General features: G+C 44.6%; 2 protein-coding genes across 5 annotated transcripts in view; both read left to right on the top strand.

Moving 5' to 3' along the window:
* The window catches only part of LOC140915286 (uncharacterized), a 1,787-nt gene extending 1,029 nt beyond the window's left edge, over positions 1–758 (top strand). The window contains exon 2 of the mRNA XM_073354869.2: positions 314–758. Within this exon, the coding sequence (XP_073210970.1) occupies positions 314–657 (344 nt within the window). The 3' untranslated portion in view covers positions 658–758. The remainder of the gene's footprint in view (positions 1–313) is intronic.
* A 76,829-nt stretch (positions 759–77,587) lies between these two features.
* POC1A (POC1 centriolar protein A) lies at positions 77,588–187,041 on the top strand. 4 transcript variants are annotated; one of them, XR_012159880.2, is made up of 12 exons: positions 77,588–77,766; positions 78,619–78,703; positions 81,445–81,616; positions 86,171–86,350; positions 93,991–94,098; positions 95,580–95,695; positions 107,847–107,980; positions 129,506–129,574; positions 132,422–132,520; positions 164,101–164,241; positions 171,186–171,662; positions 184,668–184,728. XR_012159880.2 is itself a non-coding variant. In XM_073352460.2 (11 exons), the coding sequence occupies exons 1-11, from the start codon at positions 77,749–77,751 to the stop codon at positions 184,764–184,766; spliced, it is 1,221 nt and encodes a 406-aa protein (XP_073208561.1). In that variant the 5' UTR covers positions 77,591–77,748; the 3' UTR covers positions 184,767–187,041. The 4 variants fall into 4 exon arrangements, 3 of the variants coding, with proteins under 3 accessions (XP_073208562.1, XP_073208561.1, XP_073208563.1); XM_073352460.2 differs by lacking the exon at positions 171,186–171,662 and having other exon boundaries at positions 77,591–77,766; positions 184,668–187,041; XM_073352462.2 differs by lacking the exons at positions 77,588–77,766; positions 171,186–171,662 and adding an exon at positions 78,003–78,146 and having other exon boundaries at positions 184,668–187,041.
* Positions 187,042–288,358: the final 101,317 nt, after the last annotated feature.

Raw genomic sequence — 288,358 nt, 5'->3', positions numbered from 1 at the left:
GGAGAGTGAGATATAATTCATGGTCACCTGGTTGAAATAGGGTGCTTTTCTTCAGGGACACTCAGTATAGCCCATTCCTGCTGGGCTGTTTGCCTGTGGCTGAACAGAAATGTTCCCCGCTGTTAGCCACAGGGAGGGGGGAAGGTTGAGGGGGTAGTCACGCGGTGGGAGGAGGCAAAATGCGACCTTGTAACGAAAGCACATGTGCTATGTATGTAATGTTAACAGCAAGGTTTACCCTGAAAGAGTGTAGCGACTGTTTTATAAAATGTGTCTTTTTAAATACCGCTGTCCCTTTTTTTTTCTCCACCAGCTGCATGTGTTTCAATGATCACAGGATCTTCTCCTTCCCAGAGGCTAGTGAAGCTTAGAAAGAAAAAAAAACACACTCGCGATGAAATGTTCTCCGAGCTCATGCTGTCCTCCCACACTGACAGAGCACAGACGAATGCGTGGAGGCAAATAATGTCAGAGTGCAGGAAAGCACAAAATGACCGGGAGGAGAGGTGGCGGGCTGAAGAGAGTAAGTGGCGGGCTGAAGAGAGTAAGTGGCGGGCTGAAGACAGGGCTGAAGCTCAAATGTGGCGGCAGCGTGATGAGAGGAGGCAGGATTCAATGCTGAGGCTGCTGCAGGACCAAACCAGAATGCTCCAGTGAATGGTTGAGCTGCAGCAAAGGCAGCTGGAGCACAGACTGCCACTGCTGCCCCTCTGTAACCAACCGCCCTCCTCCCCAAGTTCCATAGCCTCCACACCCAGACGCCCAAGAATGCGGTGGGGGGGCCTCCGGCCAACCAGCCACTCCACAACAGAGGATTGCCCAAAAAAAAGAAGGCTGTCATTCAATAAATTTTAAAGTTGTAAACTTTTGAAGTGCTGTGCTTAAAGTGCTGTGTGGCATTTTCCTTCCCTCCTCCACCACCCCTCCTGGGATACCTTGGTAGTCATCTCCCTATTTGTGTGATGAATGAATAACGAATGCATGACTGTGAAGCAGCAATGACTTTATTGCCTCTGCAAGCGGTGATTAAAGGGAGGAGGGGAGGGTGGTTAGCTTACAGGGAAGTAGAGTGAACCAAGGGGCGGGGGGTTTCATCAAGGAGAAACAAACAGAACTTTCACACTGTAGCCTGGCCAGTCATGAAACTGGTTTTCAAAGCTTCTCTGATGCGTACCGAGCCCTCCTGAGCTCTTCTAACCGCCCTGGTGTCTGGCTGCGCGTAACCAGCAGCTAGGCGATTTGCCTCAACCTCCCACCCCGCCATAAACGTCTCCCCCTTACTCTCACAGATATTGTGGAGCACACAGCAAGCAGTAATAACAGTGGGAATATTGGTTTCGCTGAGGTCTAAGCGAGTCAGTAAACTGCGCCAGCGCGCCTTTAAACATCCAAATGCACATTCTACCACCATTCTGCACTTGCTCAGCCTGTAGTTGAACAGCTCCTGACCACTGTCCAGGCTGCCTGTGTACGGCTTCATGAGCCATGGCATTAAGGGGTAGGCTGGGTCCCCAAGGATACATATAGGCATTTCAACATCCCCAACAGTTATTTTCTGGTCTGGGAAGAAAGTCCCTTCCTGCAGCTTTTGAAACAGACCAGAGTTCCTGAAGATGCGAGCGTCATGCACCTTTCCTGGCCATCCCACGTTGATGTTGGTGAAACGTCCCTTGTGATCCACCAGAGCTTGCAGCACTATCGAAAAGTACCCCTTGCGGTTTATGTACTCGCCGGCTTGGTGCTCCGGTGCCAAGATAGGGATATGGGTTCCGTCTATAGCCCCACCACAGTTAGGGAATCCCATTGCAGCAAAGCCATCCACTATGACCTGCACATTTCCCAGGGTCACTACCCTTGATATCAGCAGATCTTTGATTGCGTGAGCTACTTGCATCACAGCAGCCCCCACAGTAGATTTGCCCACTCCAAATTGATTCCCAACTGACCGGTAGCTGTCTGGCGTTGCAAGCTTCCACAGGGCTATCGCCACTCGCTTCTCAACTGTGAGGGCTGCTCTCATCCTGGTATTCATGCGCTTCAGGGCAGGGGAAAGCAAGTCACAAAGTTCCATGAAAGTGCCCTTACGCATGCGAAAGTTTCGCAGCCACTGGGAATCGTCCCAGACCTGCAACACTATGCGGTCCCACCAGTCTGTGCTTGTTTCCCGAGCCCAGAATCGGCGTTCCACAGCATGAACCTGCCCCATTAGCACCATGATGCATGCATTGGCAGGGCCCATGCTTTCAGAGAAATCTGTGTCCATGTCCCGATCACTCACGGGACCGCGCTGACGTCGCCTCCTCGCCCGGTATCGCGTTGCCATGTTCTGGTGCTGCATATACTGCTGGATAATGCGTGTGGTGGTTGATGTGCTTCTAATTGCCAAAATGAGCTCAGCAGCCTCCATGCTTGCCTTGGTATGGCGTCCGCACAGAAAAAAGGCGCGGAACGATTGTCTGCCGTTGCTCTGACGGAGGGAGGGGCGACTGACGACACGGCTTACAGGGTTGGCTTCAGGGAGCTAAAATCAACAAAGGGTGTGCCTGTACATCAAGGAATATTTCAGGCAGGACTGCACAGAGGGTTCCAATAAGAAATGGTGCACCAAAGTTATCGTTGTTATTGGAACAAGGAGGTTAGCCTGGCCTCTGATTGATACATGGCTAGATTAACCTCGCTGCGCCTTCTCTGTGACTGACTGCAGTGTGATCTAGACAGGGGAGGAGGAAAATGAGTACAAAACAAATCTGGTCTATTTCTTGTTCTGACCCACTCCATCTATCCTTTACATCTTTGGCTGGCAGCAGACAAAAAAGGCGCGAAATGATTGTCTGCCCTTGCTTTCACGGGGGGAGGGAGGGTGGGAACGGGGTCCTGACGATATGTACCCAGAACCACCCGCGACAATGTTTTAGCCCCATCAGGCATTGGGATATCAACCCAGAATTCCAATGGGCAGCGGAGACTGCGGGAACTGTGGGATAGCTACCCACAGTGCAACGCTCCGGAAGTCGACGCTTGCCTCGGTACTGTGGAAGCGCTCCGCCGAGTTAATGCACTTAATGCACTTAGAGCATTTTCTGTGGGGACACACACACTCGAATATATAAAACCGATTTCAAAAAAACCGACTTCTATAAATTCGACCTAATTTCGTAGTGTAGACATACCCCTAGAGCCCAGGCTCCAGCCTGAGCCTGGACATCTACACAGCAATGAAACAGCCCCACAGCCCAATCCTTGGGTGTCCAAGTCAGCTGGCATGGGTCAGCCACGGGCATCTAGTTGCTGTGTAGACATACTCATAAAGCTGTAAATGGCCTGGGGCTGATCTAAGAGATCCTTACTGCCACAGTTAGGGCAACTGGGGGTATCTCAGGTGTGTCCCTAGCAGCCTAAGAGATAGAGGGGTTTCTGCCAGGGGGGTTTCTGGCAGGCTGTTCTCTCCTGTTTCATGCCCTTGCTCTGTAATAACCTAATAATCTTCAGGGCCCACTGCAAGGTTCATCTTTTCACCCAGGCCCAGAAGGAGATGGATATGGTTAGAGAGCATGCTGGGGACAGAATAGTGATGGAGGAGAAGCAAACTGGTGCTGAGGACCTGAGAGAAAGAAAGGACTTGATCACACCTCCCTGTTGGAGCTTGTATGCCACTGGCTCAAACAGAAACTCTGTATTTGCATAGGCACAATATTCAGATCAATTTGGGTCATATAGATTCTGTCTCCCTTGTGAGCGTGACAAAACTCTAGTCATAATACTGAAAGTCATACCATTGATATAGAAGAATGGAGGTGTGAGGGCAACAAATTTGCACCTCTTTCAGCACTAATGAGTTAGCCTTGCAGGCTGAAAGAGACAATAATGCGTCCAACACATTGGAGAAGGTCTTTACAACCAAACAGGCCAAAAAACTTAACTAGGATTCTGCAGAATATAGTCAAAGCCACACAGATGTAAATGCTGCAATGCCATATAGATTTCTGTGAAGATGGGACTCCCTTTCCCTGATCAATAGCCTTTGAGTGACATTGCATAATAATCTTTGTGTTTTATACTTTTAAGTAGGTGGGGGGCGGGGGGAAGGAAGAGGTAGTCAAGCTTGGATTTCTGGGTACAATAAGAAACAGACGGCCATGCAGTTACCATGATAAGGTACCTAACCCAGAGCAGATAGAAGGACACAGCTGAGAGGCAACCTGACAGAAATTATTTTGTTCTCACCTTCTTCTATTTGTCAGTTGAACTCTCTTATTTTTCCTGGTTCTCTAGTTTCCATCCCTCTGCACTTTGCTTCTCTCACTCCCTGGGTCTCTTAAAGAGAGAAGTATGGTCTTAAAACAGATTACCCTCAAAATGAAATGTGTTTCCTGTAGCAAATGGGAAGTACAATGTCTTGCCTCAGTTCTGGGCTCTGTGTGGGGATATCCTATATTGAGAAAGGCCTACAAAGCACTCATCTGCCATCCAGCACACAACTCTGATCAGCAGTTAGTACAACAGCCCCCTTTCAAATGTTGCTTTTTAAGGGCCAGGCCCATGCAGGGGGTAGGCCTTTTGAAGAGATAGAGCAACACAGGTGTGGCTGGAGGCAGTGCTAATGAACATTACCTGTAAGACTTCCCAGAGGCAGGGGAAGGGTGGTTACTGGGTAGCGGTAACTCTGTAAGCAGTTTGGTGAGAATGATGGTGATCTATTCAAGTATTGCCTTTTTATCTAGGCAGCTGCCAAAATGTTTTAAAGGTCTTTGGAGGCTCTATGTAGAGGATTGGATAGCTCAAGGGATTAGGATATAAATCCTTTCACTTTGGAGCTGCTTATCCAAATCTGTCCCTCTCCGCAAGTAGCTTAAGGGTATTAGTATTATGAAGTATCTGCAACACTTCTATGTTGCTGTCTATTGATGTGACACTTTATAGAATGTGCTCCCTGTCCTGAAGATCTTACAATCTGTCAGTCACTAATGCGAAGGAGAAGGGAGGATGGTTTTGCTGGAGATAGCTGTTCCCATCTGGGATGGAAGCAAGGTGATCCTGCTATGGAAGGATTTAGAGGAGTACGTGAGTGCTTATTGTTATCTGATGACTGTTTGGTGAACTAATTTTTGGCGGGGTGTGTGTGTGTCTCGATTCAGGGCCTACTGGACAGGAGTTCCCTCTACAAAAAACACTATTATAACAGCTCTGATTAGCAGTCTCAGAGGCCAAGAGTTGACTGCATATGAGGACTGAACTACTGTTCACCTCTAGAAGTGGACCAGCCGTGGTGGATTTGAGGCATTTTAGTGTGGCAGCACAGAGGAAACATATGCAATCTCTGGTGTGACCTGCATTGTACCTAATCTGTGGGTGAAGAAACCCAGGGTGTCCAGGGCTGGTGGCATTTGAAAGTCTGTTTGTATGTAGTTAACCAAGAAGGTCTGTGGAGAAGTGGCATGTAAATATTATACCGTGGCTAAGTACCTGTAAGAGGCAAGGTGCTAAATCAGGATCAAGGGGTGAAAGTGCTAGTGATTCTTTCAACTATTAATGTGTGTTCTGGCAGATTGTGTATTCCAAAATTTGTTTATATCTCATTGAGGTGTGGGGTGGATTATGCCCAGGTCAAGCTGTGACTATGCATAACTGGAGCCCAGCGTACTGGTTAAAACATCCATTATTGGATCCATAGCTCCAGAACATCTAGTCTGTCTGCTAGGTCTGCCTCCTATGTGCCAGCCGCTCAGCTGGACTCAGCACTTCCTTTTCATCCCAGAAAGGGGCACTGCATTGAGTTCAGAGGCTGGGCTACTTCTCAAAAGGGGTTGTGGGCTCAGAGGAATGAGTGTTGTGTTTCTTTGAGCAACTCCCAAGTTGCATCACACTTGCAATATATTTTTCCCAGTGTGGGAACCTCTGATTTCTTTTTCTCCAGATTTGGAATTCAGAATCTTTGACAAATTCAGCAGCTTCTCTTTCCCCAGTGGAGGCTCCTAAGGGACAGAGTTACCTTCTCTGTTTTCAAGTCAGATATAATATGATCTTGACTCCCTACTTGAAATGAAATTGGAGGCCTTAGGGTACTTTTAGCTGTCCATTTCCATAGGTCAGCTCACTAGTTTTCACTGCCCTATCTGAATTGGGCAGACCAGTTCTAGCACAAATCTACATTCAGCTTCTATAGTAGGATGGTGGGCTTTCCTCTGAAGGCCTCAAAAAGAAACCTTTCAGTACTGGAGCTTGGTTAAATCTGTGCTGTTCCAATTACTGTTGAAGTCATAGAATCATAGAATATCAGGGTTGGAAGGGACCCCAGAAGGTCATCTAGTCCAACCCCCTGCTTGAAGCAGGACCAATTCCCAGTTAAATCATCCCAGCCAGGGCTTTGTCAAGCCTGACCTTAAAAACCTCTAAGGAAGGAGATTCTACCACCTCCCTAGGTAACGCATTCCAGTGTTTCACCACCCTCTTAGTGAAAAAGTTTTTCCTAATATCCAATCTAAACCTCCCCCACTGCAACTTGAGACCATTACTTCTCGTTCTGTCATCTGCTACCATTGAGAACAGTCTAGAGCCATCCTCTTTGGAACCCCCTTTCAGGTAGTTGAAAGCAGCTATCAAATCCCCCCTCATTCTTCTCTTCTGCAGGCTAAACAATCCCAGCTCCCTCAGCCTCTCCTCATAAGTCACGTGTTCTAGACCCCTAATCATTTTTGTTGCCCTTCGCTGGACTCTCTCCAATTTATCCACATCCTTCTTGTAGTGTGGGGCCCAAAACTGGACACAGTACTCCAGATGAGGCCTCACCAATGTCGAATAGAGGGGAACGATCACGTCCCTCGATCTGCTCGCTATGCCCCTACTTATACATCCCAAAATGCCATTGGCCTTCTTGGCAACAAGGGCACACTGCTGACTCATATCCAGCTTCTCGTCCACTGTCACCCCTAGGTCCTTTTCCGCAGAACTGCTGCCTAGTCAATGGAATGCCTCCCAATAAAGTTGCTGGATCTAGCCCACAGAAAGTATGCCCACTCTAGTTCTGGTAACCTAATTCCAGAAGAGAAGGAGACTGAGATGCTGTGGTTTTCTTATCACATAAGTTTAATTAGGGACTTATTCCAGCTGTGCCACATACACAATGTGCGAGGTTTATAAGATTGGTCACGGAAATCAGCCTAAAAGGAAAAGACTTGCTCTTAAAGTGCATGCCCACACCCATTCACTCATCCAAGATCACTAGGGGAAGCCAGCCAATGCTCCAAAAGTTAATTAAAGGGTTGTGAAAGTTTTAATGTCATGCTCTTGTCTCAAATCATGAAGGAAGAGGAAACACCTCGTAGAAAAACCCAACTCCTCTATCTAATTCAAAGACTTTGTGTATCTAAAAGAGGATACATGAACACACATGTTCCCTTGGAATGCTGCACCTCCCCTGCACTACAGGAAATGTGTGAAAATTGTTCCAGCAGATCTGTCTGAGGGGGGCAAGCTATTCCACTTTGTATAAAATAATGGAGTAGTCTGTGGGCCAGAGAGAATGAGAATAACTCCATAGACTGGTGGTTGGGACAGTCACCTGGCAGAGGGGAGAGCGAAATTCAAGTCCCTAGGGCATCCATGTTAGGCAGAGGAAGGAATTGAACCTGGGCCTCCCACATGCTGGGCAAGTGCCTACTATGATGTTATTGATATAAGCTGGGACCGTATAGATCATTGTTGCAACCAAAGTCCTGTAGTGGCACCAAATCTTGTACAAAGGGGGTCAAATGAGGTGTCTAAGACAAGGTTATGGTTTGCTGGTTATGATTATGCTGTCTATATATGTGTATCATTTTTATAGTTAAAGTTATGAATATTGGCTCTATACTGTCTGTATTTCAAACTTGTGCTATGCTTCTGGGGAACACTCCAGACAAGTTGATATCAGCTCTGCCTAGCCTGCTTGATGGCCCATTAAGGACCATCAGCTATACAACTGACCCACTGAGAGAAGGCACACACACCTTGTGACTCAGCAAGGTATGCAGGGACATGCCTATGGACAGAACTGAGGTTTTTCCATGTCATGTGATGGACAGCTTGTCTTTGGAACAAAGAAAGACAGACCAGATGGCAAGCGAATATAAAAAGCTGCTGCAGCTCCTCCATCTTGTCTTCAGTCCTGCTTCATACCTCTGGAGGGACTTTGCTACAAATGGAAGCTCTAAACAAAGGAATGATGACCCATCCCAGCTGTGGATGTACTCCAGAGACTTGATTTGAACCTGCAGTTTATTCTATCACTGCTGCAAGCCTGAACCAAGAACTTTGCCATTACTATATGTAATTGATTCCATGTAACCAATTCTAGCTCTCATCTATGTCTTTTTCCTTTTATGAATAAACCTTTAGATTTTAGATTTTAAAGGATGGGCAACAGTGTGATTTGTATTATTGTATTGATTTGTATATTGACCTGGGTCTGGGGCTTGGTCCTTTGGGATCAAGAGAACCTTTTTCTTTTACTGGGGTATTGGTTTTTATAACCATCTGTCCCCATAACGAGTGGCACTGGTGGTGATACTGGGAAACTGGAGTGTCTAAGGGAATTGCTTGTGTGACTTGTGGTTAGCCAGTGGGGTAAAACAACAGTCCTCTCTGTCTGGCTGATATGGTTTGCCTTAGAGGTGGAAAAACCTCAGCCTTGGGCTGTGACTGCCCTGTTTTAAGCATCTGATGAAGTGAGCTGCAGCTCACGAAAGCTTATGCTCAAATAAATTGGTTAGTCTCTAAGGTGTCACAAGTACTCCTTTTCTGTTTTAAGCAGTTTGTCCTGAATTGGCACTCTCAGTTGGGTCCTGCCAGAACCAGCATTGTTACATCTACCCACAGGGTTAAAAGCTAGACCCATGAGAAGTTTTTTTCAGGGTGTAATTACTCTCACTGTTAAAAAACTTGCACCTTATTTCCAGTCTGAAATTTGTGTGACTTCAACTTCCAACCATTGGAGTGTGGTAGGATAGGATTGCTGCCAATTTATTGCTGGAATGAATTCACCATCTGAGGGGGTCTCCATAGCAAATGCTTGGGCAGCTGTTGACTTAAGGCGTGAGCTGCCCCCTTTCATGCCAGCCATGAATTTAGCCTTAGTGAAGGCGAAACTACTTCCTCCAAGAGATCATTGTATTGTGAAATGCAGCCTTGAGAAAGCATCGTGAAAGACATGCCAGCCCAAACCAAATTAACTCTCCTACCTTCACTTAATGGTAATGACCTACTAGTGAGACTGTACTCATTCATTAATAACTACTTGCCCTAGGTGATTGGGCGAGCAGAAATGTGCAAGGCTGGCCTAACTTCTCCCACTCTTCCCTTGCTTCACTCCAAAACCTGTACAAACTTGAAATAATTCACATTAGTTTTGCTATCTTTGGAGACTGAAAGGTGCACAGACCATCATTGTCAGCCCATCTCTCCACCGTCTCTGGAAGATGAGAAATGAGCATGAGCCAATATCCTGGATCCAAACACTACCTGGTGTTGAAATCCAGACTTCACTTCAGGAATTGAGCCCTGCTCTTTAAAAATATTTTTAAACGCTCTTTTTAGTGTATTTGGCATATGCTATGCTCTCCTGAGGACTGTGGTTGTATTTTAGTTGCTTGAGCAAAGGAAACAGTCGCTTGATAAATAAAACATAATCATCATTATCGCAGCCCATGTGCCTGACACAAGGAGAATCAACAGGGTCTTAAGCAGCTCCAAAACACGGAGCAGTCACATGAAGAAAGATGCAAAGCGTGACCCAGTTTCCAGGCAGGGCAGATTACAGATTCAACTTTCAAACTGTGTATCCTGGCCCCACCCACTCCCTTAAGCCCACAGACAGATACTTGCACCCAGACTCCTAGGACAGAATCATGTTTTCTTCTTACTCCAGAGTCCATCTTTCTCCAAAGTGAGGCAACTCGGCCCACCCCAACAGGCAGCTGGTGGATGCACTGCTGCCTACCTCGGCTCATCCAGGTCCCCTCAGATTCTGTGGCCTACATCCCAAGAATCCTGCCTTATTCAAGGTCTGTTTATGGACTCAGTGTTACTTTAGCTATCTGATAACACATGGCAGATTTGACTCTTCAGCCCATGCCTTTATTAAGGATCACAGGCATGACCTAATTAAAATGCTTCCTAAGCCTTCATTATTTTTTCTGCTCCTCTTCTTTGCTGTGGGGATATCTCCATGTGGCCTTTCCAAGCCCCTCTGCTCTGGTTACTCACTGTACATATCCTTCTGGGATTGTGTCTTTTTTTTGTTGTTGAGCCCAGAGCGCTCGTGTTACATCCATTTCTTTAATAGATTCCTGCTTTACCGTGTGAGAATTTAGCCAGCTGCTTCCTGCTCACAGCACACCTGTGTGGATTAATACACTGACCTAAATCTTGCCCTATGTTACACAAGACTGCAGCCCCAACTGAAGTCGCTGGGGCATAGCCCCGCTGCAGGGGCAGACTGGCCTCTATTTTGGAGGTTTTTTGGTATTGATTGTACCTCCATCCTCTCACTCCCAAACTACCTGGTCCAGCATTATCCTCTTTAATGCAGCAAGCCTCAGGCTCAGATCCCTAAAGCTGGCACCGAGCTTGAAACCAAAGGGAGTGAGGTGCCTAAATACCTTTTGAGGCTCTGCGCCTTAATCTCTCCTATAGTTACTTCTTCTCTCTTACATCTTCACAGGTCTTAATCAGTGACTGTAAAAGATGGAAGTTCATGGCCTTCACTTGTCTTTCTTCCCCAGCCTTGGATCGTGTGTGTTGAAGATGCTTTAGAACAGTGGTGGGCACTCTGCAGGCTGCACACAGCTCATCAGGGTAGTCTGCTGGCAGGCCGCGAGACAGTTTGTTTACATTTGACGGCTGCTCACAGCTCCTAGTGGCTACGGTTTACCTGGCCAATGGGAGCTGTGGGAAGCGGCGGCCAGCGTGTCCCTGCGGCCTGCTCCTCTTCCTGCAGCTCCCATTGACTGGGAATGGTGAACCACAGCCACTGGGAGCTGCGGGCGGCCGTGTTATCAGATTACCCTGATGGGTTGCTCACCACTGCTTTAGAACTAAACTTTCTTCTTCTGGTGATCTTGCCTCAGTGGTTCTGGCAGAGCTTTCCCCCGACCCCCCAAATCCAGGTGGATTGGCATGTAGTGCCTAAGAAGCCCAGTAATAGGGCAGGACCCTATTGTGTTAGGTGCTTTACAAACAGCCCCAAAGAGTTTATGGTCTAAGCAGGTGTCATCACCACCCATATCCCACTGTCTCCTCAGACAGTTGCCTCCATTCCCCCTCTTTTCTCTTCCTGTCTTTCTTTTAATGGTTTCTAATGTATTTTTTAATTGATTTCTCGTTTTGTGTCTCTTCTCGTCCACCCCAGCTGCTTCCCCTCCCCAGCAGTTCATATGCTGCTCAGGGTGGCAGCTCCCACTGATGGCTCAGGCAGGTCAGACAACATGTGCTGTCCTGGCACATGCTGGAAGAGGAGCTTGAGGAAGTGGGTTTGTGCCTGAGCCTGCAGCCCTGTCCTCATGAGCTGCTCCTGCACTAGGGTGACCAGATGTCCCGATTTTATAGCGACAGTCTCAATATTCGGGGCTTTTTCTTATATAGATGCCAATTACCCGCTACCTCCTGTCCCAAATTTTCACACTTTCTGTCTGGTCACCCTATCCTGCACCCAGCATTATTGTCCAGGGGTAAGTGAGGTGGATCTAGGCTCTTGAAGAAATCCCTGCTCCTTTCCTACACTACTCTTTGTCCTTGCTGCTCCCTCTAAACAAGTCGGGTGCCCTGGTAAGGGCCCCCTTGTTCTCCAGCAGGCACAAGTTACCCCTATTGATCTCAGAGTTACTCAGAGGTTGCTGAGGAGGAACAGGACCCCTGGGAACAGTGTTTTGTTTGTTCTCAGAAGCACGTGTTGTGAAGGGATTGCAGTGGCTTTTCCCCTCAGTCTCGGAAAAATGTCCCCTATGCCCCAGTGACCCATTTATTATTTAGGTCAGAGACAGCGCAAGAAAAACAGCTTCTGGAACAGAAACATGTAACAGGCTGTTCTTCTGGGAGCCACCAACTCCCTCTGGAAAAGCCAAGACATTCATCTTGGGAGTGGGATGTGGCGGTTCAATGACAAGACAGCACAGAGCTTTTAGCAAGCAAGCGGCTGGTCTGCTAACAGGCTTCTGCCTGTCAGCTTTCCACCTTCCCCTTTATTCTTTCTCTCCCCCCACGCATTACATTCTCCAACAGATAAAAGGAATACACTGGCTTTGTTTAACATTCTTATTTACCAGTTTCTATCTACCGCATTCCTTGCTCTCGGGTCTTGAGCCCAGTCCTGGGAGGCTTCCCATGATTCACGACATCTGGGCGAGATTCCAAGGTTGATGCCCTTGAAAGGAGCTGTGTGTGCACAGGTCCAGCACAACGCTCCGGGTGTGCCCTGAATGTTGCCAAGAGCATAAACCTTGTATGAATCCTACATCCCCTCCTTTTTTGTTTATTTGTGCTCGGCCATCTCATGGTAGCCATCAATTTGCTTTTGCAAACCAATTAACTCCCAGACAGACAAGGTCATAACTCATGGAGCCTGCCAGGGCGGGTCTTGACAAAGCCTTAACAAAAAGGAAATACATTGCACACAGCAACAGCAAAAAATGAGCTTAAGAAGGTAAAGTATAATTGGCCGGGCCCCAATTAGCCATGCTAGAGTACTGGGAAGAGAGGTTCGAGTAAGCAGCGAGCATCATCTCATTCCCAATTTCCTCAGGGTGATGACATACTGGAATAAGGCACATACCTAACAATTCTTCAGCTGCTACAAAATCAGATAAACAAAAGTGGGTAACATTTGCTATTGAAGCCAATCTTTCCCATAGGTTATATGTCATTCGGGCTCGTAACGGAGAAAGCGCTCCCGAGCCAACCCCTACAGGAAATAGCAGGCACAAAAGGCATACAGTCAATACAGAATTAGCAGTAATTTGGGCGAGAATTGCCCCAAACAAAGTCTCAGAAGTCTCTGGCTGTTGGTTTGCTGCCAGTCTTCGTTGGGCTGCGGCGACCAATGCTTTTACTGCTCCCCATGTCACGGGCTGGCTTGGGACGCTACGCCTCCTCCGTTTCCATCCCGCCATTGTTGACCCGGGAGGCACCGCGATCTCCTCCAAGGTCAGCTGAAACTCCGGTATGGGGTTCGACAGCCCCTGGTGCCACGCCATGCTGTTTCAGTGCCGGTCGCACACACTGGGCCGGAACCCACAACGGTCCTGCGGGGAGAGACACAGCAGCATATCCCCGACCCCAAGTAATTAGAGGCACTGGGCCCAGCCATTGCGGATCGGGCAGCTGATGGTAATAGACACGCGGTCTTTCCAGTACCTTGGATTTGTGAAAATGCCGATCCGTGGGGGTCTGCTGATCTGCGTTCAGCGTTAAATTATTTAAAGTGAACAAAAGGATATGCAATTGTTGCTGAATGTCTCCTAAGGTTTGGAGACGCAGCTCCCCTTGTTTTAATTGTTTGTCGTGCAAGGTTTTTAGCATGCGATTTGCACGTTCAACAATGGCTTGGCCAGTGGAATTATAAGGGATCCCGTGTGTGAGACGGACGTCCCATTGGACACAAAAGGTGGAGAGGGCTGTGGAGCAGTAGGCTGGGGCATTATCTGTTTTTATCTGGCTCGGGCGACCCATAACAGCAAAACAGGCTAGCAAATGGTGAATAACTTTAGGAGTGGCTTCCCCACGCTGTGGGGTTGCCCAAAGGAATCCCGAATAGGTATCAATGGAAACATGTAAAAACGAAGAGGGGCGGAATTGTGGCACATGAGTGACATCCATTTGCCACAGCTGATTCGCCGCGGTACCTCTGGGGTTAACAGCATAAAAAAAGGTAGGGGCAGCAGCGCATGGTGGGGGCAGGAACGAACAATAGAATGTGCATGATCAGCAGGAATATGAAACTGTCGGGCCAAAACAGAGGCAGACTGATGAAAAAAGGAATGGCTTTCAATGGGATCAGAAAAAAGGGAATTTACCTAACCACGTAACGCGTGATCAGCGCGCGCATTGCCTTCAGTAAGTAGCCCAGGCAGAGGGGTATGACTGCGAATATGAGCAACAAAGTAATGGAAATTACGAGTGGTGATGAGATACTGTAAGGACAAAAACAGGCGAAGAAGGTCCACATCGACCTGAGGGGTAATAAGGGCAAGGGGTAAATGATCAATTACCTGATAAACATAATGCATGTCCACGATCAAATTAAAGGGACAATCACCAAAAAGTTAAAAGGCCAAAATAACAGCAGCTAATTCCAAGGACTAGTAAAGCTCACCAAGCGCTGTGCATGCAAATATTATTGTACAAGTAAATGAAGCGCTTTCAGCTTTTCTAGGGGGAGGGGCCACTGGTCAATCCATACGGGCTCTAAGGATTGCCATACTAATGGTAATGCGGATGGCAAGGTGGGTGAGGGAGGATTTCGGGCCATTATATATTAATATCGAGGGTGGTGTCCAGCTTTGTAAGTAAGTCACGGCCCCAAATATTGAGGTGGACAGGGAGTACAAAAAGGGCGGATTGTAGCAAGGGCACGGCCTCCTGGTTTAGAGACCGTGACCCAAGACAAACTTTGGCGCCCCGGTTTGCTACCCCCGATCCCCCACAACTCTTTAGAAGGAACTGTTGGCCAACCGACCGGCCACTCCGGATCACGAATCACCGTAACGTCCGCTCCAGTATCCACCAGCCCTGTAAAAGGAACATTATTTAAGAGAAGTGTTAACTGAGGTTTCGAGGGGCGGACCGACATTGTTAGAGCAACAAGTGGAGAGGACGTGTTGTGAGATGGCGACTGAGCCAGAGTTGATCCAAAGCCGCTTCTGCCCCGGGCTCGATCCTCTTCAGCTGGCACCTGATAGGGGACTAAAATCAATTGCGCAATTGACCGTCCACGCGGAAGCGACTGCGGAAGATGGGTCCACACCTGAACCTTAATAACGCCATTGTAATCGGCGTCAATGACCCCTGGGATGACAAAAAAGCCCTGTTTCCCAGCGTGTGAGCAAGGGAGAACCAGACCCACAAATCCGGCAGGGAGAGGTCCCGTCACCTGGGTAGGTATGGCGCAAACCTCCCCCGGCAACTGAAAATCAGCGTCCTCCTGCATAATCAAATCAAGCCCTGCACTTCTGGCAGTCGCCGCCTTCATGGAGTCTATGGGTTTTAAAGTAGAGGAACAGTTGTCTGAGTGGGAAACACCCCCGTTTGGCCCTGGGTTTGGGGGGAACCCGTCGCGCGGTTTCCCGACCCGCTACGACACTGATTAGCCCAGTGATAGCCCTTCCGACACTTGGGGCACTTCTTTGAGGGGCAGGCGGGCGCCGCCGAGGAGCGGCACTCCCGCTGAAAGTGACCCTCCTTACCACAGCGGTAACAATGCTTCCCCTCCTTCCCGCTTTTCCGCAGGGCTGCGGCCATAACCCCAGCTTTATGTGCTTGTGTGCCTATGTTTTGGCACGCCCGCAGCATGTCTGACAGCTCTAGAATTCCAGAGGCTTGTGCAGCCTGGAGAGCACGGCGGCAATCCTCGTTCGCATTTTCAACCGCCATTTTTAACAGGATCTCCTGAGCTGCCGCAGGGTTATCCACCTGTCGGAGGATAGCCTCCTGCAATCTGTTGGTAACATCCATAAAGGACTCTGATGCACCCTGACGGATACTGGCAAAGCTTTTGGTAGGCTTGCCTGAATCCGGGACCTTCCGGAAAGCATGCTGGGCGCAGGTGGAAATAATGGGGAAGACAGCCTGCTGCAGTTGAGACTGCATCTGAACAGTAGCAAACTGGCCCTCCCCTGCCAACTGCTCATAAATGACACCTTGCTCTCTATGTACCTGGGCTTGGCGCTCCGCCATCTGCCGAAATTCACTAAGCCAAATAACATACTGACTAGGTGTCAGCATCATGCGCAACAGCGCCTTCCAATCTTCAGGGATCAGGGTGTACCCAGTACCTAGCCCTTCAATGAGACCACTTACATACGTGCTAGTGAGGCCGAACTCGCGAATCGCTTTCTTTACGTCTCTGATCACCGAGTAGGGCAAACTGACCCAGTTTGCAACCTGGTTGCCCTGGCCATCATCCTGCCAGGTCACCGGACAAACTGAGACCAGATCAGCCAGCTCCTCCGCTGTAATATCTGAGCGAGTCTTCGCTGCGTGAACCATTTGTTGCACCAGCGAAAACCGCTGAGCAGACGCGGACGACCTTCCGGGGGGCCCCGGAACATGGGGCACCATGGTGGGATGGTGATCACACACCGGCTCTGGTGGGGAAGGCCAGGGAGGCGGTGGTAATAGAGGCACTGGGGACGAAGCAGGGAGAGGGATGGTTGCAGGAGCGGACGGGGGTGGCGGGATCGGCAGCCCCTCTGTTGGCACGGGAGAGAGCCTTTCCGAGGCGACACGCTGTGTCACATCGCCAGAAGGGGGGATGGCTGCAGGAGCGGACGGGAGTGGCGAGATCACCAGCCTCTCTATTGGCACGAGGGAGGGCCTTTCCGAGGCGACACGCTGTATCGCGTCGTGGCAGAGGTGCCAGGCATGTAAAGCCTGCACGGGCGCCCGAGGCTCCTTGTTCAATGTCTGGCCCAACCGCTCCCAGTCCGCTAGCTTAAGGGTTCCAGCTTCAGGGTACCATGGGCATTGGGCACTCACCTCCTGTAGCAGGAGAGTGAGTTCTCGAGTGGGGCAGTCATGCTGAGCCTTACACAGCAAATACTGTAGCTCACTATGGTGTTGCACTTGCAAAGCAGAGAGGGAGCTTCCCATACTTACCACAATGAAAAATACTCACTGGGATCCGCGAAGCGGATGAGTGACGCGTCTGAAACCCTTGCCGGGTGAGGTGAGTGCTGAGGGCCCCACGTTTGGGTGCCAGTTGTGGTGGTTCAATGACAAGACAGCACAGAGCTTTTAGCAAGCAAGCGGCTGGTCTGCTAACAGGCTTCTGCCTGTCAGCTTTCCACCTTCCCCTTTATTCTTTCTCTCCCCCCGCGCATTACATTCTCCAACAGATAAAAGGAATACACTGGCTTTGTTTAACATTCTTATTTACCAGTTTCTATCTACTGCATTCCTTGCTCTCGGGCCTTGAGCCCAGTCCTGGGAGGCTTCCCACGATTCACGACATCTGGGCGAGATTCCAAGGTTGATGCCCTCGAAAGGAGCTGTGTGTGCACAGGTCCAGCACAACACTCCAGGTGTGCCCTGAATGTTGCCAAGCGCATAAACCTTGTATGAATCCTACAGTGGGAGGCTGACCCACATCTCTTCCTTTCCCTCCCCTCCACCAAAGCAAACCATTCAGTTAGGATGGCAAATATTAGCAAGCAGGGATGCTATACACACACACAAAGGCAATCAGAAACTTTAAGAACACACTTAACCCTTGGAAGTGGGAACTGGGTTTTTCTAGCATGGAACAACAGTGGGCAGGGGCAGGGCCATCCTTAGGATTTATGGGACCCTACGCAGTATTATTAAATTGGTGCCCCTATGCCCGACTTGCTCTTAGCAACACAAACATAAGCTTACAGTATTGGAAAACTTGACACATGCACTTTATTAAAAACAGTTTAAACAATTAAGCACACTGCAGGTGGACTATACTTGCACTAAAGAAGTAGCACTATAGAAAAAATTCTGATTTATTGACAGAATGATGCAAATAATATAATTTTTTAAATGTATCAACATTTTACTGGAAATTACTATGAAGAGGTATTGAAACAAGGATTTTTTTTTAATTAAAAGAAATCTTTCTAGCTTTTTTGGCTGCAAAATCAGTAATAATGTCATCTTATGACAAACAATAAATTTGATGTCTTGTTTGATTGCAAGAATAGCAAGACCAGTCAAGCGTTCCTGACTCATTGTAGAGCAGAGAGCGTTTTTAATGAGCTTTAGTTTTGAGAAACTCCATTCTCCTGATGCTACTGTTACAGGAATTGTCAGTAGAATACGAGTGGCAATGTACACATTAGGATATATGTCAACAAGTTTGCTAGTATGAATAAACTGTACGATGTCCAACACTGACCTTACATGTGGCAACATTGATGACAATGTACTCAATTCTTCATACAGTTCAAGTCCATTTAAATCGAAACTATCACCGTGCTTCAAGAGGCTCTCTAGGTTCTTGCACTTTGTCATTAGCTACTCTTGTTTTCCTATTTCGTTGAATTTAGTTATGTCATACAAAAATCCAAACTCTTCTTGGTGTGCTCTTAAGGTATTAAACCTTTCGTCAATGGCAGATATTGCTTTATCCATCACAACATTAAAAAATTCAACCTCCGATTTCTTTTCTGGATCTTCTATGGGCTCATCTGCTCCTTTATATTCCACTTGCCGTTTTTTTCCTCAAAACTCTTGTCACATTTGGACATGGAAATTTTGGTTCTGTAAACTTTTTTGCTGTAACCTGTGCTTTGAATCTAGTTTCTCTATATTTCACTAAAAAGTCTTGTGTGTTGTTTAGTAAAGTAAGTGCTGAATCAAGCTGCATCGTTGGACTCTGCATTATTTTGTTTACACTTGAGATTTTAACAAGAATGTCATACCAGATTACGACATGTTAGAAACTTGAAGCTGGATATTTCAGAGGCCAATGACTGTGCTTCTCTTTTAGCTTTTGGATCTCTGGCTTCTTCTGAAATAGCAACCAGTGCTTCGTAAACTTCCTCAGATTAACTCAACATTTTTACACTTTCTTCTCTGCTTTCCCAGCATGTCTCAGATAGATACTTAATGGTAATACCACTGACGTGTGCTTTGAATATTTGCTATCGTTGAGTGGAAACTGAAAAGAGCACGTAAATGCATTGCAGCAAACCAAAAAAAGAAATAGGCTTCTACAGAAGACTTGGCCATATCACACAAAATCAAATTAAGGCTGTGGAATGCACATGGAACAAAAAAGGCTCATGGATTTTCTGCCAGCAATCTAGCTTGCACACCAGAAATGCGCCCTCTCATATTGGTACCATTATCGTAGCCTTGTCCTCTAATGTTCATTACGGACAATTCTGTTCATTTTAGTTCATCAAGGAGAGTTTGAAGAAGTCCAAAACCTATAGTGTCCTCTACTTCTAAAAATATGATAAATGATTCCTTAACTAGAATCTGTGCTGAATCACTAAAGTCAACAAATCTCACTACTAACAACATCTGTTCTTGATCACTTATGTCTGGAGTGCAATCTAGAATTACGGCAGAATATTTTGCCAAAGAAAACAATGAAACAATTTTGTCTCTCACTTTACCACTCATTAGAATAATCAGTTCATTTTGAATTCTTGGTCCCAAATAGTGATCATGTATTTCATTTTTAGTTACTCTTCGGAGATGTTTGTTCATCACTGTGTCAAATTTTCCCAGCAGTTGTACAAGGCCGAAAAAATTGCCGTTTTTGGGCTGGTATAATTTGACATTGCTTCCTCTAATAGCAAGATTGTTTGTCAATAGATATGCAACAATAGATAATAGACATTCAAGAACATGACGCCAATGCTGCTTCTCTGACTCCACCAATCTTTGATTTTGGGCATCAAGAGTTGTCTGATTTTTTAACCCTATGTGACAAAGTTCCTCCTCTGCCTTGGTGGGTCCTGCGCTTATCGGCGGATTTGCTCACCTCAGAGGTGGTATTCTCACATGGCCTTTCTCACGTATAATGGTGTGTAATTTGTTGTTTAAAGATTGGAGCCATGCGCCAATGTCATCTATATCCCATGCTAGTACAGTTTCAACTGTTGAAATTTCTTGTTTTGTGTCTGCATCTGTTTCAAATGATTGTTTCATGTTTTGTTGAGTTTCTCGAACTTCGTCTGCATAAAAATTTTCTTCAGCAATTACTTGATGATCTTGATCAACTTCGTTGTTTTCATGACGTACAAACTTAAGTATAGAACTGTTCTGTGCTTTGATAGATAATTCTATTTCATCTTTTTGTTTTATTTTTTGTGACCCCGAAAGTCGTTTTTGATACGACATTATAACTTATAAGGGTGTTTTTTAAAAGAAATAACTGTTACATTATTGTCAGATTATCGGAAATATGATTTAAAATAACTAATCTAGGATAGCCGTGAGTCTGTGACTGTGAACTAGTGTAGAGACACCTCACAAGGCACTCCACCCTGACTGGGACACAATAGAGTTGGAAACCCATGTCATTTTTACAAAGTCACTTTTTAGTTTTAAATGCATAGTGGGTGTCAGTCTTAATGTTAGTTACAACTCTATATCAACCTTACACTGTAAATAGATCAATGGCATTATCCAGTTTAATAAGATGGGTTTCCAAGCAGTGGGAAAATAGGACCCTAGTTTTATTCCTAGGTAAAGCACAAAGTGACCAAAATGAAGCCAGCACAGAATCTTCTCATCTAGATTAAGGTAGGACAGAAATGTTACAGAAGTCCTATCCACTTAAATTAGTGCCGCATGGACAGAGACAAGCTAATTTCTTTTCCAACCTAATGTGCCCTTGTTACAGAAGGACCCTCTCCAGGTTTTGTCACTCATCCTTTCTGATAAACAATGTCAGTTATGACGCTGAACTTCCATCACCTATTCATTTTACATAGACAACTGAGTAATCAGATTATGATAACTTCTGATCACTTGCAATCTTGACTGGATATGAACTGATTAACATGATTCCCTTACAGTAATTTTTGCAGATGATATTCTTATTGTAATGCCAGGTTTGGCTAGCCATTACAATGCCTGTCCAATGGTGAAGAAAGTCTTTCTAGAAGTAGGGTTGGGGTTTTTTCCTTCTTCTCTAGAGCTGTGCATGAACCATTCATAAAATTCCACAAAGTCTCCAAAACTTCAACATCAGCATCCTTTTTCATAAACTTTTTTCCCTTTTTCACCAATATCTACTTCTCTGCTCCTTGGAAACCCAGCTTATTAAACTGGCTAATACCATTGATCTATTTACAGAGGGGATTCTCAACCTTTCCAGACTACTGTACCCCTTTAAGGAGTCTGATTTGTCTTGTATACCCCCAAGTTACCTGAGGGGGGATATTGAGGGACGGGGGAGGGGAAAGTGGGGGTTCCTGAGGGGGAATATTGAGGGATGGGCGGGGGAGGCAGGGGCTCCACTGAAGGCGGTCCCCAGCCGGCGTTGCTGACCTCAGTGTGTTGAGGGGGCACAGGCAGCGGACCCCCAGAAGAACCCCCCCCATTGCTGATACACACTGAGCTTCGTATGCAATAGATGCTGCGGCAGCCCAGGGGGGGTGGAGGGGGAGAAGGGATACCGAGTCACCCGGCCCACCTCACGGTGGCGGAGAGTCACAGTTCCCCGCAGAGACCCCTATACCCTCTCCCTCACGCAGAATGTGCTGGGCTGGCAAATTCGGCCCTGTGAATACAGCCCCTGCCTAAGGAGACTGCAGCGTGCGCTGAGTGTGCGAGAGCCGACCCACTCTTACCTGCCGTCCCACTGGTGCCCAAAATTTTTGGGTGCCCTAAGCAGCTGAGTATGCTGCATATACCAAAGGACGGCCCTGGACCGGGGACGCCTGACCTACTAGCATTAAAGGGTTAATTAATCTGTCTCAAATGGAGTGGTGCACTTGGATTCATTTATTATGAGGCTGTCTCCTCCAGTCCCCTCTCCATCACAGTGCTTGTTGGTGCATGCACAATGTATTATTTGGATTATGGAATCACCTATGTGTTCCCCTGAGATCAGAGCCTCTTTGTGTTGGGTGCTGTACGTATACATGAGGCAGCCTCTGCCATGAAGAACTTAAAATGTGAATAGGGAAGACAGAGGTGCAGGAGGTTAAATGGTGCAGGAGGTGAGTAGCAGAGCTGAGCATTTGAATCCAGGTCTCCTAAGATGCAGTCCTGTGCATTAACCACAATACCAGCCTTCCTCTCCATGGAAGCATCTATAATTGATGATATACATTTGGAAACGGCAACTTCTATTACATTGAATTGCTTTCTCCTGTGACTTTAAATCACAGGCAATTCAGCCAGCAACCGCGGTTTAAAAAACAAACAACCCCCTCCCCCTTCCAGTCCCAAACTCTGGGACAGACAGGTGCGGGCAGCAGGAGAGAGCTGATCTTGACAATCAAGAAGAGAGATAGGAAGTGCTCTTTCTTAGAGCAGAAGTTCTCAGACCTTTTCACAGCACAGCCCACAGCTGAGCAGAGTGTCTTGGGGACACTTGTGATCACATGTTCCTCCTCCCTTCCCATGTGCAGTCGCAGAACGCTCCTGGGGCCCCTACAGTAATTGCTCACATGGAACAGGACTATGAAGAAAGTATTGAGTGTATTTGCAGCCATCTTTTCATGTGATTTAGCAGCTAGGAAGGGCCATGTGATCTGCCAGCCCCGTGCAGACCTCAGTTGAAGAATCGCTGCTTCAGAATGGGCAGTTACAGTGAAAACAGTTCCCTGACTGTAAGTAATCAAGAGACGCTTTTTGCCCTTCAGTCTGGGAGCTCTTTGAGGCAAGGCCCGATATTCACTGTATGTATAGTTCCTAGCACACTGAGACCCCAAACTGGCTGACACCTCGAGGGGCTACTGCAGCATAGCTAAATAATGAGATGATCAAATCAATCCCGGCTTTTTATCGTGTTGAGGTTAGAGGGGGCTTCTATTAAAACCTGTCATATAAAGATGTGCATATTGAATGAGGGCAGGTACTAAATATACATAACACTTGGCAGTATTGTGATGCTGTCCCAGACAGCCGGCTAGCTGCGCCAAAGGAGAGTTGTTTAGACCCAGCTTGGATTCGCTAGCAGTATTAAACACCTCAGCAGGGGTGAATACAGAGAAGACTGGAGACAATTCCTGTCTTCTTATATAGCAGTGGCTCTACAAATACATCAAACACAACAGGCAAGGCTATCCTAGTGGGCATAATAAATGACTGCACTGCCCACCTCACAGATATTATGCAGCACACAACATGCAGCTGTAATGACAGGGAAGCTCACCTTGCTGAGATCCAATCTAGTCAGTAAATAGCACCTGTAGCCCGTCAGTCTACCAAAGGCACATTAAGCAGCCATCCTGCACCTGCTGGGCAGGTGGCCAAATCATTCCTGAGTGAATATTTTTCTTGTATAGATGCCAGAGAGAAGTTCCAGAACCACAGTTCTTGTTTGAACCTTCTCTGCTCTCCTGGCTACAAGGTATTGACATAGCAGATGTAAATCCTGCACATAAATGCTCCCAGATAATCAAAGGTGAAGGGCAAAAGTTACAGTATGAAAGATGATTAAACTGTGGAACTTCTTGCCACAGGAAGTAATTGAGGCCAAGAACATACTATTCAAAAAGGGATTTGTTACTTAACTAGAATATCCAGAGTTATCCATATATCAGAATTTAATGGCAATACATTCTGGAAGGGATATTTAACCTTGTTCTTCAGGGCTTATGCCAATGGCTAACTATTAGAGATTAGGATGAGGTGTGTGTGTGTGTGTGTGGAGATTATTCCACATTTGCTACTGCAGGGTTTTTACACCTTCCTTTGAAGCATCTGGTTCTGGCCCCTGTCAAGGTATGTCTGTGTTATAGTCAGGATGTGTGACTGCAGCATATGTAGACATGCCCAAGCTAGTGTTGATCTAGCTAGCTCAAGTACCAATAGCAGTGAAGGCATGGCAGCATGAGGGGAAGAACAGGCTGACACCATTCCCCCAGGACCCTGGGTATATACTCAAGCAGCTAGGCAGCTTTGATTTAGCTAAATCAAAGCTGGCTCGGGTATGCCTATATGTGTTGCAGTCACACCTCCTGAATGCACTGTAGACATCCCCTCAGAGCCAGGGAACTGGACTGGATATTAACTCAGGTCTATTCCAATCTGCCAATTTCTATGTTACTATGTAAGGCAACAATATGACTGGGATACATATAGAACAGAAGATAGGGGCAGGGCCGGATCAAGGTGTTGACACTACAGGCACATGCCCAATCTCCCACCTCCTGGAGTCACGTGATCCCATCAGAATCTCAGCTTTCATTTTTAAAAATTGTGTTTCTAGTCCTTGTGTCTGGGAAGAAAAGTTCTAAACACGGTGTTGCCAGCTCTAACAATTTTATTGCAAGTCTCTTGGTATTTGGGTGTTTTCCTTGAAGTTTCAGCTCCTGGAGTCATGTGATTAGATGATGCTTTCCTATTTCATGTAAAAATATTTTCTGGCCATTGTGGTTGTAGAGAAAAGCATGAAAATGTGACCCGGGTGCAACCTAAAAGCTGACAAACCAAAAAGCAAAGAAAAAGAGCTTGAAATGTATTAATCATTTATAAACAATAACTATAATCATTGTTTCTGAACCCTGGGGATTGGCAATACTGAAAATACAACCCACATGGAATGGATGCAGACCTGCATATCTGAGTATGCAGAGACAGCCTGCAACAATAACTCTGAGAGGGATGAACTGACCCATCCATCTCTAAATCCTACGATTCTGGAGGGCCTGCCCACCACCAGCCCAACTGAAGATGCTGTGTGCGGCAGGAGAAAGAGAAGAATGCAGTGGACCTAATGGGGCATGGCCTGCTGCCTTGTGCCCGCTCATCCACCTTCTCAAGCAAATACACACTGACTGCTACCTTCACTGCTCTGATAGTGGAGGAGTCCCTCAATCTTGAGGGGAGCGGGAGCCACACAACCAATTCTTACCTGGTTGGCTTCTTCCTCTTCTTCTTCTTCTTCTTCACTTTGGTTCTCTCATTCTTTCCCTTCCTCTCCAGAGTAACAGAGCGAGAGTGACTGATGGAAAGGAAGCAATTATGAATGTGGGGTAGGGAATAAGGGAGGAAGGAAAAGAAATGAAGGAAAGAGTACATGGAGGCAGGTAAGAGTGTCGTTGAGGGTAAATGTGGGTAAACAGGGTTTACCCAATTGTCCTCTAAGAAATGAAGCATTCCTACTCTCTTGTGATCAGCAAATCCTGGCTACCCAACCACCAACACTGGGGTGTGTGTTATCTACTGGCTGGTTACGCTCAGCAACAGCTCAGTTTCAGACATCGTGGCCTGTAAAACCTACCGTACCACTGCCTGGCCTGGTATGCCAAAAAGATTAGTTTACCCACTTCTTATTTTACCACTGTGGCACAAGAGTGAGGGAAGGGTTCTCCTGGAGTTAAACTTGAGTTCAGACAGTCATTCGTTCCACACACAGGAAACACCCCATTGGAGGGAACACTGGTCACCTCTCCCCAGTCCCTTGGATGTGGGTTTCTCCATAACACCCCAGCAGGAATCTTGTGTGGGGCTTCGGCCCTCATGGCCACCACCCCATTATGGCTCTGCTGGCATCCCCCCACAGTTCTCTGCTGGGGTGGGTGGCATCTGAGACCTGTCTCATGGACAGATCCCAGCTCATGTTTAAACAGGGGGCAGAGAAGGAGGCCTCGCCTACCCAAAAAGGGGCAGGGCCAGATTGCATTGCGCTTTGGATGCTCTGTGATGCTCATCTCAGGAAGCTCTCCTGCTCCTCTCACCCCCTCCCACAAGTTTCTCCATATTTGGATGCTGTCTGGCTCACCCAGTCCCTGAGCATGTAGGGCCTGTTTCTGCCCCTACTGACTCTAATACTTTGGGGTCAGGCTACTATTGGGTCCCCTGGAGCTTCCCCTGCAAGGAGTTTTAAGGGCTCAGAACTTGTTGAAGTCTAATGCTGAGCACCCTCAATCCCCATTCATTTCACTGGGAGGGGAAGGCTGCTGAGCTGCTCACAGGAGATGCTCAGCCTCACTCCGGATTGGGCACTTAGGCCATGTCTACATTACAAAACTATTTGGTCTAACTTACCTCAACATATAGCCACTGCAGTTATTCGATTGCTTGTGCATGCACACCTGTGGCTCCTCATGTCGGCGCTGTGTGTCCTCCCCAGGCGTGCTTGTATCCATTGTATTGCCAACATGGGGCATTATGAGCTGGCTCCTGAAAGCTAATAACAGATGCTACGTTGCTCATGTCAACTATGCAGATGCTGCGTCGACCTAATTACATCGACAGTGACTCTCTGCTGCTTGGGGGGGGGGGGGTGGTTACTAAATCGCTGTAGAGAGGCAGTTACGCCAGCAGGAGCCAAATTTAAGTGAAGACACTTCCACAGCTTGGTTGACACAAGACACTTATGTTGACCTAACGCTGTAGTGTAGAGGAGGCCTTGGATGATGATCCTATAAAGAGCTTGGTGTGGGTGGAGCAAATGGCACTCTGTATAGGCCCAGGTGTCTCTCTATACAATGCTCTCTGCAAGATAAGGGCATATGATGCTCAACATATGATGAAATGCTAACATTAAGATAAAAGGCTTGAAAGAGTAGTTAAACCCAGTTTCCCCCAGACCACAAAGTAACATTAGGTTTCAGAGTAGCAGCCATGTTTGTCTGTATTCGCAAAAAGAAAAGGAGGACTTGTGGCACCTTAGAGACTAACCAATTTATTTGAGCATAAGCTTTCGTGAGCTACAGCTCACTTCATCGGATACATTCAGTGGAAAATACAGTGGGGAGAATTATATACATAGAGAACATGAAACAATGGGTGTTACCATACACACTTTAACCAGAGTGACCAGGTAAGGTGAGCTATTAACAGCAGGAGAACGGGGGGGGGGGGGCGGGGGGGAGCCTTTTGTAGTGATAATCAAGGTGGGCCATTTCTAGCAGTTGACAAGAACGTCTGAGGAACGGTGGGGGAGGGGTGCAATAAACATGGGGAAATAGTTTTACTTTGTGTAATGACCCATCCACTCCCAGTCTCTATTCAAGCCTAAGTTAATTGTATCCAGTTTGCGAATGAATTCCAATTCAGCAGGTTCTCATTCGTTGGAGTCTGTTTTTGAAGAAGAAGTTTTTTTGTTGAAGAATTGCAACTTTTAGGTCTGTAATCAAGTGACCAGAGAGACTGAAGTGTTCTCCAACTAGTTTTTGAATGTTATAATTCTTGACGTCTGATTTGTGTCCATTTATTCTTTTACATAGAGACTGCCCAGTTTGACCAATGTACATGGCAGAGGGGCATTGCTGGCACATGATGGCATATATCATATTGGTAGATGTGCAGGTGAACGAGCCTCTGATGGGGTGGCTGATGTGATTAGGCCCAATGTTGACTTGCCTTGAGTGACAGCTCTAGTACAATGAACAGACCTACCAGTTGCTTGCCATTAGCTGACTAGTCACTTAAATTAATACTTGCTTCTTATACCACTGGCATTAATAAGAGTCTCAGCGAGGCTTCTTTTTTTAATCTCGCTGTGTTGAACATAAAGTATTAAGGCATTTCCTCAATGAACCATTTCAGAAGCAAACCAAACTTGGAAATTCAGCTGTAAAGTTGAATCCTTACTAAATTTTGTCCTGACTTGTTTGTTTGTAGAATTTTTCTAGCTAGACTACTGACTTTTGGTCATTTGCTGTAATTAGAGAGGTTACTGAGGTTTATGTTTTGTGGAGACAGTGAAATTAATCAATCAATCAAAGTGTATAGGGAAATGGATGTACATTTTTATGGTTGTGGCCTTAAAAAATTACTAAAAGTAAGCAATTTAAATAAGATTGTTAGTAAAAATACTGTATAACTAAAAGTTCTGTACTTAAAATCTGCATCTACAAAACTCAGCCCAGTTCAGAAAAACTGCTATTGCTGAAATAAATAATGGTTGTCTCCTTTTGTAAGCTTTTTTCCAACTATTAATGTTAATTGTTCCTTTCCTCTGAGTTTTTCAGGCTGAAATATTGAGCACAATCAACTTTAAATGTGGCTTTTAGATAACATTTATATTTAATTGCTTGCGTTCAACATCTCTTTTGCAAACATGAGATCATTTTCTGCACTTCAGTTTCTTACACACATAGGATCTGATCACACAGACTCTTGACTTCAGTGGATGTAGGATTGGGTCCACACTGTCTATTATTACATGCTGCCTTTTTAATTTCCTCTCTTCTTCCCTGTCTTTGATCTCCCTCCTGTCATATAGTCCCCCTTGTTCAATTTCAGCTCATTTACTCACTAACCCTTTCATCTCAATGTTATTTTCTTTGCTTCTATTTTACCTGCTGCATTTGTTCTCTTTCCATTCCTTGGACCACATTCTTTTTGTGAGCATTGCTTCACAACTACAAGTGTTGTGAAGCAATGCTTACCTGCACTGGTCATCCCTGCAATGGTACATTTGCCTAACATAGACAGACCCTAAGATACACAAACAGCCCCAAATCCTTTTACATACTAATAGTAGTGTTGGGAGGCTTGAATCAGTAATGAGTCAAATTCACCAGGGCAGAGTGCCAGCATTTGGCCTTTAGGCTACATAAGCGCCTCTTAAGGCTTCAAAAAGGGGTTCCATGGACTCTAGGACTATAGATGGTCAACTGTTCCTTTCAACAGTTCTGTTTTACTGCAGATGCTGGTGAAATATTTGGGTACTGAAAGACTTTTTGTGGAACATGGAGAGTACTTTACTAAGCACTTGGTCTGGGAGACAGATCTGTTATTAGATTATGTAATTTTGTGGAGCAGACTGTAAGAATCTTTGGTTTGCGGCCCTTTGCCAGTTTCTTGTGCAATCCGTCAAACACATGCACTTCCCCTGTACTGGCGACTGATACAATGAGTCTGCATGTGAAATATTGCTGAGCACATAACTGCCAAATTTGTATGCACAATAACTGCGGGACCAGTAAATCACTCATTGTGGGCCTAAGGCAAAGCTTACTGAAGTTGATGGACATCTTTGCCTTTACAGTATATGTTACAATCACAGCTTTTAATTAACCATTGATTCCAATGAACACTGCAAATTATTGTAATCTCTTGCTACAGACCATAGTGAGATTCTACAATGAAATGTGTGTGAAATGAAATGAATATGTATAACTTGTGCTTCTTTATGCCACAGACCTGCTCCCTGTGTGTATCCAGTCACTTCTGCTGACTTCAGAGACAAAAATAAATGTTTACTCCTTTTTAAATCCTAGTAGCACCGCACAGCCAAGAGTGAGCTGGATTCTGTTAAGATTTACACATCACCAATGGAGTGATTAACTAAAATGCACAGGGACAAATGTAAGGACACATTGATTGTGCAACTGTAACCCAAGGCAGAGTTGGGCCTTTATTGCGCTGGAAGCCATGATGAATGAGAAGGAAAGAACCCTGCTTGACTTTCAGATCCCAGGTTGGCAGTGTGGTGCTGGCAATTAGGAAAAAAGCACCTTTTTACTAGTGAACAGCATAAATTTGCTGTGGCGTCAATGACCAAGAATAAACTGTGCCATGTTTACCGTCATTTTTCATAGCTAAAACCATGCTTTGGACCTGACTCACATTGGTGTAAATCAGGAGTGACTTCACTGGAGTCAATGGAATTACTTTGGTGTAAAAACAGTGGGAGTGAGAGCAGAACTGGAGCCTGTATGCTTTGAAGAAGAGAAGCATGTTGGCCTTGGAGCCTGCTGGGCTTGCTGCCATAAAAATAATAAAACAACTGAGTTGGGTTATTGACGTTTCAAGAATATCTAACATGCTTCTTTTCCTGCTGGGATCCCTTGCTTAAGGTAATTGAGGCTCTGGAGATATTTCCTTTTAGAAAGCAAACTTGACTTAGAAAGAACTAGTATGAAATTAACATGGCAGCTGACACTGTCTTACATGTTAATGCTTAAGGGATTTTTGAACCAAACAACAATCTAGATAGCTGTCATTGATCGTGTTTAACTTTAATCCCACTGTGGGTGTTCCTCTTTTCCCTCTCCTTAGTGAGCTCTTTCCTGATATTATTGTTACCTGAAACTTAGAGTTATTTAAAATGGTATTTTGACAGCGATTGACATGCAAAAATGGAATGATACCCTTAGGTAAAATACAACTGTGATTTACAGGCAGCTTCCTGCATGCAGGCTTGACAAAGTGTGCCCCCCAAAGGCATCAGGTGGAAATATAGGGTCTGGTTTTCTACTGCCTTATGCGTTGTGCAGGGTGGCCTATGGGGCAGAGCACTGGACTGGGACGCGAGACCTCAAATCTATTCCGAGCTGTACAGCTGGCTGGCAGGGTGACCTTGGGCAAGTTACTTCTCCTCTCGGTGGCTCAGTGTCCCCATCTGGAAAAGGGGAATGCTTCTGTAAAGCACTTTGAGATCTACTGGTGCAAAATGCTATGGAAGAGCTAGGTATCATTATTAGTTGCACCATTCTGCACAAGTGGTATAAATGGGTGAAATTCCTTTGAAGCCAGTGGAGGGCTGTCCACTTACAACTGCAGAGAATTTGGTCCAATGGCGGTAAACTGTGCCAAAATCAGGTGTAAATGACTAACTCAGGTACAAAGTAGTGGAAACAATGCTCTGTTTCAGGCATTCTCCTTTGTTTGCGAACAGGCAAAGATCTCCATTTTTTTTTAAGCTGTGTCTCTCTGCCTCTTCTCTCAATACATTTCTTATCTGCAGAAGCTGTAGTCTCCCACTGACCTGTTTCTGCTTGGAACATTTCCTGCTGAAGAATTTATTGTTTATCTTAGCTTCTCTTGTGCAATCCTCTTTTCATGCGCCTCCTTGGCTTTTCTTATCAGGCTTGTGTATGCTCTTGCAGATGACATCACCTTGTCATCTTTGCAGACCTCCTCTGCATACATAGGTAACCTTGCATTAGGGTGCTTTGCTGCTGTTGCTCATTTGATGTGCTTCCTTATTATTTTGGCCTTTGCTTACCTCTGATGTATTGGTGGCTGGATGGCATGTATAACCTTTGGGCGTGTATGAATTTACCTTTAATCCTATGTGCCCTTTCCCTTTTTAGTCATGGGTGGAAGGTATAATAGGCTAGGGAAGGCTGTGCTTCCCCAAACAGCCCTGCATGGTTCCCCACGCTCCGCCCCAAGGCCCCTTCCTGCTGCTAGTTGGTCCCAGCCCAGGCAGGCTGCTCCTCTTCTGGGAAGGAAAGCCTGCTGGGGCTAAGGTGGATGGGATGGCGCTGCCCAGCGCTGGGGCCTCACCGCCCAGTGCTCCAGGGCTGAGGGGGAGGCCACGTGCCACCTGCCGGGTGCTCTGAGGCTGGCGGGGGCTGTGCACCGCCCGCCAGGCACTCTGGGGCTGGGGGTGCTGGGGCAACCCATGGCTGGTGGGGGGCTGGTGGCTGGGGGGGGGGAGGGGCTCTGGGCTTGGCGAGGTGGAAGGGGGGAGGGGCCTCAGGCAGAAGGGGTGGGCCAGGCTGGGGGCTAGCTTCCCTAAGCCCGTGGTTCACCCACAGCCCACCCTTTTAGTGCACCATCCCAATCAGTTTCACTCAGGGCTTGCTGCTCTGTGCTGAATCTTACTGGTTCAGCATCCTATTTCCTGTTTGTTTTAATTTTCATCCTAATTATATAGTCAGTTAAATCCATGGACCCTAGTGCTTAGATACAGCCCTCATACTGATTTTCTCAGGTGATGTTAGTGCAGAGGGGCTGCGTGTCAGGGTTTGTGGATTCTATTCCCAAATCTGGGCACCTCTACGCAGCAAATTAGGCTATGTCTACACTACCGCTGGACTGATGCTCTGACGATTGATTCACCAGGGGTCGATTTAGTGGGTCTAGTGGAGACCCGCCAAAATTGACTGCAGATCGCTCTCTGGTTGACCCTGGTATTCTACCCTGAATGAGAAGGTAAGTCGACAGGAGAGTGTCTCCCATCTACCCAGCATGGTGTAGACACCGTAGTAAGTTGACCTAAGCTACGTCAAGTCCAGCTACGTTATTCATGTAGCTGGAGTTGCGTAACTTAGGCTGATTTACCGTGGTAGTGTAGACATATCCTTAGACATATCTTTAGTTTGTGGCAAGCCAGGGTGTGAATCTACAGTGTGCTAGCTTGCCACACGCTAACTTGCCAGGTGGGTCTGCTACAGCACACTAAAAGGTCTGTAGTGTGCTTTGCCATACTGCTTTGAAATGGGAGTGTGTCAAAGCACCCTGTGAAACTTGTAGCACTGTAGCAGGGTCCACATGGCAAGTTAGTGCCCTGAAAATTCACACCCCAGCTTGCCATCCGCTGACTCACCGAGTAGGCAAGTCCTCTGTCTATGACTTGCCCTGTGACCTGAAGCAAGTCACTTCATCTCTGGGTGCCCGTTCCCTATCTGTGAAACGGGCATAACAACACTGTGAAGCTGTGAGTCTTAATTAACTAGCATTTGTTATATGCAGTGTAATTGTAGCAGTGTTGGTCCCAGGATATTAGCGAGACAAGGTGAGTGAGGTAATATCTTTTATTGGACCAATCTCTGTGGGTGAGAGATTACAAGCTTTCAAGCCAGCCGACAACTCTCTGACACCTCCTATTCTAAAGAGCTCAAAGAAGACCCTCCACCACAATTTATCCAGAAATTTAAGGATATCCTCAAACCCTCCCCAAATAACTCCAAGAGAGAGTCTACAAACTCATCACCCGTGTACCCACCCCAGGAACCTTCTCCATGCTTCCCAAGATGCACAACCAAGGGAACCCAGGCAGATCCATAATATCTGGCCACAGCACTCTTACTGAAGGACTAGCAGGACTCATAGAAATTGTCCTTAAACAACTCACCGCACAAAGGGCCAGCTTCCTCTAGGACACAATTGACTTTCTCTACAAACTCTGCGGTATTAACAACCTCCCGCAGAACACCATCCTAGCCACTCTGGATGTCACTTCCCTATTCGCCAACATCCCTCAAACGTTTACAAGACAATAGACAACCCTCCGATATCCACCCCAAACACATCACCAAACTCATCCACTTCATCCTCCCCCATAACAATTTTACATTAAGTCTGGACCTGACAAAGAGCTCTGGGTAAGCGTGTGTAAGCAGTGTCAGGATGAGCTCCACTCTGACATCTGGTGGTGAGGTGTGGCAAGTTGTGGAAAAGAACTTCAGGGGCCAATCTCATTTGCATAGACACACCCACCCCGCCTAGAATGAGGCCATAGCTGCCCAAATGGTCACTTTGGCTGCTGTGGGATCCCCAGTGTCTCTGTTATTGGGGCAGGAAGAATAAATTGTTATTACCCTGATTATGGGAACTGTGCTTGGAACTGTACTTGGCCTTTTGTTATGATGGAGGGACTCACCATCAACTAAGTAGCACTCGCAAGGCAAGGGTCATGGGTTCCAAAACTGTGTGAATTGAGAGAGGCTGGGGACAGGTATTTATATTTGGTGGTATGGGTCCCCTGGTGAGGGCTTTACATGCTAGTTGCACTTGCTCCACTGTGGAATATCAGAGCTAATGTTGATTCCATTAGGAGTCTAGTTACAGGCTGCTGAGCTCACTTTGCGCTAATGGTGCACCAGCACTGAGGCTCCCCTTCTACAAGCTGAATTCACCAAACAGCTGAACTGACTAAGAGCTGAAATCACTGAGTGTTGTGTTAAGTAGTGGGGGAGCCTGAAGATATATTGTGGAGCAGTTTGTGGGATGGCTGGAGTGCCGTGTGGACAGGCTGATGGAGCAGTTCATAGGCTGGCGGGAGCTGCTTGTGGGACACGGAGCGGAGCAGTTCGTGGGACGGCGGGAGCTGTTTGTGGGCCGCAGAGTGGAGCCGAGCGAAGCAGTTCGTGGGGCGGCTGGTGGAGCGGAGCGAAGGCCTATGGAGCTGTGGGGCGGTCAGCTTCAGATCATGTAAGGTGCCCCTTACCTCTCTCTTTCCCGCCCCCCATCTCCACCCGGGTTGGGAGGTAAAGCTCTGCAGATAAACTTTCGAACTCTGGGGCTGCCCTGACTTTTGGGTCATTGGACTTTTGAGACTTTGGGTGATTTGGGGTTGCTGGATTCAAGAACCAAAGGGAAAGGGCATGCCCCAATTTGCTTGGGGTGGGTTTTTTTTGCTCATGGGTTGTGTTATGAATCCTGTTGGTGGTGTTTCCCCAACATAATGCCACATTGTTTCTCTCTGTTATTAAAAGGCTTCTGCTACACTCAGACTCAGTGCTTGCGAGAGGGGAAGTATTGCCTCTTGGAGGCGCCCAGCGGGGGTGGTATATATTTGTCCCACGTAGCTGGGTGGGGGCTCGAGCCGGTTTGCATTGTGTTATTGGAATGGATCCCCTAGATATTGAACCCAGCCCTTGTTGCTGCCAACTCTGATGGGCAGAAGGGTTACACGTGAAAGCTTGTCTCTCTCACCTCCTCTGCCTTGTCTCTCTAGTCTCTTCTAAACAAGCTGCTAAATGCTCCTCTCTTAGCTTTCTTCCTCTTCCACTGTTTTTCATTTACTCAATGAGTTGTGGTAAAGTCCAAGATGTTGACATTTCTCTAGGTTCATTTACTTTTAGTTCCTATCTGGCTTCACGATGCTTCTGGTAAACGCAAACACCTCACAAACTTTGCTCACATACAACTTGCTGGAGTTTTCAGATGGTTTCTTTGCTTAATTTTATTTCCTCCTATTTGTTTGCACTGAATAACCCCACCCAGACTAGCCCAGTGAACAGAGGAGAGCATTTTTCTATGTAACATAAAGAAGCTATCTGCCAGTGGGGGTAGGTAATTAGTAATGATAATAATTAATAATTTACATTCATGTAGTGTCTTCAATCCTGAAAGATCCCTAAGGACTTCACATGTAATATATTATACCACGCTGTCATCTACACAGCACCACTGAAGTGCAGCCACCTCTGGGTGGGAGCACACACACAGCAATGTGGGAGAGGAAATTCTGGCTAATGGCAAGAATGCAAACAGCTGCTTTTATGGGCAGTACTATGGGACACATTCCGCTGCCCTTACTCACATTGAATGCTGTCTAACTCCAGGAACTGTCCTGTTTTTAATTTAATGGGACTGTTCCTGGAGTTAAGGTGGTGATTGTTGCAAGTAAGGGTGGCAGAATTGGGCCCTAAGAAAATTGGGCCAAACTCATCTCTGGTGTAACTCCACTTGAAGTCAATGGCTCATAATATTTTATAGCATCTTATTACTTATGTTATGCATGACCATTACTCAGTAGTGTGCTTTGGACTCTTACCCTGTGGCTCTTTGAGACAGTGGAATGATAAATCCTGGGAGTCACTGCAAAATTTTACTTCCTGGGTGAAATCCTGGCCCCATTGAAGTCAATCCCCAAACTCCCATTCATATCAATGGGGCCAGGATTTCACTGCCTCGGTGTAATTCTTGTTCATAGATTCCGCAGCCAGAAGGCACCATTGTGATCCTCTAGGCAGACCTCCTGTATAGCACAGGCCAGAGAACTGTCCTATACATAATAATAATAATGAATAAATAATTCCTAGAGCAGACCTTTTAGAAAAACCTCTAATGTTGATGTAAAAATGGCCAGTGATGGAAAATCCACCATGACCCTTGGTAAGCTGTTTTATGGTTAATTTCTGTCACTGTTAAAAATATATGCCTCATTTCCAGTCTGAATTTGTCTAGCTTCAACTTCCAGCCTTTGGATTGTGTTATAACTTTATCTGCTAGATTGGGGTTGGCTATTGTGGTAACTCTAACTGATACATTTCTCTAGCATAATAAATACAGCCCTATACCTCTCTGTGCTGCTTGCGTGAAACTTACCCCTCTTCAGGGGTTCACACAAGGCCCTGTACACCACCGGGATCATGTGTAAAGGCTTTGGGAGAATTTAACTGGAGCACAGGGATGTGTACTGACCTTTGGTAGAAGGGTGAATTTCACCTTGACATGGGGCTTCAGTAGCATGGAGGGTCTTGCAAGGAACCTTGAATTTCAGCTCTTGTGCATTGTAGGTGACATTCATCCCAGGCAGAGGCCTTGCAAAGTGTCTATGCACCACTTAGGACCTCAAAGTAAATGTTAAGTAAGATCTAAGCCCTGGTCTACACTAGGAGTTGAGGTCAAATTTAGCAGCGTTAAATCGATTTAACCCTGCACCCATCCACACGACGAAGCCCTTTTTTTCGACTTAAAGGGCTCTTAAAATCGATTTCCTTACTCCACCCCGACAAGGGGATTAGCGTTGAAATCGGCCTTGCCGGGTCAAATTTGGGGTACTGTGGACACAATTAGATGGTATTGTGTTGGGCCTGAGGGGAGAAGGAATAGTTTGGTATCTTGTACTAGACTGAATAAATGAGACATCACCAAGGGGAACTTCATTTAAGCATTCTGGCCTAGGAGTAAGTGCAAGAGCCAAAAAACAGTGAGGTGAGGGCAATGTAGTCGCAGAGCCACATTGTGCCAGAAAGGGGACACCCGAGATTGCGCCCCGTTAGAGCCCTGTTTCCCTGAACACAGTAGAAAGAAACAGCAGGTCATTTGCTTGGTCAGCAATCCCCAAGTTTGCCACTCCAGCAAGCTCTGTGCCCAGGAAGCTCTGTCCCTCTGCTTCCTCTCAGGGTCACACTCTCAACACCTTTTCTAGGCCTCCTCTCTGCAACATACAGAGCCTATAATCCACATCCAAACCCCTGCATCCGTTTTGACCGGTGAAACCCCAGAGTCCACACAACTTAGCTCTGACCTGCCAAACGGTGTATTGTCTTGGGCCACAGCCCCCATTGTCTGCAGCTGTTTTTACTACATAGAGGGGCTTGATTGCTCCTTCTGCTGAACCTAAAGGAGAGTACCTGGTACCCCAACTGGTTTTAGTGAGGTCTGTTATTTGTTTTTGGATCCAGGACACAGCTGTTTGGCAGCCATTAGCACTCCTCAGTGTATCAGCACTAAGCCAAAGATTTCTAGATTACATCTCCAACAAATATGAATCCTTGAGAGTTTTCTGTTTTAATTCTTTGGGGCGGGGGAAGCCCAATACAGATAACGAAGGAAGAAATGATCTAATTTAAATGGTATATTTATTGCTAAAGTTCATGTTAATGCAGAATAACTGTCTTACTTTTCCAATGTTAGAGAAATCCTCAGCCCAGAGATCATGGAGTCCTGATGGACAAAGACCCCTTTGTGTTGCACTCCGACACACAATAAAAAGATAGTCCTCAAAGAGCTTACAAGCTAGGTATAAGATGAGAGACAACAGGTGGATACTGTGAACAGGTGATTGGTCCTTTAAGAGATAATGGGAAAGCACCAGATATTGTAATTACTGTAATAAGTGGTTGTCACAGATATGTTTCTTATACTCTTCTTTTATGGCTCTATTCTGTCCATTATGTCAGTGATTGCAACATAAGTATGAGTAATAAATCTGACCTGGCTTCAACAATATGACGCTTGCCTCCTTGGGGCTGTTCTGAGGCTAAATTCGTGACTGTTTGCAAAGCATGTTGCAATGTTTTACAAACTGTAATGATCACAACAGCCCCGTGAGGAGGCGTGCATCCCATCTGACAGCAGAAAGGCCTCATCTATTACTCATCTTGTGAGCGATGTAAAAGAGAAAAAACTAGGGCCAAGAAAAAACATTCCCATGGAATTCCACAGTGTACTGGACAAAGGAGAGAGATTCTTCTGCATGAACATAAAATAGAGCATCAAATGCACAACACTGTCTGGATTCCTGGGGCCAGGTTCTCCGCTCGTGTACTCTTGCACAGCTGCTCTGATCTGATGCATAATCTTATTGGGCTTCGAAAAAAGCTTCAGCAGAAACATATTGGAGATATGATACAAAAAATTCAGAGGGCACAATTCTCCCTCACTGACGGTGGCATGCCTGTAGTGCCATACCAGGCCAGGTGGAGGCATGCTTCAGAGATGGCACCCTGCTATACTCCTGTTGAGTAGCACCTCACTGCAGGCCAGATTGTGCCCCCTTTGCTCACCTAAAACAGCATAAAGCTTTCACTATTGTCTTCGTGGCATTTTTTTCCTCCTGCACAAGCTCTAAGGCCGCATATCCCAGTCCTACAGTGAAAAGACCAATCGGTCTCCTCTGCAGCTAGCTGTTTTATGAGTATTCTTTTCCTTTCTGGCTTATGCATCCTGTGCTATCAATAACTTGTGTTTCTGACGTCTCCTGTATCATGCTCTGAGCATTCACATCAACTGTCTGTCTCGCTGGACGTTTTCTCTTCTAAAGGTCAGGACACTTGCAGATGAAATAGCTGTTAACCCTTCCTGTCCCAGTCCCCTCCAGTACCTATATGGAAGGATTAGATTTTTATATGTGAATGTCAATTTCACTGTCTGGGCACAAGATGGAAAAAATAGTTTAATCAATAGTCATCAAAATGTACAGATAGATAAAGTAAGAAAAATGCTGCTTGAGAACTTAGAGCCAAAATCCAATGATTTAGACTTTTGAATTAAGCATGTTACATACGGCCTAGTGGATGGATGGTAAAAACAGGTATGATTTGTTGATTTAAGGATATTTACTTTGTGTATTTTGACATATGATGTTGACCATTTGTGTTAATGGTTCATAAAGCTTTAACCTGTTGAATCCAATCTCCGCTGTCCCTAAATAATTGACTTCCTTCTACCCCCATAATTTCACAAACTTTGAAAATTGAAATTGATACCCCCCCAAGCTTGCAAACAAACGTTGATATTATTCATTAGAATGATAAAAAATAAATTCTGCCAAACCTACCCCTGTGGGGCTGCTGATGCCCAGTGAAATGTGCACAGTAGAGAAACATACCAGGAGTTCCACTCAATGTAGCATTGCCAGCCCCAACCGTTCAACATCATGAGGTTGATTTAAAAATCATGACTTTATAAAAAAAATAAAAATGTTCGGGGCTTTTTCCCATAGGCCTTCTGGTTTCTGAGCTTTGAGGTGCACTCAGGTCATATTTTCAAACTTTTCTCTGCAGCCATGAGGGACAGAAACTTACTTTTAAAAAGAAATCTGAAATTCTTGTGCAGTCACTGGACTCCAGGAGCTGGGGCTTTTAGAAGACCACCAGTTACTGTGAGGCTTGTAGTAAAACCACGAGAGTTGGTGGCACAGAGAACTACTGGCCTGCAGGTAGCCCTTGACTTGAGCAGAGCTCAGTCAGGGTCCGCCTTTGGCACCTTTGTTTGGGTTTGTATTAGAGCTGTCGGGAATTCTTCTTGGATATGTTTTTTTGGTCAGAAAATGCCAATTTGTAAAAAATGAAACTTTTTTTTGCAGAAACATCTCAGTTTCATTCATAGGCAGGTTTCTCAGGTCCAGGGTGGAATTTCTGATTGGAACAAGCCCTCTGACCAATAGCCTGGTAGGTAGGATATGGAAGATTCAGGTTCAAGCTTCTGTTCCAGCTGATTCAGCAGAGGAGCTTGAACATGGGTGTCTCCCATCCGAGGTGAGTACCCTACACACCGGTTTATATAGTCCACCGCTCTGGCCTAGTGCCCTTCGCTATACAAAGTAGAACATCTCCAAGAGGAGACTGAGTCTGTCTCAATGGCCTGGGATGTGGGAGGTCAAGGCTGAAGTCTCTGTTTCAATTCAGACAATGCCGGCTCTCAAACCTGGGTCTCGCCTACCCCAGGGGAGTGTCCTAACTACTGTATTGGGTGTTTTTCATGAAAAATTGCAAAAGGTCTAGTTCTCGTTCTGATACTGAATGAAAACAATTGTCAAAAACTGGGAAATGCTTTGCAAAATGGAATTCCTGTTTTCGGGCCAGCCAGAGCTTATAAGAATGAAGAAACAGGAAAGATATGATTAGTTGTGTCTGATTGCTTCTCTGGGCATGTATCTCTGTTCTTCCTCTGTTCACCCCACCAAAGGCTCGCCCACCTCTTTCCTCCTCTCTATCACTTCTTGATTTTATACTTCTCTCCATTCAGAGCTGTGGTGATAAATTACTGCGAATATAAAACTCCTGGGAATAAAATAAACAATATAAGGGGGCCAATCCTCAGCTAGTATTAATCAGTGCTGCTTTGTTGGAGTAAATGGAGCTGCACCCATTTACATCAGGTAAGGATCTGGCCCATATTTTTATTTTTATTTTATTTTTTTTAAAGAAACAAAACAGGCCACTGAGACCAGTTGGATGTAACGATGCATCTGGTGCATTAGGGATCTGGCAGCAAGTTTCACCAAGGTGTACCTGGAGTGTTCAATTGCACTTAGACACATCTGGTGCGGCTGGCAGCAAAGTGGGCAAGTTTTAAGTAGGTGCACCCAGAGCATCTGGCAAGCCTGCAGCTGAGTGTCACTTGGCTGTCCTTTGAACGTTCAGCCACACAGAAGGTGTATTCTCTTGGGCCATGCCTGGAACATATTGTGGAACAGCAGGTGGGTTCTACCTGGATGTGTCTAAGACATGCGGCTGCAGTGCAAGGGATTACATAGGAAAGGGGATCTAAAGGAACAGCGTGAACTTTGTCTCTTCTTGGAACAATGTAACCACCTCCCAGAGTAACATGGCAACCAGCTGCTGCACTGCAGCAAGCATCTTCATCCCACCACTCTTATTCATCCTCTGTTGTGATGGGGAAACAAAAGGTATTATTTGGCACATGGAGTCCAGTCAAGCCAAGCCACAGTGTTCTTATTAATGATGTTCAAGGCACGAAGACCGCCAGGAATGGGGGTCATTTTGCAGTCCTCAACACTATGTGTCATGGTTTGTGGCTGCCTGTTAGGATATAGATGTTCAGGCCTGTTTGCAAAGGCCTGTACTTTAAGAATTTAGGTGTATTCTTATCACTTGGCTAGTTAGAGGTATAAAAGAAAGAATCAAAATCACTGTCTGCCAGTGTAAGGTCCTTCTCTTACTGTGACAGTCTGAGGCCCTGTTCTTAGGCTAAGGCCTTTGGCTAAGCAGCAGAGGCAGCCATAAGCTGGGAAGCGAACAGTCACATCCTCACATTCCAAACTAGTCACATTGAAATAAGGTGCTATTGGGCTGTTAGGCACTATCAGGACAGGATTGTATTTCTATCACCTCCAGAGAAAGGGAAGTGCCTAAAAGATGTAAAAGGAAATTGAGGTTGATAGTTTTCTGTCTGGTAAGAACTCACTTATCAATAGACACAGCTGGGAAACTCTTATGTCTTTATAGATGTAGTTGTGAAATCCTCATTTCTGTATTGTTTTGTCATTATAGTTCCCACTTTGCTATTGTTTATTGGCATGGTCTCTGTCTGGTTCTGTGATTGTTTGTTTCTGTCTGGTGTATAATTAATTTTGCTGGATGTAAACTAATTAAGGTGGTGGAATATAATTGGTTAGCTAATCATGTTACAATATGTTAGGATTGGTTAGTTAAATTTCAGTAGAATGATTGGTTAAGGTATAGCTAAGAATATTACTATATAAATTAGGGGCAAACAGGAAGTAAGTTGGAATTCGAAAATAAGGAAAAAGGAACTTGTATTTAAGCTTGCTGGAAGTTCACCCCAATAAACATCGAATTGTTTGCACCTTCGGACTTCGGGTATTGTTGCTCTCTGTTCATGAAAGAAGGACCAGGAAAGTGGGAGAGTGAAGGAATAAGCTCTCTAACACTGCCCACACTGACATAGTGGACTGTCCCTAAAACGCCACTGAAATTCTGCTGCAGCACAAATTCCATGTCTGGTACAAAACTGGGTCAGAAGGTTCCATTGCCTTTGCGGTAAATCAAACCCGGGTTGACGCTGAGTGGGGGTTGAGACAAGGTAATTATTGTCACTTTCTCTGCGGTCCACGAAGCATGCCACATGTCCTCTACTGTGAATCCCTCACTCTGTAAATGTACCCACAACCGGTGACATGAGAGCAGGCGACCATGTGCTGGATTAAACAAGTCTTTAATGGTAGATGTGGCATATCATGCAATTTCGTCACGAGCTTTGCTACGCTTTTCTCTCTGCGAACATTGGGTGGAGCAATATTGCAGAGAACCATACAAACAAAGAGGAGTAGATTTAAGTGTGCCTGAGATAATACGGGTAGTGGAATTAAGTTGTACGTCAATCATCTTTGTGTGGGATGAGCGAGCCCATACCGGAGCGCAATGCTCTGCTACTGAATAACAGAGAAATAACACAAAAGGCCAAATTCCTACCACTTAAAACAAAATTCCCTAGCTTGTGAGCAGAAGTATTTTGTAATTAGGAATGTCGGTTTCCACTCTCAGCATGGCCGCTCTCTGAGGCTGCTCAGGGTTGTGTGTTCTGTTTGCATTGCTTAGGCGGTATGTTTCGGTATGATTTTTCTTTTTTTTCATGGAGTCAAGGAGCAACATTGTCTCTTGTCTCTAGGAATGTTGAGTCTATCTGTGCACTGCGTCACCAGCAGTTTAATTTAAGTTTTCTGTGGATGGGATCAAGGCGCAGTGATAAGGAGAGATGAATGGTGTAACTTTGACAGTGCATGTGTTCATCAAATGGGCAGACAGCAAATCTGGCATTGAGTTGGAGGTCAGAGGAAGAGGAAAACATCTATGCCTAAGGAGAATGGGTGAAATGTGGCACAGGAGAATGCAGCAGCTGCGTAATCTGTAGTGGAAATTAACCCCCTGGGGAAGGCCTGAGGTACCAATCCATGGGAAAATATTATGACAATACTGTACCTGCTATATTTATACTTCAATCCAAGGTGTGATTGGAACACAGGTACAAATGTCATCCATTAGCTTTACCTGTGCTAGCCTGGCTAAAAATAGCACAGGGGCTGTGGCAGCAGGGGCATCTTTGTGTCATCTGCAAACTTTACCAGCAAAAATGTTCTCATTGCGCAGATTGCTCAGAGATCTCTTCCCCTCCCTACCCCCCGTCCATGTCCTGCTCGATTAAAGACTGCGGCATGGCTAGAGAGGCTGTAGAGAGTGAGATGGCACTGAGCAGCCAGTCCAGTGCGAGATTGATCCGAAAGGTCAAAGCATTTCAGTGAAGTGTGCTTGGAGCATGAGAGTGCCTGGGATTATTATATAACTCCTGTGACAAAGGTTACGATGACAGCCAATCCACTGAACAGCTTGACTCCTTTTGCACGGAGCTGTTGTTGGGCTGGTACAGAGAGTGGTGGAGGTGCGCTGTACACTGGACTCCCCATCGCTTGAAGAGTTGAATCTTAAAGGTGCACAGTAGCTCAGAAGTATCCGGATGAAAGCTGTTCTTTCACAGGCCCCTGGGTCTCCCTCACACTGGTGGTAGTTGGTGGTTGCTGACAGGAAATAGGCATGGGAGGTACCTGTGAGCGTTTGCATAGTTCATAGAGGGGAACCATTCTCATTCTTTTTAAAGCCTCTGCCTTTGTGAGGCATGTCTATGGCAGAGCACGAGCTGGTAAATAACATATTGCATTCCTATTGCTCCTTTCATCCCAGCGTGCTCTGCAGCCTTCCTGCCCACATTCCACTGAAATGCAGCCACCTCTGGGTGGGGTTGGGGGTCGCAACCAGCCTAGGCCCGCTGCACAACACTAGTGGGAGGGGGAAATTTTGGCTTAGGACAAATCCATGTTCTTATAGGATCTTTAACATCCCTGAGGAGCAGAGGCGAGCTTGATAAAAGTCTAGGGGGAAAAGCCCCTATCACAAGTAATAGTATGAATATTGTGGGTGTGCCTGGAGGCCCCAAGTTCAGGGCCCTGTTGTGCTAGGTGCTGCACAGATCCATACTCAGTAAGAGACAAGACATGGGAGGAGAAACAGAGATGCAGAGACCTGTCCAAGTTCACTCAGGTCTGTGCCACACTACCCATTCAGAAACTCCATGGTATTCAATGTATCCACCTCAGAAATACAAAGGCCTGAATTGTCCCTGCATGGGAGAATACTCGGGTCTGAATTGAATCCTAGGTGGAGTCAATACATTGTAGCTCGCAGGTGGGGTTTAAATCATGAAGCCATATTTCCTATGTCATTTAGAGCAGATCCGGGAACGAGAAATGGCATAAATGGTTAGAGATGATCCAGAATAGTTAATGCTTCTGCTGGTGAAATGAAACAAAGTCACTTGTTTGCGTACAGGAGCAAAGCAGCTGCTGCCGTGACCTATATGAATGGTACAAGCCCAGGAACCTCACTCCCCTTGTCTACCGAAGGGTTTGCTATCGCACCTAACTGCCATAATAGCAAGTGCTAACTGACAGCACCTTTACCAATAGCTAGACACCAAGCACTAGAAAAGGCATCAGGGCTAACCAGGAGGTACAAGAAATAATCCAAGTGGATTTGTTGTTGGATGTATTTATACATTCTGATTGCCGAGCATTTTACACCTACTCTGTCCAGGTGTGGTTGACTACCCAAGGTGTAAGGCAGTGGAGAACCAGGCTCCGACTATATGTAGGCTGTAAATTATTACAAATGCAATCTTAAAGTTAGAGGACACCTTTTATCCAGAAGCAGCTGAATGCTCTTGACAAAGATAAGAATTGCTTCATGCACCAAACCCTCTATCCCATCACAGGGAAATCAAGCCACCTCTGGGGAGGAACTCATCAACACCGCAGGGCAGTGTAGGACAAAGAATAGCATGCCCAATGGAAGCTGCAGGGCAGACTGGAGGCAGATAGAGTGCAATTAATACAGACTAGCATCTGGTTTGGACACCAGGGTTAATCTGGTGGAGTATCAACAAATTTTGAATGACCAGGGCCCAGCTGTCACAGGCTCTCTTGAAAGAAAGGCTCTCCAGTCCCACAGCACAGACCACAAGAGAAGAGGGATAGCTCAGTGGTTTGAGCATTGGCCTGCTAAACCCAGGGTTGTGAGTTCAATCCTTGAGGGGGCCATTTCGGGATCTGGGGCAAAAATTGGGGATTGGTCCTGCTTTGAGCAGGGGGTTGGACTAGATGGCCTCCGGAGGTCCCTTCCAACCCTGAGATTCTATGATTCTAAGAGCGCCACCTACTGAATTGCTAGCACCACTTCCTGCAACAGCTGGAGTTCTCCTCTGACGCCTCCCATCCAAATACCAACCAGGCCTGAGGCTGTTTATCTTACACTGAATCACAGCCTGATGGGAAAGAGGAGAAGCAACATAATACAGTAACTAAGAAAAGGAGAAGTTGCAGTTGAGCCTGACATAGGCGTTGTGCAGTAAGAAAAGTCCTGTAATAAGAAATTGTTTTTTTAAAGTATGCCGTAAATAAGAAATGAGCTTGGGAGCCAGCACGATTTCTGTATAATGCCCAGGGTAATTTAGTGATCTAAGATACGGGTATGCTCGCAAGAAAATGGAATCAATTCTTTCCCTCACTGTATAAAGGCACAGATGGGACTGATATGTGATGAGGGACTCCCAGGCCAGGGAAATGGAATCAGAGGGTCAAATTCTGCACTCTGTTACAGTGGAATAAATCTGAATTACTTTCCGTTCCAATGAATGCAGTTACTCTGGATTTACACAGTGGTGTAAACGAGAGCAGAATTTAGCCCCTGGTGTTTGGGAGGTGAAAGGAAGATCCAGGAAGGCTGCAGAGGTTCAGAATGGGGAGGAACAGATTCTGCCACTTGTACTGAGGAGTATGTCGCTCCGAGGGCAGCGCTAGTGGCACTGATGATACTATTCTTTTGATAACGTATTACCCAAGTAGGGCTGGATTCTATCAATCCTATCTGAACCCTTTGGGTCTGCAAAATGGGGGTCTAAACCTGTAGCCCTTGCTCCTGATGACTCGACTCCTGAGCTAGAGTTTGATCCCCTTACTCATGTTGAGTAATACTTTGCTCCGTACATGCTCTTTGACTGCAGTAGAGCTACCCCTAGAGTAAGGTGCTCTGCAGTGCAAGCCAAGGCATCAGGCTCTGCCCTCGTGTGATTAAGGGCTGCATATTGAGGCCCTTGGATTTCAAATCTTTAACAAACAAGCTCCATGTCTCAAGATTACTGGCTTCCGAGCTAGTGCTGACTGAGTTGGGAGAACTGCTACAGCCTTCCACGTGGTATTTAGAGCTTTCATTCCCACTGCAGAGACGAACAAAACCGACAAACCCTGATCAAACTTCACAGAACACTTTGAAGCCTCCAATGTAGTTTGGTTCAGGGTAGGATCTGGGACTGATGAAGGTCGGTGAGTGCTGCTTATTTTAGCCAGCCAGTGTGTTCGTCTCTAGCATAGCGCTCCAAGGTTGTCTGCCAGAAGGGAGTGTACTGGAAGCACTAAGCAAGGACAGAAAAAGGCAGCCACCTAGATGGGTATGATTTCTTTAGCCATTGGATTCACACGAGGAAAGTCATGCCTAACAAATCTAGTGTCCCAAGGAAGACACAAGTGAAGACACTAGGAAGATACTAGTGTCCCAACGAAGACACTAAGAAGACATTGTTTCTGAGACAGAAACAAAAAGTGTTGGAGGGGCAAAGGAGTGGCCAGGAATTTCTGATGCACCAGAAACCATTGTGTGGTCTTCCCTAATATTCACTAGACAGCCGTGTTCTAGAGTGGTAGCGGGGTCACCAATTGAAGGTGTAGGGTTTTGCACCACCTCTGTAGAACTTTTTTTGTCTATAAGGGTGGGGAGGGGGATGAACATCTTCAATGGAAAAGGAGCTGTCTAGGATCTAAGAGAAACAGGACAATTGTGAGTGGTGCTGGTTTGAGATGGAAAGAGGTGTGACGAACAGAACATCATGAAGGCCAACATCAAAACTGTTTTATTTGGCTCGCTTTTTGCCGAGTCAGGTCATCAGCGATTATTATCAGTATTCTGGAGGAAGGAACATGCAGTGCAATTATTGAATGAGGTGATGATGATTCAAAATTTGGGGAGGGAAGAAGAGGAGAATGGAGGGCAAAGAAATGAAGTATGACTTGGCTCATTTCAGAATCTGACCTGAGATGTGGGTTTTGGATGAGATATAAGTAGAAACAGTTATAAAGAGAGAGCTTTACCAAAAGGATCCCTGTAATGGCTACTTACAGAAACTTCACCTAGAATCATAGACTTTAAGGTTAGAAAGGACCATTATGATCATCTAGTCTGACTTCCTGCACAATGCAGGCCATGGAATCTCGCCCACCAACTCCTGTAACAACCCCCTGACCTATGTTTGAGCTATTGAAGTCCTCAAATCATTGTTTAAAGACCTTCTGTTCTATACAGGTTCTGACCCACTCCCCTCATTGTTGTATCTGACCACTTTTCAGTAGTGCGACCAGCCCGTACTGAGAACAAAGGGGCCGTGTGACTTTCGGCTGCGGGGTCTGTGGGGTGGGGGGAGTACAGGGGGCAGGCAGGACACAGTATGCTGAGGGAAGAGAAACCAAGGAACAGAGAGGGGAGTGGCTTCCTGGCCCCATTGTACAGCTGGAGAACTGAGGCAAAGAGGGACTAAGTGACTTGCGCTAGGTCATCCAGGAAGTCTGTGGCAGAGCAGGGAATTGAGCCCAGTTCTCTGACTATGACCGTACATAAATATAAAGGGAAGAGTAACCACCTTTCTGTCTACAGTGCTATAAAATCCCTCCTGGCCAGAGGCAAAACCCTTTCACCTGTAAAGGGTTAAGAAGCTAAGGTAACCTAGCTGGCACCTGACCCAAAATGACCAATGAGAGGACAAGACACTTTCAAATCTGGAGGGGGGTGGAACAAAGGGTTGGTCTGTCTGTGTGATGCTTTTGCTGGAAAGAGATCAGGAATGCAGTCTTACAACATCTGTTGAGATAGTAAGTAAGCTAGCTAGAAATGTATTAGATTTCCTTTTGTTTAATGGCTGGTAAAATGAGCTGTGCTGCATGGAATGTATATTCCTGTTTTTGTTGTCTTTTTGTAACTTAAGGTTTTGCCTAGAGGGATTCTCTATGTTTTGAATCTGATTACCCTGTAAGGTATTTACCATCCTGATTTTACAGAGGTGATTCTTTTACTTTTTCTTTAATTAAAATTCTTCTTTTAAGATCCTGATTGCTTTTTCATTGTTCTTAGGATCCAAGGGTTTGGGTCTGTGTTTACCTGTACAAATTGGTGAGGATTCTTATCAAGCCTTTCCCAGGAAAGGGGGTGTAGGGCTTGGGGGGATATTTTGGGGGGAAGATGTCTCCAAGTGGGCTCTTTCCCTGTTCTTTGTTTAAAACGGTTGGTGTTGGCAGCATACAGTTCAAGGACAAGGCAAAGTTTGTACCTTGGGGAAGTTTTTAACCTAAGCTGGTAAGAATAAGCTTAGGAGGTCTTTCATGCAGGTCCCCACATCTGTACTGGAGAGTTCAGAATGGGGAAGGAACCTTGACAGTAACCACTGGACCCAGAACCCCTCAGCTGCTGCCTTACTGAAGTCAAGGGGCCTGATTCTTATCTCATTTACCTCTGTGTAAATCTGGAGTAATTCCCGTAAAGCCAGTGGAATTACTCCATCATCAAACCAGTGTGAGTTATGAATCAGGATCAGATGCTCCATTCCTGTAGTCTAGAACTAGGGACAGAGCAATTTTCCAAGCCTCTGTAAGGGTTTGTTTCCCATTGTTCCCATGGCCTTAATGATTTGGTTGCTCCCCCACAAAGCATCACTTGGCCCAGCTGCCCTGGAGCACACCCCAATGAAGTAGCCCCTTTGGGGATCCCCAGAGAACTGGCTGAAAAGCAGAGGAGAAGGGACATAATTTGTGAAAATGCATCAAAATCAGAAATGTTGAAATTTGAAAAATGTCAACCAGCTCTAAAATTGGTTGGAAAATGGTGCAAAAATTTCATCCAAAAAGTGTCCCTCCCCCCCCCCCTTTTTTTATCAAGACTTGAAATTTGAAAAGAAAAAAAAAGTACCAGTTCTCCCACTTCTACCCATCAGGCTTTGTAACTCACAGGCTAGCCTGTAAGCTCCCTCTGGTAATGGAATCAGAAGGGAACAGATTCTCTCCCCCCTCACCCCACTATTGGACCCACAGGACAGAAAAATCCCTTTTTTAGATCTGCCCAGGCAGCTTGGGGTCCTTTGAATCGTACAGACGGCTTTGTCTATGGTCCAGTGCGTCGTTCACTGATGCCCCAGTCCAGAAATGCGCATCCTGGTAACTGGCAACTGTATTGGGGTGGGAGCCAACATCATTAAGTGAATCAGGAACAAATGGGGAGATGGATTAGAAAGGAGATGGCTTCCCTTCAAAGGCATTGTGACAGGGTCAGGCCGGATGGCTATAGGAGAGTAAGTTTTTTTTAATTTTTATAACACACTTACAAAACAAAACAACAGCATATGCAATGTGTAACACAGCAACCAATCATGATTGTTTTTTCATTAGCTTCAGGGGACGGAAGTGTTCAAGCTTGCCTGGGCCCAGAGAGGGGGGCTTCCTCGACTCTCGTGGTCTTCCACCCTTCCCAGTTACTTGGTGGTCCAGAGCGAGGGGGCTTCATCAACTCTCAAGGTCTGCCACCCCCTCGAGTTACCTGGCGCCATGCCCGAGTGTCACCAACAATTCCCTCCTCTGAAAGCACCCAACAAAAGGGGCAGGCTGTGGGGTGGACAACCCGGGGGGGGGCACGTGCACCCACATGTGAAAGGACCCCTCTAAGGTGGTGGTGTCCGCAGCAGCAATGGCTGGGGCTGGGGTCCCTTACTCTCTCCCCCAATCAAAGGGTCAAAACAAAGGGAGCCGGACAGGGACACCGAGCAGAGAGACTCGGATAGTGCCCACCACTCCTCAAAGCATCCAGGGAGTCGGTGGACGGCGCCCAGAGGAACTCCGCCCGGATACGTGAACGGACTGAGGATCGGAAAATGGCCCCACAGTCACAGGAAACTCTGTCGGCCAACCTCCTCTCTCTGGTTTTATAGATGGCCATTTTAGCCAGGGCCAGGATGAGGTTAACTAGGAGATCCCGCAACTTTGTGAGGCCATGGATGGGGAGTGCATAAATAAAAAGATGAGGGGAAAAATGCAACCAAAAACATAATAAAAGATTTGTGAGGAGCCGGAACAGGGGCTGCAGCCTGGCGCACTCCAAATATATATGTGTGCCAGGGTTTCCCTCACACCGCAAAAAGGACAAGTATCTGGGATGGGGTTGAACCATGCCAAGTACGTGCCCGTGCTCACATCTCCGAGAAGGATCCGCCAACTGATGTCCCCGTTGGGCCTCGGAACCAAGGTGGAATATAGGCTGGCCAACTGGGGCTGCTCACCCTCCAAAGGTGGCAGAAGGTCTCGCCACTTTGTGTCGGGGCGGGACACTAGGGTGAGGGTGTGAAGGGTGTGGAGCATGAGCGTGTATAGATGTTTCCTTGGCGCAGTTTGGAAGCATACTGGCTGCAGCCAGTTCATGCAGTTCAGCCAGTTCATGCAGTTCATGCAGCCGGCTCACCATAAAGAGGTGAGGGGGTTGATTGGGTCTACGGGGCAGGGGTCCAATTAAAAGGTCCGGTGGGCTTGAGATAGAGGGTAGGCGGGGTGTACCCTCAAGCAGGACCCGATCGAGGTAAGCTCTAGCAGCGGGCGGCAAAGTGGCCTTCACCTCCTGAAGTACGCACCGGGGGGTACGAAGTCTGGAGAGCCCCATGCGCCGAGCAAGCGTCAGGGGATCCAGCCAGTCTCCCCGGTCATAGTCCAGGAGGTCTCCGACTCTCATGACTTCTGCCAGGATGAAGCTCTGGCGCACTGAGCGGGACTCCGCCACCTGTACACGGAGCTGGGGGTTGTGTAGCAGGGGCTCCGCGAGGAGATCTGTCCCCTCGGTGGCCGCCATGGACCTGGTCGTTAAAAACCGTTTCCAAGTCCGGAGGAGGTCCTGGTAGAAGACTGGCAGCCCGGAGAGGTCTCGCGGAAGACCTCCCGGACAGAGATAAAAGAGCTGCTGGTCATATCGGAGCCCTCGGATGCGGCGCAGGATGGCGTGTGCCAGTATGCTCCATGCCGAACTGCCTGCACTATAAAGGAGCCTCTGTAGGGCCTGGAGGCGGAAGACGCAGACCTGAGTGTGCAGACACTTCAGGCCCTGTCCTCCTTCCTTCAGGGGTAGATGAAGAACCCCTACAGGGGCCCAGTGCATTCCTGACCAAAAGAACCCCAGAATCGATGTCTGGAGGTTGGTCAGGAAACCCGGGGCTGGGACCAGGGTGTTGAGCTGGGACCAGAACTTGGACAGGACTAGTTGATTAAGCACCAGCACTCTCCCTCAAAGGGAGAGACATCGGAGTAGTCCCGTCCATTTCCGGAGCCGCTCTATCACCCCGCCCTCTAAATTTTCCCAGTTCTCCGGCAGAGAGGGATGCTTGGCAGAAAGGTAAATGCCGAGGTAGAGCAGTGGACCTGCGCTCCACCGGATGGTCTGAAGCGCGGGTGGGAGGGTGCTCGCCTGCTGCCAGTCTCCTACCGCCAAGCTAGAGCTCTTGACCCAGTTGACCAGGCGGAGGAGGCTGCCGAATAGATGGCCTGGCAAGCCTCCACCTGCGCCAAGTCGCCCGAGTCCTGCACCACAAGAAGCACGCCATCAGTGTACGCCGACAGGACCAGCCGCAGCTCCGGCTCCTGCAGCACCAACCCTGTCAGCCTCCTGCGGAGGAGGCAGAGGAAGGGCTCGATCACCAGAGCGTACAGCTGGCCCGAGAGGGGACACCCCTGCCGTACTCCTCACCCGAAGCTGACCGATTCGGTCAGGGTCCAGTTGAGCTTAATCAGACACTCTGCGGAGGCATATAGCACCCGGAGAAAACCCACAAACTGGGGTCCGAAGCCAAATGCTCGCAGAGTGTTCAGGAGGTACCCGTGGTCCACCCTATTGAATGCCTTCTCCTGATCTAGGGACAGGAGGGCGAACGACAGACTGTCTCTACGCCCGAGTTCCAAAAGGTCCCGAACTAGAAATAGGTTATCAAAGATACTGCGGTCCGGGACAGGTAGGTCTGGTCTGGGTGGATCACGTCCGCCAGCACAGACCCTAGCCGCAGAGAGATTGCTTTTGCTATGATTTTGTAGTCTGTGCTGAGGAGTGAGACGGGACGCCAATTTCGTAAATCGCGGAGGTCCCCCTTCTTCGGCAGTAAGGCGAGCACAGCTCACCTGAACGAAAGAGGGAGGACCCCACTCTGCAGAGACTTGGCCCAGACGGTAACTAAGTCTGGGCCGAGGACGTCCCAAAACACGTGTTAGAACTCCACTGTCAGCCCGTCCATGCCTGGAGACTTATTAGTGGGCATACGACGGAGGGCTTCCGAGAACTCGGCCAGAGTGAGAGGCAACTCTAGCCGGTCTCGGTTGCTCGCGCTGACTATAGGGAGCTCCTCCCAGAGCACTCTGCAAGCGCCAGGGTTGGTCGGATCCGGGGAGAAAAGACTTGCGTAGAAGGCAAGCAGCTGGATGGTGGCACCTCCCGATCAGGCTCAAGGGTTAAGGGGGTGAGGAGGGAGCTCTCAGTGACCCTGGGCGCGCGCTCTGTGGTGGATTTAGCGGCCACAGCATCAGGAGGTGGATTATCTTCTGTAGGGCCCCCGCCCGGGAAGGAAGTCGATTGCTCCGCACCAACTGGGGGCACCCCTGGTGACTCATGCCCTGGCCATGTGGCGCCGGCTGTCACCTGAGCAAGCTTGGTGGTCGTCAGCGGGCTGCCATCAGCGGCTGGGTCGTTGGAGGAGTCCAGGGGCTCCTCGGAGACGGGAGCAGAAGCAGCAGTTAAGGAGAGGGAGCATGGGGAAAAGAGGGGTGGAGTGAGATCGCCCAGATTGAGATCTGCTGGCAAAAGGTTGTCCTCCCCCTGGGCGACCGGGGTCAGATCTAAGGCCTCAATCTCCTCGAACATGGAGGAGAGAACACTTTCCACCGCCCGGGGGTTCTCCCCGCCGGCACCCGCCATGACAGTTGCCTCGGGGTTCACAGGGGCTTCGGGTAGTGTCAGGACAGAAGGGGCTTCCTCGAGGATCTCGGAGGGGAGGGTCTCCCGTGGAGGGGAGACACTACCCTCCGGTGCTGCCACGTCTTTCCGGCTGACACCGACGGATAGGACGCACTCGTGGGCAAACCAGAAGGTTCAGCATCAGTGTCCCCCTTCCTGGTCTTCCGGGGGGCCTCCGCCTTGGGTAGATGAGGCGGAGCTCGAGTCTTCCGCTTGCCTCGCTTCCCCTGGACTAGGGCCCAGCCCTCCATGGCATCATCTGGGGGCTGGTTAGCAGGGGTCGTGTCAGGGGGTAAGGGCGAGGGCTCAGGGACTTGGCAGGGGAATGGTGGGGCAGCATAAGGGAGGGAGGATTCTCCCTGGGGCAGGCTCTCTCCCATGCCTGGTGGTATTTCTGCCACACCCTCCCCCATAGGCCCCGCTAGATTGTCAGCAGCGAGGGCGGGGCTCTCCCGCTCATCTGGGCGTTGTAGGGGAGGTGCCCCTTGGGCCTGAGCAGGAGTAGCGGTAGTCCAAAGAGGAGGGGGGGCGGGTTTGGGTACCAGGCAGCCAGGGGCATCGGCAATGACAGGGCCGATGTCCTGCCAGGTCTCGGGGATCCCAGGTGCCCCTCCTTGCCGGGCTAAGGGGCAGTCCCTCCAGACATGCCCTGACACCCAGCAGAGGTAGCACCGGGCTTCCCCCGTGGAAAAGTACACCCTGTAATGGGCCCACTGGTGGGGGACTAGGAAGGACCCCTCGAGAGCCACTCCGTCACGCCCCGCCGATGGCAGTAAAAGTTGCACTTGCTGGCGGAAGGAAAAAATGTGACGGAGGGTGGGGTCCTTGCAGCCCAATGGGAGAGGGCTGATAACAGAAATGGGTTTCCCCAGGGTGGAAAGGGTGGGTAGCAGAGCAGCATTGGGGAGAAAAGGAGGGACAGAGCTCAGGACCAGGTGGACGCCCAAGTCCTCTAGCGGCTCTAGGGGGACAAACACCCCCCCACACCGCCAGGCCCCTCTCCACCGCTTCCTGGGCAGCAGCCTCCGATGCTAAGAAGAAAACAGCCTTCCCGTACATTTTGGAGGCCACCTCAATGGCCGAGGGCCTCACCACCCTCGCCAATGCCCGCATGTAGGTCTCCATGTGGGGCGAGGTGGGCACCAGGAGGCATCGGACACCGTGCTTCCTTGTCATGGTGGGAAAGGGGCCCTGGCCGCTATTGATGGTGGCAGAGGCGGTGGACAGGAGAGATGACGAGGCAGCAGGCGGGGGGGGGCTGCTGCCGCCCGGGCATAAGTCCTGGGGGCTGAGGGAGGGACATCTGCAGAGCTGGTGGAGGGGGCAGCGGGGGAGGACACTGTGGTCGGTGCCGGGGCTGCAGCAGTGGGGGGTGGCCCATACCATGAAGATCCCGGTGGTTTTAGCGGGGCCCTTCCCCTTCTTCTTGCCCTGACCTTTCTCGCCGGCTGGGGGGGCTTCCCTAGAGTCTGGGGAGGCGATGGGCATGGCAGCGGTGGAGGTCACCCTCCATTGTCGATGCCCCAGCGGGGGCAGTGGCAGGTGATTAACAGGAGTTGGGATCAGGTAGAAAGGGTCAAGCTGTGGGGTGGACAATGGGGGGGGCACATGAACCACCGTACGCTTGTCCAGAGAGTCCTGTTTGGTTGGCTGGTGCTTCTGGCCCACGCGGTGGAATCAGGGCGAGCAGCTGAGTCCAGAGGCAGATGTTGGACAGCCAGCAAAGATGGTGGAGTGGGGGGGGGTGAAGATCGCAGTGTGGGGGTTGGGAGGACACAGGTGGATAGGGGGGCAGCTCCGTGCCACACCCCCTGTGTCCCTACAAACACAGTTAAGACACAGTCAAGGCTTCCCCCCACACGAGAGCACAGTTCGAAAGTTACTCAGTCTTAGGCCCCCTCCATGGCGATTTGTAGAGTCCCCGGGCAGTGTTCCTCCGGTGGACGGCTTGTTCTCTGTCTGTTCCGGGTTTTCTTTTTTGCATTCCAGAAATGCCGGAGCAAGTGATAAGAGTCCTCTCGACCAGAGACGGGTCCGCAGACAAACAGCAAGTGGCTGGGTCTGGGGGCTGGGTCCTTCCACTCCTCCCCTCCGGGGAAGCGGGCTGGCAGGACCCCCTCTCTGGGGGAGGGGTTTCAGCTGGAGCGGCAGCAGCATTCGAGGGTGGGCGCGGGGGGGGGGGGGGGCTAACAGACGGCCAGCACTCTAGCAATAGCAGAGAAAGAAAAAAAAAACAGCAAAAAGAAAAGAAAGGGGGGAAAGCATCTGGCCTGGTTGGGGGGGAAGCCAAAAGGAGGGGCAAAAAGCAAGGAAAGCCCAGGCCAGAGGGCAGCAGCAGGAGAGCAGGCTTAGTAGGTCCCTTTTCCCTGGGTAAGGTAACAGGGAAGGTGTTGTTTTTTTTTTTTTTTGAAACAGAAAAGAAGTTTATTGGTAACACTTACAAGAATTACCAAAGAAAACAAAACAACTATGCAACAAAACAACGCAATCAGAAGGTATAACACAGCAGCTTTCAGGAGGGAGAAGTGTTCAGGCTAGCCTGGGCCCAGAGCGGGGGGGCTTCCTCGACACTCGTGGTCTTCCACCCCCTCGAGTTACCCAGTGCCGCGCCCAGTGTCACCGATCCTCCCTCTCCTGAGAGTGCCCGGTAAGATGGGCACGGCTGCGGGGTGGGCGGTTTGGGGGGTAGACACCCATGTATTATAGGACCCCTCCTAGATGACAGGAATGATGGTATCCACAGCGGCAACGGCTGGGGCTGGCATCTCTCGCTCTTCCCCTCAATCAAAGGGTCAGACGGAGGGAACCGGACGGGGTCACCAAGCAGAGAACCCCAGACAGTGCCCACCGCTCCTCGAAGGCGTCAAGGGAGTCGGTGGACACCGCCCAGAGGAACTCCGCCCGGATACATGAATGTACTGAGGATCGGAAAACGGCCCCACAATCGCAGGACGTTTCATGGGCCAACCTCCTCTCTCTGGTTTTATAAATGGCTGTTTTAGCCAAAACTAGGAGGAGGTTGACCAGAAGATCCCGCGACTTTGTGGGGCCACGGATGGGAAGTGTATAGATAAAAAGGTGAGGGGAAAAATGAAGCCAGAAGCGTAATAGAATATTTGTGAGGAGCCGGAAAAGGGGCTGCAATCTGGCACACTCTAAATACACGTGCGCCGGGGTTTCCCTCACATTACAGAAAGGACAAGTGTCCGGAATGGGGGTAAACCGTGTCAGAAACACACCCGTGCTCACAGCTCCGTGAAGGAGCCGCCAACTGATGTCCCCGACGGGCCTTGGGACCAAGGTGGAATACAGGCTGGCCCACCGAGGTTGCTCACCCTCCAAAGGTGGCAGGAGATCCCGCCACTTTGTATCAGGGCGGGACACCAGGGTGTGGGCGTGAAGGGTGTGAAACGTAAGTGTATATAAGTATTTCCATGGTGCAATTTGAAAGCTAACCGGCTGCAGTTCGTGCAGCCGGCTTGCAGTGAAAGGGTGAGGGGTTTGTTGGGATCTACGGGGTGGGGGCCCGATGGAAAGGTCCGGCGGGCCTGGGGTAAGGGATGGGCGGGGTGCGCCCTCGCACAAGGCTCGGCTAACATAAGCCCGAGCAGTGGGGGTCAAGGCGGCCTTCACCTCCTGAAGTACGCGCCGGGGGGTACGGAGGCTGGAGAGCCCCATGCGCCGAGCGAGAGTCAGGGGATCCAGCCAGTCTCTCCGGTCGTAGTCCAGGAGGTCTCCGACCCTCGTGACTTCCGCCAGGACCAACCTCTGGCACACCGAGCGGGACTCCGCCACCTGCACACGGAGCTGGGGGTTGTGTAGCAGGGGCTCCGTGAGGAGATCTGCTCCCACGGTGGCCGCCACGGACCTGGTTGTTAGAAACAGTTTCCAGGTCCGGAGGAGGTCCTGGTAGAAGACCGGCAGCCCGGAGAGGTCTCGCGGAAAACCCCTCGGAGAAAGATAAAAGAGCTGCCGGTCGTATCGAAGCCCTTGGAAACGGCGCAGGAAGGTGTGCGCCAGTATGCTCCACGCCGAACTACGTGCACTATAAAAGAGCCTCTGCAGGGCCTGGAGGCGGAAAACGTGGACCTGAGTGTACAGACGCTTCAGGCCCTGCCCTCCTTCCTTCAGGGGTAGATGAAGAACTCCAACAGGGGCCCAGTGGATTCCTGACCAGAAGAACTCTAGAATCAATATCCGGAGGTGGGTCAGGAAACCCGGGGCCGGGGCCAGGGTGTTGAGCCGGTACCAGAGCGTGGACAGGACTATTTGGTTAAGCACCAGTGCTCTCCCTCGGAGGGAGAGACATCGGAGTAGCCTCGTCCATCTCCGGATCCGCTCTATCACCCAGCCCTCTAAATTTTGCCAGCTCTCCGGCGGGGAAGGGTGCGTGGCGGAAAGGTAAACGCCGAGATAGAGCAGTGGACCCGCACTCCACCAGATGGTCTGAAGTGCGGGTAGGAGGGAGCCTACCTGCCGCCAGTCCCCCACTGCCAAGCCAGAGCTGTTGACCCAGTTGACTCGGGCGGAGGAGGCTGCTGAATAGATGGCTTGGCATGCCTCCACTCGCGCCAAGTCGCCCGGGTCCTGGACCACGAGGAGTACATCATCGGCGTACGCCGACAGGACCAGCTGCAGCTCCAGCTCCCGCAGCACCAACCCCGTCATCCTCCTGCGGAGGAGACAGAGGAAAGGCTCGATTGCCAGAGCGTACAACTGGCCCGAGAGGGGGCACCCCTGCTGCACTCCTCGCCCGAAGCTGACCGGTTCAGTCAGGGTCCAGTTGAGCCTAACCAAACACTCCGTGGAGGCATACAGCACCCGGAGAAAACTCACAAACTGAGGTCCAAATCCAAACGCCTGCAGAGTGCCCAGGAGGTACCCATGGTCTACTCTATCGAATGCCTTCTCCTGATCAAGAGACAGGAGGGCGAACGACAGACCATCTCTCTGCCCGAGTTCCAAAAGGTCTCGGACTAGAAATAGGTTGTCAGAAATGCTGCGACCCGGGACAGTATATCACATCCGCCATCACAGACCCTAGCCGCAGCGAGATTGCTTTCGCTACGATTTTGTAATCCGTGCTAAGGAGTGAGACGGGACGCCAGTTTTGTAGATCGCGGAGGTCCTCCTTCTTTGGCAGCAAGGCAAGCACCGCTCGCCTGCACGACAGAGGGAGGACCCCGCTCTGCAAGGACTCAGCCCAGACAGTGACTAGGTCTGAGCCGAGGATGTCCCAGAACGCGCGGTAAAACTCCATGGTCAGCCCATCCATGCCTGGAGATTTATTGGTGGGCATGCGACAGAGGGCTTCCGAGAACTCGGCCAGGGTGAGAGGCAGCTCTAGTCGGTCTCGGTCGCCCACGCTGACTGGGGATTTCCTCCGAGAACACCCCGCAAGCGCCAGGATCGGTCGGATCCGGGGAGAAAAGGCTTGTGTAGAAGTCACGGGCCCTCCCACACATCTCCTCCGGATCCATGAGGGGGGTGCCGTCTTCCGCAAGAAGGCAGGTGACGTGTTTCTTGGCCCACCTCGTTTTCTCCAGGGCATAGAAGAAGCGGGAGCCGCGGTCCATCTACCGAAGGAGGCGGATGCGGGACCGAACGAAGGCACCTTGGGCCCGGTGGTCCTCGAGGGCCCGGAGCTCCTCCCGCTTCTCCCGGCACTCTCCGCAGAGGGACGGGTCCTCGGGGTTGGCGGCCAGGCGCCTCTCCATCTCTAAGACCTCCGTTCCAACTGCTCTATTGCCGCATTTCTCCGTCGGCTGGTGCCCCAAGTGTAGTCACGGCAGAAGAGCTTGGCGGGCACCTTCCCTAGATCCCACCATCGCCGCACCGAGGGAAAGGCTCGCCACTGCTCTCGCCAGGCCAGCCTAAACTCCCGGAAGGACGTCACGAAGCTCTCGTCCTCCAACAGGCTGTTGTTAAAGTGCCAGTAGGCCGGCCCCGGTCTCTCTGCACGGAGGGAGACCATTATGGTGACTAAATGATGGTCGGAGAATGGGGCCAGCCGAATGGCAGAGGAGTGGGCGTTTGTCCAAAGAGTCTCGTTTGGTCGGCTGTTATGTCCGGTCCGAAAGGCAGAGTTCAAAGCAAACAGCTGGATCCGAGGCAGATGGCAGGTTGTCAGCAGGGATGGACGGCGGGGGGGCCGTGACAGTTGTAATAATGTTGGGGGGGGGCACCGATGGATTGGGGGGCAGCTCCATGCCACACCCCCTGTGCCACCACAAACGCATTAAGCCACAGTCAAACTCCCCCCCACGAGAGTATAATTCAAAAAATTACTCAGTCTTACGGCCCCCTCCACGATGATTTGTAGCTTCCCTGGGTGATTTCTTCTGTCTGCTGTCGTCTTCTTCTCCAGCTATGTTGGCTGTGTTCCAAGGCTTTCGGCAGGCCGAGAAAAATTGCAGAAATAAGCTGACAGCAAAACGGCTGGGTCTGGGGGCTTCCACTCCCCTCTCCGGATAGCGGGTCGGCAATCTTCCCCCCACTCCTCCGGGGATTTCAGCTGAGGCAAATAGCTGCGCCCGGGAGCAGGCATGGGGCGGGGGGTGCTGGCGGCAAGTTGGCAGCTGACCAGCACTCAGCGGCAGCAAAAAAAAAACGGCAGAAAGACGAAACGAAACAAAAAAGCGTCTGGCCCGGTCCGGGGGGGACTACGGCAGGTTCAAAAAGTAAGAAAAATCCAGGCCAGGGGGCTTTAGGAAAGAATAGAAAGCAGATAGCTAAGGAGCGAGTGAAGAACGATTCCGGCTCCTTAACAGGGAAGGTTCCAGAACAATCAGGAACCTTCTGGAAACAATTAAGGCAGACAGGCTGATTAGAACACCTGCAGCCAATCAAGAAGCTGCTAGAATCAATTAAGGCAGGCTAATCAGGGCCCCTGGGTTTAAAAAGAAGCGCACTTCAGTTTGTGGCGTGCGTGTGAGGAGCTGGGAGTAAGAGGTGCTAGGAGCTGAGAGTGAGAATGCATACTGTTGGAGGACTAAGGAGTACAAGCATTATCAGACACCAGAAGGAAGGTCCTATGGTGGGGATAAAGAATGTGTTGGGAGGAGGCCACGGGGAAGTAGCCCAGGGAGTTGTAGCTGTCACACAGCTGTTCCAGGAGGCACTCTAGACAGCTGCATTCCACAGGGCCCTTGGCTGGAACCCAGAGTAGAGGGTGGGCCCGGGTTCCTCCCAAACTTCCCAACTCCTGGTCAGACACAGGAGGAGTTGACCTAGACCGTGGGTTCACGAAAATGGCCAAACTGAGGGCTGCCGTGAATCTCCAAGGTGAGCAAATCTGCCAATAAGCGCAAGACCCACCAAGGTAGAGGAGGAACTTTGTCACAGCACGTACTATGCCATGAGAAAGGACTTCAAGAGAAACTACATTGCAGTTTAACTGGGTTTGGGGGCAACAAGATATTCTTTCTGCTCTGTGTGGACTGGGAGGTTTCTGGGCACATCTGACTTGCTCATCTGCTAACATGATGCCAAATAACCATGCAAGCCACAAAATCTTTAGCACCAGAAAATGTCCCAGCTCATTTGGAAAGTGCCCACAAGCAGAGGCTCATGCTGCTTAATAATTCAACCAGCACAAACAGTTGAGAAATCTCCTTGCTGGCATTACATCCAGTTAAACTAGGCTTGAATTTGGCCCCGAGGTCATTATAATGCTTAAGCTGTAATACACTTTGTGGATGTGTTGGGCAGATTCCTGTTTTCCTTGTCCTTCTTACAGGATCAGGTTCAGATCTCAATTGCGCTGGGATAAATTGATGGATTTAAACTGGTTTAACAGAGAGCAGAATCTGACCTTCAGTCTTGAAAATGTGAAGAAATTCAAAACTAATCAAGATAAAGTTAACTCTAGCTCCAGCCTCAATGGGTTAGCTACAGGGGCTTTCCTGGCAGAATTTTTTAGCCCATTCTCTACTGGTGGAGTAGCACCACTAGGGTGACCAGATGTCCTGATTTTATAGGGATAGTCACGATTTTTGGCTCTTTTTCTTATATGGGCTCCTATTACCCCCTACCCCGTCCTGATTTTTCATATTTGCTGTCAGGTCACCCTAAGCACCACACCCCTGGGGGCGTGGATAATAGCAGGGATTGATCGTGGGAATGAGATCTCTTGATCGAAAAGCATGAACTGCTGCTGCTTGAGCTCGAAGACCAGCTCTGTTAGTTAAAACTGTAGCAGTCTCATTAGCGGCCTAGTCATCACCAGAAAGGGAAAGAGCATCACATAGAGTGGGTTACACTAGCTCTCTGCTTCAGGGAGGCCTCTCTGCCTTTGCTGAGTGGGAACTAATGAGAGCCATCTGATCTGGCTGCCAAGGTGAGTCATCAGAGTAGCTCTACAGGTCCAGGCAGCCTTTGCAGTTTCTGTGCCTTAGAGTCATAGACTATCAGGGTTGGAAGGGACCTCCGGAGGTCATCTAGTCCAACCCCCTGCTCAAAGCAGGACCAATCCCCAATTTTTGCCCCCGATCTCTAAATGGCCCCCCCTCAAGGATTGAACTCATAACCCTGGGTTTAGTAGGCCAATGCTCAAACCACTGAGCTATCCCACCCCCTAAAAAAATACATCTTTGCATTGGCCAGGAATTGGGTCAACTGCTTCGAAGGCAGCTATGCTCATCACTATACCACCAATATATGTAATTGATCTAATCTGTGCCTTACAGAAGAGGAAGAGAGAGTGCTGTAGAGCTGAGAGATTCCCCTCACTGTGTCTGATAGCCAGGATGGCCTGTCATGATTATAAATGGTTAGAGCCTTGGCCAGAGACCTGGAGTTTCTTCTCTGTCACATACTCCCTGACTAACCTTGGGAAAGTCACTTAGCCTCTCTGTCCCTCACTTTCCCACCTGTGAAATGGGGATAATAGCACTGCCCTGCCACACAGGGGTGAGGATAAATCACAAAAGGGATTGAGGGTTCATACGTTGATAGATGACAGAGTGTTGTGCTGGGTTTTGAATTCTTAAACATTCCACTGTCTCTCCAAAGAGCCAACATGACCAGAGATAATAGCTGGAGTTCAGCATGCCGAGATAAAGTTGCTGCAATTGTGTGTCTTAGCCAGCTGTTAACAGGCAGGTAAATGCTAAAGATAGTGGGGGAGGAATATTGCAGTGCACGTGTGAGAGCTGCTGTGAGGACACATCTGAGATGCGTTAATTAGTGCTGGCATTTCTATCAGAGCTTTGCAGTGCTCTAACTGTGTGCAGCCAAGGCCCACAAAGTACAGTAAGTTTAAAACAAAAAAAAGTTCATAATGTTGGTAACCAAGAAGCTGCTGAACATAGTCAGTGGAGAGTTCAGTGTGATGGTACGATGTTCATGAACTGGGGTGAACCAAGGAACCAGTCTGATTAAGTGAGCTTTCTACAAATGATAAGGATAGAGCTGGGAGGAAGGGACTGATAACCCAAGATCAGGATTCACCTCAGTGCTGTATCATGGTTAACATTTATCATCTGCCATCCGTGTGCTTGGTGCTGTACAAAATCTAGAGGAAGATATTGTCTGCCTCACAGAGCTTGCAGTCTACACACCTGAGCTTCAGTGGGATGGCTGCATGAGTCGGTGCTACTCGATAGGAGGAAGGGTTGCAGAGCTGGGCCATAAGCAAGACACTGACAAACTTCACAGACACGTAAATGGGCCAGATTCTGCCATTCTGACTCAGATTCAGAAATGGTCCTGTTGATTTCAGCTTGCATAGTACGGTGCTACACAGGGTGGCCCCATGCTACGGCGTCAATACTAGTCAGCATGCTAGATAGTAATTAGAACAAGGAAGCATGCTGTTAGGTAGTCAGCGTTAGGGTATCACTGAGTAGCAATGGGACTGCTCTTGGACTCGGATAACCTTTCTTGTGTGGAATAGTACCAGAGCCTGGCCTTTAGAGATCAGCAGAGTATGGAGAAGTTGATGGTATTGGGGTAAGTGAAGTGGGAGCCATTTCCTGCCATTGAGACCCATGTTGAGTAGCACCTAGGACTACTCGCAGAGTAAGGTGCTCCTCATCGTGAGTAAGAGTGGCAGACTCCAGCCCTAAATAGATCAGGTGCGTTCCTGTGAACTCCAGTGGCTTTTACCTGGCACTGATCTCTTTGTTCATTGTGGTTGTGTCAGCATACTCGTGAGTGCACTCCCATGACCTTGTGAACTCCCATGGCCTTTTCGTGCCAAGCCCTACAAGGCAGAGGAAAAAGGTCAGAAATTCCATGTAGAGTGCTTGTGTGCCCCAGCCCAGCAAGGCCAAGGTCTTGGACGGGAGACTCTATGTTTACTTAGCAGGCATGAACATTTATTCAAAGATTAAACACATTCAGAGCTAAGGGGTCGGGGGCTAGGCTGCCTTGTGGGGGAACGATGCACAGAATGAGAGATATAATCAGCCCTGGAATAGTGTACAAGCACATACACCCTCCCCCCACCCTTTGTTAACGTTCATTGCAATCTATAAAAGAAGTGGTTCCATATTTTTAGGTCCTGTCTACAGTGGGGAAATATTTCTACTTGGTTTTAGAGTTGGTTCAGCGGAGACAGCTTTAAAACCACTTAGAGCAGATTTAAGGAGTTTAAGGTGGCCCGATTGATCCATTTTCACTTAACTCTGTGGTTCTCAACCAGGGGTATGCATACCCCTGTAGATACATAGATGACTTCCAAGGAGTACATCAACTCATCTAGATATTTGCCTAGTTTTACAACAGGCTACGTAAAAAGCACTAGCAAAGTCAGTACAAAAGAAAATTTCATTCAGACAATGATTTGTTTATACTGCTTCATATGCCATACACTGAAATGTAAGTACAATATTTATATTCCAATTGATTAATTTTATAATTATAAGGTAAAAATGAGACAATCAGCAATTTTTCAGGAGTAGTGTACTGTGACAATTTTGTATTTTTATGTCTGATTTTGTAAGCAAGTAGGTTTAAGGGAAGTGAAACTTGGGGGTACACAAAACAAATCAGACTCCTGAAAGGGGTACAGTAGCTTGAGAGCCACTGATTTCAAGACCTCAGGTTACCTTAAGACACCTAAAACTGGGTTAGCATTATGGTTCTAATCAGTATTAAAACTGGACAATTTCCCTGGTGTTGATGGGACACTGGAGTCTCAGAGTAAAATTCTGGTCCCCACTGAAGTCAATGACAAAACTCCTGCGTCTTTCCTATTGTGGACAGCTTCTTAAAACAGGGAACCTCTTGCGGAGATCTCTCCTCCCCATCCCAATTTTACTCTTTCCTTGCAGCAGCACTGTGCATGTTTGCATGAAAAAGTGAGGGAGACGGGGTTTCCTGTATTAACTAGATTTTCCCCTAATGCCTGGTCTCTCACACAGTTTGTACCGATGTAACTATTTTGACTAGGGGGGGGTCTGATTTTTTTTTTAACTGATATAGTTATACTGGTACACCCCCTAACATAGACACAGTTGTATTGGTATAAAAGTAAAGGAGGACTTGTGGCACCTTAGAGACTAACCAATTTATTTGAGCATAAGCTTTCGTGAGCTACAGCTCACTTCATCGGATGCATACTGTGGACTTTCCACTCTCCTTAAAGTCCTTAAAGAGACCAGGGCTGGGCTAGAAGAAGTAGGAAACTCCAAGGCTTACATCTTTCCAGATGCTTGGTCCCTGTGACAGAGGCATTCCACTCACCGCCTGGTGCTGCTCCATACCCCACACTTGGAAAACCCTTGGTTTAGAAACATTAAAAGCACTGCTGGTGATGCTCAATGAGACAGAGAGTGGGAGGGAGCTGGTAGCTCTGCCAGGCAGCAAGTCTTTCCTGGACATTTTCAGGTTAATATCGTTATAAAGCTGAATGCTGTACCATCCCTCTCTCTGGTTTACACATTCGTCATCACAGAGCCCAGGGAATGGATTCTAGTGACCTTCAGCAGAGTTCATCCCCCTTTTCTCTAAACTCTGATGACTTTTGTGCATAGTGATTAGACAGCAATAAGGATTTCTGATATAAACACAGGTCACATTTCTTTTTTCTCCATTAACACAGGGTCAAATTCTGAGGTCCTTACTCAATATTTACTCTGGCAAACTCCCATTAAAGTCAATGGGGGTTTTGCCCAAGTAGGAGTTGGATAAAGATCTTAGGATCTGGCCCTGGACATTTTCTGAATTCTAAGAAATGAAAATGACCACAGGAAAAACAAACAAACGAATAATTCACTCTTAGCTGCTGGCAGGACAAAGTAGGCCATGTACACAAAGAGAAAAGAAGTGACAGGGATACAAGAAGCCACACCGCAGCTGCTGTACATCAGCATAGCTCCATGGACGCTAATGGCGCGACATCAGTTTACATCAGCGGGGGATTTGACCCTAGGGGGTGATATATAACCCTACTGAGCCTATGGGCCAGCTTCTCCGGTGGACTGTGGCTGCTTTGCACTATATGGTTGGTGTCATTTGGTCCTAAAGCTGGTTTAACCAGACCTAGAAGGATCACTACCGATTAAAGGGAATACTACCTAGGTGAAGGGGCTCCTACGACACTAGGTCTCCTTGTTGCTGGTGTAGCAGGATCCTTTTTGCTACACCAATCATCAACTGCAGATTTGGCCCCTTGGAGTTGCTGATAACTTGCCTAAGCTGCTTATGTACACAAGATAGCGTCCCAATGGTGGTGGTGTTGTTATCGCCGAGGTGGCTGTTCCATCCCAAGACCTGGTTTGAGTTGCTTTAACATTCTAAAAGCCACTGGGCCAGATTCTGCTCTCAGCCAGTAATAACTTCCCTGAAATCATTGGGCCGGATTCTCTGGACTGCTGAGAAGCACTGGGGCCGGAAAGAAATGATGGCAGCTTTTAAGTTACTCCTCTGATCCTGGGGGACCTGTCCCCAGGACAAATCAGAGGAGCACTTGAAGTGCTCCAGCTTGTGTTTGCTGCGAATGCCTGCTGGAATCCTTGCCTGGCCAGATGTGCTCAGAGGAAGTCAGCTTTCTGGCATGGGAACAGGGCCAGTGAAATCAGACCCCTTACCTTGCTCAGGCTGAACTTTCTCCTGGGACGAATTACCCAGAGTAGAGAGATGCAGTGGGGTGACTTGGCCTTACTGGACCTCTCAGATTGGAGAAACTGCAGCCCCTGCCTCAGCTTCCATTTTAAACTGTGCCAGCACATAATGAAAAGAGATCGCCAGCTCTGTGCTTAACAGCAGCCTGTTAAAACAAACAAAAGGAAGTATTTTTTCACACAACTCACAGTCAACCTGTGGAACTCCTTGCCAGCGGATGTTGTGAAGGCCAAGACTATAACAGTGTTCAAAAAAGAACTAGATAAGTTCTTGGAGGATAGGTTCATCAATGGCTATCAGGCAGGATGGACAGGAATGGTGTTTCTAGCCTCTGTTTTCCAGAAGCTGGGAATGGGCGACGGGATGGATCACTTGATGATTACCTGTTCTGTTCTTTCCATCTGAAGCACCTGGAATTGGCCACTGTCGGAAGACAGGATACTGAGCTAGATGGACCTTTGATCTGACCCAGTATGGCCGTTCTTATGTTATGTTCACCCATGTCGGACAATTCTATCGTTCTGCTGCGACCTTCCCTGGTCCTCAGGGCCTTACAGTGGGGTACTTTGCTCTCTGAACTGTTTGTCAGTGGTAGGTTAAACTTGGCCAGTTCTTATTTAATTATAAACTCCAGGATAAAAGTACAAAGTTGAAGAAATTAATTCTTGAGGATCACCCTCGGCTGGAAAATAGGAACACAAAATTAATTAGCAAGGCAGGACAGCCTGGTGGTTAAAGCATGGCCTGGGGCCCAGGAGATCCAGCTTCAATCCCCATCTCTGCTGGGCATTTTGTGTGTGACTTTCAGCAAGTCACTTTATCTCTCTGCACCTCAGTGCCCCATCTGTGAAATGGGGATAGCAATGCTCCATTTCTCCTACCACTTGGTCTCTTGTTTATTTAGACCATAAACTCTTCAGAGCAGGGCCTGTCCTTTACTGTGGGTCTGTACAGCACCTAGCCCAGAGCTGGCCTGACCCCATTTGCACCCGTCAGGTGCTACCACAATATAAAAGGTAAGAAATAGAAATATATAATATAGTTTTTGGGCTACTTTCAGCCTCTCTAATATTAGTGAAACCTAGCACAATTTGAAAATGTAATGCAAAAATAAGTGGCCAATCTAGTGAGTAATAAGTTAAATCCAATAGGCTGAGTGACAAGTCTAGTGATAAAATTAATACCCAATTGCTCTCTGAATCAGGCTTCTTCTTTGAAGTCAAAGTCTTGCTGTACCTTCATGTAACAACTGTCTGACCTGAATTCTGTGGAATGATTGCATGCTTAACAATACCGGTGCTGCACAAAGTGGGCTGCTGTTTTATCCGTGACTCTTTATTCATGAAATGCAGGAGTTATGGAGCTAGTGCGTGTCTCTATGGTTACACAGAATAACAGAGAGGCTTTCAATGTATATCCTTGGCAGGGGCTGGAAATGCTCGGAGAAGGTCTTTTCCATTATAAATCAGGTGGCAGATAGGAAGACCTCCATGTGACAGCTGGATTGCTTCTATATCACAGTTATATAAATAGCCTATGTTGAAAGATTCACTGGAAATTAGCTTTTAATATTTTCGACCATAGGCAGGGCAGTGAATGCAAGGCTGGAAAGTGGACTTCAAAATGGTTGGGGGCTCAGTTCTGCAACCCACAGTCAGACAAGTCACATGCATAAAGTGCTCATTTCAGGAATGGCCTCTGGGTTCTGGCCCTTGATGCTGGCACATAATTGGACTGAGAAGAGTCAAAGTGAGATTTGCTGACTGTAAATATCCGTGATTGGGAGAATCTCAAAAGGATCGGCGATCTGATCTGGAAGAGAATTAAAAGTCTGCAAGTTTCTCTGAACTAATAATACTTAACATTTTCAGATGTGTCACTGCAATCAACCCAGTGAGGGAAAATTCAAATCCACTTACATCTGCCATCTCCTATTCCAGCTCCTTTCCATACACCCAGCACTGTAGAACTCACTCCAACTCCCATTGAAATGAATGGAAAAATTCCCATAGAGTTCAAAGGATGTTGGATCAGGACCTACAAGTGGCCCCAGTATTGAAAAAATAACCCTAAAGTCACGTTAGGTGTCTAATGGAACAAACATATCTTGTACTTACGAAAGCTCAGGAGAAGTGGGGCATAGTTCACCATAGAATCTGGTTGGTTTTACTGCTAATTAGAGCTGGTTGAAATGTGGAATTTTTATTGCATGGGAAATTCCGACACTTTGAAACTTCCTTTTACCCCAAATTGGAATGAGAAGTCGAAGATTCGAAATTTCCCATAAAACAAAATTTCAGAAAAAATGTGTTTTGGAAATATTGAAATGACCTTTACGGAAGTGCTTTGGTTCAGAAAGGTGGAAAAGCTTTGTTTCAACTTTATCATTCTATTATATTATCTACTGTGTATTCTATATTACATTGGACTTCACCATTTCCAATATAATCAAAGCACTTTGACCTTCCAAAACAAAACCTTTCGATAATTTTTCATTGAAAATGATGAAATTGATACATTCTCCTGACACATTTTGATTTAGTCCAATCAGCATTTTCTGACAGAAAACTTTCCTCTTGGAAAACTGTATGCAGTGAAGTTGTAGCCATATCAGTCCCAGGATATAAGTTAATGAGCCTTTTATTGTAGACATTATTGCTTTGCAGCAGTAATCACGTGGTTATGGTTAAAGAGGCACTTTCGTTATAAGCCTTTGCTGAAAAAGGTACCTTTCAGGTGCTGTAATTGTGCAGGCTTGTTTTATAGCCTAAAGGTGGGTTTTGGGGGGAAGCCTGATAAAATTCTGCAATTTCTGAGATATCTGAGTACGGGCAAAAGTTTTAGGTGCTTTACAGATCATCTGAAAGATGTGGTCTCTGCCTGAAAGACCTTCCAAGGGAAATATAACATGCTCGTCTGAGTAGATATGGGGCAAAGGGGCTTGGGTAGGGAGGAGGAGGATTACAACACCAAGAAAGTGGCATTCCTTTGAGAAGCACACAGATAACTTGATGGGTTTACATGTAGTTTTAAAGCTGGTTTTGTAATGTCAGTTTATATGTAATCTAGACTCAAATTTAGATGATAGTCTGTCAAGATTTAGGGCACCTTCTCAATCTGTCTCAATCAAGCAATCCATGGCTTCGTCTCAACTTCCTTCATCTAAATGTCTCCAAGGCAGAAGTGTTTCTCTCAGCCAAGAAGAACATCCTTACACACAACTCTGCCTTCGTCTCTCTCCTCCTCATCTCTCATTTACCCATATCTCTTTGGTCTGCACATCTGCCTGTCATCTCTGGATCACTCTCATCCTCTGGGCCCTGCATGGTTACACCCTCCCTCTGGAGGTTACACTGAGAGCATACTGTGAGGATTCCTCCTCTGTGCCAAAAGCCCTCTCTCTCAAGGTTCTTTTCTAACTCCCCTCCTGAGGGATGGGCCAGGAGCCACCAGCTAAAAGGTGACTAGAGACATCTAGTGGTGGGTAGGGTATCCCTTGCAAGAGGGATTAGTAATATGCCCAGTGTAAGACTAAGGTCTTGTCTACTATAGGGATGTTTGCATTGAAAACATCCCCAATGTAGATGACCCTTAAGTGAGAAGTGAAGGCTCACTGTCTGTTCTGCCACTTTACCCCGACAACCACCTACAGGCTAACGATCAAGCTGTGTACATGAGCGGGTTAGGAATTTTGAGGGCTTAGGTGAAAAATACAGATTTGCTGAACCCCACGTTTTAACGGAGGCACATCAGGTTTGATGAACTTCTGACAAATCACAGACAAGGTTCTGGCAGAACCTAGCCTGACAGGCAGGCTTCCCTCTGAAAGCTGCCTGCCTTGCTGCCAGTTCGCCTGGTGCACGGCTGGAGAGCCCAAGCTACCAGGGTCCGCAGCTCCACGGAAGCCCTGCCATGCGGACTCCCCCAGAGTTGAGGGCCCCAGGGCAGCCAGCCTCCCTGCCCCACAGCTGGCTCGATCAGCTATCCACACTCCCTCATGTGCAATGGGATCACATTACCCACCTCCTCAGAGCTAGGCTGGCTCCCCGACTCCTGACACTCCAGCTCAAAACTGTCCTTGTTTACAAAACCCTCCCTGGATTTGCTTTCATTTAACTCAGGGAAATTCTCTCTCTCTTCCACTCACTCCTATTCCTGTTTTGTTCTGGCTTCCTCTCTGGCCCTTGCAGTCTCACCACTGATCTGAGAGCCTTCTCCTGCGCAGCCTCTGCTGCCTGGTGTCTTCTCTATCTGCCTGTTTGACTCTCCATCTATTTTCAAAGCTCCTCTGAAAAGCTCTTTTCTCCCTTGTCTCTGCTTCTAAATTTTCCTCCCTCTGCTTTCATTTTTTGCACTTTTATGGCCTTTTTTTTTTTTTTTTTTTTTACTATGGAAAACATGGGGGTACAGAAGGCACTGTATAAAATAAAGTTCTGCTGTACTTTTAAAGATGTGTGACTAGGTGTTGTCCCCTGGTGGCTATGTTGTAGAACTACTTCAATTAATGCAGCAACTTAGCTGTTTGGCCTCAATTTACCCCACCCCACTAAAATACAGGGCTAAATCTACAAAAGGATGTTGCCACCATAACAAACACCTCTCAACCTGACAAGATCTGAAGGTGAGACAAAGAGGGCAAAGATGATCATGAGGTTAAGGCAGTGCACTTGGACTCAGAACACCTGAGTTAAATTCCTGGCTCTGCCACAGATTCGCTGTGTGACTATGGGCCTCAGTCTCCAATAATACTTCCTTCTATTAAGGCTTATCTGTTTAAATTGCAAGTTCTTCAGAGAAGGGACCATCTGTATCTGTATCAGACTGTGTATCTATACAGCATCTACAACAATGGAGCCTTGATCTCAGTTGGGTTTCTAGGTTCTAGTGTCCAAAATGAAAGACACTTAAGACAAATTAAAATTAGGATGAGGGAGAATTTCTTTTCCCCTTCACATAAGTTTTCCTTTATCTCAATTGGTTCAGCATTTCTGATGTAAATAATAATTATGGATCATGTAAATACACCTCATATTTCGCAAAAAGAAAAGGAGTACTTGTGGCACCTTAGAGACTAACCAATTTATTTGAGCATAAGCTTTCATGAGCTACATCCGATGAAGTGAGCTGTAGCTCATGAAAGCTTGTGCTCAAATAAATTGGTTAGTCTCTAAGGTGCCACAAGTACTCCTTTTCGTTTTGCGAATACAGACTAACACGGCTGCTACTCTGAAACCTCATATTTCATATATTTTTTTTGCCACAAGTGGAAGGTGCAGAAGGCATGAATGAAAATGCTCCTGTTTAATACTTTTGCTTGTTCCACATTGGTAATACACTCCTCAAACATTTTACTTTCGCTGCTTCTTTAAGATGGGCTGAGCATTATTCTGTCCAATGACTTAGACATATCTGATGCTTCTTGAATGTTCTGGTTTGTTTCCTTGGAAATTATAGAAACATATACCAGTATCCAAAGTGCACTGAATTCCATGAATGAGAGGGAGAAAGAAAGGGAAAGTGAGATTGTAAATAGTTTCAAATATCGGTAATACAATCATCACTAGATGGCATCACAGGAAAAAGAATGAATGATGGATGCTCTTTGAGGTTCAGGAGTACTTGTGGCACCTTAGAGACTAACCAATTTATTTGAGCATGAGCTTTCGTGAGCTACAGCTCACTTCATCGGATGTAGCTCACGAAAGCTCATGCTCAAATAAATTGGTTAGTCTCTAAGGTGCCACAAGTACTCCTTTTCTTTTTGCGAATACAGACTAACACGGCTGTTACTCTGAAACCTTTGAGGTTCAGAATCTTTTGGATGAGTCCCACCATTCCCATTCCAGTCCATCCAAAACACAGCTGCTAAAATTACCTTCCTTCCACATCAAACTGTTCTCTGTTTGAATCTTTTCTCTAGCTCCTCATCACCAACTGGATCTATTTAAACTTCTTGTTCTTTCCTCTTAGGCTCTACACAGCTCTACTAGGGTTACCAATTTTGGTTGCACATATTCCTGGAGGTTTCATCACATAACTTAAGCTTTAATTAAAGATTAATCTTTAATTCCTGGAGACTCTAGGACAAACTTGGAGGGTTGGCATCCCTAAACTCTGGCCCAGCAAGAATCTTATTGCATGCCCTCCTGCTTCATCCACTCTATCAATGACAGGAGCCTCAGATGGTCCATTCATTTCCTTCTGTCAGTCTCACTTCCATGCCTATAACGCAGACTCTCATAATGTCTGGCCACAGCAAAGGCCTGATGCTGCAAGGTCCTGAACTCCTCACAGGTGGTGCTGAGCACCCTGAACTACTAGTGGCTTCAGTGGGAGTTGAGGGTGCTGGCACCATGCTGTATATGACAGAAAGTTGGCTGGGCAAAGGAGCTGCCAAGAGGTATCAGAAAGTGTGTGGGAGAACATCCTACTAGCAAGCCTAATCTCTGCTCCATGGCCCACCATCAGGGTGTAGAAGTGGAGCCAGCCTGAAGGTATGTTTTCCAGAAGATTGTGATCCAGGATGATGCAACCTACAGAAGCCACAGTAAGAGAAAGTTTGTTACTGTTTTAGACCCAGGGTAGGCACTACAGCTGGTTGGGAATTTTCTAGCAAAATGTCTGTTGGAAAAAGCTGATTGGTCAAAACCAGAACTGTTTGAGAGCGAAAAGGTCTGTTTTGTTGATTCTCCCAATTTGAAAATGTCTTGGAGAAAGTTTTTTGAAATTGTCAAAATGGAACCTTTTGACATTTTTCTGAATGAAAAGTTTAGTTTTCTGGTTTGAAATGACTTTTTCTTTCAAAATTTAATTTATTCAGACTTAAGAATTTTTTTTAAAACAAAGGTCAGAATTGAAACAAACTGTTTTGAATTGATCAGAACAAAATGTTTTCTTTGATCCATTTTTTTAAAAAATCAGATTATTGACAAGTGAAAATTATCAAGATTTTGACTTTTTGTCTTTACTCGAGATGGGGAGATATTTTGAAATTTCAAAAGCTCTTATGGGATGGGAAAACCATTTCCTGTCCTGCTCTGGGCCCACCTTGTGCACATAAAGCCCCCTTCCTCCGCCAGACCTGCGCAACCTTATTTAGTTAGGGACCAACCTATGTCAGGCTCTTTAACAACTGATGTTATGTATTGGTTATATATATTTATTATTTCTTTTACTAGGTTTTTATCATTCTTTGTTATTTGGATATTTTACTGGGTTGTTTGAAGGTGGATTTTCTTTCAGTTTGGAGAATTTCAAAATAAAACAAAAATATCCTCAGGTGAATTTAAAGCCATCAATGCATTCAAATAGTTATATTTGTAATAGAATGTGAAACTGTATTATACTGTTTAGTTAGTTGGCGGAGCCATGTGTAATATACTTTAATCTGACAATAACCATTCCTGGCAGTGCATTAAATGATCTTATGGTGAACCCATCTCTGATTACTCCTGGGGGGATTCGGTGCCAAAAAAATAAGTTATGTGCACAATATTTTCAAATTCTGCAAAATTCTGCATATTTTGTCTAAATAACACAATATAATCACCCCGGTTTCAATTATTTTTGGTAATTTATTTCACAATACCAAGCATGTCTGTAACAATACAGACAACAAAGAAGACCCAGGAAATGTTTTTTGACAAATAGATTCCTTACTAGGCATATTAATATAGAACTCTGAGCAATAATTCATTTAAACTACAATACAGAACTGTATTTCCCACACCCCTCAGAAGCAGTGCCAAGGCTTGGGGGAGTCAGGAGACGGATTGCTGGGAAGGAGCCTGGGTGTCAACTTGGAGGGTTGTTGGGTATAGGTGGGAAAAGTATGGAACAGGTTTTTTTGGGGGGACATGAAGGGATTGTTAGGGAGCTTCCACCATGCAGACCCTTGCTGACCTCTAGCCTCTCCCATTCAGTCAGGAACATCTGCCCTTGTCTCTGTGTGTCCCTGCACCCCCCTGTGTCTTTGCACCCCCTGTCCTAGTGTCCCTGCACCCCCACTCAAACAGCCCCTCATCCCTATGTGGCCCTGCACCCCCTCCCCCTGTCCCCCTGTGTCCCCACTCAGCCACCCCTGTCCCTAAGTGGCTCTGCACCCCCTCCCCATCTGGCCTTGCACCCCCCTGTGGCACTGTGCCTCCACTCCCATTCAGCCCCTGCCCCAGTCTGTCCTCCCCCACTAGCCCTTATGAGTCCCTGTCTGTGACCCCCCCACCAGCAGCCCCATGCTGTCTGTCTCCCCATAGCCCCTGTCTCCTGACCTGGCCTGACAGGCGCTGTGAAGAATGCAGGCTCTTTCTCTTCTGGAGCTGGCCAGGAGATCCTGCTCTGTTCTATCATCACAGCACCATCTGGTGGGCAAAAGGCAGAACTGCAGCAACTTTCTGGCAGAAGCTTTTTTCTGTGCAAAAAATTAAAAATATGCACAGCTTATTAATTATGAATGCCCACAGTGGTGCAGAATTCCCCCAGGAGTATCTGATGTATCTCTCTACAAAGGAAGCCCTGTAATCAGTGCATATCTGGTATAAGAGCCTGACCTGCAACCTACCGTGTTCAAAAAGTACATGACAATAATATTATAATGGAGCACCATCAGTGTAAACAGAACATGGAGGCAGACACGCTCCTTGCTTCATAGAACAGTTTTAAACTATAATAGGGAATGGACCCTGCAAAAATGCTAACGTGTAGGTGCTGACCTCAATAAAGTTACTCGCAGTCGTAAGCACTATCTCTGCTGCTTAGTAAGTGTTTGCAGAACTGGCTTCATGAACCACATACTTTGGACCCATGAAATACTGGCTGAAGCTCCGGTCTTGAAGCAATGCGGATTTTTTTCAAAGCTAATGATCTGGGGAGTTTTTTGTGCTCAGCTACGTGGCAGCATCTAGTAATGTGTAACTATCTCTGCCCTCAAAATGATACAGATGGCTGTCCTAATCAGGACTGGCTGATGATTTCCAAAACACAATGACAATCTGGATGGCTCATTGGACTGGCAATGAGGTATAGAGCTTTTCATCCCTAGAGAATTGGTTTTGGCTAAAATTACTAGTGATTGAGTGTTACTGGGGGAGGCTGTCTGGTGGGATGAAGTGATGATCATCTCATTCCAGTTCCTTGTGGAAAAGAGTCAGTCTCACTAAAGCCATCACCACCATTGGAGCCTTCTCTAGGCAATCTCAGCAGAGACCCCCACAGGGCTTCAGGGGCTGGAATCTGAAGACTTTTCTGACACTGGGGATTGAGCTGGCCAGAAAATGGAAATACCGTCCCATAAAAAAATTCATGTTTTTGAAAAAATGTTCATCCTGAATCAGGGCAAATGTCAAAAATGACAACTTTTCCAGAAAAAATCCATTTGGATTCTCTCAGAAAAGAATTTGTTGCCTTTGCAGCTGTTTTCCTGGAGGCTTCTTGTCAATTTCACTTTCTTCCTGCTTGCAGACAGTGAAATTTGCAAGAGCCTTCTTGGCCTGCAATTGGCCTCCATCATTTTGGTTTTTTAAGATGGAAAATCAAAAATTTTCAGGAAAATTGAAAATTTCTGACAAATTGTCAGCTAGCTTTACTTGGGGATTTCATCCAGCGGTGAGTAGCCACTGGTGTAGTCACATCACTGCAAACCTCTAGCGCTGACATGCAAAACCACTCATGATTTGCATCCATGCAGTAGCCCTGAGCGAAACCTGGGTTAACTGCACCAGTGTAAATCCTAGGTTGTAGGGCTTATCTGTCCACACTAGGGGTTTGCTTTGAGAGCTACAGCCGAAAAGTGCTATATCAGACCTAGACATTATTACAGCTGCATTGGTGGCTATAAGTAGGACACATTGCTCATATAGATGGGACGTGAATTGTCCTCCTGCTACCAGAAGTAGTCCCTTCAGGTTAGAGATGAATCATACATATGTGTGATTTCTTGCAGGCTGGGGAGGCTGAAGGCTTTTGGGTCCCCACACAGGGGCTAAGAGCTCCCTGGCTGCTGCAGAGCTAGACCAGGGAAGGGGCAGCTCATAGCATAGCATGCAGGAGAGGGAAGTGGGAGGCAGTGGCAATTGCGGGCACAGTTAGAGGAGGCATCAGCTGCAATGGCCCTGGAGTGTGTGTGCAAATGTGCATGTGCCGTTAAAAGTCTGGTCGGCAGTGTTGTGGGGCTAAGGCAGGCTAGTCCCTACCTGTCCTGGCACTGCGCTCTGCCTTGGAAGCGGCCAGTAGGTCCGGCTCCTAGGTGTGGGGGCCATGGGGCTCGGCATGCTGCCCCTGCCCCGAGCACCAGCTCCACACTCCCATTGGCCAGGAAATGCAGCCAATGGGAGCTGTGGGGGCAGTGCCTGTGGGCAAGAGCAGCCTGCAGAGCTGCCTACTGTACCTCCGTCTAGAAGCCGGACCTGCTGGCCGCTTCTGGGGCACAGTGCGGGTCAGGACAGGCAAGAAGCCTGCCTTAGCTCCTCCGCTACACCGCTGACCAGGAGCCGCTGGAAGTAACCCCCTGCCCCAGCCCTGAGCCCCCCTAACCCAGAGTCCCCTTCTGCACCCCAACCCCCTCATCCCCAGCCCCACCCCAGAGCCTGCACCCCCAGATGGAGTCCTCACCCCCTGCACCCTAACCCCCTGCCCCAACTCAGAGATCCCTCCCATATCCTGAACCCATCTGCCCCACCCCCAGCCTGGATCCCCCTGCTTCACCCCAAACCCCTCATCCCCAGCCCCACCCCAAGAACCGCACCCCCAGAGCGCTCACCCTCTCCTGCCCCCTGCCCCAGCCCGGAGACCCCTCCCACATCCTAAATCCCTCATTTCTGGTCCCACCCCAGAGCCCGCACCCCCAGTTAGAGCCCTCACCCCCTCATAGACCCCAATTCCCCCGCCCCAGCACAGTGAAAGTGAGTGAGGGTGCGGGAGAGTGAGCCACTGAGGGAGGGGAAATGTAGTGAATGGGGGGGGGCAGGGCCTCAGGGAAGGGGCAGGGCTAGGGTGTTTGGTTTTGCGCAATTAGGAAGTTGGCAACCCTACTAGCTCACCCCCCCACCCCGAGCTGCCTGAACCCAGATTATTCCACACAGAATCCTCTAGGGTGACCAGATGTCTATTCTAATTTTTAGTTCTTTGTCCCATGTCCCGACCAATGCACGGTCAGGACGCCATTTGTCCCGATAGTGCAGCTTTGGTCGCTCCAGCTGCTTTTTTTTATTGCTTCCCCCATGTCTCCCGATATTTTGTCTGTTTCATCTGGTCACCCTCTCACCCCACACCTGGATCCCCCCCACACTGAGCCCTTCCACATTTGGATCCTGCCTGGTTAAGCCTGCCTGCCCTACACCTGGTGCTCCTGGCACAGATGGGCAGGGCCAGGCCTTATGCTGTGTCAGGGTCGGGTGCAGCCTCACCAGTGAGTCCATGTCCCCAGGGTGGGGATGCTGCAGGGTGAGCTCCCACCTTCCTGCAGCCAGTGGCCTGTGCTCCCCACTGCCATGCAGGAGCCTCTGCATTTATTTATTGGCAAATAAAACTTGCCGAATTTTAAAGGATTGTGCATAGAATTTTTAAGTTGTTGGTGCAGAATTTTTTTTTTTTTGGCCCAGAATGCCCTGCGGAGGAATGTGTGAATTGCATGTGTGCACAGGTGCAGTGTGTGTGTATGACTGAGTGTACCCAGGTGAACAGTAGGTGGGTGAGAAAGCAGAAGTGTGCACAGCAGAAGGAACGGAGTCTGTAAGAACAGGTGTGCGCGCACCCAGAGGCCGGGCATCGCGGGCGCGCGCGCCCATGTCCCCCGTCCCCTGGCTCCGCCCCCGCATGACGCCGAGCGAGTCCTGGGCCTCTTTTCCCGTCGGAGGCGAAGCCCGGCCCGGCCTCCCCTTTAAGGGCCTGACGCCGTTACTAGGGCGGCCGGAGAGGCGCGGAAACTGAACCGGCGCCGCGGCCAGAGCGACAGGCCCGGCAGCTCCCGCCGCACGCCATGGCCGCCGCCTGCCTGGTAGGGGCCGGGGCAGCGCTTGGGGAGGGTTGTTGGAGCCCTGTGAATGGTTCAAACAGCCCTCGGCAGCCGCAGAGCCAGCCTGTCCCGCTGCTCCGCCTTTGCCCCGCTCGCGGCGGCTTTGCCGGGTGCTTCGGGGGCGACACGGGGGCCCGGCCTGGGCGGGGCCTGTGAGTTTTGCTCTGTGGCCTGGGCCTGACGCAGCCCCCAGTCGGTTTGGCCGGGGCGCTGCCCCTTGCCTGTCCGAGCGAGGGACCGACCGGTTTCGGGGCGGGGAGGGCGGCCTCGCCGTCACTGGGTCCGTGGGGACGTCCCCGCTGGCGTTTTAAAAACGACGCTCTTTAGGGGTTGCTTGCTGAAATCATCCCCGCTTGTTGAAGGTGCCTTTGGCAACTAGGTTTACTGCGTTGTAGCCCAGTGGGCTAAAAAAAAAAAAAATACACTTTGGTAGTTGGCCGCCAGTGTCTGGTGTCTCACAAATCTCGTGAAGCGCACAGATGACGTGAGAGGGTGATGTTTAACCACCCTGCTGCTATTTCTGCTTGACTTCTCTCCTCTCTCTCTCTGTGTCTCTCCTCCCACGCCCCCGCCCTTCGATGTGCAACTGAATAGCTGCATACATTGTTTGTGTAATTATATGCATAATTATACGACTAGTTGCACATATACTCTTTTTTATCACCCAGTGCTGGGCTACTATTCTTTTGGAAATCTGGCCTCGAATATTTTGGGGTGGGGAAATTGCTAAACCTTGTCATAAAAATATGTAAAAATTTTTTTTTTTTTTTTTTGGTGTGTGGAAAGGTCACTATTAACATTAGCCTACGTTCTTTCAATTTTATTGTCTTTCAGGAGGATCCGTCTCTGGAGAAACACTTTAAAGGCCATCGAGATGCCATCACTAGTGTGGATTTCAGTCTCAATAAGAAGCAATTGGGTAAATTATCTTTTTATGCTTTAAGGGCCTGACGCTGCACCTGACAAGTCTCTTCTTTTTTCAGTGTAATTAAAGGAGCAGCTGAGTTACAAAATAGGCTCAGAAATAGTCACTTGTAGATCACTGAAGAGTTATTTTCAAGGCTGAAAGGCCCACATTTTTGCTTAACTTCTAGAAATGGCATTTTTAAGTGTGTGTGCGCATGCATATTTATCCTGACAAAGTTGCAAGGAGCATTGAGTGTTACACTGTCTCTTGCATATTTGTGTGCCTCATTTTACTCTGAAACCACTTTTTGGTAAAAACTTCACTTTTACTTGGTGTGGCTTAAACCAAGGCTTGTTTTCAATCCACAGTCCATTATTATGATGCATTGGGAGGAGGGATAGCTCAGTGGTTTGAGCATTGGCCTGCTAAACTCCGGGTTGTGAGTTCAGTCCTTGAGGGGGCCATTTAGGGGATCTGGGGCAGAAATTGGGGATTGGTCCTGCTTTGAGCAGGGGGTTGGACTAGATGACCTCCTGAGGTCCCTTCCGATCCTGATATGCTATGATCCAGTTGTCTTTCCTGAGAACCAAATAGAAATTGACTGATGTTAACTGGCCTACTACGTACATTGAAGCCCACTGTGCTTTTTAGTGCAGGAGAGAATTGCTATGTCTGTTGCGGAGGTGGTGAACAAAGAAATGATATGGCAAAGGTGCCCAGTAGACACACACACAGACAGAGCAGGGCTAAGCACCTTGAAATTCAGTAGTCCAATAGGCTGTCAGAAAGCCTATTTCAGTATCCCTTATCAGGATCCTGGTAACCCACATAGTCCCTAATTTTCAGAGCAAAGGGTTATCAAAGAGCATATTCTCTTAGATTACCAATTCCTCCTACCCTGTTTCCCTTTTGTTTCTCAGTGGCTCCTTTATTCTTGTTTTGTTTCCTGTCTCCCTTCCCTTGCTCTTTCTTCTTTTTAGGTTCAGGCCAGCAGCTGCAGATCAAGAGCAGTGCTACAATCCTACATAGCAAGTGCTGTGAGTACAGCACTTCTATGAATGAAAATGCAGGCAGGAAGACTCAAAATATTTGAGTGAGGTATATTGAGTCAGCTACTCTATATTCAAGCAGCCTGTACGCTTTCCATTCTTTATATTCGATTCTTCATATTTTTTAAGCTGAAGAAGTGAGCTTTCATTTGATGCCATTTTACTGGGTTGTTTACCCTACCCAATGCTGTTAATGACTTGCCAATAATAAACTGCAAAATACTGCTTATATCTCAAAGTGCTTTACAGAGATGGCCAAGTGCTATTTTCCCCATTTTATAGATATGGAAATTGTGGTACTGCAGTTATGTAACTTCATCACACATTGAATCAGTAGCATACTTAGGAATAGAATTACTATCTCTATAGAGGCTGAGCCCTGTCCTCAGTCCACATATTTTTAGCTACCTTTTTCATTTTAATCTTAATGTTTGTAGGGAAAGGTATTGCTGGCAAAAAGCCACAGGAATGGAAATGTATGAATTTGTTCCTTTAAAGGAACATGAATAATGGAACATCCTGTCTGAAATGGGTCTGTTAATCCTGAATCTTTTCCAAGAAAGGAGAGAGGCATTCTTTTTTGTATTGAAATGACTGCGAAATAAAAAGATGTTTCCAGCAAAAGCTATTTGGTATTTTGCCACAACTGAAACAAACTAAAATCTCCTTGTGATTATGATACTGTAGCATCTAAATCTAGTATCAAAAACTAATCTGTTTTTTTCTAGGCATGTTTTACGTTCACTGGAGATATGTCCCACTTGGTGCTCTGACAGGGAGATAAAGATGATGCTTTTATCTGTTGGCAGGCTAAGATTTTTATACCACATAGTTGTCTGTTTTTTTGCTTTGAAAACCCCCATCAAAAAATCAGCCCCTTCCCCACAAAGTTTCTATACTTTAAATGTAGGATTAATTTGAAGAGGTATTTTAATTGTCACCATTTTAGAGGTTTGCTGTCTAATATTTTTCTCTAAGTTGCCATTGAATCTGTGCAATTATACATCACAGTAAGTGTCCACTGCACTACGGACATATAAAATGTGGCAGGCTGTAGGTGAAACTGGGTAGCTCTACTTTCATCAGGGTCAGTGGCACAGAGAAGGCTGGGAACCTTCATCTGAAGCAGTGCCTCAGAAGGATATGTAGGTAACTGTGTAACCATAGAAAAACCAGTGTCCTGGGGCACAAAGCACTGTCACAAGTGTTTTTTTTCTTTGTTGCTGACTTGCTGGACTTGTCTGCTTTTGTATCTGCATTTGGATAATTAACCAAGCAAAGTTGTGACTGCTGTTTGCTCTCCAACAGAAAAAAATCTTTTGATGAAGAGAGACTGAGTCTCAAATCTTAGAGCCTCTGCACATTTGTGTATTGCCTTTTATTGGAATATCTCTTACAATGTTTGTACTTTTTTTGTTTTGTTTTTATATTGTCTACGGCAATAACAGAATTACATGAACTAACTCTTAGCTTGGGTTGCCATGCCTACTTTCAATTAATAAGTGATGATTCTGAATGGTTGGTTTGAATTGCTAATGAAATATAGAATATGTAGTGATGCCCCAGGGTTAACAAAGGTCTTAATTCAATGGAGAGAACCATTGTTTGAAAGGGCTGAAATCTGTGCTGATCCCTTCAGTGTGTGTGATTGTTCCAGTGTACTCAGAGAAGATATTAAATGAGACTTTTTCCCCTTAAATTTAGCAAGTGGCTCTATGGATTCGTGCTTGATGATCTGGAGTATGAGACCGCAAATGAGAGCCTATCGCTTTGTGGGTCACAAAGATGCAGTGATGTGTGTTCAGTTTTCACCTTCTGGCCATCTGGTGGCCTCAGGCTCCAGAGACAAAACTGTCCGTTTATGGGTTCCAAATGTGTAAGTATATCCTGCTTCCTAACTCTTTTATATTAAGTTGTAGTGTGTGATTTCCACTAGCAGGAGTGCTCCACTGTGAGGTTTGGGAATCTATTATTTGCTAAAGGAAAATATATTAGGTGATGCAACCGCTATCCTGCATAGGACTCTTCTATAAAGGTGAATTTAATCCTGAAGAATATGCCAGCTTGTTAGCCCTAGAGGCTGAAATCCTCTGTCTACAGAACAGGTATAGCATAGACCGTATCAGTGTAAACTTCCTGACACAGCTCTACTACTGTACTTAAATAGTTACCTACTAGTGTCCATCCCAGTTCATGTTCCATGGCTCATTAGTCCTTAGCTTTGCTCTGGCAGTAACACATACAGAGCTCAGTTTTTGTGATGTAGGCATCTGTTCTAGGAGTTGGATTTCTGACTTGCTTGTTGTAGTCCACCAAACAATGGGTGACTTTTCATGACATCTGGTTTTAAATTTTAATTGTTGACCTAAAGGTTAATAACTCCCTGTGCCATTAATAGCATAATGATGGTATATGGCTAAAGCACAGGCCTGGAAGTCGGGAGACCTGAATTTTTGATGCTGTCATGGACTTGCATGGGACCTTGCCCTTTCTGTGCCTCAGTTTTCATCATTTCTAAAATTGTGATGGTGCCCTATCTAACTGGGAGATTGGAAGACTTAGTTTGATGTTTGTAATGTGCTTTGAGATCCTTGTCTGGCAGCTGCAAACCATTATTTTTGCCATTCCCAAACCATCCAGTCTCTTTGTGCTGCTGTTTTAAAATGATTGAAGTATGTTAGTTAGCCTAGAGCAGGCCCATCTACTACGCATCCAACGGAAATACACCATAAGTGGCAAAGGCCTGCGTGCAATATGGACTCGTATCACACTTCTGTCTGCAACTTTACTTTTTCTAGAAGTAACATCTGTTGGACCTCTGTATGGAGCTGAGAGTGTCTCCTTCCTCTTGCCAGACTCTTGCACTAAACTGAGGAAGTGATCTTCCCCATCTCTCTGGGCTGGAATCCTCGTGCTGGTTACCACATGAAGGGGAAGGGTGGCTTTCTGGGAAGTACTACTATTAAAGACCATAAAGAAATATCAGAGGGGTAGCCGTGTTAGTCTGGATCTGTAAAAGCGGCAAAGGGTTGGTGGGTTTTCACCAAGCATTCTCAAAACTACAATACCCACAGGGTGGAAATAAGGAAACAGAGCCAGACGTGTACCCAGAAGCCGCCTCCTGCAAGACAAGACCAAGAGAGAAACCAACAGAACTCCTATGGCCATCACATAAAGTCCTCAGCTAAAACCTCTCCAACGCATCATCAGTGATCTACAGCCCATCCTGGACAACGATCCCTCACTTTCACAGGCCTTGGGAGGCAGGCCAGTACTTGCCCACAGACAACCTGCCAACCTGAAGCATATTCTCACCAGCAACTACACACTGCATCATAGTAACTCTAACTCAGGAACCAATCCGGCAACAAACCTCAATACCAACTCTGCCCACATATCTACACCAGCGACACCATCACAGGACCTAACCAGATCAGCCACACCATCACAGGTTCGTTCACCTGCACGTCCACCAATGTGATATACGCCACCATGTGCCAGCAGTGCCCTTCTGCTATGTACATTGGCCAGACTGGACAGTCCTTACGTAAAAGAATAAATGGACACAAATCAGATATTAGGAATGGCAATATTCAAAAACCTGAAGGAGAACACTTCGACCTCCCTGGACACACACTAGCAGATTTTGCTGCAGGATGGCTACCTTTAAAACACTTCAGGACCAGACTTCAAAGAGAAACTGCTGAGCTTCAGTTCATTTGCAAACTTGACACTATCAGCTCAGGATTAAACAAAGACTGTGAATGGCTAGCCAGCTACAAAAGCAGGTTCTCCTCCCTTGATGTTCACACCTCAACTGCTAGAAGAGGGCCTCATCCTCCCTGATTGAACTAACCTCGTTATCCCTAGCCTGATTCTTGCTTGCATATTTATACCTGCCTCTGGAAATTTCTACTACTTGCATCTGATGAAGTGGGTATTCACCCCCCGAAAGCTTATGCTCCAATATGTCTGTTAGTCTATAAGGTGCCACAGGACTCTTTGTCGCTTACAAAGAAATCGTGAGTCTGGGCCCTGAGAGGGAAGCAGACTTGCGGTGGGTCTCTCTTACTGGTGTTGGGTTTGTATTCTTTAGCAATTGAAACTAAACACAGCAGCCCAGGAGGCAGGGAAGACATTCTAAAATTAATCATTTCTGTTTTTGTTGGAATGTTTTATGGCTATGAGTAATTGTATGTATTTTTGTTTATTAACACAGTAAGCCTAAATTAGCCTGTGCCCTAGTTCTTGCTACAATCTAGAAGTTAGTCAGATTTAAAAAATCCAGACTCTATTTGCTAGAGAAATAAAAACAAAAAAAGATTAGACTTGCCCCTCCTTCCCTTCTCAAGACCCATTTTTAAAAACTTATTCATAAGCTAATAGGCTCTCTTGTAAATTCTTTACATTTTTGTTCTGTACTCAGAGAAAGTAATACATTTAGGGAAGATACACTATTATTCGTAAATAAAAGTTTAATCTGTGATTTGTAGTGCAAATCTCAATTTGTCCTTTAATATGGAGGTGTCGTACCTTCATAATGACAGCATGACTGTACAATTGATCCAATTTCGCTGTAAAATGGATCAAAGTTAAGCTACACTTACATTGAAGCAGTATGAAAATGTGCAGATTGCAATTTCAGTTATAGTTCACTTCTGTTTAATAGAACTTTCCTGGAAGAAATATAACACACTTGTATATAAAAACATGTGTATTATTTAAAGACACTAGATAAATTATACCTGATTAAAATTTAACCTCACTGTTCATCCATCTAGACAGAAAAAAGGGAGTGACAGTTTCTTCTTCTGCATCCAGAGCCTGGCTGCCAATATATGTAATCCTGAAAATAAATTCAACAAAAAAAGCCTCCTTTATTGGAGTTCTTGGAAGTGAATGTGTAAATTGTGTGGAAAGACTGGATCTTCTGGGAAGGCTGAAGTTGAATGAATTGTGCTAAATGATATCTCAGTGCCTTGAAGATATCAGTTCAGTGATTGAAGCTGTATGTATGGTTGCCATCTCAGAAGTAAGCTAGAATGGAAAGGGAATTATTCTACCTGTGCCCGTCTTGAGGCAGGTCATGTGGTAACTTTTTTGAGTATTCATTTGTGTGTGTATGTTTAGAATTATCAGTCACTGAACTTCTATAACTATACTCAAGGAAAATATCAAGATTGTCAGATGCCTCTTTAGTGTGTTAAATTCACAGCTTGATTAAATGTAGTAAAATAAATGCACTGCAATCTCTTTACTGAGGGCAGAACTTAAAAAAGCAATAAGGGTAGTCTTGAGTAACTTAACAAAACATGAAGGTCAGTAGCATTGCTGTTAGCGTTATACTGTGTGAGAAGGTCTTGACTTCATTAAAAATGAAGGTAGGTAGTTCAGAAATTTTCAGTACCAAATTAACATTTGCATGTCTTGCTCTAAAAACATGGATTTTATCCATTTTGAGATTCATTCATTCCTCCCCCTTCCTCTTCAGATCTTCCTTGATCCCACTTATCCTGTCCTCTAATCCAGGGGTTTTGAAAATAAACTAGTAAAAGAATTTAAACTCAATGACAAACTTTTTCTACCCTTATAATGAGAGTTTACAATGATGATTGTGGCTGTCTGGAGACCATACCTTTTTATCAAGCAAGCATTAAATATCAGCTTTAATGAGAACCCCACTACTTCTCTCATTCAGCTCTTGGCTTGAACTTTTAGATCATTCAGCATTGTGGTATTGCTAGCCCACCCTACTCTAGGGAGTGAGTGGTTCAGGGCTGATAGTCTCCCCATCCACCTATTGAATCTTGACATTCTCAGAATTTTGTACTGCAATCTTGTATTTGTTTGCCAGAAAAATACCTTCTGCACTACTTTGAAAATGTTGGCAAGAAGAAGAACTAATGATACTTAATATTAAATTCTGTAGCTTGTTTGTGTTTTTAAATTGATCTCACTTTGTCACACTTCTCGTATTTCTGATTAAAAGTAGCTATCGTGTATTTCTTAGAAGATGCTGTATAGGAAAAGTATTTGCTGTAATGTTATTTTGTGCTCCGTATTAGACATTCCATTGCTACCAAATGGAAGTGTATCTGAAGCAGAATATTTGATGCACGCTAATTTTAAAACATGTCCTTTTTCTTACCTCTGTATAGACAACACAAATGTAAATTGTCTCAAGTTAGGATGGGCTTCAGTAACTAAAATCAAACAGAGCAGTTTCTTTTAGTGCTATATTTTGTATAGTTCCTAAACACTTGTCTGCTCAGGATAGGTCAACAATTTCCTCCTAACATAAATGTATATGGTGCCTATAGAAATAGTGGTTAGAAACACTGTTTACTGTACACAAGCTTCAGGCTGTTTAGAACATACTGTTTTAGGCTCTCGTGCAACTTAAAAATAATACACTCCTTTTTCTACCTAGCAAAGGAGAATCTACTGTGTTCAAGGCTCATACGGCAACTGTAAGAAGCGTTCAGTTCTCCAGTGATGGACAATCCTTGGTTACAGCTTCTGATGACAAAACAGTCAAAGTATGGACAGTTCACAGACAGAAATTTCTCTTTTCCTTGAGCCAGCACATAAACTGGGTTCGCTGTGCCAAGTAAGTACGACCCGCTGGCAAAAAGCGGTGGTCATGTATGTCTTAAAACAAAGAGTGCATTCAACATGCGGCTTTGGTGTAACAACATTGCCTTATGCTTCAAATCAGTCCTGAGCTGAAGTAATTTTGAACAGGTATAGACATCCATATATCCTGTTGCCCAACCCCCAGGTAAATGTAACATCTCAGTTTTTTTCTTTAGCAGTTGGATTTGTGATGACTGGGAGAACTGCATGGAGAGTTGCCTGCTGGGTGCAAAGGATGCAGACCTCTTGAGATACCTAGATAGACTTGTATGCAGTGCTGGGGAGGAACAAGTGGTACATGACATAGGGGAAAGATAGGAGAAAGGTCCTGGAGGCCGAATTTAGGGCAGTAGGTAAGATATATATATATATTTTTTTTTTTAAAAGTCCTCCATGATAGCATTCTCTGAAATGCTTCCAGTTCTATGTGTAGTGCCAGTTTGATAGTCAAACAGCAGGGTCTCAAGGAGACTATGGTGTCGGGAGGAGGGATTTAGGTTTATTAGAAACCGGAGAACCTTTTGGGAAAGGAGGGAGCCTGTACAGGAAGGACTGGCTCTACCTAAACTAATATGGAATGAGATTGCTGGCATGTAAAATTAAAAAGCTTGTAATGGAGTTTTTAAACTAGGGCTGGGGGAAAGCCAACAGGTATGAAGGTGCACACAGTTCGGACAGACACATCCCTGAGGGGAGGATTTATTAAAGTGGATGCTATATAGTCTAATAAAGAGGAGATGATAGAATTTGATGAAGTAGGTAGGAACTGAAGAGAAAGTCAAACAAAGACATAACTAAATATTGACAAACTTTATAAGTGCTTGTATACAAATACAAGAGGTCTAAATAGGGAGATGGTTAAACTTGAGTGCCTGGTTTTAAATGAGGATATTGATTATTGCCATTGTTCAACCGTAGGACATGGTAAAACCACTGTACAGAAAATATAGGAATGACAAAGTAGGTCTTACTGGTGTGGGAGTGGCAGTATATGTGGGGGAATAAAAGCATAGAGTCAATTATAGTAACTATCTTAAATGAATCAAAGAGTATAAAAGAATTTCTATGGATGGAAATTCTATGCTTGAATAATAATCATAAGGAATAATAATCCCTATAGCAGTAGGAATATACTGCTGACAACCTGACCAAGATGGTAAGGGTGATTGTGAAATGCTCAGGGAGATTAGAGAGGCTACAAAAAACAGAAAACCCAGTAATAATGCAGGATTTTTCATCTATCGTCATGTTGACTGGGTATGTGTTCTCAGGATGGGATGCAGAGGTAAATGTTTCTAGATACCATTAATGATTACTTCTTGGAGCAGCTAGTCGTGGAACCCACAAAGGGAGAGGCAATTTTTGATTTAGTCCTAAATGGTGTGCAGGATCTGGTTGTAGAGGTGAACATAGCTGAACCACTCAGTAATAGTGATCATAATGTGATTAAATTTAACATACTGGGTGGGGGGAAATGCCAGTAAAACTGACCACAGTAGCATTTAACTCAGTGGTTCTCAAACTTTTGCACTAGTGACCCCTTTCACACAGCAAGCCTCTGAGTGTGACCCCCGCCCCCTTCTAAATTTAAAAACACAATTTTTTTAACATTTAACACAATTATAAATGCTGGAGAATCAAGCAGGGTTTGGCGGTGGTGATCGACAGCTCGCGACCCCCTCCCCCCATTTAAATACCTTATGACTCCCTGTTTGAGAACCCCTGATTTAACTTGAAAAAGGGAATTACAAAAAAAATGAGGAAATTAAAAGGGACAGTCACAAGAGTGAATGCATGCCAACTGCATGGAAATGTTAAAAACACCATAATATAGGCTCAAACTATGTGTACCCTCTTACTGGGTGTGGTTGTGGTGGGGTTTTTTATTTTTTTTATTTTTTTGAAGACCAAAAAAATGCCACCATGGCTAAACAACCGAGTGAAAGAGGTGGTTCGAGGCAAAAAGGCATTCTTTAAAAATTGGAAGTCAAATCCCACTGAGGAAAATAGAAAGGAGCATAAACTCTGGGAAGTCAAATATAATTAGGCCGGCCAAAAAAGAATTTAAAGAGCAGCTAGCAAAAACACAAAAAGTAACAGCTAAATTTAAGTACATCAGAAGTAGGACAAAGCCCACTGAACAATCAGTGGAGCAACTGGATGATGGAGGTGCTAAAGGAGAATTCTAGGAAGACAAGGCCATGGTGGAGAAGCAAAATGAATTATTTGCATCAGTCTTCACTGCAGGAGATGTGAGAGAGATTGTCACACCGGAGACATTCTTTTTAGGTGTCACGTTAGAGGAACTGTGTCTGACTAAGGTGTCAGTAGAAGAGGTTTTGGAACAACTTGATAAATTAAACAGTAATAAGTCACCAGGAACACATGATATTCACCCAAGAGTTCTGAAGGAGCTCAAGTATGATATTGCAGAACTGTTAACTGTGGTATGTAGCTTATCCCTTAAATTGGCCTTGGTACAGTTGACTGGAGGATAGCTAATGTAACACCCATGTTTTAAAAAGGCTCCAGAGGCAATCCTGGCAATTACAGGCTGGTAAACCTAACTTCAGTAGCAGGAAAATTGTTTGAAATTATAGGAAAGAACAGAATGATCAGACACATAGATGAATACAAATTAGTGGGGAAGAGTCGACATGGCTTTTGTAAAGGGAAATCATGCCTCAACAGTCTATTAGAATTCTTTGAGGGAATCAACAACCATGTGGACAAGGGTGCTCCAGGGGATATAGTGTACTTGGACTTTCAGAAACCCTTTGACAAGGTCTCTCACCAAAGGCTCTTAAGCAAAGTAAGCAATCATGGGATAAGAGGGAAGGTCCTCTCATGGATCAGTAACTGGTTAAAAGATAGGAAAGAGAGGGTAGGAATAAACAGCCTCTTTTCAGAATGGAGAGAGGTAAATGGCCAGGTCCCCCAAGAATCTGTACTGGGACCAGTGCTGTTCAACACATTCATAAATGATCTGGAAAAAGGGGTTAACAGTGAGGTGGCAATGTTTGCAGACTATACAAAATTACTCAAGATAACTAAGTCTAAAGCAGACTGTGAAGAGTTACAGAAGGATCTTAAAAAACTGTGTCATTGGGCAATAAAATAGCAGATAAAATTCACTGTTGATCAATTCAAAGTAATGCACACTGGATAACACAATCTGAACTATACATACAAAATGATGGGTGTGATGGGTTCTGTCATAGAGACCCCCTTAGGACTGTCACCTTCTGTGCTGAAACTACCTCTGAGCCCGTTTTCTCTGATGGCTTGGGACTCTAGAACCCTGTCTTGTTGAGCCAGACATGCTAGCCTGCTGCACCACGGACCCAGGGTCTGAACTATGCCCCCAAAGCTGCAGGCTTAACTGAAAACGGCTCAGCAAGTACTCCTGTCTCCAGCACCCAGACATCCAGCTCCCAATAGGATCCAAACCCCAAATAAATCCGTTTTACCCTGTATAAAGCTTATAGAGGGTAAACTCATAAATTGTCCACCCTCTATAACACTGATAGAGAGAGATGCACAGCTGTTTGCTCCCCCAGGTATTAATCATTTACTCTGAGTTTGTTAATAAACAAAAGTGATGATTGAGTATAAAAAGTAGGATTCAAGTGGTTTCAAGTAATAACAGGCAGAACAAAGTAAGTTACTAAGCACAATGAACCAAAACACGCAAGTCTAAGCCTAATGCAGTTAAGAAACTGAATACAAGTAAATCTCACCTTCCGATGTTCCAGTAAACTGTTTTCATAGACTAGACTCTTTAGTCTGGGGCTAATCCTTTCCCCTGGTACTGTTCTTGTTAGTTCCAGTTCAGGTGGTAACTAGGGGTTTTCTCATGACTGGCAGCCCCCTTTGTTCTGTTCCACCCCCTTTTATATCTTTGGCACAAGGTGGGAATCTTTTGTATCCCTGGGTTCCCACCCCTCCTTCTAAATGGAAAAGCACCAAGTTTCAGATGGATTCCAGTACCAGGTGACATGGTCACATGTCACTGTAAGACCTCCTTCTTCATTACCTAGTAGCTGGGAGACACTTATACAGGAAGGGTTGCAGGTAAACAAACCCATTCACAGTTCATTGATTCTGAAGCACCCTTAATGGCTTCCACTTAACATGTTTATATCAGTAATACAAGTTTATATCTTAGGTCTTGGCTATACTTGCAAGTTAGAGCACATTAAATCAGCCCCGGGCACCCTAACTCCTGAGGTGTCCACACTGGCAAGGCACTTAGAGCGCCTGGACTCTGCGGCTGGAGTGCTCCTGGTAATCCACCTCCACAAGAAGCATAGACCTTGCTGAAACGCTCGGGTGTCCGTGTGGATGATGTGTTGCAATACTGTGCTGTGATTGGCCTCCCAAAACATCCCATAATCCCCTGAAGTCAAGTGGCCACTCTTGGCATTGTTTTGGACTCGGCTGCAGGCATGGGGATATCCCCTTTCAAAGCTCCACTTCTGACAGCTGCCATGCTTATCTGCTCTGGAACAAAGCAAACCATTACTGTGGAATGTGGTGTGCGTGTGTGTGAGGGCGGGGGGGGGGGGGGTTTGAGACCAGGGTTTCCCCTTGCTGCTGTCTGAACTTACAAGACAACATGCTGACATGCTCTCTGCCCCCCAAAACACACACACTCTCCCCTCACATACACATAACATACTCTCTGTCACACTCAACCCTCCCCTGCCCCCATTTGAAAAGCAAACTGTAGCCACTTGCATGCTGGGAGAGCAACCACAATGCACTGCTCTCTCTGGCTTTGCAAGAGGAGCTAATGTGGCCACGCCGCTGTGCTTATTGCTGACAGTGTAAACGCATGGCAGCGCTTTCCCTGCTGCTGTCTCTGAGGGCTGGTTTGACTCCCAGCGCTTTACATGTGCAAATGTAGCCATGGCCTTATTCTCCTAACTCCAGACATAGAAATAATACATGGAAACAAATAGGATGAAACAGTAGATCATAAGGTTTGTAATGATCCTTACAAGAGACCTTTTGCAAAAAGCATATTCCAGTTACATTATATTCACACTCATAAGCATATTTCCATAAATATATGGAGTGTAACGTCACAACGGATAAGAACATAAGAATGGCCATACTGAGTCAGACCAAAGGTCCATCCAGCTCAGTATCCTGTCTACCAACAGTGGCCAATGCCAGGTGCCCCAGAGGGAATGAACCCAACAAGTAATGATCAAGTGATATCTCTCCTGCCATCCTTCTCTACCCTCTGACAAACAGAGGCTAGGGACACCATTCCTTACTGGCTAATAGCCATTAATGGACTTAATGGATTCTACACAGGGTGTTGTCACTCAAGAAATATCTTGGAGTCATTGTGGATAGTTCTCTGAAAACATCTCAATGTGCAGTGACAGTCAAAAAGGCTAACAATCTCAGAGACCATTAAGAAAGGGATAGATAACAAGACAGAAAATATCATAATGTTCCTATATAAATCCATGGTACTCCCACACCTAGTGTGCAGTTCTGCTTTTCCCATCTCAAAAAAAATATATTAGAATTGGAAACGGTACAGAAAAGGGCAACAAAAATGATTATGGGTATGGAATAGTTTTCCTATGAGGAGAGATTAAAAAGAGTGGGACTTTTCAGCTTGGAAAAGAGATGACCTCAGAGAGGCTATGATAAAGGTCTATAAAATTGTGACTGGTGTAGAGAAAGTGATTAAGGAAGTGTTATTTACTCCTTCACATTATGGAAGAACCAGGGGTCAATGAAATGTTTAGGCAGCAAGTTGAAAACAAACAAAAGGAAGTACTTCTTCATACAGTTGTACAGTCAACCTGTGGAATTTGTCAGAGGATGCTGTGAAGGCCAAAAGTATAACTGGATTCAAAAAAGAATTCGGTCTCCATCCAGGGATCGCTCAAGAAATTGCCCTGTTCTGTTCATTCCCTCTGAAGCATCTGGCACTGGTTGCTGTTGGAAGACAGGCTGTTGGGCTAGATGGACCATTGGTCTGACCCAGTATGGCCATTCTTATGGTCTTTTCTGTCCATAAGAGAAGCCAGCTGTTTAGTTATTTCAACCCTGTTTCACTTCTTCTTACCCTGTCTAGTATGGCGATTCCTTTCGACAGCAGAAAGCAGTATTAAAACGCTTATCTAAATATATCTGATCACCTTTTAGGCTGATCAGGCCTCTGATTAGAAATTATCATCTGCACTCCTGTCCCTGCCTCGTTAGGAGAAATCTTTTTTTTTTTTTTAAAGGGAAAGTGTACTTTAAGAATGAAGATGGTCTTGGAGAAGAACTATATATAAAACTTTGGCATTTTGATGTGCTAAACTTGCTGTTATTTTAGGTATTCAATATGGAAGCTTGTAATGGTCTGATAAACAATTATCACTTGTGGTTTTAGTCAGAAAAGCACATATGACTACAAATAATAGCAAAAGTACTGTAGAAAATGAAAGAATCAGCTTAAATGGGAAAGAATGCTGCTTTTAAAAAGCAGCTGTCATTTAGTTCTAACTGATTTTGATGCAGTATATATTAAATGAAGAACCCCTAAAATGTCCATAAAGTAAGGCTGCTGTTTCATCTGGGAGTTATAGTGACATTAATCTCTAATATTGCTGTCGTACTCTGGTGTTGGGGTGTGTGTGAGAATATACATGATGCGATATCGAAATAGTGTTATCCCCATTATGTTATACACATGACTGTAATTCTTTCATTGCAACCTAAAGCCTTAATCATGTAAATATTTATGCATGTGAGGTGTGTTGATCTCAGTGGTGTGACTTGCATGCGTGAAGTTGTTGGAGAGGGCAGCTTAAGGTTGCACTAGTCTGGTACTGTCAAACAGCGTTTCTAATGCTACAGTTACTGTTGCCTATTTTGAACTTCTACTAATAGTCTTAACCAGAAATATAGGAATTTTGAAGACAAATAAATTACCTTTCCTACTGGTAGTGAATCTAGAAATTGTCTGAAGCAGGGCCTAGAAATGAAGCATTTGAAACAGGTTTAAATGAAAACAAGTGGGATAGATGATCTGAAATCAGTTTAACCATTTTTTCTGAATAGTCTCTTAATCTATCTTCCTGTTGTTCAATCATTTCAGTCCTTTTAGGTTGCTTTTCTCATAGAAATTAGCTTTGCAGATTTAGCTCTGCATTCTGCTACCCTTGCTCCTCAGGTAGTCATACTGACATCAGTGGGACTACTCAAAGAGTATATACTTGTCTACATGAACATTTAATTTGCGGCAAGCTGGGGTGTAAACTATCACATGCTAAGTATCTGTGGACCCTGCTGCTACACACTAACCATTCCCTAGTGCACTTTGATCTACCCTGCTTTGAAATGCGAGTAGATCGAAGTGCACTAGAGAACAGCAGGATCCACAATACAAGGCAGCAGGGTACACAATGACATTTAGTGCATGGCAGGCTAGTGCGGTGTAGATTTACATCCCAGCATGCTGTGAACTAAATATTGGTGTAGAGAAACCCTAAGATGCATCCTGCCATGAGTAAGGTATCCAGATCTAGCCCATACTGTCTATCCCCTCCAGCTCCTTATTAGTTCTGAACTTTGTTATAACTCCTATCTTTGTTTTAGATTTTCTCCTGATGGAAGACTAATAGCTTCTGCCAGCGATGATAAAACTATCAAACTATGGGATAAAACCAGCAGAGAATGTATACATTCTTTTTGTGAGCATGGTGGGTGAGTACCAGTAGAATGCGCAGGGGCAAGACACACAAGGCTGTTTTACCTGAGCCTTCCACACTGCTTTTACTGTTTGGAAGAGATTAAATCGTAACTGACTGACTGCACAGTCACATAGATCCTAGCTACACAGAAATGACCTTTAGTCACCAACAATTCCTTCCAGATATCCTATAGCTGGGCTTGAAAGTAACATGGATGTCAGTGTAAATGGAGCTAAATATATTTTAACGTCCATCTAGTGGCCTAGGTGTGAGAACAGTTCTAGAAATCATTTTAGCCACATTTATGCTGGGGACAAAACCGCATTAAATGAAACTTTTCATGTCTCTTCTCTTCAACACACAATGTTGATCTCTAGTTCTAGGGAACTTAAGGAGGTTTAGATCTCACTTCCCTTCACTAGGTTTGCCAAAACTTTATTGTGCTCTAAATTAATGAAGTTCAAGAATTAAAAGGTGTTTGTAATAATGCTTTGCACTTGTGCTGTACCTTTCATTCTAGCTCTCTAAACCATTCATAAAATTAGTCAAACCTCCTACATGTCTGTGAGGTAGGGAAGTGTTATACCTATTTTACAGCTAAAACTGAACCACCGCAAAATTAAGGGACTTCTCCAAGGTTACAGAACAAGTCAATGATAGAACTGAGACTAGAACCCATGATTTCTAGTTTTCCATTCCATAGCATCATTTGACACACACCTCCTCAATAGACCAGTAACTGCATACTGCCTTTTTTGTTTTCCCTGTCATACAATTCTCTTGTTTCAAGATAACGTCTGAATTTGTCATTAAGGTTGTATTTAATGTCATGACCTTTGATTCTGATCTCATTAATGTCATGGTACAATATTGTTATTTTTCATAAGCCTTTTTAGTACACACGGTTCCTCCACGCAACAGATTTGAGAATTTGATGAAAAGCACTATATAAGCGCCTGGTGGTATTCTTAATATGGTGCAATGTAAGGATGCTAATAGGGCAGTCAGTTTTCTTGTATCTGATGTCTTGCTTGTATCAATAGAGCAAGAGTTACAAAGCACCTTACAAAGGATCTATTTTATACTTCCTTTAAAATAACAATGTGTTCAGAGGATATCGCTGCATGTTGTATCTCATAAGCACCAATTAAAGAACTCCTATGATCTTAGTAAAAAATAATTACTTCTATTAAATATTAACTTTTGAAAATTAATGTTAAGACATTTAAATCTACAAAATTCCAGAAGATTTGCTTCTGGAACTCATGTAATTGTCCTCAAATTCTTTTTAATACAAATGTATAAAATATAGTGCTATATCATATCCTGCCTTAGGGGTGTGAGAGAAGCACAAGATAAATGTTAGTTGACTTGAGCTGTGTTTAGCATCAAGTCAGAGTTCCTCCTGTCCCCATATTATTACACTAACCTACTGTAGTACTCCTTCTTGGAAGGGATCCCTTCAAGTTTAAACTGTTGGGTTTTTCTTTATAGGTTTGTGAATCATGTGGATTTTCATCCCAGTGGTACGTGCATTGCTGCAGCTGGTACAGATAACACAGTGAAGGTGTGGGATGTTAGGATGAATAGACTCCTCCAGCATTATCAAGGTAAGTTACAGACCTAGGAGAGTTTTTTGTTGTTTGTTTTTTTCCACTGTGGTATTTAACCTAATAACTGGATCCCCAGGAGGGTAGGCCAAGGGGGAAAAAAATTGCTTGCAATGCATTCTTGCTCACTTTACAAGTTGAAAATAAATCTTGCCAGATCTAAATTAAACTGTTGGCACCTCTAGGCTTTATATAGCCTGTGCTATGTCCCTACCCAACAATGTTTTCAGCTTTGTGTATCTGTTTACTTAAGTCAGACTGGGGGAACTAATCATTCTTTAGCCTCCCTATATTATTAATAATTAGTGAGTGTACATATGGCTGATAGGTGTGGAAAGCGGTAGCAATGCCAAAAAAGCAGAGCTGTCCTATCACTTCTCCTCAGTAGCCAGCTCCTCCTTCACATCTACCTCTAAAAGCATATGCTTAAACTCTTGTTACAGATAAGTGTTTTGAGAGGAACGCATTCAATAGTAAATTGGGATGTGTGCGAAGAGGCCACTGAGGCTATCAAAGTCCTTTGGTACCATAAGGAAGCAAGTGAACAGCAGCACTGTAAAAAAAGGGAACTTACCTTCCCTCCTTTCTCTCTGAGGGTTTCTGAAATTCAAAGCTACATGATCTCCTGGTACTCTAAGTGTGATGAGATAGTCCCTAGGGTTAGCCTTCAGAGATTGCTGCACTCATTTGTCAAATGACCATGTCCCTGCTTAACCACATTTTAGTAAATAATCCTTCTTAGAGGCAGTGTTTTAATGAACCAGTCTGCAAACTTCAGAACTGTAAACATGCATATATAGAGCTGTTTTTACTGTTTATAGATTTTTAAGGTCTGTGATCATCTAGTGTGACTCCCTGTATAACACAGGCCATAGGACACAGGACTTCCCTGAATTAATTCCAGTTTGCACTAGAGCATATTTTGACATTCTTCTCTGGTGTTGTCTGGACCGGTGATCTGCTAGGTCACTCAAATCCTTGACTCTGGGAGCCAGCCTTACACTGCTCTGCTGTGAGAACCCCCACTCCTGGGCTGTTCACGCACAGCCTCTGGCATGTAAGCTGCTCCTTGGATTGTGCAACCAAATGATACTAGCCAATACCTCTGGGCCCAAACACAACCCTAGGAACCGCCGTCTTGTAGTGTCTAGTTATGCCTGCTAGACGCTGAAAGCTTATATGAGTTTGTCAATTTAACAAAGAAATTGATATGTACCAGGCTTGTTATCCCAAGGGGAATCTCTGACACGCTTCAAACCAAATGCACTGCTTCAGGTAGAATAAACAGATGTATTAACTATAAAGATAGATTTTAAGTGATTATAAGTCAAAGCATAACAAGTCAGATTTGGTCAAATGAAATAAAAGCAAAACGCATTCTAAGCTGATCTTAACACTTTCAGTGTCCTTACAAACTTAGATGCTTCTTACCACAGGCTGGCTGGTTGCTCTTCAGCCAGGCTCTCCCCTTTGATCAGCGCTTCAGTCTGTTGGTGTGGTGCCTGTAGATGTAGGTGGGAGAGAGAGAGAGTGCATGGCAAATGTCTCTCCCTTTTATTATGTCCTTTCTTCCCTCTTGGCTTTGCGCCCCCACCCCTCTTTCAGAGTCAGGTGAGCATGACCTCATTGCATTTCCAAACTGACCAAAGGAAGGGAGCTGACTCACTCGAGAGTCTGACAGATTCTTTTGTTGTTGCCTAGGCCAGTGTCCTTTGTTCCTGTGAGGCTGGGCTGGGTTTGTCCCATACATGCCCTGATGAAGTGTGAACTGCCTCTCTGTTCTTGGAGAGTTTTTGCCTGGGCTTGCTTTAAGCCATGACGATACATTTTCAGCCTCATAACTATATACATGAAATTATAACCTTACTATAACATCACTATAACAACAATGTTCAGTGTATCATGAACCCTTCCGAAGACACCCAACATGACCAACTTTGCATTGGATACCACACAATCATTTTATAAAGATGAACATGGGGGTGTAATGTGTTCCCCCGAGGTACAGAGCGTCACACATATCTCTTAGGAAAACATCCAATCTTGATTTTTAAAATGTCTAGTGATGGAGAATCCACCACAACTTTTGGTAAGTTGTGCCTATGATTAATTACCCTCACTGTTAAAATATTGCACCTTATTTCTAATCTGAATTTGTCTAGCTTCAACTTCCAGCCATTTGATCACGTTATACCTTTGCTTGTTAGATTGAAGAGCCCTCTATTATTAAATTTCTGTTCCCCATGTTGATACTTATTAACTGTGATAAAGTCCCCTCTAACTTTTTCTTTAAGCTAAGCAGATAGATCTCCTTGAGTCTTTCACTATAAGGCATATTTTCCAATCCTTAATTGTTCTTGGGCTCTTCTGTGAGCCCTTTTCAATGTATCAACATTTATGTTGATAAACCTATGTTAAGAAAAACAAAGACCTTCCAGAAGAGGCTCAGTGCAGAATGCTTGTGGATGGTGGATGCGTGTCACCATATTATTGGTTACACTATAGTTGTAACCAAGAATTTCAATACAAACCAAATATTAGTGTCTGAGGTAAAGGGGGTATATTCTTTCTGATGGCCAAAACTCCACTAGCAAAGTTGTCTGTGTATTGAGAGAAGTGCTTACTCCAAACTGTGTGTATTAGTGAAACTTAGAAATGGGTATAAAACCTCTGCTGTTATAAAACAGGCAGAACTTTTTAAATCCTTAAACTAGGGTAAAGGGCAATCTGAAACTGCTTATCAGCTTTTATGCAGTGGCAGGATAAACAGCATGTGTTTCCAGCCACACCATTATTTGGCTCTACAGTGATCTCTTCCTGCTTATGATTTAGAGAGATTAAATTGTCTGGGTCTAGTGTGGCTTAGTTGCTATTTGACTGCCAGGTTTATTTTTGTCTCTGGATTTTTAACTCTATCTTTTTCCTGCGTGGCATTTTATTGTTACACTTTTGTTATTGAAATCTTGTAAAACCAGCTATTGCATAAATCCTAATTAGGCACCAAACTTTCAGTTTGAAATAATAAATTAAAATTAATAACTTGCAATGGTTATGAGCACAGTGAATTCATGCCAGTTGCTTTGCAGATACAAATGGGTATCTCTCTCTTTCCTGCATGAGGATTTATATACCTAACTCATTTGATTTAGATAGAAGTTATGGATATCGCACATGTGAAAATGAAATTATATTTTTAGAAGAACAGATAACCATGAAATCACTCAATTCCACTAGAGGGCATCTTTTCCTTCAATATATAATCATGTTAAAAAACTGACACGTTTCTGTATGATTTTAAGGGAATCCATTGTAAGAGTCAAACTGGATTGATTAAAGAATTGTAATTGATCTTTTGTTGTTGTTGTTGCCATGACTTTGTTCCAACTGCACCATTTGTAAATGATAGTCAAAGGTTTTACAATTTGCTTTCTGCTTTTGTATAGTGTCTCTCAATAAACTAACTTATAAATAATCTGGACATACTTAATGAGCAGACAAATGAACTGTTTATCCACTACACTGATAGGAGTACTCCTGTACAGCAGATCAACTAAAAAGAGTCTGTATAGCCATGTTATTGGTGTGAAATTCACTAATATGTTAAGACCTGTTGTCATGGGCAAATCTGATACCATATTGCAAAATAAGGAAAACTAGCATCCCAGTGATATGACTTAACCTTCAACTACTCATTATCTAGGAGGAGTAAATAGTGGACTCTTCAGAATGACTGTCTGAATTTACTCAGACATAAAATTTTATTAGTGTCAAGCCATTTTGTGTATTAGGCATGATGCACTACTCTTACAGGTAGCAGGATAAAGTTATAGTGACATCTCTTACCAGTCTAGTTACAGCAAGTGCATAAATAATTAGAGGTAGCCTAATGAAAGACATTTTCCATGTCCGCCATCTGAAGTGTCTTTGGGGGTTCTGGCTAGTAACAGAATAATTTAGGGGACTAGATTATTCTATACGAGCCACTTGGAGGCAGGGACCGACTTTTTGTTCTGTGTTTATTTGCATCTAGCACAATGGAGTCTGGTCCGTGGCTGGGGCTCCTAGGTGGTACCGCAATACAAATTAATAATAAATGTTGATAGTAATTTATTCCATTTATACTTATTACATTTGGAATAAATTACTATATCATATATTGTACATTTAGGTCACAAAAACAAGTGCAATGCAGATTTCATGGAGTTGAGTACCCTGGGCAATCATCCTGATCACATTGTGCATTGCCAAAATATTTGTTTTCCATGTTTGTTTTTTGTTAAAATTTTTGGTATGGGGGTGGAGAAGGGGAGGCATCATTTGCAGCAAGGGAGAACAGAGGTTGTATTACTAACAGTAGCTTAGAATCCTTTGGATTTCCTTCAGTTTTACCCATTAGTTCTCTTTTTTTTTTAACCTACAGCCCAGAGTCATTGATCTGTGAGTAAGCCATCAGATCAGAGGTGATCCCAGATTACAGTATTTTAGGAGCCAACTCTGCTGGCTCTGCAGTGCCCAAAATTTGTCAGTTCACATTGTGCTTACATTAGTCTACTGGAACAGCCCTACACTTTTTTTTTTTTTGTAACATGATGAATATTTTTTTTATTAGAACTGTTGATAAAGAACAAAAAAAGATGAAAAATACAGAACAATAGATGTACAATGGAAACCACCTTTATTGAGGTTGTGTTATGGCCATCTTAATTTATATTCTAGTCAATGGCAGCAAAAATAGCATTAACTAATCTCTGGTACTCAATGGGCTGACCATTGTCACAGTTCATGATTTACATTTTGGTCACAATACTTAAGTTCACCCTATAGACTGCAGTGACTCAATTTTAGTGGATAAATCTGCAAAAAGAGATGTGCGTATGACCTTAGTACTAGGCTAATCATAACTGGCTGTTAATATTGGCCATATGCAGTGTAGTTGTAACCATGTTGGTCCCAGGATATTGGAGAGACACTGTGTCTCTCTAATATTGGTCATACACACTTTTAAGCCTTGAATGGCAAATGGACAAGTCAGTGGCAGCGGCTTCCTCTTTCCCCTGTTGCCTCTACCATTCATTGGTATTGTTGGTTGCAGCATGAAATAGAGTTGGATCACAGCACTTGCTGTCAAACTCAGTGTGAGTGGGTTGGGGGAGGAGGAGGAGGTGGTGGTATGAAGTATCTCTTGAGGGGAATGGGAAGCAGTTGAGCTATTGATGATCGCCTCCTAACGGCCCATGATGCCAACCTCTACTACTCGTTAACTTCTCAAACATCTGGTGTGCTTTCTCCCATGCTGCCTCATATGCTTGGGAGGTGTTCCCCATTAATATCTGCAAAGCTACTTCATCATCCACCTTTAAATCTCCTTTGCTGTGAAGCCTACAAAAAATTGACAGTGATTATGCTGCTAGTTTGCTGTGACCACTGCCTATCATGCTGACCAGTATTGCATCATTCTTTGTACTCCTCCCTCTGTCTATATCTATCTGTTGTCTCACTTTCTACTTGGTCCCTGCCTCAAGAGGCTTACAATCCGTCTTTTTGTTCTGTATTTGTAAATGCCTAGAACAGTGGTGTCCCTGGTCTATGAGTTGGTCCCTAGTCACTAAGGTAGTACAGATAATAAATAGCAATAATTAATGGCAGAGGAGGACAGATGGAACTTTCTCTGAGCTTATGGCTGCCAAGAAGTACTTGGGCACAAAAGCTGTGGCTGCTTACAAAGCTTGGCCTTGACCTGTCTGGGGGGTTTGTATGGCTTCCTTCCATCCTAGAAAGTTCCCGTGCTCTTTGTTGAAGTTGAAAGTAGTTCATTTCCTGTCCTGGGCTTCAGAGGATCCACTCTTGGCCACCATCGTTCTGGTCACTTCTCTGTGCAGGCTTGGTCAAAGTATTCTGTTCTGAAATTTATTCCTTTGATAAAATACATGTATGCCCATTAACTGAATGGGTATATGGAGTGGGGGATAATAGATCTGAGTGTGGAGGTGTGGTGTTTAGATGTTGCTTGTAATTATAAGAATAGGGAGCACTGGTTGTTGGGAGTCGGAAAGGACAGGAAACTGGAAGGAGGGGGGAGGAGTTGAAGGGGCTGAGGGAGAGCTACTGAGGGTGCAATAGCAGCTTGGAAAAGAGGTTTCCATTTTAAAAAATAAAGTCCTGTTGAAGTTTGTTAGTACCTTGCCTGGCCACTACAACATTTTGGTGACAAGGATGGATCTTCTGCCTCTGAACCCATCTGCACCCTTTCTACAAAGCCCAGGTGAGCATCCAGTTGCTTTTACTGCCTTGATCCATATGTTTGAGACTTATCTGCCTGCAATCAGTGCTATAGAGATTTCTGAAGTAAGAAAGCGTGCTCTGCTAATCCACTGCCTTGGAGCAGAAGGGCAGCGTATATTTTACACTTTTCCCCTTGCAGACAATAAATATGAGACTGCACTCACTGCATTAAAGAACTTTTTTGTACCAAAAGTGAATGTAGCGAATTGCTACAGATTTCGCCAGCGTGAGCAGAAACCAAGGGAGACTATAATGCAGTATATTGCTTCCCTGGGGAGTCTGATTGTAACTTGTGACTTTGGGAATATGGCAGATGAGATGATTAGAGACCAGCTCACTGAGAAAACAACCATGCTGCTTGTAAAAGAACGTTAACTTCTAGAACTACAACTTACACTAGAAAAAGCAATAACGATTGCTACCCAGATTGAGTCAGCTACAGCTGAAGCCAAAATAATGAGCATGGATACAGGAGGCACTGTCCAGGCTGTGACTCCTTTGCAGAAAAGTTCAGTATCGCTGCAGACAAACAATTACAAGAGGAAAACTAATGAAAAACCACCAAATCAGCAAATTCAAAATACAGTAAAAGCATGCTTTTGCTGTGGATCCCCACAACACCTTGCAAGCTACACAGGATATCCGGCAAAAGTAGCTCAGTGCAATCGTTGCAAAAAGATTGGGCATTTTGCTAAAGTATGTCACAGCAGCTAGTTCAATCAACAGGTGCATGCAGTTACAATACCAGATGTTACTGTGCTGAGCATGGACAAAATCACTACTGTACATATTCCAGAACAAATAAAGTGCACGGTAAATGTTTCTGCCATACCCTCAGGCAAATCACTTTATTCAGCTAATGTTGGACACTGGCTCAGCAGTATCTATACTACCTGATTCCATCTATTTGCATTACTTTAAAGATGTGCCTTTTACTGAACCCAGGCTTCACTTGGTGTGCTATTTAAAAAATCATATTCCAGTACGTGGCTGCCTGCCAGCAATAGTTACTTTTGGTGATTGCTGTGTAACTGCAGAATTCTACATTGTCCACAAAGGTACTCCTATCCTTGGCAGAGATTTATAGGCTGCTTTAGATCTCAGGGTAGTTTATGGACGAATTGATCTTCCTCAGCAAAACACTCTTGCGGTACACACACCAGTTTCAGCTGGGACTCAACACCAGGTTGAGGAGAAACTCGGCTGTGCTTATGGGTTTCCGCATAAAGTTAATATGCGGAATAATGTGATGCCTGTATGACAGAAATTATGGCACTTACCATTTTCAGTCAGGGAAGCTGTTTCAGAGGAACTTAGAAAACTTGTTCAAGAGGACATTGTTGAAGAGATTAACTTCTCGGAATGGGTTTCACCTGTAGTAGTGATGCAGAAGAAGGGTGGAGGCATTTGCCTTTGTGTGGACTTAAGGGAGCCAGATAAAGCTATTGTGATTGGCAACTATCCTCTTCCTCTCATAGAAGAAGTATTTGCAGAACTCTGTGGAGCAAAGATGTTTTCTGCTCTTGATTTGCAGAGCGCATACCACTAGGTTATGTTGCAAGAAGATAGCAGAGACCTCACAGCATTTATTAAACGAGGGACTATTCCGTTTTAAACGTGTTCCATATGGTCTCGCATCAGCCCCAAGTGCCTTCCAAAAAATGTCATTGATTTTGAAGAATCAACATGGAGTTCAGTGCTATTTGGATGATATTATCGTGTTTGGAAATACTTTGGAGGAGCATGACAGTAACTTGCAGTCTGTACTAAACTGCATCAGCAAAGCAGGCCTCAAGTGCAATAGGTCCAAATGCAAATTTAGACAAACTGAATTCTCCTTTCTGGGGCATACAATTTCACAGGCTGGACTAAAACCTGATCCGGCTCATATCCTGGCAATTTCAAATGTTCCTCCTCCAACAGATTTGCAAAACTTACGTTCCTTCTTGGGTCTTACCTCCTGATATGCAAAATTCATTCCCAATTATGCTTCTGTCATTGAACCGTTACGAGAATTATTACGGGGAAGTTCAACCTTAGTGTGGACAACGGATGCACAAGCTAGTTTCGAAACGGTGAAAGACTTGATTGTACATAGTTCAGTACTTGCACTATTCAGTCCTGTCTTGCCCATAATTGTAACTACTGATACTTCTGATTATGGACTTGGGGCTGTCCTCACGCAGCTTCATGAGGACAGCACAGAGAGGACTGTTGCATTTTCTTCAAGGACACTAAGTAATGCCGAGAGGAAATATTCTACAGTCGAAAAAGAAGCACTTGCTTGTGTCTGGGCTACTGAAAAATGGAGAACTTACCTGTGGGGCCGCATGTTCAAGTTGCGCACAGACCATGGCCCTTTGACGTTGCTCACCACGAAAGAACTGGGAAGAGCAGGATATCGTATTACTAGATGGTCTGCAAGACTACTCTTTCAATTATGAACTGGAATATAAACCTGGAAACCAAAATGTGGTAGCTGATTGCCTTTCTCGCCTGCCTTTGCCTTCACCAGATGATCCACCGGAGGATGAGGGTGTAGTAGTTGCACTTATTACAAGCACTCTTACTGTAGTTACAAGAACAATTTCAAGCTGCTTGTTCAGCGTGTCCAATTCAACAAAAACTATGGGAATTTCTGACAGACGGCCCAGTCACCCTAAAAACCTTGACCCAGTTTTGCTGCCTTATTTTAGAGTTCGGGGTGAACTTTCTTTTCTCGATGGCTGTGTGCTATGAGGTACACACCGGCTACTTGTGCCAGAAGAATTACAGTCAAAACTCATACACCTGGCACACAATACTCATCAAGGAATTGTCAGAACCAAATGACGACTATGGGATCTGTATTGGTGGCCAGGGATGGACTCTCAAACTGACGCACTCATAAAATTCTGTGTCACTTGCCAAATCCATGATAAGACAGCAGTGACATGTACCCCTCTATTACAGCCTGTTCTTCATGAATCTGCATGGGAAAAAGTGGCAATTGACATTGTAGGACCCTTTGATACTGTTCCAATTGACTGTTGTTATGCCATCACCTTAATAGAGTAGTTCAGTAAATGGTCTGAGGTAGCATTTACATCGCAAATCTCTTCTGCTACAGTAATTAAGCTCTTCTCTTCAGTTTTTAGCAGGGAAGGGAACCCCAAAGAACTGGTTTCAGATAATGGTAGTCAATTTACTTCCTTGGAGTTTGAAACTTTTCTAGGAGAGAGGAACATTTTTACACAGAAGGTCATCCCTATACTACCCTCAAGCCAATGGGGAAATTGAACGGTTTAACAGAAGTTTGAAAGAGAGTTTGCAAAACTGGAAGGGAGATTGTGGATAACCTTCACTACTGATTTCTTGCAAGCATACCGAGCTACACGACATGCCACAATGCGAAGATCACCCGCAGAGTTACTGCATGGGAAACGGATGAATACTAAACTGAACATTGCTGGATTGTTAAAGGCACGACCTGATGCCCCAACCGAGGATGATATGAGAAAAATAGTTGAACAGAACCAAGCGAAGTATAAGGCTTTCACAGACAAGCGGCGGGGTGCTAAGGAACCAAAGTTTCAGTGTGGTTCCTTTGTTAGAATACAAAAACCTGGAATTTTATGCAAAGGGGAATTCATAAATTCACAGCTCCTCTTAAAATCATGGCGAAGAAGGGACCTTACACTGATCGACTTTCTGATGGGTGATATGGGATGCTTCTTATCTTGCACCTGCTTATGCACCAAGAGGAGACTATGCCAACACCCAGTCTGCATTGGATGACTTCACCATAGTATCAAACCAACAAGACATTGCACTGGAACCGGGGCTTGAGAGATGGCCTTTCAGACCCAGACGACCACCTGTCTGGACTAGAGACTATGTTACCTAGTGTCTATAGTGTTTTTAGTGTAATAATTCTGTTAACAATATAGTGCTTGGTTTCCTATTTGTTCCTGTGGTTAGAACAACGTTTATTGTAATTGGGAGAGTTTCTCAAGAGAGGAGGGAATGTGTTGTTTAGATGTTGCTTGTAATTATTAGAATTGAGAGCACTGGCTGTTGGGAGTCTGAAAGGACAGGAAACAGGAAGGAGGGGGAGGAGTTGAAGAGGCTGAGGGAAATCTACTGATGGTGCAACAGCAGCTTGGAAAAGAGGTTTCCACTTTAAAAAATAAAGTCCTGTTGAAGTTTGTTAGTACCTTGCTTGGCCACTACAACTATATACTACTTGGCTATATACATTTCATTAGCAGTAGAAAATTATTACTTGGTGAAATTTTATCCCATTGTGATGGGTTCCTGTACTAACATTCCTATTCTTGTGACATGAGCCAAAATAAAATATATCTATAGTAAAAACCTTGTTCCATTTTTGATCTCTGGATGAATTTCGGTCTCTAGAAATATTTGCGGTTTTTTTTCCCCCCACTGCCCATCAGTTGGGAAAATATATACATGATGGAATTAAATTCATTATTTCAATTACATGTGAAGTTAAGTGTTTACCTGAGGCAGTAATCATTTCCAGGTTACCTGGGTTGGATTAAGAATCTTTTTTTTGTACAGTTGGGCCTCTTTTTTAAAAGACACTTTAAGAATTGTTGGTGATGTGAGAGCTGTTAGTAATGTTTAAGGGGAAATATCTACATTCTGTGTTACAACTCAACAAGATTATTTCAGATTTCATAATCTAATGCAAGATGTTACGTGCTTTTAAAATTCTATCTGCGGTTTGTAGTAAGACTAGGTAAGTTTAATGTGCAACTTGGATTGAAATAAAAATAAGAATGTTGTCTGGCTCTTTTTATAATAAAGCATAAATTCAAGGCGCTAGAACATTTTGGAGCTAGATAATGTAACTAAGAGATAAATTTGACTTCATGTTCAAAACATGTTTAAGTGGTGTTTACTAGTATCCTGTAACATCACATATGCATAAGCATTTCTACGTTATGTGAAGTACTATATGTTCCCACAGATAAACATGCTCAATAGCATATTTATGCTATAATACATAAATATAAGGAGATCATTTTGTTGCAGAGGTTTGAAAAAGATACTATTCAGAAGATTAATTCAGACTTTTCCTGAAAAATTTTTTTTTAAACTCTTCCAAGTACCGCTCTTAAGCTCTGCCCCCATGTAGAAAGGCTTGTATCTCTGGATATGCATGTTTTCAAAATTAAAAATCCCAAAATACTACTTTACTGTTTTAACAAACTTTCATGTCCTGGTGAGTTTTGTTGAAACTATAAAGACATCTCATGCTAGACCTTCAAATAGGGCTGCTATCAAACATATGTTTTCAAGCTGGCTGGTACTTCTCTTACAAAGTATCTTAAACTAAGACTGCAGATTTTGGAGGAAGACAAAATTTTGACACAAGTGGCAAGTCAAAACAAAATCACTTTCCGTAGTTTTTCACAAAAGTGTTACTTAACATTCTCCCTGAGATTCTGGCTTTGATGTTTTGTCTTCATTTTAAGATGGCTTAGAATCTGAGAAAAGTAGAGCCTCAGTGGAAAAATGTTCCCTTTTTGTTGGTAAGAGAAGACCTTGGTGTACAGTTCAAACTTCTGGTTTAAACCTAAAATGCATAGGGCCAAACCGGGCTCTGGAGTAACTGGCAAAACTTACTCTTCCCCAGGCCTGAAGATATGACCCTCATTGTAAAATGCTTTGAAAAGAGTTCCTGCATAATGTGAAAATTATGATCAGAAAACACATTAAACACATTATAACAGAGTATTGGAAAGTGCCTGCACCTTTTTTTTTTGTGGGGGGGGGAGCAGAAGGAGGGGACAACTTACTGTGTAAATTGGTTTCAGATGTTGGATGTATGTGTGTGTATGTATTTTTTTTTCTCCTCTAGTACACAGTGCTGTGGTAAATTGTCTTTCCTTTCACCCCTCTGGAAACTACCTCATTACTGCCTCCAATGATTCAACCCTTAAAATTCTGGATTTACTAGAAGGAAGGCTGCTGTATACTCTTCATGGTCATCAGGTGAGGAGAATCTTCACTATTACTTTCGTAAAGTAATGCATAAAGCACGTGGACTCAGCAGATGGACAGAGAAATGATGTTGAGTCGAGTGTTAGGCTTCAATTCTCTTGGCCTATAACTCTTAAGGTTCCTTGATCAGATTTTTAATTAAACCTGAAATTTCATCTGGGGGGGTAGTGGTGGAGGAAATATTGAGAAAACATGACAAGAAATGTAACTTATTAATCTAATGTACTGTTTTCATAAGCAAGGAAAAAAGGGAGACAGTATACACCTCAGATCCAAATTTGGCTTTAAAATTGTTTTTAAATTGTGAGAACTTGCTTTGTAAAACAATCTTTCCTTCAGAGTCAGCTACTGAAATAAAAAGTGCTCATACATAGGGATCAATATTGGAAAATGGCTCTATACACAAACTAGTTACTTTGTCTTATAGGGTTTCTGGGAAGGAGGAGGGGTATGTTCCTGGGCGTGATTTGGGGGTGAGAGCTTTTCTGGAGTCTTCCCATTTTGGCAGCTGCCTAAGATAAATTATCTTCATTTGATTACGTAATATTCCTGATTGGCAGAATTAACTTATTTGTATTCTAGTATTTATGCTGCTGGGTGTTTTGTTGTTGGTAGGTCTAATTATATTCAGAGTGCTTGGAGCTCTTGTGTTTTTTTAAATGTTAAATCTAAATAAATAGTCTAATTTTACTGTCCAAGCTGAGTGAGGCAGCAAAGGCATGAATAATGAAAAGCAAACAAGTTCTAAAATATTATTTTGCAAGATGATGATAGTGACGATTTAAATTTTAACCCAACAGTGTCCTTATTGGCTGAGGGCTGGGACTTCCAAAGTCAAAGGGCTTTGGGCTTTTGTAGCCCCATTTGGAAGCTCAACTCTTGTAGGCCCCATTTTGAAAACCCTAGCCTGAAGCTGTATACTGGGGTGAATTACATGAAATACAAAAACAAGCTATCCACTAAATACAGGACATGTAAAAAAATACACACAGACACACACCCCGTTTTCTTTCATACTTAACACTTAAGGGGAGCAAGGGCATTAATAATTTACTGGAAGAATCAGAGAATATCAGGGTTGGAAGGGACCTCTGGAGGTCATCTAGTCCAACCCCCTGCTCAAAGCAGGATCAATCCCCAATTTTTGCCCCAGATCCCTAAATGGCCCCCTCAAGGATTGAGCTCACAACCCTTGGTTTAGCAGGCCAATGCTCAAACCACTAAGCTATTCCTCCCCCCCCCATTGCATTGGCTGGGAATCGAACCCAGGTGAACCGCTTCAAAGGCAGCTGTGCTCACCACTATACCACCAAAGAGGGCCTAGGTAGTGGAGAGTGAGGACTGTGTGCCTCTTATAGTGAGTCCTAGTTTGAGAGCAGGAGAAGGGGGAAGCATAGAGAGGGGGAGTGTCTTTTTAGTATGTGATGAACTTATTTATTAGGAGTCTGAGCCTGATTTCTACACACACACTTTCTCTCTCTCTTTGTTTTTTTCTTCTTTCTGCCTCCCTCTTCCCCACCGTGTGGTTGCATAAAGGAGAGAATTTGACCTTGGCCTGGAGTAGTTCCAGATCTGAAAAAGTAGTGAATAGCTGAGTATTGCATTGTGCAATACTAGAGGAGACTTCATAAGTAGATTTGTGTGGATTGATCCTATATTTTAAAAAAATGACTAGACTGTTCTTGAATCAGCTAGTCAGATATGGGACTGACCATTTTGCATTGGATACATATGGACACAGACATACAAGTCACTCAGTTTTGAGTCTGGTTTAGGTCAATCAGACCTGCCGCTCATCATCTGCTGGATTCCGGCATTCCTTGTTACGTTGTATTAGCAACAGCTGAAAACTCTTCTGCAGTGACGGACTGCTATAATCTGCTTTGCAACACGCTAGTTCCTCCAGTTAGGGAGTAATGGAAGGAGGTGGGGATGAGAGAGAGCATTTTTTCTAAAAAAATCAAACATTCTTGTGCAATCTTAGTAGTATATTAACTTAGGACCTGGTTCAACAGACCTATTCTGGCCCTGGGTTGACTTCTGCAACCTTATAAAATCTGCTGTGTTGATTTAGAGGCTGATTTAATGTAACTTTTTCACCCCCCAGAAAGTGTGTATGTGATATGTATTGTGTCTTTACCACTTCCTCTCTAACCTTAACACAGCTGTCTGTACTGCCCCAGTGACAGGGAGATGCAGCAAGTGTACACTTATCCAAGCTAGTTTTGATCTAATTAGCTTAAGTAACAGTAGCCATGAAGCCATGACAGCATGAGCTTTTCAGCTCTGCCTGGGACCCTGGGTATGTACTTGGACAGCTAGTCCATGCTGCCGTCTGCTGCTGCTGTGGCTTCTTTGCTTTTGGTACCCAAACTAGCTAGCTCAAAGCTAGCTTGGTGATGTCTGCATGTGCTGCAGTCACACCTCTGATGGCAATGTAGACATCTCCTCAGTCAGTGCCACTGTAGTTGAAAATGAAGTGTTAAAAGACAAATATATGTATATATATATATATTTTTAGTTACTCAGATGAACAGCTTGTTCTGAAGACATTCTTGACTTGTGAGTTTGTGTGGGAGAATATACCTGGTCCAGATTTGGTGGTTCTTCTGACAGCTGATTGCTGTTCTGGGACAGTTATTTGTAAGTGAAAATTTCAAGAAGAAAGATTTGAGTTCCTTCAAACGTGCTTTGACGCAACTGTTGGAGTGCAAGGAATTTGTGTTACTGGCTGATTTAGCTCTAGTTTAAATAGGGAGACTTGCCAAGTTTATATTGCTGTCTTTAATTATAATGGAGCTGGCCTCTCATACCAGAAGGATCATCAGAGAGACTGGAGTTCGTAGCTCTGAGCTGGCATCTTGCAGCTGCAAAATATCATGCTGTAGCTGCACGTTTTTAAGTGCTTCAAGTTGTGAAATACTTTCACTCACTTTCATACAAATGAGACTTGGTGTGCAGGCCCACCATTGATATTTGTTCATCATACAGGAACAGAATGTTACAGGACCTTTATAAGTCGTTCTTGGGTAGTCATTAGAAAAATGTAAATATGTACACTGTATGTATACTTTATCTGAAGGTTCTAATGACTACTTCCAGACAACTTCATTAACAGAGTAGACATTGTAAGCAAATGGTTACGTAAAACATTAGTATTGTTATATTTATAAATAGGAGTCCAAAAATGCAGAGTTAAGATTCTGCAAGCAATCTTAATTTTGGCCATATAATCCTCACCTTCTACCCGCCTGATTGGTAAGTGGTAAAACTATAGAAACTCTCCACTTCACTGACTAAAACTGTAAGACACTTTAAACAGGTGTATCAGCATATGGATGTGCTACTCCGCTATCTGCTGTCAAAATATAGAGAGAGGACAGCATCAAATTTGCATGCAGTTCCAGGCTTTCGGTGTGTGTGGAGAAGGGTTGAGGTAGATGCATGTGTGTCTGTGTATAGTGGTCTTATAAGTAGTGAAATTTTTAGATACCACTTGAAATATAGTAAGTGGAGGCTTTTATTTTTCTATTTTTAAACTTTTTTTTTTAAATTAATTGTTGTCAAAAAGCCAGTGAAGAAGTATCTTGTAAGTATTTATGTACTTTTTTTATTGGTATACATGCTCTTTTTAGTAACTGTGACCTGAAGTCATCTAAATGTTTTTCCCATGACAAGATAATTTAGGTGTGTAATGGCTTCTTACCTCTACATTTTTAAAGAAGTAATTGTCTTTGCCAATACCACTCATCCCCTGACAGAAGGGATTAAATATCATGCCATCATGTGTTCACCCATCAGTAGGGTGAATTTTTGCCACTACATCTTCCTTATCCACTACTCAACTGGTTGTCAGTGGATAAATGGGTGGAAAATGAGTTTGCTGCTGAGGCACTGTAGTATGCAGTTACCTCTGTGGAAAGGAAAATGGCATTGGCTCAAGGACTGGTGGGTCATGGTGTCTTTTAGTAGCATCACTGAAGGAGTTACAGAATTGAAGATTAGGTCTAGGATTCCCCCATCTGCTCCTTTTATGGTAGGAAGGGTGTGCATAGATGCTCTCAGTCACGAGCAGGAACTCTACCAGGCAGCTCTGGTGGCTGACATGTTTTCCTTCCTAGATGTGGAGGAGAGTGGTGCAGGAGGCCCATGAATAACTGAATGACTTTGAGGGTAAGGTTAACTTGGTGAACTGCCGCCCGTGATCAGCATTCCTTTTCTATTTATCTTTAACAAAAAGAGCTAGAAGCTGTCTTGTTAACGAAAGCTTAAACACAGGAATTCATAATCTCTATCAGGTTATGAAAAGTTTTGGAAGTTTTACAGTGAGTGACTTTCTCCAAAATTGACTTCCCAACTATTCTAAAAATATCTGCACAATAGTTCTCATTGCAGGTAACAAAACAGAACTTCAGATTTCCAGACCAAGCCATTTTTGAGCTGACATAGTAAGAGAAAAATATCAGGGGGTAGCTGTGTTAGTCTGTATCCACAAAAACAACAAGGAGTTCGGTGGCATCTTAAAGACTAACAGATATATTTGAGCATAAGCTTTCGTGGGTAAAAACCTCGCTTCTTCAGATGCATGGAGTGAAAGTTACAGATGCAGACATAAATATACTGACACATGGAGAGAAGGGAGTTACCTCACAAGTGGAAAGCCAGTGCTGACAGGGCCAATTCGATTAGGGTGGATGTAGTCCACTCCCAACAATAGATGAGGAGGTGTCAATTCCAGGAGAGACAAAGCTGCTTCTGTAATGAGCCAGCCACTCCCGGTCCCTATTCAAGCCCAAATTAATGGTGTTAAATTTGCAAATGAATTTTAGTTCTGCTGTTTCTCTCTGAAGTCTGTTTCTGAAGTTTTTTTGTTCAAGTATAGCTACTTTCAAATCTGTTACAGAATGTCCAGGAAGATTAAAGTGTTCTCCCACTGGCTTTTGTGTGTTACCATTCCTGATGTCCGATTTGTGTCCATTTATTCTTTTACATGGGGCTGTCCGGTTTGGCCAATGTACATGGCAGAGGGGCATTGCTGGCACATGATGGCATATATAACATTAGTAGACATGCAGGTGAATGAGCCTTTGGCTGATGTGGTTGGGTCCTCTGATGGTGTCGCTAGAGTAGATATGGGGACACAGTAGGCAACAAGGTTTGCTACAGGGATTGGTTCCTGGGTTAGTGTTTCTGTGGTGTGGTGTGTGGTTGCTGGTGAGTATTTGCTTGAGGTTGCGGGGTTGTCTGTAAGCGAGGACTGGCCTGTCTCCCAAGGTCTGTGAGAGTGAGGATCATTTTCCAGGATAGGTTGTAGATCGTTGATAGTGTGCTGGAGAGGTTTTAGCTGGGGGCTGTATGTGATGGCCAGTGGTGTTCTGTTATTTTCCTTGTAGGGCCTGTCCTGTAGTAGGTGATTTCTGGGTACCCGTCTCGCTCTGTCAGTCTGTTTCCTCACTTCCCCAGGTAGGTATTGTAGTTTTAAGAATGCTTGATAAAGATCTTGTAGGTGTTTGTCTCTGTCTGATGGATTGGAGCAAATTCAGTGTTATCTTAGGGCTTGGCTGTAGACAATGGATCGTGTGATGTGTCCTGGATGGAAACTGGAGGCATGTAGGTAAGTATAGCGGTCAGTAGGTTTCCGGTATAGGGTGGTGTTTATGTGACCATCACTTATTTGCACTGTAGTGTCTAGGAAGTGGATCTCTTGTGTGGACTGGTCCAGGAGGGAGGAAATAAAAGCACAAATCCTATTAACAGATGATAGAACCTAAGTTAAATTTTGGGTCTCTGATTCATGAGAGTCCCAGGTTACGGTGGTGTCTTTTTATAAACTGAATGTTTTAAGACTTAGCAGCAGCAGCATTTGTAACGTTCAGACTCTCTGTGAGCAAAATCACTATAAAAGGGTGTGGTGGTGCTAAATGGCAACTTATAGTACCTAACGGGTATGTTTACTGTGTAACTGACCGCTACCACAAATAGTACTATTTTACCTTTTAATAGTAAAATACTTAGTGAAGATAATATGTTTAAAACAATTGCCGCCTCTAACTATGAATTTTTTTGAAAGCTTGTATATTACTCCTGTTGTGGAAAACATTACTGTTTGCTGAACTGCTTTTTGTCAAAGAAATGACATAATGTATTCCACCATAAATTCAGTAATTAAAAAATAAATGGTATCTATGGCAGAGATTTACCTTGGTTTCCTCTGCAGTGTCACAAATTGAACCATATTATGCATGTGTTTATATAGAAGTATTCATAGTCATGTATAACAAATAATACATAGGAGTATTTTCAAAATACAGATGGGTAATTGAGAATGGCCATACTGGGTCAGATGAAAGGTCCATCTAGCCCAGTATCCTGTCTTCCGACAGTGGCCAGTGCCAGGTACCCCAGAGGGAATGCAGAACAGGTAATCATCAAGAAATCCATTCCCTGACTCCTTTTAGTAATAGGAGGTGGTGAGTGCAGAACTTGTAAGGCTGACTTTTTTTCCTTAATGGCTGCGGGCCTGATCGAACATGCTTTGCTCCTCATGAAGTCTCTAGGACAATGGATCCCAAAGTGGGTCGGGACTCCTTTTGAATGGAGTTGCCAGGACTGGCGCCCGGGCCCAGGGCTGAAGCCCGAGCCTCACTGCCCTGGGCTGAAGCCAAAGTCCGAGGGCTTTCACTCTGGGTGGCGGGGCTCAGGTTGCAGGCCCCCTGCCTGGGGCTGAAGCCCTTGAGCTTCAGTTTTGGCCCCCCTGCCAAATTACTTCACAACCTTTAGGAGTTGTGAAGTAATTTTTGTTGTCATAAGGGAGTCATGAAATGAAGTTTGAGAACCCCTGCTCTAGGAGTTCTGCATGTGCAAGGAATGCAAGAGGGAGGGGAGTCTGGATGAAATGATTGAGGGGAGACATAACTCTACAAATACATAAAGGGGTGGTGCAAAGAGGACAGGAAGCTGCAACCAAAAAGGAGTGAGCTTGCAAGACCTCAGGGTTAAGTAGGTTAAGTATTAAGAAAAACTCTAACTCCAATATCCACTAAACAATAGAGTCTTCTCCTACCTGGGGCTCTGGAATCTTCATTAATGAAGACTTTCAAGGTTCAGTAAGACATTATTCTATTCTGAAAGGCTTACAATAGTCTTCTTCCCACTCCCTGGGGCAATGTGTCCTAGCTGCCTCATAGTGGGACCTGCTGCACCGCTCTTGCCCTGATTCAACTCACTTTCTTGCCAAGAGGGCCATGTGCTTCACATGGTGTCCATTAAGCAGACCCCTATCTCTTACTGTTGCTGAGTGCTATGTCTTTGACCATCATCTGGTCTTTCAGCATTGCCCATAAGCTCCCACTTTCATGCCCAGTCACGTGGCCTTTCTATGACACCCATCCCGTTAGCATTAGGATGGATTCATTTTAAATCAAGGCAATTTTTTAAATCAGAAATATAAATCACCAGGTGGAAAGCTTTGATTTAAAAAAAATTGATTTTAATCAACATTTCCATTTGTACTTCCTTTATTTTTTAAAAGAAAGGTGCATTCTTATTGGTTAATATAGTAGAACCTCAGAGTTATGAGCACCAGAGTTACAAACTGACTAGTCAACTGCAGACCTCATTTGGAACTGGAAGTATGCAATGAGGCAGCAGCAGAGACTGGGGGAAAAAAAAAAAAAAAAGGAAATAAAGTGCAGACTACAGTACTGTGTTAAACGTAAGCTGCTAAAAAAAGAGAAAATTTAATAGTTTTTGACAAAGTAAGGAAACGGTTTCTGTTCTTGTTTCATTTAAATTAAGATGATTAAAAGCAGCATTTTCCTTCTGCATAGTAAAGTTTCAAAGCTGTATTAAGTCACTGTTCAGTTGTAAACTTTTGAAAGGACAGCCCTAACATTTTGTTCATAGTTACGAACATTTCAGAGTTACAAACAACCTCCATTCCTGAGGTGTTCGTAATTCTGAGGTTCTACAGTATAACAATTAAAACATGTTGATTTACAACTAATTAGAGCCTTTACACTAGATTGGTACTCCTTTTTGCAACATAGGATGGTATGCTATAACTCTATAAATTTTTAAGCAATTATATAGCTTAATATTTTCAGATTCTTATTCTACATTGTTAGAATGTTAGAAAATGAATGATATATTGCTTATTTACGAAATAACTTTTTGCTTACGTTTTGTGTCAAGCTGCATTAGGATAGTAACCAGAATTTAAACAAATACACAAAACCGCATATAAAAATTTTTTTATTAAAGAAAACAACCTTAAATGTTTTGGATACATAAACTTCTTTTATCAAAACATGTTTCACATTTATAACTAAATTATAATTTTAAGCATTAACATATTTTGTATTAAATTCAGAATTAGCATTAAATAAGTTTATTTTAAAAAGACAAACTTATAATTTAAATAAATGTTTTTTATCCACTCTGATAAGCATTAATGACTTCTTGTCTGCTCTAAGCCTTCTGCCTGCCGGCCTGCCTCTCTTCCCTTTTTTCTATTGATATGGCGGTTGATTCTATCCATGCTTCACTCTCTTCCACCCTTGATTCTTTTTGCCCCCCTCTCTCGTCACAAGGTCTTCCTGCAAAACCCCAGCCCTTGCTCATACCCAATATCCTTCCTCCACTCTTCCTGTCATGCTAAAGAGAATCTGTGGTGGAAATCCAGGGACCATGCTGATTTCTCCACTATAAATTTGTTCTCTACTTCAAGCCTGCCAATGCCCTAGTTAACCAAATAGATTGAATCTCACATATGCAATGCCAGCTGCCTTTTAGCCACCTGTGACTCACTCCTTAAACCCTTCCCTCTTCCTGCTTCCACTTCTTTCTGAACAGGATCTCACTGACTTCTTCCAAGAGAAAATGGGCAAATGTGATGTGACCTTCCCTTTTCCCTCGGCTTGTCTTGTCTTCCTCTCCTACAGGTTTCTTCCCCCTTCTTCCCTGTAACTAATGTAGAAGTTTCTCATCTGCTTTCCTTGTCTAACCCCTACATTTGGCCCAGTTATCTGATCCCATTTCCTGATCTCCCATGTGCCCACTCTCACCTTCCCTTACTTGTCTCCTTAAGCTCCTGCTCTTGTGACTTTTCTCCTCAATACAAGTCTCTCCTATCTTAAAACAAACCCCAAACCCATCCGTGACCTTAATTGCCTCTTCAACTACCATCCCATCTGCCTTCTTCATCTCTAAGCTCAGAGCATGCAGTTTAAAATAGTTATCTAGAGTTCCTTTCCCTCAGTTCCATCCTAGAACCACTCTAATTCAGCTTGCACTCCTTGTACCTCACTGAAACAGCTGTCACTAAAGTTTCTTATGATCTCTTCCTAGCCAAACTCAGAACCAGCATTTCATTCTCATAATCCTTGACCTGTCTGCACTGTCAACTATGCTCTTCTTGAAATCTTTGGCTCCCTTGGTTTCCATAACTCTGTTCTCTCCTCATTTTCCTCCTACCTCTTATTGTTTTTTGGCATGTCCCCCCTCACCTCTTCCCCAACTTTCCTTGGAGTTCCACAGGGTTCTGTTTGGTCACCTTCTCTTCTCCCTCTATAATCTCTAGGTAATCTCATCTGCAAATGCAAGTTCAGCTACCCTGGCTATGCTGGCAATTCACAGATCTGCCTCTCTACTCTGGACCTGTCACCTGTTGAAACTAAAATCTCAGGATCTCTCTGTCTCTCTGACATCTGCGTGTGGGTGTCTAGCAGCTCAAGTTCAACATGGCTAAAACAGAGCTCTTAATTCCCCACCACCGCCTGCGCTTCCTGTTCCTTTGTTGATCACTGTGGACAACACCACCATCCTGCCTGTCATGCAGGCCTGCAGCCTGCGTGTCATCTTTGACCCAGACCTCTCCAGGTCCTCACATCCAGGCTATGTCTAAGTCTTGCAGAATCTTTCTGCATCACATCTCTAAGATACGGCCTTTCTTATCCATCTGTGCCGCTGAAACTCTCGTCAAGGCTCTCCTTGTCCTGTGACTTGATTACTGCAACATTGTTCTCTCTGGTCTTGACAAATGCAGTCTTGGCCCTCCCATATTCATTCAGAATACTGCTACTGCTGCTGCAAAGATCACTTTCCTAACCCATCACTTTGGCTGTCACCCTCTTCTTTGTATTCTTTCACAGGTTTCCACCTTCTCTATTGCGCCAGACATAATCAGCTTGTTTTTTTCTTTCAATACCCTTCTGTCAAGGTTCCTTCCCCACTCTGAACTCTAGGGTACAGATGTGGGGACCTGCATGAAAAACCCTCAAGCTTATTCTTAGCAGTTTAGGTTAAAAACCTTCCTCAAGGTACAAACTTTGCTTTGTCCTTGAGCCCTGTGCTGCCACCACCAAGCATGTTAAACAAAGAACAGGGAAAGAGCCCACTTGGAGACGTCTCCCCCCAAAAAAATATCCACCCAAGCCCTACCCACTTTTCCTGGGGAAGGCTTGATAAAAATCCTCACCAGTTTGCATAGGTGAACACAGACCCAAATCCTTGGATCTTAAGAACAATGAAAAAGCAATCAGGATCTTAAAAGAAGAATTTTAATTAAAGAAAAAGTAAAAGAATCAGCTCTGCAAAATCAGGATGGTAAATACCTTACAGGGTAATCAGATTCAAAACATAGAGAATCCCTCGAGGCAAAACCTTGAGTTAGAAAAAGACACAAAAACAGGAATATACATTCCATTCAGCACAGCTTATTTACCAGCCATTTAAACAAAACAGAAATTTCAGAATGCTGCTCCTGCTGCTGCAAAGATCACTTTCCTAGCCCATCACTTTGGCTGTCACCCTCTTCTTTGTATTCTTTCACAGGTTTCCACCTTATCTATCGCGCCAGACATAATCAGCTTGTTTTTTTCTTTCAATACCCTTCACAGCCTGTTTCCACACTACCTCTCTTCTCTGTCGACATGTTGACTTCTATCTCTGATCAGCCCACGATGCTGCCTCCGTTTCCCACTTGTTAAATTTTCAAATGAGCATCTTTGTCCTTTCTCCCAATCTGCCCTTCACTCTTGGAAGGACCTCACTGTAAACATCTGCAAAACTAACTCCTTATCCACTTTTAAAACCCTCCTTAGTCTCCTTTGAACATGATACCTACAAAAACCTTGGTAATGGTTAGCCTGCTAATATAGGCAGACCACAGCTTATGATACTAACCAATATTGTCTCATACTCTCCTATGAGTCTCTGTGCATCCGTCATTTCTTGTCTTATATATAGACTGTAAGCTGTCTGGAGCAGGGGACGGTCTTTTGTTCTGTGTTTGTACAACACCTAGCACAGAGTGGTCCTGGTTGATGATTAGAGCTTCTTGGTGCTACAGTAATACTACTAGTAATAATAACAAAAGGCATTCCTGCCAAAGTACAGAAGGATGGACAAAGTTATCTGCTAGAGATCTGTTGCAGTCCCAAAGATTTGAGTAATGGTGCAAACTAGGAAGTTTAAAGACCTGCCTGAGACTTGGACAGTGTGATGTTACTTGAACAGAGGTGGCTTGCTCTCACTTTTTCATCCTCACAGGTATACTTCAAACACTTTTTTTTTTAAGTTTCAATTTGCAGTACTAAAACAATTGAGAGAGTGTAAAAAACTTATAAAAGATTCTACTAATCCCAAAATATACACATTGTCTGACTGCTTCTTAATCTCAGATGCCATTCTTCTTTACAGGGAGAATATTTAGGCAAAGCCTAGGCAACAGTGTTTCTTTTGTTTGTTGTTTCATGTCAACAAATTAAGCGTGTTGTATCTATTGACCTGTCTGTTTCCCTTGTTCTTTCCATTTGTACACACGTGTATTCTTTTATATCCGGTTCTATTTTTAGTCCATGTACATCCTATTGAATCTCCATTTTCCTCTGGCATATGGTAGGTGCTGTTCTTCTGGTTACATTGTGTGTTTGAAGTGATTTTGTAGCATGCTAAATTACCTGAATATACTCAAATATTTAGTGACCGATAAAATCATTTAAAGAACAATAGTTCTACAGCTTAGACTTCTGGGTTGGTCTTGATTGTGAATAGCTTGTCTGATGTAAATTTCTGTCTGTCTTTTTCCCACCTGTTACAGTCAGGCTGTTCACAATGGAACTTGCATTAGAAAGGTGTTAACTTCAGATGCAGTACGTAATACTTGGAGGATTATAATCTTTCCAAAATGTTGATCTTTCTTTGTAAGACTTACTTGTTTATTTTAGAAATGTCATATCCTTCAACAGTATTGCACCAGTATTTAGATTTTTTCCAAGCAGATTGTATGTTTCACACTTGCATCATTTCTGGTTGGTTTGTTCTATTTAGAATCTCTCTTCTTGAGAGCGCGTGGTAGTAATTGAGAGCTTAGCAGTTCTTAATATGGAGAAGGCAGGGGGAAAACTACACACTGGCCACGCATGTATGAATATTCTCTTTTTTGGGGGAGAGACAGCTGCAGGGATAGTTGGACTACTACAGGGGTTCTCAAACTTCATTGAACCATGACCCCCTTCTGACCCAGGGAGGGGAGACCGAAACCTGAGTCCACCCAAGCCCTTCCGTTCCAGGCGGGGGGCCAAAGTCCCATGGCTTCAGTGTGGGCAGGGTGGGGCTTGTAACCTGAGCCCTGCTGCCCAAGGCTGAAGCCCTTGGGCTTTGGGCAGGGGGGCGTGGGCTTTGGCTCTGGGCCCCAGCAAGTCTAACACTAGCCATGGTGACCCCATTAAAAAGGGATTGCAACTCACTTTGGGGTCCCGACGCATGGGAGTACTAGTACTATGTGTTAATAGTCCGTATTGCCTACACTGGTTGGCCTCTAATTGTGCTAAGTCCTGTACAAACATATAGAAATTGGAACCGCCAAGTCAAATCCTGGCAAGACCTCTCCATTAAGAGATGATTTATACTACAAGAAAGTTGTTTTAAGAACTCATTTCAAATCCTTCCATGGGGTCATTGGATTTGTCCTCTGAAGGAATTAGCAGGAGGTTTAGCCCCCTTAAAACCAGGGATGGACAGATGTCCTGGGATCTCAGGACATTCATAGCCTCCACTTGTGCAGGTATAATCTTGTGCCTGTGTATTTGCATGGACAAAGAAATGTGGGTGCAAGTAGCAGCAGTTGTCTGTCTGACAACAAACAGATGAGCTTAGTGGTTTACAACAGCAATTTATCTGGCCTATATTTATTTGTAAGGTTCAATGTATGTTGTTTTCTAAGCACATCAGAGGAAGAAGGGGAACTGGGTAAAGGGACATGGCTTGATTTTTGGCAAAATAAGTTCAGTGCTATTAAAGTAGCACATCCCCTTAACTTGATTAAGGATAATGAAAAGCTGCTTGTCTGCCTGTCTGGGTGTAGTGTGACCTGAAGTAACATAGCAAGATTACTCAAACTCTACTTCAGTCAAAGTATACATTTTGTGTTCTCTATGTAAGTTTTTACTTGTTAAATTAACTTTCCCAAAAGCCTTAGTCATCTGCAGTCTCTGGAAACCTGATTCACACTTAGACAGAAGCTCAGCCATATACATTTATTGAAGCACGCTGCAAAGTAATTGTTTAGTGTCTGTCATAATATTTCATTCCCGGTATTCTCCACTATTTATTCCTAATAGAACAGTTTGTCTATTGCGTCTGTACTTAGATAAGTATTTCCTAACTCTGCTTTATTGCATATAAGTGTCTGCCTAATCCTTTTGAGACTGTGTACTTCTTAAATGTTTGTGAAAATACTTTAAACCAGATGTTTAAACCTGCATGAATAGTATTGCACTTCTATTCAACCACTACTTCAGTGGAAGACTAGTTAAGACTATTTAAAGTCTAAAAGAAATGACTCCTGGTATGTTATCCGTATCTCTCCACAATACAGAAGCATTGAGGCATGCCTGCCTGGTAGACATTTTGCTTACTCCTTGTTTTGATGCCGCTATCATTCCATAAGGGTATGAGAGCATTCCAAATGCAGAGCTGGACTTGGCTATGTGATGGATAATCTCCTCAATTGTGGCATTCTGTGATAGTATACTCCCTGGGTAGCAAAAATTCTCCACAGACCTGTGTAGCCAATGATTTTAGTTTATTATTCATTTATTGTGTGATGTTATATTTAATCAGCATTTGTCATATATAATCATTGTATGTTAGAGTTCATTTGTAGGATTATAAAAGTATAAGATTGATCAGTATTTAGAAGAATCATGTATTAAACATAAGTAAGACAAGCTGAAATGCAAGAACTGGTAGGCCGAGGCCTGCAAGATTTAGCTTGGCTATTTTAGGCCTTGGAGACCAGAAATGATGACATAAGACAATGACTGAAAAATAACCCGATGTCCGAAGATTATGGGGGGTGGGGCAGGAAAGGTACCAAGTGGTGGTAGTGTGCAAAATTACCCAGAAGATTAAGATTAGATCATAAAAATACTGTAAAGGTGCATCTGTCTCCGAAATGTGTCTTAACCACAGGATACAGATTGTGCGTCAGTGCCAATGAGACTAAAGGGAATTTACACAGCCTATAGAAAATTGGGGTCTCTTAAGTTTCCAGGGAACACCAAGCAATAAGAGAAAAGAGGGTTGACCCTTTTATGGGCATGTACAGAATGTAGGTATAGACAGAATCATCCTATAATAAGGAGATGCCCATAACGGGAAAATTGAGCTCCCTAAGGGAGACTCCAGCAGGAACCATCCCTCCTCTGTTGATCAAACTATGAGCGACCTATCAGACCCAAACACTGTTGTTAAGGATGTGAGCATAACTATATTTGTAACTTGTGTATAGGTTTGTATAGAATTTCTATATACTTGGGTAATAACTTTAATTGTAACTTTTTAATAAAAGTTATAAGACAGTCTGTACCTTGTACTTGTGAACTACCCTTGGTCTATGTGTTCCTAGAGACTTTAAATCTAAAGCAAGTAGCAGAAGTAACTTTCACTCTTTTTTTTTTTTTTTTTTTAAAAATGAGGAGTCCTTGTGGCACCTTAGAGACTAACAGATTTATTTGGGCATAAGTTTTCGTGAGCTACAGCTCACTTCATCGGATGTATGAAGTAAAAGATACAGGAGCAGGTATAAATACATGAAAGGATGTGGGTTGCTTTACCAAGTGTTAGGTCAGTCTAACGAGATAAATCAATTAACAACAGGATACCAAGGGAGTAGAAATCTCTTTTGAAGTAGTAAGAGAGTGGCCCGTTACAGACAGTTGACAAGAAGGTGTGAGTAACAGTAGGGAGAAATTAGTATTGGAGAAATTAAGTTTAGGTTTTGCAATGACCCAACCACTCCCATCTTTATTCAGGCCTAATCTGATGGTATCTAGTTTGCAAATTAATTCCAGTTTTGCAGCTTCACGTTGGAGTCTGTTTTTGAAGTTTTTTTGTTGTTGAAGAATTGCCACTTTGAGATCTGTTATTGAGTGACCAGAGAGATTGAAGTGTTCTCCTACTGGTTTTTGAATGTTATGATTCCTGCTGTCAGATTTGTGTCGATTTATTCTTTTGTGTAGAGACTGTCCGGTTTGGCCAATGTACATGGCAGAGGGGCATTGCTGGCACATGATGGCATATATCACATCAGTAGATGTGCAGGTGAACAAGCCCCGGATGGTGTGGCGGATGTGGTTTGGTTCTATGATCGTGTCCCTTGAATAGATATGTGGACAGAGTTGGCACTGGGGTTTGCTACAGGGATTGGTTCCTGGGTTAGTGTTTCTGTGGTGTGGTGTGTAGTTGCTGGTGAGTATTTGTTTCAGGTTGGTGGGCTGTCTGTGAGGACTGGCCTGTCTCCCAAGATCTGAGAGTGATGGGTTGTCCTTCAGGATTGGTTGTAGATCCTTGATGATCATAGAATCATAGAATATCAGGGTTGGAAGGGACCTCAGGAGGTCATCTAGTCCAACCACCTGCTCAGAGCAGGACCAATCCCCAATTTTTGCCCCAGATCCCTAAATGGCCCCCTCAAGGATTGAGCTCACAACCCTGGGTTTAGCAGGCCAGTGCTCAAACCACTGAGCTATCCCTCCCCCCGGATGCGCTGGAGAGGTTTTAGTTAGGGGCTGTAGGTGACGGCTAGTGGCGTTTTGTTACTTTCTTTGTTGGGCCTGTCTTGTAGTAGGTGACTTCTCGGTACCCTTCTGGCTCTGTTAATCTGTTTCTTCACTTCACCAGGTGGGTATTGCAGTTTTAAGAATGCTTGATAGAGATCCTGTAGGTATTTGTCTCTGTCTGAGGGATCGTCGCAAATGCGGCTGTATATTAGAGCTTGGCTGTAGACAATGGATCATGTGATGTGTCCTGGATGGAAGCTGGAGGCATGTAGGTAAGTATAGTGGTCAGTAGGTTTCCAGTATAGGGTGGTGTTTATGTGACCATTGCTTATTAGCACTGTAGTGTCGAGGAAGTGGATCTCTTGTGTGGACTGGCCCAGGCTGAGGTTGATGGTAGGGTGGAAATCATTGAAATCTTGGTGGAATTCCTCAAGGGCCTCCTTCCTATGGGTCCAGATGATGAAGATGTTATCAATGTAGCGCAAGTAGAGTAGGGGCATAATGGGATGAGAGCTGAGGAAGCGTTGTTCTAAGTCAGCCATAAAAAAGTTGGCATATTGAGGGGCCATGCGGGTACCCATAGCAGTCCCACTGATACTTGAAGGTATAAATTGTCCCCAAATCTGAAGTAGTTGTGGATGAGGACAAAGTCACAAAGTTCAGCCACCAGGTTTGCCGTGATGGTATTGGGGATGCTATTCCTGATGTCTTGTAGTCCATCTTTATGTGGAACGTTAGTGTAGAGGGCTTCTACATCCATAGTGGCTAGGATGGTGTTTTCTGGAAGATCATCAAGGGATTGTAGTTTCCTCAGGAAGTCAGTGGTGTCTCGGAGATAGCTGGGAGTGCTGGTAGCATAGGGCCTGAGGAGAGAGTCCTGAACGTCATGAAATGCATCCATGAGCATAGCCAAACAAAGGATAGAAAAGAGTGGAAGCCAGTATGCAACCTTGTTTGGAGCTGTTGGTGTCAGGAAAGGGATTTGATGGTGACTGGCACATCAGGTGCGAGCTCATTCCAAGGCCCCAGGTCTCACTGAACACTTACAAATGCAGAGCTGGAAACCAGTCTTGCTTACCTGTGTGTTAGTGTAATCAAAATAGATAATAGACCTTAAGTTGAAAAGAGTGTATTTAGTGTTTAGACTTTTATACGATGCTTGTAGGACACTGCATGTATTGATCTCTTATAACCTCTGTAGCCCATGGTATAAAGTTACATTGAGTGTTTGCATTGTAAACCTCTGTAATTGGGTAACTCGCCAAACAAAAAGCATTAATTAAGGTAAAGTGCTTGTCCTGCATACCAGATGTCCCATTGAAGGCAACTGAGGTATTGTATAGCATCAAAGGACAGAAGCCCTGTTGACTGACTGCACTGCTAACTCCATCCAGGAAGGAGAGACCTATGCATGAACTCATCTCATCAGTTTTAGCTCTGGAGTGGAGGGGATAAAAATCGCTGACAAGGAGAAACTGAATCTCTTCTATGCTGTCTGGACTATGAGGAGAAAAGATTCCTAAACATAAGCAAAGAGACCCCCATACAGCTTGGTATGGTTTAGTCCTGAAAGATATTTTGAATTGAGATGACTACAACAGTCACCTTTTGAATTACAGACTGAAACTCATTTGCGTATATATGCTTGCTTGCTTTAACATGTAAATAACTCTCATTTCTTTTTCCTAGTTAATAAACCTTTAGTTAGCTTAGTACAGGATTGGCTATAAGCATTGTCTTTGGTGTGAGATCTAAGATACAAATTGACCTGGGGTAAGTGACTGGTCCCTTGAGACTGGGAGTAGCCTGAATATTGTGATCTTTGGTGTAAGTGATCATTTATCACATAGTCTAGCTTTCCTGGGTGGCAAGATAGACTGGAGTGTCCAAGGGGACTGACTGTGACTCCATTATAAGACTATTATAGTACTTTGGGATTTCACATTTGTTACCAGATAGGTGAAATCTAATTCTAGAATATACAACCAATTTGGGGTATCTGTCCTGCTTTTTGACAGTCTGCCCTGAGCATGGCGCACTTGATTGTGAGCCACTCCAGGCAATGTGACACATATCTTACCATTTTCCACTATTCTGGCTCTCATCTCATCATGGAAGGACTAAATGACAGAAAGGAACATTAGAGGGCATCCAGAGATGAGCAAAAGACACCAGCGTCCTTCATGATTTACAGAGTCAAAAGCTTTAGTGAAGTTGACGACCACCATAAAAAGATCACATCTTTGCTCCAAATGGATGGACAGTTTTTTTTTTTTTTAGTTTACTTCTCAGTCATGCTTCCAACATTTCCAGGAAAGCAGTTAATCCTCTTCTACAATGCCCATTACAAGCAGAGCTTGCACTAGTCCCCTATTTTATGAGACAATAACAGCAGTCAAGCAGGGATGTCACAAGGAAAAGCACCTGCATCAGGTGACAGTCCAGCAGAGATCTGTAAACAGGGTGACTACCATACTGCAAGACATCTAACATGGCTCTTCCACATTATCTGGGAGCAAGAATCAGTGCCACTGGACTTCAAGGATGCTGAAGTTGTCTGCCTCTATAAACGTAATGGTGATAAGGAAAACTGCGGTAATCATTATGCATTTCCCTACACTGTGTTGTGGGGGAAAATTCTTGCACAACTCATAATGGGTAGACTTAACACCGTCTGACTCTCAATGTGGATTTTGGTCTGGTCAGGGCACTGTAGACATGAGATTTGTACTTAAAGCAAAAATTTCCTCTTTCTTTAATGATTACACTTAGTTTCCAAGTTTGACACAGTGACTCTTTTCTTTGTAGCTCTTTTAGTATAATATTTACTGACTTCTGCAGAGGAAACTGATTTTAGAAATGCTCCCTTGTTGAAATGTTGCTGTGTTCCTCAGGCTTCTGTGGGTTCCTCTCACTAACCACTGTCCCAGACTACTTAGAAAATTGCTCTGATGACATCTGACACAAGCTGCTGTTGCACTTTTAAAATGAAACACAAGTTATTTCCTCGTTTTGGAATATTGACCAGAACTATGCAAATATTAGCTGAGGGAGCTGCTCAGATTTATCAGCTACTGCTGTTTCCTGACGCTGCCTGCCAGCCTGCCTCCCTTCTGTTTGCTCTGCTCAGCACAAAGCGCCTTGGGAGGCAGGCCGGGTAGTGGGGATGGGAGAAGTGGGCTCCAAAGGAGAGATGGAGCTCTGCATGAGTGGGACTCTGGCATGGTGGATTGACTGGGGCTTTAGGGTCACACAGGGTTTCTGCAGTGCAGTGTGGGGGAGGAGTACAGGGAGATCCCGGTGATTCAGCACAGAGACATTAGCACACCAAGATCATGCTGTAGTACTAGTAACTTGGTGCACTGGAGAATTGAGATTGCATCATTGAATACCCTTCACCTGCTGACATCTTGGCAGAGAAGCATGCACAATCCTAATCATCCATCCTTCCTCCATCCCATCCACACTGGTCCTTTCTGCTTCCTCCCTCATGCCAGTTGCAGCTACACATTTATAGCAGGGAGTGAAGAAATGCAGTAACACAGCATGAAGATTGGGTTACATTTTTAAGAGGGACAGATCAGTTGAGACATGTCCATTTTACATTAACAGGTTTACTTGTGGCACCTTAGAGACTAACCAATTTATTTGAGCATGAGCTTAGCTCACGAAAGCTCATGCTCAAATAAATTGGTTAGTCTCTAAGGTGCCACAAGTACTCCTTTTCTTTTTGCGAATACAGACTAACACGGCTGTTACTCTGAAACCTGTCATTAACAGGTTTCTCTGTCTTGTTTGGGGAAAAAAAAACTGATAAAAAGATAATTGGATGGATGTTCTGGTATGCTCTATGTGCTTCACTGATCTGAGCAGATGAGGGCTACAATCCCAATATTACCAGTTCTCACAATATTTGATGTCTCTGAAAGCACCAGCTCCTGCAGATACATGATTGTGTGAATCTCAACTTGGTGGGCATTTTATTTAAAATGTCTAGTTCTTGTAGTTTGGGAGGAGAAGCTTGAAAATGTGACTTCTAAGGGCTTGGAAAGCAAATAAATAGTTAGATATGCTTTTTCAAAGTCACTTTTAAAGTTAATCATTATTTCTTTTTCTGGGGTGGAGGTGCTGATTCATGATTTTTGAATGTTTGGGGTTGCATTACTGTCAGCCTTTTACCTTTTGAAAATGTAACCATGTATATGTTCACAGTTCCCTGCTGTTGCTGACGATCTTCTCTTTTATCCTCTGCCTCTCTTCCCTCCTCCCCACCATTATTTGGAAACTGTAGAATAGACTGTAGCTTTCGTGAGCTACAGCTTATGCACAAATAAATTGGTTAGTCTTTAAGGTGCCACAAGTACTCCTTTTAAATTAAAAAGTAAATGAGAAACTTCTAGTAACCTCTAAAGTAGCACCTATCAATCTATATTGAGGAGTAAGTGTTTGATTTTGACTGAGTTAAAATTATACTAATACTTTTGGTATTTGGTCACTAACTCCAAGTGCTACTTCTAGAAGTACCAGTTTCACAAAAAAAGAGGGGATTGACCATTTTAAAATGAAAGCAGACTGAAGGGTTTAAAAATAGTCCCTCCCTCAGGCAGATTTAATAAATGAAGGGGGAGAAGGAAATGGACTGAAGTTTAAAATTAAAGTTAGAAAAAGAAGTGAAGTCCATTACACTCAGGACAAGGAAAGATAACTTTCTTGGTCTCTCACTTGTATGCGACTAAAAACTAGGTGACTCCTCGGAGTCCAAACTTTTGTAAATCTGTATTTTAAAATCACTTAAACATTATTTTGAATGTATAGAGAGAGGTACAAAGGGTGGATTACTCCTTAAAAGAAGAGGGGTGGTGTTTTTGAAGTGGCCTAGAAGCCAGATTTTAGGGGCATTTAGGTGCCTGAAGATGCAGATAAGTGCCTAGGGGGATTTTCAGAAGCGGTCTCTTTGGGTACCTAAATACCATTTGAAAATCTGGCTCAAACTAATTTAAGTACTTTTGAAAATTTTACACATTGTCCTTAACCGCTTCTCACTAAAACACCTACTGTAGTTCTTTTTACACTTGGCTATTTGGTATTGAGGAGCTGGGTATCTTAAATTAAAAACAGGTTTCAGAGTAACAGCTGTGTTAGTGTGTATTCGCAAAAAGAAAAGGAGTACTTGTGGCACCTTAGAGACTAACCAATTTATTTGAGCATAAGCTTTCGTGAGCTACAGCTTATGTACAAATAAATTGGTTAGTCTCTAAGGTGCCACAAGACTCCTTTTAAATTAAAAAGTAAATGAGAAACTTCTAGTAACCTCTAAAGTAGCACCTATCAATCTATATTGAGGAATAAGTGTTTGATTTTGACTGAGTTAAAATTATACTAATACTTTTTGTCTGAAGACTCTTGAACCTCAGCATTGTAGCTCTCATCTATAAATGTTTTTGTTTTACAGGGGCCAGCTACCTGTGTTGCCTTCTCAAGAACTGGGGACTTTTTTGCTTCTGGAGGGTCAGATGAACAGGTGTGTGATGTATCTGCCTAATCTGACATCTGTAAACTCTGTTTTGTAGATTCTTGATGTAACTGAGTGAACAGAAAATGTGTCTAATTATGATGCAGAAAAATCAAGTGTGTTTGGAACTATGTAGTTTGGGGAGGAGGGGATAAATTAGCATGACCCTTTAAGATAATCGCATTTGAAAATTGGCTAAAATTGAGAAAGTTGTATGTCTAAGGTTAGGGAATGAAATTATAGATGGAGTATCTCCTCTGGAGCATGTGTAAGGTGAATCAAGATGGAGGAAATAGAAGAAAATAATCCAATAGAATATAGTTACTACATACAGGAGAAGTTTTTGAGTGCCCAGACAATCGGCACTTTACTGTAAATCACCTTTCCACTCAAGGTAAAGAGCTCTCTATACACTAAGCATCACGCCAAGAGGTAGGTCAATATTATACCCATTCCTCATGGATAAACTGAAGCAAAGGAAGGGTTATTATTCAAACAGTTTGAGAAGGCTTGCAGGGTGAAATTCTGACTCTGTTAAAGTTTTGCTATTGCCTTCAGTGGGATATCACTCTCATTTTCCTCTGACCGCTCGAGAGATTGAGTAGGCAGGCATTTGTGGTGGGGCGAGGTGACAGTTGTTATGCAGGTTTTCATTCTCTCATGTTCTTTGTGTTGGTCTATATTCCTTATTAATGTTCCTTTATAATAGCTTCTGATTATTTTCCTCCCTGTTGTCTATATGAGGCTTATATCAACATTTAAGCCCCATGTATCTGAATCCCTTTGAATTGGCTTGCTTTCTTCCTTCCTTGCTTTCTTCAATGTTATCCTCTTAAGGAAAAAAAAATTCTACCCTCAACTCATGACATAGTTTCTGTCCCATCCCCTCTTCTCCCCCCTCCCATTTCTCCCCCACCCCCGAAGCACTGCTAGGAAATGGAACATGCCTTTTTGTAAAGGTTACTTTACTACTTCAATAAGATGTTTTTTCTTTTTAGCCTTTAAACAGCATCTTTTGAGATGCTGATCCGATTATTTGCCCCCCTTTTTCTTGCATTGTTAAATAATAAGGGGTAATTTTGTTAAGGTTTTACTTGTAGTTTTGCTTTTGAAATAATTACCTAACTCTTTGTGTTTATAAAGAGATTAATAGAAATAGCAAGATGGCTGTAGTGTGGCTTTTCTGCTAATATTGATTTTTTTTCTGAAGAAACTGGGGTGTTATTGAAAGCTGTAGTAATGATACACTTCAAAAATAGTAACCATATGAAAATATTGTTATATAATCATTAAAAAACATTCATAACTTTTGAGATGTCTGTAAGTGACTTTTTTCACACATCTCAATTTCCAATTTAAAGTAATATGAAGAAAGTGGACAGTATTAGCTATTTTTCTCTCCATTACATAACTGGATGACTTGTGTGGTAACCTGGATATGTGGTGGTTTTTTCCCTTTAATTGTAAGTTGCAAAGGTTTCTTGGATTCCTTTATTTGGTTTTGAATTTGTATATTTTTTCATATGAGGCAATCACTGTTGTATCTGGCAGCTAGTCCTTTTTTTCTCAGAGATGACATTTCTCATGTCTAGAAATATCTCTTGCTACTGGTAAGCTGGGAAACCAAATTATAATACTTGATCTTTTTTTTTTTTTCCAAAGGGTCCTACTCACCTAGCTTTTCTGGTATAACTCCCAGTTTTATACCTTTTTTTGAAAAATCCTCCCTTTTGGCTGTAATTTTCTGTACTTAATATCAGCCCAGAGGTGAATTTGTGAGTGTCTGTGTGTGCATGTGCAAAACTTTAATGCAAGGAGGAAGAAATAACTCTTAAACTGTGTATATTTAAAGTCTTCAGCACACTTCTGTTATGAATGTGTTTAATAAAAATTTCCTCTAAGGTTAGAATTAAAATGCTATTTATGGAAGTTAAATTCATAATGTCTATAGCCTGATCCTGCAAAGTTTTATACGCATTCTTGACTTTATGCATTGAGTTATTCTGTGTAAAATTAAACCTGGGTATAAGTCTTTTGGGGGTTTCAGGTTATACACAAAGGTGTCTTTCTATTTTGGCTCCTGTTTCACAATTGCATGATCAGTTTCTGTAACTATGGAAGTATAATGTGAAATACAATTAATATTTCTAAAAACATGGAAATAAAACTGTGAACAGCTTTTTACACCACAAATACTTTTGTATTTAATTAGTTGCTAAAATAAACTCCATAAACGTTAAATCCTACAAGTATTTAATGTCCTTTTATTTGTTGAATAGCTTAAAATATTTTAAACACGTACCAACTTAAATAGGAATCCTAGTTCCATGGGATACTCGACCCAAGGGGGGTCAGAAAAGGCCATTATCTTTTGAGAACTCAAACGATGGGCTTGTCCACACAAACAATTTTGCAGTTTGCTGGGTGTGACTCTACTTCTCACTAGTCTGCTGTGGACTGACTGAACATGTGGCTGTTACTGATGCATGTTAACATGTGTTGATCTAATCCCGTTTCAGAGAGGAGTAGATCAAAGCACATTAACATATTGTTAATTCGCATCAGTTGGGTACATACAGACAGGCTAGTCCATGGTACACTAGTTGTGGGATAGATTCACGCCCCAGCTTGCAGCAAATTAAATGTTTATGTAGACAAGCCCTATGCAACTTGTCTGTTGAATAACATCTTTCTGATGTTGCCAAAGCCTATTATATTGCTCTTTGCTGGCAAAGCTTTCCTCTCAGAACTCTGGGTGTGCTGACACTTTTCCAGACTGCCAGCAAAATTAATGTATATGTGTAAATTGAGGTTTTAGAAAGGATTATTTTTAGTCAGCTGGTTTTTATTCTGCAGGTGATGGTATGGAAAACTAACGTTGATGCTGCTGATTATGGAGATGTATTGAAAACTCAGAAGTATGCCACTAATGTAACAGGAACTCTTCACAATCTGGTAGGTCAGACCATCTTACATTTAACATTGATGACGTTTTGACTTCCCTAGTTTACCTACCTATACAATATATTTGAGAGGAGACACTAGTTTTTCTTTGAAGCTTTGTGTGGAGAGCTATCTTCTCTCTTCCCTACCAGCTGTTCTCCCTGTTTCAAGTCATTACCAGGTGAAGCTAAATTCTAATCAAGTGCCCTAACAATAACTCTTCAGAGGACACTCTTGAAATCTGTGTGAGCACCACTCACTGATATTCTTTCTAACACTTTTAGCTTTTGCGTAGATTGTGAGCCAGCTATTTCCCTTTTCAATGAGAAAACTCAGAGGATATTTAATGAGCATTACCTACACCTTACAAAGTGTCTGGCTGTATTTCAGGCTGCAGAGTCGTCATCTTCTCCAGCATTAACTTAAGTTGCATAAAGTCTGTTTTATTGATGAGACTGGTATTGTTTCTGATTACCCCATAAAAAGTGCAATTAAAGAACTGGATGAGTAATATGGCCTTAGAGAAAGGGGAATATATAAGCAATACTTCAATAGAATTGCTCTTAAAGATACAGTTACCATGTGGATAATGTTTCATTTAAAAGAAAACAAAACAGCAGCAACCGAAGTCTAGTCTTAGAAAAATATGAATAAATCGATTTGGCTTGTGGCAGAATTGTAATAAGAACAGAAGAAAGACCATACTGGAGCAGACCAGTGGCCCTTCTAGTTCAGTAGCCTGTCTTCCCATAGTAACCGGTGCCAGATACTTTAGAGGGAGTGCAGAGAACAGGTCAATTTATCAAGTGGTCCATCCGCTATCATTCAGTCACAGCTTTTGGCAGTCAGACTTAGGGACACCAAGAGCATGGGACTGGGTCCCTGACCATGTTGGCTAATATCCACTAATGGATCTATCCTCCATGAACTTATCTAAATCTTTTTTGAACCCAGTTATGTTTTTGGCCGTTGTGACGTCCCCTGGCATCGAGTTCCACAGGTTGACTGTGCATTATGTGAAGAACTAGTACTTTGTTTGTCTTAAGCCTGCTGCCTATTAATTTAATTGAATGACCCCTGCTTCTTGTTTTATATGAAGCTGCAAATAACACTTTTTTCCTCACACTGCTCATAATTTTAGAGACATCTATCATATCCCCCCTTAGCTGTCACTTTACGAAATGAACTAGGTGATTTTAGACTATTAATAATCTTCCCTAATTTCAGATGGCCTGCCACCCCCCAACCCTGCTGCCCTTTCACACATTAAAAGCAGTGTGTCACTGCAAAAGAAGCAGGCGTACCAGGCAGAACCTCTCCTCCCTTTACTCAGCCCTCTCTCCCCCCACCTCCTCTCCCTCCCCGAAGTTCCAATGGCCACTGGTTGTGCTGGCCGTTGTGTGCATGCTTGCGTCTGGAAGATCAGCTGTTCACTCCATGTTAAGAGGAGTTGCAGTCACTTTGGTTCCTTTCTTTCTCAGAGACAGTGGAGACTTCTTTGCTCGACTGGACAGAGGAGCAGGGGGAAGCAACACTTCCAAGGAAAGCAGCATAACCTATCTGTCAAAGTTGCTGCATTCCAAAAGTATTAAACCAGTGAAAATTGCATATACTGGAGTGAAGCATAACTAGATGCAGAGTGAAGTTTTAGTGTGAGGCCTTGTGACAGGGAAACTTTTAAGAAAAATATTACACCATTGCAACATGTGGGAAGAACTGTGGGAGCACTGGCATGGTGTTTAAACACAGTGTCTTCTAGACTTGCTGTGACCATGGTTAGAAGACATCTTGGTTAAAAACACTCGGGTGCCTTTCCATGCTAGCACTACTGCTGGTGGAACTGCATGGGGGTTAGCAAGAGTGGAAGTTAAGAAAAACACTAGTTGACACAGTCTGAGAATGGATAGTCCATTAAAACAATTCAGGACTTCCATGCCACATCTCTGTGATCTCAGCCTCAGTAGAAATTCTCCTGTATCATGGGAATTGGTTAAAATATGTTCTAGCATTGCCATGTGGATGAGAGACAGCTCTGATCCTCAGCAGAACAGTGGACCTTAGGATAAATCTTGGCCCCATTGAAATCAGTAGCAAAACCCCCTTGACTACAGTGGTTACAGGATTGCACTCATGGTCTTCAGGATTGTCACTGTTCTTACCATGCGTATAACAATCATACTGTGAACAGGTGAATTGCAACATGGTTATAAATATAGTGAAAGCAGGACCTACGCGAGTGCTTTATCAGTGGATTTGCTACACATAATCAAAATTATGGTCTTGTCCTTTTTCGTTTCAAAACAAAAACGCTCAACAGCCTCAGTTTTCAGTATCCTGATATACATTGGGTTACAAAGAATATTTCATTTTAAGAATCCATAGTTCTCCTATTACAGGTTGGACTGTAAGAGGATGAGATAAACACAATTTTCCTTGCGAAGAGCCCAAGCACTGATTTAAATTCCATAGGTTGTCTAGCTTTAAAATTGATGTGAAATGGTCTGTAAAGCATAGCAGGTATGGTTGTTGAAAAGAGGTTAATGATTCTGGAGGTGGTTTGATTTATTATTTTAAGTGATTGTAAATAGCTTGAACACGGAGCCCTTGTTTTCATAACATTGCACTTGCACATCAGTTTGACGACTTCTTATCCTTAAAAGCTATTTTTGGATAATACTCTCTTTAAAGGTAAAATCTGTTTGTTTTTGGTTTTTTTTAAAGCACTTCCTTATAACTCCAGTTTGTTGCAAGCATTAAAACTGAGATATGTTCAGCTTTCTTTATATATAAGGGCTGTGTTTTGTCTCAGGCAAGCTAGAGTGGTTTAAAAACAAGATATTTCTGCAGATAAATTTTGTTATGATTTTGAGAACTTATAGTTTCCTTCCTCCCCTTAGCCTTGTGCTCAACCCACCTCTCAAAAAATTTACAAAATCAAACTTTAAAACTGCAGTTTTTGTTTTTCTTGTAAGTAGCTTTTGATTTTCCGATTAAGAACAATAACTTCACCCACTAAAAAGGGAAGCTGCTTAATCTTTTCCACCACTGCTGCATGACTGTACTACAAATTTTGTTTTTTTAAAAAAGGCTGTCTGCAGAACCCTTTAACTTTGTTACTGAGTTATCCCTTCAAGGGCTATTGTCAATTATTCCTTACCAATACTGCCGATACACTTAGGCATTATACTTTAGTACTTCCTGTGTCATTTTGCCTTTCACCTAAATCAATAAATGTTTCCTAATGAGAGTTTGTGCTACAAAGTCCTGCTACTTTATTAAGCATTGTATACTGACCAAAGTAGAGGTAATGTAAACAAAAACAGAACATGTAATGCCAGATAGCTCTTCTGGCAGCCTCCTTGAGAGAGGAGAAGCAGGTTAGCACGAGTGATGGATATAAGAAGAAATGAGTGATTGCATGTTAAGTTATACATGACTCTTCTATCTTCCGACTACTCTTTGCAACAGACTACTTGAGATCAAACTGGCCTGACATTGCATCGTGGTGGTGGACACAAAACAGAACTTGATCTAAAAATGACTTCCCTTCTGATCCTGGGAGTAGGGGAGGAATAAAATTCCTGCATCCTTTATGAGATATCAGCTAGTTGATCCAGACTTTAGGGACCTTGGCTATAAAGGAAGGATGGGCTTCACCTAAATCAAAATGTAACCTGACTGCTGGCATGTAAAATTAAAAAGGTTGTAGAGGATTTTTTAAACTAAGGGCTGGGGAAAAGCCAACGGGTGCAGACGAGCACATGGTTCAGACAGACACATCCCCGAGGGGAGAATCTATTAATGGGGATTTTCTATATTCTAGCAAAAAGGAGAGAGTAGAATTTGATAAAGTACAGGTAGGAATTGAAGATAAACAGTCTAAAAGAGAATCCCATTCAATTACATCACATGAAAGCAGACAACTAAATGTTGATGATAAATTTCTTAAGTGCCTGGTGTACAAATGCTGGAAGTCTAAATATTAAGATAGGTGAATTTGAGTGCCTGGTATTAATGAGGATATTGATAGACATCACAGAAATTTGGTGGAACAATGTTAATCAATGGGACACGGTACTATCTGGGTACAAAAAATACAGGAATGACAGAGTAAGTTGTGCTGGTGAAGGAGTGGCACTGTCTGTGAGAGAAAGTATAGAGTTAAATGTAGGAAAAATCTTAAATGAATGAAACTGTACCATAGAATCTGTATGGATAGAAATTCCATGTTTCAATAATAAGAGCATAGTAGTAGGAATATACTACCGACCACCTGACGAGGATGATGGTGGTTTTAAAATTCTCGGGGAGCTTGGAGAGGCTATAAAAATAGAAAACTCAGTAATAATGGGAGATTTCAACTATCACCATATTGACTGGGTACCTCAGGATCGGTTGTAGATATAAAATTTCTAGACACCATTAATGACTACTTCTTGGAACAGCTAGTCCTGGAGCCCACAAGGGGAGATACAATTCTTGATTTAGTCCTAAATGGCACACAGGATCTGGTCCAAGAGGTACATATAGCTGAACCGCTCAGTAATAGTGACCATAATGCAGTTAATTTTAACGTCCTTCAAGGGGGGGTGGAGACCAAAGAAGCCCGCCACCGTAGTATTTACTTGAAAAAGGGGAAGTACACAAAAATGAGGAAGCTAATTAAATTGAAATTAAAAGGAACAGTCATGAGTGAAATGTCTGCAGACTACATGGAAACATTTTAAAAATACCATTATAGAGGCTCAAATTAAATCTATATCCCAAATTAAAAAATATTAAGAGGGCCAAAAAAATGCCACCAAGGCTAAACAGAGTTAAAAAGGAGATTAGAGGTAAAAATGCATCCTTTATAAATTGGAAGTCAACTCCTACTGAGAAAAATAAAGGAGCATCTTGAGCAAGTCAAATATAAAAATATAATTAGTCAACCCAAAAAAGAATTTTGAAGAGCAACTAGCAAACTACTCAAAAACTAACAGCAAAAAAATTAAGTACATCAGAAGCAGGCAGCCTGCTAAACAACAGTGGAGGCCATTGGACGATCGAGGTGCTGAAGGAGCACTCAAGGAAGACAAGGCCATTGCGGAGAAGCTAAATGCATTATTTGCATCTGTCTTCACTGCAGAGGATGTGAGGGAGATTCCCATACATGAGGAATTCGGTGACAAATCTGAGGAACTATCCCAGATTGAGGTGTCCGTAGAGGAGGTTTTGGAACAAATTGATAAATTAAACAGTAATAAGTCACCAGGACCAGATGGTATTCACCAGCAGTTCTGAAGGAAGTCAGATATGAAATTGCAGAACTACTAGCTGTGTTATGTAACCTGTCACTTGAATCAGCTTCAGTTCCAGTTGACTGGAGGATAGCTAATGTGACACCAGTTTTTAAAAAAAGGCAGGTGACTGGCAATTACAGGCCAGTAAGCCTAACTTCATTACCAAGCATATAGGTTGAAGCTATATTAGGGAACAGATTTAGCAGGCACATAGATTAATACTGTATAATGGGGAAGAGTCAACATGGCTTTTGTGAAGGGAAATCATGCCTCATCACGTTGTTAGAATTCTTTGAGGGAATCAACAAACGTGGATCCAGTGGATATAGTGTACTTGGACTTTCAGAAAGCCTTTGACAATATCCCTCACCAAAGGCTCTTAAGCAAACTGAGCAATCATGGGATAAGAGGAAGGGTCCTTTCATGGATCAGTAACTGGTTGAAAGATAGGAAAGAAAGGCTAGGAATAAATTGTCAGTCTTCAGAATAGAGAGAAGTAATTACCTGTGTTCCCCAGGGATCTGTACTGGGGCCGATCAATGTATCCATAAATGATCTGGAAAAAGGGGTAAACCGTGAGGTGGCAAAGTTTGCTGGTGGTACAAAATTATGCAAGATAGCTAAGTTCAAAGCAGACTGCAAAGAGTTACAAAGGGATCTCACAAAACTGGATGACTGGGCAACAAAATGGCATGTGAAATTCACTGTTGATAAATGGAAAGTAATGCACACTGGAAAACATAATCCCAACTATACGTACAAAATGATGGGGTCTAAGTTAGCTGTTATCACTGAAGAAAGAGGTATTGGAATTATTGTAGATAGTTTTCTGAAAACATCTGCTCAATGTGCATTGGCAGTCAAGAAAGCTAACAATGTTAGGAACCATTAGAAAGGGATAGATGGTGGTGGTAGCAGCATTGCATTAATTCCTGAGACCCAAATCGGGATCAGGGCATCTCACTAGGTGCTTTCTAAGCTCCTAGGAAGATATGGTTCCAGGCACAAGCAGCTTAGTTTTAGATCTCAATCCTGTAAATGCTTCAGCACTCAACTTTAAGCATGTGACTAGTGAGTGAAGTCCAAGGGGCTACTTACATGCCTAAAGCTAACCATGCATGTAGGAAGTTATAGGATGGGGGTCTGAAGAAAGAGTTTAGGATTGAAAGTCTGGATCCTGCAAATGACTCCAAATGGATAGATGCTTATGCCTCTGCAGAGGCCGCTTGAATCAGTGGGGCTCACTGTGGGCACAGGAGTCTGTGCATATGACAGGATGAGGCCCAAAGAACATATTTCCATCTTCTTGGAACATGTGATCTGAAATCTTTAATCCTATAATTTATTCTTCACAGAGAGTTGATCACACTGTCATAATTTCTTCTCAGTACAAAGGAAGCATATTGATAGGATGTAATTCCCTTACATTACTGACATGATTTTACTAGCATATGTATTTCATTATATGATATATTTGTTGGTATTATTTTCCAGATTCTAGGAAGACTATGTATAGTAAATTCTTTGAAGAGCAAATGCTGAACAATTGATATCACATTGGCATTTGGAAACTGCTTAGATATTTATCTGTATTTGTGCATTAAAAAGGGTGGTGGTGAACAAAATTGTGGGTTTTAAGCTAAATTTGTAAATATAACTTTTCATACATACGAAAATAAGGAAAATTCAGTATCTTAAATAGACTTCTTTTCTTAAGCTCAAATATTGGCCTTTGTTTAGGCATGTTAGCATCTAAGTTTTGAAGTATGTGATATTACTGCAGTGCAGGAGTTACACTAGATAGGCTGAGATGGATTTTAGAATGTACAGCTGTATTTTCTGCTGATTTTTACTTTCTGAAAGCCCTGCTTTTTGTCTGATGCTTGCGAAGCTTGCTCTAGGCCCTTCCGTGAAACTCTTTTTACTGTGAGGAAAGTTTTACGCACTATGGTACATGGGGAGACATGGTCTTGAGTGAGGAATTTTTAAAAGTGTGAAGATGTGAGCGTATGATGATGAACATGGCAAAAGGTAAGATTATCACTGATGGCAGAGGAAGTGTGCTATACCTCTTCAGATGTGATTTTTGCAACCATATGAGTCAAATACTTACTTTAAAAAAAACAACAAATATAGCGTATACGTATTCCAGAATGAGTCCTGGTGCCTTTGGTCTGTCTGCAGAATCTTGGTTTTTGAAATAAATAGGCTTTGCAGAATTCAGTTATTTTTAATAATTTCAACAGCTAATCCCGATGCTTTTTTGTAAGCATTTTTTCTGTTATCTATTTAAATTTTTAAAGTTGGGGTAAATTATCGAGGGGGGTCACACAATAATTATTTAATGACTGTAGATGTTGAGATTCAAAAAGTTAAATCTTTATGACCATAAAAACAAATATTTCAACATCACATGTCAAAATATACAAAGTAAGTGTCGTTAAACTCTTAAGATCTTAAGCAGCGTTTTCTTCCTTTCTGGATCTAAATTTGGTTATTGGTGAAATATTTTTTCTTCATTTTGTGTGTACAATGAAAAAGACATTTACCAGTAAACATCTAATCCTTCCAAGCCTAGAAATGTTATGGATGTGTTTAAATAGCACAGCCAGCAAATGTATTAAATTAGTTGCCGTAACTTAGAACAACACATCTGGATATGTCTGAGTGTTTCAGGTGTGCCTATTTGGAAGACTGAACTTATGTATTCAGATGTGCAAAATTAGTCTCAAAGCTTCATGCTTCCACTCTAACAAATAGTCCTCTTATCCTTCTTAAATTTTAATTTGTGTGGGTGTAGATGTGGATGGATTGGTGTGTATACCCACACACCCTCTACATGTCTTAAGGGGAACACTGCTCAGTAAAACGTTTTCCAATAGTAATCTTAATTTTCAATTTGTGTTTAACAGTTTGTGAAATTTAGAAGCTAGTGGTATAGCAAACTCACGAACAATAGTGGTATAGTTGCAGTACATTCTAACCAAAGGGACAGTAGCATGTTCTCTTCCTAAACCAATGCTTTTCTGGTCTGAGCACACTTGACTTGACCTTATCTTGTTGGAAAAGCTAAGTAAGTTTGGAACTCTTCCTTCACTGGTGGATTTAATACTTCCTCCCATGGTCGCTTACTCAGTGAATGTCTTAATTCCTCAGCATCTGTCATTCTAAAATGGCCGTCCGTAAAAGGGGCTGGGACATCTTCCTATAGAAGCGTTAATGTTGATTCTTAGTGACTTCAGGAAAAATGGCTCTACCTTGTAAGTTGGATAAAATCCTTCCCGAACAACGAAGAAACTGAATAATTTTAAACAGCCCTAGTGAATAGTCATTGGCTCTACCTTTTTATCTCTGCTGCATGCTTCCATGTTATCTTTGCCATCTAAGTTCATTCATATGCTTAACTGCGATATCTTTTATGTTGTCCCTTGTTTCTTTTTTTAATATTATTTTTGAAATGCAATACATGCCAAGGCATCAAACCATTACTTTCAAATACATTTTACTTACTAGTTACTCATTATAATGATGATGTAGAAGTAACGCATATAGTTCATCAAGATTTGTGACTTACTTTTTGTGTGATTAATTTATTAATTTTCATAAAGAGGCAAACAGTAAAAATACAAACAGGTAAATCACTCAGTTTGTATGCCAGCAAATACTGCACATTTCACAGATTATCGAACAATATTATGCAATTATGCATCTTTTCAACTTGTCTGGTCTTGCAACTTTGACAATACAAAATTAGAGAATATTACTCAGACATAACATGTTAAGGCGGGTAACAATAATAAACAAAATGACATGCACAAATTGGCAAAAAGGGGAAGAGAGGATAGGCCAGGAGGGGAAGAGGTGGGGAAAAAAGTGAGAAGTCAGCTCAAATAATTCTAAGCTTCCATTCCACTTAACTCAGCATTCCTTATTCAGATATATCAAGAAATAGAGGTCCAAATTTATTTGAATTCATATCATTGCTCTTGACATTGATAAGCTATCTTTTTTTTTTTTTTTTTGCTGCTAACTCGGGTCGAATAGCACTGCTCTGTTCTGGGCATAAGCCTACTTCTTCATTTTTGTAAAATCATGTGCTTAGTAATCATTGGAGCTCTCAAGAACCAACATCTTTGTGGTGGAGTTAAACTCAGCATAGCAGGTATATACCATAGGATATAATTTTCGGCTGAGGTTTGGTTGCTCAAGCCAAGCACTGTTTCCATTCTTGTGTCCACCTCTTTCCATAGCTGCCTGGCTACTGGACGGTCCCATAGCATTTACATCAGGCTTCCTTTTTCTTTATTACAGCGCCAACAAATATCAGAAGACAAGGCCCCCATCTTTTACAGTATCTGTGGCGTCCAATACATTTTGAAAAGATGTGGTGTCATTTGTAGCCTGAGATCCACAGAAACATTTTTAACATTCTGTAATATGCTCTGCCACTAGGGTTCTTTTAAGGACTGTCATAACTCCCCTTCCCATGCTCTCACAAAAAACTCCAGACCAATGGAAGTCCTCTTCCTTAGTAAAGCATACGTAGTGGACATGGGCCTGTGGAGTTTATGAAGTATTTCCAAAGTTCCCAGTAGATCTAAGGCCTCTGGAAGTCCTAGGGCATCTGGACCAAATTGATGCATTATCAAGTGTTTTAGTTATTATCAAGTATTGCCATTCCACTGAGATTGGCAGGTCATCTAGTTGCTTAAGTCCATGGCTCTCAACCTTTCCAGACTACTGTACCCCTTTTAGGAGTTTGAATAGTCTTGCATGCCCCAAGTTTCACCTCCCTTAAAAACTGCTTGCTTACAAAATCAGACACAAAAATACAAAAGTGTCACAGCATGCCGTGACTAAAAAAATTGCTTACTTTCTCATGTTTTAGCATATAATAAAATAAATCAATTGGAATGTAAATATTGTATTTAAATTTCAGTGTATAGTATATAGAGCAGTATAAACAAGTCATTGTTTAAATTTTTAGTTTGTACTGACTTCGCTAGTGCTTTTTGTGTAGCCTGTTGTAAAACTAGTCAAATATCTAGATGAGTTGATGTACCCCAAGAAGACATCTTCGTACTCCTGGTTGAGAACCACTAGTTTAAGTGTTAGAAAAGATACACAGCCCTCATCCATGACTAATTGGGAAATCCATATGATGCCTGTTCAGCCAGTTCTTCTAAATTATAGTTTTTTCCCCAATTTACAAGTTTGGGTTACCCCAGATAGATGCTCTTCCAAAATGGTTAGGATGAAATTGGTATCCCTTAGCTAGGTTGGCCCAGACCCTTCATGTAGCCTCCACAGCAGGCACCTTATTTTTCTCCACTGGACAAAAGATGAATGGAGCAGACCCTCAGAGGGAACTGGATGCATCAATACTAGGGCTGTCAAGCAATTAAAAAAATTAATTGTGATTAATTGTGCGGTTAAACAATAATAGAATACAATTTATTTAGATATTTTTGGGTGTTTTTTACGTTTTTAAATATATTGATTTCAGTTACAACACAGAATTCACTGAATGCATCCAATGAAGTGAGCTGTAGCTCACGAAAGCTTAGGCTCAAATAAATTGGTTAGTCTCTAAGGTGCCACAAGTACTCCTTTTCTTTTTGCGAATACAGACTAACACGGCTGCTACACAGAATACAAAGTATACCGTGGTCACTTTATTTTTATTACAAATATTTGTACTGTAAAAAAAAAAAAAGAAATAGTATTTTTCAGTTCACCTAATACAAGTACTGTAGAGCAATCTCTTTATCATGAAAGCTGAACTTACAAATGTAGATTTATGTACAAAAAACCCCTGCATTCAAAAATAAACCATTGTAAAACTTAAGAGCCTACAAGTCCACACGGTCCTACTTGTTCAGCCAATCGCTCAAACAAGTTTGTTTACATTTGCAAGAGATAATGCTGCCCACTTCTTGTTTACAATGTCATCTGAAAGTGAGAACAGGCTTTCTCATGGCGCTTTTTTAGCCAGTGTCACAAGATATTTCTGTACCAGGTGCTTCAACCATCATTCCAGAGGATATGCATCCATGCTGATGATGGGTTCTGCTCGATAATGATCCAGTGCAGTGCGGACTGACACACATTCATTTTCATCATCTGAGTCAGATGCCACCAGCAGAAGGTTAATTTTTGGTTCAAGTTCTATAGTTTCCACATCAAAGTGTTGCTCTTTTAAGACTTCTAAAAGTATGCTCCACACCTTGTCCCTCTCAGATTTGGAAAGCACTTCAGATTCTTAAGCCTTGGGTCGAGTGCTGTAGCTATTTTTAGAAATCTTACATTGGTACCTTCTTTGCATTTTGTCAAATCTGCAGTGAAAGTGTTCTTAAAACAAACATGTTCTGGGTCATCATCTGAGACTACTATAACATGAAATATATGGCAGAATGTGGGTAAAACAGCAGGAGACGTACAATTCTCCCCCAAGGAGTTGAGACACAAATTTAAGAAGTGCATTTTTTTTTTTTTAAACAAGCATCCTCAGCATGGAAGCATGTCCTCTGGAATGGTGGCCAAAGCATGAAGGGGCATATGAATGTATAGCACATCTGGCACGTAAATATCTTGCGACGCCGGCTACGACAGTGCCATGGGAACACCTGTTTTCACTTTCAGGTGACATTGTTTTGTTTTTGAGTGCAGTTATGTAACCAAAAAAAAAAAAAATCTACATCTGTAAGTTGCATTTTCACAATAAAGAGATTGCACTACAGTACTTGTATGAGGTTAGTTGAAAAATACTATCTTTTATCATTTTTACAGTGCAAATATGTATAATAAGAAAATATAAAGTGAGCACTGTACACTTTGTATTCTGTGTTGTAACTGAAATAAATATATTTGAAAATGTATAAAAACATCCAAAAATATTTAATACATTTCAATTGGTATTCTATTATTTAACCATGCGATTAAAACTGTGATCAATTGCAATTAATTTTTTTAATAGCGATTAATTTTTCTCAGTTAATTGCATGAGTTAACTGCGATTAATCGACAGCCCTAATCAGTACCCATTCAGTTTCCACCCATGCGAGTATACTGGGGTTAGCATGCTTTGCCCACTTTGACATCTGACACAATAAGAGCATAATAGTAATTTTATAGGTCTGGAAGCCCATCCCTACCCAGACTAAAAGTAGCTGGAGTTTTTTAAATGGTAGTCATAGGCATTGACCTGGACCCGACAGAAAAGCTCTCATAATGTTGTTAAATTGTCTAGAATAAGATGGAAGGATATTTACAGGTAGGCTATTTAGAATACAGACGAGCCTTGGCAGAGAATATTCATTTTTATTGTATTAACCCTTCCCCACAGGCTCAGGGAGAGAGGATGCCACCTATTTGTATCACTAGTTATATGAAAGAAAATAGTTCATTAATGTTTCTTGGTACTTTTATATCCAGGTACCTGATTGCATCAGTTTGCCTATGGAAATTCCATTCAGAAAAAGCCCTACATGATAACCAGGAGATTTCCAATAGTTTCAGTTTTTCCCAATTTAGTTAGTACTAGATACTGCTCTGAATTTTTAAATTAGTAATAGGAGAGCTGGAATAGTGGTTTCTGGTTTGAATATATACCAAAGAACATCATCTGCATAGAACATCAATTTATATTCCATGGAATCAGTTATATGCCTCGGGTATCTAGGTGAGCCCATATAGCTACTGCCAGGGGCTCAAGAGCTAAATCAAAAAGCAATGGAAGTAACAGGCACCCTTGCCTAGTATCCTGGAGGAGGCTAAGATCTATGATTTTACAGACTTCCCAAATCCAAACTACCGGTCTCATTTTACTCCCAGCTAAATCTGTTTATTGTTGTACCATTTTCTTTTCCACATTTGCCCTGTGGTCTGTCACATTGCTCTCATTGCTGAGTGCTGCATTCATTCCATTATCCAGTCATTCTTTATGTAAGTAAATTCTTCCTGAATTACTCATATGTCATATGTTTTTTCTGTTCTGACCTCTTGGTTTTCAAATTAGTAACTATCTCTAATTTTGGCATCAGCTCATACTTCCCTTTTAGCATTTTTTTTCTTCTACTTGCTGTCGCATCCCCTCTTGGCGTGAATTTTCATCTAGCTGCATGGAACTAGAACTCCCATTAACAGATAATGCCCTGCACGATCAGATGTGAATATATACTGTACCTTGCCCTTCAGATAAACTGCTGCTGTATTCTACAGGAAAAGCCAAAAACACTACACTGAAGTAGGAGTGGTAGTGCAATGTTTGATTACTGTAGAATTATGCAGTGGGAGTCTTATGCCCCTCCTCTAGTTTGCTCCACTTAGAGGATGACAGTCTACTACTGCTTTCAGTTACTCTGTTAGCTCAGTGCAGTGGATCTAAAGGTTCCAACCCTGCTGATGACCTTTGTAGGTGTCAGCATGATGCCACATGATGGAATTTCTGTTTCTTCTTCGAGAACATGTTTCCCTAGCCTTAAGCTCTGGATTGGCTGAAACTTTCAAAAAATTCAGCCTGAGGCAGGCAGACACCATGGAAAATTTCAGCACAAATTATTAAAATTTGACAATGTTGGTTATAAGCAGCTGAAAACCGGGGTCTGATCATGGAAAGTGTCAGATATCTGTAACTGTAGATATCATTCCTTGTGTCACCTATAATAAATTGGGGGAGTCTTCTGTTTTGAAACTAGATTTGATCGTAGCAGCTTTATCTTTCTTTGTGGAAAACGTGCATCTTCAAAACGTGTGAATTAAAGGAACAAAGACCTCTAAAAGTTTTGTACAGCACTAGAACTGTCAATATATTAGCAGATAACTATGCAATGTATGGCAGACCTTTCTTGCAATACTTACACAAACGTCTCCAATCGGGCTAGGTCCCGGACAATTGGAAAAAGGCAAATATAGTGCCAATCTTTAAAAAAGGGAAGAAGGAGAACCCAGGGAACTACAGAATCACCTCAGTCCCTAGAAAAATCATGGAGCAGGTCTTCAAGGAAACCATTTTGAAGCAGTTGGAGAAGAGGAAGGTGATCAGGAACAATCAACGTGGATTCACCAAGGGTAAGTCATGCCTGACCAACCTGATTGCCTTCTACGATGAGATAACTGGCTCTGTAGATATGGGGAAAGGAGGGGATGTGGTATATCTGGACTTTAGCAAAGCTTTTGATATGGTCTCCCACAGTATACTTGACAGCAAGTTAAAAAAATATGGATTGGATGAATGGACTATAAGATGGATAGAAAGCTGGCTAGATTGTCAGGCTCAACTGGTAGTGATCAATGGCTTGATGTCTTGTTGGCAGCCGGTATCAAGCGGAGTGCCCCAGGTGTTGGTCTTGGGGCTGGTTTTGTTCAACATCTTTATTAATGAGATGGATCGCTGCGAACTTGCTGAGGGTGCAGAGGGCAATGAAAATTATTAGGGGGCTGGTGCACATGACTTCCGAGGAGAGGCTGAGGGAATTGGGCTTGTTTAGTCTGCAGAAGAGAGGAGTGAGGGGGGATTTGATAGCAGCCTTCAACTACCTGAAGGGGGATTCCAGGGAGGATGGAGCTCGGCTGTTCTCAGTGGTGGCAGATGATCGAACAAGGAGCAATGGTCTCAAGTTGCAGTGGGGGGGGTCTAGGTTGGATATTTAGGAAACACTATTTCACTATGAGGGTGGTGAAGCACTGGAATGGGTTACCTAAGGAGGTGGTGGACTCTCCATCCATAGAGGTTTTTAAGGCTGGGCTTGACAGAGCCCTGGCTGGGATAATTTAGTTGGGATTGGTCCTGCTTTGAGCAGGGGGTTGGACTAGGTGACCTCCTGAGGTCTCTTCCAATCCAGTCTTCTATGATTCTGCTTCTATAATTTTAATGTACTGTTTTCAATTCCTACAAATCTTTTTACTGGCCTATATTAAACTGTGGTATCTGACAAGCTGTGATGCCTAAAGAACCATTGCCAGGTTGAGTGAAGTCACATTATGAAAATCTCATTGTTTCACTTTTCCTGGGTTTTTATTTCCCATCCTTGCTGATTAATAAAAACTCTGTGGAGAAGCTTCTAATTAAATAAAAAGAATGTATAATGGATGTTCACACTTGGGTGCATGCTTTCTGCAAATGATGGAATTAGAGCATTGCAAGTTCAGTTCTTCAACATCCTCAGCATTGGGTAATACAGGACTAAGTCTTACTGAAGTATTTCAATGAACAGATATAATATTAATTGATAGTGCAAACATTAATGAAATAAAACAAACTTACTACCCAGAAGCCTTACAAAAACACAAGCAATATCCTTTCAGCGTCAGGACTTTGTTTCCATCTTTCGCTAAGAGAGAGGATGCCCATGAGACGGGTTAAGATTTGCAGTGCCATATTTTGGGCTTCTTTGCCTTCTTCAATGTGGCCTTAAGGCATTGATGTATCACAGCAGATACAACCTTTAGTTGTAAAGTGCTGGAGGCACTTGTTCCTGAACAATCTTTCTTCTTCGAGATGTGTGTCCCTGTGGGTGCTCCACTTTACGTGTTTGTGCGCCCATGTGCTCGTAGTCGGAGACTTTTGGTAGCAGTGCCCAGATGGGTCGCACATGTGTGGTCCCTGCCTCGCAGTCAGTTAACCGATGCTGTGCGACCAACCCCCACTCAGTTCCTTCTCTGCCGCCCTTGGCTAGGAGTCAGAGCAAGCAGCTAACTTTTGTAGTTAATTAGTTAATTGTTAGCAGCTACTTAGCTTGTTTCCCTTTTCTTTTCTCCTTGGTTTAAAAAAAACAACCAACCACCTCACGGCCAGGAACTTCAGAAAAACAACATTTTGAGAGCGAAAGCCCCCCTTCCCAACGGGAATGCCCGATTTCCTGGGCTTTCAGCGCCTTGCCTCCAGGCTCACAGTGCCTGTCCCTGACAGCCAAGTTCGGTGTGTTTGCTGCCTGGCCAAAGCAGGCATGCCACAAAGTTTTGCATTGCCTCAGGCTCATGGCCAGAATGGCACAGAGTGGAGAGATCTCTTGGACCTGTGGCAGAGCAGGAGGCTCAGGACCCCTCCTCTCCCCCCTCACTTCGCCAACCGTGGCTTCGGACAGGGGTCCTTTCTCCAACCCCACATCGGAGTGCCCCGCCGGGCGTCACTCGAGGAAGCACCTGGATCCCCACCACAGGATTTAAAAAAAACCAAACAAACCAAAAACCCCCCCCCACAGCTGTCCCACGGATAATAATAACACCGGCTGTGCTGTCAGCACTGGGAGCTCGGGTGGCTAGAGCTCCGGCACTGCTGCAGACAGAGACTGCAGGGGATGGCTCCGGCACAGGCACTGAGGGGAGGTCAGAGCCCAGTGCCTCCATGCAACAATCTACAGCCGCTTTGTGGGCAGGCATCCAATACCGGCACCGGCTGTGCTGTCAGCACCGGGAGCTGAAGTAGTGGAAAATCCTGGCACTGCTAGAGCCAGAGACTCTGCAAGAGCCGGCTCTGACACAGGCACTAAGGGGAAACCAAAACCCTGTGTCTCTGCACCGCGCTGTACAAACGGCGGCGTGGCGCCCAACACTCACAGAGGCGCAGCCAGCAGTGCCGCCTTCTCTTCCACAGTCCGGACACTGACAAGGAGGCAGCCGCAAGGACCAGTCAAACCAGCACAGCAGCAGTTCCTCAGACAGAGGGTTCTGGTATTCAGCTCTGCCCCGATCCCCCTATCCGCGGTACCAATACGAGAATGATACCCTCGGCACCAAGTCTTCCTGCATCCCCAACATCACTCACTGTCTCGCTCCTTATTTGAAGGAGGAAGACGAGGAAGAACAGAAGCTATTCCCCCACCGGCTCCTATCCATCAGGAGTCAGTCAACCCAGGAATCTCTCCTGGGGCATATTATGCTGTCCCCAGGTACTTACAGTGGTATGGGGACCCCCTATGCCGCTCCCATCCCAATGGGTATACTGGACTCCATGGGTCATGTGCCCCACACGAGGGGGGACTTCTTGCCACAGCCAGACCCAGCACACAGTAATTCCCCACAGATTCTGTACCTGCACCCTCAGTGGTACCAGGGAAAGTGGAGGAAGAACCCCCACTCCTGCAGGGGACATCACCTACCCACTTGCCATCATTGTCTACAGAGGACACCTTTATGCCTCCTCCCCCTAATATAGGGGATGATTTCAAACTGTTCCATGGCTTATTTGAGAGGGTGGCCCTCTCTGGACATCTCCCTTGAGGAGGTCCCCGTGATACAGCATGGGCTAGTGGACTTCTGCATACATCCACTTCATTTAAAACAAGAAATTGCCCTTCACATGAATGAGGCACTGATGGACCTGTAATGGTCATTCTGTGGACCCCTGTGGCTGCCTCTCCAGCCGGCGGGAGGTCTGACAGGAGGTGTGTACCAACAAAGGGCACAGACTTCGCATCCAGCGCTTTATTTCTTAGTGATAGATGCAGTCCAGCGACGTGGCATGCAACAACAGCCCAGAAACACAGCTCAGGATAAAGACTGGAAAAGACTTGATCAGTTTTGGCAATAAGTTACTCACTCCTTGGCTACATCTCACCTCTTCATAGCCAACCATGCGACATTACTAACGAAATACAACTATACAGACTAAACAAAAATGTCCGAATTGATTAATTTTATTGACAAGGACAAGGGATAACAATTTGCAGCACTTGATTCTGAGGACAGGGCTGCAACATCTGTGTCGACGGTGGTTGTAATGAGAAGGACCTCATGGCTCTGTCTTTCTGGCTTCCCCGAAGAGGTGCAATCCACGGTGGAAGACTTGCCAGCCCAATTTATTCGCCAAAAAGACAGACGACTCACTCCACTCATGGACTCAGGAGTGACTCTCCAATCCTTGGGAACCTATCACCCCAAACCCAAGAGGAAACAGAGGAATTAGTTTACATCCCAATGATACCACTGACCAATGTATTCACAACAACAGCGGTGATTTGACTCACAAGGTCGCAGACACAGGCCCTGAGGGGACAACAATTTACTTCTCAAGTTGCTGTATCCCAGCCATCAACCTCCGATAATTCAACAAGTTTGTCAGAAACACAACGATTCAAGATGGTCACACTACACACTATAAGCATCTGCCTGCTAAAAGCGTCAACCCAGCAAACAGTATTGCAAGCCATCAAACAGGTGGTAACCCTCTTCACGAATCTGGGCTTCCTAATAAATACCAACCAGCCTGTCTAACAACAGTGCAAGAGCTGGACTTCATTGGGGCCAACCACAACTGTATTGAGGCCATAGCCTCACTACCGAGATAACGTTCTCTCACTGTCACTGGCCTCATACCTACTGCGTGAAATAGCCCACAGGTATCTGCCAGGACTTGCCCCCAACTCCTTGACCACATGGCAGCCACAACATTTGCTGTCAGACACACCAGATTAAACATCCATTGCTTACAAGGAAGGCTACGTATCCGCTTGTTCCACACAGGCACAGCATAAACAAGCACCCCATGATATCGGGCAAAATAAAGGACCCCCTTCTCTGGTGGGCAAAACCGACCAACGTATGCACGGGGTCATGCTTCATTCAGACAATAAATGCCTCACTCCTGGGATGCGGCGCACACTTGCACCCACATTCTATATAGGGCTGCTGGTCCTCTGCAGAATCCCTTTGACACATAAACCTATTGGAGCTTCAAGCTGTCTGCAGTGCTTGCTCCCAATTCCTGCCACTCATCAAGGACAAGCCTATCTGAAGCCTTAGCTTGTATGTATTATATATACAGACAAGGGGGAGCACACTCACAATACCTCTATGTGCAAGCCATAAAACCATGACATTGGTGCAACAGACACAAATCCACACCAGCACAGCAGATACCTCAGCAGACAGATTTCTCAGGACCACAAAGGGAGCTCGACAACTCAGTACTCCTGCATGTATTTCAATACTGGGAGGTTCCCCACGGTAGACCTTTTTACAACTGCACAAAATACCAAACACCCTTGTTTTCATTCTGGTGCAGGTCTTGGTGTGCAGTTGTTTGGCGATGCATTGCTCCTTGAGTGGAACATTCCCCTTCTCTATACCTTTCCTTCTATTCCTCTCTTGAACCTAGTGATCCACAAGATCAGGCTGATGGGCCACAGTAATTCTACTAGCATGGTCTTGCCAAACCATGGTATCTTTATCCCGTCAGCATGACCGTGCGTCCATGAATCACACTTCCACTTCTGTATCACCCGCTGACCCAGGACTCAGGCCGTGTCCTGCATCAGAACATGGCTGCTCCATGGCTCATGGACCCAGAGCTTATCTGTTCAGAGGAGGTACAAAATATACTGTTACACAGTTGAACAGTTATGAACTGTCACCCATACACCCTGAAGGGGAGACGAGTTAAGGCCTGGTGCCAACTAAAACAGATGACTTCCATCCCAGGGACATTACCCTCTATACCGCGTTACCTATTAGAACTCAGATGGTCAGACCTATCCATGAGCTCAATAAAAGTCCATCTACCTAACATCACAACATTCCACACCAAGGTAGATTGCCATCCCATCTTTACCCATCTACTGACCCAATGTTTCCTCAGAGGACTCAATAATGCGTACCCTGAACTATGTGAGCCTACTTCACAATGGGACCTGAACCTGGTCCTTCGGATCATCACCTCTTCCCCATTTGAACCCATGATGACATAATCACTGCTACACCGTTCTATGAAAGTAGCATTTATTGTGGCAATGACATCTGTCAGACGTGTGGGAGAACTCTGGGCTTTCATGGCGGAACCCCCATACATAGTTGTCTTTGAGGATAAAGCCTCCCTCAGACCACACCACTAAACCCTACACAGATAGAACACATTACACACTTCATAATCTTGATGTTCGGAGGGCATTGGCTTCTTATATAGACAGGACTAAACCATCCCATAAATCACCCAAACTGTTTCTATCCATCACTGAATGTTCCAAAAGGAGCTCCATCTCTAAACAAAGAATTTCCAAGTAGATCCATAATCACATAAAATTCTATCATCAGTGTGACTGCCAATCCCCCATGGGTTTTTGCTCACATCCCACTAGAGCCTTTAAAACAGCCTCCACGACTTCCCTGCACAATGTACCTATCATGGACATTTATAGAGTTGCTACTTGGGCCTCAGCCCATACCTTTAGACAGCACTATGCATTAGAGCAACAAGCAACATCTGATACCTCCTTTGGATGCTCTGTACTATCGAGGTCACGACCTCAACTCCGAAGCCCCTCCTTCCATCGGAGGGCACTGCTCTGAAGTCACCGAAAGTGGAGCACCCACAGGGACAACACTCGAAGAAGGAGAGGGTTACTCACCTTGTGCAGTAACTGAGGTTCTTCGAGATGTGTGTCCCTGTGGGTGCTCCACTACCCTCCCTCCTCCCCTCTACTTCGGAGTTTCCTTATTAGTCTCTGCCGTAGAGAAGGAACTGAGTGGGGGTTGGTTGCACGACATCGGTAACTGCCTGCAGCAGCGCGAGGCAGGGACCATGCATGTGTGACCCAACTGGGCACTGCTATCAAAAGTCTTAGACTATGAGCGCAGGGGTGCATGAACACCTAAAGTGGAGCACCCACAGGAACATACATCTCGAAGAACCTCGATTACTGCACAAGGTGAGTAACCTCCTCTTTCCTTCCATATTCCATTTTCTGTAAATGCTAGGCAGATCCCAACAGTTCTAGAGTCATGTACTGGAGTTACGGGAAGGAAAATATTTACCTGTAAATGTATTGCTGAATCACTTTAGTCTGGAACTTCCATACTGCCAAGGTCTCAGATGCCACTTTTTTTTTAGGAAGTCTGTTACTACAAGTTGTACTCTCAGAAAATGCAATTGTCATTTAATTTCAGAGTTTATTCCTACTAACAAATGTTTTTTTGTCTGTCTGGCTTTCCAGTTGTGGGACAGAGCGTAGTGAGTACAGTGTGTCTTAAATTAGAGATTTAAAACTGCATTTTTTTCTACGCACTTTTGTTTTGCATGCATGTAACCTTTTCCAAATTGGAAATGGCAACTGGGCCTTTATTACCAATTTCATTGACTGTATAATATATGCTACGCTATGGTAAGCCAAATTGTATGAAATATGCACTCATAGCTGTAGAAATTGATATTTTACTTTTTGATCAGGAGCCTTACAGCAATAAAGCTTAGAAATTTCATTTTGTGGGAGATGACTGCTTTTATTTTACTCCTGAGGGCTGATGAATTACATATTGAATGGTTAAAAACATTTTGATATCAAACAAGATGTTCAAAGCATTCTAGAGAAATGATTCTCAAGGTTAGGATTTAATTAAACTGTTTAAAATCCACAGTTGATGGCACCTTTTTAGCAGCCCACACAGACAGGCATAGGATTGAAAGGGCATATAAATAGAGCTGTAGTCTAGCAGAGGTCATTCTAGGTTAGGGTTGAGACATGTTGGTTGTGGAAGTTTAGATTACAGCTGTAAGTTCTGTATCTGTTTTGAAGGTATAGTGACTTGAGTTGTGAAGACTTTTTATTAGTCTGGGGCCGCTCATAGCACTAAATTGAGTGGTTTGGGGAGTGGGTATGTGGGAAGAAAGAGTCCCACTGTTGTGACCACCAGTGTAAATACTGCAATAAACCTTGCAGCAGCACCAGACTTGATGTAGACAAGACACAATTAAAGGAGGGACTCAATTGCATCTTGGATGTTAGAAAGGTGTCTGAATTTACCTGAACAGAGCTAGACAAACAAGACTGTGGTCTTCGTGAAGCATTATCTCAGATGCAGAGCGAGCAAGGTATGTACATTTGATTGCAAACTGTATCAGAGCAAGCAATAAAAATGAGACATAGGCTCCCAAATCAGCTAAGCATTGCAATGCTAAGTGCAGCAATACCTAAATACTTTTTAAAAATCTGGGCTTATGTAAACAGTATTGGTACAAAGAAAAGGAGTACTTGTGGCACCTTAGAGACTAACAAGTTTATTTGAGCATAAGCTTTTGTGAGCTACAGCTGCTGTAGCTCACGAAAGCTTATGCTCAAATAAATGTTAGTCTCTAAGGTGCCACAAGTACTCCTTTTCTTTTTGCGAATACAGACTAACACAGCTGCTACTCTGAAACCTGTCAGTATTGGTACAGTATCTTGAAACAGCTTTCTAGTCTTCTGTGCACTTTTAGCTTTTAATAGCCAACTAAAATAAGAGATCTTTTTACAAGCATGTGCTTTCCCCACCTTTTAAAGTACTCCTCCCCTGAAACTATTGCATTTACTCCTGCTGTGTTGACTGTATTGATGGAGAGGGATGCTAAAGCTTTATGCTGTCCTCTTACTTTGAGCTGTACCACTCTCATAGTTTTCCCTAACCTCAGATTGTTTACTCACCTTTTTCCACCTTGTCTCCTCAAAGCAAGAGATATGCTGCATCAACTTTTGCTTTTGAAGATTCATTGAGTGATTTGATTTAACCACTAGGACGATTAATAGATATTAACAGCGAAGTCTGAGACAATTGTTTTCCTTAAGAGAAAGTGTTCTGCTTAGATAAGATTTTTTTTTTTTGGCAGAAATACGAATGAGAATGATCAGACTTTTATTTTCCTCCTGTAGAAGTGAGTAGACTTGTTCTTCAGCTAGTATCTGGCACTTACTGAGTGTTCAGACTATTGGACAATAAAGCAAGTCACGACCAGGCATTATTGGAGAGGGGAAAATTACTTTTATTTCGGGGTGCCATTTCAGGCTAATTAATGTAAATTCGCCCACTTATGCTGCTGCTTTGTGGTTTATTTTAATACTTCAGGCATAATTCAGAGAGAGACAGAAGCAAGATTTGTTTTTCCCCCCGAACCATTATTTTATGTCAGCTTTAGAGAGAGATGGGTGGTATAAATGATTCAGTCCTTAGCTAATTATAAAACCATAGACTGTTTCTTTGTACTAATAGTTTAAAGTGAGTGAAATACCAAATGAAAATGTTACCGTTTTAATTTCTTATTTGACTACAAAGGAATTAATGACACCAGTAAATAAAATGAGACGCTAAATGTAAATCATAGCAGCTTCTGCTTTGCTGCATGTGTCTTTCTTTCTAGCGTTGAGCCTATGTCTTTTGACTTTTAAAAGCACGTACATCTAAGAACACTTGTACATAAGCATGTAAAATATTGGTGTGTTGATAGCTATCCATTCGTATACTTCCCTTGAATTATCTTGAGTGGTTTATAAAACAGTAGTCAGTCGGGCTTTTGTAGAAGTCCTTCGGACTAACTCTCCTGTTCAAATTCCTCTTCTGGTCCTAGTACAGAATTCGTGTCATGGTGCCTTAAGCACAGAAACTGTTCTGAATTTGTATTTTTTTTAATTAATCCTTCTGAAGTCACACAGCATGTTGGCCCATCAGGGATCACTTGTGTGCATTCAAGACTCGCAGTGTTTTGAGTGTTTAGACACTAAAGCTGTTGGTGTCTTTTGTTAAAAATGCTCAGGCTGCATTGTGGTAGGGAGATATGATGGCCAAGGAGGGTTCGGGAAGGTAAAACTAAAACTACCTCCTATCAGAGATCAGAAGAACTGCCTCCTGGGTTTGGGAAGTAGCAGGAGCAAGAAGGAGAGAGTCAAATCACCTGACCTGAGAGAGAGAGCATAACCCTAATCTACAAATCAAGATAATTGGCTGTTATCCTACCTAGCGAAAACTTCTGACATGAATCCTGCCTCTAGCTTCTCTTTACTATAAATAGAGTGGATTTTTTTTCCTTTAGGAGCAACTGATAGTACTTGAAGTTCCACCTTCCCGAAGAATTATCCTTCAAAGGGAACACCAGACATCTGGCTCTGTAATTGCACACCTGGTCATAGCTTTGCTAGTTACAAAATGTTATGCATGTACGCAAAGTCATAAATCATAGGGTTAGAAGGGACTGCAAGGATCATCCGATCTAACCCTCTGCCAAGATTCAAGATTTGTTGTATCTAAACCATCCAAGAGAGATGGCTATCCAGCCTCCTTTTGAAAACCTCCAGTGAAAAAGCTTCCACAACCTCCCGATGTAGTCGTCTTAACAAATTCACACAGTTTTTGGCAGGTTCTTTGATCACTGTGGTAATTAGGTAGTTCAAATAGTTACTGGAGTGGAAAAGGACCTGGAAACTTTGTGCAATATTTCACCAAAAAATCTCTTCCTATGATTTAACTTTCCATAGTAGGACCGTGGAATTAGTTTTTCCATTGTTTGCTTTTATAATCCTGTCATTTGAGTCTCTCAACCTGCATTAGATACTGACTCCAAAACATCTCTGTTAAGAAGGTAAGTACTCACTAGTCTTTATAAGTAATACGAAGTGTAAAGTTTTTCTTTCCAAAAATCACATGGAGTCTTAATGACCACAGGACTGAGAGCCAACTACTAGATATACTCTCCTGCCTGGAAAACACCACAGACTGCTATTTTCTTCCAGCTCTGGCATGGAAACAAGGAAAATATGGCCCAGAAAACGTGAGCATAATAACTGATGCATGGAAACCATGGATACCATGGAATTTTGGCGCAAAATACAAACCAAATGGAATGCCTGGATGCCATGGAAATTGGTCACTCTGAAGAGACAGTGTAGGAATTCTGTTTTTTTTTTTTTTTATGCTTCTGGATGTTACCTTTAAACACTTACCTAATAACAGTTGTCTCTTAGTCACCAAAGTGACATTGGCTAAAGATAAAGCACAACTGAGTAGAACACGGTGAGACCAAGACAGTGAGGGAGAAGAGCAAGGTAAACAGGAGGGGAAGGGGTAGGGAAAAGAGAAGCTCATGATAGGAATGCCCATCTGTAGAAAAGAGGAACTGCTGCTCTTTTTTGTCTTTATTTTTTTTAAAATGAAAATGCTGGGGAGGAAGTGGGTATTAAAGGAATGAGCGAACGTACACTCAAATGTCGTGTATGGAAATCTAAATGTTCTCCATAAACACTTCCTCTCTCTTTGTTCATGAGCTCTTTGTCTTAAATTGACTATTGAAATACATGTGGTAAGAACTCTAACTGGCCATTAGCTGTTCTCCCCATCAGCATTTTATTTTGTTCCTTATTTAGCAAAGCTAGATGGTGATGCCCTTTCACCAGAAATATCCCAAATTTGTCAGTGCCTAGTCTGATCAGTGTAGGAAGGTGCATCAGGCAGCTGGGCAATGGTGCCTTTTGAGTTTAAAATTGCTTGATTCATTGAAATTAATGTGTTTATCTTCTGTGTAATCATGGAATACTAGAATGAATACTCCATGGTTTACAAAAAACAAGGGTGCTAATGTAGATGAGCCATGTATTAATGTTAGAACTCAACATTCTCTGTGCCAGGAAAAGGGGATTCCATTTGAAATATTTTTGGATAAAGTTGATGGATGCATATGTGGGCTATCTGACCTATCCTGCATTTCAGCACTGTGTAGAAGTATATCTTAAACAAAAACACGCATGGTGTTTTGGGGATAAGCTCTATGTTTTTAGAGAATCAAAAACTAGTTGTGTGCTAGCCTGAGGGGTTGCCTCTAGAGATGAGCAATAGTGGTGTATATCTGAGTGTTCCTTCAAATTAGTACAGCTTGTGTTTTCTTAGCTACAGATGCGAATATGTTGATTTGTGGAATAGTTCCAAACTTGAGGAATTTGAGCATTCCAGAAATTCAAATGCTAACACTGACTTGACAAGGAAGCATAAGAGCTGCCATATTGACAGACACAGTCCATCTTGCCCAATATCCTGTCTCCAGTGGAGGCCTGTACCAGACTTCACGGGGAAGGTATAGAATAGGGCTATTATGGAATGATCCACCCATGACTTCCACTCCTGACTTCCTGTAGTCAGAGGTTTAGGTTCACCCTGAGCATGGGGTTGCAGCCTGACTGTCTTGGCTAATAGTCATTGATGGACCAAATTATCCTCCATAAACTTATCCAGTTCTTTTTTGGACCCCACTTATACTTTTGGCGATCACAATATCATGTGCCAATGAGTTCCACAGGTTAGTTGTGTGAAAAAGTACTTCCTCTTGTGTGTATTAAACTTGCTGCCTGTTCATTTCATCGTGTGACCCCTGTTTTTTGTATTGTATGAGAGGGTAAATGACACTTCTCTATTAATTTTTTCCCACACCATTCATAATTTTATAGATCTTTCATATCCCCCGTTAGTCGTCTCATTTCTAAGTTGCACAGTCCTACTCTTTTTTTAGTCTCTCCCCTCATATGGAAGCTGTTCCATACCGTTGGATCATCTTTGTTGCCCTTTTCTGAATTTTTATCCAGTTCCATTATATCCTTTTTGAGATGGGGCAATCAGAACTGGACATAGTATTCAAGGTGTGACCGTACCATGGTTTTATGGATTATTATATTTGGCCTTATTTTCTTATTAATAGTTCCTGTTAGCCTTTTTGACCACTGCTGCACATGGAGCAGAAGTTTTCAGAGAACTATCCACAGTGACTCCAAGATCTTTCTTGGGTGGTAACGGCTAATTTAGACCCTTTCATTTTGTATGTATAGCTGGGATGATTTTTTCCAATATGCCTTACTTTTGCACTTATCAGTGTTGGATTTCATATGCTGTTTTGTTGCCTATTCAGCCAGTTTAATGAGATCCCTCTGTTACTCCTCACAGTCTGCTTTTGAATGGTTTTACACATTTAGAATCATGTTGTATTTGTTCGGATAATGGTATTTTGTATCGATGAGCAGGAAGGAACAAGAGAACCTCACGATGGGGAGTTCCTGAGAACTGGTATTGTGTAGTACTCGTGACCTTCCTGATTAGTTTATCTTGAAACTAATGAGAATTTCCACTGGATGTCACTGTTACTCTCCACAGATACAGTTAAAATAACATTTTACCTGTAGTGAAAATGATTTTGAAAGAGGAGATTTAAATATCTTCTTTGTTTGACTTGCATAATGGGGTCCCAAATAAGACAACCTACCCATGCCAATTTCTTTCCATTAGTTCCTGTTTTATTCCAACTAAGCCTTCAAACATAGTCTAATATTTTTAATATCAGACTATCCATAGTTTAAAGACTGTCAACTGTTTTCTTTCTAAATTAACATTATTTTTAAAAAATCCAGTTTTTTATAAAGTACCCTTTAAGTAGTGTCTGCTGACTTCTTAATTTCCTGTTTTGTTTTATATTGAGAGGGGTTTTAGCTCCCCCTTTTAGCTTTTGAGGGTCTGTCAAGGAAGGGAGAAACTTAATAGTCAAGGAGAAATAATGAAACTGACTAGAGGCAGGGTGTTGTCAAATGGATAAAATAGACTGCAAAAAAAAACAAAACAAAAAAAAAAGACCCCAACCCAGAAACCTTTTTGCTCCTACTTTCAGTTATATTAATCTTGGGTGTTAATTGTAACAATAGTCAGTATAAAGGTTTCAGATAGAAATGTGATTAAGCTGATTGTGCCCCTTTTTAATATTAGCTTTTCAGAAGCTAGCTGTAATTTTATATAATTGCTTATCAATTTGTATTTTCCACGGGCTTATATGTTCCAAAATTGACTCGTCCAAGACCCAGCAGTATGGTAGCTGAGTAGAATGCTCTCTAGTTAGAACAGTTTTCATAAGTTTCAATGTGAAGATTTTTGGAATGAAGGCTAATTATTTCCCCTGTCTCCATGGCCCCCCAAGTAGTTGGAGTGTGCTATTTAAGTGGGTGCTAAGAGCTGTATTGTATTTGAAAACTGCTTATCCATTCTTCTTTTAATGTTCAGTTGCTTCTTGCTATACTTCCAATGCCTGATAAGCAGATGTTGTAATAAGGTATTTAATGGCACATACGTTTACTCAGTTGTGCTGAATAAACTGTTCACTTGAACTATGACTAAAATAGATTAAACCTCCACATCAGTGTCATTGTCTTCAGTGTCCTTCCCCAGAATTCATCTGGCATGTTACCTTACAATTTAGTAGTGAAGGAGTACAGGTGTCTTTTTGTGTAATGACACTTGATAGTGCTGAAACAGTTGTGAAGCTGGTACCTATTTCATGCTTTTGATAGCATGTATTATTTTTGCAACATTTTTTCTTTTTCATCTGCTTGAAGAATGGGCTCTTGAACCTACTTCCAGTCCCATTGTAGTCACCAGCTTACCACATGCCCTGTACATCTATTAAATATAAGATAGCTGCTGCTTGTTTTCAAAGCACAGCAAAAGGGGGGAAAAAAGCCCTATGACAAAATGGAAAACAATGTCTATATTTGTTTTCTCCTTATTTTTCTTCAGTTGGGTACAAAATTCTAGTAGGCCACTTCTAGTATCCCAGACACAAGTTGGTGGTGGTGGTGGTTACGGAAAAGTTTGCAAGCACTTGGGCTTTTCATTAAAAACAAAAGGAGGACCAGAGAGCACCTGCAGGCTCTCCTGAGACCCCACAATGATATTTATCACTGTAATCAGGGGGACATAGTAACAAATTAATAATGGCAGGTTATTTCCCAATAATGCAGCAGCAACCTGTGTTGTTGTTGTACTTGCACTGAACCAAAAGGGCTGATAGTTGCTTCTGGAAGAACTGCCACTCAACCTGGCACACAGTTATGTAGCACAGGCTCTTTCCCATCTATTTGTTTTTAAACCAATAATAATGTGTCTACCTTTTTTCCCCTAAGTGGGGCACAAAAGAAATCCCAAAGGCCCGATTCAGATTCAGTATATTTTAAAATCTGTTAATTACTCTACGCAGCCTTTGCCCTGCAAAGTACTGGTTCTGTTTCTTATACAGGCAAAACTCTCATTGACTTCTGTTTTAGTATGTTTTGGGAAATAGTGTCATTTACAGGCATCTGAGCCTCATCTGCCCCTTTTTAATCAAATCCATATTTTTAGAGTCTAATAGCTCTGAACACAATGGAAATCTGGATGAAAATGCTTTGACTTATCCCAGAAAAGGAAAAGTGATGATTTTTGTCGGGAAGGGAAGATCTCATAGAATAATGATAGTGCCAGCTAAATGTTGAGGCAGTAGGCTCTTAAACCTTTATTTTTTGACTGTCTCTAAATGCAATGTACCAAAAAAAAAAAAACTTTTATAAGTATTTTTTCAGGATTATTATAAGTTGAACCATTTTTTAAAAAAAAGAAAAGCTGTCAGGTTCTTGCTTTGTTTAAAGGTAAAAGGATAACAGTTTATCAGTACAATTATTTTTCTGCTTCAGTGAGTCAGCTTCTTCTAATGGGTTCTGACATGGAAGTCTGTAAACATTTTAAGTGAAGATTTGTATAATGTTAGTGTGCTTGTAGCTCAGATACACAGGAATGGGTATGGAGTAACTATAGACCAGTCAATCAAAATATAAAATTAGTTTGGTTAATAACAGAAGAATATTCTTGGTGGGTTTTTTTTTGCTGATTACCTACTGGGCACATCAAATTTTTCTTTTAGGTAAACTCAGACAAATTGCAGTTCTATCAGGTTTCCTTTGGAGTTAATTAGCTTGTGCTAGAGCAAACATATATTAGTAAACTGTCACTGTTTGCAGTGCAATCCTTGGTGGTTAAACATTCTTGGAGCAGATCTAATATACAAACTGTGGAAATTCTTTGTAGGGCAGTGGTTTCCCTTCTTCCCAACAACTTCTTTGCTTAAAATAAAGCATGTGTACAAATGAGGTTCTGACTTCCTTATTTGCGATTTGCCTGGATGGGCTGCTGATCCATGGACTTCAATGGGGTTCTTCACAAACACTGAATTACACCAGTGGGGTCTTCCAGTGCAGGATCAGGGCCTTATTTTGTATAGAGGAACAGCTGGAAGGAATGTAGGGCACCAAGCAATGCAATTAATACTTAAAACAAATGTTTCACAATTATGCTATTCTAACTTCAAAAGCTAAGGGAATTAATGTGGATTTTTAGGGTGCAGGGCTGTTGATTTAAAAAAAAAATAAATATATATATATATATATATTTATTTATTTCCGATGGGGTAAGAACTTGTCCTAGTCTTAAAATTACAGCATTGTTGTATAATGTGTTCAAGTGACTTACATCAAGTAGGGCTGAGACAGAATAAACAGCATTACTCAGAGAAACAGATTATTAATTCTGTGCTCAGGAATGAAGAAGGCAAGGAATCATTAGCCATGTTCTACCTAGAGATGTGCCTGAGCAGCATGACTTGGATCTGGATTTCCAGCAATTTGAAGTCTGAGTGCCTGGTTCTCTGGCTTGGGCATTTTGCAGTCATTTACACTAGTCCCAAGCAAGTGAAAGATGTCAACATTCTTATTTGGTTATCAATGATCATGCAAGGTGATGGAGGATCAGGGTCTGGGGATGTATGGATCTGGAGTTTAGGTTCAAATCCATGTAAATTTTTGATAGTTTATGTAAAGTAGTAAGTATTGGAACATTCAGCATCATTTATTCCAGCAGTTAGCTTTTACATTACAAAAAACTTTTCAGTTTATTCAGTTGACACCAGTTCATTTGTATCCAGAAAGTAGATAAAGTTGTGGGGCTTGTCTCACATAAAAGATCACCTTTTAAGGAGGATGGGCGTAGGGGGGAGGGGGAGTTTTAGCAAAAATGTTTGAGTTAGGAGTTTATGTAGTGAAATGATCAAGCTTTCATAACAAAAACAGCTGAGATTGAAACTTCAAAGTTGACTTGTTTTGTGAGAAGAGACAGAGTTCAAGATCTAAACAAAATTAAAATGACTGAACCAAACTATGCATGTTTAACTTACATGTGTATTGGAACATTTTTGCTTAATTTTACATGCTTAACTGTAGAAGTCAAGTTTAGTGTAGCCAATAGATCTGAGAAGAGAGCTTATTGTTCCCTGTAATATTGAAAAAACCTCTCTGCTTTTTACAGTGTTGGACTAAAATTGTAGGGGATGTTCATCACCATGGTAACTTTGTATATTATTTATAATCGTGTGTATGTGCAAAAGTATACAAATTGTCTCCCTGGTGTCTCTCTCTTCAGGTACACTTCGTATTTCTGTAGCACCTTCCATCCTAGTAGCCCACAGGTCTTCACAATCTTTAGTAATTTGAATCATGCATTACTTCCATGAGGTGTAGATATTATCTCCATATTCCAGAGGTTACTTTCCCCAAGTCACACAAATACATGGCAGCTTTCCTAATTTCTAGCTGTGCGCTGTTGCCTCAACACCATCGATCCCTTTTCATAGCATAGATTCAGTTCTCCAGGACAGATCATACTTTACTGTAACCTATCCCTGAGGCAGAAATACTTCTTCTGTTGCTTGCATTGTACTAACAAATAGTCGTCTCTCTGTTTTCCTAGCAATCAGAAATGGATTGCGGTGATCCTCCTAAGAAAAACAAAACACAAGAATCTGCCAGGAACCAGCACCAGCAAGAGGAGGAGACAAGTCTTGCAGATACCCTAGAGCATATTGTTGGACAGTTAGATGTTCTTACTCAGGTATGAAGTGCTTTATGGGCTCGTGGTAATAGGTCATCTTCTGTCCTCAAGTGAAATATGGACTTTTTGAAATAGATCCTTAAAGTAAAATTGTGAATAGTCTCAAAACTCGTCTGTTTTTCAGAAGCTTATTGGTAAATCTCTGTAAAATGATGGAGAATGTCAAATTTCTGGATTATCTAAAAAGTTGTCACAATATCAAAAACAACATTTTAAGTAGAAATATTGGAAGGACATAAAGAAGTTTACAGTCCACAAAACCTTTAATTTAAATATAATCCCATCTCCATCTACTAACTAGTATCATGCTTCATGGTAAAACACAAACTGCTACTGAATTCAACATCTATGGCATATGCATTGTGCAACGTTCTACTGGCTTCAGTGAGAGCAGAGTTAGGCCAGTGCTGATGGCTTTTCAAAATCCCACCTTATATTTTATCCCCTTTTGTGGAGCTAATCTTAACTTTTTCAGGGAGTACTTTGAAGCTCCTTAGAGAATAATGTAGGGGTGTGTGACCGGAGTCCCATGGGGAGCCAGCTGAGGTCACTCAATTCAGGTGATCTGCAAAGGATGGGGCAAACAACCCCAAAGCTGGTGGATATTTCAATACTTAGGTTTACCAAGCCAGCACTAAACCGCTTTTGTTATACGTTACTGGTTACTTAGAAGTCCAAAACACAATTCCTTTAAAGTAACCCAGCCTCAGGCCTCCACCTAGTTACCCAAGTCAGATATGATGAAGATTAATGAAAATCTTATTTCATCACATAAAATAGTTCTACCAATCCCAAAGGATTACACACATTACCTTCCATATTAATGAATATTCCAGATCTTACCCCAATACACGCTTACAGCCAATTATTAACTAAAATTTTTAAAAAAGAAAAGAGAGAGTATGGTTAACAGATCAATATACATACAGACATGAGTTAAATTCTTGAGGTTCAGATTTATAGCAGAGATGGTGAGCTTTGTAGTTGCAAAGAGTTTTTAGAATTTAGTCCATAGGTTATAGTCCAATGTCCAATAACATATCCAGGGAGTACCAGCTTAACTGGGATCTCATCTTGTGACTTAAACTTCCCCTGATAAAGCTTAAGCAGATCTGAGATGACAGGATCAGGACCCAAGCCGTTTTTATATAGTTCAGGCTTTCTTTGACAGCTCGGAGTACCTTGGCGAACAATAGACTCTCATTTCCTAAGCATCGCCTTTAATTATTCACACAAATTAACATAAGGTAATTGCATGTTTTCCCTCCATCTGCAGATGATTCGCTATATATTTCGAAGAGAGATTAATACAGCAACAGCCTGTGTTTACAGTTCATTTATGTCTCTTTGATCTCTGAATTAACAGAATACAGCATAGACAGGGACTGTTCGATTACATTGTTGACCACTACCAGTATATTTGTAAATGCACAAAAACCCAAACATTATCTCCCCATATGTCTTTAAGGGTTGAATTTGAGTCATTCATCCTGCAGGACGCTTCACCCTTTCTGGTCATGTGTCACAGGGTAGCAGAAAATTCTAAATTAAGATCTAGATTATTCTATTAAAATGTATGTCAACAGTAACCTTCACAACCATTAATTCTTGGTCCTTTATATAAGCACTTTATGCTTTCAAAGCACTGGAAAATTTAAATTTGCAGTGGTTACAAATAATACTCTAAAATTAAGACCAGTTTCTGTGAATTCACAATCATGTGGGGTTCCAAACACTAAAATAAATATCTTTTTGTCCTTTAAACTTTCCTTCTCCACGATTGTGAAAGCCTGCATGGATCCTGGGAGGGATGGTCTAGTAGCATACTATTTTCTGGAAATTAAGGAAATCTATGTGTTCAATTCATATTTTTAAAAAAACCTGGTCAGTAGATTTTACACATAGCATTCTTCAGTTTGGGGAGTGCATCACTAACTTGCACAAAAGAATTAACTTCAGTTCTAGATCCTCAGCCTATAAAATCAGCATAGCTCCATTGTCCCCTCCCCTGCTCAAATCCCACTCTTTCCCTAACTCCTTCCACATACTTCAAGTTCCCACATGTTCCCCAACAGCTTCTGTCCTGTTTCTCTCCACCATGCTTCTCCCTTGCACATATCTGGGTCCCACTGCAGCCCTGTCTTGTGGTATTTTTTGTTTTTGTTTTTTTAAGCATTAATTTTGTTTTAACCACTTTACCTCACTCACATCCACAACACACGACTCCTGCCTCCACTAATTCTGCACACTTCTTACCACGCTATTCTTACTTACAGTATCACTTAAATAACACTACTCTAAACATTACAATACCAGCTTCCTAAAATGATAAACAACTTTCAAACTATTTCCACTTAAAGAATCCCCGCCGTTAAAACGCAACACATCCAAATCCAACACAGCATAACAAAACATAACCAGCAACTAAAAACCAACCCCACCTCCAACAAAACACCAGTTCATCACTCCAGTTAGAAAATTGTAATTTCTTAATGGTAACCGTGTCGAATGGAAAGATTAAATATTGTATGTGGAGGTGCAGGGAGAAGGCATGTTTTGCAGGGTGGTGGATGTTGATGACATAATGCAAAGAGGATCAATTCATGGTTGTGATTTGGAAAGGCTGAGTGAGAAGATTTAATGAGCATCTTTGTAGCTATCTTAAAGGTTATATTTGTGATATGGTGGTTCAAGTGCACATACCTGTTCTTTAATTAAGGTATTATTTGTCTGAGGGGGATATAAAAATAAGAGTATATATGCATTTATATAAATATAACAGGTTTGTCTCCCTTGTTTCTCATATTAAAAAGAAATGTTGCCGTTTTCATAGAATGCAGAAGAATTTGAATGCATCATATCAAAATGCTAATTCTCATTCCAGCTCAGTCTTCTGCTCCTGCGGAACATGAACACGATTGAAAAGTGTGGAGGTTGGGGTGGATTGTCAAAATAGTCCTCGTTTTATCAAAATGTGTTGAATATTGCAACACGTACATCTTTAGTGGAAATAGGAAGGTGAAAACCAAAACACATTTTCTTTCAAAAGAATCATAATGCTATTCAATAGAAATACAAGAAAACTATTGGAGGGGGGGAGTGCTTTTAGAACCTACTGCTGATCTGTTTCAAACCATTCTGGTTAGCATATCCAACGTTGTACACATGAATAAAATGGAAGCTACTGGTTTATACGATATTCGTGTGCTTCACCAGTAGTAGGATTGGAATGCATTCTTTATCTTTCATTATGTAATTCTGATACACAATTCTAATTTTTGAGTAATGGGCTCCATTTCTACTGTATAGGTGTTTTATCAGAGGAAAAATACTGTAGTAAACACGATATGTGGGGTTTAAAATAGATATATGTAATGCAAACATACCTTTTAAAAAGAGGTTCAGTAACTTCAGAAATTCCAAATGTTATTTTAGACCTAGCAGAGAGAGAGGAGTGGAGGAGGAATAAATTAGAACATAGGAAGTCTGAAAAGATGGTAAAAATAGCTGCATTTAGGGAAAAGTTTTCCAAGCTGTACCTACACAAGAATAACACTAAAATAATTTAATTTTAGTATTTTAATCTTCACTTGACACTGGCTGTATCCTTAGGTGCACCCAGTATAGTTATGTGAGAGTACATATGTGCACTTAATGATATTAAACAATTCCATAACTCTGCTAGCACTATGATGGTATTATACCCCTTAGAGTGTGAGACTTTGGCTGAATGAGACAAGAAAACACACAACTAAGACTTCAGAGTGCTGCAGGCAGGAACAGTAGAAATAATTACTCTTATTAGCGAGAGGAGAGGCATGTGTGGAGAGGCTAGTGATCAATGGTTCGATGTCTAGTTGGCAGCCGGTATCAAGTGGAGTGCCCCAGGGGTCAGTCCTGGGGCTGGTTTTGTTCCACATCATGATTAATGATCTGGATGATGGGATTAATTGCACCCTCAGCAAGTTCGCAGATGACACTAAACTGGGGGGGAGAGGTAAATACACTGGAGGGTCGAGATAGGGTCCAGCGTGACCTAGACAAATTGGAGGATTGGGACAAAAGAAATATGATGAGGTTCAACAAGGACAAGTGCAGAGTCCTGCACTTAGGACGGAAGAATCCCATGCACCGCTACAGGCTGGGGACCGACTGGCTAAGCAGCAGTTTTGCAGAAAAGGACATGGTGATTACAGTGGAGAAGAAGCTGGATATGAGTCAGCAGTGTGCCCTTGTTGCCAAGAAGGCCAACGGCACATTGGGCTGTATTAGTAGGAGCATTGCCAGCAGATCGAGGAAAGTGATTATTCCCCTCTATTCGGCACTGGTGAGGCCACACCTGGAGTATTACATCTAGTTTTGGTCCCCCCACTACAGAAGGGTTGTGGACAAATTAGAGAGAGTCCAATGGAGGGCAACGAAAATGATTAGGGGGCTGGGGCACATGACTTACAAGGAGGCTGAAGGAACTGGGGTTTAGTCTGCAGACAAGAAGAGTGAGGGGGGATTTGATAGCAGCCTTCAACTACCTGAAAGGGGGTTCCAAAGAGGATGGAGCCACGCTGTTCTCAGTGGTGGCAGATGACAGAAAAAGGAGTAATGGTCTCAAGTTGCAGTGGGGGAGGTCTATGTTGGATATTAGAAAACACTGTTTCACAAGGAGGGGTGGTGAAGCACTGGAATGGGTTACCTAAGGAGGTGGTGGACTCTCCATACATAGAGGTTTTTAAGGTCAGGTTTGACAAAGCCCTGGCTGGGATGATTTAGTTGGGATTGGTCCTGCTTTGAGCAGGGGATTGAACTAGATGACCTCCTAAGGTCTCTTCCAACCCTATGATTCTGTGATTCTAATAAGAGGCCAAAGGAGGTCAGAAAGGACTGAATTTGTGCTTCTGTGGAGTCAGGCGCTCCAAAGGATTGTGGAGTCTTATCATTGCAACTCTGGAGGACATAACTAGCCATTTTGTTAGAGTTTGGTTAAATTTACCATTCCATGAGGCCTAGGCCCTAGATCATCAGTAGCTCTCTGTATCTATGCAAGGGAGTAAAGGGGTGTAAAGTGCCTCTTCCTGTCTTGTGCAGGCTACATGGATCATGGGTTACAACACTTGGGGAAGAAGGCTCTGCAAAGCCACCACTACTTCTCTTTCACACAGGTGGCTGGGGACTGGAAGGAGCCTTGGTGACCAGGTAACATGACCTGTGCTGGATGTAGCCCTGAGGCAATACCCTCCATCCAGAGCAAGAGTAAACTGGGAAGGAGATTGTGACTCTGAGTTGCAGTCTTCTTTCTGAGCTGCTCTGGTGGCAGCTCATCTGCATGCTGCCTGTTGCCCAGTGAAGTGTCGATCTACCTCTTGACTGGTGTTGCGTGTTTGAATTCAGAATCCAGATATAAAGGCTTCTCTCTCTAAGCCCTGGTCTACACTAGGACTTTAGGTCGAATGTAGCAGCGTTAAATCGATGTAAACCTGTACCCGTCCACACGATGAAGCCCTTTATTTCGACTTAAAGGAGTCTTAAAATCGATTTCCGTACTCCACCCCTGACAAGTGGATTAGCGCTTAAATCGGCCTTGCCAGGTCGAATTTGGGGTACTGTGGACACAATTTGACGGTATTGGCCTCCGGGAGTTATCCCAGAGTGCTCCACTGTGACCGCTCTGGACAGCACTCTCAACTCAGATGCACTGGCCAGGTAGACAGGAAAAGAACTGCGAACTTTTGAATCTCATTTCCTGTTTGGCCAGGGTGGCAAGCTGCAGGTGACCATGCAGAGCTCATCAGCAGAGGTGACCATGATGGAGTCCCAGAATCGCAAAAGAGCTCCAGCATGGACTGAACGGGAGGTACGGGATCTGATCGCTGTATGGGGAGAGGAATCCGTGCTATCAGAATTCCGTTCCAGTTTTCGAAATGCCAAAACCTTTGTCAAAATCTCCCAGGGCATGAAGGACAGAGGCCATAACAGGGATCCGAAGCAGTGCCGCATGAAACTTAAGGAACTGAGGCAAGCCTACCAGAAAACCAGAGGGGCGAACGGCCGCTCCGGGTCAGAGCCCCAAACATGCTGATTCTATGATGAGCTGCATGCCATTTTAGGGGGTTCAGCCACCACTACCCCAGCCGTGTTGTTTGATTCCTTCAATGGAGATGGAGGCAACACGGAAGTAGGTTTTGGGGACGAAGAAGATGATCATGATGATGATGAGGTTGTAGATAGCTCACAGCAAGCAAGCGGAGAAACCGGTTTTCCCGACAGCCAGGAACTGTTTCTCACCCTGGACCTGGAGCCAGTACCCCCCGAACTCACCCAAGGCTGCCTCCTGGACCCGGCAGGCGGAGAAGGGACCTCCCGTGAGTGTACCTTTTAAAATACTATACATGGTTTAAAAGCAAGCATGTGAAAGGATTACTTTGCCCTGGCATTCGCGGCTCTCCTGGATGTACTCCCAAAGCCTTTGCAAAAGGTTTCTGGGGAGGACAGCCTTATTGCGTCCTTCATGGTAGGACACTTTACCACTCCAGGCCAGTAACATGTACTCGGGAATCATTGTACAACAAAGCATTGCAGTGTATGTTTGCTGGCGTTCAAATAACATCCGTTCTTTATCTCTCTGTGTTATCCTCAGGAGAGTGAGATATCATTCATGGTCACCTGGTTGAAATAGGGTGCTTTTCTTCAGGGGACATTCAGAGGAGCCCGTTCCTGCTGAGCTGTTTGCCTGCGGCTGAACAGAAATGTTCCCCGCTGTTAGCCACGGGGAGGGGGGAGGGTTGAGGGGGTAGCCACGCGGTGGGGGGGAGGCAAAATGCGACCTTGTAACAAAAGCACATGTGCTGTGTATGTAATGTTAACAGCAAGGTTTACCCTGAAAGACTGTAGCCACTGTTTTATAAAATGTGTCTTTTTAAATACCGCTGTCCCTTTTTTTCCTCCACCAGCTGCATGTGTTTCAGTGATCACAGGATCTTCTCCTTCCCAGAGGCTAGTGAAGATTAGAAAGAAAAAAAAACGCACTCGTGATGAAATGTTCTCTGAGCTCATGCTGTCCTCCCACACTGACAGAGCACAGACGAATGCGTGGAGGCAAATAATGTCAGAGTGCAGGAAAGCACAAAATGACCAGGAGGAGAGGTGGCGGGCTGAAGAGAGGGGTGAAGCTCAAATGTGGCGGTAGCGTGATGAGAGGAGGCAGGATTAAATGCTGAGGCTGCTGGAGGACCAAACCAGTATGCTCCAGTGTATGGTTGAGCAGCAGCAAAGGCAGCTGGAGCACAGACTGCCACTACAGCCCCTGTGTAACCAACCGCCCTCCTCCCCAAGTTCCATAGCCTGCACACCCAGATGCCCAAGAACGCGGTGGGGGGGCCACCGGCCAACAGCCACTCCGCCACAGAGGATTGCCCAAAAAAAAGAAGGTTGGGATTCAATAAATTTTAAAGTTGTAAACTTTTAAAGTGCTGTGTGGCATTTTCCTTCCCTCCTCCACCACCCCTCCTGGGCTACCTTGGTAGTCGTCCCCCTATTTGTGTGATGAATGAATAAAGAATGCATGAATGTGAAGCAACAATGACTTTATTGCCTCTGCAAGCAATGATTAAAGGGAGGAGGGGAGGGTGGTTAGCTTGCAGGGAAGTAGAGTGAACCAAGGGGCGGGGGGTTTCATCAAGGAGAAACAAAGAGAACTTTCACACCGTAGCCTGGCCAGTCCTGAAACTGGTTTTCAAAGCTTCTCTGATGCATACCGCGCCCTCCTGTGCTCTTCTAACCGCCCTGGTGTCTCGCAGCGCGTAATCAGCAGCCAGGCGATTTGCCTCAATCTCCCACCCCGCCATAAACGTCTCCCCCTTACTCTCACAGATATTGTGGAGCACACAGCAAGCAGTAATAACAGTGGGAATATTGGTTTCGCTGAGGTCTAAGCGAGTCAGTAAACTGCGCCAGCGTGCCTTTAAACGTCCAAATGCACATTCTACCACCATTCTGCACTTGCTCAGCCTGTAGTTGAACAGCTCCTGACTACTGTCCAGGCTGCCTGTGTACGGCTTCATGAGCCATGGCATTAAGGGGTAGGCTCAGTCCCCAAGGATACATATAGGCATTTCAACATCCCCAACAGTTATTTTCTGGTCTGGGAATAAAGTCCCTTCCTGCAGCTTTTGAAACAGACCAAAGTTCTTGAAGATGCGAGCGTCATGTACCTTTCCCGGCCATCCCACGTTGATGTTGGTGAAAAGTCCCTTGTGATCCACCAGAGCTTGCAGCAGTATTGAAAAGTACCCCTTGCGGTTTACGTACTCGCCGGCTTGGTGCTCTGGTGCCAAGATAGGGATATGGGTTCCGTCTATGGCCCCACCACAGTTAGGGAATCCCATTGCAGCAAAGCCATCCACTATGACCTGCACATTTCCCAGGGTCACTACCCTTGATATCGGCAGATCTTTGATTGCGTGGGCTACTTGCATCACAGCAGCCCCAACAGTAGATTTGTCCACTTCAAATTGATTCCCAACTGACCGGTAGCGGTCTGGCGTTGCAAGCTTCCACAGGGCTATCGCCACTCGCTTCTGAACTGTGAGGGCTGCTCTCATCTTGGTATTCATGCGCTTCAGGGCAGGGGAAAGCAAGTCACAAAGTTCCATGAAAGTGCCCTTATGCATGCAAAAGTTTCGCAGCAACTGGGAATCGTCCCAGACCTGCAACACTATGCGGTCCCACCAGTCTGTGCTTGTTTCCCGAGCCCAGAATCGGCGTTCCACAGCATGAATCTGCCCCATTAGCACCATGATGCATGCATTGGCAGGGCCCATGCTTTCAGAGAAATCTGTGTCCATGTCCTGATCACTCACGTGACCGTGCTGACGTTGCCTCCTCGCCCGGTATCGCTCTGCCAGGTTCTGGTGCTGCATATACCGCTGGATAATGCGTGTGGTGTTTAATGTGCTCCTAATTGCCAAAGTGAGCTGAGCGGCCTCCATGCTTGCCTTGGTATGGCGTCCGCACAGAAAAAAGGCATGGAACGATTGTCTGCTGTTGCTCTGACGGAGGGAGGGGCGACTACGACATGGCTTACAGGGTTGGCTTCAGGGAGCTAAAATCAACAAAGGGGGTGGCTTTACATCAAGGAATATTTCAGGCAGGACTTCACGGAGGGTTCCAATAAGAAATGGTGCACCTAAGTTATTGTTCTCATTGGAACAAGGAGGTTAGTCTGGCCTCTGACTGATGCATGGCTAGATTTACCTTGCTGCACCTTCTCTGTGAGTGACTGCAGTGTGACCTAGAGGAATGAGTCCCCTAGATGGACAAATGAGTACAAAACAAATCTGGTCTATTTCTTGTTTTGATCCACTCCATCTATCTTTTACATCTTTGGCTGGCAGCAGACAGTGCAGAAGGACTGTATGCCATCCACATCTCGTGGCTGCGCGGCAGAAGATGATGCAGTAGGACTGCTAGCAATCCGTATCGCCTGGCTGCTTACCATAAGACGGTTCAATAGGACTGACTGCAGGACTAAAGAGAATGACCTGGTCAAGTCACTCCAAATTTAGTCCCTGCGCCCATGTCTGCCCAGGCGCTCCTGGCCGACATGTCCAGGAGCACCTAGGACATGATGAGGACGGCTACCAGTCGTACTGTACCGTCTGCTGCCACAAGGCAAGGGGTTGATGCTGCTGTGTAGCAATGCAGTACCACGTCTGCCAGCACCCAGGAGATATAGGGTGACGGTTACCTGAGCGGGCTCCATGCTTGCCGTGGTATGGCGTCTGCACAGGTAACTCAGGAAAAAAGGCGCGAAACGATTGTCTGCCCTTGCTTTCACAGAAGGAGGGAGGGAACGGGGGCCTGATGATATGTACCCAGAACCACCCGCGACAATGTTTTAGCCCCATCAGGCATTGGGATCTCAACCCAGAATTCCAATGGGCAGCAGAGACTGCGGGAACTGTGGGACAGCTACCCACAGTGCAACACTCCGGAAGTCGACGCTTGCCTCGGTACTGTGGAAGCACTCCGCCGAGTTAATGCACTTAATGCACTTAGAGCATTTTCTGTGGGGGCACACACACTCGAATATATAAAACCGATTTCTAAAAAACCGACTTCTATAAATTCGACCTAATTCCGTAGTATAGACATACCCTAAAATACGTAAATGCCACTGCATTTCAGGTGGTTCTTAAAAAAAAGTCTGTCTCCATAAAATTAAAGGTACACAGAGGGTCTACTTGGAAAAAGAGCAGGAGTATGTTAGCTGTCTTACTGGTATCTTATAATGAACCATTTAATTAATATGCTTGAATAGCACCAGTAAGAAAAGCTTTACTTTCATAAGCGGAACTACACATTTAGGAACACAAGACAGGCTTCCCCTGCGATATTTCCACATACTGTATATTTGCACATTTGTCTCAGTTTTCCCAGGCATTTTAATTGTTTAGCATCGAGAGAGCGCTAGTATTTTTCTAATATACTATCTTGAGAAAGTTGGAATAAAACTGTGATCATGATGTTCTTTTGTTCCCATTGAATTTACTGAGCTCTAACCTTTTAATTAACATAATGTGCGGAACACGTTGTAGTTGTGATAAACTACTTTGGTTGGAAATTATGCAAACATCACATTGATCTCCTATTCATTTTCTAATGTCTTTTTTAACTTAGCCCATCACTTAAACAATTTATAATGTTCTATCCTAAACAGTGTTTTACGGGGAGAGGGGAGAAAAGATGATTTTTCATGACTTTGCAATGCCGAGAGATCATTAGTACTAGGAAACCAGTTGAACATTGACATCTGAAAGTTGAGAACTGTGCTGCGGCCAACGACCAGTTCTTTCTCCCATGTTGCAAATTTTTGACGTTACGTTGTCTGCTCACCAATTGTCAGTACCTTCCCTCCACTGAGAGCAGCTGTAAAGATGAAGTGGACTGCTGTCTACTTATGAGACAGTAGAACTGTTTTGATTGTACTAAGAGGCCTCCTCCTGCCAGACACCAGCTGGAAGTAGCAGTGATGACGCTGTAGAGGTGCTATGGCCTGCCCAACTGGCCCTACTGAAGTAGGTTTCAGAGTAGCAGCTGTGTTAGTCTGTATTCGCAAAAAGAAAAGGAGTACTTGTGGCACCTTAGAGACTAACCAATTTATTTGAGCATAAGCTTTCGTAGGGTTGCTTCTTCAGTGAAGTACATCAACTAACTCTAGAAAGCTGTATCAGATGGGACTAGTGGCTGCTGCATACCACTTTTAGCAATGACACAGTAGGTGATGTAGCTAATGTCTATGATGATGCTTTATGTTATGCCTGTTAGCATCATGTTATGATGATTTACTCTTGGTTTGTGCAAATGTTTTTAACCAGTATTATATTTTTCTAATTGAGAGTAAATGTTACTCCATCTTCCTTTGTTTACTTTGTAAATGAAATGGTCTTAAGATGACATGTAAGCAAGAATTATGTATTTAAAATATTAACTAGAATCACTTTTAGTTTTGATTTACTTTACAAATATTTTATATTTTTTGTATATATAAACATCCTAAATTTGAGTGCTATCCTAGATTTGACCTGCAAAGATAAAAACTTCAGGCTTCATTTTCCTGAGCAGCAGCATGAAATTCATATCTCTGCTGTTCTCAGAAATGGGCTAAACTTAAAGATGCAGCAATCAATTCAATGGGTTTGTTTATGCTACATTAAAGACCCACAGCTGGCCTGCATCAGCGGACTTGGGCTCGAGGGGCTTAGGCTATGGGTCTGTTTAATTGTGGTGGAGATGTTCAAGCTTGGGCTGGAGCATGGGCTGTGGGACCCTGTCCAGGGTGGAGTTGGGAGGGTCCCAAGCCTGGGCTCCACCAAGCAACTACACCACAGTTAAACAGCACAGTAGCCTGAGCCTTGCGAGCCCAAGTCAGCTGATATGGGCCAATCACAGGTGTTTAATTGCAGTGTAGTCAAACCGAATGTGTCCAGATGAGGAGTTGGAATGAATATTCTCATAACATTTTTATGAGGCAACAAAGATGTTTTCTTTTGGGTAACTTTTTCATTCAAAACCCATTTGCTCTAGGATATGTTTGATATTCAAATATGTGTTAGTGTGCTATCTCACACTCTTTCCTAGCTGGACTTCCAACTCAAGTATTTCTCTGTAAGACAGAAGGTCAGTGGATGAATATCTCCGCTGCAATGGAAAACTTAATTTGGAATAATTAGCATGCAGGTTTAATGTACTTTGCCATCATCATAAACACCTGCAGTTGCCATTATCAGTAGGACAAATATATGTAACACTAGTACATAATGGGCACCTGCTGGGGGAAATAGCTTCTGTTTTGTGTGTGAAGAAAGATGTGTCTATTCCAAATGAAAACCGAGTTCAGAATCAGGTTATCATAAAAATTCATAAATTGCTGAGAGAACCCACCCATAGGAAATAGAGTTTCATATTCATCCAAACTAATACTCCATTAAAGCCAGGGGGAAAAACAACACAGTGAAATTTAGAAGAGTTTTTAAAGCCCTGAGATAATCCACACCAGGAACTAAGGGACAGTCTAGGTTGTGTGAGATTAAAGGATCATTTCACTTATTCCGGAAGCGATTGTAGAGGGGGGTAAATTTTTTTAAATGAAATTCACTCGTATAAAAACACAGTTTGGAGGGGGGGAAATTAGTTTAGTTCAGACTGAAAGTGGTCTTCAGAATAAAGTATGTAGTCTAAAATAAGTAAAGCAAAATAATTGTGTTTACATTCAGAAATGTTATTCAGAACACATAATGGATAACAGAGATCAGAGGAGTGGCTTTTAGAAAATATGAAATGAATCAGTTTTGATTCCAGTGCTGTGTTCTTTATTTGAGATCTTTAGGAAACATTTCAGTTTGAAAAACCTTTGAAATACTGGAGGAGCTGTTGCTTTTTGACATCTTAGCATCTAGGTCCTCTAGATGAGGTTATTTTTCATAATTCTCAATCCTCCCTTTTGACGATACAATAGCTTTGAGCTGTCAGACTCATTTGGGATATTTCATTTCTTTGCAGGATATTGACAGTGCTCTGTATTATATTGTTGTAGCTACTGTTTGCTGGAAGCAACTCTGAAATATGCTTGTTTTGATTCCTTTATAATCTGGAAAGAGGAAGGTTTTTTCCTTCTAAAACTGCTTAAATACCACCCTTATGCTCCTCGCGTCTCACTGTAGTATCACTGCAAGATGCAGTCCAAAGATCTGCTCCTGAAAAGTGCAGAGCACCTACCTTGGGCTGCTGAGGACCTTCAGATTCTATTGTCCTTCAATGAGAAGGAGCTCTCGGTACCTCTGATGGCCCGATGCAATCCCCCACTGCAGTCAATGGGAATCTTTCCATTGACTTCAGTGGGCTTTGGATTAGGCCCGAGGTGCACAGCATCTTGCAGGACTGGGACTTTGGCTTCTAGAAGCTATTACTTTAAACCTGGGCTGTTGTCCATGTCCGCTCAAATAAGAAATCTGTTGTGCTAAATATGTTTAAAGTGGTTTGAATGCCTTTAAAATGACTAATTCTGCAGAGCTACTGTGAAAGCATCAGTGTTTAGATCACTGTGAACTGTATTTAGTTATGTATATTCAGTATATATTTGTGGCTAAACTAAAGTAGATAATTTTAGAAGTATATTGTATATATTTCTCTGTGTACTATAAAACAGCATAAACGCCTGAAAGGTCACCAAATAACACATGGGGAAGGAGACCAAAAATCAAAGTTAAGAACAGCTTCCATCCTTAAATATCCCATACAATGTCCTTAAATAAAACTCCAATGTAATATTAAGATAATCTAACCAGTAACGTGCTCTAAAAATGATTGTGTCTTAAATACAATAAAGAATAATTAAGCAAAATCTCATATTGCCACTTTGGTTAAAAATATGACATTACAGTCTACGGTCCTTCAATATGCAGTTCCCATAGAGCTTCCGGTGGGACCTGTTACCTTGCTATAATACAGCATGCACTGTTTTGATGGGATTGAATCATGTGGCCCACCGATCTTAGTTTTTTGAAGCTCATTTTTCTTGCTGTAATTATGACAAAGCCCTCAAGGTTCTGGGCTTTGTATTTTTTCTTTCCTTTCTTTGATTAGTTTGTGTGTTCGGAACGTATCAGTCTTTCCCTAGGGACTCATGTGCAAGGCTTTAGCTACTCCAATATAGCATTAACAAGCCTAAATAATATCTAGAAGCAGGCCTTGCTCAGGTAGCTACTTCCAGGTGACACCTTAATCTCAACAATAAATGTATGATTCAGATAAATATATCCTGATTAACACCAGTGCAGTTTGGCAACGTTTGTCATAAGTGTCCATGAGAATTGTGAGGACCTTGTGAAGAATAATGTACCCTAAAACTTCAGCCATAATTTGGGGGGGGTTCACCTTGCTCTGCACCACGAAGCACAGGTCACTTGCAGGTTTAAACTAGTGTAAATAGTGGAGTCTCTGTAAATCATGATTTGAAGACTTCAGTAACTTAGCCAGAGGTTAGGGGTCTATTACAGGAGTGAGTGGATTCGGTTCTGTGGCCTGCAATGTGCAGGAAGTCAGACTAGATGTTCATGATGGTCCTTTCTGACAGTAAAGTCTAAGAGTCTGAGTCTATGTCCTGATGTTTGTCAGTATAGTATTGTGGTGCTTCAGCACTGCTTTTCATATGGCACATACTACCAGGAACATTGGCATGGATATTGAGCACAAACCCTGTTCTGTGGGACTTGGATTGTTTCTTACATTAGGTCTAGAAATCTGTGTTGGCCTTATTATATGATATCATAATTATGAGATTATGAAAACTGAAGAAAATGAAATAACGTATTGTAATGCCAAGATGTAATCATTCTAGTGTCTCCTTTGTGCTTTTTGGTTTGAAATCCTCATATCTAAAATTAAGTTATTAGGATGCCTTTAATTCCTTTTATATTGTGTCCTGTTCTGGTAGATTCTTTTGCTATAATGAAAACATACCTTTATAAATAAATGTGTGTGATGCAGAATAAAATCTTACGAGGTAGGAATAGGGCTCTTTTGCTATTTGATACAATACATGCTAATGCTCTGCCAGACTTTTCTAAGGTAACATGTTCCAAACTAGGAGGACTTGTGGTACTTTAGAGACTAACAAATTTATCTGACGATGAAGTGAGCTGTAGCTCACGAAAGCTTATGCTCAAATAAATTTGTTAGTCTCTAAGGTGCCACAAGTCCTCCTTTTCTTTTTGTGGATACAGACTAACACGGCTGCTACTCTGAAATATGTTCCAAACTGTGTCCAAAGTACTAGCTTCCACTTATCATAAAACCACCAAACAAGTTTCATCCAAATTGTATTTGAAATAAGAAAAACTCTTCAAGTTAAGAGATCAAGCTGTAAACTCCTCAAATCTCAATTAAAAAAAAAGACAGATTCTGTATTATAAAATCCTTAACGATGAGGGTAGTAAGGAAAATACTTAAGGAAAGTAAGGAAAGTCATCTGGCTAGACTGATCCCACTTCCCAACTGTCCAGAGGGATGTGTGTTGTTCCTCTTGTGTCTAGATCTGCTGCTGCGTTTCTTGAGGAGTCAGTAGCCGATAGAATTACTAACTTTAGAAATCACTCTCCACCCTGCTGATCGTCTGCATTACTGCTCTGTGTAGAGGAGGCCCTGGATACTAGTAACCATTTCTGGTGTTTTTCCAGTGTTTATTGGATAAACACCAGTTTCATTTGTGTGAGGAGTGTTTTATCAGTGTTTATAACAGAGCTTCTCATTTTAAGTTTTAACTGATAAAGTAAAAATTAGGGCTGTCAAGCAATTAAAAAAAATTAATCACAATTAATTGTGTGATTAATCGCACTGTTAAACAATAATAGAATACCATTTATTTAAATATTTTTGGATGTTTTCTACATTTTCAAATATATTGATTTAAATTACGATACAGAATACAAAGTGTACAATGCTCACTTTATATTTATTTTTGATTACAAGTATTTGACTTGTAAAAAACCCAAAAGAAACAATATTTTTTCAGTTCACTTAATTCAAGTACTGTAGTGCAATCTCTTTATCAAGAAAGTTGAATGTACAAATGTAGAATTGTGTACAAAAAAACCTGAATCCAAAAATAAAACAATGTAAATTTAAGAACCTGCAAGTCCACTCAGTCCTACTTCTTCAGCCAATCACTCGGACAAACAAGTCTGTTTACATTTGCAGGACATAATGCTGCCTGCTTCTTGTTTACAATGTCACGTGAAAGTGAGAACAGGCATTTGCATGGCACTGTCATAGCCAGCGTCGCAAGATATTTACGTGCCAGATGCACTAAAGATTCATATGTCCCTTCATGCTTCAGCCACCATTCCAGGGGACATGGGTCCATGCTGATGACGAGTTCTGCTCAATAACCATCCAAAGCAGTGCAGACCGACACATGCTCATTTTCATTATCTGAGTCAGATGCCACCAGCAGAAGGTTGATTTTCTTTTTTGGTGATTCGGGTTCTGTAGATTCCACATTGTAGTATTGCTCTTTTAAGATTTCTGAAAGCTTATTCCAGACCTCGTTCCTCTCAGGTTTTGGAAGGCACTTCAGATTCTTAAACCTTGGGTCAAGTGTTGTAGCTATCTTTAGAAATCTCTCATGGGTACCTTCTTTGCATTTTGTGAAATCTGCTGTGAAAGTGTCCTTAAAATGAACATATGCTGGGTCATCATCTGAGACTGCTATAACATGAAATATATGTCAGAATGCGGATTAAACAGAGCAGGGGACATACAGTTCTCCCCCAAGGAGTTCAGTCAAATATTTAATTAACACATTTTTTTATTGAACGTCATCCGCATGGAAGCATGTCCTCGGAGTGGTGGCCAAATTATGAAGGGGCATACGGATCTTTAGCATATCTGGCACGTAAATACCTTGCAGTGCCGGCTGCAAAAGTGCCATGCAAATGCCTGTTTCCACTTTCAGGTGACATTGTGACCAAGAAGCGGGCAGCATTATCTCCTGTAAATGCAAACAAACTTGTTTGTCTTAGCAGTTGGCTGAACAAGAAGTAGGACTGAGTAGACTTGTGGGCTCTGAAGTTTTACATTGTTTTGTTTTTGAGTGCAGTTATGTAAGAAAAAAAATCTACATTTATAAATTGCACTTTCACAATAAAGAGATTGCACTACAGTACTTGTATGAGGTGAATTGAAAAATACTATTTCTTTTGTTTTTCATTTTTACGGTTCAAATATTTGTAATAAATAATATCGAGTTTGATTTCAATCACAACACAGAATACAATATATGTGAAAATGTAGAAAAACATCCACAATATTTAATAAATTTCAATTGGTATTCTATTGTTTAACAGTGTGATTAAAGCTGCGATTAATCGTGATTAATTTTTTTGAGTTAATCATGTGAGTTAACTGCGATTAATTGACAGCCCTAGTAAAATATGTGAATTTGTTTTAGTGATTAAATGTCGATTAATTTTATTTAATGCTTTCTATTTCAGCGTGGTAGCCATGTTAGTCTGTATCAGCAAAAACAATAAGGAGCCCTTGTGGCACCTTAGAGACTAACAAATTTATTTGGGCATAAGCTTTTGTGGGCTAAAACCCACTTCATGAGATGCATAGAGTGGAAAATACAGGGGGGTATATATATACAGTACATGATAAAATGGGAGTTGCCTTACCAAGTGGGGGTCGCCTTACCAAGTGGGGGTCAGTGCTAACGAGACAATTCAATTAACAGTAGAATACCAAGGGAGGAAAAATCACTTTTGTAGTGGTAATGAGGGTGGCCCATTTCAAACAGTTGACAAGAAGGTGTGAGAAACAGTAGGGGGAAATTAGTATGGGGAAATTAGTTTTTGTGATGACCCATTCACTCCCAGTCTTTATTCAGGCCTAATTTGATGGTGTCCAGTTTGCAAATTAATTCCAGTTCTGCAGTTTCTCATTGGAGTCTGTTTTTGAAGTTTTTTTTGTTGAAGAATTGTCACTTTTAAGTCGGTTATTGAGTGACCAGTGAGTTTGAAGTGTTCTCCTACTGGTTTTTGAATGTTATGATTCCTGCTGTCAGATTTGTGTCCATTTATTCTTTTGCGAAGAGACTGTCCGGTTTGGCCAATGTACATGGCAGAGGGGCATTGCTGGCACATGATGGCATATATTACATCGGTAGATGTGCAGGTGAACGAGCCCCTGATGGTGTGGCTGATGTGGTTAGGTCCTGTGATGGTGTCCCTTGAATAGATATGCGGACAGAGTTGGCTCTGGGGTTTGTTGCAGGGTTTGGTTCCTGGGCTGGTGTTTTTTGTTGTGTGGTGTGTAGTTGCTGGTGAGTATTTGTTTCAGGTTGGTGGACTGTCTGTAAGCGAGGACTGGCCTGTCTCCCACGGTCTGTGAGAGTGAGGGATCATCCTTCAGGATAGATTGTAGATCCTTGATGATGCGCTGGAGAGGTTTTAGTTGGGGGCTGTAGGTGACGGCTAGTGGCGTTCTCTTACTTTTCTTGTTGGGCCTGTCTTATATAGGTGACTTCTCAGTACGCTTCTGGCTCTGTCAGTCTGTTTCTTCACTTCACCAGGTGGGTACTGTAGTTTTAAGAATGCTTGATAGACATCCTGTAGGTGTTTTGTCTCTGTCTGAGGGAGTGGAGCAAATGCGGTTGTAGCTTAGAGCTTGGCTGTGGACAATGGATTGTGTGATGTGGTCTGGATGAAAGCTGGAGGCATGTGGTAAGTATAGCGGTCAGTAGGTTTCCACTATAGGGTGGTGGTTATGTGATGAAGTGGGATTTAGCCCATGAAAGCTTATGCCCAGATAAATTTGTCTCTAAGGTGCAACAAGGGCTTCTAATTGTTAATGCTTTCTATACCTAATATTTCAACATTACCAACTGCTTCAGTGTCCTTGAAATGCACTTTTACATTGCTGACTATCTTTGATTACTTCAAAATAATCAATAAATGACTTCCAGCAGAAAATGTTATCTCCATGTAATTTAAAATTTGCTTTCTGCATACTTTGCATGTCTGTATCTAGATTTTAGAGCTATGAGATAGAGCTAGTGGTGATCATATTTATAAGGCATTAATCAGCTTCTGTAGAGGGCACAAATACAATGTTAAGATAAGCATGTGACGGGTTGCCCCCCTTTAAGATGCCACCTGATGTTCTGGAATACCACTGAGCCCACCTGTTCCACGAGCCTGGGCTCCCTTTACCCTGTCTTGCTTAGTTAGGCTATTAAGCCTTCTCTAGCACACACACACAGGCAGGGCCACACCCAACTGCAAAATGACATACACTGAGGTCAGCTCTGGGAAGCCTCAGCTAAGGGATTTGCCCCAGCACTCAGGTGTCCACCTCCTTTGGAGTGCAGACCCAAAGGTATATTGTCTTGCACTGTGGAGAAATCTATACAACGCAAGCTAATAAATTTTCCCCCTCCCTCAATGTAGAGGAAGGTATGAACAACTTCTTGTCCCTCGGTTAGAAATTACAGAAACTGGGTTTAATAATAAACAAAACAAATTTTATTAACTATAAAAGGCAGATTTTATGTGGTTAAAGGGGTAGCAAACAGAACAAAGCAGATTACTAAGCAAATAAAACAAAACACGCAAACTAAGCTTGATTCACTAAAGAAACAGGTTACAAAATGTAATTTCTCACCCTAAATATTGTCACACTGTAGATTACAGAAAGTCTTGAAAGGCAGCTGCACTGGCCTGCAGCTTGAGACTTCAGGTATTTCCACTCACAGACTGGATGCCCTCCCAGCCTGGGTTCATGCCTTCTCCCCTCAGTTTAGTTCTTGTTCCCAGGTGTTTTTCAGTGTCTCTTTGGGTGGGGAGGCAGAGAGGAACCACAATGATGTCACTCCCCTGCCTTATATATAGCTAACTGACACAGCAATCAGGAAAGGAGAAAAGAATTGGAACTAAGACATGAAATCAAAGATAACAGGCCAAAAAAGGGACTAACTATTCAAAACACCTGTATGTCAGGGGTTTTAAGTGTACACCTATTACATGAGCTCTCTGGTATTTGGCCTTTTAGAAGCAGAAATTGTCTATATGTAAAGGTAGACAACACTCCACCAAAAAGGGGGAGGGAGTGAAGAGGAAATCTGGGCCCACGCTTTGAAAGTGCTCAGCATCCATAACTAGGGCCAGATTTTCAGCTGAGCTTGGCAGCTCCTATTATCCTCAATAGAAGCTGCTGAGCTTGAAGCCTCTTTGGAAATTGTGATTGTGGAGTATAGACCTGGAATAGCTTGTGGTACAGTATATTTAGCATCTGTGCTAAGCAGTAAGCGTACAGCATGTGGCTTATCTTCATATATCACTCAGCAGCACTCTTTATTTTATTATTTCCCTTTGCAGACTGTTTCCATTCTGGAGCAAAGACTGACACTGACTGAAGACAAGCTGAAGGAGTGTCTTGAGAATCAGCAGAAGCTCATGCACAGTAAAGGGAATTGATTCCACGAGGGGCTGATAAAGCCAGAGTTGTCTGGAGGCTTGGGGTTTTGTTTGTGTGTTTCTAATACTTTGGGTGAATCATTTTTAACAGATGGAATCACTTATTTTATTAAAATAAAATGTACAGCCAATGGCATCTGTAAATACACATTTTTGTTACTGTAAGAATAAAATTCTCTTATTTCACTAAACACAGCTAACAATTGGTGATCCTTTGAGTTAACTCCCCGTTGAACAGAGGCAGTGCTAGCCCAAGGGGGGCCCTAAGCAGGAATATTTTTTTGCCTTCACAATACATAATAAAATGCGAATGGGGGCCCCTATGAGCTGCTCGGGGCCCTAAGCAATTACTTAGCGCTGGTCTATACTAGAATCACTACAGCAGCACAGCTGTACCCAGGTAGCTGCGCCACGGTAACGCTGCTAAAGCAGATGCTGTATGCCGACGGGAGAGAGCTCATCGGCATCCTGTCGGCATCATTACTCCACCTCCCCGAGTGGCAGTAGCTTAGGTCACTCGGGTGTGGCTTATTCACACCCCTGAGCGACGTAAGTTATACCGAAGTAAGCGCTAATGTGTTCAAGCCCGAAGTCCGCTTATGCCTTGTGCTGGCACTGTTGAGAGCACAAGTATTGTATGTGGAGCGTAGGGGAGGGGAAGATCTGACCTTCTCAGAGCTGCTGCTGAGTTAAACTAGTTAATCTGAGCATTTGGGGAATGTGAAGCAACTGGGAAGTGCTGTGCCAGATTTGCTGATCTATTGTTGAGGTATCTGCGTGCATGCTGGGGTGTTTGCTCACAGGCAAAGAATGCCCAAATGGTGGACGTGCACCTCTATTCTAAAACTGTAGCAAGCGTCAGGGAACGTGACTCATGCTTCTAGAAGGTTCTGCATCACCAAGTCCCAAATGGCTCCTAGAGAATTTGATGAAGAGCGAATCTGAACGTCCTTTGCACAAAGGATATTGTAGTGTGTGGGATCTACTCCTCTCTTATGCAGTGTGTAGAGGGTGAAAATAGCAGGGCCTAAGGCGAGATGAGAGGCACCAGCTAGGAAGAGATACAATATGGTCCTAAGCAACATTCTCTTTAATATATCTTGATTCATTTTTTTTAAGAGAGCTGTGGGGAGGAGGATAAATAGCAGAACTGTTAGCGCAGCCTTTTACTTGCTTTCTCTGTCTGAGTGTCCCAAATCAATTTTATCTTGATATTTTATAGCTGGAATGCCACTTCAGTTCACTTTGATATCTTCCCCCCATAGACTGTACGGTCAGGACTCTATGTATGTGTCCAGTATGTGACTGCACAGGAGCCTACACTTCTGGGCCCCCTGCTTTGCTAATACTCCTCCCAGCATTCACCCATGAGCTCTCCCTTCCCCCCACCCCGCCATAAGTGCTTGTTGTAGTCACTACTACCTACCCACCTTGAGAAATCAGCTGCAGGAGCCCCAGCCTCACCTAGTTGCTGGACTCCTCCTAGCTGCTGCATTTCTGACCTTTTCAGTTGCACTGATTCCCAGCCTCATTCCTCTCCCACATAGCTTCCAAATCCTGCCATCTCCAGACGTGCTCTGGGCATTATGGAAGTTTGCCTGAGGCCTGGCTGGCATATCTGTTTTCACACAGGGCTATGCAAAACCAGCCCTTTTCTTGCACCTGTTTCTGCAGAAGGCTGTGTCCCCCTGAATTCTACAGAAACCTTGTAAATCCGACTGAGAGCTGTTTATTTCCATCAGGATAAAACTCTTTTCATTGTCTCTCCCAGCACCAGAAAGTTCCTTAACTCCTCCTATGCAGGTGCTTCCCACATCTCCAACTTCTTCTCGCTGGAGCTACCATAATAGATTTCACTCCTTTTGGTTTGCAAGCAGCCAGTGGCTTTGTTTTGTTTCTAAGCATCTTTGGTTGATTAATTTGAATCTCTTTCTGTGTAACCACAGACTAAGAATGCTTATTTTCTCCATTTCCAAGCTGTGAATCTGAAAAATCGTTATTTTCACTTAGATTCATCTACTGGAATCGATTCAATGATATTTTTTCCCCTAACAACCAATTTTTTTTAATGCTCTTTCTAGAAGCTTTCAGTGGCCTTCTGTTGTGAAGTCATTACCTCATTTTCACTGATGGGGGGGGAGGAAAATCTGCTTTTAAAGGAGGAGGGCTATCCCTAAACTGATCTAATTTGATTGGCAGAAATTATTACAATAAAAAGTGGTTTCATGGAATGAGAACTTGTAATTGGATCTTATCAATTGAATCCAAATGTGTTGGAATGCTCTTTAGTTAAATTAAATTTCAATTTTCTCCATTTTCTTGATTCTCTTAAGTGCTTTCCCCCTAAAACTTTATAAAATATAGCTTTGTATTGCTCTTAATAGTGTAAATATATTAATGTCTTGGAGATGTAAGCATTTTGTATAGTATTTTTTATGGAAGCTTTCAATAAAAGCAATTTGGGTATAACATTTGATGTAGACCCTTTTCCTTTTAGTTTTTAATGTGAACTAATTTCAAAGATGCTCGTGTGTGTGTGTGTATATATATATATATATATATACACACACACATACATATATATATATATATATATGCATACACAACTTCTATTATAATTGGATTAAATGGATAATAGTCATGTAGACATATCATATTCTGAGGCTGCTTCTTTCTATACAACTTTCAACCAAAAATGCTCTTGATCAACACATTTCTAATTATTCTCCTGAGCATTAGAGATTGCATTCTCAAGTTAGGAACACAAATGCCATGAATCTTCAATGAGAATTGCCCTCTTAATTCACTTAGGCGGTTTTGGATATTCCACACTTCACATTACCAATGTAGCTCCAGGTTTCTGTGATCTCAGAAAGACTGATAAAGTATCTTAACAGAACCTAGAACAAAATACTCCCCCCACCGCCCCCCGCGAGTGATTTAAATCTCTTCTCATTTTTAAGTTTCACATTTTCATGGCACTGGACAATCTGCAATGACCATTTTGCAAAACTGCTACTTCAGGAAGCAATTGAATAGATGAGTGGTGGGGGACGGGTTGTAATACAGTCTCAAAAGGGTTCAGTTTTGCTGATTTTGCTCTGGGTGACTCCTGGGAGGACAACCAGGGGTTAAGGATTTTGGTTTGGATCTCCAAGGCAAACCCTAAGCCAAGTTCTTAAAAAAGCAGTTTAATTTGTTGCCATTAGATTTGCCAGACATATGACCTCACTCAACTTTTAGCAACAGTTCTTTGTGCCGAGATTGGTCCCTAGGGGAGCTACATACGCCTGAAGGCTGCAGCAAATGGATTTTTGGCTGCTCTGGGTATGGAGCATGTTAAACATAAGCATGATCTGTGAAAACGCAAGAATCTTCAAGCACGGCCCACTTTCCTTCCTGTCTGGGAGCTGGAATTGGAGAGATACCACAGTTTAGCTCATAACCAAGTAGGTAAAAGCACAGAGCACTATGATGCTGATTGTTCTGGGTTAGAGACTGGGTTCTCAGCAGAAATTACCTCTAGCTGCAGTGTCATAACCAGACATCCATCAGCTAACTAAAAAATAAGATTAAACTCGGCACTATGGAGAATCTGTACTTGTCCTTACCAGCCTGGCAGTACAAATCACACATTTGCTTGGTCTCTTAATAATTAAAAAAATAAAATAAAGTTACATCTGCATTAGAATTAAACTTCTTTTCAAAGCATAAGCAACTTGAATTAGCCACTTTGTGGTGCTAAGAAGGCAGAGGTGCAATTTTTATCCAGGTTTTAGAAAAGGTCACCCTATGCCAAATGCATTTCCAACAGGATGATTTATTCTGTTACCTTTGTTCCACACAGCACTGATTTGAAGTGAAGATCATGGATGGCTCACATGAATCCAGGCGTTGGGAAAAAAACGGAACCCAATCAACAGCTATCTTGCGTGGAACCAGCTTGCTGCTGTCGATAACATGCTGGACTGTGAGCCATGAGGTCTGGGTTCTGTTCCCAGCTCTGAAACGAAACAGTCATCACGGAGGAAGCTCATTAGCTCTGTGACTCAGTTTCCCAGCCTCTAAAATAGGGATAACGACACGTAACTTTTGTAATGATAGATCTAAATACCGTATGTTTGTTAAAGGGGGAGAGAACCAATATTCTATTCAAGTAGATTTTTAGCATACTTTGGTTCATCTTTCTCACTGCAGCAAATTAAGCCATCAGTGTGTAGTTACAAATTTCCCACCTCTCTGGCATTCGCTTTACCTTGGCTGGAATGACTGGCTCCTGTCACTTAGGATATTTCAGACTGCAATGTTTTGGAGACCGAGTTGCCCTCTGGATGTACACTAAATGATGGGGCCTTTCCCTAGCAGCACTCCAAACTACTTTATGCTCCGAACATCACTTAGGACATAAGCATCCTCCTCTCCAGTAGTGCAGTGCATGCTGGGAATCCCATGGATCCTGCATCGTCACAAAAACAACCAGGGTAAATCAGCATGGTGAGCAGTGCCCAGAATCCTATCGCTTCTGCTCCCCTTTGCCATTTCTACTCCTTGCGGGCATTTTTCACACAACCAATAAGTCACTTTCATGTTGTTAATGCAGCTTCAGTCAAGAGCACAGTGACTCTTGGTATGGTTAAACTGTTAGCAGGCCACATCAGTGTGTGTTTCTGAAAATGGCAAATAAGCAGCAGGTCTAAATTGCTTTGCAAGCCTTCAGCACAGTGGAGGAGCAGCATCTTTTGGTAATTGTACTGGTTTGCCTGCTGGAAGGGTTAATTCCATAAATTGCAGAATAGCTGCCTGGAAGAGGTTTAGCGTTGCTTCACTTCCCTTCTCCACTCCTTCGGTGAGTATTTTCTTAACAGCTGTCTGGGAGCTGTTCCATTCAGACTTCCCCCAGCGTGGGCCTATGAAAACACTTAGTCTGCTGCGTTCAGGAAAGTTTCCATTGTCACACTCACATAGCCTTTACTGGAAAGCTAAAAATGGGCCTTGGTGCACGCTCCTGCAATTTACCATGGAGCGTGACTTTCCTGATATTGTATGTTTATTCTTAATGGACGGGGAAATTCCATCACTCTGCTGAAACAACAAGCGAAAAGGGTCTCTGGAAATCTGAGTGGTCTCACCACCTCACTTTGTACATTCAGTGAATGGGATCCCCATGGAACCCCAGTTAGAGGACAAGGTCACTGCTTCCCACCTTTCTGTGAAGCCATCCACTGTACATAGGTGAGGCAGTAATAGGACAAGGTGTTGCCTGTGTTAACTTGAGGAGTGCATTATCAGTGTAGCCAGGTGCCACGTGCTAACTGCGGAGACACCAAGCTGGCTTTCACTCCTGAATTCCTTCTCCACCCCTCAAGGTGCAAGGTTGTACTGTACAATCTTGCCACAAGGTTGGGCTTGGTTCAGAAGACTCTATTCTTTGCCCTGGAGAAAGAGTTTTGTTACTTCAGCTGTAGGTATCTGTTGCTAGATTTAAAAAAAAGTTTGGTAAAGGCAGCAGTAAATGTCCACGTCTCATTAAATGTGCACACTTTCCAGGAGTTAGGGAGAGAAGGTGGAGGATGCCAACTGATCCAAGCTGTTATCTTGTAAACAGCTGACTCAAAGGAGAGCTTTGGGAGATCACTGGGGCCAGGTGTTGGCAGTGTAAGAATCTCATGATTGCCATTGGGTTCTTTTGTGAACCCCAGGATAGAGTCAAAAGATCAAATCATGCTGGTGACTTTTGAACTGACCTGCACCGCTCCACTTGTTATGTAGTTGTTGAAATTAGTAGCTTTGTCCCATGGATCAATGCTGGTGGGTGTGATCTCTGCCTAAAGCCAGATCAAATAAAGAGTCTTGGGGAAGCTTTTGAGCTTCCTAGATACCGAGTGGTTGGTTTGAGGAAGGGAAGGAGTTGCCCTTCTATGCTTCGTCCAGGGGTTTTACTCCTTGAACCTTGTATATGTCCTGAGGTCCACAGAGAACTGATGTGCTCATGTAGATGTCCAGCCCCTCCCAGCTATCTCTGCTGATTTCCTCCAGCAGCACAGCTTCCTTCTGGAGCCTTGCTTACCTATCTCCTCGCCAGAGCCTGCAAAGTTCCTCCCCAAGAGCACTGGAACACGGGAATCGTTGGGATTGACTGCTGACAAGCTAGGATCCAGCTCCTACAGGTAAGTCCCAGTGGGCCTGCGGGCAGGTGATGCTGTATCCAGGGGCTCCCCCTCAGTCGCATTCCCCTTTCCGCCTAACCATGGATTCTCCCGTCCTCTCCCACCCTCTGACCCCTTGGCATTCCCAGTGGGGGTGGGGCAAGGGGTCACGTAGAGCCTAAATAGTATCTTCCCTCCCCCCCAGCAACACACTGGCCATTTGATCTGGTCTTCAGCTCCTGTTGTGACATTCTGAATTAAAGAGGGAGATGTGTCCCTTTGCCCCACGTTTCAATGCCTTCTTGGGAGCAGGGCAACATTCACTCAAGGGTGAAGAGGAAAGGACACAACTCATAGACACAACACTGCTCTTCTGCCATGGGAGAGTAACTAGCTGTTCCCCGTGCAGCTTGCTCGGTTGCCGTATTGGGTCACTTTGGGAAGGGATCCTCTTCCTGTGAAGCTGCTTGGGTTTAAATGTAGTCATGAAAACGTCTGGTCTTGAGTTTAGGCCCTAGAAGGCCGTCCTGCTTACAGAGGAGTTTGGAATAGCAAGATATTGTATTGGTGTCTCTGCCTGGACCTAACACCCCCATCAGTTCTATAGTGCCACTTTAAAAGGCCATCATTTTGTTTGCCAGGCAGTCAGACTGCCCCATTTGTGCCAGGTGCTGTACATGCACAGAGTAAGACCGTCCCTACCCCAAAATGCTTACTGTGTAAGCAGACAGAAGGTGAGGGGAAAACAGGCATAGAGAAGGGAAGTGACCTGCGCAAGGTCACCTAGGACGTCATTGTCAGGACTAGAACCCAGGTCTCCTGGCTCCCCATCAGTCCTGTCCATTAAACCACATTGCCTCTCTATGCTGAAAGGAAATCTGGATTCCTGGTCCAGGCTGCTTCCAGTTCGCTGTGTACTGACGACAAGGTGTCTTATCTGTTACACTCAACGCTGGGCAGGGCACAGACTGAATGTGATCCTCCAAAACAAAATCCCTGTGCCGAGGGGATAAGTCGATAGGGAAAGCTGGCAAGAGGGGTTCAGACGCAAGGATCAAAGGGAAATGATGTCCAGCAGAATGGCTGACAGGAGGCTAGAGGAGCTGAGAATGTTACAGTTGCAGACTCAGTGGAATTGTGATATTTAGTGTTTGTAAGAGGTGTTGCCTTTAATGGGAAACTGGGATTAAACCCCAGTGAACTTGCTGCAACTTCACTTAGAGGTCCGTGAGAAATGCAGCAGTGAAATACAGAGAATTCAGGGACTAAGGATCCAAAAGGTGTCCTGTTCAAATATTGTTGTATCAAAACATGGTTGAGCTGATTAAAGCAGCCAGTTACAGGTATAGCTTTAATGCCATTTGATCGTTTGTTTAAAGATAGATTTCCCTCCCCCCCCCCAAGCCTTTTTTAAGATCCTGTTTAATGTTTCCTGGGGGAGAGATTGACTTATATATTGTCTGTTTTTTGTTTAGTCTATTATTTATCAGATCACTAGATCTTAAAAAGGAACAATCAGTGGAGTGCTGAGACCCAAACACACTTGATGGGACGATAAACCAGATGCTGAGTACAGAAAAACCCTTCCTTCCTTTTGAAGAATGTGTGGCATCTGTAGTCATGGCCCATCAATAGTGCTCTGTGCATCAGCCCAATGGGTTGCCCTAGAATGTAATACAAGACGCTCCAAAGGGTGACATTCCCACCTCGTGCTAGTCCAGGATCGGGTTACTGGATGTAGTGTTGCTGCAACATTTCTCAGCCAGCCCGCTGTGATAAATGAAAGGGGGGGAGGGGGGTAGCTCCCTTTTATGGACACACAGCCAGCCAGTAGCTATATAATCCCTGTTAGTAAGCTGTTCTCTAATTGCTCTATCTGTAAAGGGCTAAAAAATCTCACTGTGATGCACAGGTAAAAGGAAGTGAGTGGGCACCTGGCCAAAAGAGGATGAAAGCCTCAAGGGAGCTTGGATGGTGGCATGGAGTGATCCACTGCCGCTCAGCTCTTCTAATAGGTCCAGGTTTGTTGTAGAAGGAGGACTATTATACAAGGAAACCCCTTTCTGGTGGGCACAAGGAGGACTGGTATCCTTAGTGACAGTTGGTAGTTCTAACTAAGTATAGGGAAAAACTCTTGAGCTTAGCCCACAATTACCCTAGTGGCCATGCTGGGGTGAATAGGACCAAAGACTGTTTCGGAAAGTCATTTGACTGGGAGGGAATGGGCAAGGATGTTTCTACCTATGTCCGATCTTGTGAGGTGTGCCAGAGGGTGGGAAAGCCCCAAGACAAGGTCAAGGCCCCTCTCCAGCCACTACTCATAATTGAAGTTTCATTTCAGCGTGTACCTTTGGATATTCTGGGTCCTTTCCCTAAGAAGACACCCAGAGGAAAGCTGTACATACTGTGATAAAGCTCTGTCCTTGCCTCCGTGGGTCCCGCATTTCCTGGCGGATTTCGCTAGCCTCAGAGGCTCACTGTGACCCTCCACGTAACCCTTCTTTCTCTAGAGACAAGGGTCACAGTCTACTGAGCCATTTTCATCATAAGCCAGCAATGGAGGTGAGGAGAAGTTATCCTTCCTTGCACAGTCTCTGTTGTCTCCCAGTCTCAGTGATTAATCAGGGGGCAAAGGTCGGGGGGGGAGCCCAGGCCCACTCTCTACTCTGGGCTCCAGCCCAGGAACCCTAATAGTATCAGCTATGGTAGCTGACCTTTTAGAAACATGACATGTACAATTCCCTGGGCTACTTCCCCCACAGCAGCCCTCACTTCCTCAAGCTCCACTTCACCCTTATGTCAGGGCCTCCTTCCTTGTGCCGGATATGGTGAGCACTACTCAGCCTCTCCAATAGCGCAACTTCCTCCCACAGCTCCTGACATGCACACCCACCTGACTGACTGGGAGGCTTTTAACTAGTTTCAGCCAGTCCCTGATTGGCTTCAGGTGTCCCAATCCACCTAGCCTTCTCCCTGCCTTCTGGAAAGTTCTTAATTGGCCCCAGGTGTCTTAATTGACCTGGAGCAGCTGCCATTTCACTTAACCTGGTACCAGGGATTTGTTTAGCCTGGAGCTTATATATCTATCTCCCACTACTTTTCTATAGCTATCTGGCCTTGCCCCGTCACATAACTGATCTTCATGGATTTTGCCACCCGATGGCCGGAAGCAGTAGCTCTAAGCAACACCAGGGCTAAAAGCCTGAGCCAGGCATTGGCAGACATTTTTGCCAGGGTAGGTTGGCCCTCCGACATCCTTACGGATTTGGGAACTAACTTCCTGGCTGGGACCATGAAACGCCTTTGGGAAGCTCATGGGGTGAACCACTTGGTTGCCACCCCTTACCACCATCAAACGAATGGCCTAGTAGAGAAGTTTAATGGAACTTTGGGGGCCATGATACGTAAATTTGTGAATAAGCACTCCAGTGATTGGGACCTAGTGTTGCAATAGTTGCTCTTTGCCTATAGGGCTGTACCACATCCCAGTCTGGGGTTTTCACCCTTTGAACTCGTTTATGGCCATGAAGTTAAGGGGCCATTATAGTTGGTGAAGCAGCAATGGGAGGGGGTTACATCTGCTCCAGGAACTAACATTTTGGACTTTGTAACCAACCTGCAAAACACCCTCAAAGACTCTCTAGCCCTTGCTTGAGAAAACCTACAGGATGCTCAACAAGAGCAAAAGGCCTGGTATGATACACGTGCCAGAGAGCTTTCCTTCAGAGTAGGTGACCAAGTCATGGTTCTGAAAGTGCTCCAGACCAATAAGATGGAGGGGCCATTTATGGTCCGAGAGCACCTGGGAGCTGTTAATTACCTCATAGTGTTCCCAGACCCTACCCTAAAACCTAAAGTATACCATGTTAATTCTCTAAAGCTCTTTTATTCCTGAGAAATCAAGGTTCTCCAATTCACAGCCCAGGAGAGAGACAAAGCTGAGTGGCCTGAGGTAGTCTACTATGAAGGGAAAAGCAATGGTGGTGTAGAAGAGGTGAGCCTTTCCATTACCCTTGGGCATAAGCAGCAACAGCAAATCCAGGAGCTGTGCACCAGCTTCGCGCCAATGTTTTCAGCCACCTTAGGATGGACAGAATGGGCATACCACTCCATTGACACAGGTAATGCTTTCCCAATGAGAGCCCAACCCTACCGGATGGCTCCTCAAGCCAAAACCACGATAGAAAGAGAGATCAAGGACATGTTACAGATGGGTGTAATCCACCCCTCTGAGAGTGCATGGGCCTCTCCAGTGGTTCTGGTTCCCAAACCAGATGGGGAAATCCCCTTTTCTGTGGACTACCGTAAGCTAAATGCTGTAACTCATCCAGAGAACTATCCAATGCCACACTCAGATGAGCTATTGGAGAAACTGGGACATGCCCAATTCATCTCCACCTTGGACTTAACTAAGGGGTACTGATAAATGCCGCTAGATGACCCAGCCAAGGAAAGGTCAGCTTTCATCACCCATATAGGCTGTATGAATTTAATGTGCTCCCTTTCAGACGGCAAAATGCACCCACCACCTTCTAGAGACTGGTAGATAACCTTCTGGCTGGATTGGGGAATTGGATTAGTGCGCTCCCCCCACCCTCAGGTCCTTCTTGCCGCCAGTGAAGGTGCGTCGGAACTGCTCTACCTTGATGACCATATTCTCAGATTCATGGGCAGAAAACCTGGAACATCTCCAAGCTGTCTTCCAGCGCATCAGGGAGGTAGGATTAACCATTAAGGCCAAAAAATGTCAAATAGGCCTAAACAGGGTAACATACCTTGCACACCAGGTGGGTAAAGAAACTATCAACCCCCTGCAGGCTAAAGTAAATGCTATCCAAAATTGGCCTGTCCCTAAGTCAAAGAAACAGGTCCAATCCTTCTTGGGCTTTGCTGGGTATTACAGACAATTTGTTCCACACCACAGCCAAATTGCAGCCCCATTAACTGACCTAACCAGAAAAAAACAGCCAAATGCAGTTCAGTGGACTGAGAAGTGTCAGAAAGCCTTTAACCAGCTTAAGGCGGCCCTTATGTCTGACCCTGTACTAAGGGCCCCAGACTTCGACCAACCTTTCGTCGTAACCACAGATGCGTCCGAGCGTGGTGTAGGAGCAGTTTTAATGCAGGAAGGACCAGATCAACAATTCCATCCTATCATGTTTCTCAGCAAAAAACTTTCTGAGAGGGAAAGCCACTGGTCAGTCTCAGAAAAAGAATGTTACTTCTTTGTGTATGCTCTGGAGAAGCAGTGCCCATAGATTTGGGGACGGCGTTTCCACCTGCGGATTGTCCATGCTGAAGTGAAGTGGCTTCACACAGTCAAATAGACTAACAAAAAACCTCTTTGGTGGAGTTTAGCTCTTCAAGACTTTGATTTTGAAATACGATGCATTTCAGGAGCCTCTAACAAAGTGGCTGATACGGTCTCCTGGGAAGCTTTCCTAAAATCAGCTGGGTAAAAATGTCCCTGTGTTCTAAATCATTGTCCTTAAAATGTGGAAAATACTGTTTAGTTCTTCAAGTACTTAGTAGTAAAATTAGAGGTGCATGTATCTTATTAACTCTATTCTTCGAGTGATTGCTCATGTGTATTCCACAATAGGTGTGCGTGCTCACCACATGCACCGGTGCTGGAAGTTTTTCCCCTAGCAGTACCCATCGGGGGAGCACCCCCATGACCCCTGGAGTGGCGCCTGCCTGGTGCGGTATAAGGGGAGTTGCGCGCTCCCCCCACCCTCAGGTCCTTCTTGCCGCCAGTGAAGGTGCGTCGGAACTGCTCTGCTCCAGCTTTGCTGTAGCTCGTCCCCAGAACTGTTTGTTCGTTCAGCGTTAGTACCTGTAGTTAGTTAGCTGTTTAGTTAGTCAGTGAGCCCGGGCCAGGGCATGCCCCGCGCCCCGGGGTTTAAGTCATGGGGCTCTTGTAGGTGTTCTATGCCAAGAAGTGACCCACACTTCACTGGTGCAACAGCTGATTTCCTTTTTTTTTTTTTTTTTTTTTAATTCTTAGCTCTTCCCCGGAGGGCGAGTGAAAGGGCTTGAGGGTACCCCACAGGAAGGAATTCCCAAGTGCGCCTGTTATACCAATAAAATAAAAACCAGAAGGATCTTATTAAAGGGGAGAAGGCAAAATACCACATTTATTGTGAATACAGAAAGAATCATAGTAAGCAGTTAGTTATAGCTATAACATTCCATTCAATCTCATATTTATTCACACATTCATTCGTATACACACACACACACACACACAGGTTCTGCAAGGTTGTTGTTATAGTTACCAGCCTTAGCGTTGCTCATGCCAAGCCACTGGCCAGGTGGCCTGGACATGAGGAGGGAGCAGGGCCTTGTCAGATGCTCATCTGATGCTCCTGGAAGTTGGTTTGCAGAATCAGACCTCAAAGTTCTAACTTTCTAGAGTCCATTTTTATAGGAATTTCTTCCTATGCCAGTCTATGGAAATTGCTTCATCATGCTGTTGCTGAATCAGTTAGCAGATGGCACATTCCTGATGGCTCCGTGCTGCTAGTTGTTATCTTGTTCTTTGGTTCTCCCATTCTTGAGGCTGTTGGGTGGATTCCGGTCTGCCCTCCGGGGGTCCTCTGGTTATTTCCACTTGACGCCTTCTTCAGCCGATGGACACTGGATTCTTAGGCTGGCACCTCCCTGATCATTCAGTTATTATCCACACCAAGCATCCATCCACATACATCCTCTATCTCTATTTTAATCACAATTGTTAACAAAGCGAGATGAATACAACAAAAGGGCGGGGAGTCTCTGGGTGCTATTTCTGTTGTTACAGAGTGTTGCTTTGAGTCTCTCTCTCTGTGTGAGTAGTTGTTGTTACAAAGAATTGCTTTGAGAACAGACTCTGTTTTAGAATGTACTAACACAATTAGCAGCTTGCAAGTTTCACACACAGCGGGAGAGAAACAGTACTAAAAACCAAGAGACCTCTTAATTACTAATACCTTGGAATTTAAACTATGGGGAATCAAACTCATTTGTGATTTTAATACAGAACTACTTTAATATGATCCAACACGTCTTCCGGAGCTCTCAAAGGGGTTCTGCACTTGAGTGGTGGCAGCATCTACACATCCAAGGTCAGAGAAAAGCTGTAACCTTGGGAGTTTAATACAAGCTTAGAATGGCCAGTATTAATATTTAGAATCCTTGCGGGCCCCCACTGTTCTGCACTCCAAGTGCCAGAGTGGGGAATTAGTCTTGACACCTGCTATTTGTTGAAATACTAAAACTATCTGAGGAGTCCAGCCAGTGCAGGGACCTGGGGTAAAGCATTAATTATTTGTATGGCTGGGAAACTGGGTAGAAGAATCTCCTCTGTGAGTAAGGAAAGGAACTGCTGAGAAAGCATGATAAGTTTCTCCCTCTTTGTTTGTCTTTCCTCGGGGTGGGGGGCAGTCTTTGTTTAAAAAGAGTTAACACAGTGGCTAGGTTGTGGTTGGTATGTGCACATATAATAGCTGATCTATGAGATCAATAAATTTGATTGATTTTAATTTAGTAATTGTATCTATCAAATACATTAGGCTAGAACGGGGGTGAAAGTGGGGGATTGCTGCTAGAGACGCAGACCTGGCTTCCCCGAGGGAACGTTGTGCTTTCAAAGGGTCCCCACAGTGGAAAAAAGAGAATGGGATTGGGAGGTGGAAAGGAGACGAGAAGAGAGAGAAGCCAGCCTGTGGGATTTCCTGGATCCAGAGGGAAAGTGAAAGCTAGTGAGATCTACACCAATGTCCCTGACCAAAGTAGCAATGCTGTGACTGAGTCACTTGCTTGGAATAGTTCCCTAATGCTTTCCCCCTACTCCCCTGGAACAGTCTTTAGCAATGAAGTTGTATGCATCCCTCTCTAGCAATGGTTCTGGGAGAGCTGTAGCTGTGCCTGGTTGTACTGTTTTAGGCCTTGTCTACACAGGCCTAAATTAACTAATGGTGTGAATTTGTAAAGTGGTTTAGTTAAACCTCACAAAACCAGTGTGGATGGTCTCACTCAGAATTAAAGTGGTCTTAATTAAGTTAATTTTAAGCAAACCAAGTTTAGGAGATTTGAATTCTGAATCAGTGCATCCTTACAGGCTTTTAATGCAATTTAACTAATCCACTTTAAATCCACGTCGTTAGTTGATTTGGATTAAATTTCCTGCATGTCCCCATGTAGACAGGCACTTAATTAGGGACTAGTTCAGTAGCTCAGTAACTCAGCTGGAGAAGAAAATCCATCTGTCCACAGGCAAGTGGAAGCAGTAGCTTGAGAAGTTTTCAAACACTCCATAATTAACTTTCATTTTTAAGTGCTTTAATTCAGTTAACTTTCCCTCTAGTTCTTAACTCATTCAATTACTGTGAACAATCAGTGATTGAGTTGTGTGATGGCAGGATGATTTTTTGATGTTCTTGGATTTTGCAGTGCGGTCTCCCTTAATTAGATGATCCTTTTCCAGTAAATTACTCCAGTAGCTTGTTTACTTATCTTTAATGTTTAGTGTCCTACCATTGCATTTGGAAGACTGAGGTAATCCCCTATCCACATAACATTGAATTAAGCCCACCAAGAGGGGGCTCTCTGTCTGCCATCATGGAATCCAGTGAGCAATTAGGTAGGAAGGATGGTCCAGTGGCTTGGGTGCTTACTTGGGAGACCTGGGTTTGATTCCCAGTTCTGCCACATTTTTGTATGTCCTTGGACAAGTCACTTTGTGTCTGTGCCTTGGTTCCCCATCTGTGAAATGGGAACAGTAAGACAACTTCTCTACCTCACAGGCCATTGTGAGGATAAACACAGTCGGTTCTGAGGCTCCTGAGGCCGTGTAAGATGTTGATCCTGGAATGTACAACTGGAAGAGCACTGTGAATTTCTATGGGAAAATGGTAGCAGGATTGGTACAGGCATTTTTATAGTTACAGGTTATTACAGGCTCCTAGATTCCTAACACAATGTTCTTCTTCAAGTGCTTGGTCATGTCCATTCAACTTAGGTGTGTGCGCTCGCCACATGCACCAGTGCCAGAAGTTTTTCCCTCAGCAGTATCCATAGGGGCCTGGCTTCAGCGCCCCCTGGAGTGGTGCACACATGCTGCAGTATATAGGCGCCGCCAGTTCCTCCCACCGTCAGTGATGGTGCTGGAACTGTTGCTGCTTCATCTAGTGCTGTTGCAGGTCGTTCGTAGGAACTAGTTATCTCTTGTATTCTAGTGTATATAGTTTTCTGTTAGTGTTTATAAATCCCTTAGCTATAGTTAGAAGCTTTGTAGGTCCTGAATGGGACTTTGTCTCAGGACAGAGCATGCCTTGGTTCCCAGGTTTTAAGCCCTGTGATCGCTGCAAGAGGCCCATGCCTGTTAGTGATCCACACAGCAGTTGTCTGCGTTGCTTGGGTGAAGGACACATTAGTGAGAAGAGCAAGGTCCCATGCTGGGCAACGCTTCACCAGCGCTTGCCCTCCCGCAGCTCCTACGCCTCTGACTGTAAAAGGCAGACGCAGCGCAGCCCCATTTGGTCTTTGGACCTTGGGCATGGGCAGAGAAGCTCGAAGCACAGCCTGCTGGCCACCGGGTGCAGACCTTTGGAGGCATGCTCCCACCGGCAGGAGTACTGGTCCTGGCACCCGGTATCTCTGAGACCGCAGTACCACTCCAGGGACCCCTCAAGGGATTGATGTTACCAGTCCTCAGGCCATCGCCGGTTCCCTAAGAGGGTATCACTACGTGTGGGTGCTTCCTGGCACCGGGCCCGTTCCGACTCCCGGTCCTGCTCCTCATCCTGGTACCACTTGTCAAGTGTGAGATGTAGATCGCTGGCTCTATGCCACCGCGGCTACGTCGAGTGCCACCAGTCCCTAAGACCCTGCTCCAGATCGGACTCGAGGTTTACTTGGACTGGCACGGGTCGGGACCAACACCATTCCACTCCATCCTGGTCATCTGGGAGCCACCGCTCAGGATCCAGCCCTGGTTCGGAGTGAGGTTCCCTGATGGTGGGACAAGCTCTGGTACCAGCAGTAGCGGCTACACTGTCAGCACCAAAACTGGCCCCAGGGCCTCAGGCACAGTGGCCAGCGCCGTGGTACTCATGGAACCTGTGCGGGTTCACCCAGCCCTCCCAGGCCACCCACTCAGTGTCCGGAGCCTTGGAGAGACCGGCTACCTCTCTCTCCCGCCCTCCTCTGGTGCACAAAGCCTTGGGCACAAGGATCCACAGGTCCAAGAGGGAGCAGGGGAATAAGCCACTGGGCCCACCAATGGTTGTGGAGGACCCTACAGCACTGGCATTTTCCTTGTAGTCCCCAGACGAGGCTATAATGGGGTCCCCTCCCCCGGGAACTACTGAAGAGGGTCACCGCCAACCTATGTTCCCAGGCAGAGAAGCTAGAGGAGCCTTTGGACTCTCTCTTCGATGTCCTCTACTCCACAGTATCAGGCGGAGTGGCTCTGTCCCTTCATGATGGGGTCTCTAAGATCACTAATGCCCTTTGGCAAACTCCCTCCTCCCTGCCACCCATCTCCAAGAGGGCTGAGCGCAAATACTTTGTGCCATCCACAGGCCATGAGTACCTGTACACCCACCCTACTCCCAACTCCCTAGTGGTAGAAGCGATTAATCACAGGGAGCGACAAGGACAACCTGGGGCTACTCCTAAGAACAAAGACTCCAAGAGACTAGACTTGTTTGGGCATAAGGCTTATTTGTCCTCTAGCCTCCAGTTGAGGGTGGCCAACCATCAGGCCCTCCTGGGATGCTATGATTTTAATATGTGGCAAGGTATGGCCAAGTTCGAGGGCTCCCTTCCTGAGGCTTCTAGGAAGGAGTTCCCAGCTATTATGGAGGAGGGCTCGACTGTGGCCAGAACGACACTCCAGGCGGCATCGGATGTTGCTGACACTGCCGCCTGAACCATGGCCTCGGCCTTTGGGGTTCACTGGGCATCCTGGCTGCTCTTCTCTGGCTTGTTCACGGAGGCTCCCCAGTCAATGCAAGACTTTCCCTTCGATGGGCAAGCCCTGATCGCAGAACAGATGGACAATAAGCTCCATGGCCTAAAGGACTCCCGCATGACCCTTAAAACACTGGGCCTGTATGCACCCAGCCCTGTGCAAGTGCATGTCATTGGTGACTTCGGGGTATCCGGATCTACCAGTACCTCAATTACTGGCTAGTCAAGGGCAGCTCCAGGTCCCAGGTCTAAAGGCATGTCACAATGCTGTTAGCCACCTGATGTTGCCTCGGCCTGTTGATAAACGACAAAAAATCCATGTTAGTTCCATTACACAGGATAGAGTTCATCGGAGCGGTGCTCGACTCGACCTGCACCAAGGCGTTCCTGCCGCTGGAGAGATTCTGGACACTGACTGACCTCTTCGTGGAAGTCTCCACGTTTCCCCTGACCATGGCCAGGGTTTGTCACATGGCAGCTTGTACATATGTGCCACGCCAGGCTCCAGATGTGACTCCTGCAGCAATGGCTTGCGACGGTCTACCTGGAAAAGGTCATTACCATCCCTGCAACTGTACTTACCTCACTGTGATGGTGGACTGACCCCGGGAAAGTCCTGGAAGGATTTCCCTTCATCAGCACTCCTCACCCAATTGAGTTGGTTTCGGACACCTTGGACCTTAGCTGGGGAGGCGCATCTTGCCACCCTCCAGACCCAAAGTATGTGGTCCCCAGAAGAAACGATGCTACACATCAAAGAGCTCAAGGCAGTGTGCAGATCGTGCATGGTCTTCCTACCTCACCTGTTGGGCAAAGTGGTCAGAGTCCTGATGGACAACACAGCCTCAATGTTCTTCATCAACAGACAAGGGGGAGCGTGATCCTCGGCCCTCTGCCAGGAGCCGCTCCGTCTCTGGGACTTCTACATTGGCCACGGAATCCATCTAGAAGCATGCCATCTTCCAGGTGCCAGGAACACACTAGCAGACCACCTAAGCAGGGATTTCTCCTCTCACCATGAGTGGGTGCTCCACCCGGAGGTAGCCAGCACAATCTTCCAGAGATGGGGAACTCCCCAAGTGAATTTGTTTGCCACCAGGCAGAACAGGAGGTGCCACAGGTTTTGCTCCAGATGGAGTCTGGGCAAGGGCTCCCTCTCCGACACCTTCCTCCTGCCGTGGGCAGGATGCCTGATGTATGCGTTCCCTCCGATTCTGTTCATCAGCAAGACCCTAGAGAAAATCAAGAGAGACAAGGCTCAGGTTATCTTGATCACCCTGGCGTGGCCATGCCAGCACTGGTTTGAGACACGATCAAGCTTGCCAGCGATCCCTCCCTGGCCCCTGCCAAACTGACTGGACCTGCTGTCACAGGATCACGGTCGAATCTTGTACCGCAACCTCGTGTCCCTCCACCTCATGGCATGGAAGTTGCTTGGCTGAGTCCTGAGGAACAGGCCTGTTCGGAAGGGGTCCAGAAGGTCCTCCTCGAGAGTAGAAAGCCCTCGACTAGATAGACCTACCTGGCAAAGTGGACAAGGTTCTTCCACTGGGTGGCCAAATGAGGCATCTCCACTTCACATTCCTTAGTGCAGTTGATCTTAGACTACCTTCTTCATTTGAGGAACCAGGGCCTGGTTCTATCAGCGCACATCTGGGATCCATTTCTGTCTTTCATCCATCAGGGGCAGACTGTGTTCTCCTGTGACATGATGGTCAGGTTCCTTAGAGGTCTTGAGAGACTTTTTCCACAGGTTCAGTTCGTGGTTCCTCAGTGGGATCTCAACTGGGTTCTGTCTATGCTCACAGGCCCACCCTTTGAGCCTTTGGCCTCGTTCTCCCTGTCTCATCTATCATGGAAGGTAGCTTTCCTGGTGGTGGTGACGTCAGCAAGGCAAGTCTCTGAGCTGCAAGCCCTGACCTCAGAACTGCCATACATGGTCTTCTATAAAGACTAGGTCCAGCTCTGGCCCCACCCGGCCTTCCTTCCCAAGATGGTGTCTACTTTCCACATGAGCCAGGATATGTTCCTTCCGGTCTTCTGCCCTAAGCCCCATGAGACTAGTCAAGAGAGGCACCTTCACACTTTGGACATAAGAAAGGCCCTGGCTTTCTACCTAGATCAGACAAAGCCTTTCCGTAAATCGACTCTGCTTTTCATCTTTATAGGTGATAGGATAAAGCGCCTCCCAGTATCTACACAGAGGATTTCTAACTGGATCACCTCTTGCATTTGGACCTGCTATGAGTTGGCTGGAGTCCCTCCACTGCCAATCGTCAGAGCCCACTCGACCAGAGCCCAGACATCTTTGGCAGCCTTCCTGGCACGCTTCCCGATCCAGGACATCTGTCGAGCCATGACGTGGTCATCAGTGCACACTTTCACAGTCCACTATGCCGTCACTCAGCAGGCCAGGGATGTCGCTGAGTTTGGAAGAGCTGTGTTGCAATCTACACGTCCGTGAACTCCTACCCGCCTCCAAGAGTACTGCTTGGGAGTCACCTAAGTTGAATGGATATGAGCAAGCACTCGAAGAAGCAAAGACAGTTACCTTTTTCTGTAACTGGTGTTCTTTGAGATGAGTTTCCGGCAAGAAGGAACTGAGGGTGGGGGGAGCTGGCATGTGTGCACCACTCCAGGGGGCGCCGGTCACCTACGGATACTGCTGGGGGAAAATCTTCTGGCACTGGTGCATGTGGCGAGCGCATACACCTAAGCTGAATGGACATGAGCAACACATCTCGAAGAACACCAGTTATGGAAAAAGGTAACTGTCTTTTACCAACAGAACTAGGTGGAAAACAGTGAAAAATAGTCATGAAAAAGTTTGTCAAAATGCTGGGAATTGAAAATCTTTTCGGCAGCTCTAGTCACTGGACATAGGCCTCATGCAGACCTTTCGGCAGGACTGGGGCCTCAGTTTGTGAAACCATCAGAGCAGGGATCTTCTTTGTTGTCATCTGGCTGGCTGACCTGGACCCTGGAAGCCCTAAGAGGCCAGGCTGAGCTGGGACCCAGCTCTGCCTGTGCTTCCTGTCTCCCCATTAGCCTACCTGGAGAGCTTTGGAGGAGCTGGTGTGTGAGATGGCAGAAAGCCAGACTGGTGTCTGCAGGAACCCTGCTTGACCTTGCCAAAACTGAACAGTCTTCATGGAACATTTAGATGTCTGCTGATCGGTGATTGCTGATGGAAAACGTTCCATCGGAGAACGTCCGACCAGCTCTAATCAGGACCCTACCGTGCTAGACGCTGTACAAACACAACAAAAATCCATGCCTTTCTGCCTAGTGCTGCCACACGCTATTAAACAGCCATGATGTTCCACTGCAGAGGCGGCTGCATTTGGGTGGTAGGTGAGCGTGCAGTAATTTACACACTTATGTACACAGCGCTTGTTACCATTGTTTATAACTTGTTTTAACACTTACTGATTTCTAACCCTGCTATACATGGCTGTAACACTCCCATAAAGGGTTAATAGACGTTAAGAGCATGCTCCAGCCATAAGAAGGGTTATAAGAAGATCATTAGGTGCAAGAAAAGGTTATGAGCCACAGTAATAAGCAACTTGTTGGACTCTAAAATAGTTGACTAATCATCTATTGAAATATGTTGTTCGTATATTAGCCCCTTATAAACAATTTATAGATGGAACCTTGCTATGAAGTGAGGCCCTCAGCTTGTGCTCTCCTTGAGCATGTCCTTATTCCACAACTGGCTCCGTTGCTTTCAGTGGGACTATCAGACCAGCATGGTACTATCCCTACTCAATGCTGAGTCCCCATTTAAAATCACATTGGAGACCAATCAGCCCCGTTTTAATCCATTTCATGTCAGCCGTGTTGATTTCTTATTGTTCTCTATTCGTAATCCACACGTTGTGTGGGCAGGGCCAGGTCAAACGCCGTTGATTTCAGTGGGATTATTCCAATAAGAAAGTACTATCCCGGGTGGATAAATTATCCAAACTTGGACTGGCTCTTCCCCTCTCTTGCCTTTGGCCATGGGCATCCTTGAGTTCCCTGCCTCCTATGCTGCCCCCTCTGCCATAAAAAGTTGAGTCTATTGCAGTGTGACAGCGTGTTTGGGAGGTTATAGTCTCTGCGGCAATGACGTCTTGCTTTTGTGTCTCATTACCACACTTCCTTTGTTGCCAGGTCCCAGAAGGGAAGCAAAGATTAAAGGGAGCAGAGATGATTATATTTAATAGCACTGGAAATTGGCAAAATGATTTAGGAGCCATTTGCCTTTTTCTCCCACCTATTAAAGCAATGAAGCTCCTTTGAAGTCATGCACTATGCTTTTCCCACCAGACAGCGTGTGTCTACATTCAAACAAAGGCCCCCCTCTGTGTCTCCACATTTGATAGTTAAAAGCCAGTGAAAGATTTTCTGTTGAGGGTTTGAGTTATCAGGGTGTTTCAGGTGCCATGTTGGATCCAGCAGAGCCTGAATTAGCTTTAAAACCCTTTCTGCATGCCGGCATGGAAGCAAATGCCATGCCGTAGGCTCCGCACTATGGCATCCCTCAATGAATAAGGCAGGAGGGGCCATCTGGCTATAAAAGACATGGCTTCCTTTTAGATGCTAATATCTTGGTAATTAACAATGCCGGGAAAGGAACTGCAGAAAGTACATGACAGCTAAATGAGGGCTTGCTAGGACGTATTTCCTTACACTTCCCACAGCGTGCTAAGGGCTCATTTAGAACACCGCGTGCATAGCCCTCCTTTGCACCTCAGTGCCGCCAGGTCAGACTGCCTAGGCCCTGTGCTCTCGTGCGTTGTGAACGCCGTGCCTCCAAACATAACGTGTCACACTCCTGGCGGGATATGCCGTTCGTGCTGCTTGACTGGGGGTGCTAAATGAGCCACGGCTGGGCTGCATTTCATGTCAACAAGAGCAGAGGTTGTATTTTTTTCCTTTTAATTTTAAAATGTTTTCAGATGCCAGATCATGGAAATATGCTGTTTTCTTCCTGGGCTGTGCCAGCTTTTAAGTGGTGTGCATCAGGTGTGCTATCCCATGGCTACAACAGACAGCAAACAACAAATTTCAAAGAGCAGCAAAGCTCATCAGCTTCTCACCAGCCAAAACCAATGGTCCTCATATCTAGCATGGTTGAGACCCTTTTATCTGGAATGTCCCATAGGATATCTAATAGCAATAGGTGGGGGAATGGCCTGGGATGTCAGATTTACTGTAGCTCACGAAAGCTCATGCTCAAATAAATTAGTTTGTCTCTAAGGTGCCACAAGTACTCCTTTTCTTTTTTAGATTTACCCTTGTCACCTATATAATTGCACAGTGTCCACCACACTGGATGGGTGAGTTTATAATTATCCAACAATGGATCTATCATGGGTATTTCGAAGGCACCAGGTTATTGATCAATACGACACATTTTATGGTATAAGAACATGGTGTCCTGAGTATTATGGGTGACTCTGCAAAGCAACTCTGACACTCATCCCATTAATTCAATAAGGATAAGTGCAGGGTCCTGCACTTAGGACGGAAGAACCCAATGCACAGCTACAGACTAGGGACCGAATGGCTAGGCAGCAGTTCTGCGGAAAAGGACCTAGGGGTGACAGTGGACGAGAAGCTGGATATGAGTTAGCAGTGTGCCCTTGTTGCCAAGAAGGCCAATGGCATTTTGGGATGTATAAGTAGGGGCATAGCGAGCAGATCGAGGGACGTGATCGTTCCCCTCTATTCGACATTGGTGAGGCCTCATCTGGAGTACTGTGTCCAGTTTTGGGCCCCACACTTCAAGAAGGATGTGGATAAATTGGAGAGAGTCCAGCGAAGGGCAACAAAAATGATTAGGGGACTGGAACACATGAGTTATGAGGAGAGGCTGAGGGAGCTGGGATTGTTTAGCCTGCAGAAGAGAAGAATGAGGGGGGATTTGATAGCTGCTTTCAACTACCTGAAAGGGGGTTCCAAAGAGGATGGCTCTAGACTGTTCTCAATGGTAGCAGATGACAGAACGAGGAGTAATGGTCTCAAGTTGCAGTGGGAGTAATGGTCTCAAGTTGCAGTGGGGGAGGTTTAGATTGGATATTAGGAAAAACTTTTTCACTAAGAGGGTGGTGAAACACTGGAATGCGTTACCTAGGGAGGTGGTAGAATCTCCTTCCTTAGAGGTTTTTAAGGTCAGGCTTGACAAAGCCCTGGCTGGGATGATTTAACTGGGAATTGGTCCTGCTTTGAGCAGGGGGTTGGACTAGATGACCTTCTGGGGTCCCTTCCAACCCTGATATTCTATGATTCTATGAACTGAGAGCCTGCTGGTATTTCCAGAAAAGTGAGCATGAGGTGAGATAATAAACCCGAAGGTAACTGCATAAGGCAGCCTTGGTAGGGAGAAACCTTTTTAAGAGCTTAGGTATTGCCATCATCTCAATATTAATTTAATATTAATTAAGAGCTAGATTGTGACTTTAAGGAGCTGCCCAGAGCAAGGGATGGTGGATAGACTGCTCCACCCCAGGTGGTGCTGTGACATACACAGACCTGAGTCATACCTCCCTGCTTTCCTCTTGCTCCCAGGGGGTAGTAATTTAATGTGTGGGTGTCTTTCCCAGCAGTAATTACCTGCTACCCGTGGTGCTGGGTCAGCTAATCTGGCAAACAAGCGCAGGGGTGGAGCTAATGCTCCACTCATTCCTCGCCCACCTGCTCTGGGGAGGGACTAAGTAGGCAGGTAGCCCTGGCCACGCCCCCAGGCAGCGGCATAAGGGGATTCTTATTGGTTTGCCCAGGCACAGACCAAGTCACAGTCTAGCCCTGTAGCAAGATAGGCAACAAGATGCACTAAAGACAACTGGGGCTAAGGGCTGTTGTAAGCACGTGGTTCCATGTAGTCCTCGCTTTGTTCTGTCTGAGGTGAAATCTTCTCCCCCACCTGATGCATACGAAGCCATCAAAGGGATGGAAAACCATTTCAAGAGTCAATGCAGATAGAACAGTAGCTGCCAGTGTATCTAATCACACAGTAAAACCTACCTTAAGGACTGTGTTCATGTCTTAACCAGCTGCTTAACATCACCACAAGGGATCCCAAGACCAGTTCCGTTCCCCTTGTGAAGACCACCTCTGTTATCCCACGGGTGTCTTGTTTTGGATGTCTTGTTTTGCCAGTGCTCGCTCCAGGGTGGTTTTGCTCTACCTACAGGCCTGGTTTTGGAGCATTCCGTCACTCCTGAGCACGTACACCAGGAGCAAGGCTGCACTCCAAGGAGCGGGGGAAAATAACACACAAGCCAAGGATCTTGAAGGGCGAGTCATTTCCCCACCCCACAAGGGGCTTGTTAATAGTGAAAAGGGAAACCACTAGTAGCGATGTGCAAAGAGTTAACACCTCACAGAAGAGATGCGGGAGGATTTTTTTAAATGGTTCTGAGGTAGGAAACTTAGAATCCAGGCCTGCTGGACTCCTTCCCATTCCAGCAGCCATGCGCAGTAGCTTTAGGAACAAACTGCGTCTGTGAAACGCTAGAGATTTGGGGGCTGGATCCCCTGCTCTGCCAGTGCCTTAGGAATTGCATCAAGAGTTTGGCTTCAGAGACCAATTTTCAAAGGCACAAGGCACAAGTAGACACCAATTCCCTTTAGCTGCCATTGGGAATTTGGCACCTCGCTCCAATTTGTGCCTACTGAAATCTCCCCCTGGCTAGCAAGATTTCAAACGTTAGTGCTCTGAGCACCCCTGCTTGTCAATTCAAAAAAGAGTTGAAGGGAGTTATGGAGGAGGGGGCAGGAGAGAATTGAGATAGGTCAGGGCAAAGAGAGGTGTTTAAAATGCCAGGCTGGCTAGAAGTGGGACGTTTGTACACATCTGCAGCAGCTGGGCTGTGGTGTCAGGCGTACTGGAGTATTGTGATGTTTGTGTGTAGTACATAATACAGTGGCAGGTAACCCGGAAAGAGGGGCAAGGAAACATGAAGATTAAGGAGTTTGGGTCAAATTTTCCTGGTGTAAGGCTCACAGTGTAAATAGAGCTGTGCTAGAGAAGCATTTGGCCTCTGGCTTCTTTCATGCTCACTTGTGAGGAGAGAATGTTCTGCAGGGGCCTGTTCCTGTTTCCCTTGACATCAATGGCAGAGCGCCCACTGGCTTAAATGATTTCATTGATGATTATAGGGATCCCAGAAGCGGCTGGAGGCCCTCCTGTTGTGCTTGGTGTGGTGCAAACCCAGAATAAAAGGCAGTAGCTAGCCCAGAGAGGGCCCAATGTCCACAGAAGACACAAGTGGCTTTGTCCACCAAGACCAGGGAGGAGGACGGTAACAGCAGTAAAGGACTTGGACCTGATGGCCTCTTGCATGCTGAGTGGCAGGGTTCTGTCTTGGAGCCTTACAGGCTGCATCAGACTTTGCAACCCTCTGAACCAAAGGCACCTAGCGTCCAACTGCTTTCTCTGTGAGAACAAGCTTCAGCTGTGAATTGTAGCTCAACCCAGCTTTATTCACTGGTAATGACCCTTGAAATGTTTGCTAGCCCAAGGTGGTGAGCTGTGACCCGGACTGCAAGCTCCAGCACCTGGACTGAATTCTTGCTGTAGAAGAGAAGCTGTGGACTGACTGAATTATTCTAGTCCGTTCTTACTCCCAGCCACTGTCACCTTCTCGCAGTACCTGGGAGAGACTGAAGGTAAGATGCAGGCTCATGGATGCTACCTGCATAGAGAGAGTCAAGGTTCAGAAAAGGGCAACCAAAATGATTAGGGGTCTGGAACAGCTTTTCTATGAGGAGTGATTAAGACGACTGGGACTTTTCATTTCGGAAAAGAGATGACTAAGGGCAGTTTACGACAGAGGTCTATAAAATCATGACTGGTGTGGAGAAAGTGAATAAGGAAGTGTTATTTACCCCTTCTCATAACACAAGAACTAGGGGTCACCAAATGAAATTAATAGGCAGCAGGTTTAAAACAAACAAAAGGCAGTATTTCTGCACACAATGCACAGTCAACCTGTGGAACTCTTTGCCAGAGGATGTTGTGAAGGCCAAGACTATAACAGGGTTCAAAAAAGAGCTAGGTAAATTCAAGTAGGATAGGTTCATCAATGGCTGTTAGTCAGGATGGGCAGGGATGGTGTCCCTAGCCTCTGTTTGCCAGAAGCTGGAAATGGGTGACAGAATGGATCACTTGATGATTGGCTGCTGTCAGAAGACAGGATACTGGGCTAGATGGACCTTTGGTCTGACCCAGTATGGCCATTCTTATGTAAATGTTTAGAAATCTTCCCTCATGTAGACAGACCTATATTATCTCAAAGGAGATGAGAAGCTGAGAACTGACTGGTTGTCTGGCTCACTGCCCCCCAAAATGGACCCAGCTGAGGGGTCCTGTTCTCTGCACCTACAAGCTCTGTTTTAGACCATGTTCCTGTCATCTAATAAACCTCTGTTTTACTGGCTGGCTGATAGTCACGTCTGACTGTGGAGTTGGGGTGCAGGACCCTCTGGCTTCCTCAGGACCCCGCCTGGGTGGACTTGCTGTGGGAAGTGCATGGAGAGGCAGAGAGGATGCTGAATGCTCCGAGGTCAGACCCAGGAAGGTGGAAGTTGTGTGAGCTGTGTGTCCTGAAGACAGTCTGCTCACAGAAAGGAGACTTCCCCAGAGTCCTGACTGGCTTCGTAGGGAGCAGTTCCAGAGTGAGAGGGGCATTTTTAGCCACAGTTTAACACTAGTTGTTTTAAAATTTTATTTTAACACCAGTATAACTCCAAAACCTAATAAACACTTGGGAGAAAGAGCAGTCTTTGTTAAAGTTTCAAAATGCCACCTCCTTCAATAGAGGTATGAGGCAGTCCCCAGAATAAATCAATAAACCTGAGACCTCCAACAAGTCCTTCAGGGAAGAACAGATGTGATATTTAGGGGAAAAATAACCCATCCTCCCAATCCTTCTAGGCCATCTTTCCGCATCACAAAGAAGCAAAAGAAGGCACCTGCCAATCTTTACAAATCCTTTGCTGCTCAGCCTTATGCCATCTGTCTCCTTTCATTCTTGTGAAGGGTCAAACTGCTTTGGAATAATTTGACATTTTATCTCCAGGCATTTAGGAGCCTGGAAGTCAAGGGGAGAACTATGTAAACCCTTGGCATCTCACAAGTCCTGCTTTGTATCTTGGAGCAAGTTCAGTATCTGTGTGCACTTTGTGATAGGGTCGGGCCAGATGGCTACGGGAGAGTGACAGAAGGCAGATATATTAGCCCCAGGTTAAGTAGGTCCCTTTTCCTTGGGTAAGGTAACAGGAATGGTTCCAGAACAATCAGGAACATTCTGGAAACAATTAAGACAGACAGGCTGATTAGAACACCTGCAGCCAATCAAGAAGCTGCTAGAATCAATTAAAGCAGGCTAATCAGGGCACCTGGGTTTAAAAAAGAGCTCACTTCAGTTTGTAGTGCTCATGTGAGGAGCTGGGAGCAAGAGGCGCTAGGAGCTGAGAGTGAGAACGCATACAGTTGGAGGACTGAGGAGTACAAGCATTATCAGACACCAGGAGGAAGGTCCTATGGTGAGGATAAAGAAGGTGTTGGGAGGAGGCCATGGGGAAGTAGCCCAGGGAGTTGTAGCTGTCGCACAGCTGTTCCAGGAGGCACTCTAGACAGCTGCATTCCACAGGGCCCTGGGCTGGAACCCGGAGTAGAGGGCGGGCCTGGGTTCCCCCCAAACCTCCCAACTCCTGGTCAGACACAGGAGGAGTTGACCTGGACTGTGGGTTCATGAAAACAGCCAAACTGAGGGCTGCTTGATAAAAGGCGAGCAAATCCACCAATAAGCGCAAGACCCACCAAGGTAGAAGGGGAACTTTGTCACAACTTGTTCTAATGCGGCTCTAGCTTTTTATTCTTCCGTGTAGTCTTGTGTTTTCTAAATGGGCTGAAAATGGGGTATCTTCCACACTGCAAGGCAAATGGGGCTTTGGAGGTGTTTTCTGTCTCAAATATGTTAGGTCCTAAGATATTTGTTTGTTTGTATTCCACTAACATGTAGAAGGCTAAACTGAGATTGTAGACCCATTACATTAGGTGCTATACAAGCATAGGGAGATGCTCTCTGCCCCGAAGTTTGCAACCTGAAGAATCTGATCTAAATTCCCAGGGATAATTCAGCTAGCGCATATTGACCTTTGAGTTTGTTGGGACAAACCAAAGCAAAGAGGTGGTCATGGAGACAAAGAAATGGCAATCAGCACTCAGCCAACCAGTCTGTGTGTGTGTGTGCGTGTGCCCCTACATACAGACAGACTGCTTTCTTTTTTCCAGTCTCTTGGAGAAGGTTTAACAGGAGTGAAAGGTGTTAGGTCTTCAGCCTCAGGGACAGCTATCTATCCCCTGTTTGTTTGCAGATCAGATCGAGGCAGCAGCAGTGAAAGCTTCACCCCTCCTTTACCCATCCCAGGAGCCCAGCAGGGTGCTCGTTAAATCCTTGCTTTCTGCCAGCACAGAGTACAGGATTTGTCTTTTTGTCAGATTCACCCAGTAGCGGGAGCCAGACTTTTACATTCAAGTGTTGGTTCTTTTATCAAAACAAGCTGAATTCCTCAGTATGGTTTGGTTGGTGTCTGTTCTTTTCAAACCCAAACGCCCCAGTATACAAGAGATACATCGCCTCTCCGTCTCTCAAATGAACAAGTTACTCAGTTTAGGACTAGAGACAGAAGGCCTGATTTTCACTTTCACTTAGCCCCTATTTAAATCACTTTGGCAGTATAAAAGTACCAGTTACACCCATTTAAGGTCCCATTGCTCTGTTAGAGTGGTCTAGAATCTGAAGGCCTTGTCTCCTGAAAAATTCACGGTGGTTTCATGAAAATAGATTTTTAAACCAGTGTAAACTTGTGTGTACCCCAGTGTGGAAATGGATTTTAAAATGGCCACTGTTGATTTAGCTTAAGGCAATTCCTTGCTAAATGGCTAAAACCCAGTGTGTCCACACAGGGGGCTGCACCAGTTGAACTAAATCAGTTTAAAGCCATGAATGAGTGCAAGTTGTATGCAGACCAGGTCCTCATGTGAGTGAGAATCAGGCCCCTTCAGGATATAAATTGAAGCGCATTTCAAGGGGATGTATCCATTCATCTTCTCTTAACATCAACACAAGATGTGCAGTTAAGTCTCTGTTCACTGCATGGAACGTTTTCTTCAGTTGAGTCGCGAGCAGAGACATGTATGGAAATTGTGCAGAGCCTTTGAGTCACAGGCTGGACCAGCTGACTCGAGAGGCCTCTTCCGAGGTTATCATCTAGGATCAAGGATTTGCATGTAAAATATGTGCTCCTGCAAAGATGGCAGAGGGATTCCTTTAGATCCAACGCTGCCATTTTGTAACAGTTTATGGGATTGTCACTCTTGACGTGCTTTTAACACCGCCCCTGTTCTGCGCTGGTCCATGGAATCCCTTTCCTGAGTCTTAATTTCTAGGATTTACAGTATCGGGGGGGGAAAAAGAGGGGGTTATGTGTATGGGAGGGACAGAGCTGCCTGTTTTCCCTGAAAGACATACCAGTCATGGTCACTGCAGTGTTGTCTCCATGGCTACTGTCCAGGTTTAGCGGTGGTGGTCACACTGCACAGGTGTTCTGGTTTGGCTGGGCTGATAATGTTCCACAGCCAGTTTTGCAAATAGCAGAGAAAAGAGGTTAGAATAGTGACAATCAAAATAAATGTAATCCCAGGCAGGAATTCACTTCCATTCCTTTAGCCCTGAAAGCTCTCAAGGCACTTTGTAGATGTATATCTCACACACACGGGAATTACTTCATGCACTGCTGAATTGCGCAGTGCAGCGTGTTACAAAACAGCGGAAGGGAGGAGGAAATTGTTTGGCTCTTTCAGGCTGGATTCCCCTTGATGAGCCTCTCCTTTACATGTGCGCTATTGCACAGGTTCCCTGCGGGTTTCCTTTGAATGTTCTCACTGGGGCTTGTCATCGAAAAATGCTGATTCATCAACACTGAAACAGACCACAGGAACATGCTGCTGTCCATGACGTTTTGATGGCCACAAAGCAGGCTTCCTGCCAGTTGCCTGGCTACTTGTAGCGTGGCTCCTGGGGAGTCTACTTTACTTCAGAAACAATGAAATGACCCAACAGGAAGAAGGTTTTGGTGTTTTCTGAATTGATTATTAAGGCCTTTCCGCATGTGGGGGAAAAAATGGAGGGTTTGGATTTTTGTTCCATTTTGGGATGATATCCCCCCCTCCCCCCCACCTCAATTTTTTTCGTGGAGCTGGGAATCCATTTTCCGGCCGGCTCTAATGAGAGCGCGGCATGGTAGGAATTGTACCCTCAGACCCAGCTGCAGCTAATGGGGTTTGCTGGTTCACGTTCTAGCACGTGCACGTGCTAAGCGTTGGACTATTCAAGGTGGGTGAAACCCACCCTGCCGCAGAGGGCAAGCATGAGGCTTCACATAGGGCTGAAGTAGAACAAAAACGGTGCCTTGGGCTGGCTCAGTGTGCGCTCAGGTCTTAGCGTTAGTACAGTGCGTCATCCAGCGTCTGACATGCTGCAAGGACAATTACATGCATGTGCAAAACTGCACACGTGCTCCTGCAGGCCAGGCTTAGAGTGTACACCTTAAACCCATACAGAGCAGAAGGACCTTGGAGGTTTTTAAGCCCTGATCCATAAGGCCCATGCAGAATAAACTTACTTCAACCAAATTTCTCTCCATCAGAAGTATTGATAGGCTGGAGTTCCTGGGAGCACTCTGCCATCCCCTTTCAGGTCACAGCTACAAACAAGGGCTTTCTGTTTTTCTTGGGTGTAACTATTTCTTATATTTTATTTTCTTCCCACTTCCAAACATACAGATAGCAGACACTTTCTTCTTTCTTGATTCTCTTTATCTACAATACTTATATGGCCCCATTACCTAGTATTTTGGGTGCTTCACAATGTTTAATATATCTCTGGCAGAGGCTGAGTATCATGGGAAGATGTGGCTGGGGCAGGGGTTTGGGGGGCGGGGCGGGGTATGGGCTCTTGATTGGGGGTGTGGGTTCCAGGGTAAGGCTAGAAATGAGAGGTTCAGGGTGTGGGAGGGAACTCCAGGCTGAGGCAGGGGGTTGGGGTGCATGGGGGTGAGGGCTCTGGCTGGGTGTGCGGGCTCTGGTGTGGGACCAGGGATGAGGGATTTGGGGTACAGGAGGGGGTTCTTGGCTGGGGCTGAGAGGTTCAGAATGCGGGAGGAGGTTTGGGGCTGGGGAAGGGAGTTGAGGTGTGAGGGCTCTGGCTGGGGGTGCAGACTCTGGGTGGGGCTGGGGATAAAGGGTTTGGGGTGCAGGAGGGTCACGGTTTCTGGCCAGTGGGAGCTGTAGAGCCAGCGCTTGGGGTGGGGGCAGTGTTCAGAGCCCCCTGGCTGCCCCGACGCATAGTAGCCAGAGGGGGCACATGCCGCTGCTTTCGGGAGCTGCTCAGAGGCATGACAGGACGGGAGCCTGCCTTAGCTCTGCTGTGCCACCAATCAGACTTTTAACAGCCCGGTCGGCGGTGCTGATTGGAGCCGCCAGGGTCCCTTCTCGACCGGGTGTTCCAGTCAAAAACCAGACACCTGGCAACCCTATGGACACTGGACACTTGGTGTCTGCCTTTGTGGGTCGTGATTTCGCTTCACAAAGCAAAATACGCTGATGAGCCAGCAGGTGCACTGCACATCACATGAGATGGGCTGGATAAAACAGATTATGGAGAGCTCTGCCCAGAACTCTGCATGAAGTCAGTGAGGGCTTGTGAGATTGAGGCCTTGTTTTGAAGATCTATTCTAAGCTCAGTAGCTGTATAACTCCTCCAAGGATTGGGGAACTCAAACCCTCTTCCCAGGGTACAGTCCAACTCTGTAGGAGCATTTTCCAAAAAGGCTAAGGCCCAAAGATATTGAGGTGCCTAATTCCCACTGAAATTAATGGGACTTAAGTGCCTAAATACCTGGAAGGGTCTGGGCATAAGCCCTTCCCATAGCTATTGTTCCTTACACCCACCTCTATTTCCAGCAGCAGCCAGATTATGCAAGAAAACCATCTATATGCAATTTTCTGAATCGGGTAAAGTTGGGGAAAAAAATAAAAAGGAGCAACATAATGGGCTCAGTCATGAACATTATAAAGAGCATTTTTTGTCAAACTTGATGCGATGAGTCAAGAGCTGCTCATAGCATAAGTCTTATGTAACCGGTGGCAGCAGCGCAAAGCTGAGGTTCGTGAAAGGAAAGTTTGCACACCGTCGTCTGAATGAGGAAGTTCTCTCACGTTTGAGTCTTTGGAGCCTGAAGAGGTCAGGTTTTCTCCTGCTTGTTGGACCTCAGCACCTGCTAAGATCACGGGCCTGGCTCTCCGTTGCGCTGTGCCTGGCAGCATCAGGTCCACATGTGCAGAGCACGTGTGTAATGCTGCCGTTCCGATGTGCAGGCATGGAAAATGAATGTGTGTTGCTACGCAAACCGCTGGAGAACCACACCTTTTGCTTTTGGCAGCATAGACCTGATTCAGTGCCACAAGGTAACATATAGTACAATGTATCCCAGATCCTTGCACTGCCAGCTTAACCTCAGGGATGTTCTCGCATCTCCTGCCTAAGGGCGGGGTTTAGTTTGGACCATCTCTCTTCCTACAACTTGCTATTCGAGCAGCTCAGAGATCCTAATCACGAGGTGGCGTTTCTCTCCCGCAGGCTTTCTGAGGTAATATGGGCTGTCCAGGGGCCGGGAGCTGAGCTTTTCCTTCATCTCTTCCAATGTCTCAATGGGGCTACTCCATGAAATGGCTGTAAGGAAAGCTCAGAACTCCAGCAAAAAACTGCCTCACGTGCCTGGATGGCTGCTTTGGATCCCACTGTTGAGTCTGGATTGTAGTGTTATTATCTAAGGTACCAGCCTATGCAGCAAAGGCCTTCTTACCATTGAGCAATTATGGGAATCTTGCCCTCCCCCAACCCCCATCCAGCTGCAGAGTTTTCAGACACCCACACAAACCTCCCTGTCGGTTGTTTTCTCTCCCTTCCTAGCCGATGACCATCCTTAGTACATACACAGCATGTTGTGTGATCAAAGTGTTGCGCAGACTTGATCAGCTCCTCACAAGCACAGGATAATTAGGAGTAGCAGCTGCATTAGTGATGGGGGAAACCGAGGCACAGGGCAGTGAGGTGACTCACCCAGGATGCTCAGCAAGTCAGTAGGAGAGCCAAGATGAGCACTCAACAATTCCTGAGTGCTAACCTGGTGCTTTATTTCTCTCAGCAGCACTTCCTCCACATTTCTCTTTGCTGCAAGGCTCTCCTGAAGACAGTCACGCCTTGATGGCTAGGAAGGCTGGAGTAGTGGTGAGGGCACAGAACATGGATTCAGAAGACCTGGACTCCTGGCTTGGCTACAGACTTCCTGTGTCAGCTCGGACATGTCACTTAAATCTACCCTGTGCCTTAGTTTCCCAATAGTACAATGAGGATAATACTTTCCTACTTAACCAAGGTGTTGTGAGGAGAACATCCATGAATGATGAGGAGCTGCTCAGATACCATGGTGATGAAGACTGTGTAAGTACCTAGATAGCGAGAACAAATCTGTGCTCTAGGTGGTGGTGATCATTAATGTTGCATTGCCGTTTCCCAGCTGGGCTATGATGTGTCCCATGAGGCCAAGGCCCTGTCTGACGAGCTGCAGCCTTGGAGAAGAGACAAGCCTATCTGGGTTCTTTTTAGATTTTAGCCCCATCAGGTGGATCCCACCACTAAAATTGTCCAGGGGAAAAAAACTTCACAAATCATCCTCCGTTCAGCAGAAAGGCTCTGTGAGGGTGTGAGGAAGAGACACAAAGGCAGAGCACCCCAAGGATGGGTTCACTCCATCTCCCATGTCACTCCATGACGTCCCTGGTTTGTTTGAGAATTTAGACAGGGAGGCCGAGTTAGGACACAGCTTGCTTGGGCTCCAGCCCAGATCCAAAGCTACGCCCACTCGTTCATTTCCTGTTCACCTCATTGCTGCTAGCACACGGCTAATCTCAACAGAGTTTTCACGAAAGCCTTCCCCTAATCCCACAGCCAACCTCTTCCCACAGTGACTCTCTCTCCAGGCTGGTTTCCTCAGCTTGAGCTTCCCTGCATGTTAACCATTGGCTGCTGGATTCTTCCTAGATCATTTTGAGTCTACATCTGAATCTCCCTACCTCCACCCAGGAGAATTTCCTCCTTCCTGCACAGCTACTTCGCCTTCCCAAAACAGCAGGAATGGCTTTGTCACACGTGCTCCCAGCCCTAGGTTAGGACTGATCTGTGACCCCCACCCCTCGCCAGCTGCCGTCTTGGTTCTGATCCTTCATCATGATCAGAGTTGTCTAGTTCTCCTCAGGAGGGCTGCTCCGTTCAGTGTAACATGCAGAGCATTTCTGCCTGCCAGATAGATTGGAGCGAATCTCACCCTGCCCCCCAGACAGAGAGGGCACTTTGAGCCTTTCTCCGAAGTTTATCTCTGTGTCATGTGCCCAGAGTCGGGCAACATTTTTCGTCTGAAACTGGTTTTTGCTGCAAGTTGAAGATTCGGGTTGACTGAACCGTTTGGATAACTCGCTGTATTGTTTGGTTGGAGGGGGGAAACCCCAATTCTTTTTTAAATGAAATGTTTTTTCATTTTTTTATTCAAAATTTACTTCAATTTTTTTTAAATTTAAAACACCTTACAACTGAAGCCTTTCATTTAACCTGACAGGACGTCTGTTCTTATTTTTTCAGTCCACAAAACACTGCAACAGAAATTTGATTTTGCTTTGACCCATAACAATTTTTTCCCCACTTTTTTTGCCAACGAACCAAAAAACCTATTTGCACAGCTCCAGTATGCCCATCAGTCTGCCTCTGTGCCATAGACCTTTTAAATAACAATCCCTGCTCAGCCCACAGTCAAGCTTGTGGTGTGAGCAGGCTGTATTTTGCTAACAGGGGGAATAGGTCACATTTCTAACTTTTTTTCCCCTTTTCCTTCTTTCACGTCCTCCCTTTTCCTTCTCATGTGTAGGGAATGGGCTGCTGAGACCACGTTAAAGCAGTCTCCTCTGCTCTCCCACCTGTAGGCTTCTTTGTAAATCCCAGCCTAATGAAATATCCCTTCCCCATCTCTCACCACTCACTCACATGTCTTCCCGTCAATGAAACACTGGCTCACCCTCGCATATCACGCATCCCCCTCCCCCATCTTGCATGTGGAACTCATTACTGAGACCGTCCAGTGTAACTCTAGCCCACCCGATGCTCATGTTCAGCTGAATCTTGTAGAGACGAGGCAGGCCTGAGCTGTGTACCTGATATGAATGACAGCGGAGATCTTACACAAGTGACTGCAGGAAGGTGCGACAAGGACTCTCCCGTTTGATTGTGGGTACGTCCACATCTTGAATACTGCGTGCATATGTGGTTGCCCCATCTCAAAGAAGATGTATTGGAATTGGAAAAGGTTCATAAAAGGGCAACAAAAATGATTAGGGGCATGGAACAGCTTCCATATGAGGAGAGATTAATAAGACAAGGACTTTTCAGCTTGGAAAAGAGACGACTAAGGGGGAATACCATAGAGGTCTATAAAATCATGATTGGTGTGGAGAAAGTAAATAAGTGTTATTTACTCTTTCTCATAACACAAGAATTAGGGGCCAACAAATGAAATTAATAGGCAGCAGGTTTAAAACAAACAAAAGGAAGTATTTCTTCACACAACACACAGTCAACCCGTGGAACACTTTGCGAGAGGATGTTGTGAAGGCCAAGACTATGACAGGGTTAAAAAAAGAGTTAGATAAATTCCTGGAGGATAGGTCCATCAATTGCTATTAGCCAGGATGGGCAGGGATGGTGCTCCTAGCCTCTGTTTGCCAGAAGCTGGGAATGGGTGACAGGGGATAGATCACTGGATGATTGCCTGTTCTGTTCATTCCCCGGAGGCACCTGGCATTGGCCACTGTCGGAAGACAGGATACTGGGCTAGATGGACCTTTGGTCTGACCCAGTATGGCCATTCTTATGTTCTTATGAATTTACAGCCCCCTAGAATCGGCTGTCAGTGCATTGAGCATGAATGGCACAGCGTACAATCCAGCAGAAGGATGCTGTGCACTGGGGGGACAATCTCTTTCCAGAGGGTGGCCTTGTGGGTTTGGTTAAAAATATCTACAGTCACTTGAAGTATGAAGCCCTGGAAGTGTGTCTGGTATCGTGATCCTGATCCAGCATGGCTTAGGTTGCCTTCACGAGCCCAAGGTAAAAACTGATGAGCAGCTAGGGGAGCCTGGCCTGATATAAATGAGCATGGCCATCGAGTTTCTTTCTGCCCTCTAGCAGGAATGAGGCCTGAGAGGAGAAGGTGGCGCCTTAAGATTCCTCCTGACATACAGTGAGAGAGAGTCTGTTTTTCCCTATGGGGCTCAATCGTATGGCATGGAATGTGGGCAGAATGGAGACACTCTTGGACTGTAGCTAAGTGTCCTAGCAGGATGAGGGTTGCGTTTATGCCCATGTCTCCGACGTGCCCGTTCTCTACCCATGTCCCATCCTGGACGTGCACAAGAAATGGAGCAGGAGCACAGGCATTTTGAACCTCTTGCTCAACACAAAGGACTATGATTATAGCTTCCCCCTCCTCCAGGCCACGTACGCCTTCCACTCACACTTGTGTCCTCAGAGCAACCAAGCACGTTGCGCAGGGACTTGTAGGATCAAGGCAGATATGCATGTGGAGTGAACGAGGCCCTGTTGGAATGGGAGGTTTTCTGTTACGCAACCTTGTGTTGGCTGACCTCCAATGCTTCTCTCCTAGCAACAGATTCTGCATTAGCTGCAATGGAGCCGTCTGGCTCGGAAGAGTCTGTATGCAAGCTCTCTTAAATCTGGAAATGCTTTCTGTGGTTTCCAGCGGGGTTGCTTCTGTGGGTTGCAACATGTTAAAGGATGCTTGTTATCAGCCGTCGTTTGGTTGAAATAGTCTACTCTGGATAGCAGGCGTTAGCTCAAACAGGGCTTTGCCGGTGACTGCGGAGAGAACTGTAAGGCCAGATCCTCACCTGGTGTAAACTGCTGAAGCTTCAATGGAGATTTACCCAAGCTCAGATCTGGCCCGTAGTATGTAATGGCTTGTGGGTGGCTGGACTGTCACATGGCCAGTTGGACATGGTGTAATAGCATTAAAGAATCAATTGGAAAGAATGTGTTATAAAGCCCATGTCTCTCCATGTATCTCCCCAGGCTGTGTTTGGAGTTGCACGTTTTCATGCTGCTTGTACCTATGAAGAAAATAGCGTAATAAAAGTATGTGGCTAACTGTATCCTACTGTAACTCTGCCAAAGTCAAGCGAATTTCAACTAAGCTTGCTGTTTCCCATGTGACCATGTTTATGTGCATTATATTATTTGGTCACTAGAGGTCTCTATATGTTGTATAGAGTTCATGACAGGGTACAGTCCCTGGTATATAAAGAAGACAAAGCAGGAATTCAAGTTGTGTGGAAGACTGTAGTTGTCACGGTTTATTTTAACAAAGATCTCCTGTTTAAGGTGAAACTGCATTTCAGCGGATCATGACAGATGCATCCCTCCAGCAGGAATTAAGAGGAATTTTCAGTTAGAACTTAGGTTCTGGAGACCAACTGGATGCTAGACAATTAACTAACACATAGACTGTCTCTGCTACCCAGCTGACTAAGGGCAGTTCCCATTATAATGCCTGGTGCTGTGAACAAAATTCCCAGTAGAAAAAACTTGATCCACCTATTTAAAAAACAAAACAAAAACAGATCCTTCTATTTTTCAAACTTTAACACTTACTGTGCCTCCGTCCAGCTTGTTGCCTTCTGATCTGTTGTAGTAAATCATCTTGCAATGACTACCACACTTATCTTACAATGATCAGATAATTTGTGATGATCTGCCCTGGTTATTTGTGTTGTGCAACCTGAGGCCAGAGGCACAAAATGGATTGTTCAGCCTGTGTTGTTTCCTTCTCTAATGTGTTCAGTGTGACACACAAACTTTTACTGCTTTCACCACTTCCCACCACTGGGCGTGGTAGGAATGGTTACAACTTCCAAGATGAAATAAATGAAAGGTGTTGAGAATCTGTGTCAGAATTGCCTAAGTGATGTCAGCTGTAACCAAGTAGTAATCTTCAGTGCAAGATTTGGGAGCTGTGCCTTTATTCTTTTGGTCACTTTTTGAGAAAAATGTACACACTCAAAAATATCTCTTTGGCTTCAGATTCTTTCAATTTGCCAATCTGGTGGGGAAAATAACAATCACTAGTTTGTCACTAGATGTTGGAGAAAAGCCAGTGAGATCTGCTACAGGCCAACTAAAGAATGAGACTTGTTTAAGCTGGGGCATAGTTGTGTGTGGCGCTTCACAGACCAGTACAAGACCCAGAACCTGCCCTGACCACTTCAGATTCTCAGGGCCTGATCCTGCACAGGGATCTACCTAGGTTGACCCGAGCAAAGCTGTGCAGACACCCACTGGCCCCAGGCAGGTGGATCCTTTTGCAACATTGGGGCCTAAGTTAAAGTGTGCAGCCTTGTTAGACTGTGTTGTGGCTACAGTGCAATGGGATTATTTAGCCCTGAATAGTAATTTACAGCCTAGATGTTCAATATGCTCCTATGTTTGGTAGTGGTGAAGCTGGAGACAAGGTTAGCATGGACTAAACGAGCGAGCCCAGGGCTGAGACTCAGGAGTTCCTGAGTTCTCTGCCACTGACTTACTGTGTGACTTTGGACAAGTCACGCGGGGCCCAGGCCTCCATGGTGCTGAGATACCTGCTTGTGGACTCTCAGTGGCTTGACAGACGGGCTCCACATTCTGTAGGATTTTCCTGCTGCTTGCCCGTCTCTCCAAAGGGGGTATAATGCCTATGAGAGTGTTGTGTAAAGGTGCTAGTCAACATTTCCATGTGGCACTTTGAAGCTGTAAGGGCTCAGTACTGTTAGTATTAATGGCTGGTGCTGTGAATATCTATTTTTTTTGCTGTTCATCTCACGTTCAGTGCATTCCTCTAAACTCTGCCGTGAACACCAGATAACCTTGCAAACTGGCAGAGAATTGTGGAACCTAGAGATGTAGAAGACCAATGTGGCCATATAGAGTCCACTCCTGCAAACCCTTATTCACTGGGGCTGCTCATGTGAGTAAGGGGCCAGGTCCTGATTGCACCACGTAAAGTTGACTCAGGATGCTTAATAAGAGGCCTGTAGTACCTTGTCTTCCATCTGCACTATCATTAGCGTGCCTCTTCTGCAGGGGAAGGGGTGTAACCAAGGTTTCAGATTTGAAATATAAACCAGTGTTTCCCAACAAATGCCTGCTACGTAAGAGAGTGCTCAGTGGAGCTGGAGGTGGGAAGCAAAGCCTGGAAACATTTGAATTCTGCTCCTGATTTTCAGAAGAGCTGGAGGCCCATGGACTTCATTTGGAGTCATGGGAGTTCATCACCTGTGAAAGTCAGACCCTAGCTTCTGGTCTCCCCACTCTGGCTTCAGGTCATTCCTTGTCAGTTTCGTGCCAGGGATAGGGCAAACACAAGGACCTGCAGGAAAGAAATGAGGCCTCTCAGCTGGGCATTTGGCTTCCACAAAAGCTCCATTGAAAACAGGAAGCCCTATATTGGAATATGTATAACTCAGCCCCACCTGGTCTAAGTTACCGGGCTCAGGGAGTCTGGCTTTACTGCAATAAGCATGTTTCCCTTTGGCTTGCTTGATCCAGTGCAGATGTCTGTTTTGTTCAGTGCCTGCATAACTTTTATACAAAAACATCGTTGGGCTGGAATGTTAGTCTTTGTGGTTCCTATTATTAAATATTATGAGCTGGCTGGCCAAAGGGAATCGATTTCCGACTCCCCAGCTTTTCCTCTAAACTTTGAACTGCAATGGCATAGTTCTTCCTTCTTTCTTTCTCCTCATCCCCGACCCTGGTGAAACCCAAACCATGTGTCATCGGAATGTAGGCAGAAATGCCTGTTACAAGGGGCGGTGCAGGGGGAATGGCAGCCGGGGGGCTCCGAACAAGAACCTTTTCGAATTTTCTGAGATAAGAGTTTATCACTCAGACCTGACAAGGCATTTGCTTTTCTATATTTCTGCTCTGTTCAACCCTGAGGACATTTTAATAGATGGAAACTGAACCTTAATATTCCTGCTATAAACATTTCCATGCATATTTACCAGCAACACAGAGAGCTGGTCACCATAGATTTTTTTTTCTCCACCCATCCCATCTCTGCTTTCATTTGTTTGCTCCTGAGCACGCTATCCTTTGCCTGTTAAGCTCTTGGAGAAGAGCGAGCCTGAATTCATGCTGTTCGCCCATTGAACCTGGTGCTAAAGAGTGGTGTGTGCCAGTGGAGACAGGGTGGGGATGGGCAGGGGGACCTCCGCCTCGAGTCTGCTTGAGCTGTTGAGGTGAAAGTGAATTTCTGACAGCTGCGAGAAGGGGAGGCAAGGGGATGATCAGCATCGGATCACTGCACCATCACCTTGTTCGGGCCGTGATCTCTGGTGGAGAGAGCTGAGGCATGAGCATTAGAGACACTGCTGAGTTTGGAGGAGGGCATGGATTAAGCATTTACCGTTAAGGGCTGTTTCACTTGCTGGGAGCCTCAAAGAGGGATGGTGACATGGCCCAGGAGAACATGTTTAAGTGTTACCTCCCTGACTCTGAGCATTTGAGGAACAGACAGAGGAGGAAAGTTGGGTTTTCATTACAAAAATATAGCCCCTTGAATATAAACTACTACTGCAGTGCACCTGACTGGTAGCATTGCAGGAATACTGATGCTGTGCATATTGTCATTATTTGCAGTGTATCTAGCAGCCCCCAGTTATGAAGCAGGATCCCACTGTGCTTGGTGCTGTACAAACAGAACCAAATGTCAGCTCCTAATTGCGGTCTACCAGGACAGGGTGTTCTATGGAAAGCTATTCTGCACTATGTAGCTAAGCCCCTGGAAAGTAGAGAACGTCCAAGTTTGGGTTATGCAAACCCAAACTAACTCTGCCCCTTTTGCAAGTGCAAGGTTGTGGCCTGCCTGTGATCGTGTACTACAGCTGGTCCAAAGAAAGGCAAACAGTTCTGTGAAAATGTTGGCCAAGCTTTTCTCTGAAGAGCTTTCCACACAAACACAAACCGTTCCAACCAGCTCTAGAGCCGCTGGAAAAACAAGGACGCTTTTTTCCTATGCAAAAATCGAGTTGATGTTTCCCCCTCCCCCACATTTCAAAACTTTTGATGAAATTTGAACAATATCCACCCTCTCTCTTGCATATGAGTTTTCAAATGCAACGTAATGCATGCTTTGCTTGTCACGCTGGAAACCTTGAACCAAATGGTCCTTCTCAAGGAAGGTCTGACCTGCCCTGTTACCTTACAACTGAATCTTCATAGTCTCAGAGACGCAGAATGAAGAAGCAGCACCCCTTTTATATTCTCAGATCATAATGGGCCCTTCTGGCTTTGAGATCTATAAATCTATGGAAGCACATATTACTCTTTAACGACTATGTTCATGGCACGTTCTAAGATGAACGTTTCAGCCTTGGGTAGAGGTCTAGCCCTGGGAGTTCGGGGGAGAACAATTTTTACTGTGGAAAAAATGTATAATTGATTCCTCTCCCACCCCTTACTAAATCATAAAAAGGCTGAGCAGTGTTTGCTCAAGCTTTATGAAAAGATTCAGCATTGCGCATCGTGGATAATTTTCAGTTTCAAAGGTGAAAATTTCATACAGTAATAAGCGGGGGGGCTTTAATGGCAGTCATTGTGCAACCATAGCTCCATGATATTCACTACCAACTGAAAGCTATAGACCCTTGGGGAGGCAACATAGCTTAGTGGATAGGGCAGCAGGCTAGGATTCAGGAGATCAGGGCGTGTCACTTCCTCTATCTGTGGGTCAGTTTCCCCATCTCTTAAAATGAGGATAATGATACTGTCCTCCTTTGTAAAGTGCTTTGAGATCTAAGGATGAAACATGCTATGTGAGAGCAGTAGGTATCGCTATAGCTGTACATTAGGGCTGTTAACGCACGCGATTAACTAAAAAAAAGTAATCACGCTTTAAAAAATTATTGTGATTAATTGCACTGTTAAACAATAGAATACCAATTGAAATTTATTAAATATTTTTGGATGTTTTTCTACATTTTCAAATATATCATAGAATTATAGAATGTCAGGGTTGGAAGGGACCTCAGGAGGTCATCTAGTCCAACCCCCTGCTCAGAGCAGGACCTAATCCCCACATAAATCAAGCCTGACCTTAAAAACCTCTAAAGATTGAGATTCCACCACCTCCCTAGGTAACCCATTACAGTGCTTCGCCACCCTCCTAGTGAACAAGTTTTTCCTAATATCCAACCTAAATCTCCCCCACTGCAACTTGAGCCCATTACTCCTTGTTCTGTCATCTGCTACCACTGAGAACATCCTCTTTGGAACCCCCATTCAGGTAGTTGAAGGCTGCTATCAAATCCCCCCTCATTCTTCTCTTCTGCAGACTAAATAACCCCAGTTCCCTCAGCCTCTTCTCATAAGTCATGTGCTCCATCTCCCTAATCATCTTTGTTGCCCTCCGCTGGATTCTTTCCAATTTTTCCACATCTGTCTTGTAGTGTGGGGCCCAAAACTGGACACAGCACTCCAGATGAGGCCTCACCAATGCCAAATGAGGGGAATGTTCACGTCCCTCGATCTGCTGGCAGTGCTCCTACTTATACAATATTGATTTCAATTACAATACAGAATATAAAGTGTATAGTGCTCCCTTTTATTATTTTTATTATAAAAATTTGCACTGTAAAAATGATAAACAAAAGAAATAGTATTTTTCAATTCACCTCATTCAAGTACTGTAGTGCAATCTCTTTATTATGAAAGTGCAACTTACAAATGTCTTTTTTTTGTTACATAACTGCACTCAAAAACAAAACAGTGTAAAACTTTAGAGCCTACAAGTCCACTCAGTCCTACATCTTGTTCAGCCAATTGCTAAGAGAAATAAGTTTGTTTACATTTGCAGGAGATAATGCTGCCTACTTCTTAATTATGATGTCAACTGAAAGTGAGAACTGGCATTCGCATGGCACCGTTGTAGCTGACATCGCAAGATATTTACGTGCCAGATGCGCTAAAGATTCATATGCCTCTTTATGCTTCAGACCTCATTCCAGAGGCTGATGACTCTTGTTAAAAAAATTTGCTAATTAAATTTGTGACTGAACTCCTTGGGGGAGAATTGTATGTCTCCTGCTCTGCTCTATTACCTGCATTCTGCCATATATTTCATGTTATAGCAGTCTCAGATGATAACCCAGCACATGTTGTTCGTTTTAAGAACACTTTCATTGCAAATTTGACAAAATGCAAAGAAGATACCAATGTGAAATTTCTAAAGATAGCTACAGCACTCAACCCAAGGTTTAAGAATCTGGAGTGCCTTCCAAAATCTGAGAGTGACGAGGTGTGGAGAATGCTTTCAGAAGTCTTAAAAGAGCAACACTCTGATGCGGAAACTACAGAACCCAAACCTCTAAAAAAGAAAATCAACCTTTTGCTGGTGGCATCTGACTCAGATGATGAAAAATGAACATGCGTCGGTCTGCACTGCTTTGGATTGTTATCAAACAGAACCTGTCATCAGCATGAACACACGTCCTCTGGAATGGTGGGTGAAGCATCAAGGGACATATGAATCTTTAGCACATCTGGCATGTAAATATCTTGCGATGCTGGCTACAACAGTGCCATGCGAATGCCTGTTCTCACTTTCAGGTGACATAGTAAATAAGAAGCATGCAGCATTATCTTCTGCAAATGTAAACAAACTTGTTTGAGTGATTGGCTGAACAAGTAGGACTGTGTAGACTTGTAGGCTCTTAAGTTTTACAATGGTTTATTTTTGAATGCAGGGGTTTTTTGTACATAATTCTACATTTGTAAGTACAACTTCCATGATAAAGTGATTGAACTACAGTACTTGTATTAGGTGAATTGAAAAATACTATTTCTTTTGGTTTTTTTACAGTGCATATATTTGTAATAAAAATAAATATAAAGTGAGCACTGTACACTTTGTATTCTGTGTTGTAATTGAAATCAATATATTTGAAAACGTAGAAAACATTCAAATATTTAAATAAATGGTATTCTATTATTGTTTAATAGCTCGATTAATCGCATTTAATTTTTTAAATTGCTTGACAGCCTTAGTGTATATGTATCACAGCAGTTGATATAATCCGTTACAGCCATCCTTCTTTACACTGAATAGGAGCTTACTTCTTGAGTAATTCCACTGAAATCAGTGACGTTCCTTGCTAGGCGAACCTTTATGCACCTGCTTAACTTCCCTTCCACAAGTAATTCCACTGAAGTCAATCGATCAGTGGGGCTACTCACAGTAGTAAAGTTAGGGGTTCCCAGGACTGGGGTGTAAGGAGTACTCAGCATAATCCTTTAGCGAAGGCTCTGATTTGGAAAGATATATAAGCACGTGCCTAACTTGAAGCAATAGAGAGATGACAATTTACACTGTCTGTCGAGCTGGCCACGTGGTAAAGTGACAAACATGCTGAAGAGCCTTGCTGAACGGGTGTTGAAACTTGTGCAGTATTTTGCCTTCATCCCATTAGATTCCAATACAAATTCCAGCTAATTCTAAGCAATTGGGTGATGGAGCTTGTATGAAGTCCATTTTAAAATATGTCAGTTTGGAAAAGGATTTTTCAACATGAGATATTGTACAACAGCCTTGCAAAGCTGTCCTGAAAATGCTGGCAGCTCAGGTATAAAATCTAGTCGCTCACCCTTTACCATGCTAATGAAGCAGCTAATTAAATTTTAGCTACATTGCCTGTCAAAGGCACTTGCCCCAGGCGGGTAGAATTTTGCAAGGTTGCTGTACAGTGTTATTTTTCATGCTGGAAAAGAAATTAAAAAAAATCAACACAGGTGCTTTCCTGCCTTTTCCACTTTAAAGATCCCTCTATCTACATGCTCCATGGAGTGTAGATCTGCAAAGAAGAACCACTTGTGTAAGAGCCGTTCCTCAATCACCGCTCAATTTGTCACCACCACCTTCTTTCCCCCGTATAAGAGATTGTTTGTTTGTCTTCTGAGATCAGGATATGGTGAGGTTGGTTGGGAGTGGGAGGGAAGGAAATGTTCGCGATCCAGCTCAGCCTCATCAGAACTGGATCCTTGACACCTATTGCATTTCTTCTCATGCTATAGCAGAACATCCCAAACAAACCTCCGAGGTGCCTTTCATCTTGGGATCTCTGGGAATGAGGAAAGAATGGGATGGAATGATTTGCAAGGTCTCTAGCCACGAGCTGTGCTGGGCCTAGGCTTGTTGTCTTACTAGCGGTAGGGACTTCCCAGTCTGTGTACTGCTTCCTGCTTTTAAACAGCAGTGCAGAGGATTCCTGAAAAACAGGGCGGCATAGGGGGTTAGCCTGGTGGAGAAGCCCCTAATTAGGCACTTGTGGCTGCCAACTGGCAGCGAGTATCTGACTCATTTGACAAACACATCGTACCTGGAAGTTCGGAACCGCCCCCTCAAGGATTTCCAAAAATCCGAGAGAGGTGATCTCGCGGCGAACCCAAAATGTCAGCCTGCTGTCAGAACAGACTGATCTATCCATTTCATTTGATAGAAACTGACGGAGCTGGTAAATACTGAGCATGTTGTAGGTGAAAAGCAAACCGCTTCTCTGGACTTCGCTGCAAGGAAAATCTGACCAAACTAATGAACTGTAGCATGCTTAGGGTATGTCCACATTGCACCTGGGAGCGTGCCTCCCAGTCCAGGTCCGCAGGCTCGTGCTGGTGCGGCTCATGCTAACGTACTAAAAATAGCTGTGTAGCCAGTGTTGGAGCTTGGATTCTCAGGCCTGGAGGATGGGGTGGGCTTGAGAGCTGAGCACCAACCCAAGCCGGCCCATCAAAACCCAGTATGTGGAGCTATTTTTAGCATGCTAGCAGGAGCCCTACCAGTACAAGTCTGGAGAACCAGGCTGCCAGCTGCAGCGGGGACGTACCATTCATGGGGATGTCACAGGTTCTGAACCCATTGCCAATGCACTCAGAGCAATCGACAACTCCAAATTGTAGCCTCCCATTGGTCCAGGTGGGCTGCACATTCAAACTCCCAGTGGCTAATTGGAATACCTTACAAGGCATTTTTCTAGATCAATTTTTGTGTAGTGTCTTTGGAAAAATGGGGGAGTCTACAATGGGTCACATTGAAAGGTGAACTGTCAGGCTGGAAGGAGGTTACTAGTGGAGTTCCTCAGGGATCGGTTTTCGGACCAATCTTATTTAATCTTTTTATTACTGACCTTGGCACAAAAAGCGGGAGTGTGCTAATAAAGTTTGCAGATGACACAAAGCTGGGAGGTATTGCCAATTCAGAGAAGAACTGGGATAGCATACAGGAAGATCTGGATGACCTTGTAAACTGGAGGAATAGTAATAGGATGAAATTTAATAGTGAAAAGTGCAAGGTCACGCATTTAAGGATTAATAACAAGAATTTTGTTATAAAGTGGGGACGCATCACTTGGAAGTAACAGAGGAGGAGAAGGACCTCGGAGTATTGGTTGATCACAGAATGACTATGAGCCACCGTGAAAAAAGCTAATGTGGTCTTTGGATGCATCAGGAGAGGTATTTCCAGTAGAGATAAGGAGGTGTTAGTACCATTATACAAGGCACTGGTGAGACCTCATCTGGAATATTGTGTGCAGTTCTGGTCTTCCATGTTTAAGAAAGATGAATTCAAACTGGAACAGGTACAGAGAAGGACTACTAGGATGATCCGAGGAAAGGAAAATCTGCCTTATGAAAGGAGACTCAAAGAGTTTGGCTTGTTTCTATGATTCAATGATCTGCAGGCACCACCCCTCTGGCTCCCATTGGAGCACGTAGGAGCCGGAGTGGGGCCATGCCGTGGCTTCCAGGAGCCGCGTGGCACAGCCCCAACCCAGCGCCCCAGCCGGAGTGGGGCCGAGCCACATGGTGTGGCTTGCAGGCAGGCTTAAAATGGCTAGCAGGCCAGATCCGGCCCATGGCTGTAGTTTGCCCGCCCCTGGCATAGACAGTATGCTTATAAAATTTGTGGATGATACCGACCCAAGAAAGGTTGCAAGTACTTTGGAGGACAGGATTAGAATTCAAAATGATCTTGACAAACTGGAGAAATGGTCTGAAATAAATTAGATGAAATTCAATAAGGATAAATGCAAAGTACTAAGATAGGAATAATCAATTGCACAAATACAAAATGGGAAATGACTGTGTAGGAAGGAGTATTAAAAATGGATTTGGGGATAATAGTGGATCACAAACTAAATATAAGTCAATATGCATCATTCTGGCATGAATTAGCAGGAGTGTTGTAAGCAAGATGCAAGTGTTAATTCTGCTCTACTCAGCACTGATAAGGATTAAGGTGTCCAGTTCCGAGCACCACACTTCTGGAAAGATGTGGACAAATTGGAGAAGGTCCAGAGGTGGACAAATTGGAGAAGGTCCAGAGGAGAGCAGCAAAACTAATTAAAAGTCTAGTAAACATGACCTATGAGGAAAGATTGAAAAAATTGGTTTGTTTAGTCTGAAGAAGAGAGGACTGAGGAGGGACATAAGTCTTCAAGTATGTAAAAGGTTGTTAGTAAGAGGAGGGTGATAAATTGATCTCCTTAACTGCTGAGGACAGGACAAAAAGTAATGGGCTTAAATTGCAGCAAGGCAAAGTTAGGTTGGATGTCAGGAAAAACTTTCTAACTCTCAGGGTGGTTAAGCACTGGAACAAATTACCGAGGGAGGTTGTGGAATCTCCATCACTGGAGGTTTTTAAGACAAGGTTAGAACAAGACCTGTCGGGGTGGTCTAGGTCAGTGGTCTCCAAAGTTTTTGGCTCGCGCGCCCCCAGGGTGAAGACCGGAAGACCCGCCGCAGGCGCACCGCTGACGGAAGAAGACCAGAAGACCAGCCGCAGGCAGGCCACCGGAGGGGAACACCAGCTGTGGATGTGCCGAGCTGCTGCCGAAGGAAAAAACCGGCGGAGTGCCGTCCGGCGGCGCTCCTGCTGCTGCGCACCCCCTGAGATCATCTCGCGCACCCCAGTTTGGAGACCACTGGTCTAGGTAATGCTTGGCCCTGCCTTAGTGCAGGGGACTGGAATAGATGAGCTATTGAGGTCCCTTTCAGTCCTACATTTCTATGATTCCATGTATACATCTTGGAACAAAGACCATAGGCCATCCTTATGCAATGGTGGGCTCTATCCTGGGAGGCAGTGATTCCACCCAATCGAGCCCCAGAAGGGGCCTTAGTTAAACATCTTTCCTCTAGACAGGCAGCACCCCCTACTATGGTACTGGGAACTGTACATAGTAGTGTCACTTCCCTGGGTAATCATGTGAGTGAAAAGTGTCCTCTTTGTTAGCGTTAACAGCTCCCCAAAAGGACCACAGTGAAGGAATGAACTGTCCTGGAAGGAGTCTACCTAGTGAATTTCTTTTTTTCTCCCATGCGCAAGGCAATGTAGCATCTTACTAACGGAGTCCGCCACTCTTGGGACTTGTTCTCTCATATTGGACTATGCATGTTTTCCTCCCCTTCCCGCCCTGGTTAAGACATGGCCATTTGTCATGGGTAGTAGAATGGTTGTGGGTCTGAAGCAAAGGATTGGCAGCCAGAGGCTCTGGGTTCTGTTCCCAGTCATGCCAAAGACTCCCTGTGTGAACTTATGCTAGCTATTTAGAAGCTGATCATCCGCAACTCCCCATAGGAACCCTTCTGCAAATCAGAACCAGGTTCTGATCTGAATCCTCTGGTGTAAACTTGGAGAACCCCACTGACTTCACTGGAGTTGCTCTAGATTTACAAGGGTTTGCATGAAATTGGAATCCATCCCTTAATTCTTGTGCCTCAGTTTGTTCCTCTGTAGAATGGTGTAATACACACGTCATAGGGCTGGAGTCATGGAAGCTTGTAAAGTGTTTTAAGGGTACTCCGAGGGAAGGTGATAGAGAGAACAGAGTATTATTACTCACCTGAATTTGGTCCCAAATGCTGTACTACTCTGCTGTATAAACGCTGTACAGGAGTGTCTAGGCACTCTTTTTGGTTTACACGGCATTTCCAGCAATGCTTGTATTAGCTTCCAGAAAGGGAGCTTATGGGCTGGTGGTGTTTACACCAAAGATCCAGTTCCTCCATTTTTGAGAGCAATCAGCCTAGGCCGCAGAGTTCAGATCTGGACCCAAACTCTCCCTGACTCCAGAAATTCAGATGCCAGGTTTTGCTGTGGGCCTATCTCTAATTTTGGAAAGGGAAAGGAGGGGGAAAACTAAGCATGTCACACTGGCACCGATCCTTGTGCGAAGGCATGTTTTGTGCTCCACTGCAGATGTAACCCCATAACCAGCCCAGGGCTGGTCACCCCGGTGCCACAGTGATTCTGCTGGGGTGTAGAGGTAACAGGGGAAGTTAAGTCTCCCACCATCTTGCAGGCTTGAGACAAAACCCAATACAGTCAGTAGTTCTGAAACAAAGCACAAAAAGCTCCTTCTCTAGGTTAAAACTTTCCAGTGGGCCCCATCTTTTAGGTACCTCTCCTTGGAGTCTCTGATCCTTGGGGCAAGAGCTGTCTTTACACTGTGTTTTCTTCAGCACTGAGCAGATTGTGTTAAGCAGACGATAAGAAATGAGGTTGTTTCCCAGTAAGCCCCAGCCTTTCTCAGGTTGGTATTTATTTTGCTGGGTTGATATGCAATATGCTTTTCTCGATGGACAATAGAAAAAAACAAACCCAAACCACCGATCCTGTTTGGATGCTGTAAGCTGGGCAGGTCCACTCGTGCTTGAAGCTTCCTCTTCTGTGACTCAGTTATGGGCAGGTCCTGAAGAAAGTGGAGGTGGCAATTCATGGACAGATTCCATCACTTGGCTGCACAGTAAGAGGGTTTTGTCAGACCCACTTCTTGTTTTAGAAATGTACATGTGGGTGGCTCAGCTACTAGGTCATCCCTGCTTCCTGAAGGGAAATAGGTAGCTTGAGAAACTCTATCTGTCAGCAAGGGCTTGCGATGTGTCAAAGAGGCATATTCTTCTGAGCAGGAAGCTTGGATCCCCTGAGCTGTTGCTGCCTGTATGGCTCATGCATTTCCTGTTGGGCTGTATTCGTTGCCTCTTGAAGCCCCGTGGTTGATTTGTATAGTAGGCTGGATGAAAGTTCCCTCATCCAGGCAGGGAGGGGTCTTGCATACTCTGTTTCATGTCCTGTTCAACACACTGCTGTAGATGGGCGTTGAGATTTTCTCCATCTTCCCAGGGTGGGGCGGGGCAGGGTGGGGGTCTCCAACCTCTTCTGATTGGTTATTATTACAACAGGTTGGAAAAAATTAAACACATTTTGTATAGTATCTTGAAGGTGGTGTCATATTTTTCTCCCTACATGTTTAGAAAAGGAACCATTGTGTTGTTCAAAAATTTTGTACAAAAATATTTGTTTGGGAAAAATAAATTCCTTGGGACATTTTTTGTTTTTTCAAGTTTACTTTCTTCCCCTTCCCCCCTTTTTCTCCCCCTTTTTTTCCTTTTTGCCACTGAAAAGGGGGAAATGAAAAAAAAATTTCATAACCCTCCTCCCAGAAGTAAAAAAAAGCCATTTTTCCACCCCCAAAAATCTTGCGTTTGAAAAATATTGACCAGCTCCAGCTATCATTTTGCAAAGCAGTCTGCTCTCTGCTGACATGATATGCTGTTGGTCTGGCTACTCTGGGGTGAATCAAGCATCACCAGTCTTGCTAGCCCCTCTTATTGCTTGGTAGCCCAGGGAGCCAAAGGAGTCCTATTTCCTGGAATAGACATAATTAAGAGTGGAGCAATCAGCCCATGTGACCATGGGACCCAAAAGTAGTAAAGTGAGTATCAGCGATGCATGTGCTTGATAGCAGATGCCAAACCTTAAGATCCAACCAGTTGTCTCCGCCCACAAGTTCAAACATGAGCCTGAAGCTAGCTCTGAGTGGTTTCAGAATGGAGGCATGTGGAATGTTCCCCTGCACAGCTGGAGAGGGAAATGGTAGCTGCTTTCTTCCTGGTGGTGCTGAGATGCTCACTACAGGCAAAAATCTGCTAGTTCAGCGCTAGGCAGTTTGGAGCCTTCGCGTCTCTTGGCTTCGCATTGGGAGAGTTTCGGTTCTCATCACAGAAATGACAGTGCAGTAGTCATGCTTTCAGGTTGGGTGGAAATGTCCCTCTGTAGATGACATTTCTATAGTTTGATGTATCTCCTTCTGCTTTTGTAGGGCTGATTCTCCAACCACTGAAACTCAAGAGCACTGGCATGGGCTGTAAAAGATGCTGAAGACAGAGCTTCATAGTCTGTCCCTTTTTATTCATGCATAGCTTCTGCTGTAACCACATCCTCAAAGGGGCTCCCCCATTCCTGGTCAGATTCCACTTCATTTGTCCTCTTTGTTTTTAAAACTCTCCTTAGATTTTCAGCCCTTGTCTGTCTCTGCATCCATCTCTATTTACAAAACCCTCATTACTGGAGCCTCTTTCAAACCCTCATGGATTTATCCTTAAGCTGTCCTTGTCAGATGGGGTGGCATTATTCCCATCTCACAGATGGGAAACTTAGTCACAGAGATACTGAAGTAATTGTCTAGATTTTGAGGCCACATGGCACCATTATGACCATCTAGTCTGAGCTACAGAACACAGGCCATAGAACCCTGCCCAATAATTCCTGGGTGAAGCCCATAACTTCTGGCTGAGCTAAAGCGTCTCTTTTTTAGAAAACTATCCAATCCTGAGTTAAAGAATTCAAGTGACAAAGAATCCACCATATACTTAGCTAAATTATCCCAGTGGTTAATGAACCTCACTATTAAATATTGCGCCTTATTTCTAGTGAAACTTCAGCTTCTAGTCAAGAGCCGTGTCCAAAGTCACCAGCAAGTCTGCGGCACCGTCAGGCATTGACCTCACATCTCCGAGTAGATCTGTGCAATTACCAGATTTTTTTGGTGTGCTGGCAATTCCAACATTATTTTTTTTTTACGTATTTCATTTTGGGGTCGACCCAAAATAAATTTTCCAAAAATTTTGAATGGAAAAGTTTTTTTAAAAGGTTAGGTTTGGCTTGAATAAAATACTTTGCTTTGATTTCAAGCATTTTAAGAATGTTTTTTAATTTAAAAAAAAAATTGAAGGAAATTTCCAAAGGAAAAGTCTTTTTGAATGGAAAAATTGAAATGCTTTCTTTCGAAAATGCCAGATATTTCCCCAACTGTAACAATGTGACGAAATCAACACGAGTTCATGAAAAGTTTCAGCGTCATGCTTTTTTATGCCCAAAACATGTTTTGGTTGAAGATTTTGCTCCGCTCTACTCTTGAGTCCTCCACCAGTGCCTTAACCACAACACTATCCCTCTCCTACCTTGAACCGATGCTTCCCTGGCTCCTTCCGCTTGTACAGCACTGGCCTTCTCTGTCTGTAACCAAGGCAGGTGGAAACCAAGGTGGGGCTGTTGTGTTGTAGACCGGTTGCTGGAGGTTAGAGCATTGAACCAGGGGGCACAGTACAGAGACACTCAGGCTACTGCATGTTTGTCTATTGGCTGTCGGTGTCCTGGCTGTGAGCCTCAGCAATAGAGCATTTAAGGCACCCAGGGTTACAGGGCAGGTGGTGATATAACCCCTCACTGCTCTGGATTGCACCCCAGAATGTGACACTGTGCCTATACCATCTCCCCACTGTTAGCACAAGAGGTTTCTTTTGTATAGCTCCTGCCATTTGGAATAGGCTTCCTGCATCTCTCCACTTCACCTACTGCACAAAGCTTAGCTGAAAACTTATGTTCTTTGTCGTTGCCTCTGAATCTCTCTCAGGGTCTGTTTTCATGGCATTAGCGAGCACAACAGTGCAACTACCGAGGTGTAGTGCCCAGTGGTTGAAGTAGGCTAGGGGCAGGCCAGAGACGTGGTCAAGTGGTGAGCAGGTGGCCTGGTAGCTGGGAGGTCAATCAGTATTAGAGACAGTCTGGGGCAATGGTTGGAGTTCTTTCAGGAGGTTGTTAGCCAGGAGAATCAAGCCAAGGGGGTGGGTTGGCAGGATAGGGAGGGAAGGTTGGGCAACGTGTCAAGGCAGGGCCATGCAAGACAGCAGGGCAACAAGACAAGGTGGTTTAAGCAGCAACCAGTAGGCAATGGCTTGTTGCTCAGACAGCTTCTGCTTTCTGTTGGGGTCTTTATGTGGTTCAGGTATCCAGGGGTGGCAGGTTTGTATAATTTTTGGTGGTCCTCAGAATGGGTCCAAGTCCCACCCCCTGCCAACCTGCCTAAGGCTCTGGGAGGGAGTTTGGGTGTGGGGTGCTGTCTCTGGGCTGGGGCAGGGGGTTGGAGTGCAGGGGGCAGGCACTGGGAGGGAGTTTAGGTGCAGGGTGTGGGCTGGGGTAGGGGTGCGGGAGAGGGTTGGGGTGCAGCGCTTATCTTGGGCAGCTCCCAGACGTGATTCGCACCCCACTCTGGCAGCAGCTCCTAGGTGCGGGGCCAGAGGGTCTCCACGCTCCTCTGCCCGGAGGCACTGCCCCTGCAGCTGCCATTGGCTGCAGCTCAGGGTGAGGGCAGCACACGGAGACCCTACCCCCCGGGGCTGCAGGGATATGATGGCCACTTCTGGCAGAGGGGTGGAGCAGGCGGGCAGGAAGCTGCCTTATAGCCATTGTGCTGCCAGGGGTGGCAGCCAGGGCCCCAGGCCCTCTTTAATTGCCTGGGGGCAGCAGGCGGGGCCAGGGGAATGGTCTGGGGGAAGCACACGGGGGTGGCAGGCAGGGCCGGGGGAGAGACCTGGCTCCGAACATTGGTGCAGTCGGGCCCCCATGCTCTCATATTGGTGGAGCACGGGCAGCATGGGCCCATGCAAATCGCCGCCCCTGCAGGTATCCAGTGAAAATGCTGTTCTGTGTAGTGCACTCGTTCCTAGAGCTTAGCCTTGACCAGGCCCTTGGGTTGACTCAAGACACGCCCGTGTAACACAGACAGACCCCGGTCGTCGGCGGGTGGGATCGAACCGGGGACCTCTGGAGCTTAGTGCATGAGCCTCTACAGCATGAGCTAAAATGATGGTAGCTAAGGCTGCAGAACAGACTCATTTAACTCTCTCTAAGTGGTCTCGGTGTCACTAGATGGGACAGAACACCACACCCAGAAGGTGTGTGGGTTACACCTGCACGGGGAAACCTGCACGACTTGAACAGTCAAGCCCTGTGTGTTAACGACATGATACAAAATGGCCTGAAAACAAACGAAAGTTCATTTAGTCAGCTTAAGACGTACCTGAGGGATATTCCACAAGTTTCTGATGCAATAAATTAAAGAAGGTGCTTTGATACTGCCATGACTGAGAAGTGCTCTATAGGTACCGAGATAGCTAGAACATCACATTGTTATGGATTCATGCGATCTAGACCATTGATGTTTGTGAGAAGGCTCCGTTTGATTGTAAAATCTGGCACTTCTGATCCTATTTGCTTTTGTTTGTTTTTTAGTATCTAATCCAAATTGCCCCTGCTGAAATATTTCTTTTCACGCAAGACCTTTTCTGAGCTTTACTTCATCCTCGGCACCATACCTTGCCTGCCTATGCGGCAGAGAGCCCTTTCTCTGTAGCATCTCAGTCATTTCTATAGCAACCGCACGTGCTGTCTTGTAATAATGTCAGATTATGGCAACTTCACTGTACACAACAAAAGGAAGAGATTCCCCTGTTGTGAGGGTGAAAATGATCTGTACAGAAGCTGGTTAGCTCAGGAAGAGCCAGCCTTTAGAGATGTAGGAGGCGATGTTTATTCAGTGCTTATTAATTCTCATTATTTGATTGATCAACAGCCATGATTTGCTGTTGCCAGTTACAGGAGATTTCTCATACACTTATAAAATGAACTAGTCCTAAAGGATGAAGGAGCATAAGGAGATAAAGGACAGGTCCAGGCTGGAACCTCATTAAGAAATAAAGCCCAAAAGCAGGTTCTAGACATGTGCCCCATGAGGGTTGTCTTTTGCCCTAGAGAGAGCCTGAAGCATGACCCCCTGAAACATGGATTGGACTCTGCAGCTCAAACCCCTATGTATCACAGGACAAATGCAAACACCCCAGTACTGGGGGAAGTTCAGACTCAGCTCTGGAATCTGAACCCGGGAAATTGAGACGTGTTCAGGAATGGGAGGACTTGGTGTGGCCCAAGGTAGAAATGACGTCACCTTCTGCTCTGTGTCACCAGTGTAAATCCAGAGTATACCGGTCCTCTAATGATCTATAGCATGGTTAGCAGCATCGTGAGCTTCCCTCACAACATCTTCAACATTGAACAAAGTCTAGGGATGTGAGGGCAGTTCAGTCTCCATGCTTCAAACCATCCTTGGCTGCTTTACTGAGAAGCCCATCTACCATGGGTCAGGACTGACCCAGGACCTCTTGCATTAAAAGCCCAAGCCTCTATGGCCTGAGCTAATGGATTACAAATCCCCACGCAGTGCACTCATTAACCTCTTATGAGGACCAGCCATGAGAGGGAGCCAAAGCCCCAGACTGTGGTAATAGGGGGAGGAGACTGGTTATGATGCTGGCACATGCTCACTGGGAGATGTTATGACTCCACCGTCTAATCTAGAGGATGCTTCTTGAAGCATGAATGCTTGTAGCTTGAATTCGTGCCTCTGGAGGTCTCCTCCAAGTTAGGCTGTGGCATCCCTACATCAGTTGCTCTTACTCATGGTGTTATTTAGTGATACAGCATAACTAGAATTCCCACTGACTTCATGTCTATCAACAATATCAACCTTCAGAGACCAATGTGATTGAGCGTTATTCTGTATATTTAATAGTCCAGTTAAACTAATTTAATTAGCCATGAAAGCAGAAGCCATTAAAAATGCCCAGCTGAAGTACTCTTTTCCATGGGAATGAAGTGTTACTAGAAACTAGTTCGGAAAAGGCATGAGGAATGGCACTGGATCCAGAAAGTCACTTTGAAAGGGCAAAATTCAAAGAGGCCAGATTCAAGACCTGATTTAAGTAGGGTTGTCAACTGTCTAATCACACAAACTCAAACACCCTTGCTCCGCCCCCTGCCCCACCCCTTTTCTGAGGCCTCACCCCGCTCACTCCTTCCCCCCCGCCCTCCATTGCTCACTCTCCCCCACCCTCACTCACTTTCACCAGGTTGGGGCAAGGGATTGGGGTGTGAGAGGGGGTGCAGGTTCTGGGCTGGGGCTGAGGGGTTTGGAGTGTGGGAGGGGGCTCTGGGCTGAGCCTGGGGCAGGGGGTTAGGGTGCAGGAGGGGGTGTGGGGTGCAGGCTCTGGGAGGGAGTTTGTGTGCAGGAGGGGGCTTAGGGCTGGGGCAGAGGGTTGGGTTGCAAGAGGGGATTTGGGGTGCTGGCTCTGGGAATGGGTTCAGGGCAGGGGCAAGGGGTTGGGGTGCGTAAGGGGGTGAGGGGTGCTGGCTCTGGCTGGGCAGCACTTACCTCAGAGAAACTCCCGGTTGGCTGCACAACAGGGGTAAAGCAGGCTCCCTGCCTGTCCTGGCCCCATGCAGCTCCTGGAAGCAGCTGGCACATCCTTGCTGCCCGGGGGGGGTGGCTCCGTATGCTGCCCGTGCCTGCAGGCACTGCCCCCAGAGCTCCCATTAGCCGCAGTTCCCAGTCAATGGGAGCTGCAGAGTCAGTGTTTGGGGCGTGGGCAGCGCGCGGAGACCCCCTGCCCACCCTCAGGTCGCTTCCGGGAGCGGTGCGGGGCCAGGACAGGCAAGGAGCCTGCCTTTTAACGCTGCTGTGCCGCCGGACTTTTAGCGGCCTAAAATCTCCCAGTTTGGCTTCAGTAGCCTCCGGGAGATAGAGCCCGATTCCAGGAGACTCCCGGCGAAACCAGGAGGGTTGGCAGCCCTAGATTTAAGCAGGTTTAACAATAGTGATTTCTGGGGATTTGTTCCACTTAACAGTCTGTTCTGGGTCTGTGGTGCATGCTTAGTGCAATTTGGCATGTTGGGGAATATTAAGCTGTGAGATCATGGTGGAAGAAGACAAATATCAGCTAGAACTCTAGCTGCTCAGTAAATGTATGGCCATTTGGCTCTCAGTGCGGAAAGTCTGGGCTGTAACCGAGCATGGAAAAAACCAGACACACTACCTGCTTTTGTTTGGTTACTAGTCACTCACTTCAAGCATTTTTCACTGGCTTGTCATTCTTCCATTAGTCTACTCTTTAGAATAGCACAAGTGTTCCTGGCAGAAGAGTTCACACAGCCATCTTCAACACTTTATGTGAGTTTCGGAGTCGTCCAATCAGGGAACAGAGACAATACCATGTGACCTTGGGAAATCAATCAGATGGTGTGACTAGCAAATTATGAACAGCAATTACTAGAAGGAATAGTCTTGGTGAATAATTTACAAGTAAGCCATAGGGTGAAATGCAGGCATAAACCGTTCATCAGTCAATTCTGAATAGCAAACAAATCCACAAAAATTAAAACCAGTTTGTGCATAATTCTTGAACAGAAAAGAGGGATAAATTCATTGAATAAGCGGCTGTAAATAATCAGTTCAATTCTGAACATGCATGTGAGTGTTTTTGTTGCTTGAAAAATAGTAGCGGGGGAAGCTATTTTGCTTTTGGACATCAGTAAAAGTTGCCCCTCTAATGGAACTACACCTGTTAGTACAGAGACCCAGTTAAAATAGAACAGATGGCCAGTTTCTGCCCTTGATATGTGCATATAGCACTCATGGATTTCAGTGGCAGTTGAGCAAGGTTAAGTGAGGGAACAAGCTAAAGTAAAGACCTATATGCCTCTCTAGCTAACATTAAGACAAACAGCCTGGTTTATGGGAGACAGCGCACATTGACCTGTCCTCACACATAGTCCTTGAGCCTTCAGCTACTAATTAGAGAGAGATGTGGGCTGTGGTTACAGAAGAACTGGGACAAACTAGGGGAAGTCTGTTTGCTATCAATCTCCTCTAAAGTGCTGCACAGGGTTGGTTTTTCTGACCTAGTTATGGTTACCAAGAGCTATAAATGAGTGGGGTGAGGGGAAGGGAGGCAAGGCAAACATGGCTTCCAAATAGAGAATTCAGCAATAGGGTGGAGAGCGAGGGAGCTATTGATATTACTTGTATGATGATGACATGTGACTCAGTTTACCTATTTATTATTATCCTGCCTGATTGCATAGTATTAAATCAGAGGAAACTGTTAGTGGCAAAACAGGTAGGATCGGAAACAATGAGAGAGAAGGCTTCTTAAAGGGAACAATGGGGGGAGCTATTAATTGGGGAATGCCCATACCTGGTTCCACCCAGGCTGGCAAGGTTTATTCTTGCCAGTCCAAAAACCGTAGGACAAAGGGAATACTAACACTCTAGAGGTTCTCACATGGGGAAGAAGAGGGGTTGAATGGGTTGTAAGCAGCTATTTGCAGTTGAGGGAGATGCAGACACAAAGAGAGAGAGAGACTGCAACAAGTAGGTTCTCTCTCCACCCAGAGATCAGGGTTACTGGGATGAGGGGAACTTACCAAAGATTCTGATGTAGGTACAAGCCAGGCCTTTTTAATAATTTGATCCCTTTGCTCTTCATACTGCTATTATCATTTATTTAATCGTGTTTATTATGGTAGTTCCTAAAAGCCAGCCAATAATGGGACCCTTTGTGCTAGGCAATGCACAAACATAAGAGTAGCTGGTCCTTTCCCTCCAGGCAGCTTATAGACAGGACAGGCACAGGGTGGGCGAAAAGGTAGCACATGCCAGCAGAGCGAACAATGTGATGGCAGCAAATGCCATGTTAGTTCCAGGATTTGGCTGGTTGGTTTTTTGGGGTGGGGTTATTTAAGTGGGGTTCAGTTAAATGAAAAGAGAAGGGAAGGGGCCTGCGGAATCATATCCTGGTTAAAGTGAAAGATGTGTTTGAAACCAACAGCAGTGATACACGTTTGGTGAGGGTTGCTGAACAGGTGGGTTGCAGCTCAGTGAGCTGTCCAAGATGGTAGGGCCATGCGGCTGCACCCAGAGAGGCAAAAGGGGTGCCCTCATGAGAGTCTAAAAGGGGCTAAAGAGCAGCTCGCTCTGTAACCTACACGCGCTAGAGAGCACCTGGAACAAAAGTACCCTGTATATGGCTTTGTAATGTAGATTTCCATCCATCCACCCCCCACCTCCAACCACCACATTCCTTGCTTTCTACTCTGCAGCAGCTATTTGTGTCTGTTTCTGACACATCACCTGGGTAACACACTGACTCATGGCATGACAGAACCACCCTTACCAAATGTGTATCACTGTTGTTGGTTTCAAACACATCTTGTGGGTTCTCTTTCACTTTAAACTAGGATACGATTCAGCAGGCACAAAATTCTTCCTTTGGAGTACTTGTGTTAACAGAGGAGCCACGAACTGAAAAGCTACCGCTCAGAATTTCATCTGCTCTGAGTTCTGACGTGCGTGTGAAGGGGTGTAGTTACCCTTGGAATTTGTCTGTAATATACTCTGGTTTTAGGTGCATTTGATTCACAGGAGCTTGGAGGCAGTGATGGAACAACTGTAAAATGTGTAAATTAGACAGTTCATTCTTGGTCCTGAAAATGGCAGCTCTCTTGTCAGGCTTATGTCCCTGTAAATTCATTTCAACCGCTGTGTCCCTATGTGGTCACATCCTTCACGTTGTGTATTTCCTTTCTTTAGGTCAAAGGACATGGAGAGAGTGGCTGGTTTCCGACTGCCCTCCAAATCCGTTATGCCCAGTGGATGCTTCCAACCAAATATAGAGAAGTGAAATGCCATTGAAGTCAATGGAGCTGCCCCCTCCACACCAGCAGTGAATTTGACTCCTCGTTTGAATAATTCAGAGCAAGGAATTTGTTTGCTGAATGTGTCCTCTCTCAGCACCAGCAGAATGTCTGTGGACAGATCAGGATTAGCTCAGATTTATTCATGATTCAACATTATTCAATGAACTTTTTCTCCAGTTGCAGTTAAACTGCAAAGTTCCAGTTGTGTAGGTCACATGGTGTCCTTGCTGTTCCCTGCTTGGACACATATAAATAACTCTTTAATAGTCATTTTCGGGGTGTGGGGTTATTTTGTATGGAGAATTTAATCTAAAACTTACTTTCCAATAATATTTGAGAGTGCAAGCTTAACCTTCACTTTGCGTGAACATTTCATGCTAATAAAACTCAATTGTATGAAAGCGAACACGAAGAGATACAAAGACAGCCAAAGTGAATCAATTTGAGAATTTGAAAGAATATTCTAGCAATTCCCTCCCACTCCATTATTGCTCCAGCGCTAATATGGAGTATTTAGCTGTCAACAAACTAACTGCTGCTCCCCTAACCTGTCTAGAGCTAAAGAAATTGGCATTTAAGGCATCTAATTCTTACCTATTTCTGAGTACATTTTCTTTTCAAAAAGCTTTTTCCTTCCTGTATTATGACTGGAGCTGGCTGAAAAAGGGTGTGTGTGGGGGGAAGTTGCAAAAGAATGGAAAGTAATTTTTGTTCCCTGTATTTAGAAAAGAAGCTACATTTTGGTTTATTTGAATGTTTTGAACACCACTGTACACACCAGCTTGTTTGATTCAGCTCAGGACCGGCACTTAATACTAGAGCACTTAAAACAATCACCAGTTTATTATCAAAGATCAAGATTTAACAGATCTCAAATAAGGATAATGGAAACAACAGGAAAGGAGTACTTGTGGCACCTTAGAGACTAACCAATTTATTTGAGCAGAGGCTTTCGTGAGCTACAGCTCACTTCATCGGATGCATACTGTGGAAAGTGTAGAAGATCTTTTTATATACACACAAAGCATGAAAAAATACTTCCCCCCACCCCACTCTCCTGCTGGTAATAGCTTATCTAAAGTGATCACTCTCCTTACAATGTGTGTGATAATCAAGTTGGGCCATTTTCAGCACAAATCCAGGGTTTAACAAGAACGTCTGAGGAGGGGGAGAGGGGGTTGGAAAACAAGGGGAAATAGGTTACCTTGCATAATGACTTAGCCACTCCCAGTCTCTCTTCAAGCCTAAGTTAATTGTATCCAATTTGCAAATGAATTCCAATTCAGCAGTCTCTTGCTGGAGTCTGGATTTGAAATTTTTCTGTTGTACTATCGCAACTTTCATGTCTGTAATCGCGTGACCAGAGAGATTGAAATGTTCTCCGACTGGTTTATGAATGTTATAATTCTTGACATCTGATTTGTGTCCATTTATTCTTTTATGTAGAGAATGTCCAGTTTGACCAATGTACATGGCAGAGGGGCATTGCTGGCACATGATGGCATGTAACACATTGGTGGATGTGCAGGTGAACGAGCCTCTGATAGTGTGGCTGATGTTATTAGGCCCTGTGATGGTGTCCCCTGAATAGATATGTGGGCACAGTTGGCAACGGGCTTTGTTGCAAGGATAGGTTCCTGGGTTAGTGGTTCTGTTGTGTGGTGTGTGGTTGCTGGTGAGTATTTGCTTCAGTTTGGGGGGCTGTCTGTAGGCAGGGACTGGCCTGTCTCCCAAGATTTGTGAGAGTGTTGGGTCATCCTTCAGGATAGGTTGTAGATCCTTAATAATGCGTTGGAGGGGTTTTAGTTGGGGACTGAAGGTGACGGCTAGTGGCGTTCTGTTATTTTCTTTGTTAGGCCTGTCCTGTAGTAGGTGACTTCTGGAAACTCTTCTGGCTCTATCAATCTGTTTCTTCACTTCCGCAGGTGGGTATTGTAAGAATGCTTGATAGAGATCTTGTAGGTGTTTGTCTCTGTCTGAGGGGTTGGAGCAAATGCGGTTGTATAGTAGAGCTTGGCTGTAGACAATGGATCGTGTGGTGTGGTCAGGGTGAAAGCTGGAGGCATGTAGGTAGGAACAGCGGTCAGTAGGTTTCCGGTATAGGGTGGTGTTTATGTGACCATCGTTTATTAGCACTGTAGTGTCCAGGAAGTGGATCTCTTGTGTGGACTGGACCAGGCTGAGGTTAATGGTGGGATGGAAATTGTTGAAATCATGGTGGAATTCCTCAAGGGCTTCTTTTCCATGGGTCCAGATGATGAAGATGTCATCAATATAGCGCAAGTAGAGTAGGGGCGTTAGGGGACGAGAGCTGAGGAAGCGTTGTTCTAAGTCAGCCATAAAAATGTTGGCATACTGTGGGGCCATGCGGGTACCCATAGCAGTGCTGCTGATTTGAAGGTATACATTGTCCCCAAATGTAAAATAGTTATGGGTAAGGACAAAGTCACAAAGTTCAGCCACCAGGTTTGCCGTGACATTATCGGGGATACTGTTCCTGACAGCTTGTAGTCCATCTTTGTGTGGAATGTCGGTGTAGAGGGCTTCTACATCCATAGTGGCCAGCATGGTGTTATCAGGAAGATCACTGATGGATTGTAGTTTCCTCAGGAAGTCAGTGGTGTCTCGAAGGTAGCTGGGAGTGCTGGTAGCGTAGGGCCTGAGGAGGGAGTCTACATAGCCGTCAACAACAGGTTACGTATAAAATAGAAGTATAACATGCTTTCTAGAGACTAAACTTAGCAGGATAATTTCCAGTCTAAATACACCACAAATGACTTCTGCAGCATTTCAGCCAGGGATGGCTGTGATCCTGTTTTTCATGAATATAATTGCACTGTCCAATTACTTCCTAGGTACAGAAAAATGGGGTGTCTTTTTGCCTTCTTCTTATATTCCCCAAAGTTTCTCATCTGCCCCAGAGACAGGACAACCCCCTCATGTTTCAATCTCTTGTCTCTCTGTTGACCTCACATCCCCCTGTTGACTTCGTATGTAAAAGGAGCTTCCACTGCATTGGTTTACAACACTTAATTTACAATGCAGACCCAGAGAGACAGGTGAATATACATCCTTTGTCTGGTAGAAACATGTTTGTCAACCAAGAACATCTTTTCATTATATGTACATAATTTCTTACATAGTATCTGGATATACTTATCACTAAGTTGTTAATGACTAGCATGATCCTGCTTTCATTTAAAATCTTACATAACACTCTTTGGGGAACCAGAATGTATGTACTGGGATCAGGATGCACTTGTAAGTCTCTTGCCAGCTGGCAATGAGCAGTAGTAGGGTCTCTGTGGTATAGCTGATTGGCTTGGTGTCTAAGAAATTGAAAAATCCACAATGACAATCAAATTTCTGGCCGTCTTCCCAAGGAAAGCGTTTCCTGGGGATATCTTCCTCACTACCAATATTTCTCCAGTCTGGTTTTGTCCAACAGTTTCCACCCTACTTTCCATCCAATCCACTGAATCTCAATTATCTGAAAACTGATTGATGCTTCCACCAAATGTAGACAAGTGAAACGCCATTGAAGTCAGTGGAGCTGCCCCCTCTACACCAGCAGTGAATTTGACTCCTTGTTTTCATTCCACCTTTTTCTTCCGCCTCTTCTGCCTCTCACTATTTCTACCAGAGCCATTCAGCTGCTGGTCTTCAGTGGGTCTCCATTGGCTGCAGTGAACTGTGAGGTTCAAGCTATGCTCTCCTATAGAGAGCTCCAAGCATCCTTCAGCTCAGAAAGCTGATACTCTTCTGCTCTTGCCTCTTCTAACACCAGCTGTCAGGCATCAGCAAACTGTTTCTGGTCCTTGTTTCTTTACGTTTTACCCAATAGTGTGTAGTCTGCAATTAGCCAATGCTCACAAATTCCCTTCCCACCAACCAACCAGTGGCATTCTACACTTGGCATCACACCCGGTTCAGAGCCCATCAGCACTACTTAGAAAAGATGATGGTGGGGAAATGGCAGGAGATAATTATGACAAATTCTCCACAACCATAAATGGCTACAACACCACTGAAGCTAGTGGAGATGAACCAGGTTACATCAGCTGCGAATGTAGCCCTTTGTGAGTGAATTGTCTTTGATTGCTTTGGCAGGGCTAATGGCGAAGGAGCATGTGTGCATGAGAGATCTGGCCAACAAGTCCCTTTCTTGCTCCTTCTAACTGAGGATGTTCTCTTCTCTCCTCTCCTGCCAATGTCATGCGGGTCACAAAATATCCAGCCATTGATGGCTACTCACCAGCTCTCCTTTCTCAAGAGCTCTCCTCTGCCAGGCTATTCTCCTGAGCCCCCTAGGGCAGCCAGATATTCTATCCCTTTTGGCTCCCAACCAATGGCTCTTTCCTCCTTCCAAAGTGAAGGACGCCAGCTCCCCTTGCCTTGTGGTGCGCCCCACAGTGCAGGCTAGTAATGCCGAGCCGTCCGAAGGAGGCCGCGCAGTCTGGTGAGTAGGTTAAATGTCCACACTGTGTCCGAGGGACAGGCCAGAAGCCAGCCCCATCTGTGACGTCTTGTTGGCAGGGGCCAGGCGGTGGAGAGGCGTCGTTCGCTGGTACCTTAGGAAGCAAATACTGCAGCAGACTATGGCTATTGTGTTCATTTTCCACAGTTGATGCTGAGGGAGGAGAAAGGGAATCAGGAGAGAATGACTTCACAAAACTGCTGGGTGAATCAATTCCCTCCCCTTCCCCTGAAAGGAGAGTTCTGGAAGGGAGCCTAGCAAAAGTGCTGCCGGTGGTGTCTTCATCTTTGTGCCCCCTTACAGACAGTGTTTACAAACGCCCCATTGATGCTCTTCAGCGAGACGCAGCTCAGCTCCGCTAGGATACAGCTTGAGGCACCCACAAAGCTTCCACTGCCAGGAAGAGCTTCCAGCCACCTCTTTTGTGTTGAGCCCCAGCTATAGTCCCGGGGGTGGAAAATCGCTGGCAGCTGCTGCACTGGCTGCTCTGGAGAAGCAATGGGTACTGGAGCTGCTGTATTTTCCCTCCCTTCTCCTGCTTAAGGCATTTATTTAAATAAACAACAATAAGCTACACAGCTGACCTTCAACCCCCCTTCCCAGCTTGAGCTGACACTGGTCCTCCCCACGTACCTGTCAGGTGAGTGTTAGCCCGGGTTGGTACAGCACCTCGCACTGTGCAGCTATAATATACATAGTAAACGTTCTGCCAAGGGGGGGTTGTCAGGGGAAGAATTCTGCCTCAGAAGTTCCTGGCTCCCAGTCCTGCATTCAGACCACTATGACATGCCTCTGTTTCATGATGCTGATTTTAAAAAATAATCACTGTGGCACCTTGCATGCTGTGGAGTCTCCCTGCAAACTGGACAGGCAATGGGACAGCCTCACTTTTATTTTGTTTTATAGAAATCCAAATATTTAAATAATAAATAACGATGGCACCGATCCTGGAAAGAGCTCCATGCAGCCAGGCCCCCCCTTGCAACCCAGGTGGCTCAGTGCAGATGGACCCCGGCACCCACGCAGTGTCCCCATTGAAATCAATGCCACTCCAAGCAGTGTCAGAGCTCCATGGAGCCAAGGTTGTCAATAGGGATCTTGGGTGTCTCTGTGTTTGGCTGCCCAAAATGAGACACTTTCTCAAGAGCCCTGATTTTCAGCGGGTGAGTGCTTGGCACTTCCTAAAATTAGACTCCTTTAAGGCATCACATCTTCAGCACCCTAGAACTCAGGCTGCTAACTTCCTGAGTCCTGTCTGAAAATCATGGCCATGGCCTATCACAGCCGTCACAACCGTCAAGGAAGTGGTGAGTGCCACTGTGGCATTTGCATTGGCCCAAAAGGGAATTAACACTGCGCTGATTCTGAACCCAAGGAACTTTCCCCCCAATGCATGAGATGAAATAAGAGAGTTTTGCTTATTGAAGTAAGAATAAATATGCTGAAAAATAATAAAACACATTGGCCTATAGGGAGGTAGGGACAGGGCTAAACATCTTTACCGTGTCTTATTTTATCTGATTTTTTTCCTACAAGGAGTCTTGCCCCATCTTAAAAAAAACATCAAATCAATAACTATTTAGGTCGTAAGCAGTTTGGGGCAGGGACTGTCTCTCATTCGGTGTTTGTACAGCACTTTGCACAATAGGGCCCCAATTTCAGCTGGGGATACTATAATACAAACAAGAATTAAAATAAAAACCTGTGTTTCTGGCCACAATGACTCTGCTACCTCTGAAAAATTTTGCTACCTCTGAAAAATTTTGCTTTCCTTCCCATCCCTCAGTCTGGCTGATAATTAATGGACGGAAACATATAGACTCACTTATCAAAGATAGCTATTGGATTTTCCTACTTGCAAAAGCTAGAAGTGAATTGTGTAACAAAATGCAACCAGTCCCCAACAGTAATTATGATTTTTTACCCCTTCACAGCACATCCTATGGGTAACACATACTTGTAGCAGGGGGGAGATTCCCCTTTAAAAACCATGTTTAATTGGAATACAGAAATAACGATATGATTGAAGTTGTTTTTTTTTTCCACACTCTATGTACTTGTATGCCTAAAGTTCAAGGCTAAGAAGTCAGGACGTTTGGGTCCATTCCCAGCTTTGCCACTAAGTCACAGTATGATCTTGGCCTCTCTCATCCCTACAACGAGGGCAACAATTTTCCCTACGTTGCCTGTGTGCTGTGAGGCTCTATTCATCAAATGGTAGGTGCTAAACCAGTTTTATTCTTGTTGTTCTGTGGGCCATGGGAAACCTGGTGCAAAGCAGGGGGAGTTGCGCCAGTTTCTCCCCACAGTGAATTTGTTGCTGCGTATTATAGATTGCAGTGCATCAGGATAAATTTCCCTAAAACTGGGGGGTTGGTTGGAACTAATTTGATCATTAATTCTATCTGGGAGCTATTCGCAGATCGATCATAAGAAACCAAGTGATTAAATTGGCAATCCTGTTTGGAGTAGCCACTGCACATCTGCTTTACTTTTAAACAGAGCTGACAGTGGCAAAGTAGAAAGATGCTGGTTTCAGGTCTGTAACCCTGCAGGGCGATGCAGAATTGTTCTGCTGACTCACATGGGAAGCATGATGGACCAGGTAGGTCTCCTAACCCTGAGTATAAAAGGGGCTGTGCCCCTGTGAGTGAGGGGACGTCACCTGATGTTTATGAGCTGGCTCAGGAGTGATTGAGGGTCATAATTAAGATAAGAATGAAGGCAAGGAGAAAGGTCTGAGTTTTGGACGCTAAATCTGTGTGTGTATTTTGTGTGCATGCACATGGTGACTCCTCTTTTTCAGATTTCAGAGTAACAGCCGTGTTAGTCTGTATTCGCAAAAAGAAAAGGAGGACTTGTGGCACCTTAGAGACTAACAAATTTATTTGAGCATGAGCTTTCGTGAGCTACAGCTCACTTCATCTGATGCATACTGTGGAATGTCTTCTGCAGTTTCCACAGTATGCATCCGATGAAGTGAGCTGTAGCTCACGAAAGCTTATGCTCAAATAAATTGGTTAGTCTCTAAGGTGCCACAAGTACTCCTTTTCTTTTTGCTCTTTTTCAGAGTCTCACTCCTGCTTTGTGAAAAGGTTCACAAGTGTTTTGGAAAGGCTGTTAAGACGACAAGGTTTGTTTACTTCCCCATGCCATAGAGTCACTTGACCTCTTCTCTCTACTGGACTTCCTTCCCTATTCTGCAAAAACAATGAGGAGTTCTTGTGGCACCTTAGAGACGAACAAATTTATTTGGGCCTAAACTTTCGTGGGCTAAAACCCACTTCATCAGATGCATGGAGTGAAAAATACAGTAAGCAGTGTGTGTGTGTGTATATATATATATATATATATTAAATATATATTACAGCACATGAAAAGATGGGAGTTGCCTTACCAAGTGGGAGGTCAGTGCTAATGAGGCCAATTCAGTCAAGATGGAAGAGGTCTATTCTCAACAGTTGACAAGAAGGGGTGAATATCAATAGAGGGAAAATTACTTTTTGTAGTGACCCAGCCACTCCCACTCTTTCTTCAGGCCTAATTTGATGGTGTCCAGTTTGCAAATTAATTCCAGTTCTGCAGTTCTCATTGAAGTCTGTTTTTGAAGTTCTTTTATTGAAGAATTGCCACTTTTAAGTCTGTTATTGAGTGTCCAGGGAGGTTGAAGTGCTCTCCTACTGGTTTTTGAATGTTACAATTCTTGATGTCTGATTTGTGTCCATTTATTCTTTTGCAAAGAGACTGTCCGGTTTGGCCAATGTACATGGCAGAGGGGCATTGCTGGCACATGATGGCATATATCACATCAGTAGGTGTGCAGGTGAATGAGCCCCTGAATGTATGGTTGATGTGATTAAGGTCCTATGATGGTGTCCCTTGAATAGATATGCGGACAGAGCTGGCAACGGGGTTTGTCGCAGGGGTTGGTTCCTGGGTTAGTGTTTTTGTTGTGTGGTGTGTAGTTGCTGGTGAGTATTTACTTCAGGTTTGTGGGCTGTCTGTAAGCAAGGACTGGCCTGTCTCCCAAGGTCTGTGAGAGTGAGGGATCGTCCTTCAGGATAAGTTGTAGATCCTTGATAATGTGCTGGAGAGGTTTTAGTTGGGGGCTGAACGTGACAGCTAGTGGCATTCTGTTACTTTCTTTGTTGGATATGTCCTGTAGTAGGTGACTTCTGGGTACCCTTCTGACTCTGTCAATCTGTTTCTTCAGTTCAGCAGGTGGGTATTGTAGTTTTAAGAACGCTTGATAGAGATCCTGTAGGTGTTTGTCTCTGTCTGAGGGATTGGAGCAAATACGGTTGTATCTTAGAGCTTGGCTGTAGACAATGGATGATGTGATGTGGTCTGGATGAAAGCTGGAGGCATGTAGGTAAGTATAGTGGTCAGTAGGGTGGTGTTTGTGATCATGGCTTATTTGCACTGTAGTGTCCAGGAAGTGGATCTCTTGTGTGGACAGGCTGAGGTTGATGGTGGGATGGAAATTGTTGAAATCCTGGTGGAATTCCTCAATGCCCTTTTTCCCATGGGTCCAGATGATGAAGATGTCATCAATGTAGCGCAAATAGAGTAGGGGTGCTAGGGGACGAGAGGTGAGGAAGCGTCACTGCTTTAGGTACCCGCATGGCCCCACAGTATGCCAACATTTTTATGGCTGACTTAGAACAACGCTTCCTCAGCTCTCATTGATATTCACCCCTTCTTGTTAACTGATGAGAATAGGCCACTTCCACTTTGATTGCATTGGCCTCTTTAGCACCGATGCTCCACTTGGTAAGGCAACTCCCATCTTTTCATGTGCTGCAATTTATATACTGCTTACTGTATTTTTCACTCCATGTATCTGATGAAGTGGGTTTTAACCCATGAAAGCTTATGCCCAAATAAATTTGTTAATCTCTAAGGAGCCACAAGGACTCCTCGTTGTTTTTCCTGATAGACTAACACGGCTACCACTCTGAAACCTGCTTCCCCATTCTGTAATTTCAAGGAAGGTTGGTGGGCAGGGCAGAGGAAATGCTTCCTTCCCTTTGAGAGGATATGCCTGATGGGTTTCTAGTCTGCTTTCTGTGGTGTACAGCACTGTACTCTTTCTCCTCGCCCCTGGCTTTAGGCAACCACTGTAATATAGTTGCTTTGTCAAACCTATATACCGTCGCCTTGCAAAAGTAACCCGTGCTGTGATTTGGCCATGAGCAGGCCCCTGTGTGGATTTTTCTCCCAAAAATAATAATCAACCCTTCTCCTCTGGTAGTGAGTTAGAATGTGTGGGGCCTGATCCTGCACCACCTCTGCATGCTAAATTCCTGGTGAGCCAAACTTAGGTTTGTAAATGGCACCTGTCACTTTGGATACCAGGCCCATGGAATCACAGTAGTGTCAAGGGGGATTTCACCTGCGGGGACTGAGGTTGTTTTTTTGTCTCCCCTTCAGGATTCAGGCTTTTATGTTGCTAATTGTAAATCAAGTACAGCTGTATCACCGGGCACTATAGCCCAGTGGGTGTAAGCCAGTGTTTTCTTTAGCTGAGTCTGGCATTTCCAACATACTCACTTAGATGCCAGATAGAAACGTATGAGTAGCACTGAAAGAGTCCAAACTGGCTCTTCTCTCCTGCTTGTACTTGGGTTCTCCAGCCTCTTTCCTATTGTCGTCTGTCTGGACTCAGATGGGTAGCCAATGGAGTGAGCAGACCACAGATGTGATGTGGTCTTTCTGGTTCAAAAGCCAGGCAGCTGCTTGTTGTAAAGAGAATATTTATCCATGTCCTCTTCACTGCCAATCTCAGGTGGCATGAATACCCCACAGATCCATCCTCTCGCTCTTGGTGCAGAGCTGGGCCAAGTTCATAGAATCATAGAATATCAGGGTTGGCAGGGACCTCAGGAGGTCATCTAAACCAACCCCCTGCTCAAAGCAGGACCAATCCCCAATTAAATCATCCCAGCCAGGGCTTTGTCAAGCCTGACCTTAAAAACTTCTAAGGAAGGAGAGTCTACCACCTCCCTAGGTAATGCATTCCAGTGTTTCACTACCCTTCTAGTGAAAAAGTTTTTCCTAATATCCAACCTAAACCTCCCCCACTGCAACTTGAGACCATTACTCCTTGTCCTGTCCTCTTCTACCACTGAGAATAGTCTAGAACCATCCTCTCTGGAACCACCTCTCAGGTAGTTGAAAGCAGCTATCAAATCCCCCCTCATTCTTCTCTTCTGCAGACTAAACAATCCCAGTTCCCTCAGCCTCTCCTCATAAGTCATGTGTTCCAGACCCCTAATCATTTTTGTTGCCCTTTGTTGGACTCTCTCCAATTTATCCACATCCTTCTTGCAGTGTGGGGCCCAAAACTGGACACAGTACTCCAGATGAGGCCTCACCAATGTCGAATAGAGGGGGACGATCACGTCCCTCGATCTGCTCGCTATGCCCCTACTTATACATCCCAAAATGCCATTGGCCTTCTTGGCAACAAGGGCACACTGCTGACTCATATCCAGCTTCTCGTCCACTGTCACCCCTAGGTCCTTTTCCGCAGAACTGCTGCCTAGCCATTCGGTCCCTAGTCTGTAGCTGTGCATTGGGTTCTTCCGTCCTAAGTGCAGGACCCTGCACTTATCCTTGTTGAACCTCATCAGATTTCTTTCCCATAGTGTGGGCTGCGGAGTGGAATGGAGGAAAAAGCTTGGATTTCAGGAGGGATTTAGATGGGTGAGGGAGCAGGGCCTCGGGAATGCAAGCCTCGTGCTGGTGGCTGCGGATGGGTAGCGCCGGTGTCTCCGCACATCTAGTAAAGTTCTGTTTCCTGCCACACTGCAGGCCTCCAGTGGGCGCACCTACCAGACTAATTGTGCTGAGGCTAATTTTGTCTTATCTATACTTTAGGCCAGTAGTCGCTGTGCCCAATGAAAGGGTTGTTGCTGTTGTGTGTGAAATTGGAATGCAATCACATAGCCTTAACTAAGCAGCAAAGAGATGGCCTGAACCAAAGAGGGGCCGTCCCTCATTACCCACAAAATAGGCCATCAACAGCTGGCAATTAATCATTCTTCAGTGGTTATTGCATAAATATGTAACTGATTTCACCAACTGTCTCTTCTGTTAGTAGCAGTGATTATAAAACATTCTGTGTGCCACAGGGGGTGGGAGGGAAGGTGATTTAATAGACCAAAGCTAAACAAAGGAGCAATGATTCTGGCACAATCTACTGGCTTTCAGCATACAAATAACAATGTGTTTTCCTCTGCCCCTCATCGCCAACTGTATTCTACATGTTAGTGGTGACAAATAAGAGCGAGATTGTATTGAGCGTTCTAGACTCTGAGCTGATCTTGGCATGGATCCAGCCAATGGTTTGGAAATTATTGTCACCTTGTATGGTGGGTTAATAGTCTTGTCTCGCAATGTCAACGCCGAAGCGCATGGAAAGGAGTTTTCTCACTCACACCTGTTTACTTTTTGGTCAGAAGCCCCTGTTAGTCTGTCCTTGTTCTGAATCGCTACATGCTGGTCTCTTGGTCTCACGCTCAGCCCCTTGACGGTATTGAAGCCCCTGATTCAAAGGGCGTTAGGTGCCTCAACAGTTTGGGGGGTTGGGCCTCAATTGCAGGGCAGACCAACATGCTGTGTTTTATCTGACGTGGCAATAATTCTTAATAGTGCCTCATATGCCTTGAAACCCCATTTCTCCTAAGTCCAAATGCTAACTGCTTAGGCCTGGCACCTGTCCCTTCATAGCAGGGAGCTGCTTAGGCATGAAGTTGCTGCTTCTTGCTATGTGCAATCCCAGTTTAAAAGAGGTCCATGGGTCATGATGTCCTTTCCCTGATTAAGGCCCTGATTCTGCATGGTGCATAAGCACATGTCTAACTAGCCACATGATTAGCTCCACGGGCTACAGCTGGGCTGTTCCTGTCTTAAGCAGCCTGCTGGGCCTGGGGCTTGTATCAGGATGCTAAAATTAGTGCCATTCATTGAGCCTTTCCAGACGGATCATTCAGCACCTCAGTGGCTCCGGATGGCCCGCTGAAATAGATGTGAAGCTTTCTGAGGTGGGGGAGGCAGGACAAATACTAGGGAATAGGTTTGGCTGAAGTAAGAAAAAAGTATAGTTTTTCAGAAAACATTTCACTCATGGGCGGTGAGTTCTATGGGCCCTGGTGCCCCGGCACCAGGAATATTCCTGTCCCAGGGGCCCAGCTCCAGCAAAGTTTCCCACCTCCTCCACCCCAACACACTCGCCCCGGCCCCACCTGCCACTCCCGGGTGATTTAAAACAGCCTGGGTGCTCCTGCTGCCACCCAGCAGCACAGCGGGGCTGAGCGGCTTCCTGCGCACTCGTTCCACTTGGCTGCCGGCAGGTCCTTGCAGCCCGTGTGAAGGGGTTGTGCTGCTGCGCACTGCCCCGGCCCCAACCGCCTCTGCAGCTAATGGGAAGCTGCAGGGGTGGTGCCTGGATACAGCAGCGTGTGGAGACCCCCTGGCCTGCCCCGCCAAGGAGCCGCTGCCAGAGGGGGTACCCCAGGTAAGCATCAACCCCCCATCCACTTCCAGAGCCTGCACCCACACCCCTTCTGCAAACACACCCTTCGGCCTCTGTCATAAATATAAAGGGAAGGGTAAACCCCTTCAAAATCCCTCCTGGCCAGAGGAAAAATCCTCTCACCTGTAAAGAGTTAAGAAGCTAGGATAACCTCGCTGGCACCTGACCAAAATGACCAATGAGGAGACAAGATACTTTCAAAAGCTGGGGGGAGGGAAAAACAAAGGGTCTGTCTGTGTGATGCTTTTGCCGGGGACAGAACAGGAATGGAGTCTTAGAATTTAGTAAGTAATCTAGCTAGATATGCGTTAGATTATGATTTCTTTAAATGGCTGAGAAATTAAGCTGTGCTGAATAGAATGGATATTCCTGTCTGTGTGTCTTTTTGTAATTTAAGGTTTTGCCTTGAGGGATTCTCTATGTTTTGAATCTAATTATCCTGTAAGGTATTTACCATCCTGATTTTACAGAGGTGATTCTTTTTTACTTTTTACTTCCATTAAAATCCTTCTTTTCAGAAACTGAATGCTTTTTCATTGTTCTTAAGATCCAAGGGTTTGGGTCTGTGGTCACCTATGCAAATTGGTGAGGATTTTTACCAAACCTTCCCCAGGAAGTGGGGTGCAAGGGTTGGGAGGATTTTGGGGGGAAAGACGTTTCGAAACAACGCTTTCCTAATAAATAAACCCAGATAAATGTTTGGAGGTGGCAGTGGAAGTCCAAGGGCAAAGGGTAAAATAGTTTGTACCTTGGGGAAGTTTTAACCTAAGCTGGTAAAAGTAAGCTTAGGAGGTTTTCATGCAGGTCCCCACATCTGTACCCTAGAGTTCAGAGTGGGGAAGGAACCTTGACAGCCCCCAAATTTCCTCCTGCACCAGCACCCCCTCTCGCCCCCAAACTCCCTCCCAGATCCTGCACTCCCACCCCTCCTCTGCACCTACTTTTGTCCCCAAACTCCCTCCCAGAGCCTGCACACCCACCCCCTCCTGCACCTCTGCCCAGAGCCTGCACCCAGCACCCAAACTCGTTCCCAGAGCCTGCACTCCAGACCCCCTCCCCCACCCAAACTCCCTCCCAGAGCCCAACCTCTCACCCCTTCTGCACCCAAATTCCCTTCCAGAATCTGCACTCCAATCCCCTGCCCCAGACCAGAGCCTGCACCCAAACTCCATCCCAGAGCCTGCACCCCAGACCCCATCCCCCACCAAACTCCCTCCCAGAGCCCGACCCCTCACACCCCCTGCACCCAAACTCCCTCCCAGAGCCTGACCTCTCACCCCTTCTACAACCAAACTCCCTCCCAGAACCTTAGGCAGGTGTGTGTGGGGAGTTTGCGGGGGGGAGAGGGGATGGGTTCTGGGTGTTCTGGGCACCACCAAAATTTCTACAAACCTGCCGCCCCTGATTTCACTAGTTTGTTATGCTGGGTCCTGGGGGAACTAAAAATGACTCCCTGGCCAAGGACAGGCCCAGGTACAGCTGCTCAAGATGAAGCATCCTTGCCAGAAGATGGAGAGAACAAGAGATGCACTAGTGCAATGCAAGCAGACAAACCCTCAGCTTTCCTATGGTAGATCTTGTTCCCAAAACAGTGTAATGAACACAGCTGGTATGTGGTGTGTATTGCAGGCACATAAGACTGTATATGTACCTAAGACTTTATAACAAACAGTTGCTGGATTGTGAATATTGCCAGTGACCAGGTAACTGTAAATTAAATAAAAATGATTAATTCTGCAACTGTAGTGGAAACCCTACAGGCTGTAGGAAAATCTCTGCACTTTAAAAAGAACTCGGATCTCTTTCCCGCCCAGCTTCTGATGGCACCCATTCCAAAGCCCTCAACAGGGTCTAAGATTTGCAGTTTGCTTCGACAGTACTGTTCTTCTTCTTTTGCTTGGTCTGTACGTCTGTCCCCACAATGGGTTGGGGCCCCCCAGTCTCTGCTGCTCAAAGAACATCCCTGTGTGGAGAGGAGCATTCTTGTTGGAATGCTGGACTCTCACAGCTGTTCCACAGAAACAGCCAGCGAGAGAAAAGAATTCATTCCTCCAATCTCACTGCTTCCCTGCCTAGCATCTTCATATGGCGAGTAGAGCAGAGGAGCAGGTGCATGGCTCGGGAAGCTTTCCAATTCCATTTTGCTTGGGAAGCTGAGGCGCCGCATCCTGGCAGCACCAAAGCAGGGTCTCTCGTTCCATCACTATGCCGCCACCAACACAGCTGATGCACTACGGGGTCCATACTGTGCTGATGAGCAACCTGGGGGCAGGTCACAGCCGAAAATAGCATTGGATCTCAGCTCTCGGAATGAGGTCATTTCATGGGCATTCAGCCCTTGCTTAGGTAACACCTGGCATTATTCAGAGGGCTGTGCACCTTCAAAGAGCTTTTTAACCATTAATTAATTAATGCTAATTTGGTCATTTGCTCTCTTCAGAAGCAGATCATTGTTGCCAGCCTCACCCTGGCCCTGTGAGGACTGGAAAGTGTGGGACACAATTAAGGACTCAGGCCACGATTCTGCACTGATGCTGGAGTGAAGGGGCTTGCACCTGCTGATGGGGGGCTGGTTAGGGTAGCCCTCTGGAATGCTTGAGCTTGTATTGACCTCTCTCAGGTCCCTATTGGCAGCCAGGGAAGGGGGGGGATACAAGACTGCTCTGGTCCCAGGTATACTCTATTGTGAGAAAAGTGACTGTGGGGTCATCAAGGGATCTGAAATGGCCAATCTAGCAGCTGCTGTTATTTATTATTTGCATTACAACAGCATTCAGAGGCCGCAGTAAGGATCAGCACCTCATTACGCTAGGTACCGTGGAAACACATAGAAAGGCCGGACCCAGATCCTCAAGGTATTTAGGCTCCTAACTTCCACTGATTTCAATTGCATCTACATATCTTTGTGGATCTGGGCCGTGGTCCCTGCTCTGAAGCGCTTACAATCTGACAGACAAGGCACAACAAGTATCTTAGATATGTAGATCTAGATATATATTGTTTGTGTGTATATATTAGGGCTGTTGATTAATCACATTTAACTCACGTGATTAACTCAAAAAAATTAATCGTGGTTTAAAAAATCCATCTCGATTAATCAGTTTTAATTGCACTGTTAAACAATAGAATACCAATTGAAATTTATTAAATATTTTGGATGCTTTTCTACATTTTCATATATATTGTGTTCTAATTGAAATCAGTGTATATTTTTAATTCAAATATTTGCACTGTAAAAATGATAAAAGAAATAGTATTTTTCAATTCACCTCATACAAGTACTGTAGTGCAATCTCTTTATCATGAAAGTGCAATTTACAAAAATAAATTTTTTTTGTTACATAACTGTACTAAAAACAAAAAAAAGTTAAACTTCAGAGCCTACAAGTCCACTCAGTCCTACTTCTCGTTCAGCCGATTGCTAAGACAAGTTTGTTTACATTTGCAGGAGATAATGCTGCCCTCTTTTTATTTACAATGTCACCAGAAAGTGAGACCAGGCATTTGCATGGCACTTTTGTAGCCAGCATTGCAAGGTATTTACATGCCAGATATGCTAAACATTCGTATGGCCCTTCATGCTTTGGCCACCATTCTAGAGGACTTGCTTCCATGCTCATGACACTCGTTAATAATGCATTAATTAAATTTGTGACTGAACTCCTTGGGAGGGGGGGAGAATTGTATGTCCCCTGCTCTGTTTTACCCGTATTCTGCCATATATTTCATGTTATAGCAGTCTCGGATGATGACCCAGCATATGTTGTTCGTTTTAAGAACACTTTCATTGCAAATTTGACAAAATGCAAAGAAGGTACCAATGTGAGATTTCTAAAGATAGCTACAGCACTCAGCCCAAGGCTTAAGAATCTGAAGTGCCTTCCAAAATCTGAGCGGGACGAGGTGTGGAGCATGCTTTCAGAAGTCTTAAAAGAGCAACACTCCAATGTGGAAACTACAGAACCTGAACCACCAAAAAAGAAAATCAACCTTCTGCTGGTGGCATCTGACTCAGATAATGAAAATGAACATGTGTCTGTCAGCACTGCTTTGGATTGTTATCGAGCAGAACCTGTCATCAGCACGGATGCATGTCCCCTGGAATGGTGGTTGAAGCATAAAGGGACATATGAATCTTTAGCGCATCTGGCAAGTAAATCGGCTACAACAGTGCCATGAGAATGCCTGTTCTCACTTTCAGGTGACATTGAAAAGAAGAAGTAGGACTGAGTGGACTTGCAGGGTCTAAAATTTTACATTGTTTTATTTTTGAATGAAGGCTTTTTCTGTACATAATTCTACATGTGTAAGTTCAACTTTCATGATAAATAGATTGCACTACAGTGCTTGTATTAGGTGAATTGAAAAATACTATTTCTTTGGGGGGGGTTTCAGTGCAAATACTTGTAATCAAAAATAAATATAAAGTGAGCACTGTACATCTTGTATTCTGTGTTGTAATTGAAATCAATATATTTTAAATTATAGAAAACATCCAAAATATGCAAATAAATCATATTCTATTGTTTAAAAGTGCAATTAATCTAACAACATCTAATCTTGTTAGTGCAATCTATCTAACCTGATCTTAGGGTTTTTTTCTGTAGGGTCCACCTTGGTAGTACCTATGTGCTAAATGCAAGAGCTAATGGGGGAGATGTAGAAGTCAGATAAAATGACAGTATATAAATTTCCCCCTCCCCACACATTGGTGCTTCCACAGAACTCCACCATTCTGTCTTTGTGATTGTCTTTTCAATCACACCTGTGGGGTGTAATTCTACGGTTCTTTCTCAGGCAAAACTCTCCATTTGCCACAATGGGACTTTGGCCTGAGTAACATTGTAAGATATGGTCCCGCATTAGCAAAATATGCTTTTTTTTAAAAAGCATTGTTGGGAAAAAAAAACCTCTTTATTGTAGCTATGTACAAACTTCTCAGGCTTTGAGGTAAATAGAAAGGACAGGCAAACTGCTCTCTTGCCTTGCCTGCATCCCAGTTGGAAATCCCACTTGTACTATGCAAGTGGTATATGTGAGCTCTCCGAGTTAGTTATTTGGCTTGAGAATGGATTTAAGTGCTGTCTATCCAGTGCCTGTCTCCATTTGAGCTGGGCAGAAAGTGCAGAGAAGTATGCATGAGCATTCTTTGGAATTCAAACAGATTTGCCTACTCGGGACAGGGCACTGAACTGAGAGTCAGGGCACCTGGGGACAGACCCTCAGCTGGTGGATCTGCCCCCCTGCGGTTCTATTCTTAGCTCTGCCACTGACCTGCAGTTCAACACTGGCCATGTTGTTTAACCTTCTTTCCCCATCTGTAAAACCAGCGATAATGCAGTTTAGCTCTCTCAGAGCCTAGAGAGGAAGGCACTGGGTGCTGCTGTTGTTTTTTGCATTTTGCTCATTTTCTGTATTTGTTAATAAGAATGTCTGGGGGAAGCTATTGTCCTGGGAATGCTTGTATGAACGTTCTTCACATGACCATGACAGAGATCATTCATGGATGTGGGGGCCAAAAAAGCGACATTTGGCCAACACGTTCATACGGGCTATGACGAGTTGGCCCTGCGCTAATCCCTGCCTACCTCTTCCCTGAAAGAAAAGCAAAGAACCTGCCTTAGTGCATTTTTTCTGAAAGGTTACTTAAGACTATTAATAGGGCTGGCAGTGTATAGGAAAGCCTCAGGCATCTGCACATGTAACTGGAGAGAACTGACAATATACTTCCTCTTTGACACCAATTACACACTCGGAGCTGCTGCTCTATTTTCAGGTTTCCTGTTCCACCCTGGAACTGTCAGTTTGCATTACGTCGTCATTATGAGTCTAGCAGTAACAGAGTCAAAGGCTGCCGTAGTGAGGAAATGCACGTATTTGCCTATAGACCTGCGACTTAAAACTTCCTGTACAAGATGGCTGCTGGGTTAGTGAACTCTTCTCCGAGTCATGTTTGCTCCAAAGTGTCCTGGTAGCGTAGTCTCTGAGAATGGGAAGAGCTGTCGATAGTATTGGTCCCTCCAGTGAGCGTGTCCCACAGGAGTACTAGAAGGGGCTAGCTGTGCTGAATCGCTTCCACAGGGCTTTGACTGCCCACAATTAGAAACCAAATGCATGGGGTTAGATTGCTTTCAGGAGCCAGACAACTGCCTGCTTTTGGGGCACCTCACTCTCCCTCCCATCTGTGCTATAGGCTGTGAAGTTCTGTTTGTCCTTTGCTAGCATCTCCCCGCTTCCCCTCCATTCATACTCCCAAGCACATGGCCAGAGAGGAAATAGAGAGAGAGAGAAGAAAATGCTTCTAGGACTCTCCTTGGGCAGCTTGCTCACATGGGCTCACCTCCTTCCTCATTCCCAGGCTGGAGATGTTTGCTCTCTTGGACCTTCTCTCTCACTGCTACTCTTCTGCCCTCTTATTCTTTGAGCCCCCCCCCCCTTGACACTCTGTTGCAACTACCACATCATTCCCTCAACATTTCTCTTTTGTTTCTTCCCCCTCCTGTATACGATGGTGCCTCTAAGAAGAGTGGGCACCCCCTCTCCTCCTCCCTAGAGATGTTAAGATGCTTTGGGTGCTATTGCTAATGGCCTTTCCCCTTTGTCATGTGACAGAGGGCAGTGCCCCATTTTCTTTCTCTGCTGAACTTAGTTAAGGTGACACACGAGGTTCATCTTGGTTTCTGGAATTCTCCAAGAGCTTGCAAATGGGGCGCTCGTCCATTGGCGTCTTAGTGTGCGTGCCCCCAGATCCTCTGGATACTCTGGGCACAATATTTTGCTCTGTGTGAACATCTACGGAGCTTGTGAATTATTATTTCTGGTTGCCATTGATAGTGTGCCCATCTGGGGTAATATTCTGAGGGTTCTGTTTATGACCTATATCTGGTTCAACCTGCATTTGTTGGGAGAGATCACATGGGGCCAGTAGCATGGTATTTTGGTATATGGCTAGTAGCCACCCTTCCAGTCCCCTCAAGTCTTTGAGCCCACGCAGACATATGCAAACCTGTAGAACTCTCACCTTGCCTATGGATTTGGAGTTTCAGCCATGGGGAAAGTTTGGCTTAATTCAACCCAATCCCTTCTGAACTTCAGAGCCTGTGAACCAGATCTGACATAGAAATGGGTTTGTGAATGTTTTAACTGAACTGGGAAGGAGGGTTTTCACAACTCCTTGGCACCCAGGTTTCCCCTGGCTTCTGTGACTCATCTGCCTTAGAATCAGTTCTTGCTTTGGCTGGTGTTCTTGCTTTGGTGACTGATTTGTAATCACACTTGTGGCCTCCACCAGTAAGAATAACCCAGGCGATGACAAAGTGTCTTTCAAGACAATACAAGACACGTCAGCAAATACTCTACTCCTTGCTATTGCAATTGATCTAGGCCCCAGTTCAGCAAAGCACATAAACACATGCTTAAAGTTATGCATGTACTTACACCCCATTGATGTCTCAGCTGAATTGGGGCCCTAAAGATCAATTAAAAGCTTGACTAAACAATAGGTCTTATGCTCTACATGAAGCTTGCAAACTCCGCCTCTTGTGGAAGCCCAGGGTATCAAGTTCTGCTGGCATTAACCTACGTTCAGTGTGTAGTTTGTGATACATGTGGAGATATCTCACATCCAGATTACAATGTTAATCTTTAATCCCACCTGCCGTCTCCCTCCATGGTCACAAAACTTTTAGTTTGGCCATGAAGTCCTCTCCCCTGTTTGTTTTGAGCATCCTGTTACAACCAGCCACCAGAGTTAGTGGACATGGGTTTCTGGCTGATGTGATTTCCTCTTTGACTTGTGTATTTCACATAGTAGCCATGTCTGATGCCATCTCTCTATCCGTATTAATAGCTCTCTGCAAAATACTATATGCAGTCTGGGATCCTTTAAAATCCCACCCTGCCTCCGGGGCGGGGAGGGTCTTTTCTGCTTTGCAGAGAGAATTCCCATTGGGCAGTGCAGAGTTCTTATAATAATAATAGTAACTCTCTCTCTCTCTGTCCTTCCTGTAGGAGAGAAGGAATTTTAAGGCCACATTGCTAATGACATTACTAAGGTATCTGGATGGCCCCGATCACTGAGGTATCGGAGCACCTTGCAATCTTCAATCCATTTATCCTCATAAGCCCCTCTAGGGTAGGATTGTGCTGTTGTTCCCATTTTACTGATGGGGCCCAGAGAGAGAGAGGCCCAGATCCCCAAGGCATTCAGGGGTCTAACTCTCTTTGAAATCAATGGGAGTTATGAGCCTTTGAGGATCTGGGTCTGACTTGCTCAGGATGGCTGTGGGGGAGCAAAAATTGAACCCAAATCTCCCAGTACCCAGGCTAGCTATGTCCTTCCCTCTCCCAAACTGCTGTTTCTCACAACATCCTGGCGAGAGAGGATGATCGTTATTAATATCCCCATTTCACAGATGGGGAAACTGAATCCCAATGTGCTTAAAGTGACTTGTCCAATGTCACACAGCAATTCAGTGGCAGAGGAGGATCAGAATGCAAGAGTCCTGGCTCCCAGGCCTTTCTTTTAATCAACCAGCAGCATCCACTTCCATTAAATTACTCCCTACTCCCTATCATCCCCCCCCACAGAAACACACACGCAGAGACAGGGACTCGAGAATATTTCAGAGTGGCCAGAACCCCAACCCTTTTATGTAGGATTTAGTGCTGTAAATGCTGGTAAACAACGGTCCCAAGCACTCGACAGATGGTGCAAACTTTGGCTCTTTCTGGTACTCTGAAAAGAGGTGCAAGGGTTTTACTGAAGATTTCATTGGGGAAAATCCCAACAGTCTGTGTTACATTTCAGTGCCCTTCTTGTTGGTAACAGGGATTAGAATGCTGGACTTGCTTTCCTCTTGCCGAGAGGGAGCGGAGCTGGCTCAGAAGAGCAGATAAGACTGTGCCTGGAACGTACGTAAACAAACCAAAACTGGGCAAGCAGCTGGGTTTAGGCTTCTCCTGTGACATCACTTTAAATCCAAACCCTGTTTGGCCTTTGTGTCTGATTTAACATCATGACCGAATATTTGCCAATGGGGAAGCCTCGTTTCATTGTGGAGAATATAAGACGATTCAAACACAAGAGCTGATCGTTTCAAGTAACTGAAACTTACCCTCGCCGTATAAAGCGTTATTGTCTCGCCACAGAAATCCTTCTGTCCTGGAGAGCACAGCTGTGAGGAAAATAAATGCTCCTCTCTTTTTTTGTGTCTGTTTGTTTGTTTTAAAATCAGGGCTCTCACAACAGCTTTGTCAGGGGACCCTAGCTCTCTGCCGGCGTCGGCACGAGCCAGATGCATAGTATGGGTGGGAACATACGCTGCTGAGCCCCACAACTGGAGCTGCTACACAAGGTTTCACTGATTACAGGACAAAATCTGCTCACCTTTAATTGGGAGTATTAAATCCTGAGCAACGCCATTGACATCCATGGACATTGAGTTTGGTTATTGACTTCAGTGCATTCAGGGTATGACCCAGATGGCAGAGTGTTATTGGGAAGAGACTTTAGCTTTCTGTAAATAATCCCCAGTGCAACCAAGTTCTTAAGCACGTTGCCTAACTAAACACATGAGTTTTCCCATTAACTTCAGTGGGGTTACTCGTGTGCTTAAAGTTAAGCACATGCTTAAAGTGCATTGCTGAATCAGGGCTGTAATTGTTGGGACCCGTTTTGCAGTTCATAAGCAGGCAAAATTCCCATTGAAGTTAGTGAGTTTTGCCTGTGCAATGAAGGTAAGGTCAGGCCCCCAGTGTGTTTTATGAGACACCCTTTTGTATGAAATGTGCTGTAGGAAACCACCTTCCTTTTTGCTCTGACACTGCTGGCTTCATACTGGAACTGAAAAGTGAAGAACAAAATATTCAGGAGAGCTCAGACTGCTTTGGGAAGACTTGGGACATGCGTGCAGCTGGTATTCCCCAGCAATGAGCAACTCTTTGGGTGATGTCTTTGCCTCCCCAGGTTTGGGTTTTATGTAGGATGGTCTTTGCTCCCTGCTGTAGTCTGGTAAGGTATCCTGGGTCATCCACTCACTCTCAGCTATTGCCACCATGGTAAGTACTTGAGAATCCAGGTCCCTTGTACAGTAGCCACTACGAATTGTTAGACCACCTGGCCTCAGCCAACATTAGGGAGATTTTGCTTCTTTCAGTTTAGAGACCAATTCTTATCTCTTGTAATCAGGCTGAATTCTAGGCTCAACCAGTGTCTATTTCAGATTGTCTCTGCAGCCTGGATTCATCTGTGGTGTAAAACCACTGAAGCCAATGGAATTATATCAGGGATTAATTTAGCCCATTATGTCCAGGATATCAAGTGGGGAAATATACTTGGAGACAAGTTTTGCTCTGACAGCTGGGTGGAGAGCAGGGTACCTGAATGGATTTACATCAGTGTAACTGAGAGCAGAATTTAGCTGCAAAGCTTTAAACAGAAAGCTAAATACCTGTTATTTTAAACTATCGAAATTTTGCTTTTTCAACTACTTTTTCTTTACATGTTTTGACACCACTCAAATCTGCCTGTGCAATGACAGAAGTGTGCAACTATTGTCATCCAACAATAGTCCAGCAGTATGATAAAGGCAGGCTTGGCCGAATCTTGATTTTTATTTTTTTATATTTTGAAAGCTAATATCAATGTTTAATTTTTAAGCATTTTTAAAATTGTCTGTTGATTTAAATTGTCACAGTTGTGGGAAAGTTGGGATCAGACAATGATTTTGTGACTGCGGATAGTAAGCTTTAACTTTTTGAATCTCTAGAAACCACTAAAACACAAATCGTCGGCATCACCTGTCAAAATATACAAAGTAAATATCCTTAAATCAACAAATCATACCTGTTTTTCCTATTCATAAGCTAGTCCATGCTTAACAAGCCTAATTCAAAAGTCTGAACCAAGTTGTCAAGAAGAATTTTTCCTTACTTTGCCTATCTGTAAATTTCTGTTATTTTTTGATGGAAATATTTTCCGCTCGGTTTGTGTGTGTGCATAGTGAAATCAACATTTACTGACTTTATCAATAAAAATCGAATCCTTCCAAGCCTAGATAAAGGCCACCGGAAAGGCTGTTACCAGCGGAGATGGGGTGGTAACTTTAGACATGGGGTACACTGCCCTTTGGTGTATTAATTTAGAAGCAATTGAATATATGACACACTGGCCACACACAGCCCTTAACTATTTTAGAACAGGCCCAGAGAGTTTGCTGCATGAGCTTGTAGGGGTCTAGTTGTATATCATGGCTCAGCAGGTGCTGAGTGCTCTCCATTGCCATGGGACTTAAAGATGCTCAGCCCCTGGGAGAATAAGGCCCTGCAGCAGTAACAACAGGGTGATGTGTATGTGTAGCTAGAGCATCATTTTCTAGCCACTTTTAACTGCATTTGTGAACCGGGGTGGAACTTCCTTTGAAAGCATTGAGCATTAGCCTAGCTCCATTCCAATGGGAGCCAGTGGGAATTTGAACACTGATTTCAAGGGGAGTTGAATTAAACCAATGCTGGATGCTTTTGAAAAGCCCAGCACCTTAAATGTAATGCTTTCCTGGTTTGTGCTAGCCAAGTGCAAAAGGAAATGTCCTTTTAATTTTGTTTGTTTATTTACTTTGCAAACCACACCAGCAGCTCAGTTGCAATTTGCTCAAATCCCTTCACTAACTCGCCCCTCCCCAGCCTTGCGAAATCCTTTTCTGGGATGATGCAAAGAATGCTAAATTTCAGGGGATGTTTGGGAGTGAATGAACATGGTGGCCTTGAATGGGAAGGGTGCCTTCTGGCTCTCTTGTTGGTGATTGTGATTTCACTCAACCCGACAGAGACACCGTGAAGGTGCAGTTCTGATTTCTCAGTAAAAAGTGAAAGACATTTAGGCCTCAATTCAGCAAAGTATCCCCAGTCAGAAAGGGGGTTTAATTTTGAGTGAGTGCTTAAGTGCTTCCCTCAATCAGGGTCTTAATTTGTACAGAGTGGTTTATAAGTTCCAGATCCTGCTCATATTGAAATCAGTGGGTGTTTTGCCATTGATTTCAAAGGGAGCAGAACTGGAATAACCCTTTGTAGGAATGACCAAGGGTTTCAGCTACATCTCAGCAATATTTGCCAAAGACAATATAAGAAATCTCTACTATTAAAAAAAGAAAGTTAAAAAAAGTGTCCTTGTCTGAATCTGAGAGGACCTTAGCAAGTTAAAGATTGTCTCAAATGTTGCAAAGTACAATCAGTGCTAATTGTCTTTTTAGACAGCTGTATTTTTTCCTCCATGCTTGGGATCTTGCATGTTTGTTTAAATTTTCATCACCTTTCAGGGCATCTTCCATCTGAGTGATACACACTTCCATTAGAGAAATGTCATTGCCATTAGCGGCACAGGTGTTTACTAAAAGAAAAATGACAACTTTCTCTTGTTTTTTTTAAGCAAAATCCCAAATAGTTCAAATAGTTTCTCAGCTGGAGTCCAAACCTAAATCCTTCTGGACAAATTCCTTTTCAAGACGTTGCAGTAAGCCAGTACTGAGTCATAGATTCATAGTATATTAGGGTTGGAAGAGACCTCAGGAGGTCATTTAGTCTAATCCCTTGCTCAAAGCAGGACCAACACCAACTAAATCATCCCAGCCACGGCTTTGTCAAGCCTTAAAAACCTCTAAGGATGGAGATTCCACCACCTCCCTAGGTAACCCCTACCAGTGCTTCACCACCCTCCTAGTGAAATAGTCCTCCGATTCCAAGCCTGGTGATAAATCACTCACAGTTTGGGCAAAGAAAAAAATAGATAGGCTTTCTCTACTGGGTGAAGGGTACACCTGGGGCAAGTTACTTTGATAATCCTGACCCCACAGGGGCATTGTGAGGATAAATACATTGAGGACTGTCTGAGGTGCACGGACACTAGAATAATGGGGGCCATATAGTTACCATGGATGGAGCAACCCTATCTATTGCAAGAGTGTAACTAAGGGCAGAATATAGTCCTTTGTCCTCTTCTCTTCAGACAGAAAACTACTGATCTTCCTAACACCACAGCTTGAACAGAACCAATGAACTATATTTTGGATGCCCCTTCTCCATAGGTGGAGGTTATTTTATATAAAGGGGTTACTTTATATTTTAACTTGCTTTCTCTATAAAATAATACATCCCGCTTGAAACCAAGGAGAGGGAGGACTACGCCCAACAATGTATCTTCAGATACAGGCCCAAAGCAGCAGCCTGGGAAACTAGAAACTTGTCCCTGATTAACCAGACGTGGTGTGACTGTTCTCCGATGAGTCACTCTGAAGTGTTGAGTAAGAAGATCCGCACCACAGATACTGTGTTTAGGGAAGTATGGTAATGAACTGTGTTGCCCAAGCAGCACTTGTTGTAACACAAACTGGAGAGCACTGAGGAAGTGAGATCTTTCGCAACGATAAAGACATTCATCATGAGCCCCTTTCTTGACAGAAGTGACAGAAGTGTTGTGAAATGTATTAGCAACAAGATGGTTTATTTTTAAACTAAATCTATTTGATATTAATGACGAACTTGGTTTTTTCTCCCTTATAAGTACAGCTTTGAGGTCCCTTTGCAATGGGCAGGGGGAAATTGTGACTTGTCTTATGTGCCTGCCTAGGGTGGGGGTCATAAGTTCCTTCACTCCCCTACAGTGTGTTACGGCCACAGCTGAGAGAAAACTCTTGGTCTAGCCTTCAGCAGACTCTCCCAGCATCTCTCTCCCCTGGATGGCTTTGGCCAGTGCAATTACTCGAGTGGGAACTTGCTCAGTTGAGGGCCATAGAATTTGGCCCTGTGTTATTCTGGGTGAAAATTACCCAAGCAGCAATTTCATCTAAATACCTAAGATAGCTAGATCCAGAGCACTAGTGGTGACACAGTACTCCGGTCTCCTGAAAACCTTTTGGGGTGCGGGGAGGGGAGTAGACAGAACCAAGCTAACAGATGATTGTGCCATATACAGCCAACCTTGCCTAAACCTAATTCTATAAATCATAGGAAACCCAAATTAGAACGTCTTCCATCTGGCCTCTTGTAGCTCACTCTCCCACTGGCAAAGCAAACCAAAAAAGAATTCTTCACTCCATACATAAAATGGGGGCGGGGTGGGGGCCCAGACCACTCAGCAGCTAAAAATGACACATGGAGCTTGCACCTAGCAGCTGAGTTGTTGGGATGTGGGTTTGCAAGAAGGGACACAGAGAGGCAACTTCCTGTAATCATCTGAGTTTCCCCACCACCGGTGGTGGGGCGGGTAGGAAAGTGTTTGTTTGTCACCTCCATGTTTAAATCTCCAGGATCCTCTCTCTCTTCCCCACACTCCATTTCTCTTACTAATTTTCCCACCCACCCGCCTTCAGAACCCCCCAGAACTGTGGATTAATTACCCAGAAAGGCCGGGGTGAAGCAATGACTTCTTTATGCCCGTTCTCTTCCACTCCTGACTCCTCAAGGAGTGCGCGTGGGACCATTTTTGAGCAGCAACGTGACGGGCTGTTTATATCAAAACCCTGTTGATGTCCATCATGGCCTGTTCTATATAATAACTCTTGCTACTGCTTCACCTGCCATCCACAGGGCTAACTCGTGAGGGCTCTCTGGAGGCCCCCTCTCTCTTGAGATGTCACCTGACCCTTTGCTGCACGTTCTCCGGCATAGCAGGAATATCTTCAGAGAAATAGCAAACCAGGAACAGATGTGGAAGTTTAATGAGAAACCTCCAGGACACGTGTGTGAGAAAGGACAAGCGATTACAGCTGCCTCCCGTACCAGGGAACCAAACGATATCTGTCGGCCACACGAAAAATGATCTGCCTGAGAGAAAACATCTGTACCCAGGCTGCTGCTGAGGAAGCTGCCCAAATACCACAGTGACTTGCCCAGTGGCTGATCCGGAAGGCGCCCCTCTCCCTTTGCCTCCTGGCTCTGTGTTGCATAACTTTCTGGCCAGGGGCTGTACCTCCTGCCCCTCCCTCTGTATTTTTCTGTGACTTGCAATGTCATGTGCTAAATCAACTGTGATGTGCTGCTTACCTCCAAGGCACTGGATCCATCATCCCTGGTGTGATGGAACGTGCCTTGAGATCTTCCGCGGCCTTTCAGGACACTCCAGACTTCCCCAGATGATCTGCTAGCTGAGTGCTTGGCTTGTAGAGGCATCCAACATGTTCCCATAGCCGACACTGGAGTCAGGGCTCTTATGGGAATTGGTCAGTGTATGACTTGAAATGCATGCATGAGCAACTAGGGGGATGTGCAACCTGGCCTGATTAGGTGAAGAGTCAGAAAGCCAAAAGCAATCAGCAGGAAGGAGGCGGCAGTGTGAGCCTGGGAATGACATGCTGGCCTGGGAATCAAGAGACCTAACTTTTAGTCTTGGCTCTGTCACTGGCTTATTTGAGACCTTGGAAAAGTCCCTTAACCTCTGTCCCTGATTTCCCTTATCTGTCAAATGGGCAGATGGAGACTTCTGCCCCACTGTAAAACGCACTGGCAGCTGTACAGCAGCTCTTGCTTTTTATTTTTCTTGTCTTTAAAGAAAAAATGCCTTTTTTTTTTTTTAGACCCAGAATTTCAGAGAGCAGTTAGGGGATAAACAAACAAAGATGACACCACAAAGAACAGTTGGTCAAATGTGGAATACCTGGATTTTGAGCTATATATAGAATATATATATAAATATAAATATAGAACCGTTTTGCTAGCATGGAGCAGGAGAGGCAGTTTATGTGTTTCAACATTTGGACTGCTGCATGCTCTGATAGACATCTTTAAGATTGTTAGTACTGTTATTATTAGAAATAAAACAGTATGAAAGGTTCATCTAGTCTGTCTAAAGGGTGAAAACAGTCCAAGGCAGAGCCTCAGGTAGTGTCAGTTGTCATAGCGCCATTAATACACCAGCAAAAGATCTGTCCCTTTTGTGAATAGCTGCTCCAGAATTTTGTTTAATTCAGTTTGGAACTGCAGGAAGCAAAGAAACAGGGCTTTTGCCAAAATTTTGGGGACCCTGCTGCGGGGGACTGATTTTCAGGAAGTGTCTCAGCATAGTCACTCAAAATCTCTAGGCACTTCTGAAAACCTTGGCTCTTAGTTTTTAAATGAAAGCCATTGATATTGGGAGTGTTCATGGGCTAAAGTTCATTATGCCTAGAGTGAGCAAATAATTTGTAATAATTTATAGAATCATGGAATCATAAAATCATAGGACTGGAAGGGATCTCGAGAAGTCTTCTAGTCCAGTCCCCTGCATTCATGGCAGGACTACGTATTATCTAGACCATCCCTGCCAGGTGTTTGTCTAACCTGTTCTTAAAAAACTTCAATGATGGAGATTCCACAACCTTCCTTGGAAATGTATACCAGTGCTTAACTACCACGACAGAAAGTTTTTTTTCTGATGTCTGATCTCTTCTCTTTCTCTTTCTCTCAGGATGGCTGCGAGCAGATGATTTCCTTGAATTTATTCACTAATGGACATTATTTAGCAATTTTTTGGTAATTTTTGTGTTTATTCTGTGGCTTGCTATTCAAACCGCAAAATCCCACCTGGGAGCTGTGTTGCTTCATTGCGATTGGTCATAAGTAACATATCATTTCTGTTTCCTGACTGTATAAACAGATATGTTTTCCTGGCACAGCTCCTGGTATGAATAATCATTGCAAATGAACTTAAAATTCCCACAGATCGCAAACTAGGTGAAGTTTTCTGGGCTGGGTTTGACTTATTTTTGGATGTAAACTCCCGCAAACATCAGGTGAGGGGAACCAAATGAGTGAAATCTAAAGACCAGGTTCTTATCAATCCCTTGAACTGGCACAATGGAGTAATTGTAATTACTGCTGCTGTAATACTGCATGCCCATGATTGGCTTTCCCAAAGGGAGATTACCAGATTTGCCTTGTTTTACCTATTGCTGCAATTGAATGCCAGTTCTCTTACAGGGTGACTTGGCTGACTGTGAACAGGTGTGGCAACTGAGAGATCAGTAACAATGGGCAAATTGATCTCTTTTCCTCATTTTCTGGGGAGTATATAGTTCCATGGAGGCACTTTCATTCAGAAGTCCAATTTGTACAGGGTGAAAATGGGCTTGATTTTCAAGGTTCTAGTATCCTCTGATGCCAAAGCTAAGGCGGGCTCGGTTGATGTCGTTTTAAGTATGAATGTGGCGCTCTGGCTTTTGTGTGGCTTGCTTTTCGTTCATTGTCCTCTCTGGGGTGTGGTGTTAGGGTGGCGGTGTGGTGCAGCCCCCTAGAGAAATGCAGTTGCTGGTACTGGAAGCTGCGAGAGACTGTGGGGATTGAGCGCCGAACTGGCTTATGTGACTTGGTCGTTGATTTCCAGTCCGGAATCAGGGAATGGGAGGACAACAGGGAAAGATGGCCCTGGGGCATCAGAGGCCTAGCATCCCTTGAGTGTTGTGTTGGGAACCTATTCTCCAGCCACAGTAGAGTGGTCATGTTAGCCAATGAACTGAGCTCTCTCAGGCTTTGGCCTATATCCCGGGACTTGCCAGCCCTCTTGTGTTACTAGCACCTTTGTGCTCAAGTGAGGGGTTACAGGGACACCCAAGCTATCACACAAGTGAAGGGGAGACCTGCATTCTATTCCAGGTTACGCCACTGACCTGTTGGGGACCTGAAGCGGGGCATGTCAATTCTGTTTGCCTCAGTTTCCCCATCTGTAAAAGGGGGGAGATGATATTTCACCCACCTTTAAGAAGGCTAAAAGTAACTGCAAAGCGTTCTGCTGATTATTGCCCAGGATGGAGGGTGTTGGAGAGGCTGGGTGTGCAGTATAGTTGCGTTAGGCATGTGTGCGTGTCAGTGTTGTCTTGGGGCAGTTACGTTCAAAGCAGAAAACCCCGTATCGGGCCGTTTATTCCGGATCCCTGCCACCCCTTTGATTTCATTTCAAGTGGATCTAGTACTGCTGGAAGGTGCTAGCCTGAGCACCTCGTCCCCTGCTGTTCACAGGCACATGGCAGAAGGCTCAGTGGTGGCCACGCGGGAGTCTCTGCTCCAAAGTCATGCCCTGGTCTTGACCTCTAACACGGGACTGCTGAGCTGCTTGAGGGGACAAATACAGCAGCAAAGCCCACGGGGCTGCTAGGCCCTAGTGAGAGCCAGGGAAGGAGCAGCTCCCTCCTGCTCTGCCTCTGCCCCTGCCCCTCTCCTGCCCTCCCTTCCCTGCTCTCCCATCCCTTCTTTCCCATCCAGTCGGGTCCTCAGCTCACCCCATCTTTCCCCTGCGGCTGCTGCTCTTCAGACAGTGCTGAAGCAGCCCTGGGCTGGAGCTGTGGAGATGGGGAGAAAGGTAACAGCCTCCCAAGTCAACCAGGCCCCTTTCAGTACTGAGCCCCAGGATCTCCCATCAGCCCCACAGGCAACATCCCTACCCAGGACCCTCCAACCCCAGCACACTCCAGTGTTTCCAAAAGCACAATAACACCACACACCTCTACCCAGCACCTCTCCAATCCCCAGCCAGCAACAGGCCCACCACCACCCATATTCTACCTGCCATTTCATGCCAGGATCCCAATCCCACAGTCCTTTGCAGACACACAAGATTGTGGGATGTGGGGGGGTGGGAAGAAACCACAGGTGGTTCTCGGGTCCCTGGTGGTAAATGCCGAGAACCACTGCTCTAGGAGGGCACCTCTGAGGCAAGAGATGACCTCCCTATCTCTGCTCATTAGGGTTTGCTGATGAGAGAGTGCATCCTCTCAAGGGTCCTTACGGTCTTTGGATTCCCTGCCAGGACATGGGTGGCATTGCAGATGGAGGATGGTAGAGACCTGTCTCCTAACACCTGAGATCATCATCTCATTTCACATGGGCTAGGAATCAGTCATTAGTCCATCAACTTGTACAATCTATTACTGGAGAAGCATTTGTCGCGTTTGGGAAGTTTCTCTGGGATATCCTTGCCTGTACATGTATGGTGTGGCTAATTTCCCCCTTTATATTGATCAGTTATTTCCAGAGGCTCACATATCAACACACCCATAATTCATTCCACAGAGGTCAGCTCCGCTGCAGCCATCCACTTTGCAGTGAGAGGCATGGGCTAAAGCCAACAAATCCATCACCTTGCACTCAGCTTTCCAATACGCTGATAAATCTGGGCCATCCTAGAGGGTGTGGCAGAGAGAGCTTCATTCCAGATCACTCCTCCAGCCCGCTGCAGTCACCAAAATTAGACAGAGTGGGCAGGATTGGTCATGGAATACGTAAAGAGTGGGTTCATCTGTATGTAGAATGACTAGCTACAGAGTTGTCATATTCACCATCTCCAGCTCATTCTTCATTATGCAGAGTATCTAGCTGCCTTCTGCCCATGTAGCTTTGGCTGTTCCCATCTCTCAAGGTCTTTAGGAGTAGGCAGCTCCTAGAAAGGAATATCTACTGCAAGCATCCTCCTTTAGCACAGTATTTCTAATTGTTTCACCTGACTTGAAATGGGGGCTGCAGGTGCTTTGATAAATAGGCGGACAGGCTGTCTAGTTTCTATGGCCCTTACTTAAGTGCACCTGCATCCCCTGTTATTTCCTGCATCTATATGCCACTGTGTGTCACCGCAGCTAGTCCTACAAGTGGCAGTGTGATGTAGTGGAGAAAGCCCTGGATTTGGATCCAGAAGGTCTGCATTCTATTCCCCTCTCTTCCGCTGACCCGGTATGGGAAAGTGGACAAGTTATTCTGCTTCTGTTTCCCCTTTGGATCTGTCTATTTAAGTCATAAGCTCTTCGAGGCACACAGTCTCTCACTGTGTCTGTACAGTGCCTAGCGTAATAGGGGCCCTGCTTTCCACTGAGGATCCGTAGGCACTATTGTGATACAAGCAGTTCTTCTGTTCAAAAGGAGAGGAAAGGGGACAAGGTTTCTTTTATCCTCTGCTTTGCTGATGGCTTAGCCACCTCCACCCCAGTGATGTGTGCTGATATTATAATATGAGGCTCCCACTAAAATACCCCCTCTTTGCCTGTGAAGTGATATACCAGAGCTCTGTGTCCTTGCAGACCAGAGGGATGGGGGACAAAGCAGGGGATCTAGTAATTTCAACAAATGCTCTTGTGATGGCTGCCTTCTTGGCTAATACACCAGGGACCTCAGAGCATGAGCTGCTAGAGCCAGGGCTTTGTGATAAATCCTACCCTCCGTGGATCGCACAGAGGGGGCCCTGTAACACACACTCGCCAGTTACGCTTTCTTGTGACTTTCCATAAATGAGGCCTGACTGTAACCAGCAGGGAAGTGCTCAGCGTAGAAAGACTTGAATGACTTGGTTGGGTCTGAATGTGTCTGTCCTTGGAGGGGCAAATGTTAAATGAAAAATGGGAAATGTGTGACATGCACAAGACTTGAAGGAGAGGGGAAAGTGTATGCGAAGTGCACAGGAAGCACAAATGAGAAGCTATGCTCTTAAATTCTGTGGCTGTTAGATTTTTGCCCCTGAAAGCAAGACCCCCAAGATCAGCAGGATCCTGGAGTGAACTCACAAGGACTCTGGCTATGTCCTCGCTGGAGCTGTAATTTCCAGCTCAGCTAGACCCAGCCGTGCTAACTCGCTAACAACAGCAGTGTAGCTGCAGAATGATGGGCAGTTGGAGGGACTAGCTGCCTGAGGGTATACCATTCGGATTTGGATTTAAACTTGTGCTTGAAATTAAGCATGTGATTTGGTGCTTTGCTGTATCTAATTCTCTTAAAAAAACAAAACAAAACAAAAGTCATGTGTTCAGATTAATTTTGTTTCAAGGGAGAGTTTAAAAAAGAAAAACCTAAGATGACAACCAGCCCACTGTCTAGGGTTTTGTTTTATTTTTAAAAATATGTTGTTTATTCCATTTAAAATCCCTTTTTTGGTGTGCAATGCATGAAATTTGTGTCTGGGTGGCTGACCATGAATATATCAAGGTCCAGCCAGACACACATTAAAATTGAACTGCAATTGGCTGAAAAAACAGGTTTTAAGATGGAAACAAATAATTGGAAACATAGTATGATGTTTCACTCCATATTCTTTACGAAAATATGCATATGATATGAATATGACATAACTGAGATGTACTTTATGCCAGATGGATCTTGTAAGATATCATTGGAAAGGTTATGATTTACTGAATGTGTTTAACCAGTTTGTATGCATGTATCATTTTTGTATCTGAAGCTGGAAATATTGACCATGTCTCTGTATTTCAAATGTGCTACGTTGGATGAGGCCAAACAATGTTAGTGGTTTATTGAATAAATGCAGACAAGCATAAGGATTACCCCAGGAACTGTATGCAATAGAAACCTCTCAGAGATAGCACTACACAATGGGAACTGTTTGACCCAGGTCAGATAGTTCTATACAATGGAAACTGTTTGATCCAGGTCACAGTGAAAAAACTTCCCAGCAAGTGCGGGGAAGGTATAAAAGAGGGACAATGACAACAGGACAGGTCCTCACTCTCCCTACAACAGCACACCTGAAGACACTTGAGGAACAAAGACTGAACTGTGAGAAGTGATGGTCCCAGGCTAAGATCTTTAGCCTGTGTAAGAAAACCTGGGGAAGCCAAGGCAACTTGGGCCTTAAGAATGCTCGGGCATGTAGGAATGTTATCAGGAGGGCCAAATCGCACCTGGAGCTGCAGCTAGCCAGAGATGTCAAGAGTAACAAGAAGGGTTTCTTCAGGTATGTTGGCAACAAGAAGAAAGCCAAGGAATGTGTGGGCCCCTTACTGAATGAGGGAGGCAACCTAGTGACAGAGGATGTGGAAAAAGCTAATGTACTCAATGCTTTTTTTGCCTCTGTTTTCACTAACAAGGTCAGCTCCCAGACTGCTGCGCTGGGCATCACAAAATGCGGAAGAGATGGCCAGCCCTCTGTGGAGATAGAGGCGGTTAGGGACTATTTAGAAAAGCTGGACGTGCACAAGTCCATGGGGCCGGACGAGTTGCATCCGAGAGTGCTGAAGGAATTGGCGGCTGTGATTGCAGAGCCACTGGCCATTATCTTTGAAAACTCGTGGCGAACCGGGGAAGTCCCGGATGACTGGAAAAAGGCTAATGTAGTGCCAATCTTTAAAAAAGGGAAGAAGGAAGATCCTGGGAACTACAGGCCAGTCAGCCTCACCTCAGTCCCTGGAAAAATCATGGAGCAGGTCCTCAAAGAATCAATCCTGAAGCACTTGCATGAGAGGAAAGTGATCAGGAACAGCCAGCATGGATTCACCAAGGGAAGGTCATGCCTGACTAATCTAATCGCCTTTTATGATGAGATTACTGGTTCTGTGGATGAAGGGAAAGCAGTGGATGTATTGTTTCTTGACTTTAGCAAAGCTTTTGACACGGTCTCCCATAGTATTCTTGTCAGCAAGTTAAGGAAGTATGGGCTGGATGAATGCACTATAAGGTGGGTAGAAAGCTGGCTAGATTGTTGGGCTCAACGGGTAGTGATCAATGGCTCCATGTCTAGTTGGCAGCCGGTATCAAGTGGAGTGCCCCAAGGGTCGGTCCTGGGGCCGGTTTTATTCAATATCTTCATAAATGATCTGGAAGATGGTGTGGATTGCACTCTCAGCAAATTTGCGGATGATACTAAACTGGGAGGAGTGGTAGATACGCTGGAGGGGAGGGATAGGATACAGAAGGACCTAGACCAATTGGAAGATTGGGCCAAAAGGAATCTGATGAGGTTCAATAAGGATAAGTGCAGGGTCCTGCACTTAGGACGGAAGAACCCAATGCACAGCTACAGACTAGGGACCGAATGGCTAGGCAGCAGTTCTGCAGAAAAGGACCTAGGGGTGACAGTGGACGAGAAGCTGGATATGAGTCAGCAGTGTGCCCTTGTTGCCAAGAAGGCCAATGGCATTTTGGGATGTATAAGTAGGGGCATAGCGAGCAGATCGAGGGACGTGATCGTTCCCCTCTATTCGACATTGGTGAGGCCTCATCTGGAGTACTGTGTCCAGTTTTGGGCCCCACACTTCAAGAAGGATGTGGATAAATTGGAGAGAGTCCAGCGAAGGGCAACAAAAATGATTAGGGGACTGGAACACATGAGTTATGAGGAGAGGCTGAGGGAGCTGGGATTGTTTAGCCTGCAGAAGAGAAGAATGAGGGGGGATTTGATAGCTGCTTTCAACTACCTGAAAGGGGGTTCCAAAGAGGATGGCTCTAGACTGTTCTCAATGGTAGCAGATGACAGAACGAGGAGTAATGGTCTCAAGTTGCAGTGGGGGAGGTTTAGATTGGATATTAGGAAAAACTTTTTCACTAAGAGGGTGGTGAAACACTGGAATGCGTTACCTAGGGAGGTGGTAGAATCTCCTTCCTTAGAGGTTTTTAAGGTCAGGCTTGACAAAGCCCTGGCTGGGATGATTTAACTGGGAATTGGTCCTGCTTTGAGCAGGGGGTTGGACTAGATGACCTTCTGGGGTCCCTTCCAACCCTGATATTCTATGATTCTATGATTCTATGATTCTATGAATTGGCTAGCCAGTTTATCACTCGGTGAGAATTTGTTAATTTGTATCCCACCTATCTAAGTGTCTTAAGCTCAGTCTGCAGCTTTTGTTTACTAAGGTAATCAGTTTTGTTCTGTTTGCTACCTCTTTAACCATTTAAAATTCACCTTTTGTAGTTCAACTTATTTCTTGTTTATAATAAAACCCAGTTTATGCAATTTCTAGCTACGGGGGGCAAGAAGTCGTGCACACCTCTCTTCACATTGAGGAAGAGGACGAATTTTATGAGTATGCACTGTACAGATATTTCTATACAATGCAAGACAGTAGTATTTTGGGTTTGTCTCCGAAAAGGGGTGGGCATGTGAGTGCTGGGGGAGCCCTCTCACACAGAGCTGACTTCAGCCTGTGTCTGCAGCGGGGAGTGGCCCGACCTATGTGTGTGCGCTGCAAGAGGCCGGAGAGCCTAATTCAGCGAAGAAGGGAGAGGGAACCCAAGCTGATTGAGCAGGGGAGGCTCAGTTAAACCCCAGCTGATCAGGTGGCATCCCAGAAGGAGGGTCCAACCTGTCACACATACAAATTAGTATATGGCTGACAACAGGTTTCCACCCAACACAAATTAAAAGAGTTTTAGTTACCTGAAGGCTGGGTTTAAAAACAGAAGCAGTAGTTGCATGTTAATGCTAGGCAGAGCAATAAGCAGCAAAGAGTTAGAGAAGGAAAAGACAAAGCTGATATTGCCAATCCCAAGTGCCCAAGATCATGAGATTAGCTTAAAAGTCATCTGATTTTTAAAAAATAATAAATTTGCTCTGCCCATTAGGCCACACTGCCTTTGCAGGCCTGAGTTTCTTTAACTTGAAAATGCAGTGCTGGTGAAAGATGCCAGTTTGTTTGACTCCTGTTCTGTTAATTCCCTCTGAAGCATCTGCCATTGGCCACTGTCAGAAGACAAGATACAGGGCTAGAAGGACCACTGATCTGGCCCAGTATGGCTGTTCTTATGTTCACTGGGCTAATGGCCTCTTTGCACAGGTGGAGCAGCACAAAGCTGCTGGAGCAAGGCCCAGGATCGGAGCCAAATTGACTCCTGGCTGAGCTGAAGGAACTGCCTGAGGGGCAAAGAGGGCAGTTCAGTCTTTACACCCATTCTGCCCTTGGCCTGTCTGCTGAGTTACTCTTCCTTTAGAAGGATGCCTTTCTAGAGCTCAGCAGCTGTATTTGCTGATGTCTAAAGGCTGAGATGCTAAATAGGCACCAGTTTGCAGGAAGATTATCTCTGCTGCTTACTGGGCCATCCTGAAACGCTTGCTATTCTCCTATGTCCATTGCGTGGCATTTTCATCCATAAAGGCCAAATAGTCTTGGGCCTTCCACACCCATGCAACCTCCTTGCTTTAGCTGGAGTTGCACAGGACTGTCACTGCCCGCTGAGTGTTACGGACTGCCGCTGCCTGTCTGCTGGGATAAACAGGGGACTCCAGTCTCCAGGGCTAGTCACTGGACAATTTCAGGAATGTTCAGATCCGTTAATCACACACGCTCTCCACCACCAGATTTGCAGTGCACCTATTGCCCGTTTTTTGCAGAAACCATGAAATGCACCCACTGTTATGGAAATAGCCTTGGAGCAGCCAGTTGCTCCGTCATACGTTTTTAGAAAAGTGAGCAAGCTGAAGAGCAAGAAAATAGCTGGGGCGGGAGAAACAGCAAAACTCCAAAGAGGCAGCTACTTCCTACATCTATGTACACAACCGCCAGGTTCTTTTGGGGTAACATTTAGAGGCTGTATTCAGAGATATTTCTTAGCCTATCAAGACTCAGGTAAATAAGCTCTAGAAGAAAATGCCAAGATGAGTATAATAGAGGCTACGCAGAGATTTGGTCAGCAGCATTGCTGCGACTAAGGACTTGCAATCGTCCCTGTTACAATAGTATCTTATGTTGTTGCAAAGTGCCCTATTGAGAGGTCTGAAGACTATCCCTTCATGGAGGAGGCAGCGTGATCCAGCAGATAGTGCATCAGACCAGGATTCAAGGCGACTTGCGTTCTTTCTGTTACCGACTCCCTGCATGACTGCAGCCTTGTCACTTAACCTTTATGCCTCATCACTGCATTCTTGTAAAATGAGGCTGATGACGCTTGCAGCTCCTTTGTAAAGTACTTTGAGGTAAGTGTTGAGAGGACCAGTGCACCGCCTCTGAATTCCTTAGAAAATGAGGAAGGTTAGTCATCACCCACAAAGAGGCAAAGTCTTTATTGATAGATTCCCATGTTCTGCTGTGGGTTAGAGTGTCCAGATCTGAAGGAGAGGTGGAACGCCACAATGCAGAGGCATGGGACCTGAATTAATCACTGAGACAGGGACGGGGATTGCAATAGAGAAGGCCAGTTAGCTCCTTGGGTCAGAGACGGTCTTTTTGTTGTGTGTTTGTACAGCGCCTGGCACAGTGGAGTCCTTGCCCAGGACTGGAACTCCTAGGCATTACTGCAATGCAAATAATAATTAGAATAATTATAAGAACAACAGCTTTTTACATCATTGACAATAGCCAGAAATAGCAGCATGGCTCAAGCTGGGAAAAGAAAAGTGCTGATATTCTCCCAGGCTCCACCCACAATATAGGCTCCACCCACTCCTGTTGCCACTAACAGTAGATTGTGCAGAACTTTCTAATGCAGGTGCCCTTCTTTTTGCTTGTATGCTTTGATCAGCAGTGAAATAGCTAACAACATGGCCGCTTAAACGGTTGCTGTTAGGCTCTAGGGTCAACACCCCCTTAAAGCTACCAGAAGCCATTCACAGCTCTGCAGACCCAGGTAGAAGAGACAGCATTGCATCAGTTTTGACTTTGCCTACATCTTGAAGGCTTCGTTTGCATCCATAATAGCAAGAGACTTTAAAAAAGATAAAAATAAAATAGACGCTTCAAAGCTGGAACATGAGACAAATCACCATGGGATAGTACTGGCTTGCAGGGCCAACAAGAGCTGGTAAAACTCAAACATTCAAGTGCCAGATGCCCCCAAAATTGTGAGATTGGCTTAACAATCCTGCAATATTTTTTTACAAAAGATGTAGTTTTGGTTCTTTAAATGTTTCTTCTGCTTCCTGAGCCTTCAGGATTTACTTGCTTCACATCTTAAAGGCTTTTCCCTGCAGCCACGAGGGCTAAAAACTTCTTTTTCAAATGAAAGCTGAGATTCTTCTGCAAATATCATGAGACTTGCAATGAAATCACGAGAGTTGGCAATGTCAGGGCCTATCAAAATCTGAAGCCTTAACTATAAGTCTCCATTGTTCCTTTCTAAGATGAGATGAAAAGGGTATGTAACTTTAGCATTAACATCAAGCCTGGGCTAAAAAGCAAATTGATTTTTTAAAATATATATATATATATATATATATATATATATATATAAAAAGAAGGTCATTAAAAACAGAGATTGTGAAAGTCTGAGATCTGTTCCTCATTAACACCAGTTCCCATCCCAGAAATCATCCCATTCAGCAAAAGTTAATCATCTTTGCTCATACATATTATACACTCCAAAAGGAATGAGTCACTCCCATTGAAATGTCTAATGTTATGAAATCCAGTGTGACTGATGCAACAGCCAATCAAGCTCTTCAAACTGGCCAGGAGTACAAAGGGCAAAATGCAGCCCTGGTGTAAGTGAAAGCAGCCTGGTGTTGACTTTACTGGAGTTGTGCCTGGTTGCACCAGGACAAATTTGGCCTCTAGTTACTGAAACAACTTGGAGAGTGAATGGCGCAAGAAAAAATTGGGTGGGTTTGTGAATGGAAAAGGCTGGAAAGGTACAGTAGGGAGAGAAGAATGGAGGAAAAGTTTAACTAAACAGAACAGAACAACTAAGCATATGTCAGCCCAATGGTCTTCTCCAGCCTGTTCCTGGAACTGATTATGCTTTCCAAGCCAGAGTGGGGAAGGGCAGATCTAATGCAGGAATTAAGTGACTTGCAAGGCTCTTAAAACAAAGTGATTCAGTGTAACTGTTTCTATGGGCCATTAACAAGTTACAGTATTGGGTCAGATTCTGCCTGGCACTGTGAAGAGACAGACAGCCCCTGGCCAACAGATGGGGCATAGGGCAGAGGATGGCTAGCTCCTATCCTAACCCCTCTGAAATAAGGCAGAAAGACACCCAGCAGGCTCTCTGAGCTGAAGAGCTACAGGGAGGCAGTACGGGACATGGCCTGTGGTCAGAATACATGATCCACATATTTACCTGCATGTGATTTAAACCATAGGTTCTCTACACAGCCCCTCTGCAGGTTATTCTTACCTGTCTTTTAGCAAGAAGCAGATTGTCCAATGGGCAGCTGGGCACAGGGCTGGTCCGAGCCAGAATATGGGCACACAATACAGTAATGCAATGGAAGGGCTAGACTCTGCTCTGAGTTGCACTGGTGCAAATGTGAAGTATTTTGACTTCAGCAGAACTACTCCATGTTTACACTTTGGTAACTGAGATCTGCATCTGCCCTCTTATGGGCTTTGCTCATAGCTGGTGCAGTCACATGCACGTAGCAACTGGACCAAGCAAGCCACCATCTTTGCAGTCTCCCTTATGCAGCAAATGAAATTGTTACATGCAAATTAGCGATATAGTAAGGGTTGGTGGTTAGTTTGAGTTACTTCTGATCTCACAATGATTTACAGCTCTTGGCATGGACGATGCACTTTGACTTGTTCTGATTGTTGTAGTTATGGGTTAGAGCAGAGGTTTTCAAACTGTGGTCTGTGAGCTCCATTCAGGTGGTCCGCGGATAGTTCCCCCTAAAGTGCGCAGGTGTGGCTCCACTAATTAGGTGCCTGGACCCGGGAGAAGACACACATGTAAGGTGAGGTAGTGGCTTTGGGGGGAATAGAGGGTAGGTGGGAGGGGGCGGTGGGGTGAGAAGATGGGGTGTTGGGAATTTGGGATGTGCAGGTCTGCGGTGGCCAGAGAAAGAAGCCACTTTCCCCAGCTCCAGGGCTGCGGCTGCCGGGGAGAGACTGCCCTTCTTCCCAGCCTCAGCTCTGCGGCTGCTGTGGCCGGGGAGAGACCGCTCTTCTTCCCAGCCCCAGCTCAGGGGCTGCTGTGGCAGGGAATAGAGGGCACTTCCTTTGTATTACAAAGGTAAGACTACTGATATTAAAATATGAGTTGTGTCCTTTTATTTGTGGAGCCAAAAATGTTAATTATTATTAAGGGTTTTTTTATCTAGCACTTTTATCCAAAGCATTTTACAATAGTCAGCTAACAGTACAAACAACATTTGGAAAGATCAATAAGTGGTCCGCTGAGACCCTGGGCAATTTTCAAGTGGTCAGCAAAAAAAAAAGTTTGAGAACCACTGGATTAGAGTTCATAGTGTTCTGCATTTTCTGTTTAATTAATTTGCTTTCATTTTTGTGTATGCAAAAGGGAGCTTTGTTTTCAAAGGTCCTAGGTGTTGTGCAATAGTTTAGGAAGATAGATTCACTGAGCCAGTGTCTGCTTTCAGATTCTCCAGTTTAAATCCAGATTAGCAATCACCAGTGGAGTTACTCTGAGCCTACACCAATATACAAGAAAGCAGAAACTGGCCTACTGTGTTTTCCTGTGTGCACTAGGGTTGCCAACCCTCCAGGACTGGCCTGGAGTCTCCAGGAATTAAAGATTATGTCATGTGATTAAATCACCAGGAACACGTCCAACCAAAACTGGCAACCCTAGTATGCACTTGTAGTCCAGTTCGCATAGAACCACTACATACGCCCTGATCCTCTGAATGTTTAAATATCTGCATAACTTTACTTACCGGAGGAGGTCTGTTGAAATCAGTGGGACTACTCACATGAATACAGATACAAATATATATTAGTGTTTGTAGGTTCTGGGCCTTAATTTGCATTCCTTGTTTCATAAGTGTTGAGATTTCTCTTTGATTTTAGCTTTCCATTCTTATATTAAAAAAAAGTTTAACATGAAAAAAAAATTTTTTGGAGTGGCATGACAACTTCAGTTACTGTGCAAGATAAATAACATTAATATTTTGTTTAAAATGTCACCATTTGAATTAATAAAAGTAATTTTAAATATATGAGGATATATCCGGCAAATCTAATTTTACACTGAAATAATGGGCCAGATCATCAACTGGCATAGAAAAGTATAGCTCCATTGAAATCAGCTGAGAATTGGACCCAGTGTCTATTCTATCCCACCAAATTGCTTTTAAATAATAATATTTTGCACTTCTGGCATATTTCAGCCAAGAATCTCACAATACTTGACAGACATGGTTTATTATATATAGGCAGGTTAAGTTACGCAAGGTTTAGAAGTTTCTAAGATTTTATTAGTTATATTCTTTCTCTGCCTACAGCTGGGCTCAGAGTTAACTCTGTCAGCCAGGCCAGATGAGTGAAGAGATATGAAAAACTAGTGTAAATAAATACAATTAACACAGTCTAACATTTAAAAAAATATTTTCTGCAGTGCATGTGACGTATGTGTAACAAGCTGACCAAGTGTGTTGTGGATAAAAGCCTGCTACTGCTACCAGCTAATAGAGTTGTTTAACTCCAGTGGTAGAGGCCTGTGCTCTGATTCAGGGTTACATCCCTGCTGACAAGCTGAAGTGGGGCAGTGATGGTTCCTACGAGGATACGTGGACTTCAGATAGTCAGGACAAGCCTTCCCTGTTGTGGGGGAGTGTTTACCACACTGGTTAAGTGGGTCATGTCCCTGTTTAGTTGTAGCTTACCAGAGGATGAGGGCCAGCTTTTCAGTTGTTTAATGCCAAAGGTTATTAGATCAGGGAAAGGACAAGAAGAAATCTCTGATTCCGCCCCAAAGCAAGATGTTCTTGCTTCTCTGTAGCAAATGCCAGAGCCTTGCTGGTGTGTTTCCCATGGGAGAAGAAGGTGACACAGAGTCTGTGGCTGGACATATAGTGAACCGGTGGAACTTCACTTGCCGAATCTGGGCATAGGTGCCAACTCCGTGGGTGCTCCAGGGCTGGAGCACCCACGGGGAAAAATTGGTGGGTGCTCTGCACCCACCGGCAGCTCCCTGCCCCGCCCCA

The sequence above is a fragment of the Lepidochelys kempii genome, chromosome 7 (genome assembly GCF_965140285.1).
Source record: "Lepidochelys kempii isolate rLepKem1 chromosome 7, rLepKem1.hap1, whole genome shotgun sequence".
Taxonomy (NCBI): Eukaryota; Metazoa; Chordata; order Testudines; family Cheloniidae; genus Lepidochelys; species Lepidochelys kempii.
This window is presented reverse-complemented; position numbering and strand designations above follow the sequence as displayed.

Excerpts from the sequence above, each read along its gene's own strand:
- POC1A (XM_073352460.2), top strand. Across the intron at positions 94,099-95,579 it reads TCTTTTTGTGAGCATGGTGG|GTTTGTGAATCATGTGGATT; the intron begins GTGAGTACCAGT and ends TTTTCTTTATAG. Across the intron at positions 95,696-107,846 it reads ACTCCTCCAGCATTATCAAG|TACACAGTGCTGTGGTAAAT; the intron begins GTAAGTTACAGA and ends TTTCTCCTCTAG.